This window comes from Eubalaena glacialis, chromosome 1 (genome assembly GCF_028564815.1).
Source record: "Eubalaena glacialis isolate mEubGla1 chromosome 1, mEubGla1.1.hap2.+ XY, whole genome shotgun sequence".
Taxonomy (NCBI): Eukaryota; Metazoa; Chordata; class Mammalia; order Artiodactyla; family Balaenidae; genus Eubalaena; species Eubalaena glacialis.
The window spans coordinates 989,353-1,263,287 of record NC_083716.1 but is presented as its reverse complement, the minus strand read 5'-3'; the positions used below and the strand labels follow the sequence as shown (position 1 = coordinate 1,263,287).

The 273,935-nt window shown below is 55.5% G+C and overlaps 4 protein-coding genes across 22 annotated transcripts; 3 read left to right on the top strand and 1 right to left on the bottom strand.

Moving 5' to 3' along the window:
• Positions 1-69,884: 69,884 nt before the first annotated feature.
• JAKMIP3 (Janus kinase and microtubule interacting protein 3) lies at positions 69,885-120,263 on the top strand. 19 transcript variants are annotated; one of them, XM_061191728.1, is made up of 23 exons: positions 69,885-70,019; positions 83,890-84,387; positions 89,996-90,211; positions 91,651-91,764; positions 92,321-92,467; positions 92,699-92,830; positions 94,057-94,092; positions 94,909-94,968; positions 103,114-103,242; positions 104,279-104,407; positions 105,303-105,386; positions 106,893-106,955; positions 108,833-108,931; positions 109,734-109,832; positions 109,921-109,974; positions 112,875-112,940; positions 113,425-113,435; positions 113,575-113,623; positions 113,718-113,786; positions 113,865-113,942; positions 116,830-117,033; positions 118,420-118,485; positions 120,213-120,263. In XM_061191728.1, the coding sequence occupies exons 1-23, from the start codon at positions 69,885-69,887 to the stop codon at positions 120,261-120,263; spliced, it is 2,589 nt and encodes an 862-aa protein (XP_061047711.1). The 19 variants fall into 19 exon arrangements, with proteins under 19 accessions (XP_061047711.1, XP_061047717.1, XP_061047772.1 ...); XM_061191734.1 differs by having other exon boundaries at positions 91,645-91,764; positions 109,921-109,980; positions 116,875-117,033; XM_061191789.1 differs by lacking the exon at positions 89,996-90,211 and having other exon boundaries at positions 91,645-91,764; positions 104,279-104,401; positions 109,921-109,980.
• A 17,932-nt stretch (positions 120,264-138,195) lies between these two features.
• On the top strand, positions 138,196-154,270 carry DPYSL4 (dihydropyrimidinase like 4). Its single transcript, XM_061191716.1, has 14 exons — positions 138,196-138,254; positions 141,759-141,847; positions 142,511-142,695; positions 144,661-144,825; positions 146,691-146,752; positions 146,849-146,929; positions 148,471-148,539; positions 148,906-149,026; positions 149,944-150,100; positions 150,357-150,498; positions 151,120-151,290; positions 151,488-151,667; positions 153,198-153,363; positions 154,111-154,270. The coding sequence occupies exons 1-14, from the start codon at positions 138,216-138,218 to the stop codon at positions 154,200-154,202; spliced, it is 1,719 nt and encodes a 572-aa protein (XP_061047699.1). The 5' UTR covers positions 138,196-138,215; the 3' UTR covers positions 154,203-154,270.
• Positions 154,271-156,444: 2,174 nt separating this feature from the next.
• On the bottom strand, positions 156,445-238,908 carry STK32C (serine/threonine kinase 32C). The gene is made up of 12 exons (XM_061191701.1): positions 238,647-238,908; positions 191,888-191,943; positions 170,006-170,157; positions 168,175-168,348; positions 167,263-167,300; positions 167,075-167,164; positions 166,506-166,609; positions 165,778-165,894; positions 164,636-164,761; positions 164,430-164,561; positions 158,103-158,170; positions 156,445-157,151 (listed from the first exon to the last, which is right to left on the bottom strand). Exons 1-12 carry the CDS (start codon positions 238,906-238,908, stop codon positions 157,007-157,009), a joined length of 1,464 nt encoding a protein of 487 aa, XP_061047684.1. The 3' UTR covers positions 156,445-157,006.
• Positions 238,909-244,826: 5,918 nt separating this feature from the next.
• Positions 244,827-272,732, top strand: LRRC27 (leucine rich repeat containing 27). The gene is given in 11 exon segments (XM_061191690.1): positions 244,827-244,907; positions 246,542-246,771; positions 249,365-249,480; positions 253,391-253,449; positions 256,096-256,459; positions 257,414-257,560; positions 260,687-260,745; positions 260,748-260,782; positions 265,735-265,853; positions 267,126-267,255; positions 272,586-272,732. Coding segments are annotated over 10 exon segments (1,362 nt in total). The 5' UTR covers positions 244,827-244,907; positions 246,542-246,585.
• The last annotated feature ends 1,203 nt before the right edge of the window (positions 272,733-273,935 follow it).

Below are 273,935 nucleotides of genomic sequence, written 5' to 3'. Positions count from 1 at the left end.
TACCCAGGTGCACCCCAGCTTGAGACCACCCTGCTGACGATATTAACAGAAGCCCTTTTCGTGCTGGCATTGGTGGAGAGGGGGAGCAGGAGGTGGACAGGGCAGGTCTCCCCACTCACGCGCCCTGACAAGGTTGGGAGACTAGGGGGCGGAGGAGAAGGGCAACGTTGAGGCTCTGTTTTGCTGTCTAGGGGAGCAGACACCAGGAGGTGCTGTCTAAAGTTTATAGAGCCAGAAATAGATACTTAAGTATATTATTTTTAAAAAGACCTAAATAGAAAACATGTTTAGTTCCAATATCAAAACTAGGGATAAATCGATAGGGAAATGAGCTAATCTCTTATTTTTCATGAGGGAGTCAGTAGATGCTGTCCTAACTTGAAAAAAGAGTTATTCTCATCTATTTTTCAAAGCTATGTTGGTCATTACCTGAAGAACTGGAAGCAAAAGTGGTTAAAAATGGCTGCTTCTCAGGAGTGAGATAAGAGATCTCCACTCTTCATTTTGTGACCTGTATTATTTTGATTTTTCTGTCTGGGTGTATATTATTTTGATCTAAAAATATTCACTGAAGCCATAGTGAGAAGGGGGTGTTGCAAAGACACGGGGGCCGGCTGGAGCTCTGTGAGCAATGACGTGGCAGTGGGTTATCACCCGAAGAATGAAATTCCCACGTCCGTGTTAACGTAGATAAATGATTGAATAAGCAAGTAAACGAGGGAAAAGAGACAAATCTCCCACACAGAAAAATCCCGAGTAAGTGACATAGATGTCGTGCCCCCAGGAGGGTAGCACGACTCCCCCTAAGTGTGGGCCGTGCAGAGTGACTTCCTCCCAAAGAGTACAGTGTGGACGGGGAAGGAGCCACTGGACAGTGAAGACACCTGACAGACACGACCTCGGCCAGGGGGTCAAGGTCAACATCAGCAGAAATGCGTCGTGTTGAGAGTACGTACCCCTGATAGGACGTGATGAGAAGGGCACCTCCTCCGTGTCTTCCTTCTAAAAACACACCACCCCAGTTCAGCCACCAGACAAACCTCAGACGATGCCCAGCAGAGGGAAATTCTACAAACTCCCTGCTCCTCCAATCGTCAAGTCATCAAAAATACAGAAACACCGAGAAACCGTCACAGCCAACAGGAGCCAAGGGGAGCTCGAGACTAAATGAAATGTGGTGTCCAGGGTCGCCTCCTGGGGCAGAAAAAGGATTTCAGGTAAACACGAAGAAGATAAGAATAAAACATGCACTTTAATAATAATACATCAGTATTGGGACTTCCCTGGTGGCACAGTGGTTAAGAATCCGCCTGCCAACACAGGGGTCACGGGTTCGAGCCCTGGTCTGGGAAGATCCCACATGCCGCGGAGTAACTAAGCCTGTGCACCACAACTACTGAGCCTGCGCTCTAGAGCCCCTGCTCCGCAACAAGAGAAGCCACCACAATGAGAAGCCTGTGCCAAGTGACAAAGAGTAGCCCCCGCTGGCCGTAACTAGAGAAAGCCCGAGCGCAGCAACGAAGACCCAAAGCAGACAGGAATAAATAAATTAAATAAATAAATTTTTAAAAAAAAGAAATACACCTGCAAACATACTGAGTAGTATGATAGCAAATTGAGTTCTAAAGAAGATTAATACATTACAACAAGGAGGGTCTCTCCTGGGAATGTAAGGATGGTGTAATAGTATATTTAATAAAAGATTAAAGAAGAAAAAATATCTTGATCATCTTATGAAATACCTGACAGATCAAAGATTAAGAATAATCATTTTAGAAGCAAATAATGATTCAGTATGCATTCATGACAACACACACACACCAAAAACAAGCTTGGTGAGCTGGGAAGGGGGTGGAGGTCCTCAGTTAATTAATTAATGTGTAGAAGACATTTAATAATTTTTGTTGGCTGCTCAACTCCTGAAGCCCTGCTCAGTGCCTGAATTCCCAACTTTTCATTTATAGGAACTTAAGACACTGGGTCTCGCATCCTTAGCCTCCCTCCCAGCTGGGTAGGGGAAGAGCAGCTTTCCACTTCCTGGAGTAGCTGTGGTAGCAGCAGCCTCCAGTGTCTGGTGGGGCTCCAACGCCTGGTGCCGCCTGGCAACGGAACAAGCGTTTCTGTTTCGTCCAGCGGTTTCCTAACTGCACCAGGTGTGCAGTCTGACTTCTGCTGTGCTGGCTGTGTAGCTGCCCTTTGTTCCTGCCATTTTTCATGGCTAGTCCTTGGGCCTTTCCAGCAATTCTGTGCACCCTCCAATATTCCTTCAGAAAAATCCCTTTTCCACTGACATTAGCTGGAGCTGGTTTCCTTTACTTCAACTAAGAAGTCTTCCTGATGAAGGGACTCACCTGAAACCTACAGCAAGCACCGTACTAACAGGGAAATGCTAGTGCATTTCCATGAAGTCAGTAACGAGCCAGGGCACCTGTGACCGTTCTGGTCTGGAGGTCTGAGGCAATGCAGGAAGGCAGGAAGGAGAAATGAAAATCTGGCATGTGGGATCTTAGTTCCCCAACCAGGAATCGAACCCACAACCCTTGCATTGGAAGCACGGAGTCTCAACCACTGGACCGCCAGGGAAGTCCTGAGAAATGAACATTTTAAGATGTCAAAAAGGAATATGCAAAACGGTCACTGTTGACCCCCCTTCATCCCCACCCCATGTAAGTTCCATGAGGGCAGGAACTTCCATTGGTCTTTTGGGTTCACCAATGTACGATGAACACCTAGAACCAGGCCTGACTTTTGGCAGGTGTTCAGGTAATATTTGTTAATTAAATTAATGAATTAACAAATAATAATAAAGTTGTTTACCTAGAAAGTTGAAGACAACCAATGGAGAGAGTCTTTGAACAAATAAGAATCAGTAAAATGTGTGTAGTAAGGTTAGCACAGAAAAATCAACTACTTTCTTCCAGATAAGCAGTTTGAAAGTGGAAAACATTCATAAGAACAACAAACAAAATATCTAAGAATAAACTTAATAAGAATTGTTCAAGATACGAAGAAAATTGTTTAATTTTGCAGGAAAATTTGAAAAGGCATTATTAATGATTTTAAAGATACAGCACGTCCTTAAAAGAAAAAATTGATATGACAACCTCTGTCACCTTACTGTGCGCCACACAAAGCTCTGAGCCTTGACATTTAAGGTGCCATCTGACCTCACAACAACCCAGTCAGGTGGGAGGATTACTGCTCTTTTTTTTTTTAAATAAGAGGAGGGTACAGTTTACCGAAGTAAAGGGAATTTGGGGACATAAGGTGACCCGGATGGGAAGGGGCCACCTGCAAGCCACAGGGCAGGCGAAGGATTAGTGGGGGAATGTGTAAATGGCCCAGTAAATCCCGGCCAACTACAGACGAGCCACCGGTAAGTGGACAAGAATGGGCCCTCACAAACGACAAACTCAAAAGGCCAGTGAACACGTGAGAAGACGCTCCAGCGCACACGTGGAGCGGGGTTCCGGCTGAGACAATGAAGACCCTTTCCGTCTCAAGCTGTGACCGCTGCCGGTCCTGGCGGGTTCTCTAGTCTGTGTTTCAGCATCCGCACCCCAGACCGCTCACCTCCACCCTCACGGCCCCGCACTGCCTTCACCTCCTTCCTCTGGTCACCTGGTCATCCCTGCAAATGGCTTCAGGGCCCCGTCCCCTCTCCCAGCACAGCACCCACCTGCTTCTCCCCGCCCCCCACACACACAGGGCACCACGCCTGCATCCAAGCAGCAAAGGGAAGAGGGGACACGCCATGCAAACTGGTTTCATTTTCAGCTCGTGACCGCTCACTCCAAGGGGCGCTGGGGGCACTGCTCCGTTCCCCAGGCCCCTGGGCCCCAAGCGTCTGCACAGTCCTTGCACGGGGAGGAGGAGTTGGGGTGATGCCACCCACCCTGCTCTGGATAGAGGATGAGATCAGGAGGACGCAGACTCCCGTGGCCAGCAGGCCAAAGTGTCCGATCCCCAGGCCCAGGTGGGCTCTGGGGGGTGGAGGGGGGCCTGGGGGTGTCTAGGTCTGGCCAGCAGGGCCCCGGAAGGCAAGCAGGAGGCTGGAGGTACCGTCCGAAAGGGCAGCAAGCAACCGTGACCCCATCGCCAGGGACCTCAGGTGAGAGGCCCAGCGTCCCCAGAGCCCCGAGGGACAGTCAGTGTGACTCCAGCCCAGGCAGTGTCCCCTCTGCGCTGACCCCTTAGGTCCGGGCTGTCACTGGGGAGGAGGAGGTCTGACGGTGGCCCTGGCCAGGGCCGATGGAGGACATTCTGCGTGGCCCGGAAATGATTTTAAAAAGCCTCAGGTGGGGTCTCACAGGGACACGGAAGAGCTGCCCTGGGCACGGAATATGCAGGTCATTTGTTTCCCTAGTGCCCTGGGTGCTGCCAGTGGGGGATGGCCAGACGAGAACTGCATGACCCTGGCCGCGAGGGCCAGAACCTTTAGGGAGGGGTTATCCTTCACCTTCTAGGACTCCGGCGTCCTCGCGGACATGCTATCCTGGGACGCAGAGCCGGGCTCCGATTGCACGGCTCTGTTTCCCGTCCTCTTCCAGTAAAACGTGGGCTTTCCCACGAGGGCCCAGCGATGTCCGGGCTGCAGCAGGCTGCTTCTAGGAGCGGCCGGCGTGATGAATCGCTTAGAGCTGTAAACTGTGTGCTCTCGCTGCGCGCTCTCACCGGGTCTGGTCTGCTCCAGCTCCCGTCCCCGGCGGCGATGGAGGAACGGGATCCTTTCCAAGGAGAGGCTGCACTTTGATAAGAGCCTGCCTTTGCCTGAAATGTTCAAAACAGGGAGAGGCTCCGGAGGGAGGCGTGCTCCTGCCAAGCCTGGACCGCGGTCCCGGGGGCGCCGGGCGGGGCTGTTGTTTTGCCCCTTTTACGTGAAGCACTAGCTCAGCTGCTCCCCAGCTGGGAGGGATGGCAGGCCGTGCCGTGTGTAATGACAAGCACGGTGGCCAGGGGCCCACACACCAAACACACGATGTCTGCGGCCCCGCCCGTGGGGAGAAGCTCATCTCAGCCCTCAGGCCCAGCAGGCGCAGCTCAGACCGTGAGCCCAGGTCCAGGAGCTCAGCCCCCAGCCCCCTCCCCGTGTCCCCCTTCCCCAGCACACCAGGGGCCAGGGAAAGAGACTGTGGGGACTAGGGGGGCCTCTAAGGGGCTGAGCTGATGCTCGCAAACTCCCTGAACCGCTGGGCGGGGAGCAGCTGCCGGGTCAGGCCATCACGTGGATGCAAAATGCTGAGCCCTCCCTTGACGGGAGAGGGCTGCCTGGGGTACTGCCCTTTGCCGGCGGTGAAGGGGACAAAGGCGCCCCCTGCCTGAGGTTTTACAAGGAGACTGAGGCCCGGAGAGGTCCGGTGATGAGCTGGGATTTGAAAACAGGCCTTCCAGGCTCCAAGGCCTGGTCTCACCGCACGTTGTTATCCCTAAAAAGACAGGGTCTATGGGGGCAGTGGTGCAGCTAAGGTGACCAGTCTGAAAAGCCTGGGGACCGCTGGCTGGGGAAGTCCAGGCTGCATCCATCAGACCAGGGACTGAAGGGCCAGAGCTGGGTGGGTCCCAGAATAGCAGGCAGAACCCGGCCACCAGGCAGTGGCTCTGCCCCTAGTTGGAAGCCCCTGGCTGCACCCAGGGTGGCAGAGCTCTCACCCAAAGCACTGAGACATTGCCCCCAGAGCCCTGCCCTGCTTAGCCAAGCCTGGTCCCTGCATTCCGGGGAACAGTGGGGCTCTTTCTGGAATTTACCAGAGGGACCCAGGTGGGGCTGCACAGAGAAGGCCACGAGGACATTGCTCAGCAGGAGATGCTGAGCCCAAGTTGCAGGGGACAGGGCTGACTCAGGTGACCGGGTTGGGCGGGGCATGCTATTTGCCAATTCTGGAATACAGAGGAGCCACTGAGTGGGAAGGGCGTGGGCAGGGCGCTTCCCTTGGGGCTGCTGATGCTGGACGTGTCTCGGAGCACACATCCAAGTGCAGGCTGGACGCGGACTTGGGGACCACTAGGATTTGGCAGGCTGGACGGGAGCACAGCTGCTGGACGTGACAGGTCCAGAGGGCACGTGTGTGGACGAGAGACCAGGACAGGGAAGGGGGGTGTGGATCTGAGCCAGGGGCCCAGGCACACGTGGGCAGAGGGAGGTGGGCCAGGTCCCACAGCTGCCTGCACAGCTGGCCCAGAACTCTGGCAAGGGCCACATCCTTCAGCTCGAGGCCGGGCACTTGAAGCCACAAGTACGTTCTAGGCTTGGACCACCGGCAGAATCACCCCAGCCCCTGTGACTTTTCCACTTCACCCCTGGACGCGCCATCTGCCCACAGGGGATGGAGTCAACCTTGGAGGCTGCCCCGCCCTCCTGCCCGAGGCACCAGCACCCTTTAGCCCTGGGGAGCTGGGACAAGTTGCCAGGTTTGTCCCAAGGACACACTCACCTCTAAGCCACTCACTGCCTCTCTCGGGCCATCTTCTCAGGTCAGATTGGTCTCCGTGGAGACGGGGGTCCCAGTGCCCAGGGGGAGTTCCTCGCTCACTCCTGTGCCCCTGGAGAGCATAGGGACCTTATAGGTCACAGGGTCACTCAGGCCCTGATACTGCACCCCTGGCCTCACTCCCGCCAGCTGCCCAGACCAGCGGCTTGCAAACCCAGTGGCACAAACCCATCGAGTGGCACCCCAGACCCACTGATGCTTGGGGACGGGGCGAGGACTCAGCATCTGAAACAAGACTCCTGGTGACTCTGAAAGCTGCACTGAGATTTGGCACCACGCTGTGTCTCACTCCTTCAAGCCTCAAGCCTAACTCTGTTCGTCCAGGTGAAGCTGTCTCCAGGGGCTTCTAGCCCTTGACACGTCTCGGGGAAGACACAGCGCACCCAGGACACGATGTGTGAGAAATACAGAGGTCAGGGGAGCACTGAGGGGCAGCACTGCTGGCCCTATAGGGTCTCTCTGAGGACTTCCGTCGCAGAGCATACCAGGAAGGATGCCCGTCCCGGGGCCTGGCATGAGGACACCAGCGGGCCTATCCACGCCAGGTCCTGGGGAAGATGCCCGCAGGCGAGGCCCCAGTGCTGAGGGGGCCTCATCCGTCTCTCCCCCGCTTCTTCCCCTTGTCCTGTCCTCCTGGGCAGCCTCCCTGGACCACAAGGACTCCTCCACGCTTGAGGCACCAGTCACATCCGTTGGATAACCGGCTTTTGATAACTAAGGTCCGTCCTCCTGACAGATTCATTAATATGCGGTATAACGACTTTCTCGCTGAGATCGCCCATGAGGGATGGTTGTACGGGGCGTGCTTTCTCCTCCTGGAGAAACCATCTGGAGTTTCCATCGGCTGGCTCGCGGACACCCCCTGCTGTCCAAGACACAGAATCCTACAAGCGCCCGAGATGAGAAGCTGGTGCAGGAATGCTGACAGCGGTTTTATTCATAATAGACCCACGCTTGAAAGAGCCCAGGTGGCCCTCAACAGGAGAGGAGAAACAAACCGTGGTAAATTTACACACCAGGATGCTATGCAGCAATAATCAGGAACAAACTGCTGATCTGTGCAGTCCTTTGGAAGCCTTACACCAAACCATTCCATTTATGTGACATTCCAGGCTGAGCTAATCTATGGTGAACAATATCAGAGGACGGTGGCCTCTGGGAGTATGGGCAACGCAGACAGGGAAGGGGCCCTGGGGGCGCTCTGGGGAGGTGGGCACGTTCCGTGTCCTGTTAGGGGTGTGGGTGACAAAGATGCAGCCCATCGGCAAAAGTCACCAGACGGTACACGTAAGATCTGTGCCTTTCGCTGAATCTGAACTTTATCTCTCCTTCCCGAGAAAGAAGCTAGAAACAAACACTGAACTCCAGCGACTGGTGAGCAAGCTGCAGTGTGGGGTGATGGGCACCGAGGTCTGGAACTTACCCAGAGATGCGTCAGCAGGCAGGTGGGCTGACAGGTGGGTGGAGGGGTGGAGACTGCGGTGTATTAATCAAAGATCCCAGATGGTGGGTGTGTGCAGGCTCACGTACTTCTTTCAACTTTCCTGTGTGTTTGGAAATTTTTGTAATACAACATCGGGGTGGAGGAAGAGTGAGGGAAAGTGCAGAATTCCTTTGAGTATTGAACTTGGCTCTAAAGGGAAAGAACAGAAGGTGCTGTGAGCACGTACAGCCGATCTGAGCTTTCCGGGGACAGAGGAACGGGGTGGGTGTGAGGGCTGCCTGGAGGGGCCAGGGGGAGCCCGCATTAAGGAGGCGCCCTGGGGCCGGCGACCGCCTTAAAGAGCCCTTTCCCGGGAAGACTCGCCTTTTCCTGGAGGCGTGGGCTTGCTTAGCCACTGGCCTGACACACCTTCCTCTGCTTCAGCCACTGACTCAGGACACCTTCTGGAGGACCCACTATTTACTAGGCACCCAGCCTAGCTGAGGTCTGGCTTTGCAAAGGGCAGGATTCAAAAGTGGATAAAACCTAGACTCTGGAGCAACTGCGGTCGTGGGGGGAGGTGGGACGGGGGACATCGCAGCACCGTGGAGGGTTGGCCGGTGTTTACATGTAGCACGTGGCATGCAGACACCGTGTGCACGGTGGGGCCTGCAGAGCCCCGGGAGCCGGCACGGAGGCTCCGTCCAGGCGTGGCCCAGCTGTGAGTGGACGCGGGTAGGGAGGCACAGGGTTGGGTGTGTCCTCGGCACACGTACGTGCACACAGGGTGGCGTGACACACACCAGGTGCTCCGTACACGTTTCAGTGAAGGAAGCAGAAGGCATGTGTCTGTGCAGAGGCAGTGCTGGTCTGCTCGAGACGTCTGCTCGGCGGCTGTACCCAATTGTCACAGGCAGGCGGCTTACACAGCAAACTTGACTTCTCACCATCTGGAGGCTGGAGGTCCAGCTGGGCTCTGGCGGGGGCCGTCTCCCAGGCTGCAGACGGCTGGGCTTCTCACTGTGTCCTCACGCGGGGGAAGGAGAGACAGGAAGCCAGCTCTCTTGTGACTCTACCGCCCAACACTGTCACCCCCAGGAGGGCTTCAACATGTGAATCTGGGGGACACAGTCAGCCCATAACTAGAGGCTAGAAGGGGAGGTTGGGACCAGTTTACTCATGTCCTCGTTTTTATGCCAATATTTTGGTGTTGCCCAGGTAACCACAAGCAGCACCAGAAGCTGTGTGGTATATCTGAGTTTTTCCATGTAGACGTTTGGTCCTCGTGACCCCATTTTACAGATGAGGAATCCAACACACAGTGGGGGTGAGTGTCTTGGTCACCAGGAGGAGGTGGCAGAGCTGGGAGTAGAGCCGGCTGGCCTGGCTCCTGAGTCTCTCAGCACTGTGGTAACCACTGCTGGGTTTAGGAGCCGGGGAGTGTGGAGCTGCTGGTCCCTGGGGCCATCAGAGAGGTGCTGGCAGGGGCAAGTCTGCACTGCTTAGCCGGCAAGGTAGCGGCTGGGAGCTCATTGACCTCTGTGGACTCTTCTGGTTACCGGACTTCCAGAGTGTGTATATATCTCCAAGAGCCTGATCCAGAGGCAGTGCCTGCATTTCTAAGAAACTGAGTGCAATTAAATGCAGCTTCATTCATTTATTCACCTGCCCATCATCCATCCATCCATCCCTCCATCTTTCCTTCCCTCCGTCCATCCCTCCCTCCATCCATCCCTCCATCCTTCCTTCCCTCCGTCCATCCCTCCATCCATCCATCTCTCCATCCATCCATCCACCCATCCCTTCATCCATCCATCCATCCTTCCTTCCCTCCATCCATCCATCCCTCCATCAGTCCCTCCATACGTCCTTCCCTCCATCCCTCCCTCCATCCCGCCATCCCTCCCTCCATCCCTCCTTCCATCCATCTATCCATCCATCCATCCAAAGTTCCCTTAGGAAGTGACATTAAGTGGAGTCATAAACGTGGGAGGAAAAGTGTTCCTCTTTGAGTGAAGAACAAATTTAAAGGTCCTGAGGCTTCAAAAACTAGGAGGATTTAAGGAAAAGAGACCTGTTCACCATGGGGCAGAACGAGCAAGCAGGCTGCTGAAGAGGAACCTGGAGCCGTAGGAAGGGGTGAGACTGCGGAGCGCCTCCGAGGCCATGTGAGGCATTTTGGACTTAACTTGAGGAAAATGCGATGCTTACGATGCTTGCTAAAGGCTACCCTAAGGTATGGGTGTGATCCGATTTGCATTTTTGGAAGATGCATATCTTCCACTAAGATGGGCCACCGAGGAAATGGAGGAACAGGATGGCAGATGTTTGTCGCATCCTTGCATGCATTTGTCCTGCTAGAGACGGGCACTGCTCTAGGCCCTGGGGACACTGCACCAGCAGGACCAAAACAGCCTGTGCCCTCGTGGAACTTACAGTCTTGTGGGGAGAAACACGTAAAGACACATGCTCAAATGAACACATTCCATCTCAGAGGCTAGACTGTGTAACAGAGAAAGACACAGTGCAGTAAGGACACAGGTGGGGATGGGGAGGGTGGCCGTTTCACCCGGGCTGTGTAGGGAAGGCTGTGTGAATGGGTGACATCTTCACAGAGATTTGAAGGAAGCGAAGGAGGGAGTCAGACAGCTGCCTTGGGGGAAAGGAGCAGCCAGTGCAGAGGTCCTGAGGGAGCCAGCGGGTGTGCTGGGTGGCCAGGCATGTTCCAGTGCGGCTGGCAGTAGGAGCGGGGAGACTGGCCAAGCGGGAGCAGGAAGCCAGACCAGGGGGACTTTGGAGGCCAGAGGGATGCCACTGGACAGAGGCGTGGCGTGAAATGCCCACATTTTAGGGGCAAGATTGGGAGTGGGCCACTTCTTAGGGGACGGCAAGCATCCAGGATGGTGGCCTGGTCCCAGGCTGGGTAGAAAGGTGGAAACCGTCAGATCTGAAGATACAGTGGTTTTACACAGAGCCACCAGGATTCGTTGATGGATTAGACACAGGGGTGAGAAAAGAAAGGAAGTCAGCAGCACTGCAAGCTTGTAGTCTGCACAGTGGGGAGAGTTTACTGCCGTGGGAAAGACGGGAGAAGAGACAGGCTGGAGGGGCAGTGAGTCAGCCTGGGTGGGGGGTGAGGGGCAGTGGGGGTGTTGGGGTCCACACAGCTCAGGCCCTGGGTGTCCAGGCCAGGATGCAGGGACTGATGGGCTAGGAAGGGTGGAGGCGATGTGGTGACAGACCGAGCTGGGTAGAGACAGAGCAGTGGTCGGGCGCACGGGCGGCCGGAGGGAAACCTCAGCGTCTTGTTGAAAACGAGAACGCGCGGACGGCAGGAGCAGACAGCGCTGGCACTGGGCTGGGAGGAGCGAAAGGCACCACATCCACTTGCAGGAGAGGAAACAGAAGCTTGGAATGGACAGAACCTGCTCTGAGACCACACGACGCGAAGCAGGAGAGCGGGGACCCATCCGGGTGTGGCTTACAGCTCTTACCCACCGTGTTCCGGCCCTGGTGGTGGTCCTGGGGTGTTTAGTCTTTGACCCCGACCGCTAAGCCTCTGCACTGTGTGCCTTGGCTGTGCTTGCGCGTGTCAGCTTTCCTGGGCCACTGGGACTCTGTCACAACACGCAGCCGCTCTCACTCAGGTCTCTGCACTCGGTGCCCCCTGCTTGGAATGCTCTCTCTCCAGATCCCTGCGTGGCTCCCTCTTCCTTCCTGCTCGCTCAGATGTGACCTTGCCAGGTCAGCTGACCTCCTCATACGAAACAGAGAGCCCCTCTCCCTGCTGCCTTTGCTGGGATTTCCTAACCTGCTTTCCCTGCATTCATTTCTCTCCAGAGCACTTACCAGCTGACAACTTAAGAATGTCTGGCCACCCAGCACACCCGGCTGGCTCCCTCAGGACCTCTGCACTGGCTGCTCTGTCCCTCCCGCTGGAGTGTAAGCCCCGTGAGGACAGAGGCTGGAACCGCGCCTGACCCCTCGTCCATCCTCCACACGCACTTGCCGAATGTCGCAATGACCGGACAGGCGAGTGTTTTCATCCAGAAAGCGGGTCTCATGTGTGATGCGACGGTGGGGCTACCAGGACCTCCAGAGGGGCTGATCCATTTCGCACTCACCTGTGTTAATGGTAGTGAATTACACAGGAAAATGGATCATCCAGAGCCACTGAAATTTGGTTTTGGAACAGACGGAACATGTGCGCGACTTTCCACGTCAGCCCCGGTGGGCACCTGTTGTCCTGAGCTCCCCACCGTTCTTGCCCCTCCTTTTGGTGGCCTCCTCCCGGATTTCTTCTGGAAACGCTCTCTGCTCTCGGTCTGAGCGGTTCAGCCACGTTCACAGGTGTTGTCCCAGGACCCGTGGAGAGAGGAGGAGCCTTTGTGCTGGTGTCCTGGAGTGGCGGGCGTCCAGGGGCTACAACGGCCGTCGTCCTGCCCCCTGGAAGAGCCCACTCAGCCAGAAGCCGGAGGGAGAGCAGAGCCGAGGGGGCGGGGGAGGGACAGCGTCCAGCGCACTTGGATTCAGCCATGGCCTGTCCTGCCGGTTCGCACACTGCCAGGCACGTTGGCTTTTTAATCGTGATGCAACTGAAAGATTCCCACAGACCCACCACGTGGCTTCTTGGTCCAGCTGTTGTATCCCAGGCCCAGGAGCCCAGGGCCCTGCGGGGCCGGAGAGCCCGGGTGACCGCAGATCACGGAGCCCTCACCTCCCAGGCTGCGTCAGCCCCGGCACCAGCTCCCCAGCCCAGCGGCCCTGCAGGAGGTGCTTTTCCTGTCCCAGGCGCTGCTCCGTAGGGCGTGGTCCTCCTTGTCAAGACTCTGGCACTCAAGCTAATGGGTTTCAGCAAGCAAATTCTTCATAACCACGAACCAGTACTTCCTGTGTTGAAAAGACTCTGGGCTGGACGCAGAAGCGCCATGGGGGTGTGGCTGGAGGCAGGTCACCCCTCTCTGGGCCTCGGCTGGACATCTGGAAAGTGAGGGAGTGGGGCTCTTTCTACGCTTCCCTCCATTCTGGGGATTCTTTGCTCATGTGGAAGATTCCTGGTTTTCCACTGGCATTTTAAAAAATTGGGATATTGAATGTGATACGGAAAAGTCTGTAGATCATATATGTACAGCTTAAAGAAGAATTATAAAATAAATACCCATGGGACCACCACCCAAGTCTAGAAGGGAACATGGAAGCCCTCTGCAGTCGCCCCCCTCCACCCCACAGCCCTTCCCCCAAAGGCAGCCACTATCCCGATTCCAATAGTAAACATTTCCTCACTTTCCTTTACATTTTTATCACCTTATATACTTCACCAATGTTTAATTTGGCTTAGTTTTGAATTTTGTACCATGTGCTGTAAAAGGTGAAGGATTTATATGATCTGAAGAGAAACCAGAGTATACATAAGGTATTATATAAAAGAAATAGTTTTTTCTTTCTTTTTAAATTGGCATACATTATTATTATTATCCAGTACTATGATGTCTAGGACCCAAATACAGGTGTAGAATAGAAATTATGATTGTGGGCATGCTTGTCTTATTTCTCGTCTCACAGAAGCTTTATCATTTTATTGTGATGGTCATTCCATGATGAAGATCTTTGATGTAGCTTTGTTTTTCTTTCTTCTCTTTTCTTTTCCTTCCTTCCTTCCTTCTTTCCTTCCTTCCTTCCTTTCTTTCTCTTTCTCTTTCTTTCTTTCTCTCTCTCTCTCTTTCTTTCTTTCTTTTCTGTAGATACTCCCCACCAGCTTCAAAAATTCTTTTCTATTCCAAATTTGCTTAGATTTTAAAAATTATGAATCAATGTTGAATTTCATCCAATTACTTTTCCCACATTTATTTTCCCACTCACATTTCCTAAGCTACTAATGTGAGTAAGATTGACCTATGACTTTCCTTCTCTCACTGTTCTTAGTAGGTTTTCCTACTGTCATGAAGTGAGTTGGAGTCGTTACCCCTTATTCTGTTATCTGGAAGAGTTTGTATAAGATTTTATCTTTTGTTCCTTACACATTTGGTGGAAACTGTCAATAAAGCCATCTGTGCTTAGAGTTTTATTTGGGGGAAGATTTTTTTCACTACTGATTCAGCGTTTTCAAGAATCCATTTTTTTCTGAGTTAATTTTGCTACCTTTCCAGGAATTTATACATTTCATTTCAAATTTTCAAATTTATTGGCATAAAATTTACATAGTTTTCTCTTTTTTGTTTTAATAGCTGAAGCATTTAAATAAATTTGTCAGGGGCTAATTGAATATCTGGGTATTTCGAAGACCCACTTTTGGCTTAGCTTACCCTCTCTGTTGGCTATTTCCCCCCTATTTCGTTAAGTTTTGCTTTGTATTTATTAGGGCCTCCTTTTATTTCCTTGTGGTTTGGTTTGTTATTTTTCAAAGTTCCTGAGATAAATGCTTAGTTCCTTACTTTTCAGCTGTTTTCCCATGTTATATACGTTCAGGCATTAAAAAGAGCTAAGTATAGCTTTCGCTGCATCCCACAAGTTTGATATTTAGTATTTTCATCATTACTTATTTAAAAGCATTTTCTAATTTTTATCATGATTTATCCTTTGACCACAATAAGTTATTTAGAAATGTGTTTATTAATTTCCAAACGTATGGCTATTTTCCGGTTATCTTTTTGTTATCGATTGCTAGCTTAATTGCATTATCAGAGAATACACTCTGTATGATTTTAATTCTTTAAACATTTTTGACACTCGCCTAGAATATGGTTGATGTTTATAAAAGTTCTGTTTGGGCTGGAAAATACTGCGTGTTGTAGAATACAGTCTTCTGTATAGGTCTATTAGATCGAGTTTGTTAACAAAGTTGTTCAAATCTTTATATGCTTATGGTTTAATTTTCTATTTATTCTAATAATCATTGAGGCAGGAGTGCTAATTTCTTCTGCTCTGATAACGGATTTTTTTTTTTTGGCCGCACCACAGGGTATGCGGAGATCTTAGTTTCCCGACCAGGGATCGAACCTGCTCCCCATGCAGTGGAAGCATGGAGTCCTAACCACTGGACCGCCAGGGAAGTCCCTGGATTTTTCCATTTTACCTTATATGTCTGCCAAGTTTTGTTTTATATACATTAGAGCTATGCTATTATATGCACACACATTTAAAATTCGTATATCTTCCTGATGAATCTAACACTTTATTATAAGTGACTTTATTTCTAGTAATTCATTTTGCCATAAAGTCTATTTTATCATATATTAATAAAGCTACACTGGCTTTGGGGGTTGGGGTGGTATTTGTGTGGTGTGCTTTTTCCTTATCTATTCACTTTCAAGCTCTCTCCATTCTTAAGTTTTAGGATGTGTCTTTGCTCCTAAATAGTTTTCCATATTCTAGGTTCAGTTATTGCCCCCCCTGTGATGTCCTCCCCTCATCTACAGCAAGTCTGCTGTCAACAGAGTCTGATTTTTTTCTTCATTTGGGAATATTTTATTTCACTTTCTGTCTTGGTCTGTTCAGGACGGTAACAGAATACCATAGACTGGGTGGCTTATGAACAACAGAAATTTGTTTCTCACAGTTCTGGAGCCTGGAAGTCCGAGATCAAGGTGCCGGCAGACTTAGGGTGTGGTAAGAGCCCCCTTCCTGGTTCACAGACTGCTGTCTTCTCCCTGTGCCCTCACGGGAGAGGGGGCAAGAGAGCTCTCTGGGGTCTCTGTTATAAGGGCACTGGTCCCATTCACGGGGCTGCACCTCAGGACCTCATGACCTCACGAAGGTTCCCGCTCCAAATACCATCACCCTGAGCTTAGGTTTCAGCCTATGAATCTGGGATTCACAGACATTCAGCCTGTAGCACTTTCATTCTCTGCACATAGAATCCTGACAGTTTTCTTTCAGCATTTAAAAATCATTGTTCCGCTGCCTTCTGTCCTCCATGTTTCCTGCATTAATTCAGATTATTCCCCTACATGTAATGAGTCATTTTCCCCTGGCTGCTTTCAGGATTTTTTCCATCTTCGTTACCAAATTTGGCAAGTTTTCTGCCATTATTTCTTCAAATATTTTTTCTTAACCACACTTTCCTCTTTTTCCAGAACTTCAATAACACAAATGTTAGATCTTCTGATATCGTCCCACTGCTTCCTGAGTCTCTGTTCATTTGTTTTTCAATCTTTTTCCCTCTCTGTTGTATCAGCTGGATCATTTCTTTTCAGGTTCACTGCCTCTTTCCTCTGTCATCTTTATTTTACTACTGAGTCCATCTAGTGAGGTTTCTATTTTGGTTATCATATTTTTTAGTTCTAAAATTTCCATTTGAGGGAGTTCCCTGGTGGCCTACTGGTTAGGATTTCAGGCTTTCACTGCCAGGTTCTGGGTTCAATACCTGGTCAGGGAACTGAGATCCTGCCAGCCGTGTGGCAAGGCCAAAAAATAATAATAATAAAATAAAATTTCCATTTGATTCTTCTTTGTATTTTCTATTTCTCTGCTAAGATTTTCTATCTTTCCATTTCTTCAAGAGTGTTCACTCTTATTCGTTGGAGCGTTTCTGTAATCCTTGCCTTGTCAGATAACAGTTTTTGTCAGGTAATCCCAACACCTCTGTCATCTTGGCATTGTTATCGTTGACTGTTCTCTCTCCACATTCCAGCTGAGATTTGATCCTTGTTTGCTGGGTAATTTGGGATTGTGCTCTGGACATATTGAATATTATGTTATGAGACTCTAGTACTGTTTAGGTTCTATGGGGATTGTTGATATATTTCATTTTATCAGGCATTTGACGCAGGTGAGTTCAGACTGAAAGCTCCATCCAACCGTTGCAGGGCTGTTTGGCTCTGTCCCTTGTGTGCACCACCCAGTGGGATCCGGTCTAGCCCATCATGCACCCTCTAACTCTGTGGTGTGCTGTTTGGGGCCAGCGATCCCAGGCATTCACAACAACTTTCTTAAGTCAATTTTCTTAGCTCCTCCCTTTCTACAATCTCCCCAGTGCTTCCCAGCTTCCTGGAGCATCTCCTTTTGGTTATTTTGCCAGAAAGCTAGAACGTACTTACCCTGCTTTGTCTGCATACTTCTGATTTCTGCCCCTGCATCTTGGGCCACGTGGGAGGATGAGGAGGAGGACGAAAAGCAACAGCAATTTGCTCAACCCTCTTGGGAGCAGAGCCCCCCGGTTAGAGAGGGAGCCGCTCCTCCCTGGAATCTTAGGCTCCTGGATCCCCTGGTGCGCCTGCCACCACCGTTGGATTACGAGGGGCAGGGGCAAAAGAGAATGAAGAAAAGGAAAAATTGGAGCGGGGAATGTACCCCACTCCCTCTAAGCTCCGGGAGAGCCCTTTCTTCGCCCTGGAGCCAGAACTCAGGCTTCTCCTGGAATGAGCTCCATCCGTGCTGTGCCCACTTGCAGGTTTGGGGATGAATTTACGCCATATGGGGAAATTTGAGAAGAAAAACATGGTAAACTTGCACACAGTATTATAGGCACAGGACTTGTGCAAGCACTGTGAATTGGGACAATGGCACTTGGGAGCATTTGGATAACTCTAAGTGCCCTGAGCCCCCAGGCCCTACTGCATCTCCCATAACCTTATGGTTTTGTGTTTGTTTGTTTGTTCATGTTTTTGTTTTTGGCCACACGGCATGTGGGATCCTTGTTCCCGACCAGGGATCGAACCCACACCCCCTGCATTGGAAGTGTAGAGTCTCAACCACTGGACCACCAGGGAAGTCCCTCCCATAACCTTATGGTCTGAAGAGATTGGTCCCACTTGGTGTGAAGGCTCACTGTGACCTCACAGGAGGCAGGCACAGGTAGGTGATGGCAATGCATCCCTGATACCTTCTCCTGATTCTAGGCTGTAAGTACAGTAAGATACCTACCTGCCAGGGACCAATTACAAAGTCTAACCTGATGGGAATGTAAGTTGGTGCAGCCACTATGGAAAACAGTATAGAGGTTCCTTGAAAAACTAAAATTGAGTTGCCATATGATTCAGCAATCCCACTCCTGGGCATATATTCGGACAAAACTATAATTCAAAAAGATACCTGCACCCCTATGTTCATAGCTGCACTATTCACAATAGCCAAGACATGGAAACAACCTAAATACCATTGACATATGAATGGATAAAGAAGATGTGAGATATATATATATATATATATATATATATATATATATATATATGTATATATATATATATGTATATATCTATCGACAATGGAATACTACTCAGCCATAAAAAAGAATGAAATAGTACCATTTGCAGCAGCATGGATGGACCTAGAGATTATCATACTAAGTGAAGTAAGTCAGACAGAGAAAGACAAATATCATATGGTATCACTTATACGTGGAGTCTAAAATATTACACAAATGAATTTATTTATGAAACAGAAAGATTCACAGACATAGAGAACAGACTTGTGGTTGCGGGGGCGTGTGGGGGAGGGGTAGCATGGGAGTTTGGGGTCAGCAGATGCGAACTATTTTATATGTATGTATATAACTGAATCACTTTGCTGTACACCAGAAACTAACACAACATTGTAAATCAGCTATACTTCAATAAAATAAATTTTAAAACCAAAAACAAAGTCAAACCTGAGAAGGGTAGATTTGCACATCAAAGGAATTGCAGAATTTGCTAATTTATTTTGGCAAAATAGTGGGGAATATGTGTGGAAGTGTGTTCTAAGGGGACTAATCATGGCAGGAGCAATATAACTTTTTTTAAACTTTTATTTATTTATTTTTAAGATTTTGAAAAATGTATCCTCAATCATTTTTTAACATATTTATTTATTTGGCTGCGTCGGGTCTTCGTTGCGGCACGCAGAATCTTTCGTTGGGGCACGTGGGCTCTGTAGTTGTGGCGTGCGGGCTCCAGAGCGCAGGCTCAGTAGCTGCGCCGTGCAGGCTTAGTTGCCCCGCAGCATGTGGGATCTTGGTTCTCCAGTCAGGGATCGAACCCGTGTCCCCTGCAATGGAAGGAAGATTCTTAACCATTGGACTACCAGGGAAGTCCTATTTTTTAAAATTTTTATTGGAGTATAGTTGACTTACAATATTGTGTTAGTTTCAGGTGTACATCAAAGTGAATCAGTTATACATATATATATATAAACTTTTAAATTTGACAGTTTTAGACTTACTGAGAATTGCAAGAATACAAAGAACTACAAAGAATACTTTGATATTTACAAAGAATTACTGTATACCCTTCACCTAGATTCCCCAAATATTAATATTTTATCACATTTGCTTTATCTCTTTCTCCATGTATGCGTATGTGTGTGCATATATATATACATTTTTTTTTCCGAACCATTTGAGAGTAAGCTGTAAGCATGAAACCTTCCCCCACCACCCCAAATACTTTAGTGTGTATTTCCTAAAAGCAAAGACCAGCTCTTACATAACCTCAGTGTAACTATCAAAGTCAGGAAATTAACGTGGAAATGTTACTTGCTCATCAAATTTCCCCTCTGTCCTAACAATGCTTCTTCTAGGGAAAGAAAGCCCTGGGTCATGAGATCTTTAGTCTCCCTTCTTTGGAATAGTTCCTCAGCCTTTGTTTTCCATGATAGTTTTATTGCAGGATAACAGTTATTTTTGTAGAAGGGTCTCTCAGTTTGGGTTTCTCAGATGTTTGCTCATGATTAGATTCAGGTGTGAATCTGGGCAAGCATACTGCAGAAATGAAATTGTGTTTTTCTCAGTTCTCATCGTTTGAGGCACTTGATTTTGATTTGTTCCATTGCAGATGTTAACTTTCATTTTTAGGTTCCATTGGAGTCAGCCTGGTTTCTCCACTGTAGACACACTATTTCCCCTTTGTGATTACTAAGTATCTTGGGAAGAGATACGTCGAGACTACTTATCTATCCCACAAATGCTGTTTGTCATCAGACTTTCAGCTACCAGCCCTTTTTAAAATGTGTTTGTTAAATTGGTCTTAATTTTTCAACATGGGTTTGCTTATCCATGAGTAAATAGAGAGTCTGGATCCACTGGGCTAGCTGGAGCAATCTGAATGGGTCTAAGTGTCCTGTCCTTTGGTTAAGCGAAACCCAAGCTCAGTGTGGAATGAAATTGAGGTGCAAGCAATTCCTTTATGTGCTGGAAAGAATCTAAAGCCTTAGGGAGCCGGGCATGTTGGATGGATTTATCACGTGCATTAAGACAGACATTGGTGGGGCAAGGGCCTGATTCCTGGGGAAGCAGTGCAGTTAGTGGCTGTTCTCTGCGGGTCAGGGATAAAGGGGCTGCCGTGAACGGGCTTCCTGATTCCAGGGGAGAGTTTGTATCCTGTAGTGCAAAGGTACAGCAGCAGCTCCACTGCCAAGGGCAGAGTGGGTGCGGTTACCTCATCCGGCAGAAGAGTTGGGTGGTTATCAGAATGGCTTGACCCACAGGAATTTTGGGTGGCAGTGAACTATCATGTGGTTCCCGGGACTGAAGTTGATAGGAAACCCACGAAGGGCTGACTTGATACATTTGACTGAAGCAACAAACTGGAATTTTAATGAACACAGCCAGCTGGTGAGCCACTGTGCTAGAAGTCACAGCCACTTGCTCAGTGGTCAGACCTGAATCAGTTCGCAGTCCCAGAGTCCTTTTAATTAAGGAAAAGATGGGTGTTCATGGGGACGGATCCTGTGCTGGCACCATAGGTATTAAAACAACAATAGCAACAATTTTTCTCCTAGCATTTCTGAAAAGGACCTGCAGCCACATTCCCCACATGGTGCCCTGGGGAGAGAAAAATATTCAGACCTTCAGGGGATCACCGGACATTTACTCTGAGCCAACACTGATCCTCGGGAGAGAGACCCCACCAGAAACCAGCCCTGCTAGCATCTTGATCTTGGACTTCCAGCCTCCAGAACTGTGAGAAAATAAATTTCTGTTGTCTAACCCTCCCACCCCCCGTCTGTGGGATTTTGCTCTGGCAGCCCCAGCAGACTAACATGAGCTTGTTCTCAAGCTCACCCTAGACACCCAGGGAGGCTGCAGGAGCAGGCAGCTTCTTCTGGAGGCGCCCTTTCCAGGTCCCTCCGTTTGCATCTCTGATTTTATGGGGAGTTCCCTAAAACGAGTTGTCTGAGCAATAAAAAACAGAGCCTGCTGCAGTCACGCTAAGTTGGCACTGGCTGGAAAAGGACTGATGGCATCCCAGCCCTACTGGACTGGCCCAAGTGGCCAGTGGGCCATTTTTGAGCAATAGATTTGGTTATGTTATCCGCTTTACCTGGAAGGAGAGTTGACGGAGATATTTGTCTACACTGATGATCAGGGACTGAGAAGGAATGGGTTTGGAGGGTTAGGGTTAAGGAGATCTGGGGAGGAAGTAGGGGGATGGACAGACCTTTTGGAGTGGGGCCAGATGTGAGAATATTTGCGTTCCACATGCATCTCACCAGATGTTCCTGTCGTGTAGGATGCGCTGGCCAGTCAGGTGGAGAAGATGGCCCATTCTGCAGACGTTGGCCGGCTGCCTTGTCCAGCCATCCCAGTCTTTGCACAAAAAGCCCATGAAAGAAGTGCCAATGGCGGCATGGCTGCAGGTAATCTGTGGATTAACAACACAGGTCTCTCCCCACCGAGGCCCATCTGGCCGCCGTCCAGCGCTCAGTCTCTCAGCAGCTGAGACCGACATGGAGTGGTGATGTGGCACCACATCCTGGGCTCCCAGCAGCCACCCGGCAGTCAGTCCATCCCATCCGACCTCGCTGAGTACATGCTTATCCTGGGCGTGGTTTTCCTTCCCATCTGGATCCTTCCTGAGTGCCCGCTTCACTTTCACACTAACCTACCCACGATCGCCTCTGACCAAGGAACCAAGGGAGAGCCTCAAGGCCTGACACCCATGGGGCCTCTGAGTCTTCCCCGTGTCTCTCATCCAGAAGGGCCGAGAGGATCGAGAGAAGAAGATGGCGGAAGAGTAAGACGCAGAAGGGCCGAGAGGAGGAATGGCCCACGTAAGGTGCCCAGGGTGCCAGCTGGGAGAACAAACCTTGAAGGCTGAGTTTCTGCGCTCTCAGGTGTGTTCTCAGCCAGCAATCAATAAACAGCACTGGTTTTCCTGTGGCCAGAAAGCATGGGTCCAGGGCAAAGTGGGCGAGGCCCCTGTCACTGTCACACTTAAGGGTCCCCACTTGCTCCCTGCACTCAGAACTCTGGGATCTGCTGGTTTATTAAGTCTTGGTATCCAGGAAGGAATGTATTCCACGGCGGAAGCTTTTGCCCTGTACACAGGTTTTCCTAAACAGTATTTGCCCTTCCTTCCTGCCACATCTATAACTGTACCTCCTCCACCAGCTCTAAGAAGTGGGAGTGGGCAATCCTTCCCACTTTACAGATGAGCACGCAGACCACCGGAGGATGCAGCAGCGGTGGCGCTGGGATCCTGACGCCAGTAGGCCCCAGAGGCGCGTCTTAACCATGGATCTGTGGATCTGAATCCAAAGCAAGGACTAATTTGCTCCACGCAAGGCTCCCAAAAGCACTTCTCTCTCATCAGGGTGGAGAAAGGCAGCATTTGGAGATGGGAAGCCAAGAGTTAATGGTTAAAACACACACGTGCAACAATCCCGTGCTTCCTCACGGCTGCTAATCTCCGACATGAAGTGTGGGTGAGTAATTCTCACCGGGATCGTCCCTGGTAACCGGTGGTCCCGGCGCTCGGCCGTGCGCGCTGCACGGAGGCCGGCCTCTCCCCGCGCCCTCCCTCCGCAGCCGGGTTATTTTTGGCAACACGGTTTTCTGATTTTAATAGACCGCAAACCTGCTCCTTAAAAGAATCAGATGGGCAGAAAAGGAGACGAGGAGGTGGGGTGGGGTGTCTCGGAGCCGCGCGCGGGGGCGGGGAGGGGCGGGCGGGGAGGGCCGGGGTTTGGGGCGCCCCCGCCCGCGGTGACGCGCGCCCCCCGCCCTCCGCAGCGCCACTGCAATGGCTGAGCTGGGCCGTCGGACGCCGCTGCCCGGAGCCCCTGAGCCGCCCGCTCGCGGGGAGCCTCGGTGAGCAGCCGCGGCCGGGCCAGGCCTCCGCGCTGCGCCCGCGCCTGGCACCGTGCGTCCCGGGCCGGGGCGCCCTGCGCGGCAGGGTTGGCCGGAGATGGCCCGGGAGTGGCCCGGGGGTGCCCGGGAGAGGCCCGGGAGTGGCCCGTAGGTGGCTGTAAGGTGGCTCGGGGTTGGTCGGGGATGGCCCGGAGGTGGCCTTGAGCTGACCCGGAGATGGTCGGGGGTGGCCCGAAGGTGGGGGGGTGACATCCCGTAGGCCGGGGTCCCGCGCCCCCAAGGCGCCCTTGCTGGGGGCGGGAGTCCTCTCTGCCTCTCCAGGCGCCCCCGAGGGCCATGGGCCACCCCTCTGGATCGCGCTGGTTTCCCGGGACCCCGCGGAGCGCGGCGGCAGGCCCACAGGCCCTGGCTGGGCGCGCAGGTATTCGCCGGGGGCGCGACTCCGCATTTACGCATCGCCGACCGAGCCGCCCTCAGGAAGGCGCGGCCCTTGCGATTTTTTTTTTTTTTTTTTTTTTTTTTTTTTTGGTGTCCAGTTTTTAATCTCACGTGTTTGCGTTTCCGGGGGGTGGTGGCGTAGCTGTCGGATGCTCACAGAATCGGAAGCCACAGAATAAAGGGTTTAATTGGGTGTCAGGAGTCAGAGAGGAGGCACCGGCCTCCACAGTTTTCCTGGAAAAACCTGCCCCTCCCTTTGACCTTGCATCTTGGGAGAGGCGGATCCGATTCTCAGCAGTTCCCTCCCGCTCGGCATCTTAGGTTTTGATTCATTATCCTCTTTCTGCCGCGACGGAATGCGGTAAAGCTTCTCTGTTGCATCTTGTCTGCAAATGCAAGGAACCAGGGCCAAGGCGCTGGCTTGCAGGAGAACAGCGGGAAATCGGAATTGCCTCTCGGCCTCGGCTGCCACGCCGGGAGCCAGGCGTTGTCAGGGGCTGGGAGGACCTGCTGCCCACCTGGCCGGAGGCTCCCCTGCCCTGGGGAGGGTGGAAGGAAAAGGTACTGGGCAGGCCGTCTGCCAGGACTCAGGGCCCTCCTAGCCCTTCGCACCTTTCTGAGAGCTGATTTGTGCCCGTGAACTAAGACTCTACCTGGCAACTACCTGCAATAGTTTCTCCCCACATTCACGGCAGATAGATCCCTGCCTACCTTCTCATAAACTTCAGTATTAAGGAGCGAAGTTCCTCCTTTAACGTGTTTCCAGGACACGTGACCAGAACGCTGCCGTGCCTTCAGAAGGGCAGCTGATGGCACCACCGTGAGCAAGTCCCGGGGTCTGGGGCTTCGGCACCACAAGTTTGCATTCATGATGCCCGCGAGATCTAAGCGACTGTAAACATGGCATAATGATAAATAAACTGTTATAAGAAAGAAAAAGATGAGACAGAGGAAAGTCATAATCAAAATGTCACCCATTCCATAGCACCTGCTATATGCCAGGCACTGTTCTGGTTTCTCTACCTGTGCTCAGGTATGTAGATGTCACCCTGCAGGGCTAAGCCCAGGAGAGGCCCGAGGACAGAGGTGGGACTTCAGGGAACCAGGCTCGGAGCACATCCTCCAGGAGCCTGAAAGGGAGGAAGTGATGGTCTCACAGTGACTCACCCAGAAGTGAGGAGCCTGAGACCTGGGGAGGGGAAGGTCCTTGTCCCAAGTCACAGACGAGCGATATGCCCCGTGTCTCTTAGGCATAGTCAGGGGACTTAAGGGACCTCCACTGGGGCCTGGATCCCGCACCAGGCCTGCATCCTCAGCTCTGCCCTGCCCAACCCTGGGGTCTGACAATCCCATCTCCCAGCAGAGCTGCCTTGCCTCCACACTCACCCTGCTCCCGGGCAGGGCCCAATGCCTGGACCCTTCCTATCAGAGGTCAGTGGGCTGTGAGCCATACCCCCAGCGACCGTGCTATGCCATAGTCCAGTGCAAAGTTGTGAGACCTTGTCCTTCGCACCCAGCCAGGATCTCCTGCTGAGGGTGACCTGCCTGTGGCTGACCTCAGTGAAAGGGTCAAGCCCCCCAGCCGATTTGCGCCTGGAATAGACCTCTTAAGTCAGCGTCACATCTGTGCACTCCAGGTAAGCAGCCTTGGGACCCCTGCTCCCTCCCTGGCACTGGGCTGTCAGGCTGGCTAGGTCCCCTGCAGCAGCATCCAGCAAAGATCCTGCAGACGGGGGGCCCTTCCTTGCTGGCCTTTTCTGTGACTTTACCTCTAGCCTGTGACTCAGATGAGCACTGGGTCAACTCAGCTCTGGCAGATCTCTGGGGTGCCTCTGTCACCACCCCAAAGGGCTGGGACCCTCTGTGCAAGTCTCACCATGTGTGAGGGACTCCCCCTCCCAAGTCTTCACCAGTACACTAGGTAAGCACTTGGGCCCCTTTACCTCTGACTTTTGCCTTTTTTTTTTTTCCTGATTATAAAGGAAATTCTAAAATTATAGAGAAGTGCAATCAAGACAATCAATACTACCCCTAATTAACACCTGCATAGGTAACTCTTGCACATGGATAGGTGCTGCTGTGGACTGAATTATGTCCCCCAAATTCATTTGTGAAGCCTTGACCCCCAATGTGGTGGCACTTGGAGGTGGGGTCTTTAGAGGTAATTAGGGTTGGATGAGGTCCTGAGGGTGGGGCCCCCAGATGGGATTAGTGCCCTTATAAGAGACATCAGAAAGCTTGCTCTGTCTCCGTCTCTGTCTCTGTCTGTCTCCCTCTGCCATGTAGGGATTCTGAGATGCATCCACATTGAGGAGTTCACCCCTTCTCTGAGGAGCCTTCCGTGATGTATGTGTTACAGATTTTTTTTATTTTTATTTATTTATTTTGGCCGTGCCATGTGGCATGTAGGATCTTAGTTCCCCGACCAGGGATCAAACCTGCTCCCCCTGCGTTGGAAGCGCAGAATCTTAACCACTGGACCACCAGGGAAGTCCCCAAACACTTTTTTAAAGTTTTACAAGCGACTAATTTTAGACTTACAGAAAAGTTGCAAAAATAGCACCGAGTTCTGTAGGTTCCCCTGGCGTTAATGTCTTCTGTGACATCTTCCTGTAGATCATGGTCAGAACCAGGACATTACTTAGCACCTCTACACTATTCACCGGACGACCGGCCTTCCTCTCACCAGTTCCCCACTGATGCCCTTTTTCTGTCCCACCAGGATCCCAGCTGTTCTTCCTTGGTCTCTTCCAGTAGGTGACCCTTCCTTAGTCTTTCCTTGTCTTTTATGACGTTGATACTTTTAGAAACTATGTGCTGACGAGTTGTTTTGTAAAATGCCCCTCAATTTGAGTTTATCTGCTCTTTTCTCGTGCTGGGAACGAAGTGATGCATTTTTGGCCAGACTCCCCCCAGCCCCTCTGCACCCCCGCCCCCCACCACCACCAGCGCCCACGTGCCTGTCTTCACGAACTGCGTCAGGAAGTCGCTGTGTCCACACGGCTCATTGACAGAGATGTAGGGCGGCCTCGATGCTTTCTCCGTGTGAAGTAGCCATCTTTCCTTTCCTTGAATCCTCACTCACCAGTGCCGGTGTCTCGCACATCTTGCATCTGAGTTATTACTGTGGTGTTTGCTGTCAGGCCTCCCTTGTCCTTTCCTTTCTCATTGCTGGTTGGAATTCTCCTGGAAGGGAAAGCCGTGTCCTCTCCTCATCCATTTACTTGATTATTTGTTCCTATCTGTAGGGACACATGAATGATGGCTTTGCTCCATGGGTTAGAATCCAGTGGTAACAATATTTTGTCCAGCAGATGGTTCCAGCGCTGGCTTCAGGGACAACCTCAGGCTGCTGCTGGACTCTCTCAACAAGCCCATCTTTTCTTTCTCTTAAGTTAAAATATTTTTTTTCTCATTGTCTTACTTTCTGGAACTACAAGATGTTCCAGGCTTGGCTGGTTCCAAAAATCCTTGGTTTGTGGTTTCTTTCACTGGGTTTTTGTTTGTTTGTTTGTTTTTTAATGTTTTCCATCGTTTCCTTGCTTCTGTGTTGGTTTTAAACATCTGATGCTAGTCTCATTCTTTTGACTCTGTTCTTTTTGCCTGGAGGCCTTGAGGATTTTATCTTTATCTTTGGAATCTTATAGTTTTACTAGGAATGTTTCAGAGTTGATTGGCCTGGGTTTGTTTTTCTAGGTACCCAGTGGGCCTTTTGAGATGTGCAGATTCAGGTCTTTTTCTGTATATGGAAAGTTTCCATGGATTATAGCTTTAAATATTAGCTTTGTTTGTGCCATTGCTTTGTTTTTCTTCTTTAGAGATCCTGAAGATATGAATACTATCCCTCCTCTGCTTATCTTCCCTTCTTTCTCTCTGACTCTTTACTGTTTCTTTATGTCACTCCCTTCTCTTGGTCTCTCCTGGCCTGGTCTTCAATCTTCGATGCTCCTTATTAGATTTTCATTTAAGTTTATTCTTCCTTGGGCACCTTATACCCTGTTTCTCATTTATGAGATGATTTTGGCTTTCTCCTTCTCCTTCTCCTTCTTTTTCTTCTCCTTCTCCTTCTTCTTTGAATTTGATCAACTGTCTTTTCACTTTTCCCCATTTTTGGTTCGCTTTAGTGTTCGAATTTCTAATTCAGGGTGGTTTTACACGCCCTCAGATGGCTGTTTGAAGATGCTTAATTCTGTATGGATTTAGTTTTCTTCTGCTTCAGGTTGCTTTTAAACTGGGGGAAATTGTATCAATTCTTTTGTGTGAAATTTTGTTTCCTGATTTTCTCCAATAGTCTCTCCTGTGGACTTTCTTTTCTTTTGTTTGTATTTATGATTTTGGGGTGTTTTACAAGATTCCTAGCTTAATGGCCCCCTTTTATGTCATCCTGGGGACGTCCAGATGTTTTAGTGAGTTGTGTGTGTGCTGTGGTGATGGGGGTCTTTGTCTTGAAGACTGCATATCTTTTTTCTTCTTTTCTCTTTCTTTACCTGGTTACTAATAGGAGTTTCTCTCTTCCTTTTTTCCCTTTTTCTCCTCAGAAGCTCTGTGTTTGGAAAGCTGACCTTTCAAATCATGCTGTCCTTTCACATTACTCTGGCCTCTTAACTTGAATCTGTTAACTTTGAATAGCTCACTTGGCCCTGTATCTGTCTGTACATCGTATGTCTGCCCTCCCCAGCCCACCCTGACCTCCACCTTCTTTATCAAGATTAATCAGCACATAAAATTGTGTCCATGTATGATGTACAGCCTGTTGATTTGATGCATTTATAAATTGAACATGATTCCCACCATAGTATTAGCTACTATCCCCATCCTGTTGTAGTTACCATTTGTTTTCTGTGGTGAGAACATGTAAGATCCGCTCTCTTAGCAATGCCGTGCCCTCTGATGGGGTCTGGGCCTTGAAGCTCTGTGAGCTCCCTTCCTGTAGTCAGGAAGGGGTTCTCGTGTTGAAAGTGGCTTTCATCTTTCCAGTGCCATCCACTAATCCACGCCAGCCCCGTCTGTCCTCCTGGCGCTGGGTGGGGGCTGGGTGGGGCTGGATGGGGGCGTGAAGGATGGTGGTCCCGGGATTTGTTGATTTTTCTTCTTTTACTCACGGTTACTTGGAGGTTCTGCTACTCTGTCTTCAAGTAATGCCAAGGGTGTAGTTTGGCAAAGAATCTTTGATGTTGTGAAATTCTTTTGTGGAATTTAGCGAGGAGATTTTGGGGGGACTTGATTCTCGTACAGCCTACGTTATCTTCCTGAGGGACGTTCTTGTCCAAGTCTTTTGTGGGTGTTTGTCTTCATTTCTTATGGAAATTCCTGGGGTGAAGCTGCTAGGTCACAGAGTAGGTGTGTGTCTTGTTTTATAAGAAACTGTCAGAACTTCCCCCCAAATGGCTGCACCATTTGATATGAAAATTCCAGTTGCTCCAAGTGCTTGCCAACATTTGGCATTTGATCTTTTTTTTTTCACACTCACACACTGTATTTTATTTTTACAAGAGATAAATAGACTGACATCAAGCATTGTACATGGATGACCACAACAAAAGCAACAATGATTGCAATTACCAAACATGGCATTTGATCTTTTTAACTCTAGTCTCACTGGGGAGTGTGTGGTCGCATCTCTTTGTGGTTTTCACTTCTGTTTCCCTCAGTACTAATGTATTAAGCACATCTTTGTTGGGCATTTGTATGTTTCCTTTTGGGAGGCGCGTGTTCAAATCTTTTGCCTATTTTTATTGGGTTGTTTCTTATTATGATTGAGTTGTACGTGTTCTTTATATATCCTAGATGCCAGTTCTTTGTCAAATAGGTCTTGTGACTATTTTCTCCCCATCTGTGTCTCGCTTATTCATTTTCTAAAGTGGACCTTTGGATGAGCAGAAGTTTTACATTTTGAGAAAGTCTAATTGATCAGGTTTTATATGTGTGTGTGTGTGTGTGTGTGTGTGGTTATTTCTTTTTGTGTGTGTCTTGTCAAAGAAACTTGCCCTCCTCCACGTCCCAACCGTCTTCTCCTGCATATTCTCCCTATGCCCTTCTGACAGGACCCCAGTAGTGTTGGACAGTCTCCTCGTGTTCTGGTCTGAGAGGCTCACCTGGCCCGTGTCATGCAGAGGCTGGAATCGCCACTTGCCCCGGGAGCTCCAGGTCTTTTTGGGGGAAATGTTATCTGAAGACCCACACGGCTGGGTGCTAGCGGAACTCATGGCTTCTGCACTGGTCTCGACTTTGTGTATTTTCAGAGGACAACACTAGAAACAATTTTAAGAGAAAATGCATGATGATTTTATACTGAAAATTTCAATTCAAATTTAAGACTATAGATAATTATTCCTTTATTTTTATATTTCCATCTTCTTTCTCTTAGGCTGAGATTCTTGGCTCCTAATGACATTCATAAAATTACTTCTTTGCTTTATTCTATTAGTTTCAAAATAATATCAATGTGTTAAAAGAGTGTAGTTAGTAAAAAAAAAAGTTTGATTTCTTTGCATTTCTTCTTGTCTTTAATTCACTAAGTTCATTTGTTTCACTTTACTTTCACTTTTTAGGAATGGCTTTGCTTTTCCTTCATGTTGATTTAATTTTGTTATAGTTCTATGCTAACATATATATAGAGCTATAAACCAAAGTACTTTAAGAGCAGACCAGCTTCATCTTTGTCTTTTTAACCCTCTTCTCTCTCCTCTGTTGGTAATATTTTTAAAGTAGTTTTTGATTTATGTTTCTACTTAACAGTAATATAGGCAAATGCATGTGTATTTCCACTTCCCCTGTCCCGTCTTAGGGGAAGGGTAACCTACTATGAGCCTGTTGTAGTATTCGTTGTGTTCACTTAGTACCAGGTCTCAGCATTGCTGTGCAGAGACCGCTCTCATTCTTGTCCTCAGCTGCCTAGTATTCCCTGAGGGGCTGGATCTTAACCTAGTCAACGAGCTCTCTGTCCACGAACATTTGGATTGTTTCCAGTTGAATATCCTTGTGCACACATGTTTTTATATATTTTCAAGTATATCTCTGACTAGGTTCTTAGACGTGGGATTTCTAAGCCAAAAGGAAAATGACTGTATACTTTTGCTATATATTGCCAAAATCCCCTCCCCAGGAGTTGCACTATCCTGTGGCATTCTACCAGCAATGCATGAGAGCCTGGTTCTCACAGCCTTGCCAACAGACAGTGTTGTCAAACTTTTGGGGGTTTGCCAGGTAGGGGAGAAACGGTAAATTCAGTGTATTTTTATTTGCATTTCTCTTACCAGGAGTGAAGTTGAGCATCTTTTCATGTATTTAAAGGCTTTTTGCATTTTGTTTTGTGTGAACGGTTTATTCGTAAGTCTTGCCCATTTTTTTCTTTCTTCTCTGGGGTTGTTTGGCTTTTTTCTTCTCAATTTTCGGAAGTTCGTTATATGTTAGCCTTTGACCTATGATATAAGTTGCATATATTTTCTCTATTTTGTCATTTATCATTGAACTTTGCTTATGGTAGGGTTTTCTTTTGTTGTTGTTGTTTTTCCCATGCAAAACCACGTAAACGTTTATCCCACCAAGCCTCCATCTCAGGGGGGACCACTCTGTTTTGTGGTGCACACTTGCTAGTGGTTTCTGAGTTCCCAGTTCTCAGAACCATCACACATCCCTTTTCCCACGCTCACCAGCTCCTGCACGGTTTCTTAGGGGGTTGGTGGTGGTGGTTTGGAAGTAGTGGCTGGCAGAGTGAAGCTGGCTGCAAAGCTCCTCCTCTGGAGTCTGAGCTCCTTTGTGGGGTTTAGTGGTGATGCTGTGAGGCCCTGGGCTGGGTGTCAGGAAGCAGTTAACCTCTTCAGAGACCTCCTGGCAGGCTCGCTTTGGAGATGCCCGCTGTGACGGCACAGCCCTCGTAGATAAGAGGCTGAGGGATCCTGAGCTCCCAGCCCCTGCCTGAAACAGAACCCCCAGAACCCAGGGAGTGAGAGCAGGAGCCCAGCTGGGGTGCAGCTGCTCCAGACACCACCTGGGGCAGGAATGAGCCTCCCGCTAAGCTTTGCCCAGCTTTCTGACCACACAACCCCAGTGAAGTAAGACGGTTGTTCTAAGCTGGCAAGTAGTAATGATCGGAAGAGAGGCAGCGCTTTGTCATCTTTTTGTGGAAGATGTTTTTAATTTGTTTTTTGTTTTACTCTTCTGCTGGCTCCATTTAGTATTGAGAGGAAATTTGGGGAGGTTCAAAAATGATGACAGCCACTTTGCCTCCAGCTCAGAAGTATATTTCTTAATGTCCACTTAATGGCTCCATTGATGTATTTGGGTTGAAATCTCTTATTTTCTGCTTCCTATTTGTTGCACCCTTTTCTTCTTTCTTGCCTTCGTTTGCACTGACTGAGGTTTTTCTCCTCTCTTCTATTTAAACGTCATATATTCTATTTTCTATCATCTTCATGGCCATCACTAAAAAACAGCAGGCAAAATTAACTTTCCAAGGCTGCAGTGAACCAAAACCCTCCTCCCGGGTAATACAAGGACTTGGGATACTCTACATCAGTTTCTCCCTCTCCTAACTTTTATGTTTTGTTGTTTGGCATTTTGTTTCTAACTTGTTTACTTTGTAACACCACTAGAAATCTTTGTTAGTTCTTTACACTCATTTATTTTTTAGAGTTCCTCACATATTTAGCACTTTTGCTGCCTTTCCCTGTTCTTCTGGCCTCTCAGAGGTCCCTTTAGTCCCATTCTCCTCTGCCTGAGGCAAATCCTTTAGTTTCCTTTGTTCAGTCCTGGCATCCACTCTCTCAGTTCCTTTTTTCTTTTTTTTTTTTTTGGTCTGAAAATTTCTTTCTTTCAAGAATGAGGGTGAAATATATTTTTACTAGGGATTGAATTCCTCTTTGGCAGGTATTTTTTAAAGTGCATTTAATCCTTTATTCCATTGTTTTATGGCTTCTGTTGTTCTGATGAGAAGTTAGTCGTTAGTCTAACTGCCCTTCCTTTGAACATAAGCTTTTATTCCTCTGGCAGATTTTATTTTCTCTTTGTCTTCATTTCTTTTTGCCTCAAGTTTCATTATGATGTGTCTAGATTTTGACTTACTTTGAATCTTTGGATGGTTGTCTTTCATCAATTTCAGAGAGTTCTCAGTCACATCTGCAAATTTTGCATCCAAGTTTTTGCCCTCATTTTTCCTTCTAAGCGACCTTCTCGTCCTATCTCTGCCTCTCTCACCTCTCTTTTTTGTGTGCTGCCTTTTCTGTGCTCACTTCTGGGTCATTTTTTCTATGTCATCTTCCAGTCACTAGTTCACTTCTGGGTCATTTTTTCTATGTCATCTTCCAGTCACTAGTTCAGTCTTATGCTACCACAATGTCCATTGTGTCTTAACTCCAGTTATTATATTTGTTTTTCTAAAGTGCTCTCTGTTTTATTCAGGTTTGAGATATTACGTCTTGTCGTTTTCTACTCCATGAAGTTGTTTTCAAGCTTCAAACTTATTTCTTTAAAAAAAAAAGTAGAACCAGACCGTGGGGAGGGGGGAGAAGGGGTCTCTGGGGACTCTGCTCAGATGTGCTGTGAACCCAAAGCTGCCCCCAAAAGTAAAGCCTATTTAAAACATAGCAAGGGTTGCTGTTTTGTAATGGGTAGTTGTTAATTCTGTGCTGAAGTTTGTGTGGGTCTCTTTCTATTTTTTAAACTCGGTTCTTGCTCAGTTGCCGTGTCCCCTGCCTTCCCTGGTGTCATTAGCTGTCCTTGAACAATTGTCTGTGGGTTTTGCTGAGACCTCGGGTGAATGTGCTCTTCTAGGAGAGGGTCATACTCGCTCCTGCCGGGCAGCTGGGGCACCTGGCTGGGAGCCACTCCAGACCGCTTCTCTGCCTGGAGGCCCTTGTTCCCCTCTGGTCTCCTGCAGTGCGAGGACCGGCTGCTGTGTGCGCTTCTCAGGGCTGGGCTTCCTGCGGCTGCTCCCTTCACGGCAGCTCTCTCTGCAGTCCTGTGGAATGGGGTGGCGGATGCGGTGGGGGTGAGCACAGCTGAATAGCCCCCGAGGGTTAGCCCTTTGGTCCTAGCTTAGCCCCTGGCGGGTAACTGGTGGAACTCCCCACTGGAGCAAGTACGCGCTCCCGTCTTGTCCACAGGAGGTGTTGGCTTTAGGCAAAGGCTGCCTTAGTTTTTCCATAATGTGCTATCTCTCCATCCAGGCGGTCCCGGGACTTTGGCGTCTCAGCATCTTTGTTGCCTTTAGGTGGGAGGTGAGTGAGTGAGTTCTGACCTAACCAGCCCACCATTACCTGAAAAAGAGTTCTGAAACTCTTCTTTGCTCCCATGGAGGATTGCAGATGGTTTGGAGATGTTGGTTTCCGTCCAGGGTGGGGCAGTGAGAGCAAGAAGCTGCCTTAAAGTGGGGCTGCAACCTTGAGGCCACATTGTCATGGTTTCAAGGCCATAGTTGGAATGACCACAGGTGGACCAGGGGACCTTACCCTGTGAACTTGGAAGAGGATGTGGAACGAGGTGTCCACACCCTAAAACAACTTCTCATCCAGTGCCAGCGCCAGGGCCAACCACAGCTTGGAGAAACTAGCAGGGTTTCTGGAGAGGGTTCAGTTCCTGTGAGGGGCATGCCTGGGAAAGGCTGGACACCTCTCTCTCTCCTGGTCACCCTGTCCACCAAGAATCTTAGAAGTGGGGGCATGCGGGGCAAGTCACCAAGGAGCTTCCTCTGTGGACGAGCTCAGGGAATAGCTTCTGGGTTAATGTTTCTGGTACCTCTCATCCCAGGGGCTCAGGCCAACGCGGGAGGCCCTGCCAGCGGTTAGGGCGCTGGTGGACACAGGGCGGAGGAGTTGTTGAGCTGACTGGGCTGGCGGGGCGTGGATGAGTCCAGACAGAGCCACCAGCGGGCAGCCCGATGAGTGGAGAAGCCCTGCAGAGCTGACGCCCAAAGCCGAGTGTGAGTCAGGTAGAGGCAGGGCTGGCTGCAGCATCCACTCAGGTGGGATCAACACATCACTAGGCGTGGTCAGGGAGCTGCAGTCGGGGAGAGAGTTGAGAAAGGGCAGCACCCTAGACAGCACCGTGGGAAGCAGGCCACGCCCTCTCACTCCCCGCTCCCGGGCCAGGTCCTCCGAGGGTCCTGCACCCCACGTTCCCCGGAGGAAGGCAGGCGGACCCTCCGGGTGTGTTGCAGGGCGTTGGCTGCTTTGAGGCTCGCTGGGGCAGATTTCCTGGGACTGCTGGTGTCTATTTAGTTCGTTCTGTTTCTCCTGGAGCCAGAGCAGCAGTTGTGAAGGTTGGAGTCTTAGCTGGCAGGTTGACGCAGGTTCTTTCTTCCGCGGGAGCGGTGCATTGGTGAGCACGTCCCCAGGGTGTCATGCAGAGGTCACACAGCTCTTCCCACAGGCCACGGCGCATGGGGGTGACTCGTCTTGAGAAGCACTGCTCAGAGCAGTTGGCTTGCGAAATGGCGTGAATCAATTAAAATCCAACATCTTTTTTTTTGGCAACATTTGGTAGAGAGTTAAAGCAAAGCAGGCTTTGCCAAGAAGCCCATAGGCCGTGATAAAGTCAAGTTCGGAAGCAGATGGGAGGAAGGGTCAGTGCGCCCGCGGTCAGCAAGCTGGTGCGCCGCCCGCAGGTCCGAGCCGTGAACTTCGCGCCTTGGTTTTAATTAATGCCTCTGCTCTGGCTTCGCTTTTTTTTTTTTTTTTTAATACCGTCTGAACTTGGGACCCCGGTCTGCAGGAGGGGAGCGAGCTGCTCCCTTGTTCTCTCCCACCAGGGTCTGCAGCCCACGTGGTCCCTCGTGCCGCCCGACACTGGGGCATTGGGGGACCCAGCAACTGGCCTTCTCCCCTTGGGGTCCCGGCCCTCAGACCCCTCCCCCTTGTCTTGTTCAAACATCCCCTGGTGGGATTGCACCTGCCTCTCTCCCTAACTCTCCATAGCACATGCTCATAATTCAACCTGAATTTTCCGCCGGGCGCCGTCAGCTGCAGCACTAGGTCGGCGGCGCCCTGGCTGATGGTCCTCGGCCAGTGTCGCCTGCTTGTTTGTGGGCAGTCAGCGCCTGTCTTTTCAAAGCCTGGCTCGAGCGCAAGCATCTGAGTCCGGTCCGGCCTCGTTCCTGGTGGCCAGGGTGGGTCCGGGCCTCTCTTCTCACCTCTGGAGCCCAGGTGTGTGCTCTGAAGAGCGGGTGCCGCTGGCCGGGCTCCTGGGGGTGACGGGGGTGATGACCTGCTGCTCGCTGGGTCCACACTTAGTTCATTCAATTGCAACCACGGGCAGCCCCTCCCCTGCTCCTCGTGTAGAGAACCCTCTAGAACTTAAGTGTCTGTACCCCTGCCATCCTCACGAGAGCCCTCAGAGAGCAGACTCGCAACCTGGAAGGGGGCCCGTCCCGGTGACTGTGGTTCTTGGGGAGAAGCGGGAGGGATGGGGTCTTCCTAAACTGGTGTCACCAACTGGGTTCACGCGGCTCCCAGCACGTGGCCGGGCTCTGCCCACGCGCGTGTGCGAAGACCAGCCAGACCGTGTGCTGCCCGCACCCGTCCTTCCCTGTGATAAGGGAGAGGAGCTCGTATGAAAAAACCTTGAAAGAACAAAGGGACACTTCTTTGAAAAGCAGCCGATAAAGGGACTTCCCTGGCCGTCCAGTGGTTAGGACTCCGCGCTTCCACTGCAGGGGTCACGGGTTCGATCCCTGGCTGGGGAACTAAGATCCCGCAAGCCGTGCAGCATGGCCAAACAGCAAAGAAAAGAAAACAAAGCAGCAGATAAAGTAAAAAATGAAATTCTGCTGATGGGCTCCTCTTCCCCAGGAGCTGTTCCGGACTTGCCCTGCTTCCTCTGCCGCGTGCGGCTCTCGGAGGACCGAGCTCGTGGTCGGTGCCCGGCTGGGCCAGAGCCCATTCACAGACCCCCAGGCTGGTCCCCGCCGCTCGCGACGCAAGAGCAGATGTTCCAGGTTGCTGCCCTGAAATGGGCTGACTCTCCAGGCTTGGCCGCACGGCAGTTCCTGTAGCTGAAAGCGCTCTGAATTGGGGAGAATCCCTCCGTGCAGCATATGTCCGACCTGGGCCTCATCCCCTGGAGCCGGGGTCCCCAGCCTGCGTGCGGTCAGGGGCTGGAAGGGGGGCAGACCCCCGAGGGCACGGGGGCTTCACAGAGCAGGTGGCGCAGGCTGGAGGCTCCTGTCTGGGAGGAGAGACTCTGGTTGAGCCTGGCAGTGTGTGGAGGGAGGCGTCTGGGAGGAGAGACTCTGGTTGAGCCTAGCAGCGTGTGGAGGGAGGCGAGCTGCTGGAGGGGGGTCCACGGGGTGTCACTGTCCAGTGACCTATTTCCACGCCTCCTTCCGGGACACTTCCTCCAGCTTTCCACCCGACTTTGCATGAAGCTCTCAGGCTTCAGCAGGGCAGCCTGCAGACAGAAGGTTTTCCCAGCCCGGGGGGTGGGCAGGGGGGCTGATGAGACGAATGAGACTCTGGGTGGCTGCCGTGGTCCCTGGCAGGATGGGACAGAGGCCCTTCCATGCCCGAGGACCCCAGCCTCTCCAAGGGTGTGTGACCAGGTCGCTCAGCTGCATAAACGCAAGTCAGCATTGGGCTGGTCGGTACAGTTTTCCGCGGCGCTCTTTGGCATCTGTGGAGAGGGTCTTTCACGCATTAGTCCGTCCTGTATTTTCTCGGCACTAAGTCTTGGTCTGTTGATGGTCTTCTCAGGGTCTCTTGGTGTCGGGTTAAGGTACGTGGGTGCCCCCCTTCTGCAGCGGGTTCTGTCAGATTTGGGATATCACGTTGTGGAGCAAGAAGGTGACGCCTTTAAGTGCAAACGGGATTCAGGGACGTGCAGTGAAACAGCCATTCGCCGGCACCGGGGTAGCGGTGGGGATCCCACCCCCCTGCCCCCCGCACGCGGGTAGGATGCTGGGGCCTTCGCGGCATGTGCTGGGTCCACCAGCATGCTGCCGGCAAGACAGTGGACGTGAGCTGGTCTGAGGGCCACCAGGAGAGAAGGTCCCAAAGTCTCCACCATGGGGAGAGCAGGAGGGCAGCCCAGCCTTGGGCGAGGCCCCGAAGGACCGCTGCTGCCCCTCCTGCAGGAGCAAATGGCATGGAGCCCCCCATGCGGTGGGGTTTAGGAAGAAGGCTCGGGCCAGGTCAGCAGCCATGTGCCAGCTCCCGGGCTTGGCCGACTGGCAGTGAGCAGACTGCATCCAGCTCACTGCAGACCCCGCCTGGCCACGTCTGAGGTGCTCACGACCCTCAGTGTGACCGAGGGGCCGTCAAGGCAAATCACGTGGGACAATGGGCCCATCTCTGATGCTAACTTCTCCTCTGGGTGACCATTCTGGCGGGGCTGGGGAGCATCCCAGGCTTCTGTTTGACCTTCGCAAATGGCGGGCTTGCTTCTCCATCCAGGAACCTGACACAAAGGCTTTGTGGCTGCTGAGGGTGCCCCTTGCGGCTCTGCACCTGGGGACCCAGGATGGCGTTCAGGGTCCTTTGGTGTCAGCGTCCCCTCAGACCCCATATCCGCAGCCTCCCCCGGGGGTCACTGCGGTCGAAAGCTGCAGGCCCCTGGGGAGGGACTGGGGGACATTTATTCCTGATCCTGGTGGCGATACCCCCTCATCACGTGGGCTGGGGGTCTGGGACGTGTCTTAGAGCTGGTGACTGGTGACGAGACCAATTTCTCCCCCATGGTTTCTGGCTTCTGAGCACCAGCTCCCAGTTATGCTTCAGTCGTACCCGTCTTCTTGTGGCTGAGTAGTATTCCGTCACCTGTGTATATATAAACCACATCTTCTTTATCCACTTGTCCCCCTGTCACTTCCTTTGTGCAAGGCCACCGAGCTGGCTAACTGCACAGTCCCTGCAGGGACCCTGCTGCTTCCACCTCCCACCTGCCCCTTGTCGCCATCCACCACCAATGAGGCTGCTGCATCCGAGGGCCCATGTCCACCAGCAGTGGGGCACTTACCCTGCTTGATGATGAACAGTCCACTTCTAGAATCCCACCCTGGGCTCCAGAAATCCATCCTGGGCATCAGAATCCCACCCTGGGTGCCAGAATCCCACCATAGGCTCTAGAATCCCACCCCAAGCTCCAGAATCCCACCCCGAGCTCCAGAATCCCACCCTGGGCTCCAGAATCCCACCCTGAGTGTCAGAATCCCACCCTGGGTGCCAGAATCCCCCCCCGAGGCTCCAGAATCCCACCCCGGGCTCCAGAATCCCACCCCGGGCTCCAGAATCCCACCCCGGGCTCCAGAATCCCACCTCGGGCTCCAGAATCCCACCCCGAGCTCCAGAATCCCACCCCAGGCTCCAGAATCCCACTTGAGGCTCCAGAATCCCACCCTGGGCTCCAGAATCCCACCCTGAGCGTCAGAATCCCACCCTGGGTGCCAGAATCCCCCTGAGGCTGCCCTCCACGGCCACAGCTGGCACCAGCTCTCTGAGATGAGACCCTCCCAGAGTCCTCCCTCCCCAAGGCAGCCCCGGGACAAGGCCCATGTGTGGGGCATGTATTTTAGGAAGGGATCCCAGGGAACAGGAACGGGGCCGGGAAGGACGGCCAGGGAAGGGGTGTGCGGGAGGCACCACATGGGGGCTGTTGGCAGCTGGTCACTGCTGTGCACACTTCTGGGTGGACCCCACGGAGCTGAGCTGCGGGAGGATGGACAGAGGGACGTGCAGCAGGACACCCGCGTCGCCCAGTCGCTGCCTCGCTGGCTTCTCAGGACAGAGGGGACAAAGCACAGCACTCGCACCCCCGCTGGCACGGTGAGCTGGCAGTCACCCTCCCAGCCATTGCGTGTGTCCTTCCTGGCCTGTCTGTGGCCTCACACGAGGCCATCTCTCCCTCTTCCTCACGCGGCCGGTGGTGGGCCCTGGGGCTGGGCACCCATGGCGGGAACAAGGGCAGCTGTGTCCTGTGCTTTTAACCTCCATGAAAGGGGCGTTCTGTCCAGTTCCAGCCGGGGACAACCGCGCACCTCACTGACCCGGCGTGAATGCGCCCATTCTTTCCTGTGGCTTCGGACCAACGCGCCCATTAGCGCTGAGCACAGTGGTGCTGTGTTTGCGGCGCACGGGTTGCTGGGGGGCCTGCAGCACAGGGAGGGGGTCGAGTGACACCCCAGCGGGAGGACCACGCTGCGGGCCGCTCTGGGCCAGGGAGGGGCTCTGCCAGCTCCATCCTAGCGCCTGCGTGTAAGCCCCGCCTCCACCCTTCCCACGGTGATTGATTGAGGGCCCAACGCAGGTGCCTTGGGGCTGCGTGATGGTGAGTGTGCGTCATCGTCTGCGGACGATGGGATTCGGACTCTTGTGACAGCAGCAGGCAGGTGGGCGTGGTCAGGGCCTGGGCTGCAGCCTGGGAATGATTTCAGGTGCAAGGCTGCTTCCACCTGGTGAAGGATCTGCTTAGCATCTGTGGGTGGAAATGCAAACTGGGGGCCGAGGAGTTAATGTCTGATGTTGTGCTTGACAGGGGCTCTGGAACTAGTTAATGCCTGGGGTTCTGTTACCTACAGAGAGGGCACAGGTGTGCTGGGGCCCCAGGTGCGCGGTGTGCGTGGCCTCGTGAGGGCGGAGGGCGGCGAGGCTCAGGTCAGCGAGCGAGGGCGCTGCCTCCCCGGGGAGGGGGGCGCCCCGCGCGCTCAGAAGGCGATGCTCAGTGACGCTGGATCCACCAGGTGAAGCCGCAGAGGTGCTCCCTGCCATCCTCCTCACGTGTTCCATGTGTCACACGGGCTTTTATGTGGATGCGTGTGTGGAGAGACTCATAAAACCAGCCACGCGAAGCAGTGGGGCGGGGACACACAGGTTGCTGGAAAGACACGTTTGGTCCCGATGGGAGGAGCGCTTGGAAACAGAACTTCGGCCCTGAATTCCACCGACGAGCCGCCGGTCCAGCTCCAGACGACCCAGCTTCTGTCTCGTGTTGTGGTTCAGCTGCGGTGCCCGTGCTAGAACATTCCTTGGTTTTGCTGGACTTCCCCGCAGGAGGGAGCAGAGCCCTTCTTTCCCAGCCAGCTTTCCGCCGGGGGCATCTGGTGCTGCCGGGCCCGGCAAACAGAGAGGTCGGTATCCCAGGAGCAGGCCGGGTGGTGGCCTGGGTGAAGCGTCCGCTGGCTCACCCTGGGCCCGCGGAGGGTGTGTCTCGCCTCTGATGTGAGCTGAGATTGGCCAAGTCTTCCTCTTTCCTGGAGGGAGGTTTACTGAGGATGAAGGTGTGAATGATCACTTGTCCAAGTCAGGAGGGACCTTGAAAACACCAATGTTCATGTACTTTGAAGGAAAGCCCGTGTTGTACGCGGTAACTACGGCCACACGCGGGTGATCAAGCTGTCCTGGGGAGGAAGCCAGGGGCTCTGGCCTCCGTGTCTGTCCCTCCCAGTGGCTCTGCGCTGTCCCCTCCCCAGGCCTGGAGGGCAGCCCCTCAGGGGGTCTGACCTCAAGGATGGCACCGGAGCTGCCCGGTCTCCAGGAAGCTGCAAGAAGGGCCTCAGGACGGGCGTGGCGGCCGCAAGTCTGCCGCAGGGCAGAGGCAGGCAGGCAGTCGGCGCTGCGGCTCGGAGCAGGGGCCCGGCCGGGGCTGCCCGTCCATCCGCTCTTCCTGCCGGGCTCACCCACGGGGCTCAGATTCCAGGAGAAAGCTGACTTTACCTGGAGAACCAGAGGGTATTGGGAAGTGGACATTTTTTTAAAGCTTTTTGTGTCAGGGTAGAGCTGCTGCTTAAGAAGTAAATGGAGTTGCTGGCGAGACAGCCAACAAAGACAGAGACTCTCTCCTTCCCACAGGCCCTAGAACGCAGGATGGAAGTAACCGGAATTCTCCCCAGCTCATTTTACAGGGGAGAGTGGGAGGGAGGGAGAGGGAGAGAAAGAAAGGAGGGAGGGAGAATGGATCTGGGAGTCAGAAGAGAAAGCTGCCTCCTGCCCCCTCCCACTCTCCCCGCCGAGCTGGGAGCCAGGGGCTGTGGCTACTGGTGGGATGGGGGCTGCTGTCCCGGAGCCAGGGGCTGTGGCTACTGGTGGGATGGGGGCTGCTGTCCCGGGGCCAGGGGCCCGCACCTTCATGCCCACGTGGGAAAGGAAAGAGGAGGCAAGACTTTGCTGGAGGAACTGGGACTCGGCCCTGGCGCAGTGCTCAGACCCCTCCTGAGCGTGGACTGCAGTGCCACCGGCACCAAGAGGGGACCGGGGACCTTGTCTCCCTCTACTCCCTCCGGCTGGGGAAAACATTTTAGGGAGAGTTTGAAGAGCCAGGTCTGTGCCTCTCCCTCGTTTGAGGCTTGAAATGATGTGATCCTAACTCCCAGTCAGGAGGAATGGAAAGATGGGTCCAGGCAGGTGATCCTGGGGTGGGGTGGGACGGAAGCAGACACAGGCCAGCTCCGGAAGGACAGGGAGAAAACAGTGTGATTATTCGAACAGATGCAGGAAAAGCATTTGATAAATTGCAGTACCCATTTACAATTTAAAAAAATCTGTGCACTTAGCAAATTTGGAATACAGATACATTCTTTAACCTGATAAAGGGAACCTACCAAAATCCTGCAGCAAATGTGGTACATAATGGGGGACCAAGCATTTCTCTTCAAGAAAGAACACAAGAGAAAGATGCAAATATCATTACTTCTCCTTAACAGTGTATGGAAGTCTTACCCAGCACAAGAACGTGGGAGAAACAATGTGAAAGTATGAAGATTGGAAAGGAAGAGACAAAACTGCCCTTCTCAAGAGAATGTAGAAATGAACAACTATTGGAACAAATGAAATTTCAGCATGTTGCTGGCACAAGGTCAATATAAAAGAATCAATAGTGTTCCTATCAGCCCTCTTCCTGCTGGTTAAGTGAGGACAGTGGCAATAACACACACAAATGCCTGTCACGACAGGAGCGCAAATACTTGACACCTAAGGGATAAGTATGTCAAAAGTTGTGCAAAACCTCTTGGAGAAAATGATACAACTTCTTTGAAAGACACTTTAAAAAGTCCTAAGTGGAGGACTGCACTATGTCCACGCACAAAAAGACTGCACCATTTTACATTCCTGCCACGAGTGCCCAAGGGTTCTAGTTTCTCCACATCCTCACCAACACTTGTTTTCTGCTTTATGTTTTTTTAGTAGCCATCCTAATGAACGTGAGGGTGATATCTGATTGCAGTTTTGATGTGCATTTCCCTGATGATTAGTGATGTTGAGCATCTTTTCACGTGCTTATTGGCTTTTTGTCTGTCTTCTTTGAAGAAATGTCTATGCAAGTCCTTTGCCCATTTTTTAATCTAGTTGTGTTTTTGTTGTTGAGTTTTAGGAGTTCTCTCTATATTCTAGATACTAATCCCTTATCAGATATATGATTTCCAAATATGTTCTCCCATTCTATGAGTTGCCTTTCTACTCTGTGGATAGTGTCTTTTTTTTTTTTTAAAAACATCTTTATTGAAGTATAATTGCTTTACAATGGTGTGTTAGTTTCTGCTTTATAACAAAGTGAATCAGTTATACATATACATATGTTCCCATATCTCTTCCCTCTTGCATCTCCCTCCCTCCCACCCTCCCCATCCCACCCCTCTAGGTGGTCACAAAGCACCAAGCTGATCTCCCTGTGCTATGCGGCTGCTTCCCACTAGCTATCTATTGTACATCTGGTAGTGTATATATGTCCATGACACTCTCTCACCCTGTCACATCTCACCCTTCCCCCTCCCCATATCCTCAAGTCCATTCTCTAGTAGGTCTGTGTCTTTATTCCCGTCTTGCCACTAGGTTCTTCATGGCCTTTTTTTTTTTTTTCCTTAGATTCCATATATATGTGTTAGCATACTGTATTTGTTTTTCGCTTTCTGACTTACTTCACTCTGTATGACAGACTCTAACTCCATCCACCTCATTACAAATACCTCCATTTCATTTCTTTTTATGGCTGAGTAATATTCCATTGTATATATGTGCCACATCTTCTTTATCCATTCATCTGATGATGGACACTTAGGTTGCTTCCAGGTCCTGGCTATTGTAAATAGAGCTGCAATGAACATTTTGGTACATGACTCTTTTTGAATTATGGTTTTCTCAGGGTATATGCCCAGTAGTGGGATTGCTGGGTCGTATGGTAGTTCTATTTGTAGTTTTTTAAGGAACCTCCATACTGTTCTCCATAGTGGCTGTATCAATTTACATTCCCACCAACAGTGCAAGAGTGTTCCCTTTTCGTGGATAGTGTCTTTTGATGCACAAAATTTTTTAAATTTTCATGAAGTTCAATTTGTTTATTTTTTTTCTTTTGTTACCTGTGCCTTTGGTGTCATATCCAAGAAATCATTTTAAAGTCCAATGTCTTGAAGCTTTTGTCCTATATTTTCTTCTAAAAGTTTTATTGTTTTAGGTCTTACATTTAGGTCCTTGATCCGTTTTGAGTTAATTTTTGTATATAGTGCGAGGTAAGGTCCAACTTCATCCTTTTGCACGTGGATACCCAGTTTTCCCAGCACTCTTTGTTGAAAAGACTATCATTTCTCTAATGAATGGTCTTGGCACCCTTGTCAAAAATGATTTGACCGCGTATGCGAGCTCTCTATTCTATTTCTGGGCTCTCTATTCTAGTCCATTGGTCTATGTGTCTGTCTTTAATTCACACGCTTACTTTTAAAAATAGAAATGAAGTCATACCATACACATTTTACAGCTGGCTTTTAGAAAACTTAACAATATGTTGTTTACGTGTCTCCATGTCAGTACGTACACTCATGCCACGTTAAAGAGTGCCGTTGTGTTGGGGTACACGTGCGTCCCTTGTTTATGTAAATTACCTGTTGGACATTTAGGAGGCTTCCAGTTGTTCACTGGTGTGTCATGGGCAACGTTGTCATAATTATCCTTAATTGAGTTTTATTTAAGGTGCTCAGAGCACTGCCTGGCACAGGCTAAGTGCTATAAAAGTATCTGCTAAATAAAACCTGTACAAACGCCATTACGATATCACTTCCTCAGGATACATTCTTAGAAGTCACATTTCCGGGTTAAAGCACACGCACTTTCAAAGGGTCACCACCTGCTGTCTCCCTCTCACCTGCATGGAGCCGCCCTGAGATGGGGCCAGGCGCAGGGCCTGAGCAGATCACACAGGGTGGGGGCGTTCTTGTGTCAGGGCCCAGGCGTGCCCCTCGCAGGGTTTGGATCTTGGTCTCCAGAGCCGCACCCCTCTCCCCATCCCCAGTTTGGATCCCGGCTCCAGCCCCTGCCAGTGGGGTGATCGTGGGCAAATGTCCCGATCTCGTGGGGCCTCGGTTCCCTCCCTGCACTCCCGTGCGGCCACAGCGTCTGTCCTGCAGGGCAGCGTGTGCAAGGCCCCCGCACCCCAGTCCTGTCTCCTTGACCAGTCAGAGCAGCTGGGCTCTGAGTGCCCTGCAGCCTGGAAGCCACGGAGAACCTGCCTTTTCTAGAGCACCGGCGAGGTTGCACTTTGCTTCTCTCGAGCAGGGTCATTACGGAATATGGCTGGAATGACGGAGGGCGAGCTCGTGTGCCCATCCATCACGCTCGTGCTGGCCGTATCGGATTCATTTCTGTGTTTTCATTCTTCAGAGTTTAATGGATACTGATGCCTTCTATCACCTCACCATTAAAACAAAAATACCCTTGAAGTGGAAGTTCATATTGCTGACTTTATAGCTACGTGGAATCCAGAGGGGATTCTCTAAGGGAAAGGGACCGGAGTGCTGTCCCGCAGTGCCGGACACGGAGGGGAGCACGGTGGCAGGAGCCGTCAGCATCACCTGTCCGTCCTTCACTTGCCTTTTCCTGGAGGATGTGGCCAGACCAGCCGAGTCCAGGTTTCCCTCCTGTGTGAGCACAGAGAAAAGCCGCTTTCAGATTCCCATCTACATGGCATCACTTCCCCCCGGCCCCGCCCGCGCCATCCCCGCAGCCTCTGAATGGAGCACGCCCTGCGTGCGTGTAGCATCTCCAGCTCCGGAGAGCTTAGCGGTCCTGCTTAGAAACGGCCGGGAGCTGGTCCCTCCCCCTGGATGTAGTCACCATGTGGTAAATTCCATCTGAAAAGAGGAGCTGAGCGCTTTGCTGAGTCACAGAACCCTCAGAGCTGATTGCACAAGCCGGGCTGAGTGCAGACAGCTGAGAGCGCTTCCCAGGGTCAGATGAACACGGAGGAGAGGTGCAGGGACTTGAGGAGATCCGGGTGTAAGTGCTTCGCTTTTGGACGCTGCAGGGGCTCTGCTGTGTTCAGCTGGGGCTGAGGTCTTTTTTGCAGGGGTTTATCCCATTTGAATTGGATTCTGCATTTGGCGTGCACACGGATGTAGCCGGAAAGTTCACGGGGGCGGGGGAGGGGATACGTTATCTTACCTGTGCAGAGGGCATCACAGAAGAAAGTGTTCGATCTGCCTTTTGTACGTTTGTGCTCCTGAGTGCTTTTGGGGGAGGGCTGGGCCTGCTCCCTCAGGGCACTAGGCTTCTCTTCTTAAACACGGGGTTTATTTGATCTGCGCTCAGAGCTGGAGCCTGTCCTCATGGCAGCTGTGGGGTAGAGGGATGCTGGCTGTGCCTGCCCTTAGTGCTGGGTGTGGCGAGCACCCCAGGTACAGCCGGGAGGCCCTGCCGGCTCCCTCATCCTGGCTGGGGTGGGGTGAAGGGGGCTCCTGGGCCCTGTCTTCTTTTTTAATAACAGGTGTGTTCATGGCTCCCTCCTGCCCTTTGGAGGGATGCTGTCTTCTCTTTAAAACTTAATCAAGAATCACAGTCTGTCCGTTGACATTGCTTCTCATGCCAGGAACTCAAGTGTTACAGCTTATTACCTGATTTCCAACATTTTTCCGTGAAAGAAGCGGGTGTTATTTCATTGTGCCTCAGTCTCTCCAGTTCAGAGAAAGTCAGAGGTTGATTGGGGCTGGCAGGGTTTGGTGGAAAGAACATCACAGGTAATTTGGTCAAACATAAACTGTTTTGATATGTACTGAGTTGTGAATGGGGCTCACTGTGAAGCTGTGTAAGTGGGCTACAGCTGTAAATACTGTTGCCTTGGATTCTGCCATTTGTTCAAAACCCAGATCCGAGTTGTAGATTTGAGGATATTCTCAGCAGATCTAAGCCTTTGAACAGATCAGCTGTAAATTCTACCCTAGTTCCCGAGGGGAGCAGCGCCACAGGAAAGGAAAGCTGGCCGTGGCGTGACTTCAGTTTATCTCTACAGCATTGCCAACGGAAGGCCAGCCTTCATCTGAGCTGCTCTGGGGATTTCAGAAAGCAGATAAATGCATATCTTGTAGAGGATGGTGCATTCATTCCTAAGGCCGAGGGCCATGCGCATCTGTATCTAAGCCTTCTTTCCTTGGTTCTGGGATGCTTTGAGGGCTCACCTATTAAATCCAAGCGCCACATGCACCTGACTTGGTCCTGTTGCCCGGCAGACGACCCTGGGAAGACCCACCACCTTGAGATCCTACCTGACAATATGGGGCCAACCGGGTGGCAGTCCCGTAGCCAGGGAGCTAGGGAAGAAGGAAGAGTTCCTCGTCAGACCCCAGATCATGGAACTCACTGCCGCGAGAGAAGCGTGGGCATCCTGCTGACGTTCTTGGAGGCTGACCTGGACCATGGGCTCCTGTGAACTGGGGATCCCATTCAGGGCAGATGCCACATCTTCTTGGTTTTCCCTGCTCCTTAGTTTCCAGACAGTCAAACCAGATGTGAAGTGAGTGGCAATGTTAAGTTCCCACTCGGACCCCGAAACAGCCCTCTTCAGTACAGGGACTGGGAAAGTCCAGGACTCGGCCACAGCGACAGTATCTCTCTCTTTTTTTTTTTAATGTAATTTTTATTTATTTATTTATTTATTTATTTATTTTTGGCTGTGTTGGGTTTTCGTTTCTGTGCGAGGGCTTTCTCCAGTTGCGGCAAGCGGGGGCCACTCTTCATCGCGGTGCGCGGGCCTTTCACTGTTGTGGACTCTCTTGTTGCGGGGCACAGGCTCCAGACGCGCAGGCTCAGTAGTTGTGGCGTAGGGACTTAGTTGCTCCGCGGCATGTGGGATCTTCCCAGACCAGGGCTCGAACCCGTGTCCCCTGCATTGGCAGGCAGATTCTCAACCACTGCGCCACCAATGAAGCCCCAGTACCTCTTTTTGAGGCTGTCATCCCCAGTCTTCCTCCTTCGAGCAGGTGCGTTTTCCGCCTCAGAGGCACTGGCTGTGGGTCCCGCACCCCATGGCCAGCTGTGCTTCAGAGCCCCAGGCCCACGTGCTGCCCGCCCTGCTCCCACCCTCCACAGGACCACCCTGTCGGGTGCTCGCGAGGCCCTCGGGCGCTGGGCTGGCGCTTGCCACCCCTTAGACACCTCAGGAGGCCACCTCAGAACAGACCCGTGGTCGTCGCTTTCCAAGCGGCACAGCTGACAGGTGGTGGTTGGGGGGAGTCGTGGGAAACCACACCAGAGACACAGAGGATGGGGTCAAGGGCAGCCTGGCCTCAAAGCGAAGCCCATTCCTGGCGGAGGGAAGGCGTTCCACACTGGGGATTCTGTCCCACTCAGGATGGAGGCTGGGACTCGACAGGGAGGTCCGGAAGGTCCAAGGCCGAGAGACCTTGTGGATTCAGGTAACCTTCATACAGTGTGGGCTGGTGATTTTGAGGTTGGAGCCGCACCCGTCAGCAGCTCCCTGCTAGGTGAGCGTTATCCCACCCCGAGTGGCGTTTTCCGTGCCCCATGAGCTGACGTACAGTCTCTCTGAGCCGCTGCCTTTCCTAGAACTCTGCCTCCCTGGTGGTTGGTTGACCCAGTATGACTTTGGCTTTGAAGAACCACCCGGGCCTTCCTGCCTGGGAGAACTCTCTGTGCGCGTCCGCCGGTGGTGGGCGGTGGGCATTGGGGCAGGGGCACGAGGCTGGTGGTCTGGAGGGGCGTGTGTCTGCGTCATGCTGCTGGATGTCACCTGAGCTCCGGCACTCCCTCTGGATGATGGGGGTGGGTTGGAACAGGAAGGGCGTTGGAACCCGTCACATTGATGCCGAGGTCCCCCCAGACAGACCTTTCTGTAGGTCGTTTGTCTTCTGGAGATGGACTCCGTTCAGGAAGAGGTGGACTATTCCTAAAGCACAGAGGGGCATTGCCACAGTTTTGCACGTTTAGTCTGAGGTTCATCTGAGGGCAGACCCCCTGGTGTTGTAGCTGATGCATGCATTTCAGAGTTTTATTAAAAAGCAGAATTGGCTTGTACTGTGCTCTGATCTCTGGGCAGAAAAGGCAAACCCCAAGGCCAGAAGGACCTTCTGGCGGCGTTTACCAGACAGAGAGGCAGGGACTCTGGGTGGTTCACCAAACCCATTGCTGCCGCTTCTCCACGTGGGCCTCTGTGGGATCAGGCCCCACGGGACATGGGGGTGGGGGGACAGTCTCAGCCAGTTGGAGTCTGACCCAACTGGAGAGTCCACAGCCTGCCCAGCGCCCCAGAGAGGGACCTGGCAAGCCGCCGACGGCCCACTGATGAGGTGCCATTGCAGTGCGTTTCCCCACCCCCCCTGGGTGTATCCACCCAGAATCGCCCGTCTAAACAGGGCTGTCATCCTCTGAAAGTGCTTCTTACGGCCCTACTGCTTTTTAAACTCTTTCGACCATTGATTCCCATGCATCGCCTCTGCTCTGTGAAGCAGAGCTGCCTAGCCTAGAAGACCTTCCATTGACTTTCATTCCTTCATTCATTTATTGTTATTTTCCTGTTCGTCCAAAGGAGGGGGAACCCAGCTCTGAAACTGGCCTTAGCACCTACCTTTTCACATTTTCAGGGATGTTAGTTTAATTTAAGAAGAGCCCCAGAGCCCCACGCGGGCATCCTCATCGTGGTGGTGTCATGGCACCAGGTTGGGGCAATTGTAATATTTGCTGGAGAAAACCTGGAGAAGACAGAGGAGGCGGCTTCTTCGGTGACAGTCAAGGCTCAGAAACACAGGCACCAGGTCCACACCTTCCACTGACGAGGGAGGAGTGGTTTCCTCCTCATCCGGGGAACCCCCAGGCCACCCAGCATCCGCCCCGTTACAAGCCCGAGCCGCCACTCAGGGCCCTGGTGGGACAGCGATGCCTTCTGAGCTCCAAAGGGCCATCAGCTGTGTTTTCTTTATGAAATAGGCTTTGTGGTTTTGTTTTTTAATATTTATTTATTTATTTATTTGGCTGCACCGGGTCTTAGTTGCGGCAGGCAGGCTCCTTAGCTGAGGCTCCCCTGCTCCTTAGTTGCAGCAAGTGGGCTCCTTAGTTGAGGCATGCATGTGGGATCTAGTTCCCCGACCAGGATCAAGCCCAGGCCCCCTGCATTGGGAGCTTGGAGTCATATCCACTGTGCCACCAATGGATAAGTCCCTATGAAACAGTTTTGTTTTGTTTTTTTTAATTTCATAAAACAAATACATTCTCATTATGGGAACTTTAAAAATATCTAGAAAAGAAAAAAGATAAAAAATAATCACATTCTTCCAAGGTAAATTATTACCCACAAGACAAATTATTAAAATTTTGGAATATCTTCCTTTTCCTTTTTTCTGTTTTTTTTACATTGTTATGATCATCCTGTCAATTACAGTTTTGTCTTCTGTCTCTTCCCCTTACATGAGATACTCATTTTCCCTTTTAGAACAATTCTTATTAAGCATAATATTTCCTTGTGCAGCAACTTAATTCATAAGTATTGAGGTTGTTTTCACTATTATAAATAACATAGCATTGAACATTTCTGAGCATAAAGTTTTCTCTGTATTTAGAATGACCTCTTTGGGATAGAATCCGAGATATGAAATTCCTAGGTTAGAAGTTAGCAGCACTTTTAAGATTTAAAATTTCATATCATCATATTGCTTTCCAAAAGAACCATACCAGTTAACCTGTCTCATCAGTGATACCAAAACCACCAATTAGCATATTATGTATGGCTTTGAAACTTCTTTTTTTAATGGTTAAATAGGATAAGTTTTGACATGTATACGCCTGCCAAGCCGTCTCCACAGTCAAGATGGTGAACCTGACCATCACAGCTGAAGTTTTCTTTCGTCTTTGCATCCCTTCCTTCCTATTCCCCCTGACAATGCACCATGTCGCCAGGCAACCACTGATCTGCTTCTGTCATTATAGACCAGTTTATATTTTCTAGAATTGCATTTAAATGCCGTCATATAGTGTGTTTCTGTTTAGATCTAACCTTTTCTGCTCCGCATAATTGTTTTGAGATTTATTGTTGCATGTATCAATATTTTATTATTATTATTATTTTTGCTGAGCAGTATTCCATTGTATGGATGTACCCTAGCTTGGCGCCTGGATTTTGGTTGCTTCCACGTTTTTCTATTACAAAGGAAGCTACTAGGAGCATTCCTGTGCAAATCTCTGTACAGACACATGCTTCCACTCCCCTTGGGCAGACACCCAGGCTGGATGATATTGTAGGTGAGTGTTTAACTTTTTAAGAAACTACCAAAGTGTTTTCCAAAGTGGTTGAACCATTTGCGTTCACACCAGCACGTCTGAGAGGTCCTAGTCTCCCTCACCCTCGCCAACGCTTGGTGTGGGCAGGCTCCTTGTTTTACCCATTCCAATAGGTGAGCAGTGGTCTTCTCTCTGTCTCTCTTTTTCTCCTGATCAGTCTTTGCAGAGATTGGTCAGTATTATTATTTTCAAAAAACCCTTCATTAATTTCTTCTCTTGTGTATCTGTCTTCAAATTTATTGATTTCTACTAACATCCTTATTATTTCTATTCTGCTTACTTTGCATTTACTTTATTGTAATTTTTCTATGTTTTTAAAATGGAAGTTTATACTAGGATTAGATTATGATTGGAGATAGTTATTATTTTCTAATACAAGCATTTATTGTCATAATTTTTCTCTCTTACCACTTTAGTTGTGTCCAAAATGTTTTGATATATCATGTTTTTATTTTCATTCAGTTCAAAATATTTTTCTAATTTCCTTCTAATTTCTTCTTTCACCTATGGGTTATTTAGAAGTGTGTTTTTAAAATTTCCAAGTATTTAAATTTTTCCTTGATATCTTTGTATTATATATTTCTAGTTCAATTTCTTTGGGGCTGGAGAACCTACTTTGAATCATTTCAATTATTTTAGCTTTGTTGAGATTTGTTTTATTGCCCCGTATATAGTTTGTCTGGATGAATGCTTTATGTGCACTTGAAAGCACTGCATGTTCTGCTGTTGGTGGGTAGTGTATCCTACTGTGTGAGGAAATGCCAGACTGTTTGCCAAAGCAGCTGAACTATTTTACATTCCCACCAACAGTACACAAGGGCTCCGATTTATCCACATCTTCACCAGCACTTATTATTTTCTGTTTTGTGTTGTTTGCTTTTGGGTTTTTTGGGTTTTTTAAAAATTTACTTATTTTATTTATTTTATTTTTGACTGCTCTGGGTCTTCGTTGCTGCGCGCAGGCTTTCTCTAGTTGCGGTGAGCGGGGGCTACTCTTCGTTGCAGTGCGCGGGCTTCTCATTGCGGTGGCTTCTCTTGCTGTGAAGCATGGGCTCTAGGCGCGCGGGCTCAGTAGCTGTGCCTCACAGGCTCTAGAGCGCAGGCTCAGTAGTTGTGGTGCACGGGCTTAGTTGCACCGTGGCACGTGGGATCTTCCCGGACCAGGGCTCGAATCTGTGTGCCCTGCATTGGCAGGCGGATTCCTAACCAACGTGCCACCAGGGAAGTCCCATGTTTTATTAATTTTGAACAATCCTCTGTCATTTTGTTTCTTTATACATTTTTTTCACCTGTTCTCTGTCCCTGTTTACTCTGTGACCCCACCTGTACGTATGTTAGGCTGCTTGATATTGCCTGACAGTTTTAGAGACTGTTTTGTTTTAGTTTTTCTTTTTGTGTTTCATACTGGATACTTTCCATTGGCCTATCTTCGTGTTCACTGAGTCTTTTCCTCAGTGCTGTCAATTCCACTGATGGGCCAGTCAAAGAATTCTTCACCTCCGAAAGCATGTTTATTATTACTCATGTTTCCATTTGAGCCTTTCTTATAGTTTCCATTTCTCTGCCATAATTCTCCATTTTTTCATCCACGTTGTCCACCTTTTCCACTAGATGCTTCAACATAAGAATTGGAGTTACTTAAATTTTCTGTCTGGTAGTTGCAACAACTTAGCATCTCTGAATCTAGTTCTATTGAGTGCTTTATTTGTTGACAGTGGGTTGTTTTCCTTGCTTTTTTCTGAGTCTCATAATTTTTGATTGAATGTCAGACATTGTCTGTGGAAGAACAGTGGGGGCTGAGGGAAAAAATATCATGCCCAGAAACGGGCACGTCTCTTCTTGGGTTAGGGTGTGGGTTTGAGGCAAGCCAGGCAGGAGCAATGTGGGTCAGGGCATGTTGTTTCTGTTGTTACCCTCCAGCGGTGGTGGCCTCGTGCTGTGTGCAGTGTGGTGCCCGGGGGTTGGAGGGGTTATTCTATGTTCCCACTCCACGCTTAGCTTTTGACGCTCTGCACACCTGCACCACAGAAGGGTCTCTTTCTGCACCCTGGCCCCTCACCCAGCACTGGACTGCTGTTGCTTGTACCCAGTGCAAGCTTGTTTGGGGGAAGGGGGTCTTCATTCTTCTGGTCCAGCCTTAGAGGAATCAAGGCCCATGTGCCTGAACTTGAGGGGGGTCTTCTCAGCCTTCCCACCCCTTCCCCCAGCCGCCAAGCTCTGCTTTGTGTCACTGCAGGATCCTGAACCCCAGGGCCTCCCTCTCCCTCCCCAGGAGCAGGTGTTTTTGGTTTCCATTCTTACCCTAGAGGCAGGGGTCTTCTCCTAGTTCCTGGGCAGAAGGGAAAGAGGGGCTTTCCTTTCACCCTCTTCCGTGACCCTGAGGACAAGCGGGTTTGCTGCTCTCCTCCTAGTGGCTTAAGGCTTCTGCTCTGCGTGGAAGAAGGGCGTGGAATTGGGGAGTGTCTGGTTCCCTCCCAGCAGCGGCCGCCTGCTCCTGCATCCTGCACCACGGGGTCAGGGTCGGGGGGAGTGGAACCCCTCCAGCCTCTGTCCTGCCCTCAGCCTTCCTCAAATTTGGACTCCAGCAATTCCAGACTGATGTGCCAACCCACATTCAGCCCTTGGAAACGTGTTGAAATTGGAGCTGATTTCTTCTTCCCCCTGATCTCTGCCAGAGGTGAACCAGCTCAGGTGCCTCTGTTCCCTTGGATGGGCTTGTCACTGTCCTGGTTCTCTTGGGACCTAAATTTTTCTGGGCCCAAAGAAAGATATGATTTGGTAGATTATGTGGTGGCTCTTTCTCATTTTCAGGATGGGAGGAACATTCTCTCGTGATTTTCTACATCTTAAGCAGAGGAAGTTTTCTCATATGTTTTTAAAATCACTTTTCTTTCCTTTTTTGCAAATTATCTCTTTTGATAGTTACCTATTTATCTTGTGACTTAGTGTTACTATTGAGTTTCACAATCTCCTAATACAGTAAAGACACTAACTTTTTTGTTGTATTCACTGCAAATATTGTTTCAACTTCTTTTTAGCTTCTTACTTGCATCACACTGGTAATAAAGAGATGTGAAATTTTAATGCAGTGGAATCTATTGATCTTTCCTTGTGTGAATTCCTTTCATCTTCTTTAAGCCTAGAAAATCCTCTCTCCAGAGATTTGAGAAATGCTCATTTCTACTCTCCCCACTAGTTTTAATGATTTGATTTTTCACCTTTAATTCTCTTAATCCATTTAGAATTTTATGTTAGAAAGTCAGTATTCCGTAGATTTATTTCCCTTTCAGCTAATCATCCCGGTACTTATGAATGATATTCTTGCCCTTGCCGTTGAATATAATGTATTATATTCTTGCATGTAACATAGGGCCTATTTCTGAACCATGAAATCTTTTTCAGTCACCTGGCTATTCATGAGATCGGGTTTTTTTCTTCTTAGTAAAATCACATGTTTAGACTAAAGAAATTATTTTTCTGTTAGAAAAACATTTGCCATGTTTCTCCCAGGCCCATTTCAAACTGCTGTCAGGGCAGGTCGGTGAGAAGCCTCGGAGTGTGGTGGAGAGCACTCGGTCCCCTCGCTGCTGGAACTGTGCAGCCCGCTGCCGGGCCTCAGTGGAGACTGACATGTAACATGGCCACCGAGTTGCCGTGGGGCGCGAGCTGCCCATCGTGACCTGGGGGTCGTCCAGCCCTCCAGGCCGTCAGGTTAGGTGTGCACAGCCGTGCTCAGTCCTCACGGGGACATCGGCCCGAGGGGCCCGGGATGCAGGGGAATTGCAGGAGGATGTGGCCCGAATGCCCGCGGCCTCACCCGGCCACACCGCCTGCTCCCGCCCTGCTCACATGGTGGCCTCGGGGGACTTCCTTGTGACCAGGGGACAGAGGAAGAGAGGGCGTGGGCCCGGTGCACCGGTGGTTCTGCCCACACGCGGGCACCGCCCGAAAGCGGACGCTGCAGCCCTTCGGCCCCTTGGGGACTAGTATGTGTTGATCTTCTGTTGCCCCCCAAACAGACGCCACAAACCAGCCGCGGGAGCAACGTGGTCTAGTCTTCCTCAGGTCGGTCTCCTGACCTCAGCTGGGAAAGACTCTCTGCTTTTACGACTCATGTGCTTAGATTCGGCCACAGGGATGATCAGGAGAATCTCCTCATCTCAGAGTCCTTAACCTTCACCACGCTGGCGAAACCCCTTTCGCCGTGGAAGGTGATGTGTTCACGGGATCCGGGATTAGGACATGGACAGCGTCGGGACGTTATCTGCCTCTCACACTGGGTGCCCACAGCTTAACCACTGACCCTCTTCCCCAAATGAATACAGTCTGTTTTGCTGGGACGAATAGTCATGTTTCTAAGAAGTCTTATATTTAAGAAACAAAAATAAGCAAATAAATAGTTTTCATGGATAAAATGTCAGGGCGCTGAAACTTTCAGGTTTACAATAACAATGTCAGTTTTCTACAAAAATCTCACTAACACTGCACTTTGTAACTGTAAGTGTATTTTTTTACTGATACACAGTATATACTGGTTAATCAAGAGAGACAAAACCAAACCTGAATTTCTGGAGCGGATTCTAAGCAAGGGAGTTTGTGTCCATAGCATGGGGTTCCGGGACCTTCTGGGTAAATTGCAGTTGGCTCGACAGCTGCCGGAGTGAACGAAGCAGCTGCGCCTCCTGAGGGCTGGGCGGGCCGTGGGACGCCGGGGCTGCGTGCAATGCTGGTTCCCAGGCAGCCTGCCCACCGCACACCCCTCAGCTTCCTTTTTTCAAACTCCTGCTGTCGGAGAGAGCACATCATTAATTGGGTGTTTTAGACGCTATTCTGAGCAAGTTTCCTTTTTTTCCCCTGAAGAGCTATTTTAGGAGTAAAACGCCTCTGGCTCGGGGCAGAACTGTCCTCTCTCTGCACTGACACGGCGGGTCCCCCTGGGCTGCCGTCAGGACCGCCCCGGCCCGTTGCTCAGTGTCACACCCACCCCCCGTGCATCTACGGACACACGTACCTCTTTCTCGTACCTCTGATAGAGAACACTCCTTACCGACCACCGTAGCTTTTCCCCTAAATTATATTGCGGAACACTAGTTCTGAACCGTGTTCCATGAACAAAGGGTTTCCTGAACTCCTCTTCTGGCAGCTATAGAGCAACCGGTAGTCAACTTGTCCTACTACCAGAAAATACCTCTAAACCATACGGGAGAGTGAGCCAAGCGTTAACCTGTGGCCAGAGCAGAACTTGGGGGCCCAAAGAGGGGAAGACACGGGGCGCCCCGGGTGACGCCCCGTCCTCTGGCGCTTTCCCACGGAGGGAACGGGAGTCTGGGTGAGGGAGAGGACTCACCATGTCCCCATCTCACTGTGACCACGAGGCCAAGCCCGTCGTCCTGTCCACGGCCTCTGGGCATCCTCGGTGTGAGGTGCTCGTTCACATCTCTGCCCGCTTCCCACCGGGTGGTCCGTCTTTATCTAGTTGGTTTGTCAGAATTCTTCCCATGCTCTGGACAGTCCTCGGTGAGCGGGTGTTGAGACGTCTTCTCTGAGCCTGTGGTTTGCCTTTTCATTCTCCTTTGTCCTTGATACAGTCCCATCTACCCAGTTTTCCTTTATGGGCAGTGCTGTTTGTGTCCTGATAAGAAATCTGTGCATTTCCAAGGTCATGAAGCCCCACTAGGTTTTCCACTAGAGGATGATTGTTTCATCTCTCATGTTTATTTCTGCAGCCTGTGGGAAAGTGATATTTTGTCTGCAGTGTGAGGTAGGGGCTGCGTAGACCCCCTGTGGGCGCCCAGGCAGCAGAAAGGCCATCCTCCCCCGGCCATTGTGGTGTCCCTTCATCACACCACACGGGTGACAGTACCCGTGTTGGTCCGCCCAGCCTGCCCCTTTGACCACAGTCTGTTCTTGTCCCAGTGCCACCTCCCCATCTTTATTCAGACCCTCAGAAGGTCCAGTCCTGGTAATGTGCGTCCTCCAGGTCTGCCTCCATCTCCAGCTGCCTTGGTGGCCCTTGACCCTGCCGTTCCACACAGCATAGGACCAGCTGGGGCAGGGCACGTGGGTCAGCAAGGCCTTCTGTGCGACTCACAACCCTGGGAGCTGGCCGCTAGCTTGTGGAGGCATCTCAGTGGTGACGAGACCCTTCCCTTCCGGGCAGGGTGACCACGTGTCTCTCAGGCAGATACATGGCAGGCCGTATCCCGGTCGTGCGCGAAACAGCATGCCTGATGCTGATTTGTCAGTAAAAAGACATTTCTTTTAGAACAGATAGACCCTCAGCCAGACCTTGGTTGAACTTCAGGAGCTATAGGAAGAGTGTCTTCAGGAAGGAGGACAAAGGAGGCTGCTTTGGTCCATCATTCTGTCTGTCTGTCTGCTCACTCACTCTATGTATCTATCTACCTATCTATCTATCCATCTATCATCTATCTATCTATCTATCTATCCTTCCTATCATCTATCTATGTATCTATCGTCTATCTATCCTTCCTATCTATCATCTATGTATGTATCTATCATCTATCTATCCTTCCTATCTATCTATCATCTATCTATCTATCCATCTATCATCTGTCTATCTATCTATCACTTATTTAGATTAGCTGTTTTCCATTCATCTCGGCCACCCATGTGAGCAGAAACGACCCTGTATGTCACCAGTCTCCAGGGCTGTGTCTATGATTGAGGCTCTGCCCTGTCTGGGTCATTCCTGTCCTGGTCTCAAGCCGGGACGCAGGCTCAGAGGCTGGGTCCCACCCTCAGCCAAGGCTTCCTGAGGGGTCCCGAGCTGAGCAGCAACCCCAGACCCAGCCACTCTTCTCAGTTGGGCCCAGGCATTAACACGCTTGCGGAAACACACCCCAGATACCACACTTTGAGCCCTGCGTCTCGGTTCAGTGGCTGGCAGGTTTCAGAGCCAAAGAAGCTGTACATGAGTACAAAGATGGAAAAAATTAAAGTGTTTCATTTAAACCCTTTCTGTATTTGAGGCAATGAACGCAGTGAGCCAGTGTGGTGAGAACCAGATGGCACTGTGCCAGTGGGAGGTGACGTCCCCCGGCCCGGGTTTCCGGGTGAGCCGGACTGGGGGGGAAATGCGAGGTTCAGGCCGCGAGGTGCAGCGAGAGGCTCCGGGGTGCCTTCTGTCTCGCCGGCTGCCCCCCAGGCCCTCCAGGAGTGGACATCATTCACCAACGAGCCCCTGCCCTCTCCAAGGCCAGTTCTCCCATCCGTCGTGTGCACTCCCAGTGCCAGGAGGGATTCTGCAGAAGCTTCCCGAGAACCTCCTTTGCTTCCCTGCAGCCCTGACGCCCCTTGCAGGGACCTGGCCTTCCCCTCGTGCGCAGCCCATCCTGGGCTTTCAGAAACTCCCGGGACGCTTTCTGGGACTGTCCAGGATCAGCCCCCAGGGCGGTGTGCGAACGCGAGGCACCAGGCAGGCCCCGAGCACCTGCATCCTGGGCCTTTTATGCAGCACCTGCGATGCACAAAGGCCCATTGGTTTGGCTGTGCAGTGGTGGGGACAGTGGTCTTCAAGCAGCAAGACACGCACCCACTGTGCGCCCTTAGAGGGCTTTCGAGGGGGAGTGGGCTGCCCGCAGCTCCCTCTTCATCTCCCCCCGCCCCCCACCGGCTCTACAAAGCCAGGCAGACCCTCCCCTCCCCAGGTGGACAGCTCTTGGGCACCAAACGCAGGGAGAAAGGAAAGCTTTAACTAAAGAACTCAGACCACCAGCCCCCTCCAGCTTATTCAGAGATGCGTTTCTAATACAATTTTACTTCTTACATTTAATAATTTATCAGAATTTGTAATATATTTGTGCTATTTGAACCAGTTATACAGCCATAATAATTGCAATGATAACTCAACCTGAAAGACGTTTTTATAACCTCAGTGCTGAAGGTCACAGTAAAAAATCTAAATTTCCATTTATATGCATTTTCTTGTGCTGTAAAGATGTGACAGGGTGATCAATGAAAGTCCTTCAATCAAAAAAAAGTATGCCATTGGGGGCAATATATAACCTTACTCTGTATGGTTGGTAGAATTTCAAAAAGAAGAGGAATAATGTAAAGTTTCTACTAAAGAAGAGGTTGTTGACATATTTTTTAAATCGATGACAGTAGGTTTCCAATCACTGTTCTAGTTTGGACAACTTTCATTGCTCTCTTTCAAGTTCATGAACCTTTTCTTTTGCGATATTTAATTCTAATGTTAATACCATCCAGTGTATTTCTTGTCTCAGGCATGGTATTTTCATCTCCGTATTATTGATTTGGATCTTTAAAATTTATTCCATGTCTCTTCTTAACCTGCTGCTGTTTCCTCTACCTTCTGGAGCTTGTGGTTTTATCAATACTGGCTGTTTTAACATCCTGGTCTACTAATTCTCACATCTGCCTCATGTCTGCATTTCTTTCTATTAGTTGTTTTTTTTTCCCCCTCTCATTAGGTCCTATTTCCCTACTTCTTTGCATGCCTGGTAATTTTTGATTGAATGCCAGACATTGTGATTTTATATTGTTGGTGCTGAATTCTTTGTATTCCTTTAAATATCTGAGCATTGTTCTGGGGCACAGGTGAGCCACTTGGGAAGAGTTTGTTGCTTTTGAGGCTTTCCTTTCAGCTTTCTGAGTCAGAAACGGAGCAGCTTTCAGTCTCGGCTAATTTGGCTCACTCTTGAGGTCACCCTTCTGGGGTCTCTCCCTGCTGCCTCAGGATCACAAGCCCTTGAGGGGAATCCACCAGGCCACGCTGTGCCATGTGTTGTGGGGAGAGCAGGCCTGGACCAGGCGCTCCTTGGGGGACACGCTCCCTCTGAACCCCAGTTTCCTCATCTGAAGAACCAGGTTTTGGCTGGTGATCCTGAGAGTCTTTCCTGGAAATCTGGTGGTTACACGTCTCCATTTTTATTTTATTTTTAAAATTTATTTATTTTATTTATTTATTATTTTTGGCTGCGTTGGGTCTTCGTTGCTGTGCGGGGTTTCTCTAGTTGCGGTGAGCAGGGGCTACTCTTCTTTGCGGTGCGTGGGCTTCTCATTGCGGTGGCTTCTCTTGTTGCGGAGCACAGCTCTAGGCACGCGGGCTTCAGTAGTTGCGGCTCGCGGGCTCTAGAGCACAGGCTCAGTAGTTGTGGCGCACGGGCTTAGTTGCTCCGCGGCGTGTGGGATCTTCCCGGACCAGGGCTCGAACCCATGTCCCCTGCATTGGCAGGCGGATTCTTAACCATTGCGCCACCAGGGAAGCCCACACGCCTCCATTTTTAAACGTGATTGGGCAGGTGATGGGTTTGGTAGAAGCAAAGCTGTGTATAAACCCGGTTCTGTTATTTTCAAAACTCTTGTGCTGCCACCTGGAAGACATTTACAGCGCTCAGTGGTTCACTTTATAAAGTCATAGCTGCTGCTAGTTCTTGTGTCTCAGGAGGGACATCCAGGGGTTAATGTCAGGTAAGCCTTCCTCCCTGGACCAAATTAAAGCGCCTTATACAGCACGTGTCTTCCCCCAAGAGCCATTCACTCAAGTGCGGGGGTGATGACCCTTTCCTCAAACAGGTGGGTGGTTTCTACAATCATTTAATATCATGTCTGTCTTCGATTCTGAGACTTGAGCTGGAAAATTTCAAATCATGCTTGTGATTTAAATTATAACTGAAATAGTCGTAAATACAAGTCCAAGATTTCCTTCTTTGCTCACAAAGTTGCGGCAGGCCTTCTGCCTCCAGGAAGACAGAGCAGACATGCTTCTCCTGCTCCTCCTGTCAAGACAATAAAAACTCTTTAGACATTGGGCCTAAAACAAACATAAGGAGACTCTGAAAGGGGGCGTGAAGGAGGCATCCGGCTAGGGACCTCAAGACCCAAGAAGATACAGCGCGGTGAGCTCCCTGGGTTTCCTTGGCCTCGTACATTCCGGGGTTGGAGTTGAAGAAGCCAGCAAGTCAGACATACCAACAGGCACAGACAGAAACAGCCCCAAGAAAAGCCTGCTCTCTCTGGCCAAAGGGCCAGCAGCAGAACAGCCGAGAACAGCCTAGCAACAGACGTCTTACTGAAGAGGATGTACAGATGGCAGATGAGAACATGAAAAGACGTTACCAATAGCGGTTAGGGAAATGCCAATTAAAACCACCATAAGACATAAATCGTACCAATGTTTTCTTAGGTCAATCTCCCAAGGCAATAGAAATAAAAACAAAAATAAGCAAATGGGACCTCATCAAACTTACAAACTTTTACACAGGAAAGGAATGGACATTTCCCTGGTAGGGCATGACTTGCAGGGATATTTCCCAACCCATCCCCTATAGCCCAATAAAAATTAAAATTAAAATTAAAAAAAAAAGAAAGAAAAATGGGCAAAAGACCTGAATAGACATTCCTCCAAAGAAGACATACAGATGGCCAATAGGCACATGAAAAGGTGCTCAGCATTGCTAATTATTAGAGAAATGCAAATCAAAACTACAATGAGACACCACCTCACACGGGTCAGAATGGCCATCATTAAAAAGTCTACAGGGTTTCCCTGGTGGTGCAGTGGTTGAGAATCTGCCTGCTAATGCAGGGGACACGGGTTCAAGCCCTGGTCAGGGAAGATCCCACATGCCGCGGAGCAACTGGGCCCGTGAGCCACAATTACTGAGCCTGCGCGTCTGGAGCCTGTGCTCCGCAACAAGAGAGGCCGCGATAATGAGAGGCCCGCGCACCGCGATGAAGAGTGGCCCCCACTTGCCGCAACTAGAGAAAGCCCTCGCACAGAAACGAAGACCCAACACAGCCATAAATAAATAAATAAATAAATAACAAAAGTGATTGTTTTAAAAAAAAAAAAAGTCTACAAATAACAAATGCTGGAGACTGTGTGCAGAAAAAGGAACCCTCCTACACTGTTGGTGGGAATGTAAATTAGTGTAGCCACTATGGAAAACAGTATGGAGGTTCCTCAGAAAACTAAAAACAGAACTACCATATGATCCATCAATCCCACTCCTGGGCATATATCCGGACAAAACTATAATTCAAAAAGACACCTGCACCTCTATGTTCATAGCAGCACTATTCACAATAGCCAAGACATGGAAACAACCTAAATGTCCATCAACAGATGAATGGATAAAGAAGATGGGGTACATATATATAATGGAATACTACTCAGCCGTAAAAAAGAACGAAATAATGCCATTTGCAGCAACATGGATGCAACTAGAGATTATCATATTAAGTGAAGTAAGTCAGAAAGAGAAAGACAAATACCATATGATATTACTTACATGTGGAATCTAAAATATGACACAAATGAACCTATCTATGAAACAGAAACAGACTCACAGACGTAGAAAACAGACTTGTGGTTGCCAAAGGGGAAGTGGGTGGGGGAGGGATGGATTGGGAGTTAGGGATTAGCAGATGTAAACTGTTATATATAGAATGGATAAACAGAAAAGTCCTACTATATAGCACAGGGAACTGTATTCAATATCTTTGGATAAACCATAATGAAAAAGAATATAAAAAAAGAATGTATATATATATATGTGTAACTGAGTCACTTTGCTGTACAGCAGAAATAAACACAACATTGTAAATCAACTATACCTCATTAAAAAAATAAAACCACAATGAGATACCACCTATCGGAATGGCTAAAATCAAAAATAGCAGCAACACCAAATGCTGGCAAGGATGCAGAGAAACCAGATCCCTCACATGTTGGTGGCAGCAATGTCAGATGGTGCAGCCCCTCTGGAAAGCAGTTTGCAGTTTCTTAAGTGACTAAACATTCAACTGTGTACGATCCAGCAATTGTACTTCTAGGCATTTGTATCAGAGAAATGAAGACTCATGTTCACACAACAGTCTGCACATGAATGTTTATGGCAGCATTATCCGTAATAACCCCAAACTGGAAACAGCCCGGGTGTCCTTCAGTGGGTGAGTGGATAATGTGACCACACTATGAGTGCTATGTACACAGCAGTAAACACGAATGAACATGAACTCTACACACACAACTTGGATGGATCTCCAGAATTATGCTGAGTGAAAAAAAGGTGATTCCAAAAGGTCACATAATGTACGATTTCATTTCTATAACATTCTTGAAATGACAAAATTATAGAAATGGAGAGCAGATTTGTGGTTGCCAGGGGCTAAGGAGGGGATAAAGGTTGGGTTTAAAAGGCAATAGGAGGGATCCTTGTGGAGAGAGGGTGTTCCGTAACCTGACATTTCCAAAGTCAGCATCCTGGTCATGATTCTTAGTTTCTCAAGATGCTTCCATGGTGGGAACTGCACTGAGGGCACATGGGATCTCTCTGTATTAGTTCATATGGCTGCATCTGAATCTACAATCATCTCGAAGCTTATTTAAGAATAAGTCATGGCACCTCTAGGAAAGTTCAGTGTTTTAACTCATTCACAGGTGAGTCAAAACTGCAGCCTTACATCACACACATCTCCTTCCAACAAAAAAGGATATGCATTGGATTCAGTTCTGTAAACTAGAAATGATGACTCACCATCAAATTTATAGATAAAAATACGAGTGTGCTGAAGTCAAGGCAAAGATCTTGTGGCTGAGAACCACGGGCCTTGTGAGAAGAGCGGGCATCTTCTCCACTGGAGGATCTTATCGTCTGTTGTGATGGTCACCGTGGTGGGAGCACAGATGTCCCACGGGCCCTGTAGAAGTCCCCCCCCATGCATCCAGTAAGATGCATGTCAGGTGGGTCGGCCATCTCACCAGGCACGGGTAGCCGCCCGCCTGGAGCCCCGTCTGGCTCTTCCTCCCCTATGGCCTGTCTTCACAGTAACCTCCTGCCACACCAGGGACGCTTGGGTGAGGAAGGGACTCCTTACCCAGACACTTCTCTCCCAGAGCTGGATTTCCTACACCTGATGATGACCAGGAACAGGGTCTCTGCCCACCACATGGACTCCTGGGCACTTCTTCCTCCTGGAGAGCCTGGACCATATTTAATAGGCTTTCTTGGGAGAGTCTCATGCTTTTGGGGGCTTGAGAATCATTTTCTAAAATATCTCTGGGAGGTCATGTGCCTGGCAGCGGGACAGAGTGGGCAGGGAAAAGGGACCACCCTGGTCCGTTCAGCCCTAACTTCCCGGCCAGGTGGGCCATGCCTGGTTCCTAGCGTTCTTCACAGCAGTTCCCACCAGAACCCGGAGGGAGGGTACTAGAAAGTTTCCTTTCCTTCCCTTCGTCCTTTTATCAAACGCCACCACCCTATTTTCTGCAAACTCCATTTCCAGTCAGGGTTTGTGCAAGATCAACACACATTTGACTTCTTGGAGAATGTTGCAGTTAGAAATAAAGTTTATAACCCAAACCCTCAATAATTCTAATCTCTCTTAGGAGACACATTAAAAACACGGTGCATGTTTCTAAGGGTCGCTGTCGGTTTAGCACGAGACGAGCCCTTTCTTCACACGTCTGATTTGATTAGCAGCAAAAGTCTTGCTGTTACAAGTGCAGGGCATTGCGGCAGAAGTCCACCGATCCCTGCCGATTTCCGGGCCGTGTCCAGTAGGATGCATGTCATTCCTGGGAGGAAATGAAGCCAGTCAGATGCTCCTTCCTGTGAATTCACTGAAAGCCGTCCCAAAACTGGGATGTGTCTGAAGTCGGCGCAGGAAGGGGAGTTGTTTCTGAGCGCAGTGCTGGGCGCACGCCGTGTGGGGTGTGACACCCAGCCTTCCCGGTCGGAGAAGCACACCCGGAGCCCCCCTCAGCTGCCCCCAGGCCTGCCGCCGGGCTCGGCCGTTTCTCTCCTCCTTGTACCCTCGGACGGGACGCCTCTGCCTAGGGGACCCGGTGGCCTGACTTGAAGGTTTGCCAGAAAAGCCACTTTGATGGGGTGCTGTGCGCGGCTGCCTCTCTGGGCCTTTTGCTGAGCCGAGAAGACCCTGTGCTGGGCAGCCGTGTCCCCCTCGGGGTCAGAGCAGGACGGCAGAGGCCTCCTCACGGGGCGGGGGAGGAGAGGGGCCGTTGCCCTGTTTGCTCAGAGCTGTTCCGACCTCAGGACGAGAGAGAGCGCGTGGGTGGGGGCTCAGGGTGCAGGATCTTGGGGCGCTTGACCGAAGGCTGGCGTGACTCAGCTCCCCGGGTCGTGGCCTGCAGGCACAGACACTATGGCTGGCGTGGCTGCACTGGGGCTGCTCCGGTCCCTGGTCCCCACGAAGCTTCACGCCGTAGCCTCGTGCGCGCCGCTCAGACTCCTGACCTCTGCCTCTGGCCCCTAGAAAAGTCAATTCAGCCTCAGCCCCTTTGCCCCGATAGCCCTTCGGAGGACCGTCTCCCGTCCTTCATCTGCGGGAAGGGCCCAGCATGCTCAGGTGTCCGCTGTTCCCAGGGTCGGCGATGGGAGGGCCGGGGTGGAGGTCCCCCCGGGCTTCTTGGTTGGGCAGCCCTCTGCCGCCGCCTGCGCCCCTGTACCACCCCGCAGCCCCCGGAGCCCATGCTACTCCCCAGCCCCACCTCCTTGAGGCCGGGCCCTGCTGGGGGCTTCCCCACCCCACCCCATGCTCTCCCTGTTCCGCCCAAGCAAAACTCCTCTTTCTGGAGGTCTCCAGGCGTGGGTCAGAGTCTTTAATCAGCACTTACATCCAGCCTTGCATGACCAGTTGATTTCCCTCTCTGGGGGAAGTTGATGTTTTCCAAGAAAAATGAATTTTAATGGGCGAGGGGTCTCTTCAGGGTTCCTCCGGGGCCCACGGCTGGCCTGTCCCAGGGAGTAAAATGTGTCCGCTCTGAGCCACAGACCCTCGCCAGCCCTGCCGCCAGGCTCGCGGTGAGGCGAGGGTCCTGCCTGGGGAGCAAGGCACCTGGAACCCGCACCCCAGCCCGGTGTGAGTGCCCCACAGCCTACGCCCTGTGTGTCCGCCCGCTGCCACCGGGGCCTGGACCTGTGTCCCCTCCTCCGGGCATTGGTCCCGTGGCCTGTACTTTGGAGGTCCCTGTGGGATGTGACAGGTGCCTCTGACCCTCCCACACCTTGGATTTCCGTGGAATTGACAAGCTCAGAAGCATCAGGTGCATCCTTTCTTCTCCGTAGATAAACCGCTTAACCCAGAAAGAGTCCATGTAAATACGACCAGCTTTGCAAGGTCAAAACTCCTTTATGACCCCAGCCGTTCACCCATCGCTGGGGCGTCACCCTGGCTGCGGTCTGCCTGTTGGCGGTTTCCTTCTACCTGCACGTCGGGGGCAGCGCACCAGCCCGGAGGCTCCACGTGGAGAAACGCGGGATGGAGGCCGGCAGGACAGGTGGGGGCCAGGCATACGGACCGGCTTCCCGTGGCGACTGTTGCGTGGTACAAACACGCTCTTGGACCGCGAGCTTGGTCTCCTCTCTCAACCCTCCCAACACAAAATGACTTATTCAGAGACATCAGAGCAAACCTCTTCTGCTTGTTTTATTACCTCCTTGGAGACCCCGAGACAGAGGTGGACAGACTGCGCTATGGATCCGATAACTTAACAACTTCTGACCAGAGCGCGGCAAACACAGTTGGTCTGGGTCTCAAGTGGGCGCTGGGTTGGTGCAGGGAGCGCGAGAGGACTTGGTGAAATCCCTCCCCCTCTCCTGCACCCCTGGGCTTCCCACGTAGGCCCACGACACTCGTATTTGGGAGGGTCTGATCCAACGGCAAAGATTTAAGGCGCCCAGCACCGCGACGCAGACTCCGATTACGGGAGCAGTGTGATCTGAGGATGCTTAAGTGAGTCTTTATCAGGCGGGCTGCAGCCTGGTCACCGGCCCACGCATGGCCGGTCGGACATCGCCCCTCCCCTTCCCATCAGCACCGCAGCGGGCGGGAGGCCCGAGGCCTGACCCTGAGTCTGGGGGAGGTTCCACATCTGAGGTTCAGACAGCGTGGGCTGTGGCTCCACGTGGAGGGGACAGCTCCGGCCCACCCGAGACCTGGTGGTAGGGCTGGCTCAGCACTGCTCCGACCCCACCCCCCCAGAGGGCAGTGACGCTTCCTGGCAGGAGTGCCCACGCAGCGCCAGAGCGTTCAGCAGAGCCCGAGGGCCTTCCTGCGCTGGGCCCCGAGGCCACAGAGGGCTCCATGGAAGTTAGTGAGTGGCTCCCCGGAGCTGTCAGAGCTGGGAAGGTGTGTGCAGGGCTGGCTGGGGCTCAGGGGTGGGGTTGCCTGGCTGGAAGGGAGAGCAGGTGCTGGGAGGGTGGGTCCTAGTGTGGGCACCCCGTCACGGGAGGTGGCCGAGAGGAAGGGGGGCAGGCAGTGGAGCCCCTGCGGACGTGTCTGCACTTAGCAAGCTGCTCCAGTTCCCCAAGGGAGAGACAGGCATGCCCCCCGGTCCCCACGCTGACCATCCAGCATCCAGTCTCCGTGCAGGCGGCCCCGCCTGCTGTGACCTGTGACCACCATCCCTGCAGGATCCGTGCTCGGCCCTTGGCCCGTCAGCTGCTGTGAGGGCCCACGCTGGGTGGGCAGCTTGGGCTTCACGGGCGGGGGCGAGGGTCTTAGCCAGGGGCGGAGAGCCCTTGGCAGAGAGCGGTGGGGCTGAGCCCTGGTGAATGCAGCCCCCATGCTGATCCAGGCCCACGCTGGGCAGACGGGGTGGTCACAAGGGCCCTGTCCAGTGGGTGCCCGTGGTGTCCTTCTCAGACGGCCCCACTGCAGCCCCTCAGGCCTGCACTCCCACTGGCCAATCACAGGCCTCCTCGGACGAGAGCACAGCCCTGGCACGAGCCAGCTGAAGCCCCCGGCATCCCCGAGGTGGAGGGCTCCGCAGTGCTGGCCGAGACCTCACCACTCCCAAGGCCTCTGTCTCCCCTCCGTCCGCCCTTTCTGTCTCCCAGGGTGGCAGGAAGGACGTGGAAGCATGTGTTACATACATAGCACCCGTGAGACTGTATGTAATCATTGCAGCTGGTGCTTTGTGGGTGTGGGGGTGTGTGCGGCGAAGCCACGGGGCGCAGAGAAGCACGTAACAGGGACCAGGGGACCCCGGAGCTGCCTGGCACACGTGGCCTCCAGGTCACGGGAGCCCCGTCTCCCTCTGCTGTGGGCAGTGGTGCCCATGGGGAAGTGTGGTGGCTCCATCTACCAAAGTGCTCACTATCCAAAGGCTCAAAGCGGATGCGTTCAGTACAAATAGGATGCGGGGCAGAGGGGGAGACCCCCGTGCTGGTCCCCGGGAGTCGCCCTGAAAAGTGCCCCCGGAGGACGAGCATGGCCCGGGCAGAAGGAGGGGCCCTGGACGCTCTGCCCCGGGTGTGGGCGAGTGGGACCCCTCACGTGCTCCCAGCGGGCTCTGGGGAGATTTACTTTGTCCACACTCATTTCCATAAATAATGAGGTCAAGACACTTACCGTATTTGTGTCCAAATGGATGTTGGAGAAAACTGTGAACTTGCCTTTAGGGAGCTGCCAGGCTGGGGCTGAAGATCCATTGCTGCGTCGAAAGCTCTCGGTGCTGGGAGGCCAGGGCCGGGATGGAGGCCGCTCAGCCCCTGGGGGTCTGAGCCAGCCAGAGCTGACGCCATCTGCATCGAGCCCTCGGGAGAAAATAAAGGTGGCCTGTGCTCTGGACCAGCCAGAGGCTGGGTGGGCGGTGCAGGGGCCTGGCTGAGGGGGCGGGGCGCGGAGGGCCCCTCTGCTGCCGTCCCGTGGGGCGCCCCACCTCCGGCGTCTCCCTCAATATTACCCTGCCCTCGGTTACCTGTTAGACGGCTGCGGATGCTGCCTCTCTATCCAGGAAAGGCCTGCAGAGTTTCATTTAAAAATAAGTAAAGAATGACAAGCCCATTTTCAGAAAACATCGAGTAAATAGCAGCTGGGGAGGAACGCAGCTGGTGAATCGCACAGGCGCTGGGAATTCACTGCGATCTGTGGCAGGACATGGGGAGGCGGGAGGGTAGGGCCGGGGGGCTGAGTCCTGGCACAGTTGCTCGTGAGACGGCGTGGAGAACAGGCTGGAGAGGGTCACGGGGGGGACGTAGGGAGGGTGGGGCTTGGTCCAGGGGAGTCGCTGTGAGACCGGGCCTGGGGACACTGCAGGGCAACCATGGGGCCAGGTCCCTACTCACAGAAGAGCTCCTGGCCAGTGGGTCCCAGTGGTCCCCCAGGACCTCCCAGACCAGGGCCTCCCAGACCAGGCCTTGAAGAGCCTCATCAGGTGGACGGGACCCGCTGTGCACCTCAGCACGGGTGTCTAAAGCACAGGATGGAGGCCTTGGGGGACACTGGGGGCACTCTTGTATCTCTGTGTGCAGGTGAGGAAACTGAGGCACGGGGTGTCGCAGGGAATGAGTGCAGAGCAGGACTCAGCCTGCCTCTGCTTTTTCATCCAGGCAAAGTTGGTGGAGGCACCCATTTCCCACACTTGCACTGGCGCTAGGACACAGGAGGAGGGAGGGGCAGCCCCAGGCCTGGGGGCAGCGGATTCGGGCATGGGGCTGGGTGATGGATGAGCCGGCCCGGGGCGGGGCGCCGGCGCCCAGGGTGGTCCAGGGCACGTGCTCACCCGCTGAGGTGGCTCGGGCACCTGGGCTGAGGGTGTGACCCCTTCCGAGGTGAAGTTTATAGGCCCCGTGGAGGGGCCCAGCGGTCCCAGCCGCCAATCCCTTTGGTGTTTCTAACCCACTGTTACCATCAGGCTGCCACACACCCTTGTATGAAAGGCGGGCCTTAACTTTGGGTCCCCGATGTCTTATTCCAAAGGGGCAAAGAGCAAACATTTATTAAGCGCTGGTTACATGTGAGGCGGGGGACTTGCTCTTGCTTTGGGGGGGGTCCCCGTCAGGGGTGCTGTGCAGAGCGCAGAAGGCCCCTGCGGTCCGGGGCTGTGACCTGGCGGGCAGTCAGGCCGGCACCCTCAGGGCAGTGCGGAGCCAGCCGTGACCCTGCCAACCCTGCCCGCGGCCCCGAGCTCAGGCCGGCCGCAGCCTGCTCACCAGGTGTGCTTTCCCTCCAGGTGAGTGAGAAAATGTAGCGGAGCCCCAGCTCAGCGTGCACAGCCCAGCCCGGACGAGCGGCCCGCCCCGAGCGCCCCTCGGGCCAGCCTCACCATGTCCAAGAAGGGCGCGGGCGGCCGAAGCAAGGGGGACAAGGCAGAGGTCCTCGCAGCGCTGCAGGCCGCCAACGAGGAGCTGCGGGCCAAGCTCACCGACATCCAGATCGAGCTGCAGCAGGAGAAGAGCAAGGTGGGCCCCCCGTGCCCCCCACCGCCTCTCCACGCCTTCCTGGGCCCCCAGGGTCTGCCCAGAGCGGGGTGGAGCCAGGTCTCTGCAGATGTGCCAGCCCAGGGGGTCCCCGGGTCCCAGCGGCTCTCAAGGCAGCTCCGGAGCACAGACAGCTCTGGGGAGGAGGCTCCAGACCCACAGGGGAGCGTGCGGACATGGGCCTGACCCGGTGGGAGCAGCCCTGGTCCTCAGCGTGTGGGTCGAGGGGCCTTGTCCAACCACACCATCCCTGGAACGGTGCTGCTTCCCCCTGAACCGTTCACAGTGGAATTTAACCCAAATATAACAGCCCCAAAGCAAACAGCCAGGCCCCGGGCTCAAGGCTTCCAGGTGTTGGGAGGCGGCTCTCCTAACCGACCCACTTGGAAACGTGGGTCCCAGACCCCAGGGGGCCCTACCTGGGCAGCCCTGTGATGACCCCCTGCCCCGACACCCAGCCCTCGGGGGTCCTTGCAGCTTGCAGGGAAGGCTGGGCTTGTGCTGCGGCTGAGGGGGTCCTGGTCAGAGGATGCCCTCCCCGCTCAGTGCCAGGCCAGGCCCGGGGGGCCGTCCCCTGACCCACACTTCCCTCCCTGTCTGTCACCTCTGTCCTCTCCTCGCTCCCCACCCAGGAGCCACTAGGAAGTACATGGGCTCTTGGGAAGGAGATGCAAAGAAGAGAAAATCTGGGGAGAGGGAGGCGTGGGGAGGGGAGAACGCCAGGGCAGGCTTCTCTCCCAGAGGGTTTGAAAGGTCCCTGGCTGTGGTCTGGCTGGCACAACGGACCTCCAGCCTTGCCCTCCTGGGAGGCCTGGTCGGGGAGGGAGTCACGGGAGGTGGGGGCCAGCTGCTTCGCAACCTCCTGGTTAAATCACAAGAGGAATGGTATTTTGTGACGTGATGATTATATGGAATTCAGATTTCACTGTCAGTAGATAAGTCGTTAGGACTCAGCCCCGCCCGTTCATTTACACATCGTCTGCAGCTTAGTAACAGCAGCGCCAGCTGAGCCACAAGGCCTGAAATACTTAGCGCGTGGCCCTTTACAGAAAAAGCGTGCCGGCCGGTCCTGGTCACCTCCCTCCCTCCTAGGTCCCCTGCTCTGTGAAAGGGGGCAGAGACAGCTCCGGGCACAGGGCCTCCAGCACGGACACTAGAAGGCGGCTGTCACAGTGACCACGTGGCCGCTCCCGTGGCCAGGCCACCTCGCTGGGCCTGCAGGAGAGTCAGAGCCTGCTGAGCGCCCACGGTGAGGACCCAGGGAGTTGGGGAGCATCAGTGCAGCACCTGCTCTGTGCCAGGTGGTCGCAGAGCCAGCAAGGACAGCCCAAGGGGCCCCGACACGCTGCCTGGCTGGAGCACGGGGCGAAGGCACAAACATCAGTGGCCTGAGACAGAGAGTTGTCCCCGGACGCAGAGAGCATGTGTTCCGTGCCCTAGAGGCTCGTGGGCGCTCCAAGCATCTTGTCCTGACCAGACTGTAGGGGCTGCGAGGCCAAGCCTGGGACATCACTCTGGCCCTCCCCCTCCCCCGTTTGCAGATGAAAGAGAAGAGGGGCTGACTTGTTAGGAACCTAATGATAATGAAACCCTTTGTTTTATTGGGTAAAAATATAATAGCAATTGTCTTTTCAATGCAAAGAAACGCCACGTGATAGAAATCACTAAGTGATAGTACTTTTGCCCGAATCTCCAGATTCTGTCTACCATTTACAGCAGCAACATACATATTCCATGTGCAGCTTTATCAAAACCCATCCGTCCTGCGGCAGCCCAAGGGGGCGTGTGCCGGCCCCTGGCTGGCCAACAGGCTGAGTCTGGCCGGGTCGGAGCTCGCAGCTTACCCTGGTGGCAGACAAGAGCCCTGGGCCTGGTGTCAGAGGCCCTGTTATTTATGCAAGGTGTACTTACTGTCTTTTGAGAAGATGATATAACCTCTTGGTTCAAAACTCCAAAGGAAGAGAAGAAAAGGCCGAGCATCAGGGAGCCTCTCTTCTTCGAGTCCACACCCCAGGTCACCTCCCAGAGGGGTTCAAGTTACAGTTTCTTGAATGCACCTGCGTGTCTCTTTTTAAAGCATAAATGACACACGGTTCTGAGTCCCTTTTTCTTCTCCCCTTCACCGTGTGTCTGGGAGGCTGGAGCTCTCGAGGGTTCCTTCATCCCACTCACATGGTCCAGCACATGCGGCAGCCCTGTGGTGAACACCCCTGTCTGCGTGTCCTGGACCACACGTGCAAGAGCGTGTGTGATTGCAGTGTGACAGTGACTACAGCAGGGCCCATGAGAGTGCAGAGGGCCCTTCAGGGAGGTGGACACAGACGGAAGCTCCAGGACTCAGATCCACGTCGAATCCACGCTGGGCTGGGTTTGCTGCCCGAATGCAGGCTGCTCTGGCCGCACCAGCCTGTCAGCGTTCCTTCCTACAGGCACCCTCGTTGCCCCGGCTAGAAAAGGACTCTGATATCTTTTTACCTCTGCCTGTGGTTCTTTCTAGTTAAGGCCCCTTAGGCTGTGGTTTCCAGACTTCACTGTGCATCAGAGTTTCCTGTGACTCTTGTTGAAAACACAAGACCCTAAAAGACAACCTCCTAAATGGAAGAAAATATTTGCAAATGTTATGAGCAATAAGGGGTTAATACCCAAAATATATAAACAGCTTGTACAACTCAACATCAAAAAAACACACAACCTGATTTTAAAATGTGCAGAAGAACTGAATCGACGTTTTTCTACAGAGGAAGTGCAGATGGCCAGCAAGCATATGAAAAGATGCTCAACATCACTAATCCTAAGGGAAATCAAATACAAACCACAGTGAGATATCACCTTACACCTGTCAGAATGGCCATCATCGAAAAGAACACAAATAACAAATGTTGGTGAGGATGTGGAGCAAAGGGAGCCCTTGTGCACTGTTGGTACGAAAGCAAATTGGTGCAGCCACTACGGAAAACAGTACTGATGTTTCTCAAAAAACTAGAAATAGAACTACCATATGACCCAGCATTTCCACTCCTGGGTATATATCTGAAAAAAAAACAAACCAAAAACACTAATTTGAAAAGACACATGCACCCCAATGTTCATAGCAGCATTATTTACAATTTCCAAGGTATGGAAGAAACCTAAGTGTCTGTCAACAGACGAATGAATAAAGAAGATGTGGTACATATATGCACAATGGAATATTACTCAGCCATAAAAAAGAATGAAATTTTTCCATTTGCAGCAACATGGATAGACTTGGAAGGCATTATGCTAAGTGAAATAAGCCAGACAGAGAAAGACGAATACCATTTCACCTTGCTTATATGTGAAGTCTAAAAAATACAACAAACTAGTGAATATAACGAAAAAGAAGCAGACTTTCAGATGAAGAGAACAAACTAGTGGTTACCAGTAGGGAGAGGGCAAAGGGGAGGGTCAAGATAGGGGTAGGAGATTAAGAAGTACAAACTATTATGTATAACATAAATAAACTGCAAGGATATATTGTACAGCACAGGGAATATAGTCAATATTTTATAACTATTAATGGAATATAACCTTTAAAAATTGCAAATCACTGTATTGTACACCTGTAACTTAGATAATACTGTACAGCAACCATACTTTAATTAAAAAAGAAGAGAGGAAAAACCCCACAGGCCCATGGCCTCACCTTCTGCAGAATTGAGCCCTCCGAGCCCCGGCTGCTCTGAAGCCTCCGCTTTGGGCTTCGCTGCTGAGAGCTACGTCCCCCCAGGTGTAGCCATCAGTCCACCGGGTCCTGCTGCCACCCCTCTCCTCTCCCCACCCTTCTGCCCCTCCTTCCCCCGCCTCCTGGCTGAGCTGGGGTGTGGGGTGGAGGGAACAGTGCCCCAGGGGCCGAGGGGGGACGTGCCATCCCAGGGAGCGCTGGCTTTCCTGCAGAAAGTCACACCCAGGTGGTGTAGTAGGTGATGACCCCTCATTTCTTTGCTCAGCCTCCAGGGCCTGTGGCTGGCCCAGAGCAGGTGTGGGGGGCAGTGGAAAGGAGCAGGAGGGGTACAGGTAGACCAGGAACGCAGGCCCGGCCACGAGACCTGAGGACATTCTCTGAGCCCCCGCATCATTACATGCCCCCGCCCGGCCTCCTGGCTCCCGCTGGTGCCTCCCAGCCAGACCTGCTCGTTCCCAGCCAAACAGCATTTAGAACATTCTAGATTTTTTTAAATTTTTATTTATTTATTTATTTTTGGCTGTGTTGGCTCTTCACTGCTGCGCACGGGTTTCTCATTGCAGCGGCTTCTCTTGTTGCGGAGCACAGGCTTTAGGCGCGTGGGCTTCAGTAGTTGTGACTCAAGGCTTCAGTAGTTGTGGCACGCGGGCTCAGTAGTTGTGGCTTGCGGGCTCTAGAGCGCAGGCTCAGTAGTTGTGGCGCACGGGTTTAGTTGCTCCACAGCATGTGGGATCTTCCCGGACCAGGGCTCGAACCCGTGTCCCCTGCGTTGGCAGGCGGATTCTCAACCACTGCGCCACCAGGCGGGTCCCAACATTCTAGATTTTAAAAAGTGTGTGTGTGTGTGTGTGTGTGTGCGTGCATGTGTGTGTACAGGTACCTGCCACCCGGCATTAGCACATGCTGTCATTTTGGATTTGAAGATGAATGAGCCGGAAGTTGGCAGACCCTCTGCCTGCCCTTATTTCCCCCGCACGGTCCTGGGTCCGAGCCCAGCCTCGCCCCACACCCACCAGGAGGCCTGGGCCTCCCTGAGACCTAGAGCAATGGCTCTGGTCCCACGGGGCAGCCGTCATGAGGATGTGGGCTCAGACGTGGGCTCAGCTCACGTGAGGTGCTCAGTGGCCCCTGACACGGCACCCAGGGTGGGGGTCCTCGGTTTCCATCACTCCATCCCCCCAGTGGGCGGTGAGCTGGGAGCAGCGCCTGGTTTCCTTCCCAGCGCAGGGCGTACACGGCGTGGGAACTGCCTGCCGTGTTTCCTCTTCGGTTCTTGCCTGCGTTTCCCTCCTCTCCCTACCATCAGTCCAGTAGATAGAAGATGCGTCTGTGTTATCCTTGGAGTCTCTCCCGGGAGGGCGTCTCCTGCTGTGGCCGCGAGCAGGGCTGCACCAGGACCACAGGCAGCTCCCAGGGAATCTCCTCGGTTCTGTCTGCTCAGCCTAGAGACGGACGCTTTACCCCAAACACGCGGTGGGTGGGTGGTGCCTACGCCCTGGCCAAGTGGGGAATAAGATGCGAATTTGATCTTTACGGCAAATGCTAACGACGTCTGCCCTCGCCATCCTTCTGAAGTCTTCGCATGTGTTAACGTCATTGTTACAACCGCAGGACAGATGTGTGCGGCCAGCTCCGTGGACTTGGAGCCTTCCATCCAGTTTCCAACACATTCCGGATGCTCCTGCAGCACCCAAGGAGGAGGGCCTGGCTCTGGACCTCACGATGGAAGTGGGTGGACGGCCGGAGGGACCCTTCCCCGGCCCCCAAGGGCCTGGACAGAACAAGGGTGGAGGCTCTCATGCCCCAGGGGTGGTGAAGGCGGCCTCAGGACCGGGCGCCAGCTCCCTCCTCTTCCTTATTAGGGACTCAACACCTCGTCTTGCAGGTTGCGGTTTCCAGGGTCAAGAAGGTCCCTATGGAGCACGGAGAGAGGCCAATGTACGTGGCAGCCGCGGGCTAAGCGTTGCGGATTTCAGGCCCATGGTTAGTTCATCACCGAGGAGGACGTGCAGGAATTGAGACTCGACAGCAAAGAATGAAATAATTTAAATAAAAACAGGCCTCTCCTGCTGCCAGGGTGCTGGAGATAAGTGGGACCAACTCGGATGGAGACCCTTCTGAACAGAGGGAAGAGCTTAGCAGGGAGAAGCTCCAAGGGAAAGGCCTCTCGGAAGCCCCGTCCAAGTTAACTCCACGTTGTCTTAAAGAGGGGGAAGTACTGGGATCCTTGAAGCGGAAAGAAGAAAGAATCATAGCGACACGACGCCCCCGTGTCTCCGTCACAGGCTCAAGGAGGCTCCGGCTCTAGGCTGGTCACAGAGCAGCCCCCGCTGCCTGCACCCCTGGGTCCCTCCCACAAGCCGTGCCCCCAGCTTGGCCTGGAACCATGTGTGAGGAACAGAGCAGACACACCCAAGCGTTACACCTGCTGTTACGAAACACACTAGTCCTAACTGGGAGGAGGGGACCCCATGGGGGGAACCCTGTGCTGAAGTCCAGCCACCCCCCAGCTCCAGGCCATGGACGGCCACTCAGGAAGGACTTACTGAGCACCCTGCCCGCAGGACAACGTCCAGGTGGAGGAAGACATGTAAGAAACAGGAACTGGGCAGCCGGGCAGGGTACAGCCTACAAGCCGACATGCTGGGCGGTGGTGTGGTCACTCTGCTCAGCAGTCAGGGAGGGCTTCCTGGAAGAGGTGGCCTTAAACCAGCCAGGACAGGGAAAGTGAGGAAGTGAAGGTGGGAACAAGGGGGGCTCCCGTAACGCAACCGGCGGCCAGGAAGCGCGGCAGGAGAGGTGGCCCAGGGGTCAGGCCACAGAGGGCCATGCAGGTGGGAAGGGCCTAAAAATGTACCGTCTGGACCAGGACATTGGAGAGAGACCGAGACCCACAGGGGACCATGAACTTGGTTGACAGCTGCCTTCAGACTAGGTATGTCCTGGTCACCAGGTCAGCATATTTGTTACCGTTAAGTCATGCGAAAAAAGCATGAAGGTCATTGTCTTTCCAAAGCTAGTGAGGTGGGTGATGTAGATGCCAGCGTGTTGCCTGTTTCACAATGAGGAGGGGTACAGCGGGGAAGCCGAGAGGGGGAGACGGAGAGCAGGGAGAGGATTCCACGCCGGCAGCGGGAGGCCATGTGCACGCGGGGCTGGGGCCCGAGGGCGCCGGGACGTCTGCCCTGTCCCTGGAGAGGAGTGGGTGGGATAACACGGGAGTGATCTCCAAATCCACAAATCCCAGTTATGCCCCAAACTCCTGTGGGCAACCCCTTCCCCCCACACCCACACGGGAATGCTACGTCCTCGCAACAGCTCCAGGGGGCAGGCCGCAGACTTCGACTTCTCGTCTCGGTGGACAGAGCCACTTGGGACCTTGTAGACAAAAACACTGCAGAAAAGAACACACCGAAAAAAATAATGAGCCAGAGGAAGGATGCCTCCCCCTCCAGCTGATAACCTGGGAGACCAAGAAGCAGGACCAAGTGTTCAGGAACCTGGCCCGACATGCTGAAGACCACAGGCAACTCACAGCACCAGGGTGCATGAGGCTCGTGGGGAGTCAGGGGTCGCATCCATTTATTCAGAGGGAAGCTCTGTTACACGTGAATCAGGAGTGGGACTGCACCCTTGTCCCGTCTGTATGCGCACCTGGGCCAGGGCACCTGGCCAGGGAGGGGGAGGGGCAACACCAAGCAGACCATCCGACGTGGGCAGGGCTGCGGGTTCTGCTCTAGTGTCTGTTCCTGAAATGGACCCCGATTGTAGAGCAGTCGTTGTTGGAGGTTGGCAGGAGATAATGTTTCTAGAAGTAAGACCACAGAGGAAAACATCCCTTTCTTTTTTTTTGTATTTTTATTTTTATTTATTTACTTTATTTTATTTATTTTTTTATACAGCAGGTTCTTATTAGTCATCCATTTTATACATATTAGTGTATACATGTCAATCCCAATCTCCCAATTCATCCCACCACCATCACCCCCTGCCCCCCACCACTTTCCCCCCTTGGCGTCCATACGTTTGTTCTCTACATCTGTGTCTCTATTTCTGCCCTGCTAACCGGTTCATCTGTACCATTTTTCTAGGTTCCACATATATGCGTTAGTATACGATATTTGTATTTCTCTTTCTGACTTACTTCAATCTGTATGACAGTCTCTAGATCCATCCACATCTCTACAAATGACCCAATTTCATTCCTTTTTATGGCTGAGTAATATTCCATTGTGTATATGTACCACATCTTCTTCATCCATTCGTCTGTCGATGGACATTTAGGTTGCTTCCATTGCCTGGCTTTGTAAATAGTGCTGCAATGAACATTGGGTGCATGTGTCTCTTTGAATTACGGTTTTCTCTGGGTATATGCCCAGTAGTGGGATTGCTGGGTCATATGGTAATTCTATTTTTAGTTTTTTAAGGAAGGAAAACATCCTTGCTGGTAGAAAAGTGATGTGTCTAAAAGTCGCTCGTGAGCAATGAAGTAGGATCCCTCCCAGGGGCACTGTTTTATCCATTCAGCTTAAACTTCTGTAGGCCCCTGAGCTGTCTCCAGGGCCCTGCACGTTTGTTAACTGGCCTTTTTTTTTTTTTTTTTTTAAGTATTTGTTTATTTATTTATTTATGGCTGTGTTGGGGCTTCGTTTCTGTGCGAGGGCTTTCTCTAGTTGTGGCAAGCGGGGGCCACTTTTCATCGCGGTGCGCGGGCCTCTCACTATCGCGGCCTCTCTTGTTGCGGAGCACAGGCTCCAGATGTGCAGGCTCAGCAATTGTGGCTCACGGGCCTAGCTGCTCCGCGGCACGTGGGATCCTCCCAGACCAGGACTCGAACCCGTGTCCCCTGCATTAGCAGGCAGACTCTCAACCACTGCGCCACCAGGGAAGCCCTGTTAACTGGCCTTTGAGAGCTCCAAATGTTTGCGGCATTACAAGTGGTGGCCGTTTCCACCCAGAAACGGGTGTTGCACGGACCGCGCCAGAGCCCTGGGACCACGAGGCACGAAGCTCTTGGCCGCAGTGCCCAGCGCACCCTGCTGCCCGGCACTGAGCGTGAAGTGCAGGGCCCACCTGTGGCCGGTCCGACGCTGCCATTAAACAGATGCACCTTCTTTCTGCAACTTAAATCAGCAACAGCACAATCTCAGCTTTTAAACGTAATTTGATTCTGATACGTTCTCTTCTCATGAATAACATCTGACAAACTTGACAAACAGCATCTCCATTCTGTTCAGCAGTTTGTCGGTGGAGGACCGTGTCCCCAGGCTCTGTCTTTCCGGCATAACGACTGCCCGTCACTCGCAGGGACGTCCCGGTCAGGACCGTGCGTGTGGCCGCCCTGTCCTGTGACGCCTGCTCTGTGCCACGTCTGTGCTGGTCACGAGCCGGGCGTGGTCCATGCTCGTGGGGCTGTGGTCTGGCCTGAGCATTGAAGCCGGTCTTGACCAAGGACGGTAGCACGGTGGTGTCCACCGCTGCTGAAACGGCCGACCTGCGAGCTGCCTGAGCCATTTGGCTAGTCGGCTGGGTGGGGTCCCGCCGTGCTGGCGCCCCACCCGCTGGGAAGAGGCTGCCTCGGCCTCATGTGGGACTCGCCAGTGTCCCCCCGCCTCCAGCCTCAAGGTTCTTGTTCTTGTCCAGTTTCCAGGTCTGCCCTGATGCTGTCTGGAGTCCCCTCCTCTGCCCCTGAAGAGTCCCAGGCCCGTGGTGGCCTGCTGGGCCCTGGTCCAGCCCCCATCACGCCCACTTCACACGGGGCCGCAGCACCAGGGCTCCCACCACAGGCTGACCCCGAGGTCCCGTGAGGGGAAGGTGGGAACATCCATCAGAAGCACATCCGGATGGCCATTCCGTACGGTCGGGCTGCCATCTGTTTTCACCTGGCAGAGGGGCTCGCTGGGCCTCACGGGATGGGACCCGATTCCGGGCAGACGTGAGTGGGAGGAGGGCATCCTCAACCCTTTTATTGGATGCTGCGGAACAACTGGTTTTAACAGTTCTCACACATTTCACAGCCCCAGAGAGCACACCACAGCTAGGGTTCCACAACCCATGTGTGCGTGTGAATGTACACGCGTCTGTGTGTGTACACACGTGTACATGTGTGAGGACAGGTGTACGTGTGTGTGTGTGTGTGTGTGTGTGTATTGGGGCCTGTCTGGAGTGATCGGCAGAACTAACGGGCCTGGCCCCGCGTTCCTGGGGTTCCCGCAGCCCTCCCAGCTCTCCCCAGACTTCCTGTTAGACCCCGGGGTGGAGCCACGACGACTCTCCTCCTTGGCCTCACCTCAGACTCACCTGGACAGGAAATTTAAAAGGAGTCCCAAGGCCCAGGCCACCCTTTGCCCCATGACAATATGTCATCATGTTGGGGTGTGAGATGCAGGCGCCCGTGTTTTTTAAAGCTTCCCTGGTGCTGCTGTGCAGTCAAGGTGAGACCCACTTGCCTGAAGGGTCTTTGCCCAGAAAAACTCTTCTCTGCATCGGAGACTGTGGGTTAATTGCCAGGAGAAGTTCAATGAGAACTTTGGAGTTTGGAGGAGAAGCTGTTTATTCACATGCAGGTTTGTGGAGCAGACAGGGTTCCACAGGGAGGAGGAATCCTGACGACAAACCCACCCTCCCTCCATCCTCCCCCTCCCCCTCCTCCTCCCTCCCCCCGCCCCCTCCCTCCATCCTCCTCCCTCCCCCCTCCCTCCCTCTTCCCTCCGACTCCCCTGCCCCCTCCCCTTACCCAAGTGAACTTCCCTCTGAAAGGGAAAAGAGACAGGCCAGTCTGTGAACAAGGCAGCGAGGGGGAAACGTGCTGAAAGATAATGATAAAAACGGGTGCTTATTTGCAGGAGTTTATGGTCTGCAAGCATGTTCCTGTGCTTTTTCTTACTTCCAGCCTCTGAGGAGGGTACAGTGAGGCCGAGGTTATCACAGAGCTGCTGGGAGCTCCTAAAAAGTTCTGCGTCATGGATAGCTGTTTGAGCTCAGGGATCCGGGTCATGTCAGTTGATCTTCAATTTTCAGTGCTATTTGGGGCCAGGAGCCTTTGACCCCCTCCTCCCCAGCACGCTGTGTCCTGTGACCTCTGCTCACTGCCTCTACTCTGCCCCTTTCCCCCTCCACCCGCTGGAGCCGCACACCTGCGCACACCCTGCGTGCCCGCCATCAGCCCGTCTCCGTGGCCAGGGGAGCTTGTCGGTTCGGCCCAGACACTAAGGGAAGGAATTCACCGCCCCTTAGTGGACGGAGACTCAGAGAGGAGAGGAGCAGTGAGCGCGTGGCAGAGACAAGTACCGGTGCACCCACGGGCGCCTCCTGGCCGGGCTCCCAGGAAGCCACCGGACTGGTCCTCATGGTCAGTGCCTTTGCTCAGAACTGCAAGTGAGTGAGCCCAGCTGAGCGCCAGTTCCCAGCCGCAGAAGCGCCTCCCGGGACCCTCCCTCGTTCTGCTTGTTCTTCTCTCCTTCAGCTGCCAGAGCCCTTCCTCTCCAGCTTCCGGTAACCACGGTGGCCGTCGTGGAGGCAGGGGTTCCAAAGGGAGCCCAGCATGCTGTTGGCTCTATTAGAGCCAATTGCTCCAGCAGCATTGGGGCTGCTGCGGGGACGGGCAGGGAGGCAGGGAGGCCGGGAGGCCGGGAGGCTGGGAGGCTGGCCCTGTGTCGGCTCATTTTTCGCCAGGCCTTTCGCGCAAGTCTGATGGGGGCTCTGGCAGACACCTATTCCACAACAGGGTCACGGGCACTGGATCGAAGGATAACCGCAGGCGGCGTAGTCTCCATTTTCACTCCACACGGCTTAGCTCAGAGTCAGGGTAAAACCCCGTCTAACCCTGAACTGTTCTGCTGACACTTCTTTCTCCTCCACTCTCTCTCTCTCTGCTCCAGACAAAACAAAAATCAAAACACACCTCTATGATACATGCTACGTCATTTTTCTTTTCTCTGCTAGTTCCCATCCAAGAGGGTGTCCTGAAGGTGGGTGTTACGTCATCCATCAAGGGGAGAGGAGCTGGGCTCTGGATCTCAGATGCAGGTGGCGTTTCTGGCTCCACCACGTCCAGCTTCAGGACCCACTCTGCCAACCCTCCGCACCCCACCCGCTGTAGGGACGGCAGCACCTCCCGCCCTGAGCAGGTTCTGAAATGGCACCAGGGGCTCCCCTAGAGAGTCACCACGCCCACACGACTGAGACATACCCCCCTCCAAATCTTGCTTTTCTGGGTGTCTTGAACTCAATTTAAACTGGACAAAAGGGAGATTCACTTAAATGGAAGATGAATAAATGTCTGTCTGCTCGAGGCTTTCAGCAATAGCCCAGCTCTCCAGGCAAAAACCCAAACAGCTGGGCCGGGCTCACTGTACCCCGTGTGCCGCTGGGGACTTGTCAGGGGCCCTGGTTATTAGAGTTTCAGCAAGCATTGCAGGGTCTGAGCCATCCTAAGGGAGGCTCGGGACCGAACCCCACTGGACAATAGGACTGCCCGTCGGGGTGCACCAGCTGAAGGAGTCAGCATCCCAGGTCTGCCCTAAAGGGGGAAATAACAGAGGACAAGGTGGCCACGGCCCCCACCTGCTCCCGGGGAAGCCAGTCCTGGCAGGGGAAGCAGACAGCTCAGCCACAGAGAGAGAGAAATAAGGCGCTTTCGGGAGTGACGACTGCTGTGAAGAAAGTGACACAAAGTAACGGGGTCGGTGCAGTGGGCCCGGGAGCTCCTGACCCCGTGAGTCTGCAGAGGCTGCCGGCCGAGACCGCGGGAGACCACTCAGGGCTGAAGCTGGGCGGGGCCGGGCAGAGCAAGGAAGGAGGGTGGCAGCAGGCACACGTCCAGGGGTCGTGGGGTCAGAGCCTACACGCCTCTGCGGGGAAAGAACACAAAGCGCAGGACATGAGGCCCCACGGAGCGGGGCTGCGGCCCATGCCTCGTTCTCCCGCAAGGATGCGCCCCATGGGTGGCACGGGGTCTTGCAGATGGTGCCCTCTTTCCTGGGGCTGGGAGATGGCGCTGCTTTTATTCTAAATGCACCGGGAGATGGACGGAGAAGAGGGTCACAGGGGGACCAGAGTGGTGAGCTGCGTGCATCCTGAGCTCTCTCCGTGGAGAGTGGGTGGTGGGGAAGGGCGGTAGGAGGCAGCAGAGGCCTGGGGGCCATGGGGGGGCCAGGGAGATGACAGACCCGCGGTGCACCCTGCAGGTGGTGGTGGCAGGACTCACTGACGGGTCTGGGGTGATGCAAGCCGAGGACGACAGCCCCACTCGAGGGGCATGGGTTGAGAACACATATCTCTGAGGCTGGTGGGGGAAGCGAAGCGGCCCTTTGGACACGCTGAGTGTGAGGAGTCTGTAGGGGGCTGCGCTTCTCAGGGTTCTGGCAGGAAGCGGGGGGCACCCTTGGTGTGTCTGGGGAGGGGTGGCAGGGCTGTGAGCTCAGGCGTGCCTCCAGCGGGCTCCTCCTGATTGTCTGCCCCTCGCCCCCCATGTAGACCCGGGGCAAATCCGGATCCCAGCCATTCTTTCATTCCCTAAATAGATTTTGAGCGCCGGCTTCATGCCACATGGTGTGTGGTGGGGTCATTCAGCCAAGGTGAGAGCTTTCGGATGGAAATAAATCATTCAGTAAAAAAAAACTGAGTGTCCCCCAAAATCTAGACATCAGACATCATGTAGACAGACAGTACAGCTGCCTAGATCGGTTTCTCCATTTGCCAAGAGTGTCGCAGAAGGTAAGCGAGACGTCCCTTTGTTTGGGCTGAAGGGGGAGGGGCCGAGGCCATCTGGAGGGCAGGAGCCCGCACCCCCCCTGCTCCCCACGGGCTGTGCCCATTCCTCGGCAGATTCATTTGAGGTGAGGGTTTCACCCTCCCGCGCACCGCAGATTTCCGGGGGCCCGTGTGTCTGCGATTTTACTTTCCAGGCTGGCGGGGCTTCCGGGCTTGACGCCTCTGGGTGCGTATTCACGCTGTCCGCCAACAAGGCTGGATTCTGTTGTCGAGGCGTGTTTTAATGAGCCATCCTCGAATAGACGGTCGCTCCCACGTTTGCAAGAAAGACCACCTTTCCAAAACTTGCCCTTGGGTTTCAGCAAACGCAGAGCTCGGCTCACAGGCGATGGGCGTTGCAGAGCTCGGCTCACAGGCGTTGCCCTGGTCTCGCAGGTCAGCCGGGTGGAAAGGGAGAAGAACCAGGAGCTCCGGCAGGTGCGCGAGCACGAGCAGCACAAGAGCGCCGTCCTGCTCACCGAGCTCAAGACCAAGCTGCACGAGGAGAAGATGAAGGAGCTGCAGGCCGTGCGGGAGGCGCTGCTGCGGCAGCACGAGGCTGAGCTGCTGCGGGTCGTCAAGGTCAAGGACGGCGAGAACCAGCGGCTGCAGGCGCTGCTGCACGCCCTGCGTGACAGCGCCCCCGACAAGGTGCGCACCGTGCTGCTGTCCGAGGCCAAGGAGGAGGCCAGGAAGGGCTTCGAGGTGGAGAAGGTGCGGCTGCAGCAGGAGATCTCCGAGCTGAAGGGGGCCAAGAAGCAGGTGGAGGAGGCGCTGACGATGGTCGTCCAGGCTGACAAGGTCAAGGCCGCAGAGATCAGGAGCGTGTACCACCTGCACCAGGAGGAGATCTGCCGCATCAAGAAGGAGTGTGAGCGGGAGGTCCGCCGGCTGGTATGTGCGGGCGGGGCGCGGGGCGCGGGGCTGGGGAGGGGCGTGGGGGGCGCGGGGCGCGGGGCGTGGGCAGCAGGGGCAAGGCGCGGGCATGCTTCGGCCTCGCTCTCGGGCAGGGTCCCCTGCACGGCACACCTCACACCCCTACGGTTGGTTTGCAGACTCCAGAGAGGGCAGGCTGCTAAAAACAGCGGGATGCGTTTCAGAACTCACCACAGTCAGCGCCCCCCCAGGGCCCGGGAGGCTGCAGTCCTCTCCCCTCCGCCCACCCAGCTTTCCTTCCCAATTCCAGCGTGGCCACAACAAGGCACCTACAAAGGAACCTCCCTGTTTCCTGGAAAGGGTTTCTGAAAGGTTCCCCTTCTCACAGCCCCAAGTTAAGCTCAAGCCAGGCAGGCGCTAATGTTTGATGGCATGAGTCCCACACTCCATAACTAGCAGGTTCTGCGGTCTGTGAGCTCACTGGACCCAGAGAGGCGAGACCAGAGGCCCACGGCTGATGGTCATGGGCCCCAGGCCCTCCTGACCTTGCCAAGCTGTGCACTGTCTGGGAAAGCGTCGCCCTTTGCAGGTCAGGAACTTCATCGGGTGCATCCTCCTGGCTCCAGAGACCAGGTGCCCAATATATGCGAGTATATATATATGTGTATATATGTCTCTGTGTGTATATTTCCCATATATATATCTTTCAGATGTATATCATTGAAGACATACATGCCTGATAGCAAGAAGACCAATACTTCCCTTTTGAGACCCCCCCCCCAAGAGTCCCACAGCTCCGCGTCCGTCTCACTTAGCCCAGTGTGGAGGGAATGGGTGGTGGGGTCACATTCCACCCACCGCATCTCCCGCCCCTTCCACCAGGTGTCGCTGTTGGAAGCCGGTCCACAAGGTGCTGCCCCGCCGGCATCAGGACCCAGCGCCCCTCCATCCACCTCAGCTACTATTCCCAGAGCCCAACCATATTACAGAATATACAAAATAATTGTTTCCAGTTTTTATGGGATATAATGGACACACATCACTGTCTAGGTTTAAAGTGTACAACACGATGGTTTGACTCACGTATGTGCGAAATGATTACCCCCAGGAGCTTAGCATCCATCAGTTCATGGAGACACAATAAAAAGAAAAACCAAAAGAAAATTTAAAAAAATTTTTCCTTGTGATAAGAACTCTTAGGATCTATTGTATTAACAGCTTTCATATATTTCAATACATATCAATGTTCTGTTTTTGTGCAATTTAAAGCAAATAATGAAAAACACACACGAAGTCTCAGCCGCATGCCCAGCACACAGGAGGTGCTCCCGGAGCGAGGGCCACAGTGAGCGCCCGTTCCCGCCACCCACGAGCCCAGCATCATGGCCCAAGCCTCCCTGCCAGGGCCCTTTCTCCATTGCGGCGCTGCCCCCATGGTGCCCCCTTGCTTAACTGAGGCCCAGCATCTCCTCGACCTTCTCGTTTAGGCTCTAGCTGGTGAGAGCATCCTGGCCCCTAGACCCGGCTGTGGATTCAGGGGTAGCACCCGGCCCAGCTGTGCAGACACGTCTGAAGTGACCATGACTGAGGCCAAGTGTGAGGCCCCAGCCCGGGGGGATGGGCGGCCTTGGCTGGGAATGGGGGCTCCGGGGCATTTTCAGAGAAGGCGGGGTTGGAAAGAGAGGGAGTGGGAGCAGGGCTGGAGGGTGGAAGATGTGGTCCAGAGGCGGCCCCACCGTAGGGGCCTGGGGGCAGGTCTGAGGAAGGGACCTGGTTTGGAGGGGAGGCGGGCTGGGGGCTGTCCAGAGGCAGGGCCTGGCCCCGGGCCACAGTGCAGGGCCAGCAGTGGTCAGGGCGCTGCGGGCCAGAGGAGGGACGTGGTCCCAGGTCCCAGCACAGCCACGGTGCAGCGAGGTTCACTGACGCGGCCCCAGGGATGACCGTGCTGACGGCCGTCGGGGGTCTCAGGGCTCCCGCACAGAGAGACCCCGCCTGCAATTACCTTGGAAGATATTTGGCAATCCCAGTTTCTTACAAACGTCAGGCAAAGAGTTGCTGTTTCCCCAGCCGTGGCACTGGCCCATCCCGGGGTGTGGTGACGATTTCCCTGGGTCTGGGAGGAAGGCACGTGGTTCCGGAAGGTCAGAGGTCCACCAGTGCTCAGGGAAGCGCTGGCCTGGGGGAGACACGGCCTCCCCTTCCCCGTGCGCCACCCAGCGCTGGACGCCGAACCAGGGCATGTGTGACCGCAGGAGTGGCCGTGCAGCAGCCAGTGCCAGATAGGGTTGCAGCTGAGTGAGGGCCAGCCCGGGGGCCCTACTGCAGCCCAGGCACAAGACCAGAGCGCAGTGGCCGTGGGCAGCCTGACCGGGAAGCCAGGAGCGTGCAGGGAGGTCCGCGCCTCCGCGTCCACATGTGGCCGGCGCCCCGTGCAAAGAGTGCTGCTTGTAGCAAACCTGGGGCCTGAATTCCCTGCACCCTGGGGGACGGGAGCCCTGCCTGTAGATGGGTCTCACTGGCAGCCCGGCCCAGGGAGGAAGGGAGGGGACCTCAACAAGCGGCGGCCACTTTGCAAAGAACACGACAACTCCCAAGTGGCCAAAAGCAGGAGACTCCCCTGCAGCATCTGGGTCAGTCTGGCTGGAGTTTCGGGGCCTGGCCCCTGCCCGCTTGCCCCAGCTCTTCCGGCCCTTGTCCTGTGGCTCCAGCCAGTTTGGGGTCTTCTGGGTGCGGCTCACAGGGTCTGAAGGGGAGGCTGTAGCCATCTGTAGCCATGTCAGAGAGGCCGGCAGGCAGCCGGCTGGCCCTGGTGAGGCGTGAGGCTGAGGGCCCCCGCAGGGCCAGGCGTGGGCAGGAGCGGGATGGCTGGGCTGGGCCAGTGGCGAAGGGCCGGGGAGCTGTGCAGTTAGGTCCCTGCTTTGGCCCCGGGACCCTGGGTGCTGGCCGGGGGTGTGGCACCCCGTGAAGGCACAGAGCTCTCAGGGAGAAGCTTCCTGGAGGGTGGGGACGCGGTGGCCGGCAGGCACGCCCAGACAGAGCCAGGGAGGCCCGGAGCCGGGTGGGCTGCAGGGCTGCAGGAAGGACTCGGGGCTCAGAGGTGCTTCTCACCGGCGGGGCTCGCCTCAGAGTGCCCGGGGGAATTCAGGAGGTGACTGCAGGATCAGGGCCTCCCTGCTGAGGCCCAGGCCTGTTGTTTTCAGGGCCCCCTGGATCTTACAGAAGGGAAGTCTGGAGCCCCAGGAGGCTCTGGAGCCACCTCGTCAGCCGTGCCCGGCTGCACAGTGACACTGGAGAGACTCGGTCCCGGGTGGGGGGGGGGGCTCCTGACCAAATTTTCACCCTGTCGGAGTGGAAGGGAAGGAGGTGGTTTGCTCCGACTTCCTCTCTGAGCTCAGGTGCGTCCCCATCGTCCCAGCAGGCGGGGAGGGGGTGTGACTGTGGGCCCCAGGAGCAGCTTCGGGCACGTTCATGCTGTGTTGCTGTGGAATCGGGGGATGTCTGTCGAGCATTCGCTAAAATACCAGCTCAGATGGTTATTAAAAATTCTATAAAACCAAAGAAGTATGGGCAACACCAACTTCAGCTTTCTCATAGAAACCTCTGGTGTGTGATGCTACCTCCCCCCAGTCGTCTGGACAGCTAGTTAGAGTGGTTAAACCCATACAGAGACTGCTGTGAGGGGGCATGGATCCTTCGCGTGTCAGGAGAACAGCCCAGCTTTCCCGCGGCCGCCCGCCGAGGCTTCCCTGGCCATCCCGTGACCCGGGTTTGAATGTGCTCCCCGAGCTGGAAGCAGCCCCCTGAGTGAGGTGGGGGCCCCATGCATCCGCCAGAGCGTGTCTCCCCTCGGCTGGGCGTGCCCTCCCCCTCGGCTGGGCGTGCCCGTGGTGCACACACGCCTCCTTCACGGACAGGCCTCTGTGTCTAAAGCAGCAGGACCGGGAGATATAGGAATGTGCCCTTGGCTGAGACCCTTGGCATCTCGGGCACAACGAGGCGCTGAGTGCGAGGCCCCCTGGGATCTTAGAGGAGTTTCCATCTTCAGAAATCAAATCCCCCCCCTCGGTGGGGTGGAAGCAGCCGCACGCATTTCCTTGGTGGGTAGATCTCAGAGCTCCACCTCGGGGTGGACCGGCTAACTTGGCCACGTTACGTGTCACGTACAGTGACTTCCCTGGGAGGTTGGCTTCCTGGTCCAAACCATCTGCTTAAATAGCTGATTTAAGTGGGACAGTGGAGACTTGTTTTCACGTTTCCTGTTGAAGGAAAAATGATGTTTCTAAAGTGTCTGTGTTTGACTGTAAATGTGAGACCAGAGAATATAGCTGCTTCTTAATATGACTTTATTTTCACCGGCCTCTTTGCTTCCACTAACTGAATGGGTTGCCTCTTTCCACTTTGCTGTGTGCTCCAGGCAATGGGAGTTTAGCAATTAAGGATTTCTTTTCTTCTGTTCAGTGAGTCGCTTGCCTGTGAATTCTGTGATCTGGGCTAATTAGACATCTCTACTCTTTGTTCCAAGCTGACTTCAGCAGATGGCTGATTTATTAACTTAACTCAAACCTTAAACAGCAAGCAAAGCAGCAGGGTATCCTACCCTGCTCTGCTGTTTGAAATATGTTTTAAACCGAGTCTTCTTGTCAATCTGGTGCCATTTGTAATGACGCCCCCAGCCCCCGAGCCTGTCTGTCTAAAGAATGGGCCGCACGGGCCGTTCTGCCTGGCCCTCCCCCCAGGGCAGTGGGCTGCGCTTTGGTCAGGGCCGCCCCTGTGGCAGCCGGGAGGGGCCCAGAGGCCAGGCGCAGCTGTGTCTGGAAGGGCTGGCGGCTATCAGTAGGTGGACAGTTTAGGGAGAGGGGGCCGGGCTGCAGACCCCTCACAGCCACCAGACGCCCTGGGCACCCTGTCTCCCCTCTGGAGCCTGCTTGCCCAGGGACCCCCCGCCCCAAGCCTTAGCTCAGAGGAAGCTGAATTAAAAACGTGGCTTTGCCTGCGAGCAGTCGGGCAGCGCCCCTGCTTTCCACCCGCACCTTGGAGCCAGGGGAGGACACACGTGTTGGGCCTACACACCGTCCAGCCTTCCCAAGCCAGGCGCCCGCAGAGCAGCGGGAAAGAGGCCGAAAGGGCTTTCGGGCCCCCGGCTCCTACTTCTCTGTGTTCACAGCCCACCTGTTTTAAGACAAACCTTGCTCATCCTACTGGCGGGGTACAGGAAACTCGGGGCGCCCCTATTCTGCCTGACGTGCAGCAGAAGGCAGAGGGTAGAGGTGGCCTCTCCGGACCCTGCCGGACAAGGGGTCCCCGCAGGCCAGCCTGGGAGAGGGGAGTCCCGCCAGGACCCCGGGGAGGCTGCGGAGGGGTGTGTGGTGGAGACGTCCAGGGAGGCGTCCTGGGCTCCCCCAGCCTGGTCTGAGCCGGGGAGTCACGTGAGGCCTGGGCGGCGGGGCATGGCTCTCGGTCCAGGGCCACTTGCTTTGCTTCGGGTCTCAGAGCCCGAGACGCCGGCAGGGCTGCTGCTGCGGGGGCCCCTCCTGACGCTCCTACGAGAGTCACTCCGCCTGTTTCTATGGTAACTGCAGATCTGTACCCTGCCTTCGTGTGTGATTGTGTTCTGTTCTCCTTGTAGATGGAGGAGATAAAATTTAAAGACAGAGCAGTCTTCGTGCTGGAGAGAGAGTTAGGGGTTCAAGCCGGGCATGCTCAGAGACTGCAGCTCCAAAAAGAGGCTCTAGATGAGCAGCTGTCCCAGGTCAAAGAGACCGATCGGCACCTGGGCAGCCCCAGACGGGAACTTCCTCACGCAAGCGGTGCAGGAGACGCCTCAGACCACTCGGGAAGCCCTGTAAGCACCGCCCATGCTTGGCCCGGCGACCCAGAGTCACAGACAGTGCTGCCCGTGGCTCATGGCCCCGCGGGCAGCTCCCTGGGGAGTCCAGAGCCCAAGCCCTCCTGCCCTGGCGACACCGACCGTGTCTGCAGCCCGCAAGCCAGAGGGACCCTCAGCTTCGCTGGCTTGGCTGAGAGGGCCCAGAGACTTCCGTCTCTTCCCTTCCTTGTGACGTAGCACAGCACAAGCCCTCCTCTGTCCCCTCCCATGGGCCCTGCCCGAAGCGTCAGGCTTCTAGCTGCACCCACCTCAGCTGCCGGGCCCCAGGCTGCGAAGGGTCCCTGCCCTCGCTGGTGGGAGTTGCGGCTGGGCTGCTCCATCGCCACACGCACGTGGGCTTTGCCTCGCGGCCCAGGGCAGCCCCCTGCTCGCCCGCCTCTGGCTTTGACCCTCCCGCAGTGGTTTCTGCCGCTCACGTCACCAGTCGCCCACCCACCGCTTTCCGCATGCCCATGCTGCTTTCCGCTCCTCGGGCTGCATGACAGCGCAGGGGCTGTGGCACCATCCATTTCCTCACGGCCGCTCCTGATTCAGAGCCCTCTGAGGGGTTCCGGGAATCCGGGAGGGAGTCTAAATTCCACGGACCCTCAACGCGGTCCTTCCAGGTCTGCCCCCTCGCCTCTCCTGCACCTGCTGAATGAGGAACCGTTCCTCGGTCCTTCCTGGACACCTTTGAGGACAGAACCGCGTTTGAGCCGAGCCAGCCCTAGGACAGTGACATTTCAAGAATAGAGCATGACATTTTATAATCTTATTATAAATGGCTTAACTGGACCAAAGCCAGCTCCTGCTCTGGCATTCGATAGATTCCGTGAACTCCAGAGAAATTCGGAAGCCAGATCAAAAGGTTTTCTTTGATTTTTCAATCAAGTTCTAGTGGTTCCCAAAGTGACCTTTTAGAAACTAAATTTGAGGGACCACTTTTCTTGGGAAACCCACTTTTGAAAGTCTAAGTTGAACACCTTTTCCTGGGCTCACGTTATAACACGAGGAAAATTATGCCCCGACTGCAGTGCAGGGCAGGCCCCCCTCCTGAAAGCTGCAGCCAGCAGTGGCCACATGAAGCATGGTGCTGGTTTCCGGGGTTTTCTCGGCGTCACGCAAACCTGCGGCACCTGCATCGGCACGCCCTCGCCCCCATATCTGCATGCCCTCGCCCCCCACATCTGGATACTTCTGGACATTTCTGCTCCTTCAAGTTTGCAGTGCCCACGGCGCTTGAAGCAGCAGTTGCCGGCCCCCAGGAGGGTCCACACCCACCCCCAGCTGTTCGGAATCACGGGCGATCATGACGCAGAAGTGCCTTGGTTTCCGTGGTGTGTTGAGATTTGCAGTGGTTTTTGTGTCTGTGTCTAGGAACAGTTATTTGCAGTTGATTTTTGTTTTAGGAACAGCAGTTGGATGAAAAGGATGCTCGGCGTTTCCAACTTAAGATTGCGGAGCTGAGCGCGATCATCCGGAAACTCGAGGACCGCAATGCCCTGCTGTCGGAGGAGAGGAACGAGCTGGTGCGTGGCAGCGGGGCCTCTGGATTCTGTGGGCTTGTGGCTGCTGTGCAGGGGGAGCTGAAGCATCCTCTTCCAAAATTCCCTGTGGAAAGGGGGAATGAGGGGGACAGGGGTGGGCCTTGCATCTAGGCTTCTTGGCTGTTTCCAATAAAACTTTATTAACAAAATCAGGTGGGGGGCCAGATGCGGGCCTCAGGAGCTGGCTGGCTGACCCCTGCCCTGCGTCACCGAGGCACAAGTACCCTCAGTTCTGCGTGTGATCAGGAACATGCGAGGCCCTCGGCCTTCAGCGGCGCCCTCGCCATTGGTCCTTATGGCCATGGAGATTCCCCGGTGACCTGTGCTGCCGGGGTGGGAGCTCCCCCAGGGGCCCTGAAGGGTCGCGAGCCGGGCTGTTTCCCACAGCTCCTATGGGCTGAATAGAGCGCGGGCCCTAGGCTGCTGCCCTCTGTGGAAGCTGAGGCTTATTCTGCTCACTTTACCGCCTCTGTTTGGAGACTGCTGGTTCTCTGCACGCTTTTCAAAATCACTCTGTGTAATTTATTTTGTCTTTCAGTTAAAGCGTTTAAGGGAAGCTGAAAGTCAGTACAAGCCATTGCTGGATAGAAACAAACGCCTTACTCGGAAAAACGAAGATCTGTCCCACACTTTACGTCGGATGGAAAACAAGTTAAAATTTATCACCCAGGAGAACATAGAGATGGTAAGGGGCCTCGCTCTTGGGTAACCAGCCTCTCCTACACGAGGCCTGGTAACAAGATCGAGCCTTTGGTCTCACGGGCGTTTCTGGGGCCAGGAGCTCGCCGGCAAGGAAGCCGTCCACCCACAGCCCAGGGGTGGCTGGTGACAGGGCTGGTGGGACGCAGCAGGCGCCCTTCACCAGTCGGGCCCCTCAGCCCACATGTCGCGTCGTGTGGTCTGGTTGGTTTCTCAGAGACAGAGAGCTGGCATCCTAAGGAGACCCAGTTCCTTAAACGACCTGGACCAGAGCCAGGACGAAAGAGACGTTGACTTCCTAAAGCTGCAGATCCTGGAGCAACAGCACCTCATAGACGAGCTCTCCAAGGTGACCGCTGGGCGTCACCCCCCCCCCGCCCACCGCGCTCCTGTCCCCTCCCATCCCCGCTCCGCTGCCCGCAGGGCGCCCTGCGCCCGGGCTGGGCGGGGCCTGCCGGAGACGGGGGACACCCTCCCCCAGGGTCGGCTCCAGGCGCCCCCCCCAAAGCCCTCTGCTGCCCCCCCGCTCAGGACCGCGACCTCAAGAGCAGCAGCAGGGCCTGTGTGGCCCTGGGGCTCTCACAGCGCTGCGGGTGGGATCCACAGTCAGGGCACCGCAGGGCCGCGCGCCCCCAGCCAGTGCTGGGGAGGACGGGTCTTTGGCCGCTGGCCGCACCCCTCTGGCCTCAGCTGTCTTCCTGGGGCCTCTCCCCTCTTCTCTGGACACCCACCCACCCTAATCCAGGATGGTCTCCTCTCAAGGTCCATGACATAATCACACCACAAAGACCCTGTTTCCAAATAAGGCCGCAGTCCCAGGCCTGGGGCTTGGGGTGTGGGGATATGTCTCCAGGGGGCCCCACCCTCCGTCTACGTAGCCCTCTCCCTGCGGCCCTCAGCTCCGGCACAGCTTTTCCAGTAGTCCTTCCACGGACCCTCCTGCAGTTACCCTCATCAGGGCATCTTTTGCGTCTTTTTGGGACCCTGACTGACTCCACGGTCAGATCAGTTCAGAACAAGCTGCTTTGGTCATTCTGTGCCCTGGGCGGGGGCGGTGGGCAGGGAAGCAGAGGGGACAGCAGCGCTCTCTGTCCTGTCGCGGGCATGGCGCAGGGCCAGGGAGCGCTGGTCTGTCTTGTCTCCATGACTGAAATCACCTCCGAAGTAACTGAGATGGGTCGGGGCATCTTCCCACCCCGTGGGCAAGATGGGGTCTCACCACCCAGCCTTCCCTGACAGGGCCTGAGGTCAGAGCTCTCGTCCCTTCAGTGACCAGTGAGCGTCTGCCCCCACAATAAGAATGCACGAGGGGAAGAGGACAGACACAGCATCCTGACCAGTTACAGATGTGCACTCACCCTGTGCCTCTGCAGGCTCCCGGGTGCCCTTGGGGGCATCAGCTTAGGGAGGGAGGAAGGACCAGGGCCAAGTAAGAGCCTCCCTCTCAGGGCAGGGGGTGGGCGAGAGCAATGGGATTCTGCATCAGGAAGCAGAGGCTGGGGGCCTGTGGGGCTCGGGGGCTCCCACGGGACAAGGTCTGTGCTCCCAACTCTCCACGTGCCTTCTCTCTTCCAGACTCTGGAGACTGCCGGCTACGTGAAGAGCATGTTAGTAAGTACCAGTCAGCATCCTCTCCTGCATCTCCTCCCACGTCCCGGGGCCTTTGTCCCCAAAGCCCTCCTGCGCCAGTGGTTCCTCCCCATCCAGACAGGAGCATCCACCCCCACGCTGGCTGGGTTTTATGATCACAGGGCTGCTGGCCCAGAGGCTTTGCCGTGGTGACTGAGAACGCCCACCCATTAGGGTCACGCAGGGAAACGCCAACACCCCAGTTGGCTTTTGGCAACGCCTGATTCAGAGCTGGCTCCCCTTCCCGCCCTGGGACACTCACCACCCCCCATGGGTTTCTCCAGCCCCGCATGGACCCCGGTCTGGGCCTGGCTGGCTTCCTCATGGCCCCATAAATGCAGCCTAGCTCTCTGGAGAGAACAGGGTCACTGGTCTCACGTGTTTGCGAGGTCTGTCTCCACCGTGTGAATGCCACCCTGTGGACATCTGCCCTGGGAGAGCGGAGCGGGGCTGGGCCCTCCATCCTTCTCGAATTGCCATTTATGTGTGTGCCGCTCTGACCCCTGCCCCGCAGGGCCCCAACCCCAGACAGCGGAGGAAGCTCCAGACGTGAGCTCAGAGACACCCAAACCTGCCGTTCCGATTCCAGCCCGAGCTGGAAAGATGGTCCATCCAAACCCTCAGAGCAAACTGCCCTGAGCAGGCCTCACTGCAGTGTCTTTGTGATAATGCAGGCAATAGACCAGCCTCAAGGTCACCCTCGGTCCGTTCAAATGACGACTCGGAAATATTAACCTGTGTATTTAAAACTGACAGAGCTGTTCAACTACTCAAAAAATCTCAACTGGTTTTTTGCAGGAGCGTGATAAGCTTTTAAGATATCGGCAACAAAGAAAGAAGATGGCAAAACTCCCCAAGGTAAACGAGTACATGAAACGTGTATTTTTAAAAGCCACTTAACAGGAATGAACCTCTTCCTCTAGATGTGAAAAGAAAATGGTTTTCTTATTTCTAAAAACTGTTCTTATGAAATAACCAAAACAGGACCCAAAGTAAGTATTCTGTTTATATTTTATTTTTTATTTTTTTATTTATTTATTTTTTTAAACATCTTTATTGAAGTATAATTGCTTTACAATGGTGTGCTAGCTTCTGCTTTACAACAAAGTGAATCAGTTACACATATACATATGTTGCCATATCTCTTCCCTCTTGCATCTCCCTCCCTCCCACCCTCCCTATCCCACCCCTCTAGGTGGTCACAAAGCACCGAGCTGATCTCCCTGTGCTATGCGGCTGCTTCCCACTAGTTATCTATTTTACATTTGGTAGTGTATATATGTCCATGACACTCTCTCACCCTGTCACATCTCACCCCTCCCCCTCCCCATATCCTCAAGTCCATTCTCTAGTAGGTCTGTGTCTTTATTCCCATCTTGCCACTAGGTTCTTCATGACCTCTTTTTTTTTTTTTTTTTCCCTTAGATTCCATATATATGTGTTAGCATACTGTATTTGTTTTTCTCTTTCTGACTTACTTCACTCTGTATGACAGACTCTAACTCCATCCACCTCATTACAAACACCTCCATTTCATTTCTTTTTATGGCTGAGTAATATTCCATTGTATATATGTGCCACATCTTCTTTATCCATTCATCCGATGATGGACACCTAGGTTGCTTCCATGTCCTGGCTATTGTAAACAGAGCTGCAATGAATATTTTGGTACATGACTCTTTCTGAATTATGGTTTTCTCAGGGTATATGCCCAGTAGTGGGATTGCTGGGTCATATGGTAGTTCTATTTTTAGTTTTTTAAGGAACCTCCATACTGTTCTCCATAGTGGCTGTATCAATTTACATTCCCACCAACAGTGCAAGAGGGTTCCCTTTTCTCCACACCCTCTCCAGCATTTATTGTTTCTAGATTTTTTGATGATGGCCATTCTGACCGGTGTGAGATGATACCTCACTGTAGTTTTGATTTGCATTTCTCTAATGATTAATGATGTTAAGCATTCTTTCATGTGTCTGTTGGCAATCTGTATCTCTTCTTTGGAGAAATGTCTATTTAGGTCTTCTGCCCATTTTTGGATTGGGTTGTTTGTTTTTTTGTTATTGAGCTGCATGAGCTGCTTGTAAATCTTGGAGATTAATCCTTTGTCCGTTGCTTCATTTGCAAATATTTTCTCCCATTCTGAGGGTTGTCTTTTGGTCTTGTTTATGGTTTCCTTTGCTGTGCAAAAGCTTTTAAGTTTCATTAGGTCCCATTTGTTTATTTGTGTTTTTATTTCCATTTCTCTAGGACCTGGGTCAAAAAGGATCTTGCTGTGACTTATGTCATACAGTGTTCTGCCTATGTTTTCCTCTAAGAGTTTGATAGTGTCTGGCCTTACACTTAGGTCTTTAATCCATTTTGAGTTTATTTTTGTGTATGGTGTTAGGGAGTGTTCTAATTTCATACTTTTACATGTACCTGTCCAATTTTCCCAGCACCACTTATTGAAGAGGCTGTCTTTTCTCCACTGTATATGCTTGCCTCCTTTATCAAAGATAAGGTGACCATATGTGCGTGGGCTTATCTCTGGGCTTTCTATCCTGTTCCATTGATCTATATTTCTGTTTTTGTGCCAGTACCAAACTGTCTTGATTACTGTAGCTTTGTAATATAGTCTGAAGTCAGGGAGCCTGATTCCTCCAGCTCCATTTTTCGTTCTCAAGATTGCTTTGGCTATTCGGGGTCTTTTGTGTTTCCATACAAATTGTGAAATTTTTTGTTCTAGTTCTGTGAAAAATGCCAGTGGTAGTTTGATAGGGATTGCATTGAATCTGTAGATTGCTTTGGGTAGCAGAGTCATTTTCACAATGTTTATTCTTCCAATCCAAGAACATGGTATATCTCTCCATCTATTTGTATCATCTTTAATTTCTTTCATCAGTGTCCTATAATTTTCTGCATACAGGTCTTTTGTCTCCTTAGGTAGGTTTATTCCTAGGTATTTTATTCTTTTTGTTGCAATGGTAAACGGGAGTGTTTTCTTAATTTCACTTTCAGATTTTTCATCATTAGTATACAGGAATGCAAGAGATTTCTGTGCATTAATTTTGTATCCTGCTACTTTACCAAATTCATTGATTAGCTCTAGTAGTTTTCTGGTAGCATCTTTTGGATTCTCTATGTATAGTATCATGTCATCTGCAAACAGTGACAGCTTTACTTCTTCTTTTCCGATTTGGATTCCTTTTATTTCTTTTTCTTCTCTGATTGCTGTGGCTAACACTTCCAAAACTATGTTGAATAATAGTGGTGAGAGTGGGCAACCTTGTCTTGTTCCTGATCTTAGTGGAAATGGTTTCAGTTTTTCACCATTGAGGACAATGTTGGCTGTGGGTTTGTCATATACGGCCTTTATTATGTTGAGGAAAGTTCCCTCTATGCCTACTTTCTGCAGGACTTTTATCATAAATGGGTGTTGAATTTTGTCGAAAGCTTTCTCTGCATCTATTGAGATGATCATATGGTTTTTCTCCTTCAATTTGTTAATATGATGTATCACGTTGATTGATTTGCGTATATTGAAGAATCCTTGCATTCCTGGAATAAACCCCACTTGATCATGGTGTATGATCCTTTTAATGTGCTGTTGGATTCTGTTTGCTAGTATTTTGTTGAGGATTTTTGCATCTATGTTCATCAGTGATATTGGCCTGTAGTTTTCTTTCTTTGTGACATCTTTGTCTGGTTTTGGTATCAGGGTGATGGTGGCCTCGTAGAATGAGTTGGGGAGTGTTCCTCCCTCTGCAATATTTTGGAAGAGTTTGAGAAGGATAGGTGTTAGCTCTTCTCTAAATGTTTGATAGAATTCGCCTGTGAAGCCATCTGGTCCTGGACTTTTGTGTGTTGGAAGATTTTTAATCACAGTTTCAATTTCAGTGCTTGTGATTGGTCTGTTCATATTTTCTATTTCTTCCTGGTTCAGTCTCGGCAGGTTGTGCATTTCTAAGAATCTGTCCATTTCTTCCAGGTTGTCCATTTTATTAGCATAGAGTTGCTTGTAGTAATCTCTTATGATCGTTTGTATTTCTGCAGTGTCAGTGGTTACTTCTCCTTTTTCATTTCTAATTCTATTAATTTGAGTCTTCTCCTTTTTTCTCTTGATGAGTCTGGCTAATGGTTTATCAATTTTGTTTATCTTCTCAAAGAACCAGCCTTTAGTTTCATTGATTTTTGCTATTGTTTCCTTCATTTCTTTTTCATTTATTTCTGATCTGATCTTTATGATTTCTTTCCTTCTGCTAGCTTTGGGGTTTTTTTGTTCTTCTTTCTCTAATTGCTTTAGGTGCAAGGTTAGGTTGTTTATTCGAGATGTTTCCTGTTTCTTGATGTAGGCTTGTATTGCTATAAACTTCCCTCTTAGAACTGCTTTTGCTGCATCCCATAGGTTTTGGATCGTCGTGTCTCCATTGTCATTTGTTTCTAGGTATTTTTTGATTTCCCCTTTGATTTCTTCAGTGATCACTTCGTTATTAAGTAGTGTATTGTGTAGCCTCCATGTGTTTGTATTTTTTACAGATCTTTTCCGGTAATTGATATCTAGTCTCATAGCGTTGTGGTCGGAAAAGATACTTGATACGATTTCAATTTTTTTAAATTTACCAAGGCTTGATTTGTGACCCAAGATATGATCTATCCTGGAGAATGTTCCATGAGCACTTGAGAAAAATGTGTATTCTGTTGTTTTTGGGTGGAATGTCCTATAAATATCAATTAAGTCCATCTTGTTTAATGTATCATTTAAAGCTTGTGTTTCCTTATTGATTTTCATTTTGGATGATCTGTCCATTGGTGAAAGTGGGGTGTTAAAGTCCCCTACTATGATTGTGTTACTGTCGATTTCCCCTTTTATGGCTGTTAGTATTTGCCTTATGTATTGAGGTGCTCCTATGTTGGGTGCATAAATATTTACAATTGTTATACCTTCCTCTTGGATCGATCCCTTGATCATTATATAGTGTCCGTCTTTGTCTCTTGTAATTGTCTTTATTTTAAAGTCTATTTTGTCTGATATGAGAATTGCTACTCCAGCTTTCTTTTGATTTCCATTTGCATGGAATATCTTTTTCCATCCCCTCACTTTCAGTCTGTATGTGTCTCTAGGTCTGAAGTGGGTCTCTTGTAGACAGCATATATATGGGTCTTGTTTTTGTATCCATTCAGCCAGTCTGTGTCTTTTGGTGGGAGCATTTAATCCATTTACATTTAAGGTAATTATCGATATGTATGTTCCTATTCCCATTTTCTTAAATGTTTTGGGTTTGTTATTGTAGGTGTTTTCCTTCTCTTGTGTTTCTTGCCTAGAGAAGTTCCTTTAGCATTTGTTGTAAAGCTGGTTTGGTAGTGCTGAACTCTCTCAGCTTTTGCTTGTCTGTAAAGGTTTTAATTTCTCCATCAAATCTGAATGAGATCCTTGCTGGGTAGAGTAATCTTGGTTGTAGGTTTTTCTCCTTCATCACTTTAAGTATATCCTGCCACTCCCTTCTGGCTTGCAGCGTTTCTGCTGAAAGATCAGCTGTTAACCTTATGGGGATGCCCTTGTGTGTTATCTGTTGTTTTTCCCTTGCTGCTTTTAATATGTTTTCTTTATATTTAATTTTTGATAGTTTGATTAATATGTGTCTTGGTGTGTTTCTCCTTGGATTTATCCTGTATGGGACTCTCTGTGCTTCCAGGACTTGATTAACTATTTCCTTTCCCATATTAGGGAAGTTTTCAACTATAATCTCTTCAAATATTTTCTCAGTCCCTTTCTTTTTCTCTTCTTCTTCTGGGACCCCTATAATTCGAATGTTGGTGCGTTTAATGTTGTCCCAGAGGTCTCTGAGACTGTCCTCAGTTCTTTTCATTCTTTTTTCTTTATTCTGGTCTGCAGTAGTTATTTCCACCATTTTATCTTCCAGGTCACTTATCCGTTCTTCTGCCTCAGTTATTCTGCTATTGATCCCATCTAGAGTATTTTTTAATTTCATTTATTGTGCTTGTCATCGTTTCTTGGTTCCTCTTTAGTTCTTCTACGTCCTTGTTAAATGTTTCTTGCATTTTGTCTATTCTATTTCCAAGACTTTGGATCATCCTTACTATCATTATTCTGAATTCTTTTTCAGGTAGACTACCTATTTCGTCTTCATTTGTTAGGTCTGGTGTGTTTTGACCCTGCTCCTTCATCTGCTGTGTGTTTTTCTGTCTTCTCATTTTGCTTATCTTACTGTGTTTGGGGTCTCCTTTTCACAGGCTGCAGGTTCGTAGTTCCCGTTGTTTTTGGTATCTGTCCCCAGTGGCTAAGGTTGGTTCAGTGGGTTGTGTAGGTTTCCTGGTGGAGGGAACTAGTGCCTGTGTTCTGGTGGATGAGGCTGGATGTTGTCTTTCTGGTGGGTTCGTCCACGTCTGGTGGTGTGTTTTGGGGTGTCTGTGGCCTTATTATGATTTTAGGCAGCCTCTCTGTTAATGGATGGGGCTGTGTTCCTCTCTTGCTAGTTGTTTGGCATAGGGTGTCCAGCACTGTAGCTTGCTGGTTGTTGAGTGAAGCTGGGTCTTGATGTTGAGATGGAGATCTGTGAGAGATTTTCGCCATTTGGTATTACGTGGAGCTGGGAGGTCTCTTGTGGACCAGTGTCCTGAAGTTGGCTCTCCCACCTCAGAGGCACAGCCCTGATGCCTGGCTGGAGCACCAAGAGCCTTTCATCCACACGGCTCAGAATAAAAGGGAGAAAAAATGGAAAGAAAGAAAAAAAGAGGATAAAATAAAATAAAATAAAGCAATTATAATAAAAAATAAGAAAAAAAATTATTAAGAGTAAATTTATTAAGAAAAAAAATTTTTTTTAATTTTTAAAAATAGATTTATTAATTTTTTATACTAAAAATAAGAAAAAATTATTTAGAAAAAATTTATTAAGAAAAAAAATTTTTTAATTTTTTAAAATAAAAAATATGAAAAAACTTATTAAAAATTTTTTTAAAAATAGAAAATAAGGAAAAAATTATTAAGAAAACATTTATTAGGGAAAAAAAATTTTTAAGCCAAAAAAAAACAAAAAACAAAAAAAAAAATGGACGGACCTAACCCTAGGACTAACGGTGAGAGCAAAGCTATACAGACAAAATCTCACCCAGAAGCATACACATCTACACTCACAAAAAAAAGGAAAAGGGGAAAAGTTAATATATCCTGCTCCCAAAGTCCATCTCCTAAATTTGGGATGATTCGTTGTCTATTCAGGTATTCAACAGATGCAGGCACATCAAGTTGTTTGTGGAGCTTTAATCCGCTGCTTCTGAGGCTGCTGGGAGAGATTTCCCTTTCTCTTCTTTGTTCGTACAGCTCCCGGGGTTCAGCTTTGGATTTGGACCCGCCTCTGCATGTAGGTCGCCTGAGGGCGTCTGTTCCCCGCCCAGACAGAACGGGGTTAAAGGAGCAGCTGATTCGGGGGCTCCGGCTCAGTCAGGCCGGGGGGAGGGAGCGGTACAGAGGAGGCGGGGCGAGCCTGCGGCGGCAGAAGCCGGCGTGACGTTGCAGCAGCCCGAGGCGCGCCGTGCGCTCTCCCGGGGAAGTTGTCCCCGGATTACGGGAGCCTGGCCGTGGCGGGCTGCACAGGCTCCCGGGAGGGGCGGTGTGGAGAATGACCTGTGCTCGCCCACAGGCTGTTTGGTGGCGGCAGCAGCAGCCTTAGCGTCTCATGCCCGTCTCTGGGGTCCGCGCTGATGGCCGCGGCTCGCGCCCGTCTCTGGAGCTCGTTTAGGCGGCGCTCTGAATCCCCTCTCCCTGCACGCCGCGAAACAAAGAGGCAAGAAAAAGTCTCTTGCCTCTTCGGCAGCTGCAGACTTTTTCTCGTGCACCCTCCCGGCTAGTTGTGGTGCGCTAGACCCTTCAGGCTGTGTTCACGCAGCCAACCCCAGTCCTCTCCCTGGGATCCGACCGAAGCCCGCGCCTCAGCTCCCAGGCCCCGCCCGCCCCGGCGGCTGAGCAGACAAGCCTCTCGGGCTGGTGAGTGCTGGTCGGCACCGCTCCTCTGTGCGGGAATCTCTCTGCTTTGCCCTCCGCACCCCTGTGGCTGCGCTCTCCTCCGTGGCTCTGAAGCTTCCCCCCTCTGCTACCCGCAGTCTCTGCCCACGAAGGGGCTCCTAGTGTGTGGAAACCTTTCCTCCTTCACAGCTCCCTCCCACTGGTGCAGGTCCCGTCCCTATTCTTTTGTCTCTGTTATTTCTTTTTTCTTTTGCCCTACCCAAGTACGTGGGGATTTTCTTGCCTTTTGGGAGGTCTGACGTCTTCTGCCAGCGTTCAGTGGGTGTTCTGTAGGAGCAGTTCCACGTGTAGATGTATTTCTCATGTATCTGTGGGGAGGAAGGTGATCTCCGCGTCTTACTCTTCCGCCATCTTGCCCCTCCCTCCTCTATATTTTAAATTAAAAAACCCAACCTTGTTTCCTTTAAATTTCCAAGAGGAGATGTGAATTCACCACAGTAATGAGGAGGAGGAGAAGGTAGCTGTGACTCGCTCCCCGCCTCGGGCCAGGACGCGGGCGGCAGCGCCAGGGTCTCTCCCGGGCAGACCTGTGCCCCTGCGCCCCTGCGCCCCTGCGCCCCTAGGGAATTTGAAGGCCTGGGATAGTTTCTTTGCTGCACAATCCTTTTTGATAAACCTGTGATTTTTATTAAAGGAGATTTGGGAGACATTCCCAAAGGACCTAACTTGTATCCTGCTTTTTACAAAATGTGTGGGGTTTTTTTGGTTTGGTTTTGGAACAACCAACGGTGATCCCCATACAGGCTGTTAGAGATTCCTTAGGCACAAATATGGGCTTGTCTGGCCCCTAGAAAGGCCGCTAGGAGGGCCATCTCCCACTCTGCTGTCCGCCAGCCCAGATGGTGGCCCCCTTGGCCTGAGGTTGGGTGGCCTGAGCAGTGCGGGGCACGGGCGGTCCAGGGTGGAGGCCGGAGTGCGCTTGGGGGCGGCCGGGCAGCTGGTCTGGGTTTGGATTAACACCGTCCCTTTTGGTCAGAAGCCGGTTGTCGTGGAGACCTTCTTTGGATACGACGAAGAGGCTTCCCTGGAATCTGACGGTTCTTCCATCTCTTATCAAACGGACAGGACAGACCAGACCCCGTGCACCCCAGACGACGACCTGGAGGAGGTACCCTCCCGCGGCGGCTTCTGGACGGGCCCAGCGGGCGGCACAGAGGCAGGCGGGGTCGGGGTCAGGAGGCCTGCTCCCCAGAGGGGGCCCTCACCGGCTGTAACCCTCAGTAACCCACGATTTTGTACAGTGGGAAACACCTCCCGCTGCTGGCTTCCTGGCTGTCCCCGCCCCCCTTCCTTCGCACGCACGCCCCGTCTGCTTCACCCCCGTCATTGCGCCAGGGCCCCCTCTGCAGAGCGGTGCAGAGAGCTCCTGCCCTCTCAGGGTGACGGGGGTGGGGGGGTCTGGGCCACCCAGCAAGGAGTCAGCACCAACGCCACGGGGGCAGCCGAGTCGTGCATCAGGGTGGAGAGGTGATGAGGACAAGCTCTGTCTCTGAATAAACACAGCCGAGGTGTCCCACCCTCCTCGCGCCTCCTTCCAGGAGAACACTGGCCCAGCCCTGCAGGTGCGGGATGAGAAGGGGCCAGTGGTCCATGGCCCTGACCAGGCACAGCGGGCACTGAGGCCACGGATTGCACCTCCCCTGGCAGATCCTGGTGGACGGCCCCACGACCATGAACCCGCTTAGAGATCCAGGACAGGGTAGCACAGCTGCCGCCAGTGAGGACGGGCCTGGGGGAGCTTGGGCCCATTAGGGTTCCCGTCCGGTCACTCCCGGACATGGCTTGTTCTCCTCTGAAGGCCAGCAGCCCCCTGCCTTCTCCCTGGGGCAGCAAGTGACATCCCAGCCAGGGGGAGACAGCAGGGGTGACTGTGCAGGAAAGGAGCCTGGAAGGTGAGACCTCAGCTTTAAGCCTTTCACAAGGCCCAGGTCCCTTCCCGACACAGTCCGGCAGAGCGGAGCCTCAGGGGAGCCTGGTCAGGAATGCAGGGTCCCCGGGTCAGGACAGCCTGGCTGGCAGGTGGGCCCCCGCCGAGCCCTGGCCTCAGAGCAGCCAGCTCGGCCTTTCATCCCAGGGCTCAGGGCCTGCCTCTCGGGTCCCCGGTAGAGGCCCGGCTAACGCTGTGTCTCCGTGCGCCCCTCCAGGGCAGGGCCAAGGAGGAGACGGAGCTGCGGTTCCGGCAGCTGACCATGGAGTACCAGGCCCTGCAGCGGGCCTACGCGCTGCTGCAGGAGCAGGTCGGAGGGACGCTGGACGCAGAGCGAGAAGTTAAGGTCTAACTGACGTCCACGCCACCACGTTCCGGCTCCCACTGGGCTCCCCCGCTTGACCCCCGGCCTTGGCAGGGACCCTCGCACCTTCCAGACCCGGCCCTTCTCTCCCGCGGTCACGGTCGGGCCTGGTGATGCTCACCCAGGCGACCGACACGCAGTTGTTTGGGAAGCAGCTCTGGCGGTCGCTCAGCGGCGGGTGGTCCCGCGCCAGGGCGGGGCACCCCACACCCTGTGTCCCGATGGCCCAAACGCTGTCATCCGTTTGCCCTGGAAGCTGTTCCCAGGGCAGCCGGGCACCCATCACGATAAAGTGCCCTGCGGCCTGGACCCTGTGAGAGCAGATTAACTCAAGGGAAGGGGGCTCAGACCCCCTAGAAGCCAGCTGGTGCTGGGTGGTGGGCTTTCACGCAACAGGGCGCGGGGGGTGGTCTTCTAAAGGAGGTCGGGCTCTGGGGAAGAAAGTGAAAGCCGAGTGAGGAAAAGGAGGTGAGCCCAGGGCGGGCAGAGGCGCGGGGAGGGGAGGGAAGGTGCCCGGGGGCTGTGCCTGCCACATCTCTCAGCAGCCCCTCTGCGTGTGTCCTGGTCATTATCGTCCAACGACTAAAGCAGACCCTTCCGGCCCGCACCCAGCAGCGCAATCCTCTTTCATCCTGTAAACGAGGATTCTCCCTAATAATCCCTCCAAATGAATCTATAGATCATCCCCCGTAATCTCAGCGAGGTCGCGTGCTTCCGCTAAGCCTCCAAGTTTCCCCTTTACTCCAGAGCGGTCCTTGCCAAGGGGCTACTCTCCACTGGCTGAACCAAAAGGCAGACTGTCCCCTTAAAGTCCCGTCCAAGTGGGTGCGTCTGGCTTTTAGAGAAAATTTGATGTATATCTCCTCCCATCCTACAGACCCGTGAGCAGCTACAGGCGGACGTGCAGAGGGCGCAGACGCGGATCGAAGACCTGGAGAAGGCCCTGGCGGAGCAGGGGCAGGTGAGCACAGGGGCCTGGGTCCCTGGGAAGCTGGGGGGGTGGCCTGGTCCCCGGGCTGCAGTGCCCCCCCGATGAGGGTGGCGGTCTGTGGGTGTGTACGTCGGCGAGAACTATTCATCTGCACACTGAAGACTGGCACCCCAGCTCCCTTTACTGTGTATGCATCACACCTCAGTAAAGGCTTTAAAAGCGGAAAGAATGCATATATAAAGGAATTCCACAGCAAGCCCCAAACAAGGCAGGAACCATCCGTACACGCCTCTCTGGGCTTGATCAGAGATTCTGTCCGTCTCTTAGCTCAAGGCCTGGATTTCAGGTCCCAGGGGTTTGTCGGTCACTCCCCTCAGCCCCCCTCACCTCTGGGCTCTTCAAACCCCGGGGGGAGGGCATTCATCCCACGGGGCCTGAGCCTCCCCCTGACCTGCTGGATGGTGCAGCTCCAGGTGGACCTCCAGGGCTGGCTGGAGGACGTCCAGTGGGGTTGGGAGGGTCTGGGTGGGAGAGGGCCAAGCACCGTGCAGACCCACGGAGGGCCTGATGTGTTAACTGCTGGGGAGACGGCTGGACAGACGGACAGGGCAAGGACGTGAGCCGCTGCCCGGCCACATTGCCACATCCTCACCTGAGTGCATGAGGCCCCGAATCCAGTGCTGAGGCGCCTGAGTCACACAGGACCGGCCCACATCCCCACTCCTCGGCCCCTGAGCCCCCGGGCTGCACTCGGCCTGAGGGAGCTGCACTCTGGAGCTGCGCGCACAGCTCCACGACCCAGACCCGGAGTCGTCATTCCTGGGCCCCGTCTGATGTGGCCGCCGAGCTGCTCGCGCCCGAGAAGAACAGTAGCCGAGGGGCTGGGAAGCGAGAAGGAGGAGGAGGTGGAGGAAGCCGGTCCTTTCGTTGCAGAAACGAGTCCTTCAAACTTGAAAAGAACTTCACAGAGGACTCTGCTGAGAAGAAATTTGGGGCCGAGTTCAGTGTCTGGACACCTCACTTTGTGACCAAATGCCGGTGGTGGAGGTTCCTCCAGGGCATGGAGCTGGAACTGGGGGTCGAGGACACCGGGCCTCCCCCAAGGCCTGACCCAGGGCAGCCCAGCGGGCGTCCACATGGGTCCCACCAGAGCTCAGAGCCTGCCTCGGGCCCCGTGTCCCCAGGTGTGAAGTGGGAGGGACCCCCACCCTGGCACCTGCCCTCTCGCCACCGGCCCAAGCCCCCTGGCTCCCGCTGGCTGTGTGTCTGGGTCCCCCGGACCTGCGACGTCCACGTGGGCGCCTGGCCTGGGCTAGCACGAGCCTGGGTGCCGTCCACTTCTAGCCGGGACCCTCCAAGGAAACGGGTGAAACCCTGGGTTTCCATCAGCTGTGGGGCAGAAGCTACCACTCCCTGGTTACTTCGGAAGCTGGGTGTTGAGTCTTTTCAACACATCCCCTGTCTGCTGAATTGTGATTTCAATCGTGGTTCCACCCTGCGGTGTATTTATTTCTCCACTTCGATTCCCTTTCCAAGGACACGAAGTGGATTGAAGAGAAGCAAGCGCTGTATCGGAGAAATCAAGAGCTCATAGAAAAGGTAGGCACCTGCCAGGCCGCGTCTGAGCGTCTGGCTGCCTCCCAAAGAAAGCAGGGATTCCCTTGCGCTCAGGGGTTTGCGGGGTCCCCGCGGTGCTGGGCGGTGGGGAGAGGGCGGAGGTTCCCCAGCGGAGCCCCAGCCGGGCCTTCTGTGCTTCTCACTCCCGTGGGGCTGCCCCCCCGACCCACCCCCGCCGTCTCCTGGGACAGGCGGCCTGGAAGGAGGCACCTGGGGTCCCGCCAGCCCCGTGTCTATAGCGGCTTCTCGGTTCTTGTTTTCTTGCCTGATGGGTTCTGTGGTTGGTGACGGTTAGACAACCTCTGTGGGCAGTTCATGGCCGTCCCCAGAGGAGTGGGCCCAGGACGGCTGGAGCCAGTCACGTGGAACGAGGAGGGAGGGGGCAGTGGCTGCATGTCCAGAGGCAGGAGGGCCAGTGGGGCCTCACAGCTCGCTCTGGCGGCCCCCTCATCACCCTGTCCTGGTGAGGGTGCTCTTGGTGACCCACCCCCACCAGCAGCTGGCCTTGTCCGCAGGCAGAGGGCGGGCGGGGGCAGCACCTGCTACGGCAGGCACAGCCCTTCTAGAAAAGGGCCAGGCCGGCCACCGCTCACGCGCCTGAGGGCGCCGAACCAGGCCCACGGGCAGAGGCCGGTCCTGCCCCACCCGAAGTCGTCAGGCCCACACGGGGCAGTGCTTTGGGTGCCATTCATACCTTAAATGCTGAGCAACACCTACCTGCTTGTCGTGGACCCTCTGCACACGTCTTAAGTCAGCACAGCTGTTTCCGTGGTGCTCTCGTGCTCACATAAACCCTCCTGTGCACGTAAATGCTTGTGTGTACGCAGAACGACCGCATACTTAAATGCGCACGCACACATGTAAATGCTTGTGCGCACATATAAATGTTCACGTGCGCACGTAATAGCTTGTGTGCACTCAGACACACATGTGCACCCTTAAACACTCATGTGTGCACATCAACGCCTGCATATACACTTGAACACAGGCACACTCAAATGTTCACGAGCACACACACTTAAACACTCATGTGCGCTTGTCACCCGTACACCTAACACCCACATGCACACATAAACCCTCATTTGCACACTTGAACACTCATATGTGCACTTAAAACCTGTGCGTTTGTCTGGCACGGTGCCCATGGGGTCACACTCCTGGCCCGTGGGTGCATCCCAGCCGTCCCAGCCGCGCAGAGTGACACACAGTGCAGTGGGAAGACCCAGCTCCCGAGGGCACCGGCTAACTCAGAGGATGCTGGTGCTCCTGGATCCATCTGGACCCATTCGAGCCGCAGAGCAGGCCCCTTGGCCCCCAAGTTCAACTCGGGGGGACGGACCGAGTTGACGGTGCCCATGGTGGACACGAGACCACTGAGGACATGTGCCACGGGCTGCACTGTGCTTACCCCTTGGGAGGCGCGGGCCTCACACACGTCAGTTCTGGAGGATGGCCAGGCAGCCACGGCACACAGCCCCGCCATCGGACAGCAGTGTTCCTGAGGCTCTGGGCCAGCCTGGGCTCCAAGGGGCGCTGTCCTGGCCATGGTGAGGCGCAGGCAGCTTGGCGACAGCTTACGCCTCTGCCCGCGGCGGCCCTTCTCTTCCTCATCTCTGCTCAGACGGCCCCCCGCCCAGTGCACCCGGCCCTGCGTCCCCCGCCCACCCGCTGCCGGTTTAGCCCAGGAGGGGACTCACCTAGTCTCACCAGGGCGGCCCCCCGCGGACTGAGGCTGGAGTGTGGGCTCTGGGCCGAGGACCTGGGCCAGGCGCCGTCCCCGTGACGCCAGCAGCCGTCAGGGAAGCTGAGAGCTGGCCTCACGTGAGACTCCAGGGCCTCACCCGTCTTTTATTTTACAGATTAAACAAATGGAGACAGAAGAGGCTCGGTTAAAGCATGAGGTCCAGGATGCAAAGGACCAAAACGAGCTGCTGGAGTTCCGGATCCTGGAGCTAGAGGTGCGGGGTCGGGGTGGGGTCAGAGAGCTGTCACCCCGAGCTGGTGCCATCGAGGGCTGCGAGCCCAGCCCTGTCACTCAGAGGAAACACATGCAAAACGAAACAAATTGTCCGCACACAGCTCTGGGGCCTCCCTCACCCCCGGTCCCTCGTGACCTTGGCTGGCGGGCATGACCACCCTCTCCTACGACGCCACCACCCAGCTTCGCTTGGTGCGTCTCTGCACCGGCATTTCCGCCTGTCTGGTTTCCTGGCGTCCACGCACACCTGCAGCGTGGGGAGTGGGCCCCCATGAGTCCAGAGGGAGCTGCCCCTCAGTCCTCCCGCCCGCCTCCGGGGGGGCAGGAGGGCTGTGTGGCCACTCCGTGTGTGTCGCCCCGTGGCCCCAGGGCTCCTGCGTGTGGTCCTGGTTGAGGACGGTGGCGGCACCTCCAGCCACGGTCCCGTGTCCTCAGGGTCACTGAGGCCAGGCCCGTGGGGGACACTGCTCCCGGTCCCCTGGGACTCAGCTCGTCGGCCCCGGGGGTGGGACTGCCCAGCCCCTCGGCAGGCGGGGGGCCGCTCCCAAGGGCCTCCCCGTGGGTGGCTGGGAGGTCCCTGCCCCCAACAGTGTCCACACAGGGCCGTCCCCTGCGCAGGAGGAGGGTTTGGCCTCTGCTGCGGCAGCCGGGGCTTCGTTTTCACAAGGACCACGCTGACCGTGTTGGGTGGACTTGGTGTCTTCACCGTGTCCCCGGGTGGCCCAGCACTGCCCTCCCAGGAGGGAGGGGACACCGTGCCCAGACTTCCGCTCTCTGTCTAGGAGAGGGAGAGGAAGTCGCCGGCCATCAACTTCCACCACACCCACTTCGTGGGCGGGAAGAGCCCCCTGCAGGCGTACTGCGAGGCTGAAGGCATGATGGTAACGCCCCGCCCCCGCCCGCACACCCCTGGCCCCCGCGGCCGCCTGGCCCGCACTCCCACCCAGCAGCCTGTCCCCCTGCCTCTAGGACATCCTGGTCTCGGAGCTGATGAAGAAGCTGGACCTCCTGGGGGACAACGCCGTAAGTGTAGGTCGCTCTCCTGACTTGTGCATGCCTCCCCGTGCCGACCGCCCTGCACGGTCCAGGGGCCCCTGTGAGTCCCGCTGTGGCCCTACCGCAGCCCACACCCTCCCACTGCCGGAGCTGCCTGGGACGGGCCCTCTGGCATTTAGGAGAAATTTCGTTCTTTCTGACACTGTTCCCACACGGGAGTTCGGGGCCTCTGCTCTCACCCTCGATTCTTCCAGCAGAGGTGCTTCTGGCCCTGTGTTCTCAGTTTCTGGAACCCCTCTCAGTCTCTAAGCTCTTCCATATCCTTGGTGGGGATGGGGGCTGTGGGTCCTCAGACACCTCAAACTCAGGGCTTCCCGCTTACTTAGTTTGGGAGGAGGGGCAGAGCCTATATAAATAATCCCCGAATCTCACTTAGGGCAGAGTTCCAATTTCTACAGCAAACTCCTCAAAAGAATACTAATTGCTGAATGGGCAGAGTGACTGCATCCCTCCACGCCACCCTCCATCCACCCATCCTCCATCCCTCATCCTCTGTCCATCCACCTTCCATCCATTCTCCATTCACCCTCCATCCAGCATCCTGTACTTGTTGAGCCCCTGCCCAATGGGGGGGTCAGCTGTGCTGGAAGAGGGCCCCAATCCACACCCCAGGACGTTTCCGCCACAGGGTATCCTAACAAGTATACAGTCTACGGCTGGTCCTAAGGCACCTTGGGCTCCACATCCTGGTGACTGCTCTCAAGGAAGATCAAGGCACTAAGTCAAATTGGTGCACTCCATGCGGTAGATGGAGGAAAAAAACACACGCAAACACACACACACACACACACTTCTCACACGCATACCAAAACCCAGGCGCTCATGCACATCCTTGGGGCCACTTCTTCCCAGCAGCTTCGAGGTGTTCAGGGCCCTGTGTTGACAGGAATCCCACCTCTCCCCACCTGCCCTTTACTTGGGAAGCAGTGAGGGCGGGGAGCGGGGGAAGCAGCTCCCAGCAGAGAGGCTCTCCTGGCTGTATTGCCCACCCCCGACCCTGCCACTAGTCAGACCCCTTGCTCCACGTCGGCTGCAGGTAGCGGAGGTGCTGGTCCACAGCAGGGATGGCCGTTGTCACGATGTGCTCCGGGGTTCAGCCTGAGTATCAGCCCCCATCACGGGCTCTTGGGAACCTTTCAGTTCACAGCTGGAGAGACTGAAGCCCCAGAGGGCACCCACCCAGGTCACAGAGCTGCGGTACTGGCCAGCTAGGACGAGCCCAGGTCTGCCTAGTTCTGTTCGGGGCCCCTCCCAGCCCTGTAGCTGCCCGCCCCAGAGCACCAGTGCACGTGACGGCCCTGGAGCCATCACACGGCCTCAGAGACAGGGGCAGAGGACATGCTGCCAGTTTTACCTGCAGGTGACCTCTAGAGACCCTTGGCAGTTTCTGAAGGACCATGGGGGTGACCCTTAGGTCTGTCGTGTGCACGTGGACACGCTTCAGGCAGATGACAGGGATAGCCTGGCCCTATCCCCTTCTCAGCCAGGGCACGCTGAGGCTGTGGCCACTGTCTCCAGGCTGCTTCCCAGAAGGCTGCAGCCTCCCAGCTGGCCACGGGGCACCTGAGCCCCGGACCTCGGTTTCCTCAGGAGTCAGGGTCCTTGGAGTGGAGCAGAGGGGCCGGCGGGGGGCAGAATGGACCCCCGTCCTCCCCGGTGGGCCGCCTGCTCACCGCTGCTGCACCTGGGCTGCAGGGGGTCAGGTCACCCAGGGAGGGCTGCGAGGGTGGAGGAGACACACATTGCCAAGGCCATGGTCACCTCCAGGAGGGAGTAGGGGGAGCCCAGCCAGGCTGCCCACCAAGTGGGACATCGCGGGCCCTTCAGCCTGGGCTGACCACATCCAGGTAGCTTCCCTCAGTTACCCCGAAGGCCCCCCTCAGCCTCCCACACTCCCATCCCGCCCATCAGGCCCAGCCCCGCCTTGGGAGGAGGGAGGGGACAGCCTGGCTCGTGTCCCCGGAAGCCAGAGGGATGAGGGGCGCCTGGCCCCGGCACCACACCGAGTCGGGGCGCAGCGTGCCTGAGGGCGGCGCCTGCCTCTGTGTCCCAGCACCCGGCCACCAACCCCCACCTGTGCCTACTGCTGCCGGGGTAGGGGGTGGTGAGAGACCCCTGCCCCTGGGGAGCTCACGCTGCGGAGGGAGAAAGGCGGGAGGGCTTTCGGAGCAGGTGGCCCCGAATCAGGGAAGTTCTGGGGTGGGGGGCCACCCTCAGCTCAGTGACCCCAGGGGGCTCCTCCCTGCCTGTCTCTGCTCCCCGTGAGCCCTGTTGGCTGTCCCACAGGTGGGCCCAGCAGTGGGGACAGCCCAGCTCCCTCCACCCTGGTGCTGACGCAGGTGGCACATCCTCTGAGGATGCCCACTGACCCCAAAGCCAGAGTCACCCTGCCCAGAAGGACTACCCAGGCGGGCCCTTTGGGACGAGGCATGAATAAAACATGCAGAAAAAAGGCAAAACGGCAGGGATGGGAACCATTTCATAGCCATGAATGTTTGATCTTTGCTTCACATTCCTAAGTGGCGCTTTAATAATTCAGGCCGCCTGCGCGGAGAGCTGGCTTTAAATAAAAATCCAGCAGAGACCCGGGAAGGCTGGCTGCTCGTCCTGCCGCCATTGTCCCGTTCTGCCTCGCTGGCTACCCTAGACGTGGTCACCAGCAGTGAGACGGCCAGAGGGGGCAAGGCGGAGCGTCACCCCAGAGCTGGCAGGACCAAGAGGAAAGAGGATCACAGGCTCCCGGGAGGGCCTTTAGTGAAAGCGACATTTAGCTGTGACCCCAGCTCCCCTGCGCCCATCCGTCCCTCAGCCCGGCCACCCCGGGGGCACCTCCCCTGACCACACGTGACTTCTGCTTTCGGGTACAGAATCTGACCAATGCAGAGCAGGTGGTCGTCACACAAGCCGGGACAGTCCTGACCTTGGCCGAAAAGGTAACGGTGACCGTGGACGCTGTCGGGACCGGGCCGGGCTTCCCGAAGCCTCCCTTTCTGGCTCAGCGCAGAGAAGACGCTCACCCTGGGAGGAGGGCTGCCGGGAGGTGGGGTTGGGGTCCACGGATCCTGCTTGCCTCGGGAGGTCTGGCACACGCACAGGTCAGCCAGCACCGCCACGCATGTTTGCAAGTGACAGATGAAGCCAGACCTCTCCCCAAGGCCGCTCTGCCTCCGCCTGCCCCCAGAGGCCGGGAGGTATGGTGGCTCTGTAAACCGGCAGCATCTGTCTCACCTGCCGGGACCCTCCTCCGGGGGTCGCCCAGCCCACCCGGGCTCCCCACCCTCCAGCCTCTCTGCTCAAGGGCCGCCAGCCTGCTCCCGGTCCCACCCCTGGAGCCAGAACCGGCTTGGTAGGCCTGCTGGCAGCGCCCCCTCCCAGCGGCCCCCAGCAGGGCGGGGAGGGGTGTCCAGCAAATAGGAGCTCAGGGTCCAGCACCTCGGGAGAACGGGCCGCCTAACGTCCCTCCTCTCCCGGGGCTGGGGGGGCAGACTCCCTGGACACGAGGCGGGGCTGCGGAGGGGGGACCCGGGCCTGGCCCGCACGCCGGGCACACGGAGCCCATGATGCCAGCCCAGCCCTGACTCCCACGAGGGCTGAGCCCTCCCCTCCTGGAGGAAGAGTGGGAAGGGCAGGGAGGGCCAGGCCCCCCAGGCTGTCTCCCCGGGGCTCGGGGAGGTGGACTTGGACGTCTGAGTACCTTCCACTGTGTCCAGTGGCTCCAGGAGATCGAAGAGACGGAGTCGGCCCTGCAGCGGAAGATGGAGGACCTGGAGAGCGAGCAGGTCGGTGGCGTCTGGCCCCACGGCCCGCGCACCGGGTCGGCTGCGCGAGGCCCAGACGCGGGTCCTCTTGCGTTTCAGGAGCTGTTCAGTAAGCAGAAGGGCTACCTGGACGAGGAGCTGGACTTCAGGAAGCAGTCCTTGGACCAGGCTCACAAGGTAAGAGAAGCGCGGCTGCCGGAACGCCCAGGGGCGGCGGATTTGCGGTAGAAACGGGGACGGTTGTTCCCACGGCCAGCGTGGTGTCTCGGGGGCCACGTGGCCTCGGACCTGCCTGGGAAGATCCTGCGCCCAGTGTGACCAGCGTGGGGTCACTCTTCGCATTTCTCCTGCCGGACACCCCTCGCCCGGCGAGTTCCGAGGATGCCTTACTGCTCCGTCAGCAGCCCTTGGCCCCAGGAGTGCAGGCACACGAGCAGAAGTCAAGTGGGTATTTGAAATGAGCTGAGAAAATAGAATTCATTGAAACAATGCATTTACAAATGAGATGAACACAGCTGAATGTCTGTCAGTCCATCATCCCGCCCGGGAGCCCTGCTTCTGTCCATCTGCACCAACCAGTGCACACGTGCCCTTTGTGCGTGCCTGCCCCATGGGAAGCCATTTCCCCCCGAGAAACCTGAAGGGACATCCCCGTGTGCGGTTAACCCCGACATCGGTGCCGAAAACATGGGTCCTGGAGATGACATCAGGGAGACGGCCTTATGACACACGGACGCACGAACACACACGCACCCGCACGCCACAGTAAACGTCGCCCTGGGACTGTGGATGGGGGCTCCTGCACACAGCGCCGAGGGATACTGTCAGGGCTCCCGGTGATGCTGGGTCCGCTCCCGGTCTGATGACTGTCAGGGCTGCTCCCTGCGTGATACTGTTTGGGGGCCCCCTTCCTCCAATTCCGGCAGGAAGGCTGCACGTTTTGCTCTCCCTCCCTGGTTTTCTTGACTCCATAGTTAGGCCTGCACTTCCTGCTGGATAATTAGCCATTTTATCTGCCATTCACAAAGCCCTGTGCAGGAGGGAGGCACCTACCGCCTTGGGATGCCCTGGGGGAGACACAGGCCTGTGGGAACCTGCTGGGTTTCACACTCTCCCTGCTCTGTGAGCACAGGAGCCACAGCTGGGTTTCGAAGGGGAAGGGTGGTCCCTGCGTGGCTGAGGGCCGTCTAGGGCAGCTGGGAGCAGAGGCCTGGCCATTCACAGATGAGGGCGAGCGCTGGGGCAAGGCTGTGCACACAGAGCCGGCGTCCGGGTGGCCCGTCGCTCAAGGTCATGCACGTAGGGAAGGTCAGAACATCTCCATCTCCTGCCAGTCTTGGGGTGAAGCCATGGTGATGTTAATTCTAAGCCCCACACTCAGCTGCCTTTATTTTAAAGCTGGAGAATATCTTAAACACACTAAGCTCTTTGGCTCTAGGAAGTGGCAGCTGATGGGTGTGTGAGTTGGCAGTGACAGCTGGGGACAGTTTATTTTGTGGCTGTCAAGAACAATAACATGTAAGCGAGGAACAAAGGTTCCCCCCCCCCCCCATTTCCTAAAATGTCTACTCAGCCAAAAGGACTTTCCATAGTCATTTTGCCTGAAGAAGAAGAAACATTCATTTCTGAAGAGGTTACATTTTTGATGGGAAGATGGGAAGAATTTGGCTTTTTCAAAGATTGTATCTATGAAATTTCCTGAGGAACAAGCTTTAAAAGTGTTCCAGATCAAAGTGCTAAGTCACTAGGAATTTATAACAAGGTCTGTATTTTGGCGGCTGGGTGGCAGCAAAGGGATGATACAGCATGTGTGTCTGGGGACCAGCAGCGTAGCCAGCTCTCCACGTCGGAGCCCTGGCGGGACAACGCGAGGGCCCTGGGCTGGAGCCCCCCTGGAGTCTGAACCCCTCTCCCCACCAGCAGGGCCCTGTGCAGGTCGTCCAGCCCGGCAGTCTCATCAGCCTGCCTCAGTGTCCTCACCCGTGAGCCAGGCCTAACAAGAGCACCTGCTTCCTGGAAGGGGCGGGACTGAAGGGCTTCATGGAGGTGAAGCCTTAAGCCGGTGCAGGCACACACAGGCACCCACGGGCGTGGACATCCTTAGGGTTATCATTTGGGACAGAGGAGGTGAGGGGCTGGGAGGCGGGCAGAGGCTGGACACGTGGGGCCTCATGTACAGGCAGCAGGGAGGGAGGCAGACAGACAGACAGACAGGGAGAGAGAAGGGGAGGAGAGGTGGGGCAGGTGTATGTCTCACAGTCTGGAGGCCAGAAGCCTGACACCAAGGTGCTGGCGGGGCCACATCCGTCTGAAGCTCCAGGGGAGGCCCTCCTGCCTCCTCCAGCTCCTGGGGGCCCAGGCGTTCCCGGGCTTGTGGCTGAGTCACCCCAATCTCTGCCCTGTCGTCACATGGCTTCCCCGCATCTTCCATGACTGTCTCCAAGTTCCCCTCTTCTTCCAAGGCCGTGAGTCAGTGGATTGAGGCCCCCTAATCCAATCTGACCTCACCTGCACTGGGTGACATCTGCCTATTTCCAAGTGATCCACATTTCACAGGTTCTGGGGGTTAGGGCTTGATGTTTCTTTGGGGACGCGAGTCACCCCACAGGCAGCACTAGGGACCGCAGAGCTGACGGCCCGGCCCCTCTGCACTACTGCAGACAAACCCTGTGAGACCGCCCTTCTTCCTTCTTAGCGACTCAGAAGCCCAGGGTTTGGCGAAGGTTGTGAGCAAAGGAAGAAGCCTTTGTTGTTCTTTCCTCAAGGGACACCCGCCCGGCCCACTGCCCCTCTGGCCCTCATCCGACTCTGGCCTCAAATTCTGCTGACCTTGATGTCCCTAATGTTTCACTGCACGTTAAACATCGCGTGGAAGGGATGCTCCTGAAATAATTACTCCCGGACTGTTTCCACCCTCCAGAATATCATTTAACCGGCCCAGGCGGAAGCAGTCCCCTCTGTGGGCTGGCCTGGAGGCGTCGTGACCCCAGGGCGGGGTGCCCCAGTCCCCCAGGCCGGCCCCGGGGGAGGCGGCGAGGACTGACGTGCCCCCTCCCGCCCCCAGCACATCCTGGAGCTGGAAGCCATGCTGTACGACGTCCTGCAGCAGGAAGCCGGGGCCAAAGTGGCGGACACGCTGTCGGAGGAGGAGCGCGAGAAGCTCAGGGTGGCGGTGGAGCAGTGGAAGCGCCAGGTCATGAGCGAGATGCGCGAGCGGGACGCCCAGATCCTGCGGGAGCGCATGGAGCTGCTGCAGCTGGCGCAGCAGGTGCGCGGCAGGGGCGCCGCGGGCGCGGGACCTCCGGGCGGAGCGGGGCTTCCCAGCCCCGGCCCCCTGATGGCCACTCCTCCAATGACAGTACCCTCCCGTGGCCACGCCCCCAAAGGTCATGCCCTCCCGTGGCCACGCCCCCAAAAGTCATGCCCTCTCGTAGCCACACCCCCATATCCCTGCCCTCCAATGATCATGCCCCCAAGGCCAGGGCCTTCCACTGTCCGTGCCCCCCGATGGCCATGCTCTCCAGTGGCCGTGCCCATGGGGGACCCTCCTGCCGGACTGCCTGTCCCTCCGGACCAGCCTCCTGGGCTGTCCCGCCCAGGCCTCTGGGTGGCACAGCCCCCCTCCTGGGACCCCCCACTCTGGGTCTCTTCCGTGGTTCCTCCCTCAGTGGCAAGATCCCAGTGAAGGTGTCATCTGGGGAGCAGAGGCTCATGGGCTAGGGACTTGGGGACCTTCTCTTGGCCTACAGGCACTTGGGGCCCTCAGGCCAGTCTGGCCAGTTCATTTCTAACTGGGAGTGAGGGATCCTGGCAGACTAGACAGGCTTGGTGTGTAAGACATGCCTCCGCTCCCCTGTGTGTGCTGGCGTGGCCTTTGTGGCTGTGTTCCGTGTTCAGATACACTAGTGAATCCAGGTTTACTGTGAATGTCAGAGGGCTAATCTCTGACCAGAGGATTGGTCAGCTACCAGGACCCTCGCTGCCAGACCCAGGGTGGTCAGCGTGAGGACTGCCACCTGCAGCCCCTCACTCCCGTCAGACGGGCTGTGATCAGAGCTCAGCTGCTTCCAGGGTCCAGGCCAGGCATCCAGGTCCGGCGTGGGCACACACATGTCCATCTGCCCGGCAGTGTGCACCAAAGTGAAGACTAGCGTTTCCAGACATGAGGTCAGCCTTGCCAGCAAAGTCCTCCCCATGACTGGCTTTGTGACCCTCCTTTTGCTCCTCTCACTGCTGGAACAGCGTTTGGGAAGGACTGTGAATTGGGCCCTTACCATTTCCTTGGCCTTCGAGCATCATGGTTTATGATCTGGAGATGTAGGAGGTGGGAGGGTGTCATTCCCGGCACAGGGAGCGTGGCCGAGGGGAAAGCTGTCCTCCTCTCTCTTGCTGTTGCAAAGAGCAGACTGAGGGAGGCTGTGTCCGTAACGGAACCTGAGGCAGGCACACTGGCTCTCCTCCCGAAGCCCAGGCTCCTCAAAGTCGGCGGGGAGGGCAGCCCGAGGCCCCTGGCCCCCTCACCGTGGCCAGCATGGCAGCTGCTCTGTGACGACTGGTCCACCAAGTACCTGCGTGAAAACCCTGATAGGCTTTTGCCCACTTGGTTTCCCAAATATTCTGATTATTGAGGATTTTCCTTCTTTTAACATTGCAGAGAATTAAAGAATTAGAAGAAAGAATAGAAGCTCAGAAGAGACAAATAAAGGAACTGGAGGAAAAGGTAAGACAAATACGAATTTGGGGTCTTGCTTTTTTGCCAGAGCTCACACAAAGAGAGAAGAACAGGTAACTCAGGATGCCATGTAGCGCTAGGTCTGAGGTTGGGGTATTTTTGGACAGAAAGAGGCTTCAGGGACGTGTCTGCTCGGGACAAGGAGCCGGAGCCCAGGGTCTGGGAACACCCCGTCCGTGACAACCCAGCCGTGCCACCCCGAGGGCCGTGCCTCTCACGGCCTCAGTTTCCCCGGCCGTCGGGGTGCCTGCAGACCGGCAACCAGCGGTCCCTTTAGTGTGATTCCTTGACTGTGGCTCCCAAGTTTGGAAACGGCAGGTGCTGGGGTGCAGCTGGTTGGGGGCCGTGTGGCTTGGGGTCAGGGAGGTCTGTCCAGCTCTCCTCCCGATGGCTGGCTCTGCAACTCCCAAATCAGGGTGCACAGAGCACCCTCAGAGAGAAGCCTGCAGGGTGTGCTTAGTTCTAGGACAGTTGGGCTCTTTTGGTCTGTGATTTAGGATGTTTCGATGGCTTCTAGCAGGCAGACTGCTTGTTTGCGTCTTGTGACCGGTCTTGCCTGTGGGGTGGATCTCACCAAAGGCCGGCTCCCCTCTGAGCCTCCCTGGCTTGTCGCTGCCGGAGAGAACGGGAGGCTGGGGTCTGGACAGGACCCGCCACCCTCAATGGGCCACACGTCCTCAGCCCTGCCTGGGAAGAGCCAGCAGAGGCTGTGTGCTCGCGGGGCACGGGGACCCCTCCCCACGGCAGCCCCTGCAGCTGGTCCTCCCCCTGCCCTGCCCACCCCTCGTCCAGATGAACCCGGCCCCTTCCCTGGGCACTTTACCGCCATCTGACGAGCGGTCTTGGTGGTAACTTGCAAATCCAGAGCTGGTGACAGGCCCCTAGAACCGTGCAGGGCACGACCTGCAAAGCAGAGAGGCAGCCGGGGAGCAAGTATGTGCCTGCCCGTGGGCTCCAGACCGTGAGCGACACACACCTGGCTCGCCTGGGGAGGCCGGCGGGACGCGCAACCTCGAAGCGGTGCAGTCTCTCCCCCAAAATGAACCTCTCTTTCCTTTTGCATCTTAAAGTGAGAGCATTTGTATGTATTAAATACTAGAATTTTAAAAATTGGGTGTTTATTCTTTTAATCTAGCTGAAGCAGCTCTGCTTTTCCAAGCAGTTTTACCACCGTCAGATTTTCTCCTGTGTCTCAGTTGGCTGGACACCTCCCCCGACCCAAAATGAGGCTCCAAGTGTGAAATCTATTCAGCCAGTTGGCTGTACTTTGTCATTTATAATGGGGCTGAGACCAAAATATTGTCACCGAGTGTGGTGTTTGCCTGGCACTTGGGTCGTCTTTCCGTAAGACTCCTCTCATCATTATAGCCACTTAGCGCCCTCACCATCAGCCCTGGTGACAGGTCCAGATGGCAGGTCCCCGCCACTCCCCCAGAGGCGAAGTGACCAGCAGAGCCTCCCTCCTGACTGTCACCCGCAGCCTGGCCTCTGGACGGTGCAAGGTCCCTGGGGAGGGGATGGCACTGTCACTTCAGGCCCCTGGCAGTGCAACCCTTAAACCACTGGACACCAGCGCGCCAGGATCTGCTCCTGATCCCCAGCTGGCGTCTCCACGTCGCTCTGTCTGTGATCACGTTATTTCTTGCCAAAAGCTCTACAAACTCTTTTTTCTCTTTCTTTCCTTCCATGTCTCCACCCTCCCCTTTCCTTTTTAGTTTCTATTTTTGTTCTTATTTTTCTCCTTAGCTTTCATTCTGTGGTCATAGCTCTCCTGGGCACCCTGGCGTGGTGAGTATTTCGTCTGCATCATAGGGACCAGCACGGCCCCCGCTGTTCCGTAAGCAGGAGGTGCTTCCGGAAGGGGACAGGCAGGGGTCCCCCAGGTCCTAGAGGGGAGGGGTCTGCCGTCGTCAGAGGGGAAGGGGCGCTTGCCTTCCTTGAGAAGGAAGGAACGCAAAGGACCGCCTCCCACGGGACCTCCGCGGGGAAGAGACGTGCGCACAAAACCACTCCCTGTCCTCTGCTCCGGGCAACTCGCCAGGGAGCAGTGCTGGTGGTTTCGTGTCTTTTTGCCTTTTCCGTGTATCAAGTGCAAGCTTGGGTGACACTGGAGATTCAGCCAGAGATGCCCACTTTCCCCGACAAGCTGGGCTCATTCACGACGTCACAGTCGTGCTGAGCCGTGGCATCGTGCCCGCGGCTTTCAGGCCGAGGCCGCATGTGAAAGCTTGACCACCGCTTTCTTCCCAAACAAGATGAGAGGACAAGTAGGGCGTGGCCTCACCATCCCGTCTCCGTCTGTGGCCCCCGCCCTCAGAGGGCCTCCCCTCGGGAGCAGGGCCACCCTTCCTCATAGCCCCATCCCTCCAGCCCTTCCCTCTCGCCCTGCAGCCTCCCTGACCTGTGTCCTGCGTCTCTTTTCTTCCAGCCCTCCGAGGAGCCAGACCGCTTTCCTCCAGCTGGACCAGAGAGCAGCAGGTGCCCCAGTGGCAGAGGGAGATGCCGCATCTCATTCCTGAAGACTCAAGAGGCTCTGGGCTCTGCATACCCCCTCCCGTCGAGGAAGAGGGAGAAAGGGGGTCTTTGAGCACCTCTGTGGGGGACTGTCCATTTTGATGAGCCAGAATTAGAACTAGTTCTCTGACTGGGGCTCCTCTGAAGAGACCTTGTCTTGGCTGTGGACCCTGGGGTCCTTCCTCGGGACGCAGCCTCCCAACCCTAGTTACAGGGACGCGCGAGCCCCCTGCTGCACAGGTGTAGAGAGCTGCTTCTGTGCAGGAGCCCCAAACTCCCACCTCCCTTTGTTCCCGTGATGACAAAAGGTGTCTCAAAGGAAGATTCCCAGAAACAACGCAGGCACCCCGCAAGATGCCGCAATGAAGCTGCCACCACGGTGGTGACCTTCGTTCAGGGAAATGGGGACGGTTCATGGAGCATCTCAAGGACCGTTGCCCCATCTCTTCCGGGACGGACTGGCTATGATGACGCTGCGACTCACTGGCTGGGGTCCTCAGCACTTACTGACTGACACATCCTGCCACCCTGCCTTGTTGATGACGCTGTCACTCGCGGGAACAGAACTCTGGCTGCCATGGTGCCATCAGCTTCCCGCCCTGAGCTGCGCCGAGGGACTGACCAAAGGGATGACTGGGGAGCCTGGTAGTGGGAGCTGGGACCAGAGCAATGCACCAACTGGGAAGGGGCCTGACCTTGTCGGAGACGCAGGGGCCAGAGGACACCTCGGGCTGTGCAGCACCGCAGAGGCCCTCAGGATGCAGGCAAGGCCAGAGCCACCCTGTCCAGAGCTCCAGCCTGCACGCTCAAGGCGCAGTGCCCAGCGAGGGTGACAGTGCCCCAGGGTTCTGCGGATGTGAGGAGGGGGCCCAACGCCCAGGTGGCCAGCAGGTGAGGCTCAGCCGTCATCCCCGGGACACGTCGTCTTCCTTCCCACCCTTTGTGGGCCCTGTGGGCGCCAGCACACCTCCTTCTGGTCTGTGGGATCCCACCTCCTCTGCGGCGAGGTTGGCCCCGTTTGAGATGTAGGTTCAATTTGCTAGGACGCTGGCCTTGCAGCAGGAGCCCTGGGGTCTATACAGGTGGGCGGAGGCAGGTTGAGGGCGGCTCACCTCCCACCATGGCCTCTGGACCGGAGTCTGCTCCCTGGGGGCATCTGGCATGGGCTTCTCCCTGGTCTGAGGTGCTGCACCCATTACAGGTCTTCTCCGCCCAGACCCAGGACACCCCCCGCCAAGGCCAGCCGAGGCCTCCAGAGGTGCCCAATGGTGGGTCCCAGGGCACATCCCTGAGCTACAAGGGCAGCCTCTCTCAGCTCCTGGCAGAGAAAAACTCCGCAAGGGTGCCCGACCACTTCTGCCGACTCGGGCCCTGGCCCTGCACCCCCAGTTCTGCTGGCCTGCCCCGCCCACCCCCGTCTTGCTGCTCCCAGAAACTCCAAAATGAGAGAGCATCCCACTTTTTCTTGTGGAGCCATCCCTCCCACTGACCCTGACTCCCAGCTCAGTGGGCCTCCCCGTGTCCCCAGGTCGTCACCTCCTCTCCCTGCCCCCAGGGCTCGGAGGCATCCCTGGGGCGGCCGGGTGGGTCATTCCCACGGCAGGGACGGAGGATCTGGACGGGGCATCGTGCTCCGCTAGTGAGCTTTCCTTTCCAGGCAGAATCTCCTCGGCAAGCGTGTTTCTGTGGGACGTGGTGAGGCTCTGGTGGGAATGCAGTTCTGTATCCAAGTCTGCAGGGTGTGATGTGGGGTGCCGTGTCCCCCACCCCTCCCCATCACAGAGCCACCTGAACCTCTAACAGTGGGGCTGCAGGGGCTCCAGGAGGTGCACCACTGGGCAGAGAAGGGAGTGAGGCAGAGCAGATGCAGAGGCAGAGGCCAGAGTGAGACCACCACCCGCTCACTCAAAGGGGCCTCGGGACACTTTGCTCTTTCACGCGGCACGTCTGGGCACGTGTTTCTCTAAAGGGGCTCATCTCTGGAAACCGCATGCGGTTAGCCTGGTGCAGGGCCCAGGCACGGCAGTATCTGCTCCCGCGTCCCCAGGGGTGCAGGGCACAGCCTCAGGCTAGAAAGATCACTCTGGAGGCTGGTTCTGGAGTGGAGCCTGGTCCCCGCCTGGTCCCCGGCCCGGTCCACACGTGGGCCCTCAAATCCGAACACGCCTGGTCCCCGGAGCTCGGGGTCCCTGGAGTTCGGGGTCTCCTCTTAGAACTTGCGCTGAGGTCCTTGGGCTGCGCCGTATCGTGTGGAGGAAAGTACCATACGCACCAGCACTGCGTTTCCGATTGCTTGGCGAGGACGGTCCACTGTCACGGCCTGACCTCAAAGGTCACCTGTAGCCGGTGAAGGACAATGAACAACGCACATGGCCACGGCAACACCTGTATCACAACGCACTGCCCAGAGTCCCCGGAGGGGCCGCACGGGAGGTGGAGTCACCTCTGCCCCATCGGAATCATCCCCGCAGCCTTCCCCCTGCTGAGCCAGCCTGGCTCTGGGGTCTGCCTTGCCATGTGCCCAGCACGGGGGACCTGCCAGGGCTTGGAAGGCTGCTCCGTGCCGCAGAGCTGTGAGCAGGTCTCGCCTGTGGAGGAGCCAGAGCCAGATAAGGATGGCTGAGAGCGTGAGAACAGGTCCAGAGGCAGGGGGCGCCGGGCAGGCACGGCCTCCCTGGGGGCCAGGAGACCTCCAGGACCTGGACATTGATGGGGCCCCCCTTGGACAGAGCCATTTTGTGGGTCTGGAGACCCAGAGGTGGCTCAGACCAACTCCCGGGTGCTCACGTTGGGGTAGCCTGGGTGGGGGGCAGTGGGCGTCACAATTCGGGGACAGAGCTGTGCTGCATGTCTCGGCTCGGGACGCCGCACAGCAGCCTTGGGGCCAGACGTGCACCTGGTGCAGTGCAGGCAACACGAGGTGTTAACAGCCTCCTAAACAAGCGTCTCCTTCCTCCATCAGCTTTTTTTTTTTTAGGATTTTTTTTGATGTGGACCATTTTTAAAGTCTTTATTGAATTTGTTACAATATCGCTTCTGTTTTATGTTTTGGTTTTTTTGGCCGAGAGGCATGTGGGATCTTAGCTCCCCGAACAGGGGTCGCGCCCGCACCCCCTGCAATGGAAGGCGAAGTCTTAACCACTGGACCTCCAGGAAGACCCCATCAGCTTTTTAAAAACCTTTTATTATAAAATAGTTACAGGGCTTCCCTGGTGGCACAGTGGTTGAGAATCCGCCTGCCAATGCAGGGGACACGGGTTCGAGCCCTGGTCTGGGAAGATCCCACATGCCGCGGAGCAACTGGGCCCGTGAGCCACAATTACTGAGCCTGCGCGTCTGGAGCCTGTGCTCCGCAACAAGAGAGGCCACGATGGTGAGAGGCCCGCGCACCGCGATGAAGAGTGGCCTCCGCTCGCCGCAACTAGAGAAAGCCCTCGCACAGAAACGAAGACCCAACGCAGCCAAAAATGGATAAATAAAAAAATTTTAAAATGGTCCACATCAAAAAAAATCTTAAAATAATAAAATAAAATAATAAAATAAAATAAAATAGTTACAGATTTAAAGAAAAGTTGCAAAAATATTATGAAGTTCCTGTACACCCTTCACCCAGCTTCCCCAGTTGTTCACATCTCATGTAATCACAGCGCACTCTCCAAGCCTAGCTGGTCCACCCACTCAGTTCAGACAAGTGTTTCTGCTCCAGGACCCCATACTCTGTTGAGTCATTCTCCTGGTCCATCCCAGTGGGCGACAGTTTTCTTAGCTTTTCCTCGTCATCCTTGACCTTGGCACCCTAATAGGAGCTGGTGGGTTATTTCGTGGATTGTCCTCCAGTTTGATTTGTCTGATGTGTCTGAATGATCGGACTGAGGTTACGCATTCTTGGCGAGACTGAGCCCAGGTGACCCCTTCTGAGTGTGTTTGATCAGGGCGGCATGACGTCCATACACTGTATCCCTCTGATGGGAACCTTGATCAAGGTTCTGCCAGGTTATCCACTGACAAGGTATCATTTGTAACTATAAATAGATAGGGAGAGACACTTTGAGACTAAGCAAGTACCCTGAGCCTCTTTAAACTTTTGCCCAATAACTTTAGCGGACATGAGTGGGTCTTCCCTGCCACAGTGATTACTGCCTGTTCTCGTGGTTTTCTATCCCTACGTTCCTTCTATTTTGTTAGAATTTTTCTCTGGAGAAGACCTGTCCCCCTTCTCTCATTTCTTTCTTTATCCAATTATTTATAGCAGTATGGGCTCATGGGTATTTAATTTATTCTATGGGTTATAATCCAACACCATCTTTAATTATTTTCTTGCTCAGATTGTTCCAACTTCAGCCACTGAGCTTTCCAGCAGGTTGATGCCTCTGTCCTTTGAGTTCCCTTCTGTGTCTTGAGCCCTTTCTTACTTTCGGTCCCCTCAGGATGCTCAAGCTCATCTGTATTTTCCCTGCCCCAAACCTGAAAGCAACCACTTCTCCAAGGAGCTCTGGTTCCTTCTGTTGGAGAATGGTGTTTAGGAACCGACAACTCTGGGCTGGGTGTGTTTGCTACTCCTGGGGTGATAGTATTTCTAGGCCCTCTCAGGGGCAGAGCTTGGAAACAGACAGCTGTGTGCTAATGCATGCATACACCCCCTTCTTTGTTTATTTCTGCTTCTATCTATCATCTATTATCTACCGTCTGTCATCTATCTATCATCTATCTACTATCTATCTATGTATTTATATAGCTATTATCTATCATCTATTATTTATCTGTCATCTGTCATCTATTTATCATCTATGTATATATCATCTATCATTTATCATCTATCATTTATCTATCATCTATCTGTCATCTATCACTATCTATCTATCCAGCTATCATCTGTGGGTCTATTATAAAACCACCAGTTCATACTGACACTTGGAATTCGAGGCCAACCATTCAAGACTCATTCCTGCCCCCCCTTTCCTTATCTGTAACTACTTTCTTTGGAGATGTGGCTCTGTCCATATAAACTGTGTTACTTATTTGCCCCACCCTAGTATCCACACAAAGACATTTCAGAATTGCTAACCCATATCCCCTGTGAGGAACAAGTTTACCAGCGAGGAGACATTTGAGTGCAGTCCCTTTTATCTTTAGCCTTATAGTCTCCAGACAAAATATTGTTTTCCAGAATGACGTAGTCTGGTTCTTTTCCTCTAGTACATTGTCCATTTGTGGCCATTTAGTTTTGTTTGTTATATCTTGGATTCCATTGGAGTTTCCTTCACAGAGTGATTTCTTAAAAATTTACACAGCACAGTTCCTGTTTGTACTGTGTAGTCTCTGGGTCTTGACACATGTGGGCACAGAGTCACGATACACGATACAGCACCATCGCCCCAGCTCCCTCTGCTTCCTGCCACAGTCACCCCATCCATCCCCAACTCCACCCTTGGCAACAATGGGCTATGTTCCCTTCTTCCAGTTTTGCCATTTACAGGTCTTATGAGTGGAAAATATGAAATGTGCATTCAACATGTAGCTTTGGGGTCTGGCTTTGTTCACTTAGCAACATGCATGGAGGATTCCCCTATGTTTTTGTAGTTCATTCCTTTTTATGCTGAGTCATTTCTGTCTCATGGATGTGCCACATTTGTCCACATTTATCTGCTTGTTTCCTGTTTAGGGCAACTGTGAATCAAACTGTTACAAACATTCATGCACAAGTTTTTGTGTAAATACAGGTGTTCATTTCTCAGGTAAATACCTAGGATTGCTAAATGTGTGCTCAGTTTTATAAGAAACTGTTGTCCAAGGTGGCTGTACGTGTTGCATTCCCACCAGCGAAGTATGTGGGAAGACTGCTGCTCCGCATCTTTTCCAACACTTGATATGGTCAGTCTTTCTGGGGGGTGGAGGTCCATTCTAATAAGGGCATAGATGTTATTTTAGTTTTAATTTGCATTTATCTAATGACTAATGACGTTGGGCATCTTTTTATGTGTTGATTTTCCATCCGTGTATCTTCTTCGGTAAAGCGTCTGTTGAAATCGTTTGCCCATTTTTTAAATTTGATTTTTGCTTTCTTATTATTGAGTTTTAAGACTCCTTTATACATTCCAGACATACACCTTTGTTGGTGCAAAAGTATTTTCTCTTTTATCTTTTTGTTCTCTTAAGAGTATCTTTTGAAGATAAGTTCTTAAATTTTGATAAAATCTAACTTATCAACTTAAAAAGAAATAGGTTGTATGGTATTGGACCTAAGAAAACTTTGCCTGATTCAAAGTCACAAATATTCTCTCCCATGTTTCCCTCTGGAATTGTGTGGCTTCATGTCTTCCATTTATATTCATCATCCATTTTTCGTTCATTTTTGCATTCGGTGCACAGTTTTGGTGGAAGCATACTTTTTTTGCATGTGGTTGTCCAGCCCTTGTCTCCTCCCACCCCCTTTGTAAAGAAATCTTCCTCTCTTTGATTAAAATGCCTTCTGCTTGGCTGGATCAAGTCCCTGCTCTGTGGTCAGCCCTATCCTGACTGGAGTGTCCTCCCGGACTCTGAGTCACCGCATATCAGGAGGCAGGGGGACAGAGCTGCTGTTTGCTGGCGTCCTCCACACACGGCACGCCTGGTCCCCACTGGGTGCTGGGGGTGGGGCTGGGTCTCCAGGGACCTCGCCTGCCTAGCTCGGGGCCTGGAAGCCCAAGATGTGTGAGACTAACTGTCAGCGGCTCAGATTTATAGCTCTCGGCGGAGCAGGCACTGAATACCGATGAGCCCCCTCTCCTCTGAGCCTGGTCTCAGATTACTCATGCTGTGCTGAGGCCAGGCGGCCAGAAATGACAGCTGCTGCCGTTTTTAGGTTCAGGGACGAGCTGCTTGCTCAGAACACGTCCACAGTTAACGAGCATTGTGCACACGTGGAAGGGGAACCTTCGTTAAAAAAATATCCGTAATATTTTCCATCATAACCTAATGAAATTGTCTTTTTAATTTGTGTGTGTTGTTTTATGTTTAAGCAAAGGAATAAAAGGCAAGGTGTTTTTGGTCCTCGTAGAAGGCTCACCCAAGTGTGAACAGCAGCTCTCGAGGCCGTTCGTGCTGGTGGGTGGGGGGGTGTGGGGGACGAGCGCTGCCTTTCCATCTTGGGAGGAGGGACGGGTGATGGAGCCCCCAGACCCAGACACTGAGGGGCCCTGTCAGGGCGGCTTCGTCAGCCTGGGCTCCAGCCCCAAGCGGGATGAGGGGGGCTCGGGGCTGAGGTCAGACATGTGCTCGTCTGATGGCAGGTGACAAGCCCGTGCACGGAGCGTGGTGGCCATGCTGCCTGAAGGGCCACTGCTGGTGTGCATGGTGATTCGCATCCCTGCCTGCCCCTTGCAGCCCCTCATCACGGGGCTTTCTTCCTCTTGGCTTCTTGGTGCACAGAATTGCATTCATCCTGACACTGGCTCATTCCTGCCACTGGTCTGGCAATGGCCCACATGCTCATCTTGTTTCTTGGCTGCACTGACTTCTAACCCCGTACCGTCACCTGCCCCTCCTCCAGGAGGTAGCTGCCTTCTGGACCCCGGGGCAACCGCCCTGTGCCGAGCTTTGTGGCAGACGCGTATGTTTCTAGGAGGTACAATCGTCACTGTGTTTTAAGTCCTCGTAAGAGGTGTCATGCTGTCCGTGTCCGCACTGTGCACTTAATATCACTGTGCTTAGACTTGCCCATCCTGTGACCTGTGTGTCCCCTCACCCCTGTCTGGGGCTCCCTCATGGAACTCCACCACACCTCTAATGGACGTTTGCGTTTTGCTATTGTGAACGATGCTTCATGAACATTCTCGTAAGGTCTGTGGATGTGCTGGTGCAGGAGTTTCCTCTGGGTGTCCGCCTAGGGGTCTTCAGGGGTCATCCAAATACAAGCGCTCGACCTCAGGGGATACTGACTGACTCCTCCAGCTCATGTTGGCTTTGGAGCATTTTTTTTTTTTGGCTCTTTGTGTAGAATTCTGTGTTTACCTTATGGCAAAAGCTGTTCTCTGACGTTACTGAGAGGTTTGCACACGGTCTCAGACAGAAGTGGGATAACTGGCTGGAGGCCGACGGTTTCCCCTCCCCCGGTTTGTGCCTGTCTAATCTGTTCTGTCCAGGGACAGCTCATGGCCTGCGGCAAGCTGTCTAGCGCTCTGTAATGTCACCATCTTGGTAAAAGCAATGATGCGTCTTTTCACTAGCATGACCACGAGGCCATTAATAAGAGATGCCGTTATTAGAGATGTCGGTGCCACAAAAGAGAGCTGGACCCCCCCTTGTAGGGCTGTGAGAGCAGCTCCTAGTGACCCAGGCAGGAAACAAAACAAGAACCAGCGGAAAGAAGACAGAAAGGGTGTGCTCCCACCTACATACGGGTCTGCACGTGTGGTGGGCACGTGTGGTCAGGTGGAGGCCTGGGAGCCTGGGCAGCGGGTTCTGCGCCCACACCAGCCAGGGAGACGGGTGTGCGCACAGCACGTGAACAAGAGTAAGTCCCCCTTCTCTCCAGGAGGGAGGGGCTGAGCTGGCTTCTGTGTACCTTTCTGGCCGTTCCCCGGGGGCCGCGCCCTGGCCCTTGTAACCTGGGCTGATGCAGGCTAGGAGGAGTCCTGTGTGCTCAGACGGTTGGAAGACGGGGAGCCCACTCAGTGCCTGCCTCGGCCGGTCCTGCACCGCGATCACAGCACCAGAAGCTTCCCCCCTGGCCCCGCTGGAATTCCTCCACACCCCACCCCAATCCCGTCACCGGAGCGGTCCTCCTGGTACCCAGGGGCAGGGGCCTGTGAGGCCGCGGGGGTGGAGGGCAGGCCTCTCAGCAGGCTGAGCAGCCGCGAACAGGGGAGCCCAGCCCCGGGGCTTTGACGCGCGATGCCCGTCGCCCTGCGCTCGGCGCCCCCCCGCCCTCCGGAGCCCCAGGGCCGCCGCCTCGTGCGCCACTAGGAGCCCAGTGGTGCGCCCGCCACCTGGCCAGCCGGGGCCCAGCCTGTGGTGGTGCCTGGCCGCCACCCCCTGTCCACGCTCTGGGCCGCGGGCCATCACCCATCCTCAGCGCAGCCCAGTGTAAAATCACGTAACCTCTCCCTCCAGAAGGAAGGTAAGGGTGCGGTGCTCGGTGCCCACCGTTATCGAGACATCACCCCTCCCCTCACCAGGCAGTAGTCCACCAGACTCTGCCCCCCTGGGCTGGGAGCGCCACCACGTGCCATGCTTCCCTCCACGCCCTGCGTCCCTCCTCCCACACAGCGTTCATCCTCATCTCCATCAGTGCCCTGTCCTCCCGCCTCTCCGTGAAGCGCTGCACACGCAGGGACGTGCCCAGCTCGCTCCCTGTGGAATCCTCTGTGTGGATCCCGGTGCACACGCAGGTCGTGCCTGGCCACTAAGACACGGTCGATTAAATGACGACCCAGTAAGTGGAGCGACGCGCTCACGAAGGCCAAAGGCCGTGTCTTCTCCATCTGCAGCCTCACGGCCTCCTGAGCTTCCAGAAAACAGTGGAAGTGGGTGCCCCCAGGTCCCCAAGACCACGCGCAGGCTCAGTGGCCCACCAGGATTCTCAGGACTCAGTACGGAGTGGTGCCGCGGCCCAGATCTATTGCAGTGATGTCATCAAGGTAGGCAGCTGGCTCTGTGAGGGCAGAAGACACAGGAGGAGGCTGGAGGGACCCAGGAGCAGGTTCCCTACACTCTCTCCCGCCTGCGGAGGCCACACGGAGCACACCCTCCGCAGCCTGAAAACGCAGCTGTGTGTGCGCGCTGTCTCTGCCGGGGGGCCGGGAGTGTCCGCTGGAGACTCGGAGTTCAGGGTTGTCACTGGGGCTACTCATTTGTGCACCGCCTGCCCGTTAGAATGCCGGCCCTCAGAAGGAGGCAGGTGTTTGCCATAAATCACATCATTTGTACAAACAGTCTAGGCCAGCCCACGAGCACAACCTCTTCTCTCTGGGAGAGTTTCAAAGGCCAGGTTTCCAGATGCCAATCAAGGGCCAACCTGGCAGGCAGGCCCCTGTGCAGACTGCAGCTCAGCTTCCGCCCAAAGAGGCGCTCTTGAATGAGGAGCCCCCCAGGGCCAGGGGACCAAGGGCAGACCCACAAGGTGACCCCACACTCACCTGTCCTGGGTCTCGCACGGCTTCAACACGGTGAGATCTCGGGCTGACTGGGGGGATGGTCAGGAAGCTGGGCCAGCGGCCGAAAAGGGAGGGGTGGAGGACACCATATCGGAGGACATGGGACTGAGGGGTCTGTAGGGACTTGGGAGGTCTGGAAGCCTGGAAGCAGAAGCATGCCTCTGTGTGTGTGTACGTGTAAGTGTGCGTGTGTGTGTGTGTGTACGTGTAAGTGTGCGTGTGTATGTGTGTGTACGTGTAAGTGTGCGTGTGTATGCGTGTGTACGTGTAAGTGTGCGTGTGTATGTGTGTGTACGTGTAAGTGTGTGTACGTGTACGTGTGCGTGTGTATGTGTGTACGTGTAAGTGTGCGTGTGTATGCGTGTGTACGTGTAAGTGTGCGTGTGTATGTGTGTGTACGTGTAAGTGTGCGTGTGTAGTGCTGCAGTCCCAGAGAAAGGCAGAAAGCCACCCGTCCTGGACACAGTGTTGGTGAACATTAGCAAAGTAGGGTAGGACTGGCTCAAGAGAGGATCAAGTGACCTCAGGCAGCCAAATGTCGTCGTCTTGTGCCTTCAAACTGGGGAGTGACTGTTCAGAATTCTGCACGTTATTTTCACCAAGATTCTTGCTCTGTGTTTGGGTGTGTGCAGCTCGTACCCCAGAGAGTTATCGTCTTAGTTCAGGAAGGCAGTGACATGCGTGGAGGGCGGTGAGCACGTGGTCCGGGCCCTGGCTCTGGCCAGCCTAGAACTGCGAGCTCGGGAAACGCCTTTTAATCTCCAGGCTTCAGCTTTTCCATCTGCAAAATGAGAGGGTCCTTTCTAACACGCTAGAAGTGGATGAATTGACTAGAACCTATTTAGAGATGGATCAGATTACAGGCATAAGGAACAATGTGAGTTTAACGCAACAGATTTCAACCATGATGTGTGCGATACTCGGTGAAGTAAGCACACGTGCGATTCTAATGTGTTTAGCGTTCATTCTACTTGGTGGAATGTCCCCTGACTGAGAAGTTCGTTTTAAAGTTAAAAACCAAAAAAACTCTGTGGAGTTTCTAATGCCTGTGACCCCAGGTGGTGTGGCCCACCACCCCCGCCCCTCCCCCTCCCCTCCCCCTCCCCTTCCCCTCCCTTCCCCCTCCCCTCCCCCTCCCTCTCCCCCTCCCCTCTCACCCACCGATGCTGCTGCCCCAGCGGCTGCTCCAGGGTCCGCCCTCCATGTTAGAAAGAACCTGGGAAGCTCCTTCTTAACTTCTTCTAAATATTAAAGATGTAAAAGGTGAAAAGGAAGACTTAGTACCTAACAGAGGCCCACTTTCTAAGTACTGAGAAGAAACGAAAACTGGGCGGAAACGTGAGCACCTTCCCACATGTGGGAGGGAGCACTGAGGCCACTTCTGCACATGGTCTCACGGGGCACGGGGACTCGTCTTTGTGGCCTCGCGTCTCCTGGGAAGAGCCGTTTGCATCTCCCAGACAGAGGCTCAAGTGTGGCGCCATACCTGGGCCAGAGCCACCATCACCGGATGTCCACCTACAGAGCCAGCGCCTGGTCATTTCTCCAGACCTTCCCCACCGGGAGTCCCCGCCAGTGGCTCAGATGTGTCACACTAACAGAGAGCATCTGTCTTCGCTCTTTTTCAGAGAAGAAGCAGCACGTCGCTGAAGCCTACTTAAAGCGTGATTTCCATTCCGCCGAGCGTCGTGGTCCACGGCCCGGGGGAGTCTTCCCGCATTTGGACACAGCCTGACTCGCGGCTTGGAGGTGGCTCGTCTGTGGACCTCGCACCCTTGGGGGCCTAAGGTTGTGCTGTCAGTGCTGAATTTGCAAGGGGTACGTGTGCATGTGTGTGTGCATGCATGAGTCTGTGTGTGCACACACGTGTGCTCTATCAGAAGACAATGCACAGGACTGGGCTCTCTGAGGCACCTAGAAGTTGACCTGCTGGGTAATGAGAGTGCAGCCAGATGAGAATGTAATGGACAACATTGTATAAAAGAAACACAAACTGCATTGCCCAATGGCTGGAGGGAGGTACGCCTGTGTTGTCTGGAAGTGTTAGGTTCACTTTATATTTGTGTTGGAAGAAATGTTCAACTACGGTGCAGATGACAGTGGCAGCCAGACCAGGATGAATTGGGAGAAAGCTTATAGGATCAGACAGACGTGCTTTTTTCTCTAGAGGGTGCAGGTTTTCCGCTGGGCAATGCATTGTGAATCAACACTTGTCCAAGAAGGACACATCCTTTCTATCGTCATTAAAGCCACAGGCACTTAGTCACTTGAACAAAAAACGGGGCCAGTTCACTGCTTCTCCAGCTGAGCTTGAAGTCAGGGTTTGTATCTCAAGTCCAAAATCTGGCTGAGTCCTTCCTGCATACTTTAGTCTTGGTCTAATGACGGCATCGTCTTGGCACATTTGTCGTACTCAGAACCAAATGGCAGACAATAGTCTTGTGTTAACAAAAGCCACCGTGGAGCTATGGATGCACTCCCAGATGGAAGCCTGATGGACTGTGGGATGGAAACATGCAGAAACACTCCGCAGCTCCAAGCACCCCCTGTGGGCCTTCCCGCCCCATGTGTACCTGCGCGGGGACAGCAGCGATGCAGGTTGGCCATTTCAAATCCCAGAATGTGCGTGTGAAACGCAGATTCACACCCCTCGAGTTTATTTGGGTCATCATGATTTTGCGTGTCGTACATATGTCTGGAGTTCTTCATATGCAACCCCACACCCCGGACACTCTTAAGCACAGCTTTGTAATTTTTAAAAGAAGGCAAACTCTACAGGAAAGAGAAGCATGTAAATATGTACCAATGCTTATGAAGTTGTTATTGTCTGTATGTAAAAAGGATGTGCACTGGAAAGGGAAAATGGCTCAATGAATGTTTTAAATAATACTTCACGTACCAAATTGCATTTGGTACATTCAGGAAAGCACACATTTAGTTGCAATGCCAATTCTTCTCTTCAGATATTGTTCTTATTCATGTATCATAGGCACCTTCTTTTCATCTGATTACAAAATCCAGCATTTCAGGATTGGGCTTTTGCAAAACAAAAAAGAAGAAGAAAAGAAAAGAGAGAGAAAGAGAAAGCGGCAAATATGAGCATTTGTCACTGATTCCTGCTGGTCCAGTGAGCATCTGAAGAATTCAAGTATTTTATAATAACATGCACTTTCTAAATTCTAGAGTGTACCTTGTTTCAAAACCAGTGGGCTGGACTGAATTCCCTGCGAGTGTCTGGGCTCTCTTACTGCTAGCTCTTCAAACAGGGGAAGCGTGTGTGTAAGTGTGTCACTCCCTAATGGAGCAAGAGGAGGGACCCTGAAAGGTTGAAACACAGAAGTGTTTACTGTGTAACTGGGATGTGGACACGTATACAGCATAACAGTTATCACCATAATCACTGTGTGCAAAATACCCAGAAAAGCACAAATGTGTTCATTTGTCTAAACTACAAATCCATGTAAATTTCAGCTTCCTTGTTGACACGGATGTGTGTACCTCGCTTCCATGGTCTAGAGCTCCAGTCGCTGAAGGACCGTGGCTCTTCCTTAAAGGGCTCTGCCCTCGAGGAACCTGTAGCCTTCAGGAGGCCCTGAGTGCCTTACAGGGCTGTGGACACCAACTCTGGCAGTCAGGAAAGAGGGTGTGCCGGGAGTGGGTTTGGAGGCGCTGTGACATTAATCTACACTGACCATTACTGCATCATTGACCTTAAGATGGATTGTGTGTTTTAACACAGTAATGGATTTACGTTTAGGCTCAGGAAAATCAAGCTGTAACTTATGTATCAAATCATATATTTGTTTACTGTATATTTTTAAAAAGCTTTATTGTAAATTTATGCAAAAACGAATGAGGACTTGTTTTCTCACAGCAACGCGCCAGGCAGTATTTGTGTTCCCTGAAGCAATTCCTTAATAACCACACTCTAAACACCTGATAACTCGGTTCAGTGCTAAACAGTATTCAGAGGCCTAAAATAGGTTTGTATGGTGATCAACTACAAAATTTTACACATATTTTTGTATTGTGATTCCTATGATATATACCAGAGAATTTTTACTCATTTGTAAATTATTGTACAGTTTTTAATAAAAGGTTGTTTTAAGTCTTAGAATATCAAAGTTCTCCTCCTCACGAAGTATTAAAGTTTGGACGTATCGGCTATGTTAGCCACTTCTGTGTTCCGTGTCCACTCTCTGCACGACAGTGCCTCTTTCCACACCAAAGAGGGGACTTGGGCCTCCTGCTCACTGGGGAGGGGCTGCCGGGGGTCTCACATACAGCCTCATCCTAAGTCATGGGGAGTCTTCTGGAGGACAGGCTCTGAAATCAGAGGTGCTGGCAGCCCCTGGCTGAGGTCAGCCACCAGGGAGGACTGCTCCTGTAGCTGTTTGTCAGATGAGAACCAGAAAGAAAAGTCAGACCACTGAGAATGGTGAAAGAATTTCTGTGAATGAACAAGAACACATTTTAGTCACAGTGATCCCACACAGGTGATTAAAGCCTGTTTGATCTCTTTGGGGGAGTGGAAAACCAAGGTGGGACCGGGACGAGGGGATGGGAAAGTGCTGATTTAGCTCTGCAGGGGTTCTCACGCCAGCCAGTAATGGAGTGTCCTCGCACTGACTCTCACTGTCGCAACTTACGCTTTGAAATTCCGGCTGCACTAACAGAACGGAGAGGCTGGGATGTCTTTTCCTTAAAAAACAGTCCCTGCAGGGCTCGACTGAGTGACAGCATCGCCCTATGACTCTGGGTGGGCTGAGAGTCCTCCTACCGTGTCTCACCCCAAACCTTGAACTTTTTTTTTTTAATTAATTAATTAATTTTAGTTTTGGCTGCATTGGGTCTTCATTGCTGCGCGCGGGTTTTCTCTAGTTGCGGCGAGTGGGGTCTACTCTTCGTTGCGGTGCGTGGGCTTCTCATTGTGGTGGCTTGTCATGTTGCGGAGCAGGGGCTCCAGGTGCGCGGGCTTCAGTAGTTGTGGCACACGGGCTCAGTAGTTGTGGCTCGCGGGCTCTAGAGCACAGGCTCAGCGCATGGGCTTAGCTGCTCTGCAGCATGTGGGATCTTCCCAGACCACATGTCCCCTGTTCCCCTGCTCGAACCCGTGTCCCCTGCATTGGCAGGCGGATTCTTAACCACTGCGCCAGCAGGGAAGACCTGAACTTGTTTTCAAGGGCAGTCAGGAGCAGCTCCCGTGGGCGCATTCCCTCCCCCCCCCCCCGCCCCGTCCCCCGCCCTGGCCCTCCCGACTCGCCAAATGTTTCAGAGTCAGAGCCTCCTTCCCTGACGTGAGATCGCCCACAGGGCCTGGAAATGTGGCTGGAGTTCCAAAAAACTGTGGTTTCTTCCGTGCGTGCTCCCCGCCTGCCCTTCTGCGGGTTGAGCGGGAGGTCGGAACCCCGGTTTGCCCCGGGGGGCGAGCTGCAGAGCTTCGCTGGGACAGAACGCGCGCCCTCGGCCCAGATCCGGCGCGTTCAGCACTCCCTGCGTGGACAGCGCCGGCTCCGAGCGGACGCCAGGCCGGGCTGAGGGGTGGGGGGAGGGTTGGGGGGATGGGGGGGGAGCGCCAGGCCCGGCTCCGCCCAGTCCACGCGACCTCGCAGACCCCGCCACAGGAGGCTCCAGGACCCGCCGCCCCTCGCCGGCTCCCGCCACGGCAGCACGGCGGCCGCAGGAGCCAGCAGAGGCTCTGCCCGCGTGCCGGGGAATGCGGGGCACAGGCAGGCCCGGGCCGGTCCAAGCTCGGCGGAGTCTTCGGCTGCCTGGAGGACGCCTTTGAGAAGACGACGCTGCAGCTGGACGCGCGGGGAGGCGTACACCAGGGTCCGCGAGCAGGAGAGCCCCACAGCGGGCCAAGCGGCGACCAGGAGGGACGCGGCGAGCCAGGCGGAGACGGCCCAGAGACTGCCGCAAGTCTCCCAGAGAGGCCCAGCGTGGCCCAGGCCCGCGGCCCACAGCAGGTAGTGGCCGCAGTGCAGAGGCGCGGGCATCGGGGCCAGTGAGAGGGGGACGCGGGCCCTGGACTCCCTGAGACGCCACACGTCCACGCCGGAGGCCGCTGGGGCGCAGTGCAGGGGCTCGCCCTCTTCCACCAGCCCCCAGCTCCTCCAGGGGGACGCGAGGGCTCGCGGCGGGAACTTCTCCCTGACTGGCCGTGTCTGAGCCTGGACTTCCCTATCCTGCGCGACCCCCTCCTCAGAACCCGCCGGAGGCCTGGCCTCTCCTGCCCTGGTCTGCCTCTCCGGTCCGTCCTGGGTCCTGGGTAGCTCTTTCTCTGTGTGTCTCTCTCGGTCTCTTTCTATCCCTTCTGTGTCTCTCCAACCTCCCACCTGACATCAAGCTTCGCGGGGCTGGCCCTGGGGCAGCCTCACAATGAGGTGTCTCCACTGTCCGGTCCCAGGGCCAGCGCATGGCCTGGCGTTCCGATCCCTGCCCGGGCAATACTCCAAGGAGCCCGGCTTTGGCCTGAAACATCTTTCCGGACGGAGTCCAGCCTGAGCCTGGACTTGAGATTGGATTCAATCCCCGCGGCCCTGGGTGCCTCGGGTCATCAGGGAGCTGGTGGCGGGCCCTCGGCTGGCCAGGGGGGAAGCGGGTCCTGGCAGGACATTGCCGGAACCCTCTCACTCTCCGTCCCGGGTGCAGACTCTGCACACACACTGGCCGGGACCGGTCGCAACCCTCTCCTCCTGCCCACCCTGCACAAGTTCGCCTCTCGGTCCTCGCAGGGGCCCGTCCGCAGCCTCAGCTCGCGCCTGGAGCCGGGGTTGGGGGTACAGTCACCGAGCCCGGCCGGGGCGGGGCTTGAAAGCAGAGCAGCAGCGGCGGGCCGGGGGCGGGGCCGGGGGCGGGGCCGGGCCGGGGGCGGGGCCGGCAACGGAGCCGCGCTGCACGGCGCGCTCCCACTCGGACGCCCGGCGCCCCCACGCGCACGCCTGGGCTCTGCGCGTGCCCCCTGTCGAGGCCTAGCTCGTGCGTCCGCCGCCGGGGACCCCCAGGACCGCCCCGCCCGAACCGGGCCGCGCCGGCCAAAGGAGACGGCGGCGCAGCCGGAGGAACAGGATGTCCTTCCAGGGCAAGAAGAGCATCCCCCGGATCACGGTGAGCTCCGCTCCGCGCCTCCCGCCCACTGCCCCGGGCGGGACCTGGCCTCCGGGCCCCGGGGAAGACCCTCCCGGCCCTGCGCCGGGCCCGCCTCCCTCCGTGTCCAACCCCCGCGCTTGCCCCTGTGCCGGCGCGCTCCTTCCCGCGCAGCCCGGGGTCCCCGCGAGCGCCGCGCCGGACCCCCTTACGGAGCCGGCGCATAGGCCCAGGCCCTCCTCTGCTCCCGGGGAGGGCTCGGGGCTGGGGGGAGGCCTGCTCCGCAAGCGCAGATGCGCCTGCCTCCTCTCCCCCACCCCGCCCCCGTGCGTCCCGGCCTCTCTGGGAGCTCCGATTCGGAGTGGGCCGTCGGCGCGGCCCTTTGTTGACACCGCCGGTCCGACCTCCGGCCTCGGGGCACACAGATGCCATCCCCGCCCCGCGCCCCTCCACCCCGCGCCCACGCCGCCGCCGCACCACCGGGAGCTCTTTGTCCGAGACAAAGCAACTCAACCCGGCCCGGAGCCCTTGGCGACCCGAACCCCTCCATGGAGCCGGGGTTCGGTGCCCCCTGGGGGCGGGCGGGGGGAGAGAAGATAGCTCGCTAGTCACTGTGCGGGCATCAGGCAGCTCAGGTCCGGGAAGGAGACCCTCTAACAGCACACGCACTGGTGCGGGAGGTCCCACTGTCCACCCCGCGCTGCCAGGAAACAAAGCCGCCCCCTCCATGCGGCCAGGAGCCCAGAGGAGGGAGGGAGGGAGGGAGGGAAGGACGGAGGGAGGGAGGCGGGCGCCTGGGCGCCAGCTGGACGGTGCCTGGGAACCCGCGGATTCAGATCCAGCGGGAGGCGGTGGGGTGACCCATGGGGTGGCCAGTTGACTTCCTGAGATACTCAGGGAGGAAGAAGCCTGCCCCACCCCTCGCATACAGGAGAGGGTGAGACTTGATGCAGGGAGCCAGCCAGGGCCGGGAGGGGGGCTGATCCCATCTCTGGGCAGCTCAGACTCAAGGTGACTGGTTTAGGGGAACTTCTGCCCTCATCCTGAGGAGCGTGGCACCTCATCCTGCTGCATCTCCCTCTTGGTTCCAAACCCAGGAAGGCTCCCAGAATCTGAGTCCAGAAATCTGAGCATTGGAGGCTGGGAGATTGAGCAGGGCACCCAGGCCACAGTCTCTTCCTTCCCAAAGCCTTCCTCTTCCTCTTCTTGGGCTTCTTTGAGAACGCGTTGGTCCATTGGGGCTGGAGTTGGGGCTGTTGGAGTGGGGGCACTGCAGGGGGAGGCAGGAGTGTTTGAACACTGACTCAGAAGCTGGGCAAGGTGGGTCCTTGTGATGTGACCTGTCAGGGCTGGGTCGAGGGCCCAGGGGACTGGGCAGTGAACCTCTGCAGAACCCAGAAGGGAGAGGCCCAGGCAGCTGGGGCCGGGCCATGTGGTAGACCAGGAGTTGGCAGTGGGTCACACAGTAGGTATTTTCAGCTTCGAGGGCCACACTGTTTCTGGTGCAGCTACTCAGCCCTGCAAGAGAGCGGTCCTGGGTGTGACTGCTCCAGTAAAAGCTAAGATTGGACATTGAAACGTGAATCTCATGTAACTTTTATGAGTCTTGAAAGTCTTCCCATGATGTCTTTCAACCAGCATAAGATGCAAACCATGCTCAGCTCGGGGCTGCACAGGGACAGGTCGAGGGCCGTGTTTGGCTTGTGGCACAGTTGGCCACCCTTTTGTAGACTGTGCGGTGGTGGTTTTACCTTTAGTCAATAGAAATCTGAGAATTCAGCCCGAACTGTTAGATGTTAATAAGAATAGAGAATGATGTGATAAGGCTCATAAGCGATGAATTATTTATCCTCTCAGCAGACTCTTCAGAGTCCTGCTGAGTGCGCCACACACATCAGTTCTCTTGGCATCAGGCTGACGGTGTGCGAAGAGCCAGAACCCCCGGCCTGGAGCCCTGGCCTGGCCGCTGGGTGGGCACCCATGAGCCCCGGGCCAGGTCCCAGACCCCCTGTGAAACAGCTGTCACTTCGGCCTGGTCAAGTCCCAGAGAGTGGGAGGCTCCAGCAAGGTCACAGAGGGAAAGCGCTGCAGGGCTGGGTTCTCGCCCGCTCCATTCTGCACTCAGCTGTTTGCTCCTCCTTTGTGTTTCTCTCCGTTTTTCTCCACTGAGGTCAGACCATCACCCCTGACATCATGCACAGCTCCATTACTGGCTCCCCCTCTGCCTCACTCCCTCCTTCCCGACCATCAGAAGTGGACTTATGGCGGCCCAGCTCCGTGCTGTGGGGTGCCCCGAAGAGCTGGCCGAACTTGCTGCCACTTTGTTCACCCCCTTGGGCTACCCCCAGGCAGCACCAGAACCTGCAGGCACCCCGATGTCTTCCTGGCCCTGCACCCCCATGGCCTCTCCGTCAGCAGCTCCTTCTCCCCAACTCCCAGCCTCTCTGGAGTCCATCTCTCATCCGCCCCAAAATGCTGGCCTGGGGCCCCGCATCTCACCCAGACCACATCAGACCCCACTCCAGCGATGGCCCTGTTTCCATCCTTGAACACCACGGGCTGCTTTCTACAACAGGCTAATGTGATCTCTGTATGATCATTTAAACCCCAGCTTAAGGCCTCCCAGGTGGCGGCCCAATGACTCCCCAAGCCCAGCATGCCCCACCCCTACCCACCTCCCATTCCCCCCCACCCCACCCCCCCACCCCCCGTCCCGCCTCGTTTCCTCTCCTGCATCAACCAGACTCTTTCCTGCCTCAGGGCCTTTGCATGGGCTGCGCCCTGGCCTGAGCTTGAGTCGCCTCCAGTTTTAGCTCCTCCAACAGGCCCTTCTCGGTCCCTGAGGCAGCCAGGCCTGTCTCCCATCACCCTGTCACGTCACCTGCTTTGTGCTCTTGCGTCTGTCACCAGCTGTGACGGCCGTGTGTGTGTGTGTGTGTGTGTGTGTGTGTGTGTGTGATGTCTGTCTCCCTCCCCAGGGGTAAGGCCCCTGCCTGCCGACACTGCCTCAGGGCACAGAGATTCTGGAAGGAGCCCGCCCCAGCTGTCAGCCGGAGCCGCCTCTGTGGGTGGACGAGGAGGGCAGACCTTCCAGGCCAGCAGGGGCGTGTGAGACGTGGTCCACCTCCCCCCTCGGCCTGGGCTTTACAGATTTGGCAGCGGGTGTGAAGATGTACACGTGGTTCACTGCACTGCTGCTCGCACCGCCTCGGCTTTGCCGTGGTGAAGCGGGGCGCTAGCTGGTCGTACACCCTGTGCCTTTGGCGAGGCCAGACTGCCTGACCTGTGGCTGCAGGTCGTGTGCGGGGCCCGTGGGCAGCTGCCCCCAAGGGCCACCGTCTCGGGGCACCCTCTGCCCGCCCTCGGTGTGTGTGTGGGATAAACCATTCAGGCTTTGTGCTGGATTTCATGCACACAAGTTGTGCCTGAATGTTTGCATCACAATTCCAGGGTAAAGCTTGTGCTCCAGATACTGTCGAGTCACTTAGCTTGGAGGAAACTTACCCATTTCTTTGTCTCTGACAGAGTGACCGCCTTCTGGTCAGAGGCGGGAGGATCGTGAACGATGACCAGTCCTTTTACGCTGACCTGTATGTGGAGGACGGTTTGATAAAGTGAGTTTCTACCTCAGATGTCTTCATGGTCACACATCGATCACACACTATCCAGAAGTTTACTTTTGGGCGAGATCCATGTGAATGGTTCTTTCTTTTCCAAAAGCTCGTTCCCTGGAAATAGCTTTTGCCCAACCCGAGCCCTCAGGGAAGCCTCGAGAGCAGGCCAATGGCTTCCTCGTTTCTGTGTTAACATAGCTTCAGTAGGGTGTGGGGCTCAAAGCAGGTGTTTAATAAATGCTTATCGACCACACCTATTAGCTTGTCTGCTTGTGCCTGTCAGGCAGCTCCAAGGACTTCCCTGGTGGTCCAGTGGTTAAGACTCCACGTTCCCAATGCAGGGGGTGCGGGTTCGATCCCTGGTCGGGAACTAAGTTCCCACATGCCACGCGGCAGGAACAAAACAAAACAAAAAAGCAGCTCCAGCCTCTGGTCAATAAGCAACGAGGGGACACCTAAGTGACCAGCGCAGGGTTGGCTCCTCCGTGTTGACGGTCCTGAGCCCCAGCGTGTGGGCTGGTCCAGTTAAGGCTTGGCCGTATTGCCCTTTTCCTCAGGGACAAGAGCCCAAGGACAAGAGTCCCAGCTCTGCAGCATCACCAAGGAGCCCGTTCACGTTTGCTCAGGGCTCTTCCCAACCAGCGAAATCTCTGTTGCTTTCAGACAAATTGGAGAGAACCTCATTGTCCCTGGGGGCATCAAAACAATTGACGCCCACGGCCTAATGGTCCTGCCCGGCGGAGTCGACGTCCACACAAGGCTGCAGATGCCCGTCCTGGGCATGACCCCGGCCGATGACTTCTGCCAGGGGACCAAGGCCGCCCTGGCAGGAGGGACCACCATGATACGTGAGTGTCTCCTGTGGGGAGCGTCCGTCCCAGGCCGTGGTCCTCTGGCAGGTTTGCATGTCGCAGGAAGAGCTTTCCCTGACGGTGTTTTTCTCAGGCCTCTTTCCCTCTATTACATCTCATTCTAAGAAATCCTTGAGTGCCTGTCTTTAACCCTGCCCCTCCTCCTGAGTCGTGCTGCCTTGGCCCGCTCTGGAGCGTTCCTGGGATTTCCACGGGAGCACAGGGACGTGTGCCCAGTAATGTATCATTTCCCGGGAAGCTAGCAGCTGGCTAAGGACCGGGTTTGGAAAACCCAAGTGCAGGGGTCGTGTTGCCTGAAATGTCAGACACATTTGCCCCTGAACCTCACACCCTCTGAGGCTTGGTTTGCAGAAACTCCCTGCCCATGTCAAAAGGGCTGAAGACGGAGGTTGTGTTTTAGAAAAAGGATGATGAAAAATACTATTAGCCTATCAACAAGCCCCAGAGGTACCGTTTCTTTAGTGCCGACCCTGTGCCAGGCACGAGCACCATCCTGGTGAGCCTCAGCTCCGTGCTCTCCTCGTACAACCCTCTGAGCTGGGCGGAGACGCCCCAGTTAACAGCCTGTGAGGTGACTTCGCTTGCCCACCGCGACCTCGCTCGTGGCCAGCGCAGGGGCCAGGAAGAGGCACCGGCGTGCAGCCCTCCTCCCGTGGCCTTGAGCGCCATCAACTCCGCAGGCCCGAGCACAGACACATCCACTAGGGGTTAGACCTGGCCTAATAGGCCCAGTCCAGCCCCGGCTGCACCACATCCTGGCTGTGACTTCAGGCAGCGCAACTCACCTTTAGGCGTCTCACTTCCCCGATCTGTCAGGCAGGGGGAAGAGGGTGGAGGGTGGAGCAAGGGGGTGCACGTCGTTGCTTTGCTATGTCTGGCACACAGCGAGCGCTGCCACTGCTGCCGCCGGGAAAGGCTGCTCCGGGGACCCTGGGCTACTTCACAAGTGACATTTAGATGTTGCAAAATCCTGGCCTGGTGTGGTTTACTGAACTACGACATGGAAGGAAAAACCCAACAATGGTCCACCTTTTAGTCTGATTAAGGAGAGTTGTGATTTCAGGCCCTTGGTCCTGCTTGTCATTGGTGGCCCAGGCTGAGCAGGCGCCTTCGTGGTTATGTCACCTGCTCCTGCCGGTGCTGAGGCATCAGACCGGCTGTGAGGACAGAGACGCTGCAGGCCGGGGCTGGCCTAGGCAGAGCGGCCTGCAGCTCCAGGCTGGAGCTGTGAGCGGCCTGCGGGGCCGGGCCCTGGGTTCGCGCCCTGAGCTGTGGGAAGCAGAGGGGCCCACGTGAGGGCGTGCTGGAAGAAGGCACGGCATTTGCCTGTAACCCCGGGGCGGGTGTGCCTTCCCCCTGGCCACCCCACTCCCAGCTCTTTCCCTGCACCTGGCAGAGGCTGTGAGTGGGGTTTGGACCTTGGACGTGGGGTTGCCGGCAGGGTGGGGTGACGATGCAGTGTCCATGTGCGTTCCCAGTTTCCCCAGGGGGTGGGGTGGGTGCGCTGTTCGAGGTGTGTGCGGCCAGTGAGGCAGGAGGGAAGCCAGCCCCGTGCGCTGCTGTGGGCAGGCTCGCGGGTCCAGCACCACGGACAGTGGCGCCACCCCTCCCCCTCCAGGGGCACCTCACTCAGGCCAGGCCTGTGCAGGAGGTGGAGGCTTAAACTGCCACTGGGCTCCTTGGGGTGTGTCCACTGGAGAGTGAGGCCCTCCCCTCTGCTCAGAGAGAGGCTGGGGACAAGGGGCGGGAGATGCCTCTTTGGACAGAACCGACGGGCAGGTTCCCAGCAGCCTCAGCCCTGCGTTGGGTACGAGGCCTCTTCTCTGCTTTTCTCAGACGTGCTTCCTGGTTTCCTGGGAACACGAAGCCACTCTCCCTCGGAGGCCCAGGTGGTTCCAGTGGTGCGGGTGGGGGGCTCCGCTGACCGCGCTGTCCCCACAGTGGACCACGTGTTCCCCGACACGGGTGTGAGCCTGCTGGCAGCCTACGAGCAGTGGCGGGAGAGAGCGGACCGCGGAGCCTGCTGCGACTACTCCCTGCACGTGGATGTCCCCCGCTGGCACGAGAGCACCAGGGAGGAGCTGGAGGCCCTGGTGAAGGACAAGGGTGAGCGGGCGGCCCGGCTGGGCGGAAGGGCAGCTGCAGGGCCTGGGCTCTCCTGGCCTCGGGTGGACGCTGTGTGCACCTGACCCCGGGGCAGGCGGCCGCGAGCTGGGAGAAAGTTGGGCAAGGGCCATTCCAACATCTGCTAGGCTGAGAGGTCACCTGCGTCCGAGTCTGGGGACGCATCCCGTAGCTGTTGTCCTCACAAGAGGACACAGCAGGGACCTCCCTGGAGGTCCAGTGGTTAAGACTTCACCTTCCAGTGCCGGGGGTGCGGGTTCGATCCCTAGTTGGGGAGCTAAGATCCCACGTGCCTCGCGGTCAAAAAACCAAAACATAAAACAGAAGCAATATTGTAAGAAAATTCAATAAAGACTTAAAAAAAAAGAGGACACAGCAGTCACAGCTGTCACCTCGGTCCCCTTGTGTCTTGGCCCTGGATGAAGGATAAGCCCTATAAGCCTTCTTAGCATCTTAAGAGCCTTTAGAAGGAGATACCTTAAAACCTACTGCCAAAAAAAATAAAAATAAAAATAAAATAAAACCTGCTGCCTCAGCTGAAACAGGACGGTTTACAGATAAGGCTTAATTTTTTTTTTAATCAAAAGTCCTGAAGCTGAAACCACATCAAAGTTTATAGAGGATTTGACAAGTTAGGTGGACGTCGAAACTGAGCTCCGGTGACTGGCTTCGAGGGTGGTCCTAACGCACAGCCGGGAGAGGAGCTGGCGGGGCTGGGACAGGGGGTGCCGGCTGCAGACCCCTGGCCGGGCCCTGGAGGCCACAGGGCCCTCCCCTCAGCAGACGCTGCCCCCCGCCCCACTGTACATCCGAGGGAGGCAGGGAGTTTCATCGAGGCCGTTTCCCAAAGAGCAACGGTCCTCACACCAGTAACCTTTGGCATTTAGGACCCCCAGCCTGGGGGTGGGCAGGGGGCTCTCAGCCTCTGCACTCATTCCAGGCAGTGGCTCCGCCCCCCCGGTTGTTCCTTAACGGGGTCGGGAGGCCTGTGGCCTTGCAGCTCCGAGCAGAGGCAGAAACCAGGCACCTGCCGCCACCACCCTCCTGCCGGGGCGGCGCTGCCCAGCGGTCTGCTCCCAGCAGAGCGTCGGTCCTGGCCCGCTGGGTGGCATGCAGGGACGGGCCTGCATGCTGACCAGTAGCCTCCACCAGGCGCCCTGGGGCAGGTTGTCACCTGGGGGGTTGGCTTGTGTGGCACTGGGTGACAGTTTCCCCCGCGTGCCTTTGCTCCTCAAGTTCGCACTTTCGACCCAGGGAGATGACAGGCAGGAGGGAGGGGCCGCGCCGCTGGTTTGGATGGTGGGGGTCAGGTGAGTCCCCAGCTGGTCCCGCGTCCGCACAGCACAGGAGAGCTCGACCCTGGCCTGATGGGGCCCTGACACCGCGGGCAGCCGGTCCTGTTCCTTCTGCTTTTCCTGAGAGCCTGAGCGGGCTGAGGAGCCCTGAGCGGGGCCTGGCAGGCGCCACCGAGGCCCCGCAGGCTAGGTGGCCAACGTGCGGGCCACCCCGGCGCCCAGTGCGGGAGGGGCTCCGGTGCAGCCCGGGCAGAGCTCAGGCAGCGAGACTGCAGCTCACGGCTCCCTTCCGTCCGGGGGGCACGGGGCTCCCGGGGCTCCCGGGGGCCATGGGGGGTTAGTGGGCGGGGTGCGGGTTCTCACCTGGCTTTGCCACTGGGGAACAATCGGTTCCTGACCCCAGAGCTCGAGGAGCCGGGGTGACTCTGTCCCCGTCCCAGCTCGGGAGAGTGTGGGGCCGGTCCCTGAGAGCCACCAGGCCGGCTGGCGGGGCCCCTGGAGCTCGGGGAGCAGTGGAGGCTCCTGGCATCCACCCCTCCTGCCTCCCCCCAGGTGTGAACTCCTTCCTGGTCTTCATGGCGTACAAGGACAGGTGCCAGTGCACGGACGGCCAGGTAAGGCCAGGTGCCGAGCGGGGGAGCAAGCGGGTGTCTCGGGCTGCTGTGGACGGGAGACACGCAGCCTCACGCAGCCCATGTGCCTCTCCCCAGATGTACGAGATCTTCAGTGTCATCCGGGACCTGGGAGCCGTGGCCCAAGTGCACGCAGAGAACGGGGACATCGTGGACGAGGTGTGGGCGGGGCTGGCGGGGTGACCCCTGCCCACTTGGGTGTGAGCACTGATCCCACAAACCCTGACGGAGGGAACCTGGAACTTGACCCAGTAAATGGCTTGCCCAGGTCAAAAGTCAAGCAGGCAGGGCATTAGGGAGCCTGGGGGGCTCTTGGCCATAACAGATTTTTCCATGATCATCACACTTCTGATCAAAAATTCTCCAAAATCAGGGACTTCCCTGGCGATCCAGTGGATAAGACTCTGCACTTCCACCACAGGGGGCGCAGGTTCGATCCCTGGTTGGTTGGGGAGCTCCTATATGCTGCGCGGTGTGGCCAAAAAAAAAAAATTCTCCAAAATCAAAGCGTTGCTTCTTGGTGAGGGTTGCTGAGACTGGGGTCTCTGAGCCCTCCGCCCCCTGGACTGAGGCCCCTCCCATGAGCACACCTGTTGGGTTAGTGGCGCTGTCCTCAGTCGCGTCCCAGGCTGCCTGGGGGGGTGCCTGGCCCTTCTGCGCACGCCCCCACCTTCCCTGTGGGCCCAGGGCTGTGAGGGGGGTGCCCCCAGCCTCTGCCCCTCACCCCGTTTTCCCGTCCTCCCATAGGGGCGGGTTGGGTGGGGCGCCCGGGAGCTTCCAGGCCTCCTGGGGGCCTGGCGGGAGGTTGCACACACACGGCCACCTCCCCAACGTTCCAGACCCACAGAGAAGCTTCCTGGGACCCGTCGGGCTCTGCCCCTCCCAAGTTCAACGGGAGGGTGGTGACACTCAGGAGGGGCATGTGGGGTTCCGGGCATCGGGTGCTGTATGTGCTTCCAGGGTTCGAGGCCAGGCCCAGGCGGGAGACGTCGTGGGTCATGCTTAGCATTCAGGACGGTGGGCCGCGAGTGCCAGGGAGGCTTATTAGGGGGTCGGTGGGATTCTGCTTCTCCCCCATTCTCCACGCCGAAGCTCGTTTACACCAGAGGGTGCTGTGGCTCAGACCTGTAGGATGAGTGAGCTTGCCCAAGAAGAAGTCCCATCCCCGACTGTGCAGAGCCGCTGCACACACCCCAGATGCACACACCCTGACGCACACGCCCCCGACGTGCACACCCCGCCGCACACGCCCCCGACGCGCACTCCTCGACGCGCACGCCCCGACGCGCACGCCCCTGACGCGCACGCCCCCGACGCGCACGCCCCCGACATGCACCCACCGGGGAAACGGCAAGGCTGTGGGGTCTTGTCCTCTCAGGAGGCCTGCGACCTTGGGCGAGTCTTTCCCCTCTGCAAGCCCCGTTCCCTCATCTGTAATTTGGGGAGCTGGAGTCACTCCGCTTCGGGTCAGCCCGCGACTCCATTCTGAGCTCTCTGTGGTTGGTGATTCTCAGGGGCCTGGAAGTCTGGGCCCATCTCGGGGAGCAGGGCTCACATGAGAGGTTGGGGGTCAGGGCTTATTTCGGGGAGCAGGGCTCACATGAGAGGTCGGGGGTCAGGGCTCATCTCGCGGAGCAGGGGTCGTCTCAGGGCCAGGGCGCTCTGGGCTGTGTCCAGGCTGGAACGTGGTGTGTGTTTAGGAGCAGAAGCGGCTGCTGGCACTCGGCATCACCGGCCCCGAGGGCCACGTGCTCAGCCACCCAGAGGAGGTAGGTGTGAGCCTGCCGGGAACGCCCCCCTGACTGGGCCTTCATCGGGGGTTGGGGCTGGCCCCGTGGTCCCGGCAGGGCTGTGATCCCGCTGTCCTCGTCTGGAAGCGTGAATCAAGGCTCACGTCCCCTCCTACCACTGGTCACCCTGAGGCCTTTATGCAAGGCCAAGAAGGTGGCGTGGTCAGCCCTGGGGTCTGCATGGGTCGGCCCATATTCTGGGCACCGAGCCCCAGGCTGGGGTCCTCACCCGCCCGGGGTGCTCCCTCTGGGCCCGGGATCCATGGGTGGTCCGGGGGCATCTCACGCCCATACTGGTCAGGAGGCCCCAGTGTTCTCGTGTGGCCTGAGTGCCCGCATCCCCAGGTGGAGGCAGAGGCCGTGTACCGTGCTGTCACCGTTGCCAAGCAGGCCAACTGTCCCCTGTACATCACCAAGGTGATGAGCAAGGCTGCGGCCGATGTGATCGCCCAAGCCAAGCGTAGAGGTGAGTGGAGGCCCCGGACCGGGTCTCTGTGGGGGTCGCTCACGTCCTCAGCCTCCCAGGGCTGGGCCAGCTGGACTGAGGCTCAGCGCAGGCAGACCCGACGGAGACGCAGCGGCCGCCCTGCCAGCCTCTTCATGGTGGGGTGGCCTCTGGTGCGGGGGCACCAGGGCTGTGGCCGGCGGGAGATGTGGGCACCTGGTCCTTGAGTGGGGTGGGTGGCCTGAGTCTCCCCTCTTGTCCAAACAGCAGTGCAGCACCGGGGGGCCTTGAAGCAAAAGTGAGGCCTAGTGGCCCTGTTTGCACAGAAGTGAGTGTCACAGCTGTGCTCTGTGTGTGTCGGTATGTGTGCGTGTCTGTGTGTGCGATGTGTGTGACGTGTCTGTGTGTGTGTGGTGTGTGTGGTGTGAATGGTGCATGAGAGTAGACCCTCGTGTCGTGTACGGGAGCCTGGCCCAGCTGACCCTGGGGGCCCATGTTACTGTCTGCTGGACACGTCCTGCGTCCAGGAGCTGGGGTGCGGGTCCCGAGGGCTGGATGCCCTCTGGCCCTGGAAGCCCAGGCCATGGAGGAGGCAGGGGGTCAGTGATGGAGCCAGGTCCTTGCACAGAGGCTGTGGCCAGGCGGGGCGGGCAGTCAGGTGACGGTGTCTCACTGCAGCCTGTGGCCCCAGCAGGGATGTGAGGCAGCGGGGACAGACAGGACCCACTGCGGGAGCCCTAGGTGGCCTGGGCCGGGCGCCCCCGGAGCAGGGGAAGAACTGTCCAGGCTTGGGAGATCGAGGGGCAGTTGCGCGTCAGCCCTGGGACCGCGGGGCCAGACCCACCCCACGATGAAGTCCAGGTCAGGGGGGCATTCCCAGGCCCTGCCCGGGTCTGGGGACATGGGGGCTGGCAGTGCCCCTCACGGCCTCACCGCAGGGGTGGTCGTGGTCGGGGAGCCCATCACCGCCGGCCTGGGCACCGACGGCTCCCACTACTGGAGTAAGAACTGGGCCAAGGCCGCAGCCTTCGTCACGTCACCGCCCCTCAACCCGGACCCCAGCACTGCAGACCACCTCGCCTCCCTGCTGTCCAGGTAGGGAGCTGCCTATGTGCCCCTCGCCCTGGCCTGCCCTGTGCCCGCCGGCAGCTCCAGGCCTCTTGCGTCCGGAGAGTCCGCACCAGGGTCCTTGCCCTCCCACCTGCGCACTGAGGCCCCAGCTCTGCCCTCTCCGACAACCTCTCCCCCACCCCCCCGTGGGCCGAGCAGCTGGGTAGGGGTGGAGCCAGCTGGGCCTTTGGCGGCTCAGGAAGGACAGGCCCCTCTGGGCTCTGACTCCGGCTTTCCCCAGCGGGGACCTCCAGGTGACTGGCAGTGCCCACTGTACCTTCACCACTGCCCAGAAGGCCGTCGGCAGGGACAACTTCATGCTCATCCCCGAGGGCACCAACGGCGTGGAGGAGCGCATGTCTGTGGTCTGGGAGAAATGCGTGGTGGGTGCAGAAGGGGGGACGCAGGGTCCTCCCCTCAGAACGCTGCCTGTTCATCAGAAAGGGAAGCCCCTTGAGCAGTAAATTCACCAGAGCAGAGGTTGGGGCTCGTGGGCCCCCGGGTGTCGTCCCCCCAGCCCTGCCATCCAGGGCTCCCTAGACATTTGCTTCTGGTCCTAAACGCACGACCCAGGGAGAGCGGGGTCCATGCCCTGGTGGAATTACACTCCGCAATGTCTCCCTAGGAGGCCTGAGGTTTCCTCAGACATCCATCTCGCTTGGAGGGCCCTGCCCACGGCCTCTGCCCCCACGCCCCTAGCCCCAGTCCTGAGCCCTTCCCTGGGCTGGGGCCCTGACCCCAGGCTCCTGGCCACCCCAGGGGGACGGTCGCGTCCTTTGGGGACACAGACATCATTGTGGAAACATCAGCATTCATTTGCCCACAAAGTGAGCATGGAGACCAGCTTGGTGCCCAGGAAGGACCAGACCTGCAGGCACGACTGAGGCACACGACCCACGGCCTCGGGGACAGGGGCCACCTCCACACAAGAGCCCCGAGACCAGACCCCGCCTGCGGTCAGGAAGGGCGCCCCCCCGACTCACCCCCACCTTCTTACTTCTCAGGCCTCAGGGAAGATGGACGAGAATGAGTTTGTTGCTGTGACCAGTACAAACGCAGCCAAAATCTTCAATTTTTACCCAAGGAAGGGGCGGGTGGCCGTAGGCGCCGACGCCGACCTGGTCATATGGAACCCCAAGGCCACGAAAATCATCTCTGCCCAGAGCCACAACCTGGTGAGAGAAGCCTGGTCCCACGTCGGGGTCAGGGTCGGGGGCCTGGGGAGCCCCGCAGCCTTCCTGGGGGGAGGGGCAGGAGCAGGGGTGCAGGGCGCGGCGGCCACTGCCTTCTGAATCCCGGCCCGGCCGAGTGGGCGCCCCCCGTCGGGGGTCCTGGGTCAGGACGCTGAGCAGCCCCTGGCTGTTCTCCCCAGAACGTGGAGTACAACATTTTCGAAGGCGTTGAGTGCCGAGGAGCCCCCGTGGTGGTCATAAGTCAGGGCAGGGTCGTGCTGGAGGACGGGGCCCTGTTCGTCACCCCCGGGGCTGGCCGCTTTATTCCGCGGAAGACCTTCCCCGACTTCGTCTACAAGAGGATAAAGGCTCGCAACAGGGTAAGGCCTGAGCCAGGCAGGCGGGTGGGCGTGAGCTCTCAGGCCTCCTCCGGGTCAGCCCTGCCCACGGCCACTGTCGGGAAAGCACGGCGGCCCCACTGCTCCGGGCGCTTCTTAGCGGTGCTTCGCCCGCGTCCGTTACCAGGCAGCCCATGTCGCTGTAGAAAGCGTGGGTGTGAAGCAAAAAAAACCCCTCGTAGCCACCCCCCAGGTACACTGCCACTAAGGCTAGCAGAGCCCGCGCAGGATTTCCCCGGGAACAGACGTGGACGTTAATAAATTAAGGAAGGAGAACACGTGGTTTACACGGCATCCATAACTTAGAAGTTGTGAGCCCTCGTCTCCCCTTGCGGGCTTGGCCAGCTGCCCGCCGAGTCTGGCGGATGCACCAGGTGTCCACCCAGGCCCCGCGCTGCACGCACAGGTGGTTCACGCATGCGCACAGGTACACACACACACACACACACACACACACACACACACACAGAGCTGCACACGTGGTCATTGTACACCCTGGTTTGCTTTATCCCAGCCCTGTTTCCAGTTTTCTAGACTGAAGACGTTGTCTGAGCTCGTAGAGAGGAGGGATGGCTTTCGGGCTGGCTAGGGGCCGGGTGCTGGTCTCCTTCCCGGGAAAGGAGAGTGGAGGCTGCCCTAACTCGCAGACACTGCTGTCTCAGGCTGCAGGGCCCACACCACGGCTGCTGCCCACATCTGACCTGGGCACGCCACCCCTTCCTCCCTCAGGGTTCGAACGGGGCCGAGAGGCAGGGTCCAGGGCAGAGGGCTGGGCATCGCACCCCTTGGGGTGAGGTCCGGGGCACCCCTGGGCACTGGCCACTGGGCAGCTCCGTGAGGTGGCAGGCCAGCCCCATGTACAGCCGCGGCACGGAGCAAGGAGAGGGGATGGCTCCCCATCGCACACCCGGGGTGATGGGGGCAGGGGCTGGATGCAGACCCGAATCTGCAGAACTCCACACCCCACAATCGTTCTTGCCCTGTGCCCCTGCCCCACTGTGACCCCTGCAGGGCAGGATCTGGTCAGAGGCCCCTGGGGCTGGGCTCAGCCCCACAGTCATGAGTGTAAACCACAAATCCCCAGGCAGGTGCCAGCTGCAAACACAAGCACAGCTGAAGGGTTTGCCTCAACCCTCGGACTGTTGGTCCATCATGGTGGCTACTGGGAAGGGCCTCTGCCTCTGGGGGCCATTTTCAGGGAGGGCAGGACCCAGGGCCACCATCTCAGGGCTTCCTTGGGAACACAGTGGGGGCTGCGTGGGGGGCCACAGTACGGCGGGTACTGAGGAAGCGGCGAACATGTTGGGACCAGTTTCTGATTCCAAAAGGAGACGCCTCCACAGGCCACCCCCGTCCGAGCTGCTCCTCCAGCTCGGGGCACTGCTGCCCAGCCTCGGGGGAGGGAGGTGTGTGTCCACACTCGCGGGCAGTCACCCCTGTGGGCGGGGAGCCCCCTGCCCTCGAGCCCGGGGCCCGCGCAGCACCCCCTCATGCCAGCCTCTCGGCCCACAGCTGGCAGAGATCCACGGCGTGCCCCGAGGCCTCTACGACGGGCTGGTCCACGAGGTGATGGTGCCCACCAAGCCAGGGGGCGGTGTGCAGGCCCGCGTGTCCTGCCCGGGGAAGATCTCAGTCCCACCCGTTCGCAACCTGCACCAGTCGGGGTTCAGTCTGTCTGGTGAGTTGAGCCCAGCCTCTGTGGGACCCGAGGACCACGTGGGAGTCCAGCCTCCAGCCCCTCACTGCCCCATAACGCAGAGGCACATATGTGGGTGCCTAAGGATGGGGCCTGGGGGCTTCAAGGGCTCTGGGGTCCCGGCGTGCAGCCACCAGGCTCAGGCCTCTGATCAGGGCCTCAGCTGTGCTCCCAGCATGCTAGGATTCTAAGAGAAGCCCTGAGCCCCAGGCTCTCCCTGCAAACGGAGACAGACCCTCCCTCTCTCTTCCCAGCCCTTGGACGGGGGCCAACCCAGCCCCTAACATCCTGTCTCAGCCTCCCTACTGGGGAGGTGATGGTGGTCCCTGCCTGCCTCCTGGGGATGTAGGGCCAGGGGCAGGTCCCCTTTGGAATCCAGCATCGTCCTAAAGGCTAAAGACAGCCTTCTCCCATCACGGGGGTCTGTGCAGGGCAAGACCCACGGGAGGGGCGAGCAGGACTAGCCCAGCCTCTGCTCCTCCGGACCGGACTCCCAGAGGGTCAACCTTGACCTCCAGTCTCTGGCCGCACGCACACCTGGCCTCACTTGCCTGCTCATCTGAGGCCTCAGTGGTGGGAGTGCCTGACCAGCGGCCTGGCTGACCCAAGGCCGTCGGGGAGCGTGGGGGGCCTGCAGTGTGGGGCTGTGGCTCCGCATCCCTGGCCTCGCGGGTGTGGCGTGTTTGCGTCCCCTCCCCAGCGCCACTTCCACTCCTGGCTTCCCCACAGGCTCTCAGGCCGATGACCACGTCGCCAGGCGCACGGCTCAGAAGATCATGGCACCACCTGGCGGCCGCTCCAACATCACATCCCTGTCCTAGGAGCTGCTTGTGCCAGCGGCGGGCGTGCCTGTAGGCGGCCGCCACTCCCCTCTGTTCCCTTCCCTTCATTGAACCTATTTTGAAAGGTGCTTGGCCTTACCTTCCCCTCCCCAGAAACTCTCCTCTCGGGGTCCCAGGTCCTGTTACGAGGAGCCCCCGCAGGAGAGGCTGAATTTGGGGAGGTTTCACTGCCAGGGCAAGGAGGCTGGACATGGTGGCGGGGACAGCTCAGGTGGCCCTGAGCCCGGGTGCCAGGTGCCTCAGGAAGACAGGGGCCTCCTAGGATGCCCAGGGCAGCCGGGCCAGGACGAAAGGCTGGGGGTGTTTTGCCCTCGTCCCTATCAGGAACCACTGCCCTGCGGAGCCCCCAGCTCTGCCACCTGCTCCCACGGGCAGAGGTGCAGCCCGTCCCTGTGTGCCTTAGCGCAGGGAGGAGCACCCCGGCCCTGCCCGGAGCTGCTGTGACTTCAGGGACCCACCAGGAACACAGTGTAGGGCAGCTGCCGGCAGGACTTCTGCAGATTCGTCTGTACACTTTTCCAAGGACCAAACCTCCGCTTTCGTAGAGCCCATGTCCAGGGAATTTTAGGATCCTTTAGCTAAGACGCTTTCCTTTTACTACTAAGTGTGCATTGCAGTAGTTTATTAGAGCAGCAGTTTTGTGTGGTGAGGACACCTGTAGCCAGGAACCTGCCTGCCACCCACAGCCCAGCAGCACTGTGCCCCAGTCCACGTGAATCAAGTCGATTAAAGGCATCTGGGCTGGAAGCCGCCGGCGTGTGGAGAGCCCCGACTTCTCTACCCCTGCGCCATCCCCTGGGGGTTCACGCTTGGGATGCTGGGGAATACCCTGCAGCCCCCTGGCCTGGCTTCGAGCTGACTGTGAGGCTGGACCTCAAGACCACCTGCAGGGCCAGCCGTGCTTGGCCAGGGCTGGGTTCGAGCCATAGGGAGGTGCTCTGTCTCTCAGGGAAGGGGCCCCAGGCCTGCAGGTCAGAGAGAGCCAGACATTCAGAGGGAGAGGGGTGGTTGGGAGGACCCCCGCCTACATTCTACTTGATGGGCCCAAGCCAGCCCAGCAGAAGGTTGGGGGTAGCGTGACGCCTGGGGACCCGCCAGGAACAGCACGATGAGCTCACACCTCCAGCGGGCAGTGGCGGGGGGAGGTATAGCCTACATTCTGCCCCTTTAAGGCAGAGCAGCCCAGGGTTCTGATCCAGACCCATGGACTGAGCTGCACCAGAACTTTCTAGAAGATGGAACTGCTGGGTTGGCCTCCTGGCCTCAGCCTCTTTCTCATAAAAATGGCGCCAGTTCTGTCCCCCAAATGTGGGACGCTCCCAGGAGGGGTCTTCACCCCAAAAGCACCAGGAAGGGGCAAGGGCAGCCCCCTACCCCTCACACGGCCAGGCACTCTGGGCCCTGGCCAGGCATCCACTTCGGTCATGTTCCCCGGGGGAACATGACCAGCCCCATCTTTGAATCCAGGCCTTCCACGTGCTGCGCTGTACCAGTGCAGCCCCCGGAGGTGGTCCATCCTGGTGGTCCTGCAGCATTCCCGAGGGCTCCCTCTGGCTCAGATTTGTTTGGTCAGTGTGGCCTCAGCTGCTGGATTCCCGGGGCTCCACTGCGGCCAGTGTTCACGGCACCAGTGTCCCCCTCCCCCAGAGGGAGCCAGACCACACCCACGTCCCTGCCACCGACTCAGGAGATAGGCATGCTGTCCCCTTGGGCCTCAAAAACGCACACTTAGATGTACACAAAAACCCATATAAAATGTGGGTTTATACAAAACCCCAAACCCACCCCCTGCCCAGTTCCCGCCTCTGACATCACCAGGTCTCCACCACAGGGCATCCTGCAGTACCGCCCACCTCTGGACCCTGGCTCCCCGGTGCTACCTGGGCCCACATGCCCCGTGTGGGCTCGCCGTGCTGCGCTGCTGACCCTAACTCCCTGCACCTGGGCGAGCGGGGGCCGTGAGCTGTTCCCATCTGTGGGTGCTCCGGTCCTTGTCGCTTTTGCGGTTCTGCCCCAGGTGCCCCTGCCCTCTGACAGGCACCACCTGCCCCTCAACCCTGCAGCGGCCTTAAGGCGTCCGGGGCAGGAGACGGGCATCCACCCCAAGGCCGAGGACCGGGGCTCCGGGGAGGCCCTGCCCCAGCAGGAACCGCCCCGACTCCCAGACGGACGTTCTCTGTAACGCAGCAGGCACAGAACGTGCGGAACAGCCGACACCAAGTGGTTCTCATGTTTTTCTCAGAGGTGGAAACTATACAGGAACACAGCAGAAATTACCAGAACGGTCTGTATCTCTATAAAACACTCCACGCCCACACCCCTCCCCCCTTGATGGACAAGAGCCGAGCGGCCCCTGGGCTGCCCCCCGGCTCCAGGCGGCAGGGCCGGGCGAGGCGGGCTATGTACAGCAGGTGGCAGGAGACCAGGGCGCCCGTCCCACCACGCGGCCCGTCGGGGGGCCACCAAGAGAGCCCGCGTGTGGGCCACGTGCTTCCCTCCGCCATCGCCCAGGTGGCCCCCACCCTCCACGCCCACTGCTCTCGGCCACACCGACAGCCTCTTGTCACCACGTGCTACCGAGAGCTGGAGGGCAGCCTCAGCGGTCAGACTGTCCAGGGAAATTGTAGCCGGGGCGCAGCGGGAGCCGCCGGCCTGGGCCTGTGCCTGGACCCGCCGGGCCGCTCTGTGGGAAAGTCAATGCTGGGCCTCCGCCCGCCGCCAGGTCCCTCTGGACGCCCCGAGTCTCCGGTGTGACCTGAGCTGACGCCGTGGACAGGGGCCACCTAGCTGCTCCCAGCCGAGGGGCAGATGGTGCCGCAAACGTGCAGGGCCGAGCGCGCCCCCTCGCCATCCGCCAAGGCCTCCGCGCCTTCCCCGGGCTCAGGTGCAGGCAGGGGCTCACTCGTGGGGTCCTGGCTCCTCTTCAGCCTGGGGGGAGACACAGGGAGGGCCTTTATGCGGCCTCGCCGGCAGCTGCTCGCTGGCCCAGGGCCTTTCCAGGGACTCCTGGAGTGGGTCCCGCAGGAACACGGACACATGCTGGGCATCTCTGCCTGGGCAGAAGCTCCTCCAGCCACACTGGCTCAACAGGGTGTGCGGGCACACGGGGCGTTCCAGCCCAGCACCCTCTGTCTGGCCGTTCGTGGCCCTCGGTCTCGGAGCGGCAGGGCTGGTGAGTCTCAGCCTATTTCCAGCCAGAAGCTAAAAGGAGGCCTAGTTTAAGCGCAAGTTCTGTGGGTCAGCAATTCTGGAACAAAGCGCCTGGCCAGGTCCCATTACTACCCAGGCCTTGACCTCCAGGATGATGGCCAGTGTCCACACGTCGTCCTGGTCACTGAGGCAGGACAGAGCATCAGCTAATCCTGCTCACTTTCCAGGCCAGAGCTCAGAGCCTCCTCCTCCAGGAAGTCCTCTGCCCCTCACCCCACTCCGCCTCCTCTCGGGCCCCACAGCACTGGGCCGCATCCCTCCACTGTGGCAGGTGTCTTGGGTGTCTGTTTGTGGCCTGTCGTATCTCCCTGCCAGCCAGCTCCGCCCTTTCTGTCCCACAGTCCCTGAATAACCGAGTGAGGGGTGGAAGTTGACGTGACTGCAGGGGCCGCCCAGGAAGTCATCCGCCCTCAGCTGGGCAGTCCACCCAGTGTCTGCCCAGGAGATTCTGGCCATTGGCTGAAGGTGCCCAACGAGACCTTCCCCCAGAAGCCTGAACAGGGACCTCCCACCCTCTCCCCCAGGGCCACCACTCAGAGTCCCCGAGGAGGCCAGGGGTCAGGCTTCCCAGCCCCGCTGATGCCACGTGGCTGCAGTGGCCAAGGAAACCGAGGCCCAGTTCCCCAAAGTCCTTTCTGCTCCGTTACTGGCCCGCACGCGCACACTCACTTTTCTCTGTTAAAAATCACGAAGTCTTGCTGGATGGCGTCGAGGCAGTCCTGAAGACGGTCGTTCTCCTGTGAGTCAGACAGACACAAAAGTGAGCGCGGTGGAGCCCGCCAGGCCCCCTCGCATCCCTCAGGTGAGCTCTTGGGCGCCCGTGGTCCGCTTCTCGTCGTGGCCTCCTCCTCTCTGAGGAGCCTGCCTTTGGGCTGTTTAGGCAGCCAGGGTGCATGGGAGTTTGCACCTCCAGGTGACCCTTAGCCAGAGACAGAAGGACGCCCGGCCCCCTGTCTCAGGGTGGTTGCAGTGTGTGCAGAGCCAGACTCGGCCGGAAGCCACACCGGGCTTGGCGCCCTCCCCTCCCTCCCCCCGCACCGGGTCCTCCCGGTCACTTGACCCTGGTACCCAAATCCCATCTGAGGGTCTGACTCCGGGGAACCTGACTAAGAAGGTCACCGGCAGGAGCTGGCCCGAGAAGCAGACTCTCAGGATGGGGTTCTCGAGTTGGGTCCTGCCCTGGCCAGATGCAAGGAGTGTTGAAGGTCCCTGGCGGGCGTGAGGCCCCGACCGCTAGGACCCTCGCCTCAGGTGTGTCGGGAGAGGGTGCAGGTGGAGGGGACGCACCGGGACTGCGGGTCTGGGTGGTCGCGCCTGGCCCCGTGGGTGTGCGAGCCACGGACTCGGGGCGGCCCAAGCCGCAGTGTGGAGACGCCCCGTCCCGCGGCCCCGACAGGGAGCTGGAGACCAGGCTGAGATGTCCAAGCAGCGGAACTTCAGAGAACGCTGGACTCACAGCCCTGAAGCTTCCTGCATCGAACGTGCGGCCCTGATAGGGAAGGAGTGGGCCTCCGGGCCGTGGGAGGGGCCGCCCGAGGGGATGTGCGTGGGCACGTTAACCCCACGCCCCTGCACTCCCGGGCCCGCGGGAGGGCCTCTCCCCCGCTGGAGCAGAGTGACACCTCCACCCCAACTCCTGCGGACGACGCAGAGCTGCGGCCACAGCAGGCGAACCACCACTCGCCCGCTCGAGCCCTGCCCCACCTGCCCTCCTCGTCACGTGCTCCCCCCGCAACTGCGCAGGCGCTGAACCTGCTGGTCAGGAAGGTGGTACTCAGCGGACCGGCAGGACGGGCCTGGGAGGGGCCAGGGAGGGGCCTGGGGCGGGGCTGTGTGGCTGGACAAGGGAGAGTCTGCCCTTCCAGGACTTGGGTCTGGTTCCCTGGCAAGAGCCCCTGGCGTACGTGGGTCCTAATACACTGCAACGTGGAAACATGGAAAAACTGATGGCCCAGGTGAAGAGTCCGGCAGGTTCAGAACGGCCTCGGGAGAATGCCGGGGGGAGGTGGGCGCGTCAACGTCTCCGAGGACTGGGCAGCTGGAGTGCGTCAACAGACTCGAGTATAAAGACCCACGGACCCATCAGATGACCGTGTTCTTCTGGAGGGCCCGAAGGACACTCCTTCCAGCCAGATGACAAGGAATGAGCTGCGGGGGCACATGGTGCCCTGGGACGCTCAGTGGCGTCTGTCTTGTTCAGGAGGTTCTGCTCCAGGACCGCGCCCCCAGCGGAGGTGATGACGGGACCCAGAACAGTGCAAGCCGTAACCTCGCCTCCTCAGCCGCACTAAGGGGGGTGGGACTGCTGCCACAGGCCTCCAGGTTAGAGTGGCACGCAGGGCACCCCGACCCCCAGGGAGGTGGATGATGTCCGACAGATCACGGCGCTCCCAGGGATCAGAGACGGACCGCCAGTGCTCGCACACGCGCACACACACACACACACACACACACACAGAGTAAGATCAAGGGTCCAGGAGCAGAAGGCCGACGCCGGCCACCTTGACGGGAAGTCACAGTTCTTTTCCTCATTTCCAGATCGAATTCGGTTCTCGGACCTAGACCCATGGACTGAAGGAGGGGCAGGCTCCCTGTAGGGAAGGCCCAGGCTAATTCATAGCAAGTGTACACGGCAGCCATACCCTGAGCCCTTCCCAAAGGTATCTATGACCACTTCCCTCATGTCTGCACACAGGAGAGGGGAAATGCCCAGCCGTTTAGAGGTCTGCTGGAGACAGGGTCTGAGCTAATACTTGGCCCACGTCCATCTTAGCCTACCCAGTGGCTATTGCCCCCTAGCTGCTGCATACGTAACCAAGACCGATGTATTTGGCATCTGGCAGAATTCTCAGATTAGTACCTTGACCTGTGGAGTAACAGCTATTACCATGGAAAAGCCCAGTGAAAGCTCCTGAAACTCTACCCCCCTCAACAAACCAGCCGAGATAAGAAATAAAAAACAAACCCACATCCAGAGTGGAACAGCAGTGACAAGTGCCACTGTGAGGGACTTTTGAGTCTTTGCCTTTATCTGTGGGGATCCAAGGATGCTGCTTCCATTGTTTTCCCATTTAACTCACGAGCCTGGCCCTGCAAAGATCAGACGGCTCGTGGCGGGAGAGGGGAACTAGGACAGATGTAACCTAGTGGTGGCCCGAGCGCCACCGCTGAGCCTGAAGCGGACTCTTTACCAGAACAGATGACACAGCTGCTGGTATGTGGCGTGCAGCCACTGACTGGACACACGCATTCTTTCCGATCCCATCAGCAAAGAGGGTTGGTATTTTGCATTCACCTAGGACTAACACACTATAAAGCCAGTCCCCAGTTATGATGGTTCGGCAAACGACTTTTTGACTTTACAGTGGTGTGAAAGTGATGTGCAGATAGTAGAAACCGTACCTCAAATTCTGAACTTTGATCTTTTCCTGGGCTAACGATACGGGGTCCGATCCTCCCCTGTGATGCTGGGCAGTGGCTGCAGCTCCCACTCAGCCCCACGACCACGAGGGTAAACAACCATTCTGGACCCAGACAGCCATTCTGTTTTTCACTTTCAGTACAGCATTTGATCATTTACATGAGACAGTCAACACTTTATTATAAAATAGACTCCGTGTTAGATGATTTTGCCCAGAGTGTTCTAAGCACATATAAGGCAGGCCGGACTAAGCTATGATGTTTGGTAGGTGAGGGATCGTAAGTGCATATTGACTTATGGTATTTTCAACTTACAACGGGTCCATCAACCCTGGCTCAGTGCTGATGATAAACGGACAGGTGCACAAACTCCGGCCGGAGCCAGTTCTGGACCGGAAGCTCAGGCCACTCAGGGGCGAGGGCCGAGGTCATGCCAGGAGGTGAGCCCCTGATGCATGCAGACCAAAAGAGGTGCCATCTGAGGGTGAGGAGGCGCTAGAGTGGGCATGGGGGATGGAGAGACGCTGTCTGTGGCCTGGGGGTTGGGGGGGAGGGGCTGCGGTTCATCTCACCCAGGTTCTCCAAGGACAAGAGATGCTCCTGCCCAAGAAGCCGCTCGGAGGGTCTGGGCAGCGTTAGAGGTGGATGGTGTGAACAGTGACATGCCCCGGGGACCCCTCCTTCCCGAGCCACGGGCTGTGCTGTCGGCAGGGAGCTGTGGCTGCGCTGCGCACCCCGTCCGGCTCTGGCGCCTTTCCTTGCGATGGCACATGCGTGTGGTCCAGCGACCTGCTGTGGGCTTTTGGACCCTTTGCCGCACAGAGTCGGGAGGCCGCGGAAATGTCTATCCCTCTGGGGCCTTTCGCTGACAACTGCTGGGTGCAGGAGCAGGAAAGGCCGCTTCCCCAGAGCGTAACCCGCACTCAGGTCCCTGAAGGCCAGGCTGCTCTCCGAGGACTCTGCCTGAAACCCAGACTTGCTGCCCCCGACCTCGACTGCATGAGTGGTTGTTCTGGGGGCCCTGCCTGAGTCAATCCGTGCACACGATCTTCGGGGTAGACATCCACGGGCCCTATCAACGCTGATACACACAGCGTCTGACCCCAGGTGTCACCCAAGGTGGGGAGTGACAAGGGGCCTGGGCATGGGGACCAGGCACCATTCCCTAACTTTGTCACAAATGACCTGCTGAGCAACTTAGATGTAATTCCCAAACCCCTCAGAACGCCCTGGAAATGCAAGGGACCCAGAGTAGCCGAACTGTCTTGAAAAAGAACAGGTTGGAGGACTCACACTTACTTCCTGACCTCAAAACTCACCAGAGAGCTCTCACTGTCAAGTCAGTGTGGCACCAGCAGGACAGACACACAGCTCAGTGGGCTAGAACTGCAAGTCCATAAATAAACCCCTACGTTCACGGCCAATTAATTTTTGAAAATGATGCCAAGCAATTCAATGGAAGAAAGAATAGCTCTTTCAACAAACAGCACTTGGACGACTGCATGTGCACATGCAAAAGAATCAGGTTGGGACTTCCCTGGTGGCGCAGTGGTTGAGAATCTGTCTGCCAATGCAGGGGACACGGGTTCGAGCCCTGGTCTGGGAAGATCCCACATGCCGCGGAGCAGCTGGGCCCGTGAGCCACAATTGCTGAGCCTGTGCTCCGCAACAAGAGAGGCCGCGATAGTGAGAGGCCCGCGCACCGCAATGAAGAGTGGCCCCCCGCTTGCCGCAACTAGAGAAAGCCCTCACACAGAAACGAAGACCCAACACAGCCATAAATAAATAAATAAATAAATAAATAAAATTAAAAAAAAAAAAGAATCAGGTTGGACCCCTACCTGACACTATCCATACAACTAACTCGAAGTGGATCCTAGACCCAAAATGTAAGAGAAAAAACTGTAAAACACTTAGAAGAAAACACAGGACTACCTCTTTGTGATCTTAGGTGAGGCAATGGTTTCTTAGAAATGACACCAAAAGCATGAATGAACAAAGCAGAAACAGATACGTGGGACTTATCAAAACCAGATTTCCGCTGCAGATGGTGCCAACCAGAAGAAAGAAAACCCACGGGACTTCCCTGGTGGCGCGGTGGTTAAGAATCCGCCTACCACTGCAGGGGACATAGGTTCGAGCCCTGGTCTGGGAAGATCCCACATGCTGTAGAGCAACTAAGCCCGTGTGCCACAGCTACTGAGCCTGCGCTCTAGAGCCCGCGAGCCACAACTACTGAAACCCACACGCCTACAGCCCGTGCTCCGCAACAAGAGAAGCCACCACAATGAGCAGCCCACGCACCGCAGTGAAGAGTAGCCCCCGCTCGCCGCAACTAGAGAAAGCCCGCGCGAAGCAACGAAGACCCAGTGCAGCCAAAAGTCAATAAATTAATTAATAAATTTATTTTAAAAAAAAAAGAAAGAAAACCCACAGACTAGAAGAAAATCTTTACAAATCGTCTCTCTAAGGCACTTGTGTGCAGAATATGTAAATAAATAACTCTCATCGATCAATAATAAAAAACAGAAATAAGGAATGTAACTTCAACTCTTCCATGTAAAGAACTCAAAGCCATCACTCCCACCCTGATAGCAAGAACAAAGCCAGACCAACAGGAAATCAAGGACAGCTCCACACCTGCAGTGCCCCTGCCGGCACCAGGGGCTGCCATCAGGGGAAGGGATGGGAGCCCACCCACCTTCTCACTGAGAAATGGAGGCTTCCAGGCAAGACCCCATCCTGGCCCCTCACCGCAGGGAGAAGAGGCTAACGCCCATCTCTCTGCCCAGGACCCAGGCCGGGGGCAGCACAGGGCCCCCCAGGTGTGAAAGGCTGCATCCCAGGGCATCCCCACAGGCTCGGCCGGGTCCGGGGGCTGGGGGACTGCCGAGCGCATACAGTGTCCCCGCTGTGACCACCACCATCCACACCCGCAGCCCTAGTTGTGTTGTGAACACCGGCCGTACCCTGGGGAGGGGTCCAGGCTGGATCCCCTGCTCCCCGGGAACGCCCCCCACTTCCAAGAGCAGCTGACCTGGGGCAGGACGGGGGCTGTGACAGGTTAAACCATGTCCCCCAGGGTGGGGTCCTGGCCCCATTTCCTTGGAATGTGAAACGACGTCCCTGCAGATGCCACCAGTCAAGTAAAGGGCAGGTCACCCTGCACTACGCGTCCTACCCAGAGTCACTGGTGTCCTCGTGCGAAGAGGAAGCAGAGACACCCACACGCATGAGCACACACGCACGCACATGCATACACAAGCGTGCACACGCACTCACATGCAGGCTACGTGCACACATTCACGCGTACACGCGCACACTCACGCGTACACGCGCACACGCACGCATTCACGCGTACACGTGCACACGCGCACATTCACGCGTACACGCGCACACGCACGCACACAGATGGCCCCGTAACCACGGGGGCAGAGCCTGGCCCTACGCAGCCACGCCAGAGCTGGGTGAGGCAGGAGGCACCCTCACACCCCGACGGCCAGTGCCCCCACTGCAGAGGAGGGAGCGAAGGGCGAGTAGCAGCGGCCGGGCTGGGCGCCGGGGCCCCGCACTCACCGACTGGGAGCTGTCCCTGCTGCTGTCCCGCGACCTGTTCTTGGCCAGACGCTTCTTCTTCTTGTGCAGCGGCCGCGACTCCAGGATCATCTCCTCCAGCTCGAAGGTGGGGTCGCAGTGCAGGCGGCCTTTCTGTGGAGGACGGCGCTGAGCCCGGCACGCGGCCACCCTCGCCCACCCCGTCCACCCCGGGCCTGCGGGCTTACGTTGGGCACGAAGCCGGGCTCCACCTTCTTCTCACTCAGCTCGGTCCACGGCACATCGGCCAGCGCAGGGGCCGCCTGCATGGCCTGCAGGCTGGACACGCGGTGCTTGGGGTTCACGGTTAGCAGCTGGAACAAGGCCCCGGTCAGCCAGCCCCGGGCCCAGGTCTGCCCGGCACTCACCGGCCCCGGTGCAGGTCTCCCTGGGCCCATCAGAGGCAGCAGCTGCAGCCTGGCTAGCTGCCCTCCCGCTTGGAGCCCGACAGGATGATGACTGTCACGGCCCCAGGAGGCCCCAGGGCAGCCGTGCGTGCACGGCCAGCATCACAGCCATCGCCTTTTCCGGGGGAAACACCAGAGGCCCAGTCCAAGGCTTCCCCAGCCTTGCTGTGTGGATCCTCCTCACCCCCGACCTGGGCCTTTGGCGGCCGAGGTCCCACCTTGTGAGCCACCTGGCTGGTGTGGGCACAGCTGCGCGGGGCGAAGGCTGTGTTAAGAGCCCCTCTCGGGGGCTGGGGGAGGGCCTCTAGCTGCTTGGCTACACTTCCAGGGCCAGAGGTCTCTGGGCAGGGGCCAGGACCTGCCCAGCAGGACCCCGGGGCCAGAAGACAGGAGCTGGGGGTGGGCCGGGCCACCAATGTCCAGCACGCCCTCCCATACCCATCCTGACCCAGCTTCGACGCACCAGTGTGCTTGAGGGGCGGCTCTCCGAGTGGGGTTTTCTCTGCTTGCTCCCCGTGGGGGGCTGGCCAGGCCAGTGGCTGCCCACCTCCAGCAGGAGGACTGGGGCAGAGGGGACCAGAGCAGGGCAGCCCCGGCACCCAGCCCCACACACCCTCCCTCCAACACACACGATGGGGTGACCTGCCCTGAGTCTGGGCATCTGTGACGCGCAACCAGGTCGTGAGGATTAAATTCAGCTGCACCAGTGCTCACGTGGGCCGAGCTCTTACAGCAGGACAAGGAGCCGGTGGCCGGGCCAGGCTGGAAGCCCGGCCGGAGAGGGACACAAGACGCAGAAGGCACGAACCAGATGCCTTCTCTGGACCAGGGCCTCCAGGCTGCCCACCCTCGGGGCAGGATGCCCGTCGAGCCCCACGTGTCCGGCCGGGCCTGCGCTCCAGGCAGGGCCGGGCGGGGCTCACCTTCCGCAGCAGGGCCACCATCTCCTTGGACCAGGTGGGCACATACTGGACGCTCACGGTGCTGAACAGCTGCACCAGGGACTCCGCGGCGTTGCCCGAGTGGATGTCGTAGGGCCTCTGGGCAGCAGAGGCAGAGCTGCGGCAGGCGCCTCCCCGAACCCAGGGCCACCCGAGGCACGCCCTACCTGCCCCCAGCCCCTGGTGCAGGCCCAGGGAAGGGCCCAGGAGGCCAAGCCTGCAGTGCAGCCGGGGAGGCGACCCGAGAGGCTGCCAACGGGCTGGGAAGGACGCACAGCATCCCCAGGGGGCCTGGGCCTGGTGGGCCAGCTGCAGAGGGCCAGAGGGGGCTGCCTTGCTTAGGGCCTTCTCCAGGGCACAGTGCCTCGGAGGCCCCGACGAGGAGGTGGGAAGGGCAGGTGGCGACCTGACGAGGCCCCCAGCCTCCGGGGCTCCAGCGCTGGCCGGGCCGTGGCAGCTGCGGGGAGAGCACAGGGGCCCACCCGCACACGAGCCTCACGGGAAGTCCCGAGGGGGCAGCCCTGCTGGATGGTTTTCTGCCTGCCCCCCAGCCCCCTCCAGCGTGCAGCCTCGCTGACGGAAAGCACAGACCGCCCTGAGCACCTGGGGGTGGGGGCAGCCTCACCCCTTTGGGAGCTGGGGCCACCCCGGGGGGACGCAGCTAGCTCGGGGTCTGGGGACTGAGCCCACGGGCCTCAGGAGCTCCATACCCATCCACGCAGCAGTTCGTAGGCCATCACCCCCACCGACCACCAGTCTACCTCGAAGGAGTAGCCGGTCCCACCGCTGACGAAAGACTGGAAGATCTCCGGAGCTTTCCAGGGAGGGAAGGAGCAGCTGAGCATCCCTGACCGCAGGGCCCGTGACCCCAGCCCCGGTGTCCGCAGGGCCCGTGACCCCAGCCCCGGTGTCCGCAGGGCCCGTGACCGCAGGCCCAGGGCTGGAACCTTGGGCCAGGCCCAGAGACCAGGCTGCCGCCAGAGCTGGGCTAGGAAGCTGCCCTCAGCGGTCAGTCCGTCCTTCCCCACTGACCGCCTGGTTCAAGTCCAGGTCCCACAGCCTGACGAGGGCGGTGGGCTGTCTCATTATCAGACCCACAATACATGCCCGTCACTCAGATTCTTCTGCACGGATCAAGCCTGGCTGTTCTTAACAGCCTGACCCGTCCCCTGCGGCTGTGCCTTTAGGTTAGTGACCCGACCACACCAGCCACAGGCCAGGGGAGGAGACCGGCCGGCAGGCTGGCGGGGGGGCGCGGGCCGGGAGGGGCGAGGCTCACCCATGTACGGCTTGGTCCCGGCCAGCGCGGTCGCCCTCTCGCCATCCTGTATGATGGTGGCGATGTTGAAGTCGGTCAGGTGTGCGTGTCCTGCGGGGAGAGGGGACAGCGTGCCTGTCCCAAGGGGACGTGTCCTGCGGGCAGGGGCGCGCACCCTCGCGGCTTCGGGCTCACACGCCTAGGCTCACCTCGCTCATCCAGGAGGATGTTATCGGGCTTCACGTCTCTGTAGAAAGAGCAGGAAGCAGGGAGATGAGTCCAAAGATCCCGGCAGGGCTGGGGGTTCCCACGAGCCGGGTCCTAAGACCCCCTCCCCACCCGGCAGCACCCTGGCAGAGCTGGGTGAACCCAGCCCTTCACCTCCTGAGGCCGGACGGCGGGGAGAATGCCCAGCACTGGACGCCGAGGGGCACCGAAGCCCCCAGAGGATGAAAGCAGAACCCCCTCGCCTGGATCCCCGAGGTGGGGCCCTCTCCCAGAGCCCTGGGGCTGCGCAGAATTGTCAACTGGGGGTCTGTGGCTCCACCAGCTGGCCTCAGGCCTTGCCTTCCCAACCTCTCGGCACTCAGTAAATGTTCGGTGCCTGCACCATGACCAGATAACAGAATCCCACAGGCAGAAACGCAGAAATCATGTCTACTTCACTTTATACCACATGGGATTTTGTGTTTTGTCCTGTGGATGCAGCTTTATCTTCCTCATTTCATCTGCCTTCAGATGTTAAAATTAGTTTGAATGTTAAAATGTTAAAATTAGTTTGAATTTGCCAAAGACATGGCAGATGGGCACAAGGGCACCTGCTGGGCGGAGGCAGGGATCCTGCAGTTGAATAGACCAGGTGAAGCCCCCCTCCCCACCCCATGAAGGCCACCAGCCCTCTGTGCCTGACCTCAGCTGGGGCTGCTCAGACAGGACCCACCCCAGGTGGCCATGATATGTGCAGCCATGGGGCTGGCCTCGGAGCCAGGCACTGACGGGCCCGGAGCCACACCTGGGGGCAGGTCTGCGGGTAAGGGCAGGGCAGAGCACACAGGAGCCCATCTGGGTCCTGCTGGAGGGCGGCACCCACAGGCACCCCGCCCCGTCAGGTGTGCACACACCTGTGGATGATGTGCTGACTGCGCAGGTAGTCAAGGGCCAGTGCCATCTCACAGATGTACAGCCTCACGGTGTCCTCGGAGAATTGGACGTTCTGCTGCAGGTGGTAGCGCAGGTCTCCCCCCGGCAGCAGGTCCACCACCATGAACATGTCCTCCTCGTCCTGGAAGGAGTACCTGTGGGCACCGTGGGAGGACCTGGCATGCGCACGGCTTGGGGGCCGGAGTCACAGCTCCTGCCACACCTGATGAGTCCCCCCATAAGGGCCCTGGCCCCAAGGCCACCCCCCACCAGGCACTCCCAGGAGAGGGGCCCTGCCCAAGGTGCTGACTCCACCCCTGCTCAGGAGCCACCTGGAGCCAGAGCCCTCGGGAAAAACAGAGAGGCCTGTCCCCATGGGAGGTGCCCAGCTGGGACAGAGATGCCCATGACTGACTGATGGAGAGTGGAACACAGCACTGTCTCTGGGCCATTTTCCTGCTGCCCTGGTTTCCTCTTCTCCAAAAAGGGGATAAAGATATCTACCTTGGAGGGTTGTTAGAGAAGAAATTGAGACAGTGAGGAGAAATGCTCACGTAGGGCTGGGCAAGGGACCAGCTTCTAACAGCCGGCAGCTGTGGTGACTGTGGTGGTGGTGGTGGTGGTGATGGCGGTGATGGTGATGGCGGTGATGATGGTGATGATGGTGATGGTGGTGGTGATGGTGGTGATGGTGGTGGTGATGATGGTGGTGGTGATGATGGTGATGGCGGTGATGATGGTGGTGATGGAGGTGATGATGGTGATGATGGTGCTGGTGGTGACGGTGGTGCTGATGATGGTGATGGTGGTGATGGTGATGGCGGTGATGATGGTGATGGCGGTGATGATGGTGATGATGGTGATAGTGGTGGTGATGGTGGTGATGATGGTGATGGTGATGGTGGTGGTGGTGGTGGTGGTGGTGACGGTGGTGATGGTGATGGTGATGATGATGGTGAAGATGGTGATGATGGTGCTGGTGGTGACGGTGGTGATGATGATGGTGATGGTGGTGATGGCGATGATGATGGCGATGGTGGTCATGGCGATGGTGATGATGGTGATATTGGTGATGGTGGTGGTGGTGATGAGGGTGAAGATGGTGGTGGTGATGGTGGTGACGGTGGTGATGGTGGTGATGTTGAGGATGGTGATGGGGATGAACGTGATAAAGAAAACAGTGATGAGATGATGAAGATGGTGGCAGTAGGAAAACAACGGTTTAAGGACCTCCGTCCACTTTGTAATCTCTTCTGTGAGCTCTCAGGTAATCAACTGGCTCTCTCAAGAGTAAAGTTACAAAGAATTAATTTTTCATGTCACGTTCCTCTCTCTTCCCACCAGAAGCCACACTGTTCTCATTCTAGGGGCTCGCAGGGCTCCAGGGAGAGCGGAAGGGGTTGATCTCACTGCAGGCTCCCCCACCCCCCAGCTGGTCTTGGTGCCCAGTTTGTGGAGGAAACTCAGAGTTAGGCGCTAAAACTCTCCCTGCCTGACTTCAGTGCCAGAAACTTCGCGTGTCACAGGCATCCTCTGTGGGGAAGTCCGGGCTCCCTGCAGGCCAGGAAGCCCCGCGTGAGTGCCGTGTGTGTGTGCGTGCATGTGGGGGTGGACCCCTGGACGGTGCTGGCCCCGGGGCCCTGGGAGGGGAGGGGGGAGAGAGGGGAGGGGGGAGGGGGGAGAGAGGGGAGAGAGGGGAGGGGGGAGGGGGGAGAGAGGGGAGAGAGGGGAGGGGGGAGGGGGGAGAGAGGGGAGGGGAGAGAGAGGGGAGGGAGCCCAGGGCAGGAGAAGGGCTCCACCCCGCCAGCTCACCAGAGGTTCACCAGGAAGACGTGCTCGATCTCCTGCAGGATCTCCAGCTCCCGGAACACGTTGCGGACCTCGTCCCGTTCAATGCACTGCTGCTTGTTCATGTACTTCATCGCGAACATCTTCTCCGTGTCCCGCTTCTGCACTACGCACACCTGGGGGCAGAGAGCACGTCAGCGCCGCTGCCGGGGTGGGCACCGCGGCCTAACGACACCAAAATGACCGGATTTCACTCGTCCTTGGCGGGACAAGTCTCCTGTGCAGACTGAAGCCATGGGGACCCGGCCTGAGAGCACAGAGGCCGGAGGTGGCTAGGCCCGCGTGGTGCCCGCGCCCCTCACCAGCCGAGACCTGGGCTCCCCCTTCCCAGGGCTTGGGGCAGTGACTGGCTCGGAGGGTGGATGGGGCATGAACGAGAGGACCCCCCGCCTGGTGCCCTGCGCCCAGGGAGCCCAGAAGCAAGAGCTGCTGTTCCCACCAAGCACAGGCCACCGTCCCCATCGCAACAGGGACGCTCCCAGATGGTGGGGCCCTTGCACAGCTCAAACCCCAACCCTCTGCGCAGCGAGCTGCCATGTCAGTAAGCAGTGTCGACACCGCCAACACAGGGCTAACTGCTTGCAGAGAGACCAGGATGCAGAGGGGAGTGAGACGCGCAGAACAAGGAGAAACTCGGCCTGGGGTCCCTCGTGGCCAAGGAGCATCCGTCAGAACCCGGACAAAGGAAACCAGGGTCAATGTACAAAATACTGGGCTGCAGAACCAGTGCCACGCCCCCCCATTCAAGTGGAGAGACCATCCCCCCAAGACAGATAACCCCAAGCCATTTCCCACAGACTTCAGTCTCCAGATCTTCAAGGAGTGACAGCCAGGGACCTGCAGGAAGTGGAAAATTCTGGAGCTCCAGATGGGTGGGGGACTGTCCCAGATGCCTCACCCAAAGGCAGGTGGCCTGGCACTGATCAGACATCTCAACGGGCACCAGATCTTGGGCCAAACCTGCTGGATCCAACCCTTTGGTGAAACCCACGTCCCTCACGCAGGAACGCATCTTAGAAACGCAGTGACTTTTCCAAAGACGTTCTTCACAGGTGAACAAACTGTATAACACACTTTCAAACCACCTTAACATCCAACATCCTTATAGACACGGGCAAGTAAGTGCAATGAAATATCACACAGCCACTGGAATAATATTTATAAATACTTTTAATGACGTGTGACAATTTAAAAAATGCCAAGGGAAAAGGTCAAGCTACATTATTTAATGCAAACAGAGTAGAGATGACACACGCATATAGGCAGAAGCCAGACCTGCGCTCGGGCAAATAGAGCAGCCACGCTGGGGCTGGGGGCAGGGCACGCCGAGCCCCTCCCTGGCTTTCGTTCCTGCAGCGTCATTGTGGCGCCATCTGGTGGCAGACGCCCGAGGCCCAGGCGCACCCATGTGGTGAGGCAGCCCGAGTCCTGCACACCCACGTCTCCCTGGTACAGTGACCCTCACGGGCACAGCTGCGGTTTCGAGGTGACTCCACGCTCACCCCCGCGCTGCCCACAGGCCGCGTCAGGAGCCCAAGAGGCAGAGCTCACAGGTGACGCCCACGGGCACAGAGGGGGCACCTTCCACGGCTGAGCTCTGCACACCCCGAGCCCACACCGCCCCACCTCGACCCCAGGGGCACAAACCCCCAGGGGCTGCGACGGCCACCCAGATGCCCGTGAAGCCCTGCCTGAAGCTGCGTCACCTGAGCCGACGCCCCAGGAAGACCCCACCCCGCGGACCGGAGGGGTGGGGCTGGGGCGCTGGCCTGAGACCCACATCGCTTCAGGCCTCCAACGACGCCCATCTGGTCTCGACGCTGTGAAACCACGCGGCCCCGCCGGCGACAGGGCGCGTGCAGAGGGGAGCCCCGAACTGTGGGTGGGCAAGGGCAGCTCTGATGTCCCCCCAGCTTCTTTCTCTCCGCGGCCAGAGGGCCCTGCCTCCCGGGCCTGTCCCTCCCCTCAGGCCTGTCCACTCCGACTGGCTGGCCGGTGGCCTCTGAACTTGGCTGACCCTCCGTTTCTCCATCTGGCTCGCGAGCTTGTGAGGAGTCAGTGAGGACGGTGGGTAAGAGGCTTCTGCCAACTGGTCGTGGTCAAGGTCAAGTCCGGGCCTTGTGTGCACGAGTCCATCCAGGGCTGTGTTCCCTGCTGTGACCAGCTAAACGATGGCCCCCACGGATGTCCACATCCTCGTCTCCAGACCTTGTGAGCATGTGACGTCACCTGCAGAAAGGACTCTGCAGGTGTGGTTAAGCTGGTGATGTCGAGGCGGGAGACGGTCCTGGCAGGTCCAAGCAGCCCTAATCGTAATCACAGGGTCCTCGCGGGGGCGGCGGGCGCGGAGCGGAGACAGAAGAGGGTCTTGCTCAGCTCTGGCGCCACAACAAAACGCCACAGGCTGCGCATCTCAAACAACAGGTGTTTCTCTCATGTTATTCCCTGGAGGCTGGACGTCCAAGGTCAGGGTGCTTCCTGGCTCGCAGGTGGCGCCTCTCACCGTGTCCTCGCGTGGCCTCGCGCGGTGACATCGCGTAGAGAGTGAGCCAGCTCTGGCCTCTTGTTCTTACAAGGACTCCACTCCCGTCACGGGGGCCCCTCCCTCATGACCTCATCCAACCATCACAAACACCATCACCCTGGGGGCTGGCTGGGCTGCAACGTGGATCTGGGGACACAATCCAGGCCACGCAGAAGGAAACGTGACACCTGGAGGGGCTGCAGCTCTGGGAGGAGGGGGGAGGCAAAGGACGGACTCTCCCCTCCAGCCTCCGAGGGAGCACGGCCCTGCGGGCCCCTTGATCCTAGCCCAGTTAGACTGAGGCCAGGGCTCTGGCCTTTAGAACCGTGAGAATAAATGTGTGCTGTCTTAAGCCACCCAGTGTGTGGTCACTCGTTACAGCAGCCCCAGGAAACAAATGTAGCCACTCAGCCCTCTGGGTGCCCTGAGGGACCCGGACGAGGGTCGGTGTCACTGCCATGGAACACTGCTTTCCAAGCTGCCAGGGCTGCTCTGGGCCGTAACGGGCAACCCGTCACTGAGCACGCCAGGCCCTGCTGGCGTGCCAGGGCAGGTGGCCACACTGCAAGGCCCCTAAAAGCCACTCATTTTAGGACAGTGAGCCTTTCTGAATCTTTCCTCTCATTTCAGCAAAACGGCCCCAAAGTTGCCCTGGGATGGCCAGAGTGCTCTCCCCAGCTGGCTGCCCTGGGCGTTGGGGATGCACACCCAGAACCTTCCAAGCTGCCCGTGGACAGCACGGCCTTGACTTAATGTGCTTTCATGCGTCTCCATGTGCCTGGCCCTGGCCTGAGAATGTCACCCAGAAATGCAGACTGACGAAGGGGAGACAGAGGCCCGGTCCTGGGCGGCTACATAACTATGTTTGATAAAGTGCAATTACACCAATTAAAAGCCTGTCACATCTGCTCTCCAAATGCCTTCTCAGGACTTCTGAGCCTGTGGCAGGGTTGGGGTGGAGGCACTAGACTTCTCCTCCACCGCCCCCCAGCCAAAGATCCGAGGGGCCGAGAAGGAAGCGGCTGGCAGGGCCCCAGAGGGGCAGGTGGGCTGCCCCAAGGGGGGTCCTGGCCGAGGTCACGGGAGAAGAACCCCAGAGCTTCTGCACATGCCGTGGGGCACATTCCGTGGCTGTCAGTTTGGCTGAGTCCCTTGGGAGCTCTGAAGGCCAGTGCCTGCCCCTGGGGCTGCCCCCAAGCTCCTCATGATTCCATCACTCAGGAAGAACACCCCTACCTACCCCAGCTGCAGGGAAAGGCCCTCGAGCCCTTTCAAGTGTGAAACTTCAGCCTCCTTCCCACCCTTGGCCTGGAGCTGGGAGACTGGGCTGATGGGTGCTACCTTTGTAGGCTGCCAACCTGGGCAAGAAAATGGGCCTATTATGCAGACATCGGCCAGAAACACAAGTAAAATTCTGCCACTGCTGAGATGCAAGGCCAATGGCTCCCTCCCAGAGAGCCCTGTGTAGAAACACCGCGTCCCAGAATAATATTAGATGCAGCTCCAGCTGCCAGCGGCTTCTGATCACACAGACCAGCCAGCGCAATGCCACTCGCTCTAGTGGACGCTGCCTCAGGGAGGACAGCGCCAGCCTCCCGCGGGCTGTGGTGCAGCCGGGCAGCACCTTCATCACCAAGAGGAACTCAAGGCACCACAACCGAGCCACCTGGCCCAATTTTCCAGATGCAGTGAAATTCTGGAAATGGAAATCCCCAATGTGCCCACCAGGTGGCCCGATGGCAGAAGGGTGGGCCATCCGTGGACTGAGGTTTCTGGAGCCAGAGGAAGCTGTCAGAGCTGGTTTTGGCCTCAGCATCACCCGGCCCTGCCTGGTGGGGGGAAAGCTGGGCCCGCCAGGACAGGAAGGGCCCGTGTGCTGAGGGCCACACCGGCCCACAGAGCGGGAGCCCGCTGCAGCTGCGTGGGGCTGCCATGCAGGAAGGACAGAAAGAAGCCCACGAAGGGTGCTGCCGATGTCAGTGAGGACGGCCTCAGGACAGTGATCTTTTTCTGAACTTTCTGCATTTTCTAGATCACTTTTTTTAAGATTTATTTATTTACTTAACTTTATTTTTTGGCTGCGTTGGGTCTTCGTTGCTGCTCGCAGGCTTCCTCTAGTTGCGGCGAGTGGGGGCTACTCTTCATTGCGGTGCGTGGGCTTCTCATTGCAGTGGCTTCTCTTGTTGAGGAGCACGGGCTCTAGGCGCACGGGCTTCAGTAGTTGTGGCGCGCGGGCTCAGTAGTTGTGGCGCACGGGCTTAGCTGCTCCGCGGCATGTGGGATCTTCCCAGACCAGGGCTCAAACCCGTGTCCCCTGCATTGGCAGGCGGATTCTTAACCACTACGCCACCAGGAGAGTCCCTTCTAGATCACTTTTAACATTATTGTTTTGAAAGCCAGTCGAAATTTTCAAAATGAAGATAAGCGGAGGGGGTCCTGGGAGAGCTGACAAGAGCTGCGAGATCTCTGGCAGAGCCCCTTGGGGGTGGTAGAGATGTCTCCTGGCTCTTCCCTTCCGAATGCAGACTGGCGGGAGGGAGACACTTGTGAGAGCTGGTCTGCGAATGTGACTCTGGGGGGCGTGGTGTTGGGAGTCCGTGGGTCATCCATGGACGTACAGTGCCCAGGAGTGGTCACTGCTGTCCTGTCTCTTGCGTGTCACTTGTCATTCAGAGCCATACGGGCCTTTGCCAGCTCCCCCCAGACTGCCCTGTCTGTGCTGTGACATCTCCGCGTAGCCTGTCCAGCAGCACAGCTCAGAGGGTGCTCGGCTCAGGAGAGGCTGAGTTGTCTGTGACCACCTGTGACACGGCGGTCTTTGCTCTTCTGGGCTGACCTTGGGAGAAGCTCTGGATCTTGGTGAGGGCTGCATCTTCTGTGCCCTCTTCGGGGACGCCTCTGTGTCCATGGTTAAGTCACAAAAGGCTGACTGGTTTTAAGCCATGAAAAGGCTCATTGGTTTAGAGTCACATTAAAATAGGTAGCCATTTAAAGACTTAACTTTTATTTACCAAAGATTATCCCAGATCACATGAACTTGAAAAACATTTGGATTAGTTTCTGTATTTCTGAGAGTTTTACAGATACTTAATTTATACAAGTGCTTATTTTTATAGTCCTAGGACTAGACATGACAGTCTGTGTCTTCTTTTTAATTTAATCTTCCCATAGGATGAACAAAGAGTGTATTCATAAAAAAGAGGTCATAAAAGGTTTTTCTTTACCTTTTGAGTAATCTGCCTAGAAAACAAAGATTCTGTGTCTTAACCAAACAATTTCCTGTGCTTCGTGTTGCCTTTATCAGGTCTTTGATTACTTAGAAAAACTGACTCTTCTCAATATCAAAAGAACTAAATTTTCTTTTTCCTCAAGTATGTGACTTCCTATATTTGCCTTCAAAATCTTTGTCACTTCAGAAACTAACACAACATGGTAAAGCAATCATACTCCAATAAAGATGTAAAAAAAAAAAAATCTTTGTCACGTAGGTTCAATGGCTAAATATTGTTTCATAGTGACCTGCAATCTTATTTAATCATGTTTGCAACTTTTTGACATTTTTTACAAACTTCCCAAAATCAAATTCAAAATAGTCTTTTCGACCTTGAACTAAGTTTGGGATTTTCAAGAGGGCCCCTGGAGAATCTCAAAAGATTTATTATCTTACCTTATAAAAATAGAGATATTAAACTAATTAGGCATATTTGATATGTTAATTACATGGGAAATATTGTCAAATTAAAATTGGTGATAAATCTTCTCTAGATTATATTTGTATGGGTATATGTTACTTATATATAAGTGTTTCCAAAGTTACACAAAATGGTTAGAAATTTTTCAATGTCCTCACTCTCTATATAATCAGTCATAATTCCAATTATTATCTTAAAATACTATATGCCACAGAAATAACCAAATTTCCATGTCAATTGCATCGTTTTTGCAATAAACTCATCAGATCTTCGACCATGGCTATTTTTCAGTCTTTAGTCATTTACAGATGGTTACTGTTTTACTCTGATGCTTTCCTGAAAGCTTTTACAATGAACTTCAGACAAAAGTGCTTCATCTTTAAAAGGTTCATGGAAAGAACTCTGACAAGGACCCTTGAATACAGGTTTCTGGTAACTAAAACCATACCACTGAACCAGATGAGCCTTTCTAAAATCTAGTGGAAAAACTGATGGGTTCATAAAACTACTAATCCAAGATCAAGGAAAACAAGAATTAATTACATGGGACTAAATGAACTCATGAAGATGATTTTCATTTTTATGACTTTCTGTTTGAAGCATTGTTGGTTTTTTAATGTTCTGTTTTCCAGGCTTAAGAAATTATTTTTCTCTTTCTCTTTAAGCCATTAGCTTACGGCAATCTGGAAAATTATACCTTTGTAAACAGAATTGAGACATTTATCTTTTCTCCCAACCTGATCCCTCCAAAATTCAGAAACTCTTATTAAATGTCCTGTTTTCATGACAATATAGTTATTTACATATAGGGTCAATAGAATATGTTCTCCTTGTAACAGGATTTAATTTAAAACATTGGTTATGTTACCAGACTTCTGCTGGAATATCATATTTTAAAACGATGTACATGGGATCAAGTGGTTCTAGGTATTTTCACCATAAGAATCTTTGCTGCAAGCAGAGACAACTAATTGGCCATAATATGATTTCGCCATAAAAGATAAAATAATAAAAATAAAACAAAGAGAGACATTTAAAAAGACTTAATGAAACATGAAAATTAATAGCAAAAATTTTTAAGGATTTTATTGTAAAAAATAAAAATGCAAAAAATATCTGAATACATTTAACATGTGTGTAGATTCATGATTATAGTTGTATTTGGGTATAGCTTAGAAAAAGCAATGAAACTTCCTTTCTTAAAAGTCGACCAACCATTAAGGGTTCAAGATTTAATGCTGGATGTAAATTCTTTATGATATAAAAAAATCTGCTTTCTCTCTGGATTTCCCTGGAAGTAAAATGAACAGACAAGGGATGCTACTGTTTTGTATCAATATATGGAATGTACATAACTAGTAGTACACATCTGGGCTACACGGAAACTTTCCATCACATGCTCAGCCCTTGTATTTCTCCAAATCATCTCTGCCAGATTCTGTGCCAAATACCAAAATTCTGTCTACATCATGTTCTCCACCATCAAACAGCAAAAAGGTTTCACCATTTTCAAGAAATGTATACTCATCGGGAATCACGTAACCATTTCTTTCTAGGGAATAGGAGGAGCCTGAGTCTTCTTTTTCTGCCAACTTCCAACATTGCCTGATACATTTGGGAAAGATGGCGTGAGACATTGTATCTAAATTAGCTACAGAATTGATAATTAATGCTCTCCAAGACTGTTGTGAATTACTAGCCACCTCTTTTATATTTGCTGTAGTTTGGGAAACTTTTGGTTTTGATGGGTGGGAGGGATGGCTGTGCCCACGAAGAATTTGTCGACTGACATGTTATTTTCAAGTGTAGTTTGCAATCTGGTTTTTACGGCATTGGAATCCAACTGTCAAACCAAACTGTCAACCAGTTATTTTATCTTTTACAGCCAATTAGATGGGCAGGGAAACTGCTTGGGACAAAGATGTTTACAGTGAAAATACCAGACACTCGAATCAGGTTTGACCACAGACTAAGGTTGACTTTATGGAGCAATGCTTGTAAAGCCCCGTGAAGTTATGGCCTAGTGCCTGGCTTACGGGGCTCATGACCTTACAAGTGAGTAAAGGTCACTTCTTAGCAGGTCCAGGGATCTCAGGATGTTTTGGGGACATCGAGAAGAGAGGAATGCACCCAAATTCATGGGTACTGAAGGTACAGTCTGGTGACAAGTTGCTGGCTTGGCTTCTTAGCCTTGAGAGGCTTTTAAAAGTCTAATCTGGAATTCCTTATAAAAGTTCCAGCAAAGCAGACTTAAAAGACCTACATGTTCAATCTACTCTTGCTGCACTGATCTCAATAATCAGGCCAAGTTTAATGAAACCAGACTGATTTTGCAAACAAATTAATCTTCAATTATCTCTATTAAGAATGGGGGTGATTGTAGGGAGAGAACTCTGTTTCAGTAAAAGCACAGCATACCCTGTGGGGTGTCGAACAGCCATGTCTCTTTGTCAGCAATTAACATTTCCAATTTCTCTCCTACTTTTCTGACCTGGAATCACGAAAAATGAAAGCTTCCCCTACAAGCTGAAGCTTGACGACTTAGTATAAACTTCAGAGAAATCACACAGGTTACACGTGGACCATCCCCGTGGTGCTGGCTGGGGGCTGCTCAGAGCTCACCCGACGCCATGGCCACGTGCCAACTGCGGCCCAGGAAAAGCGGCAGAACTGCCACCACCTGCCCTTGCCCCCCCACATCCAGGGAGGCACGGAGACCACCCTCCTGGAAGTGCCCCCAGCTGACCACCCTCTGGACTCAGACCCGGCTGGACAGTTGGCTTTTCCTTTGTTTTCACAGAAGTACCTCCCATTAAACGCTGATTGCTCAGACCATGCAAAGGCCTCACTTCAGCTGGAAGGCCCTCCAACACCGCCTCCTAAAATGAGACATGACGGCTTAACTAAACTGACCTGTTCTCAGGACTGAGAAACTGGTTCACTGAGACATGGAGCAGTTCACAGCTGTGACTCTTCCCGACGGGGGGTGTTGGGGGGAATCAGGGTGGTGGGACACACCCTGAAAGGTGCACTCTGGCCACGATCGCCTCCAGCCAACGACCCTCACAAAGCAGCAGGGCAAGAGGGCACCTGCCCCCCCCTTTCTCTTTGCAACCAGGGAATCACCCCACGTGGATGATCTTATCCTCAGGACGGGAAGTCCAGGCCGAGAGAATTCTGCGCAAGCAGGCCTTGCTGAAGCATTTTTTCTCCTCCTTCGGCCTCCCACGGACTCTAGTTACCTTACGTCGCCGCTTTGTCCGACCCAGCACAGAAACATTCAGGTTTTTGCCTCTTCTCTGGGTCTTCATTTCCTTACGAGGGCTCCGGCGTCACCCAAAACTTACGTTAAACAATGTGTATGCTTTTTAACGTGAACTTACATTAAAGCTGTATGCTTTTCTCCTGTCCCTCTGCCTTACGTCACTTTAATTCTCAGGTCGGGCTGAAAACCCTAGGGGAGGAGAGGGGAAACCCGGCCTCCCCTCCAGCCCCAGAAGGGACCAGCCCGCGGGCACCTCCATTCCAGACCATGGGAGAACACACCTCTGTCGTCTGAGGCCGCCCCGTTGTGGTGCTTTGTCACGGCCGCGAGAACATCCTGCTTCCTCCCAGTGTCCGTGACCAGGCCTGCGGGCACTGGCCCGCCCGGCTCCCACTGGCCTCCCCCAGGCACCCTCCCTCCCCCCTGTCCAAGCGGCCCCAGTGCAGCCCATGCCCTGAGCTCCTTCACCAGCCTGGCCCACCCAGGCCAGGGGGCACCAGCGCGGCCCCAGGCAGCCGAGACCAGCCCCCGGAGGCCCACGGCCACCGGGCACACTCACATTTGTTTGACCCGGTGCTGGGCTTCCCCTTAGAGTCAGTGGCATCCGAACGCTCTCTGGCGGGGCAGCTGAAAAGAGCTTTAGGCCCCCAGCGGCCCAGCTGGAAGAGGCTGAGCGGGCCCGGCCCCTGCGGCTCCGCAGAGGCCCCGACAGGAGAGGCTCCAATCAGCGGCCGTTTAAAGCGCTGGGGTTGGGTGCAGAGGGGCCCCGGCCGCAGCTCACACAGAGCAGCACGGTCGCAGGAAGGGCCGGAAAGCCTCTGGCATTTTATGAGCAGCCTCCAAGGCTGAGAGCATTGGTCCCATAAAACCATTTCCTCAAATGGAATTGGTCTCGGCTTCTGAGCTGCGTCCTCCCATAATCGACTTCAAACAGACAAAGGGGAAATGGAATTAGATCTAAGCGTGAAAAGGAATAAAGTCTGCAGATCCCAGGGCACCAGGGCAGCCCCGGGCTTTCCGTGTGACATGCCACTGGCCGCAGCGGTGCCTCCAAGGCCTGGAATAGTTGGTGACAAACGGCGGGGTAATTTTCATTTTAATTGAACGCTGTTTACACGTTTGGCAGATTTTTTTTTTCCTGGAGCTGACAAGTGGGTCACATAATTCATAGGGAAAGACAATCAAGTAAAAATAACCAAGAAGAAAACTTTAAAAGAAGAGCAAAGCAGGGACGTGAGCCCTATCAGGTATTAGAGCGTGTTATATAAACCTTCTGTGATAACGTGCGGTCCTACAGCGGAACAGGCAGGCAGGCCAAGGGGCAGGAGAGAAAATCCAGAAACAGACCCAACTTCATAAGGATACTTAGTACATAACAAAGGCAGCGTCTCAAATTTATGGAGAAAGTAGACTTTTTACGAAAAAATGGCGTTGGGATAACTGAACAGCTAGATAAAGAAAAGATGTAATGTGATCCATTCGTGACACTATAAGCCAGAATAAATTCCAAATGCATAATAGGTTTAACATGATTAAGGAAACACAGACATGATGAAGGAAACAGGATGGGGTCCTCTATAGCTAGAAGGGGGGACGCCTCCCTATGGCCCCAAATCTGAAAGCAACAAGGAAGAAGACTGACAAACACGATTACATACAAGTAAAAATGTTTTACGTGGAAAAAACCCACATAAACAAAGTTGAAAGACAAATAATAAACTGGGAAAATATTTGCAACTCATTTAGAAATAAAAGGTTAATATCACTAATATATAATGAGGCTTTAAAAATAAAAAAGACCATCAGCCCAAAAGAAAAAGGGGCAAAGGATGTGAAAATGGTCTTCTAACATTTTAAAAAGATGCTCAACCTTGCTTGTCATAAAAATGCAAGATGCCATTTCTCGCCTGTCGGGCTGGTGGAGGCCCAGCCCTGGCAGCAGCCCCGGGCAGGGGCCCAGGGGTGCGCGAGCCCCACGGATGGCTAGCGTGTCTGGCAGCATCACACGTGCATCCATCCTGCATCCTACGCAGCCCGCTTCTAGGAACCAACCGGAAGACGCGCTGGGTCATGCTGAGGCATGATACCCGCGGCCCCGCCTGTGGTCCCAAAGCTAGGAAGCAGCCTAACGCTCACCAGGAACACATGTGGTCGCAGGACAACGGGCCCCTACATGCCCATGTCCCAACCCCTGGACCCTGCGAACGTGCCACCTCATGTGGCTAAGGGACCCTGCCGATGGGGGTACGTGAAGGATGTTGAGATGTAGGGGTTACTCTGGATGATCCAGGTGGGCCCAGAGTAACCACCGGGCCCTTCGAAGGGACAGAGGAGGTGGCGGGGGGGAGGTCAGAGAAGAGGTGACAAAGGAGCAGAGCTCTCAGGAAGGCAGGGCCACAAGCCCGGGAACGTGGCGCTTCCGGAAGCTGGAAAAGGCGGGACACGGGTGCTCCCCCGAACCTGCAGGAGGGCCCCGCCCTGCCCCACTGTGACTCTAGCCCAGGGCTGACCCGTCTTAGACTTCTGACTCCACGACTGTCAGGTGACGCGTTTGTGTTGCTGCAGCCGTGGGAGCTCGTCAGCACGCCCACCCCGTGGCGGGTTGTGCGGCTACAAAGGGCAGGGACTGGGGTGGTTCTGAACGAAGAGCATGACTTCCAGAAACACCGTCAAGTCAAAAGCAAAGTGTAGAGAGCGTGTGAACAGCAGGCTACTGGGCATTTAAGAACCAGGTCATGTGAATATAGTAAAAATAAACCAATGGAAATATAAACCAAGCTTTTTCAAAAGGGATATTCAGGGAGGGAGGGAGACGCAAGAGGGAAGAGATATGGGGACATATGTATATGTATAGCTGATTCACTTTGTTATAAAGCAGAAACTAACACACCACTGTAAAGCAATTATACTCCAATAAAGATGTTAAAAAAAAAAAAGGGATATTCGTAGGAGGAAGGCGGAAACAGGACAGAAGGAACAGCAGTCGAGGCTATATTTTGTCTTATAGATTTTAACCTGACATCATGCAAGTATCTTACATAATCATTAAATTTAACATAAAAGGTAATCTCTAAAAAATGAGAGCAAAGTAAAAACATAACATTAATTGCACACCCAGGCCTCCGCCCCCCTGGGGTCTCAGGCAGGCTGACCTGGGCCTTTGGTCCGACGGGGACAGATTGTCAACTCAGTCCAGGAAACGTTCTCCAGACCCGGTGCCTGCATCTGAGCCTCGGCGGAGAAGACCCTATCCCAACCGAGGGCATCACCCCCACCCCCGTCTCACAGTCACAGCTAGAGAAAACAATAGAAACCGGAACAAAACCGAGCAACGTAGAAAATTATCCAAATTGAGCATAAAAGAAGTTGAAATCCTGAATAGGCCAATAAACAGAGATCTAAACAGAAATTAAAGCTCTACTATTAAAATATCACAAGGCACCATATGATCAAGCAATTCCACCGCTGGGTATGCACCCAGGAGAATTGAAAGCAGGGACCCAAGCAGATGTTTGTACACCTGGGTTCACAGCAGCCTGATTCACACTCACCTAAAGGTGGAAAGAATCCAAGTGTCCATCAATGGATGAGCAGAGAAGCAAAATGTGGTCCATCCACATAATAGAATGCTATTCGGCCTCTAAAGGAAGGAGATTCTGACACAGGTTACAACATGGATGAACCTTGAGGACATCAAGCTAAATGAGTTAAGCCAGTGAAAATGTGTGATTGCACTTATATAAGATACATAGATTAGCTGGATTCATAGAGATAGAAAAGTAGATTTGAGGTTACCAGGGGTCAGGGAGGGGTAGGGAGTTAGTGTTTAATGGGGACAGAGTTTCTGTTTGGGGCAATGAAAAAGTTCCCAAGATGATGATGATGGTTGTACACCAATGTGAATGTACCTAATGCCACTGAATTGTATGCTTAAAAGTGGTAAAGGTGGTAAATTTTATGTTATGTGTATTTTACTCTAATTTTTTTAAAAAGTTAATATCAAGCCAATGTATGTCCCAACTAATGGAGTCAAGAAACACCATTGCTCGAAGGTCTGGGGGCGGGGCTCTCTGACAACGGGGACAAATCCATGACATCTGCTTGGGCTGCAGCCATGGACTGGCCCTGTCCTGCGTGGGCAGTGGGCAGGGGCGGGCAGAGGGGGTGGGCGGCAGGCCGGCTTGCCTTCAACGATGCTGCCCACGGCCCCCCGAGACCACCTGTGTGGTCGCAGTCGAGGGTGTGATGGGAACATGAAGCCTGGGCCGAACGTCCGGGGCACAGCACGCAGGCACAGGTTTCTGAGATCCAGAGTCCAGATCGGCGCCTGGACGTCTCAGGAGAAGGGGCTTCAAGCCTGGTCAGGGAGCTGGACGGTGATGGCAAGGGCCAGAGCGCAGCACTAGCTGCCAGTGTAAATACCAGAGATCACAGGGCTGAGGACGGGCTGCAGGCAAAGCTGTCTTCAGCAGCCCCGGTGGTGGCTGTCGACAGCCAGGTTCGAATCCCAGAACCCGACACCTCCACGCTCTCGGCCCACAGCTGCCCTCTCCCCACAGCGTTTCTGCCATAAGGGATGCACGGAACCCCAGGCAGCTCCTCCTGGGTTAACTCAGCAAGATGTCACAGCAGCGCTCAGGAGGGCTGATCATTTGCCACCCGCCAAGGTGTTGCCATAGCAATCGCAAGCAAAGGCTTCTCACTCAGATGGCAGCGGGGGGAGGCTGGGCAAGGTGGCATCACTGGGGTACCCTGAGAACAGGGTCCAGGGAAAGAGGCAAGGCCGAGGGCCCCCAGGACTGTACTTGTCCTCCCTGCGACCACTCTCTTGCTCTCCCACCCACCCCATCCCCCCGGTCCACCAAGGGTCTGGGGGCAGGAGACTCCTCGGATGGCTGGGATCATCTTACTTCTTTCCCCACAAACTGGAGAAACACAAAGCCATGGGCCTGGGCTCTGGCCACTTCACCCCCTGAGGTTGGTGCTTTCCTTCCCTCCCCAAATAATCACCCAACCAGCCCTCCTTCTGCAGGAGCAAGAGGCCAGGGATGAGTATCTCACCCCCAGGTTGGGCCCAGGTGACCAGAAAAGGGTCCCTGGGCCTCACAGCTGGAGAATAGCCCCCATCCCTGCCCTATTTCACAGCGAGTGTCCTGACTCAGAAGCCACGGCCTCCTGACAGGCCTGGGCTGGGGGAGGGCAGAGGGTGGCCAGGCCCTCCTACCCCAACATTGACTGTAGCAGGCACCCCAGAAGCAGCCCCTGTGTCAGTTCCAGCCCAGCCTTTGTGCAGATGCAGAGAGAGGAAAAAGGGGCGCCGTGGGGTGTGGGGTATGCAGAGCAGTGGGTGAGAGGAGGCCTGGCCAGTGAGGGCAGGACCCCACCCAGAGTCAAGAAAAGGCGCCGGGAGCCAGAGGGGCTGGAATGCAGGACGGAGCCCTGGATGCCCCTGCTCAAACGCCAAGTCCCGCCCACTGTGCAGAGCTCCGCATCCAGGGCCAGGGCCTCTGGGACTTGCCAAGGGATGCCCTGCCCCTGCTCCCAGGAGCCAGCCTTTCCTCCTGCAGGGCTGTGCCCATCAGATGTCTCGACACTTACTTCCTGATGCTGCCCAGTCTGGCCGGCTGCCCACTGTTAGGGGGCTCTGCAGACCCCAGTCGAGAGTGGAGACCCACCTCTGCCCCACGGACAGCATCATGGGAGCACATTGCCCTCAGCTCAGAGCACATTTAGCCCCAAACGCCCCTGGTTAAGGCAGGAGGGGGCCTCACTATTCCTGGCAGGAATCATCCACAAGCTGGCAAAGCCAGGCCACCACCCTCCGCCCACACCTGGGACCACCCACATCCTGCACCCAGCACCGCCCCTGCGCTCAGCAGCTGAGGGCAGGCAGAGGGCAATGCGGGTGGAGGGGAGTGCAGCGGGCCGGGGGACAGAAGCCACCGTTTCCAATAAACGGGAAATAAAGTTGGAAAATAAAACATATTCACAGTAACAGAAAAGATAATACATAACAGCTGAACATAAAACAACTATAAGAACAATATATACTAAACACGGCAAAATGTGAAGGATCCCCGGGGGGTAAGATACCAACTTCCCTTCCATTTAATCCTAAAATGCGATTCCTACTCAAATTTCAATGAGCTTATTTTTGATCTTGACGAAATTTATTTGAAAGCTCAATTGGAAAAATAAATACACGAGAGCAGCTGACGTCTTGGAGGATCATGAGCCGGGCGGCTGCTAACGCGCTGAAGGCTTGGGGGTTAGAACAAAACGGAGTCCCTGAGTCAGGGCAGAGGCCGCAGAGGGCAAAGGACAGGCAGCGGTTCCCCCTGAGGACAGACAGACGGACAGATGGACAGAGCAGCCGAGCTTGCCAACTGAAAAATGTTAAATTCCAGAGGGAGTGAAGTTCTTTTCCAAAACAGAATATTTTCTTTGTTCTGAGTGTAAAAGTAGTAACGATCGTTGTAAACGAAGGCCAGTGTGAGACAAAGCTCCGGGTGGACACGGGCAGACGCGATGGTCTCCTGGGAACTCAGGGAGGATGCACGGGGCCTGGGGGCCAGATGAGGAGGGAGGCCAGGCTGGCAGGAAAGGAAGGAGGGAGGGGGAGGGAGGGGGAAGCGATGGGGAGGGGGAGGAGAGGGAAGATGGGGGAGGGTGGGCGGGCAGCGAGGAGGCACAGGTGTCCTTAGAGCAGCTCCTGGGCAAGTTCCATCTGGAGAGACGGGATATTTGATTCTTACCTCTAGCCCACCGCCCCACCGCCGGGAAAAAGGTGGGGAAGCCACAGGCGTTCGCTCTGAAAGTAGAAACACACCTTCCGTGTCCTCAGGTAACCAGAGCCCTAGGGAGAGTCCAGGCTTTCGGGAGGAGCGGCGTGGCCAGCGAAGGGCCAAGTGACACTGCCCACTTACACAGCAGAGCGGGGCCCAGCCCCAGGGGTCAGCGTGGTCCCGGAAGCTGCCGCCACGCTGTGCACACGTGCGAGCCCCCTCAACAGAGCCTGTCCCAGAGAGGCCCTGGGGGCTGCGACCCTGCACTGGGCTACAAACACCACTGATCATGAGGGTCGGGGGCTCGGAGCAAACGCTCATCGACAGGTCCCGCAGTAATCCTGTGATAGTGCAGCATGGAGCTGGAATTCAATTTCCTGGATGCAAATCAAACCTGGCTGGCAGTGCTGGCGGGGAGGCCCCACTGCGCGCGCGCGCGCGCGCGCGCGCACACACACACACACACACACACACACGGGGGGGGGTACGGGGGGGGGTGGGTGGGTGGCGGCGCTTGAGGGCTAGGCCATCACCGACACCCACAGAAAAATAGGCCAATTTTCTCCAAGTCTTAATTATTCCATCGAAACGATCTGCCTTGGAATAAACTGCAGCCATATCGTCCAGCTGGACAGAACTTAGGGAGACCCAAGCTGAGGCAGGGAGCTCATGCCCATCACACCTGAAAAGCACCCTGATTCCCAGGAGCCACTGAGTACAGGCCCCGGGCTGGGCAGCTGGAGGCCGGGGGAGCCTGAAGGACTGCCTGGGACCTTCCAGTTCCTTCGACGGCCCCAGACAAGGAGGCAGAGCCTTGCTCCCCAGGCCCCCTCCCCAGCAGGGGCCCCATAAGTCCCGGGCGCCAGGGACCCGTGGCCATGCACGTGGAGGGCAGGGCAGCCCCGAGCAGAGGGGCCCAGAGGGCAGCCACACGTCAGGCTCACCTGGGCCGCAGCCGGGGAGATGGGTGCCCAGGAGGGGGACGCACACCCCAGGGTGGCCCCAGGAAAGGGCAAAGCAAGGGTGCCACAGCTCACCGATTGGGCCCCAGGGCAGGCGGTGAGGCCACAGCTGGAGGAGTCAAGGGCGGGGAGGTGGCCCTGCCCTCCTCCCAGGGGGGCCCGTTCCCCGTGCACAGTCCCCACGTGGCCCCGGGGAAGCCCAGGACTCTGCTCCAGGCCCTGCTGGGCACTCACTGCACGCCGAGGGGCCGCTGAGCTTCATGAGAGCTGTGTCCATGTCAGCTCAGGGCCCAGGGCTGGGGGCTTCTCAGAGCCAAGGATTGAAGGGGAGCAGGGGCTGCGAACGGGGTGGGGTGGGGCCTCAACCCCGGTGGACCCACAGCTGGAAGGAGGGGGCAGGGGCGTATGTGGAAGAAAGAAATTTGAGGGCGGCCTTTGTGGATGTAACAATGCAGGGCAGCCTTGCCTCACCCTGAGGATGGGTTCCTTTCAAGGAATTTTCTAGGGCAGCAAGGAGGGCCTGCCTTGGGGTGAGGCAGGAGACGCCCCAACACAGGATGCTTATGAGGGCCCCCCCGACCACGGGACCCTTCAGTCCTGTGGCTGGAACCGTCCTGGTGCTCATGAACTGAGCAGAGACTAAGCCATGAGCAATTCCAGAGGAACAGGCCTCTGGGAGTTTGGTTCTTAATGAGCCAGACCCGGAACATGGGGCAGAGGCAGGCAGGACCCCACAGGCCAGCCCCAGCGGGTAGGCGGGCTATGCGCTGGAGGTGGCAGAGGTGGCGGTCTGGGACCTACAGCTTGGTCCACGGGGCTGGTGCCCCCAACACTGACCCAGGGGCTGGTCTGAGTTTCCCCAGCGCAGCCTCGGGCCTGGGGCAGGGAGGGAAGTAGGCCAGGCCACGCTGGGAGGTAGAGAAGGGGGCAGGGAGCGGGGTCGGGGGTGGGGAGGAAGGGAAAGGGGAGGAGGAGAGGCTGGCTGGGACGGGCCCCCAAAGGCAAAGGTCTGAGCCCGAAGCCCCACCCGCCGGGCTCCCCACTCCACGCACCCCTGTGAATGAACCCTGTCTTCGACCCCCGCCAGCCGCTGCTTCTGCTGGGAAAAGACCCAGCTACTCCAGCAAATGCTCTGGGCAAGCAGGGGCAGTGAGGTCAAAGTAGGGACTGCCCAGCTCACAGGGACCAACTGCAGCGCCCCGGGGCCCCTGCCCACCTTCTGCTTGTAACCGATGGCTGTGGATCCCTGTAGCCCACGCCCCGACTACAGTGAGTGGGGCAGGGCAGGAGCACGTGGTCACACCAGCCAATCAGAGGGCTGCCCTGGGCCATCTCAGGCCAGGGCGGGAGGACAGCAGCCCTTGTCTCTCTGGCCGTGGTGCTCGGAGGTCATCCAGAGCTGAACCGGTGAGAGGGGGCCCGGGTGGGCAGAGACCATGAGCCCTGGCAGGAGCCCAGCCCAGCTCAGCCGCCTCGGGGGCCTTCCCCACCCCTGCCCTTCCGCACCCTGGTGACATTAGCTCTTATCTGTCACCCCTTTCAGCTCTCTTGAATTAAGCGTGTCACCTGCAGTCTGAGATTCCGGGAACGACACACAATGCCTGGCCGAGGGCTGCCACGAGCATCGTCATGGAGGTCCACAGCCCCACTACACCTGTGGTGCTGACCTGCCCCTCCCCCAAGGAGGCCCGCCGCTGGGGGCTCACATCTGCACAGACACGGGCCGTGGGAAGCCTCCCAGCTGCCAGCGCTGCGTGGGCACGGGCACGGGGGTGGGCGGGAAGTGTCCTGTCAGCAGCATCACTCTGCCCGGCCTCTCTGCTCTGAGGACGGTCCCAGCCTCCTCGCGGGGTCAGGTGGCCACGACGCCCCAGAAGGCCCACGGACAGAGCCCCGTCCACCCCCAGGCTAGTGGGGGTGTGTTCTCCCCACTCGTGGCTGCTGGGCCGGACCGCCGCCAGCTTCCGCTCTGCCTTGGAGAACAAAGCTCTCTACCCTGGGATACGATTTCTCCAAGAACTGGGGACTGGGGAGGGGCTGGGGGTTGTTAACTGGGTGCAGGATTTCCGTTTCACAGGCTGGAGATGGCGGGGTGACGGCCGCACGACAGTGGGGATGTACTCAATGCCACTGAGCTGTGCAGTTAAACATGGTTCAGGTGGTACCTTTCATGTGCTGTGTAATTTACCACCACAAAAAACTGAAAACAAAACCAAACACAATATCCAGTCTTGTATCCAAGGACCAGATACAGCAAATCTGGATAATGCATCTCCAGGAGCTACTGCCCTGAAGGGTAGAGCAACCACGAGGTAAATGGCCACCTTGCTGGGGGCAGACGGGTCACGTCACACACACCAACCACTGTGCCTCTGTGCATGGGGGTGCGGGGGGGGGGGGCGTCGGTGGGCCGCTGAACATTCACACCCACTTGGCCGAGAGGGGCTCCCCAGCAGTTCGTAAAGCCAGTCTTCACTGGGCGTCCGGGCACGGCTGAGCCGGTGCACACCCTCTGAAATAAGGCCACATGTAAATAGGTGCACACGCGGCCCCGCCGTGCACGCTGGAGCCTGCTTCAAATCCTCCCTCTCCTCATGGGGTCACCGCCCAGCCACCGAGAGCAGCAAAGGACCAGAGCCCACACTCCAGACACATACCCGGCACCCGGCACCGGCAACCGCAGCCCAGAGACCCCTGGACGCCTAATTAGGGAGCAGGAAGCAGCCCTCCAATTACACTGTAACTTGCGTCTGAAGATAAAACCCTGGCAGTACCCCACACTTCCTCCTGTCACCCCACTCTGAAGAGCCCCATTCCTGGGACCCTGTGGCCAGCTGGATTTTCAGAGCCAAGAACGGTCGGAGGAGCCAGAATCCTGGGGTCTGCAGACACTGCGGGTCGGGCGGGCTGCCCAGCTGTGCACCTGAGGGGAGGACGAGCCCCTCGCATGGGTGCAGGGGGCCCAGCCTGGGGGGCGATGGGGGTGGGGACAGGGCAATGCGCCGCCCACCCCAGTCAGTCTTTGCCGCAAGAGTTCCCAGCCTCCCTCCCCGGCCCATTTCCCAGTCATCTGGATGACACCCATGTCTCCCCGTATAAGCCATCCCTCCCAAACCCAGTCTCGGCTGGTGTCCTCCCCCCAGGGTGGGGGGCACCTTCCCCTAAGCCCCACCCTGCATGCCCCCCTCGCCTCCCACACGCCGGTGCTCCCGTGGGAGAAGCCAGGTGGCAGAGACTGTCTCAGGCGCCACCAGCGTCTGACAAGCTCACCAACCAAGGACCTCATCTTTGGATCGACCATCTTTGCACAATCAACAAAAGGCCCAGGTCCCTCAGTCATCTCCTGACTCCGAGAGATGTTAAAAATACTCTCTCCCTAATGCACACAGCATTTCAATGGATTTGTGCAAAGGGGCTAATTTGCTCTGGCTATAATTACCCCAGGCCTGGTAACCTAAGGCAGTACTCACTGTGATACAATGAGATGGAGATAATTAACAGCATTCAAATACCCTGGTAGTCTGCTGTGGCAGCACAGCAATCCCTTTAAAAGGCTTACAGGGCTTACACAGACCGCGTCCAGACAGCTGTGTGGGGCCTAGGGGAGCAAAGGCCTCACCTGCCAAGGCCTCTGAGCTGAAAAGAAACTGTCCATTCAGAAGTGATTCACTACAACAGACCTGGCAAGGCAGAGTCCCGGGAGCTAATTTTAACCTTTGCAGAGCACTCGTTAAGCCTCTTTGAGTTGTAATTACCCCCCATCTCTAGGCAGGACAAGGCGACAATCAGGAAGCCGGATCTGGCCAAGAGAAACTGAAGCAAAGTGGAGAATGGGCTCCGGGGGTCTCTCTGGAGAAGTGCAGCGTGGCCGCCCACCATGGGTCCTGCCCCTGCCTGACCTGGAGGAACGGGCACAGGTGAAGCCTGGCGTCTGGGCTCCAGCTGCAGCAATGGTGTCCGAGCGTCACTGTGGCTCCAGACACCGGGCATCAGCTACACCACGAGCGGCTTCTATATAAAACGCTTCCCGGGCTCCCCTGGTGGCGCAGTGGTTGAGAATCTGCCTGCCAATGCAGGGGACACGGGTTCGAGCCCTGGTCTGGGAGGATCCCGCCTGCCGCGGAGCGACTGGGCCGGTGAGCCACAGCTGCTGAGCCTGCGCGTCTGGAGCCTGTGCTCCGCAACAAGAGAGGCCGCGGTAGTGAGAGGCCCGCGCACCGCGATGAAGAGTGGCCCCCGCTCGCCGCAACTAGAGAAGGCCCTCGCACAGAAACGAACGCTTGCCTCTCAGACCTGGAGCCGGCTCTGTCCCTAAGGAAAGCTGTCCTGCTGCAACACGGCCTTGGCACGGAGAGCGAGGGTGTCACGGTCTGAGCCCCGGAAGAGCCCGGGGGCCGCGCCATCTGCACCCTCAGCTCCTGGCTGAGCTACAAGACCCCCGAAGACCTGGGCTAAGAAACCCTAGCAGCGGGGAGCTCGGCCGACAGTCCACCCCGCGGCCCCAGCGTCACCGGCCTGCTCGGCAGGAAGCACACCCACACCCTCCACCCATAGACCCAGCTGGGCCGGCCTCGCTCACACCGCTGTCCAGCCTTGGCCCCCTGCCCAGTGGCCTTACCTTGCCGAAGCTGCCCTTCCCAATGGCACGGAGAATCTGGAAGTGGTCCAAGTTCACTGCAGAGAGAACAGAGGGATGCCAGGTGAGGTGGCAGAAAGGCCCTGTGCCTGCCATGAGCCCCCCGGCTGGAGCAGTCCCCGAGTGCCCCTACGCTGCGGGGAGCCTCCCACACCGCAGGGCGCCCCTGCAGCCCTTCGGCGGCCCACCTCCCCCAGGGCCTGGCGCTGCAGGGCGGGCCTGAGCCAAGGCAAAGGGGGGCTCCTGGGGACTGTGCAGCCCCTCTTGCCGGGCTCACTGTGGGGTGAGGCCAGGCCGCACCGCCCACAGACGGGACACGATCAGACAGGGCAGCTCAGCTCAGCCCCAGGCACCCCGCAGCCCCCAGTGAAAGCGGCCCCCAACCCGCAAAGACCCATAAATAAGTGGCCCACCCTCTGAGTCTTGGCGGGGCTGTGCCCTGTGGGCATCTCTGGACCAGCTTGAGGGGAGCCTGCAAGGGCCCCGGGATGGATAGTGGGGCCGTCCACAGCCTGAGCGAAACCACTCGACACCTTATTTCTACCGACTTTCTTCACAGAGTCAGACAGTGAGCCCCATCCCGGGGAAACTGCAGCTCTTCTAACTGTCACAGCCCTGCTGAAGGACGCTCCCGCCGTGCACACCAGCCTGTCGGCGTGAAGCCCCGTGGAGGGGAGGGGGCGTGGACAGCTTTCCGGGGCTCCCACTTCTGTTTCCAACCTGACGCTCTCTCTGCACACACGCCACGGGGGTTCACGACGTCCACGCAGGTTTCCCCTCATACTGCTCGGGGGATCGGGTCTCTATCCAGGCCCGGGCCAGCCTGGCCTGTGGGACCCCAGGTCTGTGCGCCCCCAGGTCTGTGCCCCCAGGTCCATGCGCCCCCAGGTCTGTGACCCGCCAGGTGTCTGGGGTGGTGACCAGGTGTGGGAGGCCTGAGACACATGGGTCCATGGGGCACGGACCTGGGGGCACAGTCCGTGAAGAGGCCGCCCCAGGCTGCCCCCGCCTCCCTGTCCCCAGCGCCCACCCAGCTCAGAGCTTGCCTCCCGAAGCCGCTCCGATACTCGGGCACCGTGGCCTCCGTCCACGCGGCTCTGTGCTCCCCGCTGCACCGAACACAGCCAGAGAGGCTTGTCCGTTCTGCTGTCTTGTTACAGTGCCGCCTCGTTCCCCAGGGAAAACCTAAATACACTCCGCGACTGCCCCGCGCGCTGGGGCTGCTCAGGCCGTCAGAGGAACCCCAGAGGCCCTGCTGCCCGCAGCACCTGCTGCCGACGTCTCCGCCAGACGGTACGGGAAAGCCGGTCTCCAGCGGTGCCTATGTGCGTGTCCGTGTCCGTGTGCATGTGTGTATGCATGTGCACACGTGTGTGCGTGTGTATGCATGTGCGTGCGTGCGCGCGTGTGCGTGTGCGTGTGGGGTGGGGCGAAAGTGAGGGAGGAGGGGGCCCAGCACGAGACCCCAGCACAGCACCTCCTCCGGAGCTGCGCGTCTTCGCCTGCCAGTGGGGCTCACCCCTCCCGTCTGGGGATGGAGCCTGGCACCCAGAGGTGACAAAGGCGCCGAGACCGGCACGGCAGGAGGACACTGCCGCGTGCTGGTGGACACCGCAGGGGTCCCTCTAAGCCACGTACTTGTCAACCCGCACTAGCACAGCCGGGCTGACCAGGTAACCCCGGCACAAGCTCCCACACCCAGAGAGGTGGATGGCGGGGTGGCCCCAGTCCTTGTAGGGACAGTGTCCCCGTGCCAACCTGGGACCGGCCTCTGCCACTGGCACCCATGTGACCTCGGGGTCTGAGGAGGCCCTCGTGGGCAGCGGGGAGAGGATGGGGCATCAGGAGCACAGGGCTGTGGCTGCCGTGCAGCGGGGAGACGGGCTCTGCTGGGTGGCTCAGGGCCCAGGGACCCCCCCCCACCCCGCCCTCCCAGTCTCCTCCAAGGCCCGGCCTGTTGCCGCCTGGAGGCCCCTGGGCTCCTTCCTCCCTTGTCAGAAGCACAGGAGGCCCGCACGCCCACGTGCCCGAGGTCAGCGCAGCCTCGGCTGCTCCCACACAGCTGAGGACGAGGGCCGTGTCCCAGGCCCAGCCCAGGAACCACCGGAGGGCCTGCGGGGGCCATCCTGCTGTGCACGGCGGCCCGGTGCCTTGGGGGCAGGAGGTCCAGTCCAGCGGGCCCGGGCGCAGAAGTTACACCTTCCCTGCGGGGCAGCTTGCTGTGCCCCAGGCCCCCCCACCACACACACGGCCCCAGCAGAGCCCCGCGCATGGGCGCCCCAGGCCCGTGAGTCAGCAGGGTGCCTAGCTAGGAAATCACCATTTTTAGAGAAAAGCACAAACGCCAGACTTTCACTTTTTCAGGACAGGAAAGGTGGGAACGAAGCTGCATTAAGAGGTCAGAGCACAAGGAAGCCCACGTCCCTCCCTGTAGAGGGAGCTTAAACAGGGTCTGAATGGATGGCTCCTCTCCTCCCAAGAGACGCTGGGAGGCTAAGGGCGCCGAGCCAGGCCGCGGGGGAAGCCGAGCGCTGCGGGGAGCCCGGCCTGCGGTCTGTGCTGGGCGGCCCTCGGTGCCGGCCCTGTGTTTTTGACACAAGTATCCCCACTTCCTAAGACACCGGCCAGGCGGCCGCAAGACGCAGGCAGCACAGCGGGCAGTCAGGGAAGACGCCGGTGGGACAGGACCCCAGGCGTGGCTGCCAGGCATCTCGAGAGCAGTGTGGCCGGGTCCCCGGGCAGGCCCAGTGCTGGGCAGGGTGCACATGACATCAGACCAGAAGCCACGAGCAAAGAACATGCCAGAGGGTGGCAGCCCCAGCACCAGTGACCCTGCCCAGAGGTGTGGCCGGCCTGGACCCCTCCAGGTGAGCCTCAAGCCCACCTGGCTAACCAGGGTCACTCTGCCCTCCAGTGACTGGGGGCTGCTCAGGGGACCCAAGGACCACTGCTCCACCCTGATGCCCACTCCCAGTCTACCCCCGCCCACCTGCTGGGGCAGGGAGCACCTGGCAGTGCCCACTGCACACAGCGGCTCACACCCCCTCCCGAGACCCCGCCCCACAGCCCTCCGAGCGGAACCTGAGACCCCCTGCTGCTCTGGGCCCCTTCCCCACCCCACGCCTGCTTTTGGCCACACACAGCGCTCTGGATGCACGCCGGGGAGGACCAGCACCTCCCACGAATGCCCCACCCCCCGGCCCAGTGCCCATGCTTTCAGCCCCGCCTCCGGCTCTTGTCTGGGCCTTCGAAGGAGGCGGGAACAAAGGAAACCCACTGACCGAGATCTGTCAAACCAGTGGTGGACGGGTTTGCTGACAGCGATACTGTAATTAGGAGGATGTAGTGAGAGTGGCACTGCAAACACCACCGTCACCCAGACGTCTGCAGGGGTCACTGATAAAGTGTGTCAAGTTCCCCCAACGCTGAATCCGGGCACATCTCACCAACGAGAGGAGGGGGCTGGGCTGCCAGAGCCCCGAGGAACACGGGGACGTGTGCGTGTGCACGGGGGCAGGGGTCCCAGGGCAGAGAGGGGTCGGGGGACACTGTGCTCGTCCACTTTCCTCCCAGCTCCCCGGCCACTGCATAGGGGTCAGAGCCACTGCCAGGCAAAGCCCCACCCCCGCCGTCGGCGACCCAGGGAGGGGCTGGGGCCCCGGGGACCGAGTAACGGTCCACCAAGACTCCAACATGATTGACGCTGCTGTGGGACGCGGCAGCACACCCTCCCCTGTGTCCGACACCCCCGGGTCATAACGTGGGGAAAAGGAAAAGGTAATTCTGACCCGACACGCCTCTGCCGGGAGCCTAAGCCCTGCACGAAGGAAACGTGTCTGCATGGGACGGATAAATATTTTAAAACAAGGGTTTTGAGACTGTTTACTCTTCAAGGAAGGCTTTTATTTGCAGAGTTGGCCAGCGGAAGCACAGCCGTTGCTATGAAAATAGGTCATCTTGACCCAGCCGACAGCATGAGTGGAGGGAGGTTTTCATCCTATTTCACAAGGGTTGAGGCGCCAACACCAGCCCCCTGCCCTGCCCACGGCCTTGGGGGAGCCCCCCCAGGTCCTCTCGGTGGGCCCTGGCTTGGGTCAGGGTCACGGGCCTGAGCCCAGTGGTCATGAGCCGCTTCCCTCACCACCTGTCTCAGCGTTAAACCCAGGAGCCCAGACAGAGCTCTGTCCCCCCAAGGAGTCTTCAACCGTGTTCCCAGATTGGATGTTTCTCATCCAATCTCAGGGCTTCCCCAGGAGACCACCACCCCCAGGGAAAAGTCAAGGAGCTCTTTTCCAGAAGCACGGTCAACAGTCTTATGGCTCTGTTTCCAGGGGGACTAACAAATCGTCCCTGGCTTCCCACTCGCTCTCCCTTTGCTGTCCAGACACAGGAGCCCTGGCACTGTCACGGGCAGCTGCACCAGCGGTCCTGCCAATGGCTGGGAGGGGACAGGCCACAGGCTCACGGGCAAAGGGGGTGGAGGGAGAAGAGGGGGCCGCTGTTCCCCGAGCACCTAAGCGAAGCAGCAGAGAAAGCCAAATGCTGGCTCTTGTGCAGTGACCACAGGATCCCAAGAGAAAAGGCAAGGTAATGTCTGAACACTCTTTCCCTAAAAATAAAACTACCTGCCCTTCGCGTGCACCTGGCCCAGCCTTCTTTCCCATCCAAGGAGAGGGATACCCTGGCACTGACCACCGTCAGGGTCCAGCACTCGGGTCGGCGCCCACCCCCATGGGCAGAGGGCCCCTCCCAACAAGCCATCCTGGGGAAGCACTGGGTCCTGCTCAGATTCCAGGTGTGGAAGGCAGTCCTTTCATAAGCCAGGGCTTTTCTTAAAACAGACAGAAAGCTGCCCCCAACGAGGAAGGCAAGAGAGAAGATGGGCCCTGGAGAGTGAAAACAGATGGGCTGCGGAGTCGTGAGTCATCGCTATGGTTACCGGTCAGGATGCTGGAGCCCAGGGGTGGACGCTCCCCACAGGCCTGGAGGGGCAGCCCTGCTCCCGACCCCTCACCCCCACGTCCTAACGTCTCGGGGCCTGAGACGGCGTGCGGAGAAGCCTCGGCCAGAGGGCAGCCCCAGGCCCGGGCTGGACCCAGAGCCCAGACCAGACCTGCCCCTTCCCATCCTGCCCTCAGAGCATCCTAACCCTCGAGAGATCCCCACACCAAAAGTGGGGATTATGTGCAAAGCTGTAATGCACACATTGTGGAAATTCATGCAGAAGTTGGATTTTGTCATACATCCTATGACCCGAAAAACCCTCCAAGAAAATCATCCCTGTCCCTGCAGAGCTGTACGGCCACAGTGCAGCTCTCGCCCGGCCCGCAGAGGCCGGCACAGGCCCACCCTGCCTCCTGGGGCGCCCGGCCAGCCCTCCTGTGTACACGGACACCTGCACACACAGGGGAGCCGGTCAGCGGACGGTCACTTCAGAGACACGCCGAGGCCTTGACCTGCTCACCACCACTTGTCCTCCAAGGCCGCAGGTCTGCAGGGACCGAGACCCAACAGGCCGAGAGCAGCGGGCCAGGAGGGGGCCCTCTGCGGAGGCCCCAGGGTCATCATCGTGTTTACTTCTCAGAGCAACCAGGCAACAAGGGTGGGTGTTCCCCGAGCGTCCAGCAGACCCCAGTGAGGGACCACAGAAGAGAGGGATGGAGTTCTCCACCTGCCGGCTCGACCCTGCGTGGGACCCTGCGACCAGGGGTTTCCTTGGCCCCCGGGGACGTCTCGAGAACCCCGGGCGGGAGGGTGAAACTCGGGGAGAGGGGAATAGGGCGTTTGCTCTGGCCTGGCCTCTAGACTCCCAAGAAGTGGGGTGGGCAACCTCGAGGTTCCTGGGCACTTGGCAACAGCCGAGCATCACGAGCGCTGCCCACTAGCGTGGGGGGACCCGTCAGGCACCCCCAGCCGCTCTCCACTGTCCTGCCCCAGTCAGGACAAGCAGCAGATCCCGTGGACAGGGGACAGGCCTCTGTGCCTGAGCCCTCCTCCCGTGGCCCTGGCATCCGTCCTGGCTCCGCCCCTTGGCGGGGGAGGGGAGGGTGGGGCAGCTTCTCAGCACCCCTCCCCTGCAGGGGCCGGCCCTTCCCTCCCTCCGAGACACGCCTGCGCCCACTCCGGCCTGGACACCCTGCTCCCTTCAGGCCCTTCTCCAGGAAGCCTCTGCAGGCCCCTCGAAGGGCTCACCGCCCGCCCCATGCCTCCTGCCCGTCTGTGTCCCCCCAGCCCGTCGGGGGCGCCCAGAGCAGCCCTGTACCTTCCACCACCACGGCCCCTTCCGAGCACAATGCCCGGCCTGAGGGCGGGAGCGACGCCCTCGCCCTGTCCTTTCTGAGAAGCCGACTCGGCCAGGATGTAGCAGCGGCCAAGAGACAGCAGAGGCCTCTGGGGACCCTGGGTTCTGGAACAATCTGGCTTCTGGTGCCCAGGGACGGCTGGGAACCCAGGGGGCCCTGCGTGGCTGGGCCGGAGACCAGCAGGCTGCAGATGCTGTGCCGGCCCTGCCCGGGGGGTTCTGTGGGAGACCACCCCCCCCATGGCTGCGTCCAGAAAAAGCTTCGGCCCATAAATCACCCTCTGTTTAACCTGGATTCCGTCTGTCTCAGATCGTCTGGAATCGTGTTCCAGCGTTTGATACCAACATCCCCAGACAGCACCGGAAACTTTCATAAATTAGTGAGACGGCAACAGCCAGATCAATAAAGCATCTCCGGCCGGCTGGGCCCAGCTCCACCGGGACCTGCGGGGAGGTTTCCCGGGACACACAGCCCCTCCACCTGCCGGGGCGGGGGCAGCTACGCCTCCCCCCAGGCTGCTGTCTGAGGCCCGCTGCTGGCTGTCTCCCACCGTCCCCGGGTGTTCACCCCCAGCCCCCCCGTACCACCAGCAGGACAGACCTCCAGGACCCCGAGGCCACGGGGCCCCAGCACCAGCCAGGGAACCTGCCCGGGGGCTCCCAGTGCAGACGTGCAGACAGACAGGAGTGCCCCAAGGACCGGGCGCTGGGAGGAGGCGTCCCGGCTCAGGTGTCGCGTGGGGGCAGGGATGGGGGAGAAAGCCCCAGGGGAGCAGCCGAGCCCTGAACCCCGAACCCCGAGGCGGGTCTGCCCGTGCCAGGCACGCTGACCCCCCGCTCTGGGTGCCCCTCCCTCCTCAGCACTGCTGGGAGGCTCCAGCACACGTGAGCCCCGAATTTGGGGTGTGTGCCACCCGGCTGCTGGGGGCCAATACTGGGAGCACAGCAATGGATCCGCCAGGGAGAGAATCAGGCCCCGGGCGCAGACCACCAGGAGAGGGACAGAGCAGGGCACCCCCTCTGGGAACAAGCAGCTCCCTGGGGGCCTGTGTCAGCAGCAGCCCAGCTCCCAACCCCCGAGAGGGGGACCCGGCCGGGAGCACGTGGTCAGAGCAGGCCCTGTGTCCCGGGGCACCAGCTGCGCACAGAGGGGCCCTGGGCCACACACAGGGAGCCTGGCTCCTGGAGGGGATAAGGAGAGGGTCCGGATCTGTAGGGATACGGGGAAGGGCCCTGGTTAGAAGTCGAGGCCAACACTTGGTGGGAGACGCTTGGCTCGGCACAGGGGCTGGCAAAAGTCCCATCTTTCCATCCATCCTTCCGTCTGCCTGTCTGCAGCCTCTGGGCTCCCGACCACAGCCCTGCCAAGCCACTGCCGCCTTCCCCAGAGAGGCAGGGCAGAGGGGCCTCCGAAGAAGGGGTGGAACCTGACGGCCAGAGACTGAAGCAAGGGGGAACCGAGGTCCCCGGGTGCCACCAAGCATCAGTGCCAGGAAGAGGGGGCGCAGGCCCAGAGCCTGGCACCCACCATCTACTTTCTGTCCCTGTGGATTTGACAGCTGTAGGGACCCTCATGTGAGTGGAATCCCACAGTACCCGTCCTTTTGTGTCCGGCTTATTTCACTGAGCACAAGGTCCTCCAGGCTCATCCACGTCACAGCGCGCGTCAGAATTTGCTTCCTTTTCGAGGCTGAACGATCTTCCACGGCATGGAGAGTCCGTGGTTGGTTTATCCCCCCATCCGTGCTGGGCACCGAGCTGCTTCCATGTGTTTGCTGCTGTGAACGTGAGGGTGCAGATGTCTCTTTGAGACCTGCTTTCAGTTCCTCTGGATAAATACCCAGAAGAGGAACTGCTGCATCATAGGGCAATTCAGGTTTTTTTGAGGAACCGTTACGCTGTTCCTCCACATCCTCACCAGCACTTGTTGTTTTCTGTTTTTTGGGGGGGCGAGGGGGGGCTCCAGGGATCCATGAGCAATCGGGTGCCCGAGGTGCCAGGGTAGGGGCGCCACGTGCTGCCTGACTGAGAAGGTGTGTGTATGCGTGTGTGTGCGCGTGCCCACGTGCACTTGTGTTTGCACATTTACACACACATGCATGCATGGCTGTGTGTGCAGAAACTGACCTGTGCCCAGACCTGGCGGGGCCCCTCATCTACCCGAGTTCCAGGCCCCCAAAGGCTCCCACACCCTGGGGCTTCGGGCTGTGCCACCTGCAGCATTGCTTGGACTAAATGCTGCTTTACCCCCCTCTTCTCCAAGTGGGGCCCCCAGACCGCAGGCTGGGAGATCGTCCTTCCCCCACCTGAGTGCCTTCCCCTGAGGCCTCCTGGGACGCCCTGGCCAGGTGGGAGCACCAGCCCTGCACACCCTCCCCTCTGTCGGGGCTGGGATGTAAGCGACCGTCTGGGGACGCACACAGGAAGTCAGAGCCTCCCCTGCAAAACGTTCACCTCAGACCATAGGGGACGGGGCCCCTGCTGGGCAGCTGACTTCAGTGGAGGAGCCAGGTTTACACCCGCCTTAACGGATCCATCAGCCTTCACGTGGCGGCTGGTAAACTATTAATCCTGCCCCACCGTGCGGCCTCGACCATTGCCATGGTTTCCTGTTTCTGGACAGGGCGGGGCACACACATCACCGAGGCCCAGAGCCACACACATCACAACACAAATGGCATTAAGTTTAATTCAGGAAAGAAAAAGTACAGGCAAAGCCCCGGTGATGGGAAAGAGGGGGCCACAAGGCAGGAGCTCCTGCGTCAGGGCCATCCTCGCCCCCATCCCCAGAAGTGGTCCCACTCCTCGTGCCACCAGACTCGGAGACTGGCCGTCAGCAGCCTCGGCGGGACCCCGCCTGCTGAGCTGGAGAGAGACACACCAACGGCCCACCTGAGAAGGAAAGGTCAGCTGGGGTTGGGACAGCGCAGCTGCCAGCAGGCAGCCGGCTCAGAAGACCGGCCGTGGCGTCAGCGAGGCTGACCCCCTGGGGAGGGCAGGCGGCCCATCTCTGCCCCTTGGCCCATCCCGTCCCGTGCGCAGGAGAACCACACCACCCAGGCCCCAGCCCCGCCACACACAGGCTCCCGCACCACGACCTGAGGGGGCCGAGCCCTTCCAGAGCGAGAAGTCCCGCGTGCTGCGTGTGGGACAGGGCCCAGCACCAGGGCCGGCCCGGACCCCTTTCAGGAAGCCAGAACCCCTGCTGGCCAGTCGGTCCCCGGTGCCTGCTCCCCAGCCCTCGCCTGGGGGACCACGTCACTGAAGGCGCAGGTCCGCTGAGGCTCATGCCAACGCAGCGCCATCAGGCGCCGGCGCGGCACAAGCTCTGCTCCGCACACGGGGCACCCAGCTCGGGTGCGCCGCACACTCCGGAGGCGAGGCCCTGCCCTCTGCACGGCTCACCCGGCCACAGCGGCCACGTGGCACCCTTTTAATCGCGGGATGACGCACGTCATTATACAGGGAGGGAGGCTGGGGAGACGAGGCTCCGTCCAAGTTTGCTCCACACATCACAGCAGCGCCCGTGGGCTCCCTACATGGCCAAGGCCCAGAGCCAGGACGCCCAGAGGACTGGCTGGGCCCCTTCTCCTTCCAGAACCCCTGCCACTGGACCGTCCCTCTGGATCCCACCAGGAGGCTCAGGTTGGGCCCTCGTCCCCTCCGTCGTCCCTGTGGGGGTGGGACGGCAGTCAGACTGGCTGCCACCCCTTCCATGGACCTCAGGGGGCTCGAGCACACCCTGAGCCACGGTCACTGCTTCCCCGGAGCCAGCAGGCCAGCCCGGCACCCGTGCATCACACCGAGGGCCCCAATGTGTGGCTGGGCGGTCCTAGACAATCCCCCTGGGAAGTAACCTGCCCCTGTCCCCCCCGCCCCCTGCGACCAACACTCGCCCTGCACCCCAGGCCGGAGCCGGGCCACCGCGGAACCAGACAAAGTAGACACAGGCGTTTCCTGTACGTCCAGGCTCCGTGGAGAGGACACAGAAACAGAAGGGGCCCAGGGCTTCTGGAGGGAAAGTCGCACACAAGCTCCCTGCCCGGCTCCCCCAGCCCGTCCGATCCACGCGGAGGTGCAGGACCGTCCACCCCGCACCTGCAGCGCCCTGGAAGCCCCTGACGTGGGAAGAAGGAGGCAGGCCCGGGGTCCTGGCACTTGTTCTGTTCCAGCGCATCAACCCCACACAGGTGCACGCGACACCCAGTGAGGGGAGCACCGGGATGGGGGCCTGCTGGAAAGTTCCAGCGGGGTCCACGGTGGGATAAGACAGTAAATAGGAGAGGATGTTGAGGAAGCGCATGGGGGCCCCGAGGCGGTGCTGGACCCACAGACACAGACGTGGCCAAGGACTGTGGACATGGAGCCCACGGAAGCAGGCGGAGTGAGGGCGGGAACAGAGGGAGCAGGGAGCCCCCCCCCCGGCCCCGACGACCCCAGTGCCCATCAGCTCGTAATGGATAAAGGCGACGTGGGAGGTCCACACAACAGGGCATTATTCAGCCATAAAAGGGGTGCAGCTCTGACACCCGCCGGGGTTCGGACAAACCTTGAGGACATACGCTGAGTGAGAGCAGCCAATCCCGAACACCACGGTGCAGGATTCACGCGCACGGAGTGTCCAGAACAGGCGAACCAGAGACGGAAGTGGACGGCGGCCGCCAGGGAGAGGGCATGACGCTGACCACACGGGTGTCCTCCCGGGGCCGTGACAACGTCCTGGACCTAAGGCAGAGTGGTGGCTGCACAGCCCTGGAAACGCACCGACAGCTGCCGAGTTGTTCACTTTAAAATGGCGAATTTTATGTGGATTTCACCTCGTAAAAAAAATTAGTGTTATTTAACAGGTGACTCACGACCGAGTCAGATCTGCATGGGATATACCTGCATTTCCTACTCAAGGTGATTGCCCTGGGTGGGACTCGGGAGCAGGACCACCCTTAACCCCATTCTTTCTCGATGGAAGAGGTAAAGAAGTCACGTGTGTAGCTAAGGCAGCTTTGTTCTGACATTAAACGATGCTAAGTTCATAAAAATCCCAGCCTCATCCATCAAACAAATCTGTATTTTATTTATATTCAGCCTAGTTTCAAAAAAGCGTTGGAGGCAGCGACCCGTTTCCTTGGCCCGTCGCTGCAGCAGAGCAGCGGGTTCTGTCTGGAAAGATGGGGGAGCTGACACGACAGCCCCGGAAGGAGCGAGCTCTGCGCAGTCAGTCGTCCTCCAGCCAGCGCAGGCCGCCTCCCCCCTCGGCCCAGCTCCCCGGGGACCAGCTCCCTCCCTGTCACACGCTGCCTGGGCCTGGCCTGTCAGACTGGAGCCGCACTTCTGTATGCAGGGTGGCGGGTGGAGAAGGCTGGAGGAGCGGGTGGGGCCGTCACCACACCCTGGGGAGCCCGTCGGAGCCAAGGCTGGAGCGAGGACAGCGGAGCTGAGATGGGGGGCGAGACCATCAAGGCCGGTTACCCCCCACCCCCGGACTTCCCATCTCTCGGGCCGTGTCCCCTTCTCACTGAAGGCCCTTGAGTTAGGATCCCCGAGGCCAGGCTGCGTCTGACTTAGCCGGGCCACCTGTGCCCCGTGTGGCTGGCTCTGCACCCCGCCTCTGGCCTGCTGTCCATCCTGAGCTGACGCCCTGAGGGCACGCTCTTAGCGTCCACTTGGCAATGACTGCTGACATCCACCGCCCAGAGGTCCACCCTTCTCCAGGGGCCCTTGTTCTTCCTCAAATGTTTTCAATCAATCTGTCAAGTTCTTTGGAATTCACCGAGGCTGTACATCAATTTGGAGAGAACTGACATCTTTCCGGTATTTATATCTTTCACTTATTTAGGGCCCCATTTCTCTACACAGACGTTGCAAGTCTTTTGTTAGTTGTTGCTGTCATACAAGGTATTTTAAGGGCTTTCCTGAGGCATAACTGACACACAGTCAACTCAGCCCCTGAGGTGCAGGACTGATCCGTCTGACATGTGCACATGCCCCAAACTGTCACCACAGTCAGAAGCAGCTCGTCACAGGTCACTGTTAGGAGAGCAGAGGTCTACATTTGAGGGGGAGAAGGTACCTGCCATGCATATGTCCACAATATCCAGAATATATAAAGAGCTCCCACAAATCAATAAGAAAAAGACTAAAACAATAGAAAACCAGTAAAGGTCTTGAATAGGCAGCTCATGAAAGAGGATATCCTAATGCCCAGCCTAGCCAACAGGAAAGGGAGCTCCATGCTTTAGCCACTAGGGATGTGGAACTAAACCACGGTGGGACTCCACCCCACCCACCAGAGAGCCTGAAACTACAGAGGCCGACAAAGCAGAGGCTGGCAAGGGTGTGACCAACATTGCTAATGGGAGTGAAACTGTGCAATTACTTCAAAAACTGTGGGCCAATAGCTGGTAAAGTTGAGTGGATAAGATCCTATGGCGCAGGGACTTCCCTGGTGGCGCAGTGGTTAAGGATCCACCTGCCAATGCAGGGGACATGGGTTCGAGCCCTGGTCCGGGAAGATCCCACATGCCGCGGAGCAACTAAGCCCGTGCGCCACAACTACTGAGCCTGCGCTCTAGAGTCCACGAGCCACAACTACAGAGCCTGCGTGCCACAACTACTGAAGCCCACATGGCCTAGAGCCCGTGGTCCGCAACAAGAGGAGCCACCGCGATGAGAAGCCTGCACACCGCAACGAAGAGTAGCCCCCGCTCTCCGCAACTAGAGAAAAGAAAGCCCGTGCGCAGCAAGAAAGATCCAACACAGCCAAAAATAAATAAATTAAAAAAAAAAAAAAAAGATCCTATGGCCCAGCCAATCCTCGCCCAGAGACGCACACGTATATTCACCAAAAGACATGCACAAGGGGTGAGCAGTATGGTCAAAAACTGGAGAGCACCCAAGATGCCCAACATCAGCACAACGCACCAGCAACGTGTGATCTATTCACACAAAGAATTCCAGACAGAAAGGGAGTGAACGGACTCCAATGGCAGCCAACAGCTCTGGTGGATCTCACACCCTATCCCCAACGTGACACACTGAGAGAAAGAAGCCAGGCACGTAAGACTAAGAGTTCATTCATACAAAGTTACATTTTATAGACATACTTTATAGACATTCCTTGTTTGTTTTTAGAAAAATACATATTTTCCAGTTATTAGATCTTATATATTAGACAATCTACGAATGTCTATTGTTGTATTCACAGTTAATTGTGATCTTTTATTACTGCGTTTCCTCAACCTAAAAATAATAGAGATATACTGAAATTTCCCACTACAATGTTGGGTTTATCCATTCTTCTCTGCAGGTACTTCATATATTTTGAGGCTATTTTGTTAGCTGCACACATGTTTGAAAACAAAACATATCAAAACGTGTAGGATGTAGCCAAAGTGGTGCAATGAGGGAAATTCACAGCTCTAAGTACTTAAATTAGAAAACCGGAAGACAGCAAAAGAAGAGCAAAGTATATAAAGAAGAAGGAAGAAACTAATAAAGAATGGAGATCAGTTAAATAGAGAAAAACAACACAAGAACATCAACAAAGCCAAAGGCTGTTTTTATAAGATTCATAAAATCCATGAAACCTTTGGAAGGATTTTAGAAAGAGGATGTCATTACAGATCCTACAGGCATTTAAGGGGATAATAAAGAAATATCATGAACAACTTTATGTCATCAAATTATACTATGTAGATGAAACGGGAAAATTCCTTGAAATACATAATTTACCAAACTAATACAAAACTAAATACACAATCTGAACAGCCTTATAACTGTTTTTTAAAATAATGCATTCATAGTTGAAAACCATTGTATGAAAAAGAACTCCAGCCCAGTGGCTTCAGCGGTGAAGTCCATCAGATTTTTAGGGAAGAAACAATATATCAATCTTACACAAACTAATTCAGAAAACAGAGAAAATGAGTACTTCCTAACTCGTTTTGTGAGACCAGCATTTTCCTGATATCGAAACCTGATAAGGCCATTACAAGAAAAGAAAATTACACACCAATATTCCTCATGAGCACAAATGCAAAATTCCTTAACAAAATATTGGCAAATTAGCAGCAATATATGAAAAATAGCATCTGTCATGACTGAGTGAGGTTTATGCCAGGAATACAAGGTTGGTTTGACTTTGAAAATCCAAGCCTTTGAGTCACTACACTAAGAGAATAGAGACAGAAACTCATACGATCACCTCTATCGATGCAGAAAAGGCAGTTCACTGAGTCAGCTGTGCTTCAGTAAAGCTGTTAAAACACCCTGTACAACAGCATTTGACAAAACGCACAGCCGTTCATTATGAAGACGCTCAGCAAACTAGACCAGAACAGCATTTGACAAAACGCACAGCCGTTCATTATGAAGACGCTCAGCAAACTAGACCAGAACAGCATTTGACAAAACGCACAGCCGTTCATTATGAAGACGCTCAGCAAACTAGACCAGAACAGCACTTCTCCACTGAAAGAAAGGATGTCTGCAGAAAGTCAGCAGCTAACACCGTAATTAACGGTGACATAATGAACACCTTCCCCCAAAGATGGGGAGCAGGGCAAGGCTGGCCACTCTCAGTACTTTTTTTAACACAGTTCTGGCCCAGCCAGTGATAAAAAGAAAAGAAGTTTAAAAAAAACTGGAAAGGAAGAAGTCAAAATGTTTTGATTCACAGATGACATAGCTGTCTACAGAGAAAATCTTAAAGAATCTACAAACCCCTTCTAGAACTAATAAGTGAATTAAGCAAAGTCACAGGATACAAGGTTTACACAAAAATGTATTGGATTTCTAATATATAGCAACAAACCCCTGAGATTTTAAAAATTCCACTTAGAATAGCACCAAAAGCATCAAATACATAGGAATAATATATCTGAAGAAAAGTGTGCAAGACTCATACATATAACATTACAAAACACTGTTAAGGGAAATCAAAGAAGGCCTAAATCAGTGGAGAAATGCCCCTTAGCCCTGGGTTGGAACCATGAACACTGAAGAGGTCACTTCTCCCCAGATTTATCTGTAGAATCCATGCAATTTCAGTCAAACCCCTAGCAGGCTTTTTTTTGTAGAAACTAGTAGGCAAACACTAAGATTTATATGGAAATGTAAAGGACCTAGAATAGCCAAAATAATCCTTTAAAAAAAAGGAGAGCAAAGTTAGAGGACTCACGCTATCTGATTTCAAGACTTAAGACTCTGGTGCCGGTGTGAGGACAGACACACGGAGCAAAGGACACATGGGTTGTTCAGAAACTGCCCGGCACCATACACGGCCAACTGGTTTTTGACAAAAGCACTAGAGCAGGTTGACGGGCAACGTCCGCCTTCAGCAAATGGAACCAGAACCACCAGGTAGCCATCAGGAACAACATTAACCTTGACTGCACCTCACACCACGCCCCCAAATTATTCTAGATGGACTACAGACACAAACACAGAAGTGGAAAGTATAAACGCCTAGAAAAAAAACTAGGATAATATTTTTGCAACCTAAAGATAGGCAAAGATTTCTTAGACATAATGCCCAAAACACCAATCGTAAAATAAAAAAGTTGATAGGTTTTGCTGCATCAAGATTTAAAATGTGTGTTCTTTAAAAGTCACCATGAAGGAAATGAAAAGTCCAACCTAGGAGAAGTAGTTGCAACACATTTGCAACAAAGAACTTCTAACCAGATTATACAAAGAACACTTGCACATCAGTAATACAATGACAAACACGCAATTTAAAAATGGGCAAATATGTGGATAGACAATTCACCGAGGAGGATGTACAAAAGGCCAACAAGCGCAGAAAAGGACACGTAACGTCATTAGACACCAGGCAATGGAAATTACCCCCCCACACCCCCGAAAGGGTACCACCGCTTCCCGCCGGAACAGCCCGTGATGGACTGACACACCAGGGGTCCACCCGGATGCGGAATAGCCAACCCCACATGCTCTGGTGGGCATGGAGCACAGCACGTCACTTTGGAAAACTTGTTGGCAGGTTCTTACAAAGTTAAACGTACACTGACTGTGCTACCAAGCAATTCCATTCCTAGATACTTACCCAAGAGAAACCAAACAGATGTCTACACGGGAATGTTCTCTGCAACCTTATTCCTAACAGCCACACCCTGGAAACAACCCAAATACCCATCTGCAGGAGAGTGGATAAGGAAATTGAGTTATATTCGTACAATATAGGACAGTACTCGCAATTTTCTTTTAAAAAAAGAACAAACTACTGATACGTAACAAGATGGATGAATCCCCAAAACACTGCACTGAATGAAAGAAGCCAGATTTAAAAGAGCACGCTGCGTATGACTCTGACTACGTAAGTTCAAGGGCAGGCAAAACTAACCCGCAGTGACGGAGATGGCACGAGCGTGTGCCTCGGGGGTGGACGTGTGCTGCCCGCAGCAGAGCAGGACGGAAGGCTCCAGGACTGCGGAAATGGTCGTATCTGGACTGGGGTCTTGGTTACACAGGTGGACACGTGTAAAAACCCATCAGCTGGACACTTCAGCTCTGTGCATTTCACCGTAATTATACCTCAGTGGAAATACACAAATACATATCACGAATATTTTGTAGAGGGGGAGTTTTGGGTACCCAATTTATTGTATTACAGGAAAGAGTCCTTCACTATCTGAGTGCAGGAAACTAAGGACCAGAGAGGTTGGGCCATCTGCCCACAGTCACAGGGCCACCGAGGAGAGCAGTCAGGATCAGAACCCGCATGTCAGGGGCAGAGGTGGTGGTGCGGAGGCGGGGGGTGGGGGGCGAGTTCATGGTGCGGGCGGGGAGTCGGCTAGAAGCGCTTTCGGGGCAGGGGTATTCAGAGTGGGCTCAGACGGTGTGAAGGGGCTCCCAGGAGCACAGATGTCACACGAGCATCACATCATGTGAGCAGCCAGCCCGGGGGCCTTGACGGGGAGGGGGAGCTGTGAGCACAGGCCAAGAGGGGCTGCCGCGGCTGCCTCTGCCACTCACCGATGCACACTGGGAGTGGGCAGCCCGGCCAGGGCGGCAGCTAGGGCAGTCGGGCCGGGGTCTGCTGGGCCAGATGCCCTCCCCCACGCCTGCTGCCACGGAGTAAGCTCAGCTGGCCGTCTAGCCCACACAGAAGCGGGCGAAGTCTGAGACCGCTCCAGCAAGGCAACCTGGGCGACCCCGCACAGCCCATCAGCACCAGCCTGGGCCCACACAGGCCCACTGCCCTCTCTCCCCTCCCCGCCCCAGAGCCTATGCACACAGAAGGTCGCACAGTTGGGACTCTCCAGGCCAGCCCCAGGCCTACCCGGCGCGCTTTCCCCCTCTGTGGCTTCTCTGGCCGGTGACGCGTATGCCCTGGGCAGAGCGAACAGCTGAGCCAGGGACCCAACCCCCTTTAGAAGCAGGGTGCTGGGTGCAGGGTGCTGGTCTCCTTTTGGGGTCCCTTGAAACCTGGCCAAAATGGGAGAAGTTGGCCCAGCACAGAATTCCCTTTTACTCTGGAGCCCAGTGGTGCACTCAGATCACACCTGTGTGTGCGTGGGTACCTGTGGGTGCAGCTCTGTTCGTGTGTCCCTGTGTGCACGTGTGCACTGATGTGTGTGCCTGTGCCGGTGAGCATGTGTCGGTGGGTGCACGTGCACGTGTGTACCTGTGGGTGCAGCTCTGTGCATGTGTCCGTGTGTGCACGTGTGCACTGACGTGTGTGCCTGTGCCGGTGAGCATGTGTCAGGTGCACGTGCACATGTGTAGCTGTGGGTGCAGCTCTCTGTGCACATGTTCCTGTGTGCACGTGTGCACTGACGTGTGTGCCTGTGCCGGTGAACATGTGTCAGGTGCACGTGCACGTGTGTACCTGTGGGTGCAGCTCTCTGTGCGCGTGTTCCTGTGTGCACGTGTGCACTGACGTGTGTGCCTGTGCCGGTGAACATGTGTCAGGTGCACGTGCACCTGTGTACCTGTCGGTGCAGCTCTCTGTGCGCGTGTTCCTGTGTGCACGTGTGCACTGACGTGTGTGCCTGTGCCGGTGAGCATGTGTCGGTGGGTGCACATGCACGTGTGTACCTGTGGGTGCAGCTCTCTGTGCGCGTGTTCCTGTGTGCACCTGCGTGTCTCATGTGTGTGCGTGCACAGTCGTGGGGCACAGAGACCTGCACAAGCCCTCTTCGAGTGGCTGTATTGAGCGCCAGCCCCAGGTCCGACAGCTACATCCTGCTGGAAACTGCCCGCTGCGCTGGCATCCCGGCAGCGCCCAAGCTGCGGGAAGAGATGCAGCAAGCAGACCATGCCGGCTGAGCCAGCTCTTCCCGGCCGCTGCGGGGGGCGGGGGTGCTCGGGAGAAAGCTGTCGAGGCGAGCATGGGGCCTCGCAGCCATTTATCACCCCCACTGCCCCGCTAAGAGCGCCACCTCCCCCAGCCTCCTCCCTGCGCCTGCTGGGCCTCAGGCTGGCAGATGGATGGGTTCATCCCCAGAGGCACAAAGGCCCTCGCTGAGCTGATGAGAGGGGACGGTCTCACTCCCGGGTGCCAGCGTACACATCGAGAGCTGCCAGGCTCCAGGCTGCCCATCTACCTGGGAGCACCTCGCCTCGGCATGCAGAGGTGGGGCGGCCCCGGGTCCCCGTTAGCTCACACGCCCTGGGCACGTATTATTGGTTAATATCCTACACATTCACCAAAGCCTCACCAACAACCAGTTCCTTTCCACTCAGCCTCCTAACAGCTCTCAAACACATCAGTGGGGTTTTGACGGTGCTTTTCTATGTTCACTAAAGGGCCTCAGCCAGAGGGCAGCCTCCAGGCAGAAGAGGAAGTTGTTTGTCCCAGAAGGTGCCCTGAGGTTCCGGCTCCGAGTCCCCGGCAGGCGCACGTGGCGGTGACTGCGGTGCCACCTGAGGGACTCAGCAAAGCACCTCTGCGGCACCAAGCCCGGTCCTCTGCACCCACAGAGGCTTGTTGAACGAATGAAAGAGTGAACAAGTGCGTGAGTGAAAGACGAACCACAAGGCCGCCCCCTGCGCTGACCCCGGCCCCCGGCCAATGGGGCTTTTCCCTCCGAGGTGGACTCCTGCCTGACCAGATGCTGGGCTTTGGTTACTTGTTTTTTAAGATCTGTGGGATTCTGGAAACACACAGGGAATCCAACCGTTTGCAAGATGAAGCGTTCAGGCCGGAGTCAAGGAGAGAGTTGCCACGGGTCTGTGACCCTGAGGGGCCTTCGCACGGAACAGGGCAGGACGAGACGGGGCAGGAAAGCGCGGACCAGAGCTCTCCAGGGCGGCCGGAGGAGGGCAGACGTGGAGGCAGGCTTCTGCCTGGTGGGCTTAGGCCCCGCAGTCCCAGAGCTGGATCCCCCCCCATAACAGCTGGTCCACCCCTGCGTGTGGCCACCTGGGGGCTGTGACACCGACCCGGTTGGGACTCAGCGGTGGGATGACTCCCGTGAGCAGGGGGGCTGGTGCGCGTGGTGGGGGCCCTGCCGGCCTGGGGGGCAACTGACAGCCCCGAGGCAGGCTCATCTCACCCACACCAGGGCAGCTGGAGTCTTAGTCAAACGCCGGTTCCACACCCAGCATTGTGAATGAAAAGTTGCTATTTTAAATTCCACCTCACCGGTAAGTGCACGGTTTTATTTCAGACCTTTTCTTGGAAAAGAAATTTGCACATGCTTTCGATGGAAAGTGGATACTTAGGATTAATAAGCTGCACGGTTGCTTGTTTTGCAGGAGATGAGTGATGACAAAGCCTTTTACCAGCCTCTGGAGGCCACGCCACCTGACGGACACTTACCCAAGGCTGGGGACCTCGTGGAGCCTGGCCATGGAGCGTCCCCTGCCCCTTGCCCAGATGAGCCCACCCAGCCCTCGGGCCATCTCAATCCTGCAAGCACTGGCCCGTCTGCAGAATAAACCCGGGCAAAGGCAGACCGAGTGCGTGGCCACGCAGGAAGGGCCCGTAGACGCCCCAGGGCAGAGCCTCATCAGTAGATGGGGCCTCCCAACCTCAGGGCCACTGCCGATCAGGACCAGCACGGCAGGGCTGAGTCATGTGCCCGTCCACTGCCCCGAGGGCATCCCTGCTGTGGGAGCGGAGACAGCCGCACCTCGGAGGAAGGCAAACCAGAGGTGACAGCCACCGCAGGGACCCTAAGAAATCGGCCCTGGGCCCCCAGCCCCGAGGGCACACCACAGGGTCCTGCTGCATGTGTCATGGCTCCTAGGACCAAGGACGGCCATGACCGCACAAACCACATGGCTTCCTGGAGGTGCCGCGGGAGCCCAGGCCCAGTGGACCCTGCCCCAGATGCTGCCCAGCCGCCTCGGGGCGGGTTCCACCCCCACGTGCACACCCTTTGGGGGTCACAGCCTGGCCTGGCCCTGAAGAGTCTAGACTGGGCGCCAGGAACAGGTGATGAGAAGCAGTCGCTTTGTCAGGATCCCAGCACGGGGATGGTCGGAGGCCCGCGGTTTCTCCAGAAGCACCAGAGTCTCGAGTCCATCTTCTACTTCCGACTCGTTTCCCCACGTTTTCCCCACAACACGATGTCACGGCTCCAGCAAACCACCCCGTGGCCGGCATCCAGCGTGACCCTGAGCTCCTCACCACGCCCAGACTCCAAGTCGGATGGACCTCCTGTGCCTTCTCTGGGGTCAGGAGACCCTCGGACGACCCCTCCCGTTAGAGACGCATCAGCCTCCAACCAAAATCTCCCCAGGGGCCCCGTTTTGTCCCTCCCCTGCTCCTTCCTCCCCTGGCATCTCTGTGAGGAAGCAAAGATGCTCTAACCCTGGTGGGGAGAGGAGAGTTTACAGGGAGATCCCATCTCTCCAGGAAATACAGGCTCCCCTTTGGGGCTGTGGCCTCTCTGCGGACGGGCAGCAGTGAAGACAGAGTTCCGTAAGGTGGGGCAGGGACTTGTGTGCAGCCGAGAAGAGCCGGCACACCCGCACGACAGCGCGCCCCTGCCCCGCGGCCTCGCCCGGTCTCACCCAGACCTTCACCCCGAGGCTGGACACCAGTTTCTGATGAGAGACTTTTTGGTCGCCAATTTCTCCAACCCACAGAAAATTAGAAGGTGGATGTGCAGCTAGAAAACAGCACAAAAAGAGCAGCAAAAAAAATGTTCGAGGAAAGATACAAGAAGGTGATTTTTAAAGAGAGGCACAAGATGCCAAAAAGCTGAGTAGTTTAGGATCGGCTTGCCGGTGCCCACGATCCTGCAGACGTGGGCCTCCCCCGCCCTCCCGGCACAGGATGGGGTCAGGGCCTCCGCCCTGAGCTGGTTCCCAGGGGTTTAAATGGGTTTCCGTGTGCTGTCTAAGAATGCCAGGAGGACACCCACCACGTACGAAGGCACACGTGGCTCTGCTCCGGGGCTGGTTTCCTGGGTGACTCAGGCAAGGCTCACAAGCCCCCACGGCCAAGCCCCAAACGGCCGCGATGCTGGCTCCCCCCTCCCCCTTCCAGTTCAACGGGCTGGATTATCATCCTGGAAAAGGGATGGGTCTATTTTTGGCCAAACTGAATAGAATTAAGGAAAGACATTATTTTGAGACGGAGCATAGACTTCTGTTCTCTTTTATGCCAAAAATAAGAGTCAAAGAACCGAGCAGAGCCAGGAGCCCGCATCCTCGTGGGTGCTCAAGTCTGTGGTTTCCAGGATGAGCGTCTTGGCCAGGATACAAAAACCACATGACGCAGGGATGAGGGTGGCCAGGACAACAAGAAGCTCCCCACAAGCTTCTGGGGGGGAGAGCCAGAGCTGACCCCGCTTCCGGAGGAAGGCACAGCGACCGCCACGGGACTGGGGTCCAGCCCCACGCTGGCCGCGGACAGGGAGGTGGCAGGCTGGGGGTTTGCTGGGACAGCCCTGGGCCTCTGGACCTGCAGGACCATCGGCGGCCTGCCTCTCCTGCGACCCTCGCAGGTTTCTTCTTGTGGGGAGGCCTCAGACCTGGAGAGCCAGCCTGGCCCCCAGCGGCCTCCGCTGGATGGAGAACTGAGGGCCTGAATTACCTGCTGGCCTGTGACCCCTCAGGATTCACACACACACACACACACACACACACAGTGAATCCAAAAGCGTTCTAGGGAAAAATGAGTGAATTTATTCGTAATTCTGGAGCAAGAGGCCCACATGTGTGTGTATGACACAGGTCTTCACTCTCCATTTTCTATCCTCAGGCAGTTTTAATGTCTGAAACTTGCATGTGAATTGCTTTTTCATGCCAATAGGGATTATCAGGGCGTGAGAGTATGGGCTATTTTCTGTTTTCTTCTTTATACTGCTGTTTATTGTTTTTTTAAAGCGCCTTTTAAATGAGATAGAGGAGGACCAAGCTATTCCTACTTACTTCACTAGACCTCCCCTACCATCTGCCAGCGCACGTCTTAAGGGGTCTGGACCCATGTTTCTCATGCTCAGTACGAACAGACTTTTTTTAATTTAAAAAAATTTTTTATCTATTTATTTTTGGCCATGTTGGGTCCTCGTTGTTGTGCGTGGGCTTTCTCTAGTTGCGGTGAGCGGGGGCTACTATTTGTTGCGGTGTGCGGGCTTCTCATTGCGGCAGCTTCTCTTGTTGCGGAGCACGGGCTCTAGGCACACGGGCTTCAGTAGTTGCGGCACGCGGGCTCAGAAGTTGTGGCACGCAGGCTCAGTAGTTGTGGCTCGCGGGCTCTAGAGCGCAGGCTCAGTAGTTGTGGCGCACGGGCTTAGTTGCTCCGCGGCACGTGGGATCTTCCCGGACCAGGGCTCGAACCCGTGTCCCCTGCATTGGCAGGCGGATTCTTAACCACTGTGCCACCAGGGAAGTTCCCTGAACGACCTTTTTTTAAAAAACAATATATTCTCACACAGCCCAAGAATATGCTCCTGGAACCCAGTCTGGAAAGCACTGGAAACATTGTCTTAGGAAATTAAAATCTTCCTCCGAGAAAATGGCTACACAGACGGAGGTGTGTCCACTCTGCAGCTGCTCAAGAGGCTTTCACAGGCCACTATACCGGGCTGGGGCCCTACAGGGTGGGCTCGGGGACCACAGGACCCTCAGGCCTCAGCAGGAGAAGCTGAGCATCAGCTGGGGCTCCCCTCGCCCACGCGGTTGTCCCGGCCCAGCCCCCGAAGGCACCGTCTGAGCGGGGAAGGGAGGGCGTGAGACCATCATCCCACGTGCAGGGGAGGGGCCGTGCTCTGCGGCCCACGCCATCCTCGCGCCCCATCAGGCACACACGGCACCACTAAGCGGGAGGGCAGACGGGGGAGAGGCACTGAACTGCACCCCAGCGCTGTGCTCACACAGAGCCTGGCCGGGCTGCAAACACCCGGAGCCCAACCTCAGAGGCGCCTGTGACTGCTGTCCCCGCGAGGGCTCCACAGAACCACCCACCGCCACTGCTGAGAACCAGCGGACTAGTGCCACCCCCTCCCCAGGCCACGTGTCCCCCGGCGGAGCCAAAGTGCCAGCTGCGACCGAAAAGGCTCCTGTGTCGCCTTCTGCAGGTGTCAGGAACCGTCACCCCCAGATGCAGCGCAGCGGCCTCTCAGAGACAGCTCCGTGGCGGGCGAGGGGAGCAGTGACCCAGTGGGTACCTGTGCCTGGGGACCTGATGGCCTCAGGCTCGTGGTGGGGGGAGGTTAATGTACTAAGGAGCACACTGATGCCCCCGCTTGAGAGAAACATAGTAAAGGCAAGGACCGATAGGAAGATGCAGCAAAGGGCATTCTGATCACTCGGTTAACCTGTGATGAGCCCAGGGGCCACCAGTTAAATGTCCTGACCGCCAGTTGCCACTGCTCGAGGGAACTCAGCCGGAGGAGGGGATTCTGCTGCTCCTATCTGTCGCCAGAGGGAAGGTGCAGTGTCCCCGGGAGAAGGCAGGGGACGAGTAAATGGCAGCTTGGCTGGTCCACTTCCAGGCCCTGAGCCCACCCCTTGGAGGCTGAGGCTGAGGAGGCTGGCCCTGCTCTGAGTTCTCTGGGTCCAGGGTGCTCACATCCTCTGCCCGCCCCCCACAATGGGCCACCATCAACACAGACACCCACCACGCAGGAAAGCCGGTGCGGGCGCCCAGGGGAGAGAAGGGTGAGGCCCGGGCAGCGCAGGTGGGGGCCACGTGGGGTGGGAAGGGGTGGGGGCCGGACCGGGCACAAGCGGCCGTCAGCCGAGGCCTCAGACCCAGGGTGGGGCCTGCTCGTCTCAGCATCTGCGAACCGTGCGAAGCAGCCCTGGAAAGGCCCCCCTTTCACTCCACACGGAGCGGCTTCGGGCCCCGGACATGGAGCGGAGCAGGGCAGGGCTGGCGGGTGAAGGTGTTACTGGAACGGGAAATGTCACTGAGGCTCAAAGCTTCCAAGGATCTGAGGCCGAGCTGGTGCCCCGGCGGGCTTTCCTGGCCGTGTGGCCCAGCAGCCCGGACGTCCTTCCCCCGGGGCCCAAAACGGGCAGAGACGACCAAAGGGAAGGGAACATCGTGCTGGGCCGGCCCGGGGCCACGCGGAAGGAAGGCGGGAGCTCCTGGCACGTGTTCTGAGCGTCCGGCCTCCTCTGGAAGCGGCCGCCCATACTCCTCGGGCGCCGAGGAGGCAGGCGAGGGGGCAGCCTGCTACCTGGAGTAGGTGGGGGGCACCGTTCTCCCCACCAGCCGGAGAAGCCCGGAGGGCCCGCCGGCTTTCCAAGCCCCGGCTTTCCAAGCCCCAGGCCTCTGCAGCGAGAGGACGGTGCAGACGGAGGCTGTCATGGAGATGACCCAGCGCCCCAGGGACAGGGAGCCGAGGGCTCGGTGACAGCACGCAGTCTGGCTCCGCCGCGGCGGTGACAGCGTGGACACAGCCAGCTGTCGCCGCCCACCTCTCCTCCCCACGGTCCCAGATGGCGCCCGCTTCTCCCTGAGGCATCCAGCAGGCCCTGCCCAGCCCCCGCCCCCAGCCACCACCACGGCCACAGGCGCCGAAGGAGCAGAGGGTGCACCCCTCCCGACCGGGAGCCAGCGGCTCAGGACCAGCAGCTGTCTGGTGCAGACATGCCCTCCTTTGTCGCAGTTTCTCCAAATTCTGGGACTCGCTGCTGCGGACTTCCTGGGCGTCTGCAGCCTCGGGTCCCCACTGGCCGAGGGAAGGGAGGCATCTCACGGACGCCAGGATATGGCGTTAAAGAGGCCTGAGACCACCCAGACCGCACACCTAGCCAGAGGCTCGCTGGGCTACAAGGAGAGGCACGGACATCAGCCATGCGGGTGAGGAGGCGTGGCTGGAGGTGGGGCCACAGTACAGTGCGGGCACCCCTCACAGACACTGCTGACCACGCGGCCTCTTCCATGCACATAAACAGCCCGAGGGCTGCAGCACCGGGACCACCCATCCCACAGACGGGGGGATTCAGTGTATGTACTCGAGGAGCAATCCCCTCCCCTCAAGGAGTCTATGTTCTAACATGGGAGACTGAAGATAAACAATCGATGGGGATAACAAATGGAAAAGTAGAAAAAATGGCAAGATTGTAGCCTTAAACGTATGGACAATTATGTTCAAGTAAATGGATTAACATTCCAATTAAAAAGCAGGCATTTTCAGGCTGGATTTTAAAAAGCAAGAGTCAACCATGTGCTATTTATAAAGATACCACTTCCCACTTAAATGTACAGAGGTGAGAGGTTAAGGGTGGAAAACAGTTGCTCACACAAGCACCAACTAAAGAACCAGGAAGCCACATTAACATCAAAGGAGACTTTAAGCCAAGGAACATTATCAGACATTTCTTAGGGATAAAAGGTTCAAGTCATCCAAAGGACACAGCAGTAGCAAATGTGTATGCAGCCAAAATCAGACCAAATATATGAAGCAAAACCAACAGAACGAAAGGAGGAAACAAACTCACCAACAGAGCTATAGATTTCATCATTCCTCTTTGTCACTGATAGACAGAAAAAGAGAGAAAACATGAAACACTGACATCAGGAGTAAAACTGAGGCATCACTACAGACACTGAAAGAAAAATAACCACTTTATGCCAACAAACACAACAACTTGGATGAATGGGATAAATTCCATTCCTTGAAAGACACAAATTACCAAAACCAACACAAGAAGAAATGGAAACTCTGAATACCCCATATCTATCAAAGAAATCGAATTCGTCATTAAAACCTTCCCACAAAGAAAATTCCAGGCTCAAATGGCTTCACTGGTGACATTTAGCAAACATTTAACAGAGAAATAACACCAACCTCACACAAACTTTTTCAGGAAATAGAGGAGGAAGGAACACCTCCAACCCCTTTTATGAGGCTGGCATAAACCTGATACCAAAACCAGACAAGGACATCACAAGAAAAGAAAATCTAGACCGATATCCCTAGTGAGTATAAATGTAAAAATCATGAAATATTAGCAAATGGAATTCAGCAATATCTGAACATGACCCTAACAATGTGAGACTGGAATATTGTTCCAAAGTCAACCAGTGCAGTTTAACACATTGGCAGAATAAAGGAGGTTATCTCCACAGATACAGAAAAAGCATTTGGCAAAATTCAACAACCATTAATGACTTAAAAAGAAAAAACTCAGCACACTATGAAAAGAAGGACACTTCCTCAATCTGATAAGGGAATCTTTGAAAAAGCTCAGCTGACATCATACTTTTTATTTTTATTTTCATTTTTTTTTAATTTTTGGGTCTTCGTTGCTGCTTGTGGGCTTTCTCTAGTTGCAGCGAGCGAGGGTCACTCTTCGTTGCGGAGCGCAGGCTTCTCATTGCGGTGGCTTCTCTTGTTGTGGAGCACGGGCTCTAGGTGCGTGGGTTTCAGTAGCTGTGGCACGCAGGCTCTAGAGCATAGACTCAGTAGTTGTGGTGCACAGGCTCAGTAGTTGTGGCTCACGGCCTCTAGAGTGCAGGCTCAGTAGTTGTGGCGCACAGGCCCAGTTGCTCCACGGCATGTGGGATCTTCCTGGACCAGGGCTCGAACCCATGTCCCTACTTTGGCAGGTGGATTCTTAACCACTGCGCCACCGGGGAAGTCCCTGACATCGTACTTAATTGTGAAATATTGAACACTTTCTCCCTAAGATCAGGAAAAAGGCAAGGATGTCTGCTCCCACCACCTCTCTTCAACCTTGTGTTGGATGTCTAGACAGGATGAAAAGGCATAAAGTTGTAAAAAGGAAGAAATACATCTGTCTTTTATTCACAAGTGACATAGAAAACCCTAGGAAATATAAAAATAAGACACTAGAATAGGCGTGTGCAGCAGGGTTTTAGGATACAGTCAATATGCAACAATTTATTTTTTAAAAACGTAAAATATGTAGGGATAAGTTAAACAAAATATGTGCAGTCCCTGCACACTGAAAACTATGAAGCCATGCTGACAGAAATCAAAGACCAGAATAAATGCATGGCATGCCATGTTCATGGACTGGAAAACTCAAAATGTTAAGAGGTCCATTCTTTTTTAACTGACCAACAGTTTCATGCAATCCCAATCAATATCTCAGCCAGCTTATTTTAGGAACTGACAAACTGATTCTAAAATATACATAGAAAGGCAAAGAATCTAGAATAGTCAAAACAATTTGGAAAAAGAACAAAGTTGGAGGGCAAACATATCAGCTTTCAAGAGCTATTTTAAAGCTACAATAATCAATACAGTGTGGTATTGGTGTAAAGATAGAGAAAGAGATCAATGGAACAGAATAGAGTCCAGAAATAGGCCCACGATTATAAGTTCAACTGACTCTCAAGAAAGATGCCAAGGAACTTCAATGGGGGAAAGGATGGTCATTTCAACAAGTGGTTCTGGATCAAACAGACATCATATGGCAAAGCAGAAGGAAGAGGAAGAGGGGAAAGAGGGAAAGGAGAGGAAATGGGGAGGAGGAGGGAGGGAGGGAGAGAGGAATGGGGGAAGGAAAGAAGAGACAGAACCTTGGCCCTTACTTCTTATCAATACAAAAATCAACTTGAAATGGAGCATAAACAAAATTAACAGCTAAAAAAAAACCCATAAAAGTTCTAGAACAAAGGGAAAAAAATCTTTAAGACCATGAGTTAGGTAAATATTTCCTACAAAGGATACAAAAGGAACAAACCATAAAGGAAGAAACTGATGAAAAACTGGACTTCACCAAAATTAAAAACGTCTCCTTTTCCAGAATCACCATTAAGAACTGAAAGGGAGTGATACGAAATGCAGCACTGGTTCCCACCTCCCAGCACATGACCAGATTGGCTGTCAAGGGATATAGGGAAACTTCCTGGGGTGGTAGAGAGACTCCACACTTGACTGCAGTGGTGGTTATACGACTATATACATCTGTCAAAACTCATTGAATCACATCCTTAGAATTGATTAATTTTGTTTTATGTTAATTACACTTCAATAAAACTGATTTTAAAAACTAACGCTATTTCTATGTACCAGCAACGAAAAAATCTAAGAACAAAACTATAAAAGTAATGCCACTTATAACAGCATCAAATAAACATAAAATACTGGGCAACACATTTAATAAAAGATGTACAAGACCTGTTTACTGAAAACTGCAACCGATTGCTGAGAGAAACTAAAGCAGACCTAAATAAATGGAGAGACATACCATGTTCATGGATTGAAGACTCAGTATCACTAAGATGTCCATCCTCCCTAAAACTGATTTGTAGATTTAATACAATCCCAATCAAAATATCTGCAGACATTTTCGTAGAAATGGGCAAGCTGATTCAAAATTTGTAAGAAAATACAAAGGATCTAGAATTGCCAAAATAAATGTGGAAAATGAACAAGGTTGGATGATGTACGCTACCTCATTTCAAGATTTACTATAAAACTACAATAATAAAGATGGTGTGTCATCAGTATAAGGAAAGACAAAAAGAGACTCCAGAAATAAACTTACATATGTAGATCAACTGACTTTTGACAAAGTTGCCGAAGTAATCCAGTAAAGAAAGAAAAGTCTCTTCAAAGAATGGTGCTGAAATAACTGGGTATCCACACAGGGAAAAATGAACTCCCCTGCCTCACACTCTGCACAAAAATTAATTTGAAAGTTACCCTAGATCCAAACTTTATGTTAGGGTAAACAAGGATTTCCTAGACAAGACACAGAAATGACTAATCAAAACAGGCACTAATTAAAACACATCCATCCAAGGACTTGAATCCAGAATGTTTAAAGAACTCTTACAACTCGATATTAATGACACACACACAACACAAAATGGGTGAGAGACTTGAACAGTCACTTCACACAATAACTGCACAAAGGGCCAATCAGCAAATGAAAGAGTCATCTACAGCCTTAGTCATCAGGGAAATGCAGATATTCCTAAGACCAAACTTTCTCTTTGTTTATTTTGTTCATCACGTTTGGAAATGCCCCTCATCTGCCAACATAAGAGGCATAATTTTTGGATAACTGTATAGTCCTCCACAGCAACCAATGTGGCCACGCCTGCTGGACAGATCCTGCAGAGCCTCTGCAGTACCAGCTGGCCGCCCTCTGGCTACCATATGCCTTTACCCCAGACCCCATGAGCACTCCCAGGACCCAGCCAGAAAGGAGAGCAGGGCTGGGCCGCGTCTGCCCCCGGCATGCTCCATAACAGTCCCTGGAGGAGATGGCGACACCCGTCGGTCACAATGCCCCCAGCTGGGGCTGGTCTAAGCACACCCACATTGACTCCTCCATTGTCTCTTTCTGTCCAGTTTAGTTAAATCCAACAAGCATTTATTGAGAGCTTCTTAGGTGCCAGGCCCTGTGGAGTCCAGAGTGAACACAAGGCAGCCCCGCCGCCGTGGCTCTTCCAGAAGTGGAGAAAAACCCCTACAGAAGGTGCCTCTGCACTGGCCTGGGTCCGATACCAGGGCCACCCACCCAGGGCCACCCCACCCGGGACCAGCACACCAGGATCACCCCATCCAGGACATCCATCCAGGGTCACCCACCCAGGGCCACCCACCCCAGGCCCCCAACACCAGGAGGCCCAGGGGCAGAGGCACAACCCATCTCAGAACTGCCCCCACCTCACTCTCTTTGACACCTGTCCTGCGGGAGTGCATCATTTGTTCGTTGACAAGATGGAAAGTGAGTGCACTTGGGAGAGAAGGAACTGCTGATGGAAGTGTAATTAACAAACCTTCTGAACCTTTCAATTAACACATCTGCACATGAGTGAACCTGCATTCTCTGGAGCATTGCTTATTTTTTTTAATTAAAAGCAACTTGAGTTCGTTTTGTAAAGGCTTCTTGAGATTCCACTGGACACAGCCCCGTAGGTCCAAGGCCAGGCCCACCCCACCTGGCTCCAGGTGACCACTGCCCCCTTGGCCCTCTCAGCCCACAGTGCTGTCACTCCAAGGCTGCACACACGGGGCCCGAAGATGTGTGTCATCCCCGGGGGAGGGTGGGCAGGACAAGTCCCTGCCCTTGGAAGTGATAAGCCCCAAATTAAGCTGTGCTGAACAAACCTTGCCTTCCAGCCCGATGTACAGCTCTGCGACCTGCCGCCTGTGGCTCTGACCTTCCCTGCAGCTTGGCACGGAGCCTCCGGCCTCAGAGCTGGTAGACACAGCCCGTGCGGGCTCCAGGCCTGCCTGTGTGCATGAGACGGCCATTCCTAACCTGCAGCTCCTGCAGACTGGACGCTCCAGTGGGAGGGAGTGGGTCTCCACGCCCCCGCCATCCCAGCAGAGAAGGAGGCAGGAGGCAGAGCCCCACACGGGGTCAGTCGCCAGCCTTGCCTCCCCACCCAAACCCTGGGCCTCGCCCCACGTCCAGGGCTTCCCCTGCAGGAGACCATGGGGTCCTTCAGAGACGGAACCTCCCGGGGCCTCGACGACTCCAGCCACTCCTTCAAGACGCAAGGAAACAGAACATCGGTGGCAGCAGCCCACGAGGGCTGCCCACCCCACCCCCGCCCCGGGAAGGCCAGCACCACCACGGCACCTGCACCTTCACGGGGACAAGGGGTCCACGAAGGCGGGAGGCCAGGGCAGCGCCATGTGAGCCCGGCCTCGGTGTGCACCCCCCAGGCACACACATTCACACACATGCCAGCGCTCACACGCACACCCACGTTAACCCCAGAACCCCAGGCAGAGCCCAGGTGCCCTTAGAGTTCTCAACCGTGGAGCCCCCAAAGCAGGCGCTGGAGTTGGCAAAATGAGCCACGCGAGGCCAGGCTGTGGCGCCTGGTGCAGGGGACACTGGGGGACCTGGAGCCTGGCCTGGGGCTGACACCCACGGAGGCCAACGCTTCTCGGAGCCTCTTCCCCCCCATCTGCACCTTTCTGGCCCCACAAGCCTGGCCAGGGGCAGGGACTCCCAAAGGCGCTCGGAAGCGACACCGCCCGCCCCAGCCCGGCAGCTACGGCCTCGATGCACTCCCCAGCTGCAGCCACAGAAAAGCGAAGCGCCATGTTCTCACTGCTGGGGGCGGTGTCACCCCCAGGGGACACGTGGCAATGCCTGGAGGCATGATGAGTTGTCAGGAGCACGGAGCCGGGTGTGCTCCTGCATCAGAGTCAGCTGCTGACAGCCCCACCCCCACCCCGTGCACGGCACGGCCCTGCCCCCCCGGGGCGATGGGGCCCAACGCCAGCACTGCTGCCTCTGCCCGGGTTGGAAGCAGCCCCGCTCCATGCAGCACAGGGCAGCCTCCACTCTCAGGCCTGTGGACGTCCGGGGGTCCTGCGGGCACAGCCAGGCACTGTCAGCCCCAGGACCCTCTGTGGAGGGAGGCCGCGCCGGCCCTGCATGCGGGCAGCCCATCGACCAGACTCTCGGCTCCAGTCAGACGTGTGTTTCGTAACCAGCCCACGTGCAAGAGCTTCCAGCCTAACTCAGGGGCAGTGGCGCCCGCAGCTGCCGAAGCCCCTCCATCACATCTGTGCCTCCTTCAAACGGCCCGGGCGTCGCCCTGGCCCTGCAGATGCTGCTCCGCGACTTGTCCTAAAGCCAAGCTTTCTGGGCCTGTTTCTCTGAGTGACCCGCGGGCCTGACCTAAATGTTCCGACAGCCCAGAACAGAAAGCACGTCCGTCAGAGAAGGGGGAACAGAGTCAGCAAGGATGGAAGCCCAGGTCTGACTGTCCAAAGGGACATCAGCTCCTGCTGCCCAGGGAGGTGGGGTCGCCCTATGCCTGGCCCCCCAAGGCCGGGGCCCTTGCCACCTGACACAGAAAGCACTGTTGAAGGAACAGTGTGCCCTGGGCCTTAATTCAGCAGAGTGGTCGTGCTGTCCGGGGGGAGTGAGGGCCCTGGAAGGCCTCTCTCTGAGGTGTCTTACTGCTTGCCCCGAAGGGGGCCCTTCAGGAGAGTCATGGGCCCCCCTCACCCCGTGTTCACTCGGTGCCTGCCCTACCCAGGTGATGTCGAGTCACATGAGATACAGGAAGGAACCTAGGAGGTAAAACCCCGCCTCGTGGAATGTTCGCTCTGGGGCCAGGGGCTGAGATGAACGCAGATGTCACATGCTATGCAGTACACAGTTGCCAGGGTAAGTGCCCAGAAAGCAAAGCAGGACAGGGGCCTGGCAGGGGCCCGGTGGGTCTCCAGGCACAATTGTAAAGTGGGAGAAGGATGTGCAAAGGCTTGAAGGAGACATGGTGGTCCGTGCTCTGGCCAAATCACTGCCCCACCCTGCTGCCAAAACACTTGGCCGGCTGCTCTCCTGGCCTCTGAGGGGAGCGGGCCATGCGATGCTCTGGGCAGGAGCTGTGGGCAGATGCCACACGGAGAGCCACCCCTGGGTGCTAGGTGGGCCATTGGCGTGGTGGATGCCCAGTAGAGAGCATCACTCTGGCCTCCTAGCAGAGAACGAGAGGATGCCCCTTGGGACACACTGCCCTGCAGAGATCAGAGGCAGCACACGTGGAGGGGCAGGGACCAGGGTGCCGGGTGCAGGAGGAGGGGCGGGGACCAGGGTGCTTGATGCAGGTGGAGGGGCGGGGACCAGGGTGCTGGGTGCAGGAGGAGGGGGGGGACGGGGTGCCCGGGGCCTGTGGGAGGGAGGGACACAGGCAGCCCATGCTCTGGAAGGTAGAGCCAAGGTGACTTGAAGGGCGGGGAGGGGCTGCCAAGTGCAAGAGGGCTCACGGATGGGTCTAGGGGCACTTGGAAGGATGAGGTCAGCGTGTCAGGAGACTGCAGGGGTGCAGGTGTGAATGTGTTCAAGGAGATATCTGTGACATACGAGCCAGAGACTGGACAGAACAGTCTGGAACGTGTGAAGCAGGTCCGGCCTGGAGATAAAACCTGGAGTCGCCAGCATATGGATGATATTTGAAACTGTGAGACTGTCCGCATGAGCACAGTAGAAAAGGAGGGAGCGGGCAGGAGCCCCAGGTGCTCCAGCGTCACCGTGGCGGGGAGGGGAGAAGGGTCCTAAGAGGGGCCGAGAAGGAACAGCAGGGCAGTGGGCATCCTGGAAGCTGCGGGAGGAGAGGGAAGCTGGGAGGGGCCCAGAGGGTCAAGCTCTGCCGTGGGTCCAGGACAAGAGAGCTGAGAACAGGGCGTCAGAGTTCGCCCCATGCAGGGGACCCTCACTAGGGCTTTGAGGCCATGGGGACAAATCCTGGCTCCTGTAGGCTCAGGGGAGCATCGCAGGGCAGGACTGGCACCTGAGAGAACAAAGTGCTGTCAAAGAGTTTTGCTGAAAATGGGGAGCAAAGGAATCAGGCCACAGCATCAAGCAAAGCTTTCTCAACACGGGAAGCATGAAGCAGGTTGTTTGTTCTCTCCCCAGCCACACATCGAATGTCTTCTGCACGCCTGGCACTCGTCTCTACCCTGGGGACATCAAAGCACATGGTTCACTCCTGTCCACCCTCGGGAGCCTGTGATGTGACGAGTCAACAGTTATGAAATGTGCACTCGGCACAGTGCACAGCTCAAGCTCAGCCCTGGAGTCCCAGGAGCCTGACCTGCAGGCTTCTCTCCTCCCGCCCAGAGCCGGTACCTTGGACAGCTCTTCCCCAGCCCCAGAACTGCCGGGTGGGAGGCTGGACACTAGTGGGGTTTTTAAAATATTCTTATAAACTTTTGATGAGAGTATACCAAACACGCAGAAAAAGTGCACATCTGACAAGCGTTCAGCTCAAACAATGGGGGACCCTGGTGCCCCCCCCAGGGGGACATGGGCTTGACATCTTGTGGCACAGACCAGCACCTCGGCGGCTTCGGTGCTTGTCACACAAACGGAGTCAGCAGCGGGGACCCTCGCTCCCTCGGCAGCAGGTTAAGAGGTGCACCGTGTGGGGTGTGGCCATGAGGCCTTCACTCTCACGGTACAGAGGATGCACCGAACGAAGACCTGAGGATTCGCTCGTCCCAGTAACGTCGGTGGATGCTTGGTCCGGTTCCAGCTTCTGGCTACCACACGTAGTGCCGTGTGGACTCCCGTGTGTGCGTCTTTGGGTGCACGGATGTACACGTTTGGATGGGTCCCACCTAGGAATGCAATCCTGGGCTGCAGGTGTCCATGCCCCCAGCCAAAGACCAGCAGAGACAGCTTAAGGCTGCACACAGCCGTGTACTGTCCTTGCAACAGGGAGAACGGGCATCTCAGCGAGAGTCAGGGTTTGGGCTCGTGTCAGTGACCTTCAGGAGGGTTCAAGCAGCACGGCTCCACACTGTCTGGAGGCTGCGTGACTTTATGATTGGGCAGCTTAACCCCACTACAGAGGCTGAGGAGGAGTGAAGCAAGAGCTGCAACTGGCAAAGCAGCGGCCAGGACACAGGGAGTGTGGTCATTTGGGCCTGGACAATTGTCATGTTTCTGCCTGTGTTCCAGAAGGATTACGGAGGGGTCTTGTGTTTCTCTTGACCCACCACGGTCAGAGGGGTCTGTTGCGGGGGCTCTATGAAATCGTTTACGTGCAGCAGGAGAATGCCAGGGCCAGCGGCGAGGTCCAGGCTAGCTCCTGGACGTCAGGGCTGTGCTCTCTCCCAGAAACGGTGCGCCACGCAGTTTCCCAAGTGGTTGTATCAATTCACACTCCCTCCCGCCTGCAGCGTACAGAGTAGGTGCACAGTAGGTACATTCAGTTAAACGAATGCAGTGATGGGGGACACCAGAGCCTTACGCCAGGGAGCAGTGTGGTCACCTCTGTGCTTTATTGTTTTTTTTAACGTCTTTATTGGAGTATAACTGCTTTACAATGGTGTGTTAGTTTCTGCTTTATAACAAAGTGAATCAGCTATACATATACATATATCCCCATATCTCCTCCCTCTTGCGTCTCCCTCCCTCCCACCCTCCCTATCCCACCCCTCTAGGTGGTCACGAAGCACCAAGCTGATCTCCCTGTGCTATGCAGCTGCTTCCCACTAGCTATCTATTTTACATAGCTCTGTGCTTTAAAAGATCATTATCTCCCAGTAACGGTGAGCACACCTGGCACCCAGATCTTGGTTTCTAACACCTTCCCCAGTAGAAGGACCAGGGCTCCTTGGAGAACTGGCTGATTCTAGGGTTGGGTCAGGGAATATACATGATGAGCCTAGAGCATCTTCTAATCGCAGAAAGTAAGGAAGTGCTCAGAAAGAAGCAAAGACAGAAAACAGTGAGGACCGCAGGCCAAAGGGACACAGGAGCCAACTGAAGAGCTTCCAATGGCTAAAGCTGGACGATTTGAGCAAAAAATAAATAAACAAAACACAATAGTATTGGATCATAATGCAAAGTATAAAACAAATATCCATGAGTCCATATGGGTTCAAATGAATGACTGAATAACAAAGTAAATGGGAAGAATACACAAATCTTCTGTGCAGAAGAATTCCAAATAATTTTATGTAACTACCTTCCTCTAAAGGAGGTGGACCTTAACCCCCCCCACCCTTTAAGTGTGGGCAGTGCAGTGTAACTTCCTTCCAAAGAGCACAGTGCGCACAGGGGTGGGGAGGGGGGGCGAGTAACCTGACAGCGGAGACCCCTGACAGACGGGACCTCGGCCAGGTGATCAAGGTCAGCAGCAGCAGCAGTAAGTCGTGCTGAGAGTACACACCTTGACAGGACGTGACGAGAAGGGCACTTTTCCTGTGGTTTTCCTCCCAAAGACCCATAACCCAAGTCTAACCATGAGAAAAACCTCACAAATCCCAGCTGAAGGATATTCTGCAAAATACCCGACCAGTTATTCTCAAAACTGTCAAGGTCATCAAAAGAAGGAAAGTCAGGGCTTCCCTGGTGGCGCAGTGGTTGAGAGTCTGCCTGCCAATGCAGGGGACACGGGTTCGAGCCCTGGTCTGGGAAGATCCCACATGCCGCGGAGCAACTGGGCCCGTGAGCCACAACTACTGAGCCTGCGTGTCTGGAGCCTGTGCTCCGCAACAAGAGAGGCCGTGACAGTGAAAGGCCTGCGCACCGCGATGAAGAGTGGCCCCAACTCGCCGCAACTAGAGAAAGCCCTCGCACAGAAACGAAGACCCAACACAGGCAAAAATAAAAAATTAATTAATTAATAAAAAAAAAAAGAAGGAAAGTCTGAGAAACTGTCACAGCTCACAGGAGCCTAAAGAGGGACAACTAAATGTCATGTGGGATTCTGGGTGGGATCCTAGAACAGAAAAAGGATATTTAGTAAAAACAAGTCAAACCTGAATAAACTACGACTTCCGTTACTGAGAGATTTCAGATGTCACCTTGACTGGCCCTGGGCACCCAGATTAAAGTGTTCTGGGCGTGTCTGTTAGGGAGTTTCCGGATGAGATTAGCAGTTGAACCCGGGACTCAGTAGGGTAGGTGGCCCTCCCAGATGTGGGTGGGCGTCAACCGGTGCCCTGAGGCCTCAACAGAACAGAAGGTGGAGGAAGGAGGGAGGCCCCCCTCTCCTGCCGCCCTGCTGAGCAGGGACCCCTGGTCTCATCCTCTCCTGCCCTCAGGCTGGGACCACACCATCGGCTCCCCGGGGTCTCAGGCCTTCAGACTCGCCCTGAATCACTGCACAGGCTCCCCCGGGGCTCCAGCTCGCACACGGCAGGTTGTGGGACTTCTTGGCTCCATAGCTGCCTGAGCCAATTCCTCTTAATGAACCTCCTTAGATACATGTATGTAAGCATATGTGTGTACACACACACACGCGCGCACACACACATGCACACACACACAAACGCTATTATTCTATTGGTCTGTTTGTCTAGAGAACCCTGACTAGTACAACTATGTCTCACCACTGGTTCCCTAGTTATGACAAAGGTACAATATTAACGTTAGGGGAAACTAGCGTGGGATATATAAGAACCCTCTGTACCACCTTCACAACTTTTCTGTAAAGCTAAAATGTTCTAAACAAAGTTTACTTTAAAAAAGTTTTAAAAAAGTAATAGATATTTTGTATGCATTCAAGTATGGATTGGAAGGCGATACGAAAAAGTGCAAATGGTTGTTATAATAGCGGTGAGATTACATAAGACACTGAAAGTCTTAATATTTTTTTTGTCCCTTTCCGTTATATAATAAAAAGCTATAAAGGAAAAAAGGATCATCTGGCAACAGTGTCTGGCAGCTAGATGGGCAGCCGTATAATCTATCATCCAAACTGGGACACGTCTAAGAGCGAAAGGAGACACCGTTAATAATGATGCCTGGTCACCAGACAGGAGGGGATCCACGGGTGCGCAGCCACGGTGAGGATGCAGGAGCCGCAGGCTCACACCCGCTGATTCCCGTAAGGTCAGTGACCCTGGAGAGGAGCCCAGGGCAGCGTGGGGTGGGGGTGGGGGGGCTGAGGTCGTCGGAGGGCAGCCTGGGACAGCAGGAGTTGACCCCAAATTCTCGGTCCCTCCCACCACTTCCTGCTCTGATGGTTCACACCCCCGGCACCAGCACAGGGTCTGTGCCAGGCCCAGCTCCGGGGGCTCTTTGTCGGCTAAGCCCCTTCCTTTCGGCACATTCCAAATGCTGTGGGCTCTGGGAAGGGAGCCTCGGGATCCACACAGCTGAGGGTCCACCGTCCGACTCTAGTTGCACGGGGCACAGCGCCCGGGCCTCCCTTCTCCGCTTTGTCCCCAGACGTCCGGGTGGCAGCCACCCACCCCACGCTGCCCACCCGCTGCTCCGTCTCAGCTGCCACTGCCCGCAGCACCGGGCAGACCTGCCACCGGGCAGGGCCACGCCAGCCCATGCACAAGCACATGGACGCTGGGGCCCAACCCTTTCTTCAGCGCGTGATTTTTTTACTCCCCCTTTTCTCTGCATCTTCTCTCCTTTTCTGTTTTATCTTCCTCCTTTTCTCCTCTCTCAGTCCTGTGCTAACTTTGCAAATTATCCTTTCTGCCTGAGGAGCTAAAATATGATTTCAGAAACACAAGAGGACCCTGACACGGAGAAAAAGAAAAGAGGAAAGAACCGGGGACAATGCAAACAAACATGACCCCAGGACAGCCACAGGGGGCTCCTGAAACAGTGCAGCACGGGGCCGGGATCTGAGCCACCCCCGAGAGTTACCAACTCCCAAAACAAGGACGTGATGTGTGTCGCTTTAAGCCGCTACGTTCTGGGGCAATGTGTTAAGCGGTCATAGATAACTGATCCGGCAGCCGCCAGCGGGAACTGAGACCCCAGGGACACGACCCCAAGGACACCCCTCCCCCCAGGAACACCCCCCCGCCCCCAGGGACACGACTCCCGCGGAGGCTTCCACCAGCCTGAGGCCTCTGAGCCGCCACGAGGCACCGTGAACGGGAAGCCATCAAGCACGTTCTGGCTCTGCAGGTGGCACGTGGAGCAGGGGACCCACCCCCACTGGGCCCTGTCCAGATTCCCAGGTCACAGAATCTTGAGAAGTCATAAAAATGGTCGTTGCTAAGTCACTAAGTTTGAGGGGTTTTTATTACCAGCAATAAATAATAAAACAGTGCCCGGTCTGAGCTACCGGGACCAAGACCCCGCTCCTGGCTCCCAGGGCCCGGGCGCTCCGGAAACGGGCCCGAGTCCGATGCGGGGCCCGGGAGGACGGCACTGAGCACCTCGGACCCTGCTCGGGGCGGGGTGGGGGGGTGCCTGGTGCCTGAGAAGGCTGAGCGTCCTGCCAGGCCTAACAGACTCACAGACACACGAGCGCAAAGCTGCCCGTCTCTGGCTTTGGTGACAAGCCCCGCCTGGTGCATGTGAAGGAAGAGCCGCGATGTGAGGGCAGAGACCTGCCAAGTCAGCGTTTAAACACCAGCAATCTGAATGTGCTCAGCTCCTATTTTTAATAAACTGGGGGCGACGCTGACTCTCACCCACATCATCTCCTTGGCTTCACGACTTAAAGAACACCAAGCCGGGTCTGCACAGCGCCGACTGGGGCCACGCCTGCGCGGGCCGCATGCTGGAGGCATGTGTCACACCTGGGGACGCGGAGGGTGGGGACAAATGATCCATGTGGGGCTGGACGGAGCCACACTGATCTCGGTCAGCTGCCTTGGTTTTTAGATAATAGATTTCAGGTCAACGGGCAAAACAGTTTTGGGGGCTTCCCTGGTGGCGCAGTGGTTGAGAATCTGCCTGCCAATGCAGGGGACACGGGTTCGAGCCCTGGTCTGGGAAGATCCCACATGCCGCGGAGCAACTAGGCCCGTGAGCCACAGCTACTGAGCCTGCGCGTCTGGAGCCTGTGCTCCGCAACAAGAGAGGCCGCAACAGTGAGAGGCCCGCGCACCGCGATGAAGAGTGGCCCCCGCTCGCCGCAACTAGAGAGAAAGCCCTCGCACAGAAACGAAGACCCAACACAGCCAAAAAGAAAGAAAGAAAGAAAGAAAGAAGCTTTCATTTAAAAAAAAAAAAAGTTTTTGATGAAGCAGGCTTTCCAGTTTTTAAAAATAACAATAATTTTATTAATTGTAGCTTCTCCCAAATTGTCTCCAATTCTGAGCATTAAAATCATTCAGCACGTTGGCCCCGGCCAGTGTCTGGGGAAGAGAGGGGAGCCCAGCGTGTTCTGCAGGGCGCTGGTCAGCGTGCGCCCACCTCCCAGGCGGGAAGGAGGCCCCAGAGAGGAGCCACCGTGGACGACGTGTTGACCCGACCCGGGGAACAGGAGCAGGGCTGGAGGGGGCGTGCACACAGCTTGCGGGAACAGCAAGGCTCAGCACTCACCGGACCCTCACCGGCCCGTAGAAACACTGGTTACCAAAGCCTTATTTCTACCTAGAGTTATACAGAGATAGCAGAGTGAGGCAGGTAGGAAGAAACCCAAAGTTCTACGTCTTTTTCAAATGAGGAGGAACAATCTGATTGGGAAGGAAAAATGACACCAGGTAGAAGGCCTGGTCCCACACTAAGGTGAACGAACACCAAATCTGGTTCTGAGCTTCCTACTGACAGGGGAATCGGGACCAGGGCCACGGAGCACAGACCCTGAACACAGGGACCACCGGGCTCGCGGGGGCCCGCAGGGCTGGCCGGGGGCCCCCTAGGAAGGTCCCGCCTGGGGTGGCCTACAACAGCAGACACCGTATGGCACGTCCCGGGCGTGGGGCTGGACTCTCAGTGCAGCCAGGACAAGAGGACACAGCGACCAGAAGGGGGGTGTCCACACAGCCCGGGGCCACCTGCCTCTGGTAGCGCGTCCTCTGCCTCATCTGGGTGAGAATCAGAGGACATTGCTGAGTCCTAGTCATCGCAAAGGAAGAAGTCCAGGCTGTAGCGTCAGCTGAAAATGCAGGATACAAAATGCTACTGATGTTTTGGGTACGTGTGTAGCAGGCTACGCACGATACAGAAGTAAGAACAAAACTAAATGAGATGCCTCTGCAGGAAGAGCCAGCCCGTCTCCAGACGAAGGGCGAGCAGTAGCTTTGGAAACTCCCATCCATCGCCAACACCATTGCCATGGCCCAGTGGAGCGCCAGGGCAGGCGGCCCCCTGTTGCTCTCTGTGCATAGGGCCAGTGCCTTGGGGACCACGCCCCGTGGGTTCCCACTCCCACTCCACCATCCGCCTGCTGGGTCCTCGCTAAGCCCTCCCACCCAGAGTGTGTCCTCTCCGTGTCCAGCACGCTGGCACCGTCTGGGGCTGGATGGGAACACAGACCCCAAGGCCCCACCCGAGACCCGCTGAATCAGAATCTGCATTGTCACAAGGTCCCCAGGGGACTGGGGGCCCCTGACAGTTTGGGAGCTAGCTACTGTGAGCTGCCTCGACACTGTTCCGAATAACTGCTTGTCTGTGGCTTTGCCTCCCTCAGACCATCTTGGGGCCTTGGGAGGCTCCATCCTCAAAGAGAAGCCCTGAACAAAACTTACCTCCAATGCATCCTTGCATTACTTCTCAACTGGAAGGATGGGTGGTTAAATTTTTAAAAGAAAATCAACTTATTTTTAGCATTTTAAAACACACAGCCAGATGGATAGACGTGCAGAGCTGACATTTGTTACATAAAAAAGTACGACAGTGGGTCTCAAGTCCATCCCAGACCAGCCTCGTCAGCCACAGGAACACAGCAAACTCAGCGCCACCCAACGGCCCCGCCGGGACACCTGGCACTGCATGTGGGAACCCAGGGAATCCAGGAGCAGGGGTGCAAGGCCAGCCGGGACCACACACCTCCTCCCCACCTTGAACCCAAATGCCCACCCCTGCACCGGGGGCCTCTGCACCGTTGCTGCCAGCTGGTAAAGGAACCCAGGGTCTGCAGCCACCAGGCTGCTGGCCACCAAGGCCCCCGCGTTGCAGGGGACGGGGTGTGAACTGCCATCAGCCCGAGCCTGGGCCACAGAGAGCTGCCACCCCCATCGCCAGCCACCCCCTCTTCCCAGGGTCAGGAGGGAAGGGAAGAGACACCTATTAAAACCCAGGTCCACGCACCACTGGACAAAGACTCAGTAAACAGGGCTAGATTGTCACTTTGGAACCACGGCCCCATCAGCACGATCGGGTCAGCCCCCCGTGCGCTCAGCACCGCTCTCCGCTGCCCGTGAGCCCTGGGCACACGATGGGGAAGAGTGGGCGTAAGCACCGTAAAGTCACCGAGTCCTTGTTGGCAGGTGACACGACCGACCACCCAGGAAGCCTGGGAAAATCAACTCAAAAGCCATGAGGACTAACGGGAGGCTTAGCACAGCAGCCACACACGGGACGGATATTTTTCCAAGTTAAGCTTTCCTTTATACCAGCACTAACCAGGGTGGAACGTGATCGCTGCAAAGATCTCGTTCACAATTCGACCGAAACAGGCAATGAACGCGCCCAACCTAAGCAAGAGCAGGGCCCACGGGAGGAAACCTTTCTCACTGTGGCCAGCGTTGAGTCCAAACTGACCAAAATTTGCAACATGAAAAGTGAAACCACAGAAGTACTAGAAGAAAGTGCAGGTGCAGGTTTATAAATGGAATGAGTATCACTTGTGCTTGGCGTAACAGGGCACCAAGGCCGGAAACTGCCAGAAAGGAAGATCTTGATGAATCTGACCACACAAAAACTAAGCACACCCACACGGAAAAAAACTAGCAACACAGAAAGATAAATGACTGCTCCGGGGCATGCCGTTATATACTGGGAACCGTGAAAAGAAACCGGGCAGCAAACATCCCAACAGGAAGCACAGGTCAGGGGTGAGAGCTGGCAATTCAGGAGAGAAGAGCACAAACGCCCCAAACATGGAAAGAAAAACATTACCAACCTCACTGGTAACCAAAGAGACTCGGAGCACTAATACAATCTTTTTACCTTTCAGACGGTCAAAAAATAGACACCACTAACACCCAAAGGTGGTGAGGATCGGAGAAAGAGGACTTCCATGCGCTCCAAGAGCCGGCAAACAGGATCTCCCTCCCAGCCAGCCACCGCGGACACAGGCCTCCCTCTTTCTCTCTCCTCTGGCCCCTCCTGCCGCTCACCATATTTATTCATGTTTCCTTGTCTGCTACTGGTCTCCCCACCTCCTCCTTCGTCTGGGTACCCCGCACCTACAGCAGCCACATCCATTTGGTCACCACCATGTAACAACCGTCCAGGACAACCATGTCTTGTGCCGGGACTGCCCATCTCCAAGGGAGCTGGCCAGCGGCACCAAGCCACTCTACGTGCACACTCTTCTGACTTGTCGATGTCATTCCTAGGAAGTTATCCTAAGGAAATAATGTCAAGTGTACAAAGATGAACATACAAGGATGCTCACTGGTAAATTGTTTATGTACTGGTGCCTGAGCTCCAGCGCCCCCCAACTCCACCCCAACAAATTCAACCTGAATTTCCGGGGGAGGCATCCACAGTTTTTAAGAGCATCCTTTGAGTCTAGTTCACAGGGTTGAGAACCACTATTGTAAATTTAGCCAACAAAGGATGCTGTAGATCTGTAAGACAGTCATGACACGCTGCTAAGTAAAAAATGCAGGTTAAGACAAAACCGTATATGAAGCATGATCCCATTTCTGTATCAAAGACATAAAGACTGTTTCTATATGGCTGATGTGTGGGTACATTCCTAGAAAAAGGCTGGGGCAGAGGTACGCTAATAGGTCTCAGTGCTGAAATTACTGATGTCTTGGTTTTCCTATATAGGACAATTTTAGCAAAGTCTTAAACTCTTTTACAAATTTATACACTTTAATGCTTCTATAATTAAAAAAACAAAGGTTTTATAAATTTTGAAAAAGGTTATGAGATTCTGGTAGCCCCGTGTCCCGCCTTACTGCCCACCCCACCCAACACACCCAGGCCAGGCGTTCCAGCCCTCAAGGGCCCCCATATTTCCAGTTCTCTGGGCAAACGCAAACCTTCTCGGTGATTAGTTGCCCCCCACTAACAAGCTAATACCATGTTAGGTTTGAGACTAGCCAGACTGCTGAGAAGGGCGGGTGCCCCCCAGTTACCGGTTACCGAGCTGCTTGGCAGAAAGTGATGGAACCCCGCTCAGCACCCTCGTGGGGACACCCAGACGAGAGGAATGAAGGGGCCTGCCCAGCACCCCGCAGCACTGGGGCAGGTCCCGAGCAAGGTCAACCCCTAAATCAACTGCTCCTGAAGCCCGAGAGGGGTCGCACAGGAGGAGGCATGGGGTTTCGGGAAGAGGAAAGGGCCCCTTGGTTCTGGTGTGAGGAGGAAGCCCAGAGAATTCTGAACACGCACCCAACACCTGCCAAATAAGGAGAGTGGCTCAGGCACCTCAGGGTTAACAGGGAAGGGGGACATTTAAGATCCTATGTGTCATAACTCCGCTTTTTAGTTGGAATCTACCTGGCACTGTTAAATTGCACTCTTATTTTCTCTTTTCCTTTTCTCTGCATACCAAATCTGATATATTAATTGGGTATTTTAATCTAAAAAATTCATCAGGTCTCACATCGCCATGGCAACCGTGCAGTCCCAGTAAATGCATGTCCTCAGCACAGCACCGTCACCTCTTTCAGCTCACCCTGCACGGGGCCGAGGAAGTGTGGGACCCTGTCTGGGGGGACGACTTCACACCCTGAAAGAAAGGTCGGGTGCAGCCTTTCCCCTCTTGAAAGACTGGCCTTCCGCCTTTCCAAACCCCACTCCTTCTGCCTAAATAAACCCACAGCCTTCAGGCCAAGAGCTGTACAACATTCTCTCTGCAAACACATACTGTGATTCCCAAGTCGTGTGCGCCCTGACGATAACGTGAAAACATGGAATAAAAGTGGAACAAAGTGGCCGCCCACCTGGATCACATCCACGGCCATTGGACCAGCGCCAGGCTTGGCATCCTAATCTTACCAAACAAAGCCCAGGTAAGTCTCGTGCTGTGTTCAGTTTGGAGATGTGGCCACCATGCCCCGGGATGAGCAGGTGATTGATGGGCACATGTGCTTTAGAGCGAACACCTGTAGCTGAAGCCTGGCACCTCTGCCGTCCTGCTTCAGGCAAATGGGGACAGGGGTGGGGAGAAGGGGGTCGTGTTAAATAATTCTCACATCAGATTGTGGGCAGCATAAATGGATTCTGTGCTCTTGGTCCCTCTATAACGATCCTTGGATTCTGAGACATAACACACTGTGAACAGGTAGAAAAAGTCTACCTTTCAAAGCTGAAGGCAGCCACTGTGTTACCTCAATTTCTCTCTTTCTACATCACCTGCCTTGAGGAGCATAATGCTAAGACATGAAAGAGTGGCCAGCTCTCGGCTGACACCAGCAAGTACTGAAATCAGACATCTGATGTATTTCTCAGACGTTTTCTCATCGTGCAGCCAGAAACTAGATGCAAATCTGCTTCCTGATTAGTTCCTAATTCACTCTGGGCTTTCTCCACTTTGAATATTTACTCTAAAAACAAAAACATATAACATATGAAACACTCCCAGCAGTGAGCTGTGTTCCAAAGTTCAGAACACGAAGACAGGTCTCCCCAGAACACACTGAGTGGGCGTGGCTGGTCCTGAATGCCCCTCCAGCAAGTCCAGGCTCCATGCCCCTCCCCAGTGACCGGGGCCAGGCTCATCCGAGCCCAGGCCTCCCTGAGCAACAGGCTGCGTATCGCTGTCCGTGAGGACTGCCCACGTGGCCTGCACATTCTCCAACACTGGCCTGAGGGCGTATGATTGTAATTTCCTATAATGCTTAAATTATTTACCAGAAATAAATAGCTTGGGCTCTTTCGCTGAGCTGTGCTCTAAAATTATAAAAGATCCATCCTACTTCTGCAGGCTGCCTACAAATGGAAAATGCATATTCCGACTATTTTAAGAAAATGTCAAAAAAACATCAAATGTGTCATCTTGTAGCATTTAACTTATCTGCATGACATCTGCAGAGAAGAGCTGTATGTCTGCCTGTGAAAGTACCACAGTGCCCCAGGGGCGGACACTGCACAGCCACCTTTCCCGAGGGTGCTAAGTGAAAGGGCCGGTGTCCAGCAGGGCTCCAGGAGGCGTGCCTGCGGGTCTTTCCTGCTTTCCACCAGCGCCCACCTCCGGGTCACTAGCTTTACCTGTAGGGGGACCTGAGGGCAAACTAGTTCCCAAAAGGGCAGGTCTTTGCACAAAGGCAAGCCTCCACCGCACATCTGAGTGCAAAGGTGGGCACGCCGGCAGCCACGCGGCGCCGTCACCTACACTGAGAGCTCCGAGGGCCGGGCCCCCGCGCCACCTGTGGGGCAGGCATCACCCTTCGCAAACTCGGCACACCTCAGGTGCAGAGTAACAACCGAGCGCTCACACCTCGCAGGAAAGGAAAATGCAAACCCAGCGCCCTCGCTACTGCGGGGGCCTTCGCGCCTACCGACCGCAGACCCTCACCCCGCAGGGCCGGCCGGCCTACTCCGCCCGTCGCGCCGCCACTGGACACGGAAGACACGCGTGGGCACCGCAAGCACCGTTCGCGAGTTTCCTCGGAAACCGAGACGCCCCTGACGCCTTCCCACCGGGAGGCCTTGGTGCCCCGACCCGCAGAAATCCTCCCGCCGCGGCCCCGCTGCGAGAGCGCGCGGAGTCCCCAGACGGCGCGGGTCCCAACGCTGTCCCCGCGAGCGGCCCGGAGTCTCCGCCGCGGCCGTTCTCACCGTCCTCCTTGTCGTCAAACACCGGCCTCCGCGCGGTGGCCGCCGACATGGACGAGCCCATCCTCTTCTTCCACTTGCTCCACGGAAACAGGGGGCGCGGCTGCGCGCGGGCATCGCCCGTGTCCCTGGCCCGGGGCTGGCCGGCGGCGGGCGGCGGCGGGGCGGGGGGCGCGTCGGGGCCGGCGGGGCGCGCGCGGCCGGGGGGCGGCGAGCCGGGGGGCGCCGCGGCGCTGCTGCCCCTGCGCTCGGCGCCGCTCCTCATGGCCGGGCCGGAGTGCGCGCCGCGGCCAGAGTCCGGGACATGGCCCGCCCGCCGGGCGGGGAGCAGGAGCTGGAGCGACTAGCACCGCTCGCCTCGCGCCCCAGGCTCGGCGTTCGCGGGTCCTGGCCGCCCGGGCGGCTCCGCCGAATGCTAGCGCGCGGGGGCGGGGCCGGGGCGGGGCCGGCGGGAAGGAGTCCGGGCGGAGTGAGCGCCGGGGGCGGAGACGGGGCGGGGCCGGAGCGGGGTGCGGCGAGCGGCTACGGATACCCGCCGCCCGCCTCAGTAGGGGCTGATGCAGCGCACAACGACGCGGCGGCAGAGACAGGAGAGAAGGAGGGGGTCCCCTTGGCCTTTGTGAACAAAGGTGGCTTGCGGACTGCTGCCGCCCGACCCGGGGGAGCCTTAAACCTCATCCTGCGGCTCTGCCCTCGGCGAGACCACGCGCGGGACCCGGGATGGGGCGGCGGGAAACGGCTGTGCGGGGGCCGAGGCCGGGTCGGTGTCAGGACGCGCAGCCCCGCGGTCCCGGGTCTGGCGCCGATCCCCCCACGCGGCTGCACCGCCGAGGGAGGGAGGGAGGGAGGTGGCGGGGCGGGGGCGGGCCCGGTGCGCGAGCCCCTCTCCGGTCGGCCGGCCCAGCGCCTGAGAGCGAGCGCGCGCGCACGCGCACGCACGGGCGCGCCCGGGGTCACGGCGACGCTGGGCACACGCGCCTGCGCTCTTGGGGTACCCTTGGTTGGGTCTCCAGTCCGGCTCTCAGTGTAGTCCGCCCGGCACGGTTCCCGAGCGGAACGCCTTGGCGATGGTCCGCGCCTCAGGCCTCCCGGAGACCTTGTGCAGCGTATTGGGGGGGGGGGGGGGGTCCGAGGCGCGATTTGACCTCGATGCGCCTCCCCACATTCGATTGGCCAGGAGAGACCTCGCGGATAAAGCGCTCTGTACAGCCAACGACCCAGGAGAAGACTCTCAGTACCGCCCAGCTCCCTGCGCCTAATACTTTTTCACTGAAGAATTGTTTTGTTATGAGTTGTCTTACTCAGACTTTTGGAAGCCTTTGCCTCCTTAGGTTCTGCCCGCAGAGCTGGCGGTTCCTTCCTCCCCCAGGAAGTCCTGAAAGGGCCTTCCGCTGCCCCACCATGACAGAGGACCACCCACCCCTGCCCCACCATGACAGAGGACCACCCACCCCAGCCCCGCCATGACAGAGGACCACCCACCCCGGCCCCGCCGTGACAGAGGACCACCCACCCCAGCCCCGCCATGACAGAGGACCACCCACCCGGCTTGCAGGCCAAGGCACCAGGACCTGCGGGTCTCTCCCGCCACCGCCCGTCCCTCCGTGGACATCTTTCAGCCACCCTGGGCTCTGTCCTGCCCTCGCAGCTCCTCACCTGGCTCGGCCCCCCACCCCAGGTTGTGGCACATAGTCTTGGCTGTTCCCGCTTCCCGTCTCCTGCCCGAGGTAGAACTACGCTTGTCCCCGACCCCACCTTTGAAATTCGGTGGAGCCCCTTGACCATTGTGGCCTGCTTGACCAATGAAATGTGAGCGGAGGTGATCTGTGTCATTTCTGAGCCACACTTTAGGAGCCAGTGTTCAGACTGGCCATACATGCCCCCTTGGCTAAGAGGGAGTCCCCATCACTTGGGGACCACCTTCCAACCAGCAGTGGATGCACAGAACAAGGGAGAAATCAGCCACTGTGGGAAGCCCTCGAGATTTGGGAGGTGCATTTACCGCAGCATAACCTAAGCGACGACCACCTGCCGCGCATCCAGTCTTGAGTTAAACTCCAGGGAGGCAGGTTCCCTGGGCTCTGGGCTCCCAGGCTGGGCTCAGCCTCCTTATGCTGAGCTGCAGCCGCTCTCGGAACATGGCTCCCTCCTACCATTGCCCTCTCCCGGTCAGCGTGTTGAAGGCACCCAGCTCAGCGCCGGCACAGAGGAGGGGCTCTGTAGCCATCCTTCCGGGGCAGCAGCGAGTGAAGGAATGTTTCTGAAGACGGGGGGCACCCAGGCAGGGTGTCGCCCCAGGCAGGCTGAGAGCAAGGGGTGCAGAGTGGGCAGGAGACAGAGCAAAGGTCAGGAGCTGCCTCACCTGAGAGCAGACCAGGCTGCCGCACTCCACCGAGGGCCACTGTGAAGTTCTAGGGGCCTGGGAGGGACTTACCTGTGAACGGGGAGGGGGCAGTGAGGCCAGCAAAGTGTCCCTGTGCCCAGGGGTGCCCACAATGATCAGGAACTTCAGCAGGGTGAGAACAGGGCCTTCTCCATCCTGTGCCAGTGACAGGGGACTGTCAGTGACTCAGTAACCAGATAAACGTGTCCACAACACCCAGCACATGGGAGCGCCCACACAGGATCATGGGCAGTGCGTTACCTCCATGAGGCTCCTAGTGTGTCAGTTCCCAGGGCTGCTGTGACAAAGGACCACAGACTTGTGGGTTAAAACAACAGAAGTGTGTTTTCTCCCCGTTCTGGAAGCCAGAAGTCTGAAATCAAGGTGTCAGCAGGGGTGGTCCCTTCTGGAGGTCCTGAGACGTCTCTCCCAGCTTCTGGCGGCCCCAGGAAGTCCTTGGCATCGCTCGGCCTGCAGAGGCATCACCCCAAGCTCTGCCTCCATCATCACATCGTCTTTTCATCTGTGTGTTCTCCCCTTTTCTCCTTTATCAGGACATTTGTCACAGGATTTAGAACTCACCTTAACGCAGGATGATACCTTCTTGATTTCTTTAACTTAATTACCCTCTTTCCAAGTAAGGTCACATTCACAGGTTCTGGGTGGACATATCTTTTGGGGGGCCACCACTAAACCCACTACAGTCCACCGTCTAGTCCCCCAAAATCTAAGCCCATTCCATGTGCAGAATACATTCACCGCATCCCAGCATCCCCAGAAGTCTCACCGTTAGAGCTTCAACTCTAAGTCCAAAATCTCATCTAAATATTATCAGCTCAGAAGTCCCAAGTCCCACCATTAAATCAGGTCTGGGTGAGACTCCGGGTATAAGCCACCCTACAAAACACCTCTCGTGACCATCCCACTTCACAGATGAAGGAAAGAAGGCCTGGGAGGCAAGTAGCTGCCCAAGTTCCCAGCTGGAGCGTGGGAACGGCCCTGTTGGCATCTGAGAACGACCCCCAGGCCCAGGCTTGAGCAGGAATGGGTGTTAGGACCCCCACACCCAGTAGGCGGGCAGCAGACGCTTGGTGCTGCGCCCGCCCCCACTGCAACCCTTCTTTCGCTGTGTAGCAGGACGCAGACAAAGGGACACACGCAAAATATAAACGTTCTGGGAACTCCCTGGCGGTCTAGTGGTTAGGACTATGAGCGGTCACTGCCGAGGGCCTGGGTTCGATCCCTGGTCAGGGAACTAAGGTCCCGCAAGCCGCGCGGGGAGAAAAAAAAAAAACCTTAAAAAAAGTATAAATGTTCTGAAGTGTAAGAATGAAATAGCCCTTAGCGGCCACCCAACTCACCAGCAACCCCACCCTCTGCCCCGGCCTGGACTGAGGGACCACCTGTCCTCGGACCTCCACTGCATTAGTTCCTGGGGCTCTGGTAACAAAACCTGCAGACCAGGCAGTTAAATAACAGAAATTTATTTTCTCACGGTCTGAGGCTGGAAGTCTGACATCAAGGAGTCAGCAGGACTGGTTTCTCCTGAGGCCTCTCTCCTTGGTTGCAGACAGCCGTCTTCTCCCTTTGTCCTCCGGAGGTCATCCCTCTGTGTGTCTGTGTCCTAATTTCCTCTTCTTATAAAGACACCAGTCACACTGGATAAGGGCCACTCAATGACCCCATTTAACATTAGTCACCTCTTTAAAGACCCTACCTCCAAATAAGTCACATTCTGAGGTGCTGGGGGGTCAGGGATTGGATTTGAGGGACACAGTTCAGCCCATAACACCCACCAGGTGCACCCCATCTCCTGCTTCCCCCAGCTCATATTTTGTCACAGGAAAATATGATTTTCCTGTCTCTTGATTTTTTGAGAGAGAACTCGTCTCTTGATTGTTTGTTTTAGAATCTTATCATTCACATTTGCAGCTTATCATTTAGTTTTGCTTGTATGAAAAGCATTTCATACTCTATGAAGTCTCCTGGAATTTGCTTTTTCTGTCAAAAGCTGTTTCTAAGATTCATTCTTGTTGTTGTGAGTAGCTATTGTTCGTTCATTTCATGGCTTTCTCTTTCTTGGCCTTTGGGATCCTTCCCAGGTTTTGCTAAAATGAGTGAGGCGGTTGTGAATGTCTCTGCCCACGTGTCCTGATGCAACTCTGTGTCTGAGACTCCAGAGGGGAATGGTGGGGGTCACTGCACGTGGGAATCCAGCCCGACAGGAGAGCAGGCTGCTCTCCCAGATGCCCCAAGTTCCGATGGACACCCTGACAGAAGAATGAGCTACGGGCATGAACACAGGGGTTCCCAGACTTCTTCATTTTCGCCAACTGAGCAAGGGTAAAACAGTGTCTCATTTCGGATAAAACTGTATTTCCCTGCTAGCTGGTAAAGTGGAGCATCTTTTTATATCTTTATTGGCCATTTTTTTTCTCTACTGGGAGTTGTTGGTTCATATCTCTTGCCTATTAATCTAAATGTAACTATTGCCTCAATCTTTTTAAAATTGAATTATAGGAGTTCTTTATGTATTCTGCATATTAATCCTCATTGGATTATATATTGTGGATACTAATCTTTATTGGATATGAGAATTGCCAATATCTTCTCTCATTTGGGGCTCACCTTTTAATTTTCCTTATGGTATCTTTTAGATAAACAAGAGTACTTTTAATGTAGTGAATTTATCAACATCTGTTTTTATGGTTAGTGCTTTTATATCCTGTTTAAGAAATCCTTTCTTAGCCTAAGAACAAAATAAAATTCACCCATATTTTCTTCTAAGAACGTGTATAGAATAAACTCTAGTATCGACATACAGCATACATGCAGAAAATATTCCTCACTCCCTTGGTCATGGAAGGGTTGTTCTGAATGGCATCACCTGCCATGACCATAGCAAAAAGCCAAAGTGATCATTTTACAACAAGGTGGGCCTTATGTTAAAATCAGTGTGAAACTTTTCAGTGGCTCTTGTAGCTGACACTTCTGGTTGCCTGCTCAGCGACCAGCCACCCCTTTCCTCACTTCTAACAGTACCTCCATTTGTTTTCAGGTATTGTGGTGGCTTTGTGATGTGTCAATGTGGCTAGGCTGAACTACTCCAGAATTCTCTTTTCTGCAGGTTTCCTAACTCGGCCCCAAGAGGCATTGTGCATGAGATTTGGGGGGTAAGGGGGAGTGGTGAGGTAGCAGCTGTAATGATTTTATACTTGGACGGCCAGGGCAGGGGCCCAGGTGTGGCTGCAGCTCGCATACAATGTCCTTTCTCTGCCAGCTCACCTCACTGGTGGGGGGCAGGCGTGCAGCTAGTCTGTCTCCCTGAGTCTTTTAGCTTCTCCAACTCCTGGGCTGGGCGTGTGTGTAGTTCTGTGACCATCGGTGCCACGTGATCCATCCATCCTCCTCCGTTCCAGCTTGGGCTCGCTGGTCCCCCCTTTACCTCCACCTTCCCTTCCTGAATACTTGCCCTGCACACTTCAAGCTGCAGCATCAGGCAGAGGGCAGCAGCCTTCAGAGATTGTCCAACCAGCCTCCGCAATGGCAAAGGTCAAATCCCTTAATGACGTCATCCTCTAGTGGCTCGCCGCCTGACTGATAAGAGGTGTGCACACCCTCTCCCTGAGTGCTTGAGAAGTGAGGGGGGGGGGTCCAGACCCACAGAGAAATCCTGATTGGTCCGAGCCCTGGTGGTGGTCTCATTTCCCTTCTGCTGATTGGTCTAGGTAGCCAAAGCGATTCCGGCCAGATCTCAGAGGCAGTTACTGGGGGGGCTTCCTTCTCCTCCCCGGGTGATGGGCGTCCGAGTGACGACTGCAACCGGGACAGCCATCCTGTGACCCCAAGAGGACGTAGGTCTGCCTGCTGCAGACGGGAAGGTATAAAACGGGAAGGACTTTCAAGTTCTTGACGCCGGATGGTCAACTTGAAATGCGAGCCTTCCCGTGTGTAAGCTGCGGTCCCCCGAAGAGCCCACCGGCAGGTGCCCCGCCGCCCGCTCCGCAGAGGCGCGCGCTCGCGCATCACGACACTCCGGGCTTCGGCACACATGTCCCCTTTGTCCGGAACGCTCCACCTCTGTGTGTGTCACCGACTGCCCGGCAGAGGAAGTCGCGGGCGGCGGGCCAGCACTGCGGCTCCGGGCGGACCCCTGGAGTCTGGATGAGTGCCGCGTGCGCAGGCGCACCAGACGCACCACGCGCCGCGCGACTGAGCGCCTTCCGCGCGGCTTGGTGCCTGCGGGCCCCCGTAAGGCTGGGCGTCTCCATAGCGACCGCGTGGGGCCGGCACCTCCCACCGTTGGGCTGCAGCACTCGGCGCCCGGGGCGTGCGGGCGTGCGGGTGGGCTGGCGGGCGCCGAGAGTGAGGTGGGGCTGCGGGCCCGGGGTCGGGGTCGGGGGCACCTCGAGAGAGGCTGGGGCACCGGGTGATGGGGGGCGAGGGGCGAGGGGCGAGGGGCGGGCCGGGAGCGGAGGCGCATCCCAAGAGGCTGGGGGCACCGCGGGCTTGCGGGGCGCGGTGGAGAAACCGGGGAGGGCGCCGGGACCCGGAGCCGCCTCCCCGACCCCACGGAGCCCGCCCCGCCCGCTTTTAGGCCCTGTGGTTTGGCTCTCGGTTCTGAGGCCTTCTTCTCCCTGTTCAGAGGTTTGCGGGAGGTTGAAGCCTCTCTCCCCCTGATTCACAGAAAAGGACCGCAGGGGAGGCCCAGGGTCTCCAGGGAGCGCAGGCCGTCTGCGGTGGGTTCGCCCCCCACTCGTTAATTGCTTGACCTTTGGGCAGTTCCTCGCGTTCCCACCCCTAAAATGGAGGGAGGTAGACGCACACACGTTTCCCAGGTGTTGGCTGTCGAGAGTTTTGTATCAATGTGCGAAGGCTTCTGAGCCCTGAAACATTCCAGTGTTGGTTGTTATTGCCGGATAAATTGGGAATTAAACACGGGCGTGTGCCTCACCGAATGAGGTTCTGGTGAAATACAGTTCTTAAATTTTGTGTCGACCAAACTATTGTTGAACAAGTAAAATTCAAGGTTCTCCTTTGACCGGTTCCCACCCCCCGCCTAATTTGGGTGCTAGCCAGACCCATCGCTGATCGCTGAGTCAAAGCAGTAACCTGAGCTGTCAGGATTCCCCGTGGAGTGGAACACTAATGGAAATGCCACAGAACCGCGGGGCAAATAAGAAAGTGCGAACTTAGGAGCCCCACTGCATTTAGGGAAGGGATACATTAGCTTGTGCGCTTTGAAATCTTCTGACTTGTTTTCATCCCTAAAATAGCCATTGCATTTTCCAGGAATTAAAAGTTAAATCTTGGAACTCCATGGTGCAAAGGGAGGAGCAGAACATTTTAATCTGAACCTTCTTGCAGTCCAGTTTGTTTTACAAAAGTCAAGTTTATGATACTGATTATTAGAAACACTGGTCTTTGTAAGCCAGCACAAATCTGCCATGAGCTAGCCAGTGAGAGTGTGCCCGTGTACCTAGTTGTTGGCTGCATCTCCTCTCCCTGTCTGCAGGTGACTCCAGACCCGGGAGGATGAGTGGTGGTCCCCGGTGACGGATGGAGGGAATCAGCTCCTGCAAGGTTCCCTGCGGCGCTGGTCAGGCTAGGAGCAAGCCTGCATCCCCCTCCAGAGATGCTCACGAGGGTGTCAAGGCGGTCATCCTCTCTTCTTCAGCAATTTTAGACTTGAGTCAAAGTGGTCTTCACCATTTAGGAGAGATCTTTAAAGTTCTCAACCTCAGAGTGAGTGGGGCGCCTCTGGGGCATGGTACGTATGTGCCACATAGACATGATTGAAGGCTCTTCTTACCTGCAGTTTTCTTTTAGAGAGAAATTCGAGAATGAGATAGATGAGGGTTAACTTGGGGTTTTGTGCACTGCTCTGATGTCCTCTGATGTCACAGATGATGAAGACGCTGATGTCCTCTCCTGGGTTGGTGGGGGGAACTTGCCGAAAACACCCTTGGTCTCTTAATCAAAACACAACACCCCTAAAATAAGTGCAGTAAAAACTGTCACCCACAGCTTTGCAGATGTCACAGGCTTGACTCTACCTGGTGCCTGGTGACTTCACCAGGTCCGGCCCTTGCCTGCTTGAGATCTAGTGGGTCTGTCTCCTCCCGTGATTTCTAGAACAAGGTTCCATCACACAGCCTTGAGGGGCGGCGGTCAGGGGCCCTCACCAGCAGTTCTCTCACTGCCCAGCAGTCACGCAATTTCCTTAAGCCTCATTTTGTCCTCACCTGGAAGATGGGAATGAGAATCTATTTATGGGTTATTAGGAGAATTAAATGATAAGCATATAAGGCACAGTGTCCTCAACATGGTACACACACCCACGCATTGCACTGTTACCCTGTTGATTGACGGTTTTGAGTGCTTTTACAAAAGCCGTGTACTTAGATTTTAAGTAGCTGCTTAGTTTGTTAACCCCAGTTGTGTTACACACCCTGTTTTTCCCGTCAGGCAAGCACTGGTCTTGCGGCCTCTTTCCTTAGCACTGAACTCCATGAGTGATTACTGGGTCATCACTGGTAATTACTGGTAATGCACCACTTTTAATGAAGCAAATGCTCTCAGCTCTGAACAAGGAACCCAACAGTGTCATGCATAAGGAAAGAAGGAGGAAATTCCAGAGCCTTCTTCAGGCTTAATGAAGAAACTTTATAACTATTTATGCTTCTCAGAAAACAGAGACGTCAATATACATTTTACTACCATGGCAACAAATCACTGAGTGAGGTGACCACTCAGAGTGGTGGACTTTTAGGGGTTACGGGTGCACTTTACAGCCATCGCAACACTCTCTGGAGCCACCATTATCACCTCCAGAGACCCTTATGATCAGGGAACACAGACCCCCATCTTCACACGGCCTCACAGAACCGAGGAGGGAGGATGGGCTCGTGCGATGCACTCAAACCGGCCCCTGTGGGGCAAAGGCGAATGCTAGCTTGTCTTTCTGAGATTTCCTTTTCTGGTGTTTACCAGGATCTGCGGCTTCAGCGCTGAGCCCGAGAGAGCAAGAGCCTAAAGCTGACCTGGCGGCCGGGCCAAGAGTGGCCCGGTGCGAAGGCGTCCACACGCTGTGTCCAGTCGCCACTCACTCCCCAGAGGCTGCGCGCGCCGCCAACAGGGAGCGATGGTGCCGCGTCTTAGCTGCTTAGGGATTGTGTTTTCAGCATATTTGTGGAGTGTGGTTTCTAGCCAGTGTTTCTCAAGTTTCCGCCATAAACTTGAAGGGACTTGGAAGGTGGTGTTGGCAGCAGAGCCGGGAGCTGAGAGACTGGTGGAGAAGGAACAGCCTGCTGGTGCCGCGCGCCGTGCCCCGTGGGCTTTCATAGAGCAATGCAGTCGTGCCGGCTGGTGCTTACCTGCGCTCCTGTGCGCCAGGCGCTGCTCGCTTGCTGCACCTGGTACAGGCCAGGCCGCTGGAGCACAGAGAGGTTCGGGAACTTGCTTTAGGTCACACAGCTCATAGGTTTTCGAAACCTAGATTTGAACCCAGGCAGCCTGGCTTCCAGGCCAGTGCCCTTAACGTCTACACTCTGCTGCCCTGGTAAATAGAGACGCATAAATACATATGTGTGTATAGTATATGTGATCATGTAAATCTATGCAACGTGTATCAACAGCATTAGAGAAGGGATTTCTGTGTCACCCACAATCCTGCCACACTGTGACTGTAAAATCGTACTTGTACGTATTGCGGGGCGAGGGTCAGTGTGCGTGTGCTTTGTCCTCTCCCCTTCCGTACTGTCCTGTCTTATTTACGATCCGACCTAAGGGCCCACAGGGTGATGTATCAGACTTCCTGACGTGATGGTTACTGGCTGTTTTTGTGCGGCCGTTGCTACCACAGAGGACGCCAGAGCTAACTCAGTGTGTGTGTCCTTTAGTTTCCTTTTCAGTGTCTCCTTGCATGAGAACCAAGGCCCGGACGTGGCTCCCGCCCTCGTTCTCGGGGCAGCGTGGGCCCGGGAAGGAGAATAGGATTCAGACACACTTGGGGATGAAGTTGGATGTTAAAGGGTAGTTGATGGGAGAGGTGTGATGTGCGCAGTGGTGGCGTCTGAACTGCCAGCCAGGCGAGACGCCGCGTCTCCAGGCCAGGAAGCCACTCTAGCAGCTGCGTGGTGAGGCCTGGCCTCATTTTTCTGACGCTTGTGTCTCCCGTTTAAACGATTTAAGGATAAATGTTATAGGTTTTCTTTTAACTTGGTATGTATGATTGCAGTCACTAGTGGAAATGCTTTGAGGATGTGTCATGTTTTAAAATTTAGTTGGTTGACAAAAACATTCTTTTTTTCTCCCCCTGGAAGCAATTGCACCTTAGCAAAACGCCCTCTGCACGATTCCTAAAGACCTCTTTCAGTGGCTGCCAAAACTCACCTGGCTGGACCTCCGCTCTAATAGGATCACAGCGCTTCCTTCTGGGATCGGCTGTCACAAGTGAGTTGCATGTTTCTTTTCCCAGGTTAGGAGGTCATCGTCATCTCCTTAAAATGCCCAGGTGCCTGTCTTTGGCTGCCTAGCCACACCCCACCCCACTGAATGTCGACTTTGGAGCAGAAGCGTGTAATGGGGTTTCCAAAGCCGGCTCGGAGGTGCGGTGGCTGCAGGTACCAAATGCACCTGTATGGTTATAGTTTAGGACACGTAGCACCGCAGAGCATGCTGGAACCACAGCACCTCTGCTGGATGGTCCACGCGGCTTTTGCAGCCGGTCCCATCTCTGACTCCCTCACGTGAAGCTGCCTGAAGGGTCAGAAATACTGTCTGTGAATTAAACCAGTGGCTTTGCTCCCAAGGGCCTGTGTGTAACTGCGCTGGTTCCTGGTAAATAATGAGTCGTTCTTCCTTTTTGGGAAAATCGGAAACCCCAAAGCAAGCTCTGTGGCATCCAGCCACATTCCTGCCACTCCGATGCCGGGCGTCTCCTAGTACTCCCACTTCTAGAACTGGGGCCAAGCTGCCTACCCCCTTCACCCGCGCCTCCCAGCAGCCACAGGTCAGCCGGCACCCCCCCAGTCCTGGAGCCACATGCAGCGTGAGGCCACCCTGCTCTCCTGGCCCCTGTGCCTCAGTGCCTAGTCCTTCTATGCCAGCTTCTTAACCTTTAGGAAACCTCATGACGTGAATTTCAGACACGCCTTTAACATTAGTGCATGCTGGGCAGAGGGAAAAGCACATGCAAGGGCCATGAGGTGGCCGTGTCCTTGGGGACGGGAGGGGCGGCAGGGAGGCCGTGTGGTGGAACAGAGGAGGGAAGGGGCAGGAGATGCCTGCAGAGGCAGTCGACCAGAGCTGGTTGGCGCGATCGCTAGTTTGAATTTCATCACGAAAGAGACAGGAAGTCACAGACGGTTTGAAGGGAGGGACGGGGCTTTAAGGTCACTCTGAAAGGAGGGGTGAGCGTGCCGCAGCGTGGCCAGTTAGGCCGCTGCAGCCGTCCACGCAGGAGAGCCGGGGGATTCAGGTGGGATGGACGGCATGGGAGGAACAGAGGGGTCCAAGGGTGACCCCCTTCCTGCTAGAGTCATTGCAGCCCCCGTGAAATGGCAGAGTAGAGGCGCAGAGGCCCTTCACTTGCCTGAACTACTGCTCACTGGCTTTAAAAGTATGTTTAAAGAAGTGAGTATTTTGTCCGTGTAACAGTAAGAGAAAATCCCCGTGCGCCATCCGTGCCTTTTCAGGCTCTGCAGGGAAGCAGCTAGTTTCTGTTGACAAGCGGGTGTCTCCGGCAGGGTGGGGACACCCCCGGAGCTCCCGAGCCTTCCTGGACCCACTGGGTCGGCCCCTGGTTGCCTAGAGCAGTGTCCGCAGCTCCAGCCAGCGCGTCCGCCAGTGGCAGTGTGACAGGCAGCTGTGCCTTCTCTGCTTCCACCTGGTCCCCACCGGCGTGACCCGGGCGGCCCCAGGCATCTCTGAGTGTGTGTCAGGGAGGCTTGGGGAGGCTCCGCTCTTCACGGGGTCCTGGGCTGATGTGTCGAGGGCAGTTTCATGCTTCTGGTCCATGGCTGTCTTAGCAAAATGGCACTCAGTTCTGGTGAGTAATTGCTCCTCAAAGGATAAAAATAAACTAGGGCTTGTGCTCATAAGCACTATTCTTTATTCTAAAATAAATACGTGGTCTCAAATTTTGGAATTCTTTGATTTTGCCAGTCAAAGCCAGCTGCTTAATGTTGTCTAAGATATAATTTTGCATGTGATTTATAACCAGTTATATCATTAAAATTAGATCAGCTTGCTAAAGAGCTGAAACATTCATTAGAAATTTTAAGTAATTATGGGCTTATTGAAAGCCTTAAGCTTTCCAGAAAGCCTAATTAAAACAATGCCAGTGTTCATATTCTCCCCCCTCTCAGTGTCTTAGATGTGTAAGCTTGCTAGCAGGGAGAGAAGGTTTAAAAAGGTACATCAGTATATATGCTTAGGCAAGCAACTCCAGTCCAGTACATAAATGTGTGGCGTTCAGTTGAAAGTCAGTGAAATGAAATAATCAGTGGTTTACTGATAGTATTTGTGAATTTATCACTTAAAAGTGTGCATAAGAATATTTTAATGTATTATTATATAAGGTGGAAAAATCCCCTGTACCCTTTCCGGTTCATAGCTGGCTAACATGCCCCCCCCCCAAACAAACAAACAAATAGACAAACAAGTGGGCTGGAACATCCTTGGCTTTGAGAAAAGTATGTTGGAAGGTCCAGGGTACGTGGCTGCCTGCACATCCTGTTGAAGAATCTTAGAAAAGCAAACTCTGTCCTCCTTGGCTATTTTTGTATTAGCAAAATTAAAAGGGGACTAAACCAAAACCAATAAGTTGAAGTAACAATGTTTAACTAATTTGCCTTTGTGTTTACCAAGGAAAGTTTAATTCCCCAAGTTTACTTTTTAAGAACTTTAAATAATAGGAAAATGCAAGACAGTAAAAGGAAAGAGAATTGTCTAATCCTCAGGTAATCTGATTTTCCTTTGGGGCTGCCAGTCAAAAAGTTAAACTTAGTTTAAATGAATACTTACTAGAGCTCTCAATTCTGTGTCTGTGAAACTGTATTTTCTCCTTTCACATCTTGGGGACTCTGGTCAGTGTGATGTTGAGTTTTAATTTTTTCACCTTCCAAGGAAAATGAGACGCGAGACCGCCCCTCCCTCTAGCCGGAGCATCATTTGCTGATGGGGTCTACAGGGGGCTGTCTGTCTGAGGAACGTTTTTTGGGAAAGGAAAGCTGAGGATGTGGGTACAGGTTGGCCTGCATTCCAGGCCACTCTGCTCCCCATTGGTCTCCCAGGGCTGCTCAGGGCATGGAGCGTCACGCCCGGTGATAGAGAAGGCAGGTGGAGCTTCTCTGTCCCTCCCGGGGCTGTGAGGTCCTCCCCCGTGAGACCGCGTCTGTGTCTGCTGCAGGGCAGGTGTGCGGGGCGCCAGACTGTCCCTGGCGATTAAGTAGTGCCTCGGCCCCAAGGATTCCTCAGTCTCTCAGTGAAGCCTGGGTGGAGCAGGGGAGGGGACGGGCGTCCTGCCTCTGCCTGGATGCCCAGGAGAGGGGGCCATCACACCCCTCGGCTGAAACACTGAATGAGCCAGGGCATTTGAAGTCTTTTTACACCAGATTTTAGCTGGTGATCCCTGAAAGCAACCAAGAAAGAGAAAATGATCATTAATAACGATGGAGCCCTGACGAAATGTGGAGAAACAAAAGCAGCCGAACAAAAGGGGCAAGATAGAGCTTAATGTGAACTATTTATCATCCATCGTCATTCAATTAGTAAATTTTCATTGGACATCTTCTACCTATCTATGATATGTCTTTTGCTAAACCTTGTAAGGGATATTAATAGCTATTAAGTGACAGAAGAGATCCCTGGTCAAATACTGGGAGAAACACCCCTTCACCATGTTTCCTGGCTTTGAGACTTCAAAGAGGCCTTAGTGTGCGAATTATTCATCTCTAAGCAGAGCGGATACTCTGTCTCCCGGACATCTTTCCGTGACTGTTCTCAGCCAGGGCGATCGTGCCGCAGTGGACATGGGCATCATCTGGAGACCTTGTGGTTGTCACAGCTTGGGGAGGGGGCATCTGGTGGGGTGAGGCCAGGATGCCGCTAAACACCCAGCGGGCTCGGGGCGGTCCCCCTAACAAAGAACTGCCTGGTCCCGAGTGTCCGCGGTGCTGAGGCCGAGAGCCTGACCAGATGCTGAGACGTGGAGTCTATTTGCTGGTGGCAGCAGAGTGTGGGGTAAACGTGTGCACGTCTGCGTTGAAGCCGCCCCCTTAAAGGGAAGACAGATGAAGAAATTTGATGGTCATTTGATTTTCTGCTTTTTAAATTACATATTTTTTGTTTTGTTTTAAAGGCATTTGAAAACTTTGCTTTTAGAAAGAAATCCTATCAAAATGTTACCTGTGGAGCTGGGTAAGTGCTAAAACAATAAAATAAAAGATGGTTTTAAATGCGGTCTTCTGCAGTTACCAGACCTGTAATGGAAATACAGGCCTGACCCAGCAGGGAAGGCCAGCCGATGCTTTAAATCCCTTCCACACCATCCTTCTGGCCCCTGAGATAACACGGATCCGATCGCAAGAGCTATACACGTTATACACGTTATAACGTGTGTAAAGCTATACACGTTACTGCTATAACGTGTGTCCTATATGTGAACACAGTGTACGAACAATGCAAATGCGGAGCCCTGTACCTGATGCTCAAGGAAGATCAGCATCAGGCCCTTGTGGCCCCAGGTGTGCTCGTGAGTCCACCTGCCCCCCTTCCCCCGGCCAGCATGATTTTTGTTCATCCTTCACTGCTTTCCTTGAAAGCTTTACCACTTACTATCCCTACACAATACATGTTTAAAGGGCCTTCCTTTCAAACTTTTTCTAAGTTGCATCATCCCTTGTGTATTCTTGGTGACCTGGCGTTTGGGGGCTCAGCACGATATCTTTCAGGTTTGTCCATGTGGATGTGGACAGCTGTTGTGTGTTCATTTCTGTTCATTCTCCAGTGAACGGTTAGCTCCATTGCCTCCTTCCTGCCTTTTGTGCTGCTGTTTTCATGAATTTTGCTTTTATATGTGTAGTGGATCCAGTAGACACTCTTTAAACTGTCTTATTTATGTTCTCTCACATGGTCGCCCTTCTGGTGCTCTTCATTTCTTCTTGAGGTTTCGTGCTTCCATCTGGGATGACTGTGTTGGCCTGAAGATCTGTCTTTTGTGTTATACTGAGTCTTATTGTAATGAATTATTTCAGGATTTTAAAAGGTCATCTTTATTTTCCCTTCATTTTTGAAGGTTGTTTTAGCAGACTGTATAGGCTCCTAGACTTTAGGCATCGTGGCTGCTTTAGAAATATCTTTATTGTCTTGTGGACTCCATCATCTGTCGAAAAGTCAGCAGTCTTACTGGTTTTCCCTTAGAAGTAATACATCTTTTTTCTCTTGCTGCTTTAAAATTTTTCTCTTTTTGTTTAATTTTCAGCAGTTTGTTTGTTTTTGTTTTTATAAATTTATTTATTTACTTATTACTTATTTTTGGCTACATTGGGTCTTCGTTGCTGCACGTGGGCTTTCTCTAGTTGTGGCGAGCGGGGGCCGCTCTTCATGGTGGTGCAGTGGCTTCTCTTGTTGTGGAACGTGGGCTCTAGGCACATGGGCTTCAGTAGTTGTGGCACGTGGGCTTAGTTGCTCCGTGGCATGTGGGATCTTCCAGGACCAGGACTCAAACCCATGTCCCCTGCATTGGCAGGCGGATTCCTAACCACTGCACCACCAGGGAAGTCCCCATTTACAGTTTTTGTGTTTTGCCGTTTTGCTTGATTTTAAAAACTATCTTTGCTGGCATTCACCCTCCTTCTGTTTGGTGTCACGATGGGTCCAGTTTGTCTCTGGCTCTAAGTCGATTGTCCACAAGCAAATTGGATAAATATGTTCATTTCTAGTCACTCCTTAGGATTTTTTTAAAGCATATCTTTGCCCATTTTTTGAACTGTTTTTCTTTAAAAACACTGATCCCCAGCGTGTAGTGGTCAGGACTTCGCCGTCCTGGACTCACGTGTGCCGTGCCTGGTGCAGACACAGCGTGTCCTGCTCGGCCGCCCTCGGGGGTCCCTTGGGAGGAGACCTGGGCCTGGGGTCCCGTGAGGCAGTTGCAGTCATGCCAGCACGTGACATCCAGGTGTTCACCTGGTTCACCTGTTCAGATTCCACACTCTCCTAAGAATATGAGAGAAAAGTTTTCGCTTCAGGAAACAGAGTTGTAAACCACTGACACTGAACATATTTTTTAGAATTTAAAATTTTATTGTGTAATTAAAACCCATTGTCTTTCAACCCCAATTGTAGTTTCTTTATGTATTTATACAAGGAGGGCTATATTGGTTCAAGTATAATAGATACATAATCGACTAGAAAAAAAGGTAGAAAATAGCTAAATAAATTAGGCTGAAAGGCTGAAAATGAATTCACTCTGTACAAGAAGGTAACTTGGACAGGACAAGGCTGTTTCAATGTGTTTAAGAACACAAGGGGTTGCTGGGTCTGGAGAGCCCGCCCCAGGGCTGAGGCCAGGCTTGGTGGGCAAGCCCCACACCCTCACACCCTCAGCCCAGCTCCAGGCCCAGGCCACCTGGCTGTCAGCACGTCTGGGTCCCTGCACGTCACGGGAAAGGAGGCCTTGTGAGGCCAGGTGACACCTGTCTGTGGGAAGCTGTGGCCCTAACGCCCGATGAGGGATCTGGCACAAATTGTGGATGAATACGTTGTGGGCCAATTTTCTGTCACATAACTTTCCTAGAGATCAAAGTGTTTAAAAGTCAGCAAAAGCATTGCAGTAAAAAATACAGGTGTGTGGGCTGAACATCAATTAGAAGCAGATACTAGACGGTCTGGACGGGGCAAATCTCTTCATTTATATGGATTTATGTGGAGTGTGAGGGCCTGGGGCACAGGGGCCACCCCCCACCCAGCCTTCTGCGCAGGGAGCGGGCTCCAGGCTTGCACGCGTCTCGGGCGTGGAGGTGCAGTCTACTAAAACGGCCTTTTATTCACTGTCCGTTTCCCCAGTTAAAAAGATGACCGTGAGTGAGCTGCCACATCCCCTGTTGGATTTATCCGAAGAGCGTGTGCCTAACAAAGAAACCATTCATTCTCAGGAGGCAAAGGGAACCGTGTTAACAGAACAGGCAGACTTTTTCCCACCTGTGGAAAACCTAGACCTGCGTGAGCGCAGAAGGTCCACCGAGCCTCCGGAGGACTGGCCGAGCGAGGAGGAGATCAGGCGCTTTTGGAAGCTGAGGCAGGAGATCGTGGGGAACGAGCACGCAGAGGTTCCCGAGAGCCAGCGCCTGCCGGTGGAGCTGCCCCCGGCCCTCAAGGCGGTGCTGCGCGACAGGGAGACGCGGCGACCCCGCCCGAGGCCCGTCTTCAGGTAGAAGTTGAAAGCAAAGGTGTACTCTCTTGATCTCTGCACGGCTGTAATATCATTTTGTGATTCTCTGTTAAGACATCAGGTGGACGTGTGTCCACGTCGCCATCGTTTGTTACACGGCAGATGCCAGGCCTGGTTTAGGTTAAAGTTACCCAGAAAACAGGCTCAGAGGAAGAGGTTACACGAGAGAAAAACTCAAATCCTGTGTGTGGGTGTGTGGTGTGCACACGTGTGTGGATGTGTGAATATACAGAGAGAACGTGACCCAGTGACGTTGGGGAAGACAGCTCATACGTCGGCAAGGGCGGTGACGTCACGTCCAGGGCACAGACCGTGGTTAGCGGCCACTCTGGTCTGTGGCCCTGCGGACGGCGTGAACACGCGCCCCGCGTGTCTGTGGCGGGACGGTGAGGAGGGCCTGTCCGAGAAGGCTGCCCTTGGGGGCGGGACGGTGAGGAGGGCCTGCCCGAGAAGGCTGCCCTTGGGCACTACTGGAAAGCAGAGTAAAGAGCTTTGATCCACGTGAAAGGCATGCACGTGGCTACTGCGCTGTTGTTTCACCTGTTCTGTAGGTTTGAAAATTTTTCAGAGTAAAACCTTGTTCAAGTGTGATTACCTGGCCGTAGCCCTGGGAGGGCTGGAGGCAGGCAGGGCAGGTCTCCCGAGCCCACAGACCCCCGGAACCAAGTTGGTACCTCGTCCAAGTCAGCGCGAGCCTTTTCCCGGCATGGCGCGGTTTCACTGGTCCCAGGTGTAGGTCCAGCCATGGCCCGGCCTGGGGAGCCGGGTGGAGGCCCTGACGGCCCACCCCGCCTACGTCGTGGCTTCTGGGGGTGGCGGCTGTCCGTGACCGTCGGGGCATCTCCGTGCAGCCAGCCCGCGGCCCTGCACTCACCCTCGGGGCTGTCACGGGGTTCAGTGCGGTGCTCGGCTGACGACCTGGTATCATCGTAGGACGAGGACGCCCTCCTTCAAGAGCGTCCTGCCCGAGCTGGCCCCACGGCAGCAGGCCCTGGGCCGCACCGGCCTGCCGGAAGAGAGCGGGGGCCTGGCCCTCCGGGAGCTGCCGGGGAAGCAGGCCCAGCTGGAGCAGCGCAGGAGGTGAGGTGGGGGTAGGGGGGCGGCCCTGGCCTCGCCTGGCCGCTGTTCTGCTCCTCGCGGGGCGTGTGGCCGGGCCGGGCGCAGGCCTGCACGTTCGCCGCCCCGTCGGCCCTGGTCCCTCCTCTGGTTCCTTGCTCTTCCTTTACCCGTCCTCTCCTGTCAATCACCCGGCTTACAGGTCTTGTTTAAGGAAAGTGGCTTAAAAATAACGTGCCCGTCTGGGGGGTGCGCTCCTGCCTCTGTCCCGCGGGCTGCTGCTGGCTCGGTCGGCCTCGGCGGGGGGCCAGCTCGGGCCCTGTCCTCACTGTCTCCTCTGTCCCCTCTGTCCTCCAGCCCCGCCAACTGCCCGTCTCCACCGCGCTCTGGGCCTGCGAGGCCGGCTGGCATGGACGGCGCCCTCCACCTTCTGGTTGGGTTTGGCCAGGGGGGGCTCCGGCGGGAGGTCAGAGAGAAGCGGGGAGGGAGGGCAGGGGCCCTCTGCCCCGCCCGCCGCTCCCGCTCCTGGGCGCCGGCAGCCCCTCCGTCCCTCACCCCGGGGCCCCGGGGTGGCCGCAGCCCGTCCTCCTCGCAGGGCCCCTGCTCCGCCTGGTGAATAAACCCTCCTGAAATCACCCGCCTGAGTGTTTTCTCTCAGGGCCCTGCGGATGCAGATGGTTCGCAGAGCACGTGTTCTAATGGGCCAGCGTGGTGGTGCCGACACCAGACGTGCTTTTCAAGTCGGGTTTCATGTCCTTCAGGGAGAGGCTGGGTGACGTTAGGCCCTCAGACCTGGTCAGGGCGCACGGTGTCCCTGCCCTGGGGCTGGCATCCTGACGGCAGGGACGCAGCCAACCGACAGCGAGGCTCAGATGTGACTGCATGGCCTGGGCCCCCGGGGCCATGGTGGTCGCGGGCCATGCCCCAGAGTCTCCCCAGAGCGTCCCTCTGCGGGAGTCCAGGCTGCAGGGCGGGAGTGGCCCCTCACTGTACGTCCCGACGGCCCTCTGTCCTGCATCCAGGCAGGTCTCGCTGCTGCCCGGCTGTGGAGGCTCAGCACCGGCCCCCCCCCCCCCCGCGCCTTGCTAAGCACCTCTGTCTCCGAGGCTCAGCTGCCCCCGCAGCCACCATCCTCACCAGGCGCCCGCCGTCCTGGCTCGGGTGGGCGCCTGGCTGGGGACCTCGGGAGGCCGGACGTGCCCCTCCCCCCAGGTCGGGCTCCCCGGTGCCCAGGGTGCCGCCCGCCTTCGCTGAGGGCGGCTCTTGAATCAAAGGGCGAGCAACAGCTCTCTCCCTGGTTTCTGTGCCGGGGGCCCCGGGACCACGTTCGGGGGCCTCCTTGGCAACAGCGTGGGGACCCCGTCCAGTGGCTTAGTCCCCGCACAGCCCCGTGGAGCACGTCACACTTCCTGGCTACCTGTGCTCCTGCAGCTCCTGAGAACGCTGCCCTGTACCTCTTAAGGGACCTTCCAGCCCATTTCCCAAGAGGTGGCAGAGACAAAGACAGGTCCCCTGCGCCCAGGAGCACCGCCCCTGACGTCGCATAGTCACGGTTCCATGCCGGAGCACCGGCTTGGGTTGGGGGCTCGGGAAGCAGCCTCGCAGGCGAGGCGGGCTCTGCAGGGGTGCAGAGGGGGTGCCTGGCCCTCCCTCGGGCCTGGAGCCGGGGGAGCACATAGCCAGATTCTGCCGGCACCGAGATCCTGCCTCATCATGGAGATAGGACAGAGGCCCTCGCAGGGCAGCGGCCAGAGCCCAGGAGGGCCCAGCTGCTGTGACCCTGGGGACCAAAGGGCCCCCGACGCAGGCAGCGGGAGAGGCCAGGGCGAGTCTGGGATGGTGGCCAGGGTCTGGGCCCACGATGGAGGGCTCTGCTGAGAGGGGAGACCGAGGGCCAGATGTGCAGGTGGGATGGGAGGGCGCTGACCGTGGGAATCTGTGGACGATCCAGGAATGGGGTCAGACAGGCAGGTGGAAACCCAGGCTGGAGAGGCAGCATCCAGAAGCAGAGCGCGTGGTGGGTGAAGCCCTGGCCCCGTCCCGTCCCCGTCGCCGTCGCCGCAGCCCGGGCCGGGGTGGCTTCTGTTCAGCTCAGAGGCTCCCCAGCGTTGCGGTGCCTCTGTGCCCGCGTGGGCAGCGAGTCCCCTGGGCGTTGTTGTGGGCGGTTCGCGGTGCAGCGGGCGAGACGCAGCCAACAGCACAGTGACGCCGCGGGTGGCGGGGCTGGAGAGACAGGGCTCACGCTCTTAGGTGAGGCTCGGGCGCCTGAGAGGAAGTGGACCGGTCAGCATCCCCCAGGCCACGTGCAGACCAGTGAATGCCTGAAGCCTTTGCTGCGGAGCTCGTGGCCGTGGCCCCGACCGGGCCTTCCCTGAAAAGTGTCCTGGTGCCTCACTGGGCAGGGGCGGGGCGGGGCCTGGCTTGTCCCCGCCCAGGGAGCTCTGCCCAGACATGCATTTTGGAGCCCCCAGGATGCCCGTGTGTCCGGCCACGGGGCCAGGAGTGAAGGGCTTTTGTGTGAAGCTTTAAAAGTGACAGTAGAGGGGCTTCCCTGGTGGCGCAGTGGTTGAGAATCTGCCTGCTAATGCAGGGGACACGGGTTCAAGCCCTGGTCTGGGAAGATCCCACATGCCGTGGAGCAACTAGGCCCGTGAGCCACAACTACTGAGCCTGCGCGTCTGGAGCCTGTGCTCCGCAACAGGAGAGGCCGCGATAGTGAGAGACCCACGCACCGCGATGAGGAGTGGCCCCCGCTTGCCACAACTAGAGAAAGCCCTCGCATACAAACGAAGACCCAACACAGCCAAAAATAAATATAAATAAATAAATAAATAAAAGTGACAGTAGAAATCCTTGTAGGGACCTCCCTGGGGGTCCAGTGGCAAAGACTCACCTTCCAGTGCAGGAGGTGCAGGTTCGATCCCTGGTTGGGGAGCTAAGATCCCATATGCCTCGTGGCCAAAAAACCAAAACATAAAACAGAAGCGATATTGTAACAAATTCAGTAAAGACTTTAAAAATGGTCTTTTTTTAGACCACACCTTTTTTTAGACCACATCAAAAAAAATCTTAAAAAAAAAAAGAAATCTTTGTAAGCTGCGCACAAAGCTGCCTTTAACGACAACATTCGTGTTCCGCTGTGTCCTCCAGAGACAAGCGAGCACTGCAGGAGTGGAGGGAGCTGGCCCAGAGGATGAAGAGGAGGAGGGAGGGCTCAGCCACCTCCCGACCCCACGGAGGAACCTGGTACGTCTGGGGAGGGCAGCCCGTTCAGCCCCGAGGGGTGGCGTGGCTGCCGGAGTCCAGGTTCACAGGTGAAGGAGGCTGCCTGCTCCGCAAAGCCTGACCGCTCGCCGCCTCTGTCACTCAGCCAGCAGTGACCTCCCCGCAGAAAGTAGGCCACCAGTGGGCCTCCCAGCGCCCCGCACTGGCCTGGGCCCGTCCTCCCTGTCCCCCGGCCTCCCCCAGCCGCCCCTCTGCAGCCCCAGTGCCACTCCCGGCCTCCCGGGAGCTTCCCTGTGGCACTCAGACCCCGTCCCCCACCAGCCGCCCCGCACTCCTCCTGCGTGGGCTTCAGGCCGGCCGACCTCGTGGGGGGAGCGTCACTGCCCCTCGCCCTCCTCTGGGGGGGCTGCACTCGTGCCCTCCTGGGGACTCCCCTGACCACCTTGCTCCCAGGTCCAGGGAAAGGCTGTGTGTCCTCGCCCGGAGGGCCGTCCCGAGACCTGTCCAGTCCTCTCTGTGCCCGAGCTCCCCGAGGCGGCTCTGTCCTGGCGTCCAGGCCTCTCCTTGCTCTGCTCCTGCTCTGATCACGGCAGCCCCTCACCCCGTTAGCCGGCATAACCAAGTCACCCCAATCCCACCCCCGCCAGGGCCCGGAGCCTCCCTGCTGTCCCTCCTCTCTGCCCGGTGCCTTTGCACGCCGCTTCCTCTGCCCTGACCTGCTGGGCCCCCGTCTGTGTGTCTTCAGAGCGGGGGTGGGACCTCATGAACGTCCGCCTCAACCTGCACGGGCTCCTGGGCTCCAGACACCCGCTGGCCGGACTATGCAGGCGCCCCCGTGCCACCAGCCTCCTAGGCAGCCCGGCCCCAGCTTCTGGGGCCGGCCCCGCGCGATCATGCTGGCCTCCTGTCCCTCTGCCTGGTCCCTAGCCGCTACTGCTTCCTGGGTGCTGACCAGGGGTGGACAGAAGGGGCTCACGATGGCGGGCTCAGGGCTCCCAGGCTGGACTCGGTCCCCAGTCCAGGCCACACGCCACATGACCCGCAGCGGGAGAGCGATTTCCCCTCTGCCCAGGCCCCCTCAGCCTCTTCACGGCGGCGAGGGCACCTCCTCTCCCCCCAGACCACAGAGAGGATTGTTAAGATGACCCCCAGAGACCACGGGCCCCCGGGGCAGCTGGGGCTCCGGGCAGACTGGTGCACCTTCTCCCCCCTCCCCCCTCCAGGGTTGTATTTAAGCATCGTTATGACCGTGGTGGCTGTCGGATGGGGAGCTGCTGCAGGTCACTCGTGCTTAAATACGCGTAACGTATGATCAAACATACCATCTTGACCGTCGTTAAATGTACAGTTCAGAGGCATTTAGGACATTCCCACTGTGTAACCATCACCACATCTGTCTCCAGAACTTTCTCATCTTCCCAAACGGAAACTCTGTCCCTGTTAAACACCAAGTCCTCACCCCCCTCCCCCGGCCCCGCCCTCTACTTTCTGTCTCTGTATTTGGCTCCTGTAGGGACCTCCTGTGAGTGGAATCACACGGCATTTGTCCCTTTGTGACTGGCTCATTTCACTGAGCATAACATCTTCAAGGTTCATCTGTATCGTAGCCTGTGTCGAAATTTCCTTCCTTTTTAAGGCTGAATGATATTCCATCGTGTGGATGGGCACATTTTGCTTCTCCGTCCGTCCATCCACAAATGCGTGAGTTGCTTCTACCACGTGGCTGTGGTGCCCATGGGCGTGGCGTTACCAGCGTGAACTGTCTTTTGTATGTGGGTCACTCCAGCTAGAAACGACTTCTGTGATACTGTGCAAGAAGCAGCTTATCCCGTTGTGTGTGTTTTGAATATTACAGAGAAAGGTGGTCACTATGTTTTACGGCATGGAAATTGACGAACGTCTGTATAACCTGGAGTAGCACAACACCCCCTAAGTTAGATACAAAATTTAGAAGCTCCGAAACTCACAGCAGGAAATATTTACTTCATAAAACTTAAATATTTTATATGGCCTAAAATACTATAATTAAAGTCAAAAGATAGGGGGAAATATTTGTGACATATGTTTGTAACAAAAGATTAATATCTAAAATGTAAAGAAAAACCACAAGTAGATTTTTTAAATTAAAGAATGCAGTAGAGAAACGGGCAAAGGGTAGGACAGACAGTTCACAGGTGAGGAAGCCCCAGTGGCGGTAAATTCAGAAAAGAAGCGCGGCTGCTCAGAGCTCCGGGTGTAAACAGCGCTCGGGAAGCGGCCGGCAGAGCGGAGGCTTCGGGCAGCAGGCTCCCGGCCACTGCTGCTGCCAGGGCGCCAGCTGCTTGGAAAATGTCTAGTAAAGTTAAAAATACTGATTTCTTGGAAGACTTCTGGTGTCCCGCCTCGCAGAAATAAAGCAGTCAGATCACAGGCCTGTCCGTACAAAGACGTGGGTTTGTGGATTTCAGCATTGTCTGCATGCCCACCGCATCCTCTGTCCCCCGGCTGCACCAGGCCCTCCCGCGTTCCGGCTGCACCCGTGTGCTCTGTGGGGTCGCCCACGTCCTGCCCCCCGGAGCCTGAAAGGAGGAAGGGAAGGGAAGATGCCTCCCGCGTGGGCAGGGGGCCTGAGCCTCCTGACTCATCACCCACTTTTTAAAAAGCCTTGCATTTTCATTCTTCATGATGCTCTAAACCCGGCAGCTGTGCCAGTGACCTTTGAATCCATTTTATTGGCCTGAAGAATATCCCTCGTCTGCTTGACACTCAACATATAAAACTCGGGGTCAAGGGACTTCCCTGGCCGTCCAGTGGTTTAGACTCTGCACTTCCAGTGTAGGGGTCCCGGGTTCTATCCCTGGTCAGGGAACTAAGGTCCCACATGCCACAGAGCACAGCCAAAAAGTAAAAAAAAAAAAACCCAAAAACAAACAACTCGGGGTCAAGCCACGCTCACAGCCACGAACACAGCCCCGTCCTCCTTGCCTGCTCCTCAGGGTGCACGGGCCTTCCTCCTCTGTACGTTGTGATAACAGTACAATATGGCTGGGCTTTCAGTCCAAATCATATACTTTTTTAATGGTTTTAAAGATAAAATGAAATGTCTGACTTTAAGAAGTACACCTAGTGGCTTTAGCGCTAGCTCTTTTCCCTGTGTTGGAACACTGTTTAGGAGAACCCTGATTAATGACAGTGTGCCAGCTCCCAGGCAGCCAGCAGATAGTTTCAATTCTGCTGCGTCTGCATCCTGGCAGCATAGCGGGGGGAGAAGAGCAGAGGGAAGGTCGGACGGGGTTCCTGCTCCCCCTCCCCCGCCAATCCTCCCCCCTCCATCCTCTCTCCTCCCTCCCAGCCTTTCCTGGCGCTAGGTCCTTCTAAGAGTCAAACAGGTGCTGGGGTGGAGCTGACGACGACGCAGGCAGACAGGTCCCGCCCTGGTAACCCACTTAGAGGTGACCTGGCAGATAAGCCCTGCACTGATCCCCCCTCGCCTCCCCAGGACCCGCCCCCCAGCCTCTCCCCAGCCCCGCACTCGCCCTGTCCCCACAGCAGCTGTGCTGCCCTGACCCACACACAGACATACAAGCACAGGTCTAAAGCTTCCTGAGGAGGGCAGGCTCGGCCTGGTTCTAGACTGGTCCATTCGGGGGCGGGGGCAGCAGCGGGCAGCACTGGTCGAGGGCCCTGGTGTGTTTCCACTCGCGTCCTTGTTGCATGGGCGCAGAGCCCCCAGTTTCTGGCGCTGAAGGCAGAATCGTACCAGGGCCCCGGGGCAGGACAAGGCTGCCACGGGATGGCTAGGGTAGGACGTGGCAGACGTCACAGGTTCTCAGGAAGCCCCGGGCACCCCAGCAGAGCAGTGAGGACATACCCCCGGCAGCAGGGTGTCGGGCACCCTCGGCAGCACGGGGCCTGGCGTGGGATCCCAGGGCGGTGGGCCTCTGGGCGGGAGCTGAGGAGGTCAGGGCGCAGGAGGGCTCCAACCAGACATCCAGTCGTGGCCCAAGGAGGGAGGAGGGGAAAGGAAGGTTCTGGAAAGGCAAACCTGGTAGATAGAGAACAGGGAAAGGGGAATCAGGTGGGAGACGGAGGAGGGCCACTTTGAGGAGGTGGATGAGCAAATCCAGATGAGACACACCAGGTCCAGCTGACCAGAAATCCAGGTGTGACTTCCGCAGGCCCTAGAAATGAGGAATTCGCTAGCATTTGTATCGCTATTTAAACATATTTTGTGTAATGCTGCAACCTATAAGTTTTAAGGAATTTGTTGTTCTCAAAATAAATTGAGGTGGCCTGTGAATTCTTACGGAGAGTTTCCAGAACCACGACAGAACTACCCTGTCTTCCTCTGCCCCTGGACATGGCCCCTCCGCCCAGTAAAACCCGTGGCGGCTGCTGGGGAGAGCAGGGAAAGCATCCTGCAGGAGGCGCTGGACGGTAGCCTTCTGGAGCTCGCAGGGTCCCCGAGAGCATCGGAGCTTGCCCGGCCTTGGGCGCCGGGCACGGGGGTAGGGGGCTAGTTAGCGGGACGCACCTAGGCTCCAGCTGTGCCCACATGCGTGCAGGAGGCCCTCCTTCTCACTCGGAGTCGCAGCGGTCTGTCTGCAGCAGAAAAGCCAGCACTGACTGACTTCTTGCACGTTTTCAGTTTGTTGGTGTCAGTTTGTTGTGTCATTCAGGTTTTCCGACGGCGAGGCTTTTTCTACTTTCCCCACTTTATTAGTCAGGTGTGAGCCCTCGTGTGTTAGCTTGACTTCTTAGTGATTTAACACAGGGCTGTACGAGAGGCGTGGGGCCCCTGGAGAGTGTGTTTCCGTCTGTTGCGCTGGCACCCCCGTGTCCTGCGCTCTGGCCTCACCCTGCACCGCCGGCCAGCCCAGGCCAAGGGTCGGGGACCCCAGCGTGTGGGGCACGAGTGTGCTGCACCCGAAGCCGCCTTGGTGTTAGCGGCTGTGTATTCCCGGATTCCTGAAACCGTCTCGCTGCGTTTCCAGGTGGCGTCCAAGATTCCCTTTGCCACTGACCTGATAGGTAATGAGAAAATACCAATGCATTCGCCTGGGAAACTGAAACAAAGCAAAGAGAAGTCATTGCAAGCAAGTCAGGAAATGAGGTTGGTACCGGGTCTGATTCCGTTCTGCTGGACGCGGCGCCCTCCGACCTCCCCCTGCAGATGCATCTCTTCCGCGCCCCCCACCTCACCCCCGGCGTGCCCTGGGCCCCTCCTGCAGGTCCAGGTACACTCAGGGACAAAGAGCGGGAGAGCCGCGACGCCGCCACTTTTCAGCTCTCACTCCCGCCGTGTCCACTCGACCCCTAGAACGCCGCCCCCCGGGACAGCGGCTGCTCAGGGTCCTGGTGAGCCTTCGTCCTCCTGTGCTGACACTGCCCTGACGCCGGGCGCTGTGCCCTCGGCCCCCTGCCGACCCAGCGTCTGCCCCGGGAATGACCGAGGGGGCTCCGCGCTGCCCTCCCCGCCTTCCCGCCGCCCCCGTCTGCACCAGGCCCACCGCGGGGAGGCACCTCCACGGGCTCAGAGGCCAGAGCTGAAGTGAACCGGGGGGCTCGGGGTGGGGGGACCCGCCTGCCCTGGGCCCTGGCACTGCTCCCACCATGGGCACCAGCTCTGGTCTGAGGGCCTGGGGGAAGGTCATCATGCTGTGACCTGTGGACGGCAGAGGGCTCATTCCTCCCTCACCCCTGGAAATCGGGGCAACGTCGCAGGTCTGCGCCTGGAACTAACCCAGCCACGTGGGTTGGGATGTGCTCTCATGTCCTCCGGGGAACCTCCGTCGCCCCCGTGGGCCCTCAGCAAGCCACAGCAGACGACATCTACACGGACGCCCCTGCGCCGTGGGCAGGATTTCCTAAGAGCTGGGCTCTGAGATGCTGGGCGGGCAGGCCCTTCACCCAGCGTCTGTCCTGCGGGGCACAGGAGGCTGCTGTGCTGGTGGGGCGGGGTCTCGGGAGGCCCGGCCGGGGACCCACCAGGCTCTGCCGCCCTTCCCACTGCGCGCCCGACGTCCCGCGGGAGGGCTCTGGGCCATACTGAGCAGATGTGTCTAAAATCCTACTTGATGCCGTGCTCTGTTCCTCTCTTTGAGGGTTTATTAAAACTGCGTGCTTCACATGAAAACAAAGACACACCTGCTCCTTCGCGTGCACAGCGTGCAGTGTTCTCGCTGTGCAACACCTTACGTGAGCCGGTCGAGCAGCCGCGAGCGCAGGCGGGGCGGGAAAGGCAGCCTGTCCGTCTGTGGGCTGGTGCCCAACCGGGGGCCGGCCGACCAGCCCCGGGACTGCGGTTCTGGCCAGAAGGAAAAAGGGAAAATTCTCCCTCCCTGTTCGGATAGAATCCTTTCCTCGTTGCCCTTTGTTTCCCCAGTGCCTTCCGAGAGGAGACTTTAGAGGAAAAGCTGACCCAGCACATCCAGCAATTGCAGGAACGAAGAAGCAGATTCCGAGGGTCGGCACCTCTCGAGGAGATAGGGAGGGCCACACAGGACTTGGAAATTGTAAGTATTTGTCAGCTCGACTTGAGAATAAGTGCTTTGATTAAAACTCGAAGGGAACCACACGTTCTCTAAACTTGTGGAGTCTTCCCAGCATCACGGGTGGTCAGAGGATAAGGAAACCTTCCCGCAAGCCTGCGCCCCCGGGTGCCGGCACCACCAGACCGACCCGCAGCTGTGGTCCTCCCGACGCGCCCACGTCTGTGTGGCTGGAAGGTCGCCACCGGCATCAGTCCGTCCATCCGTCCATCCCACAGACGTAGATAAGCACCTACTGCGTGTTTGGAGTGTCCGCCGTTACGAGAGTGACGCAGAGATGGAGGAGACACCTTCCTGCCCCGCCCAGCGCGTAGTCAGCCCACCCTCCGCCCTCCCCGCGAGCACCCAGGCCTCCGCGCGACCCCGTCAGCTGCCCCCGCTGCCCGCGGGCGCTCGCTCTCACAGCCACAGGAACACCTGCCTGTCCTCCCAGCACCCAGGCCCCAGCTCGTGGGCCTGTTCCGAGCCGCGTGTCTCACCCCGGCGCTGTGGCCCGGAGCCCCTCTCCCAGGTCTGCTGCCCCAGGGCCAGCAGCATCCCCCACCACCCACCGAGGGCTCTGTCACTATTGTCCCCTCTCTTGGGGCCCACAGGGATGAGGGGGAGGGAAGGAACACGGGCAGGGGCTGGGGCGCTTCGTAGAGACCCCACCCTACTCAGACTCTGCCCCTCTTCTCAGACTCTTTTCCTTACCAGCCCTGAGGAATTCACCTGCCTTCAGAGGAACCTTTATTCTCTCCAAATCTATCATTGACGGGAGTAACCTCATTCTTGGACACCCCGAACCCTACCTCTTCGGGCTTCTGAACAGCTGTGTCTCATCACACTGTTTCAGATTATGACTCAAAAGTCTGTTTGGTGTTGGGAACAACTCTGTGCTCACAGATTTCATAACCTATATGAAATGAGTCAATTCCTTGAAAGACACCATCAGCCAAAACTCACAGGAGAAGAAACAGACAATCTGAATAGACTGATACATATTAACAATATTGAATCAATAATAAGTTTTCCAGTGGGTTCACTGGTGAAGTCTTCCAAACATTTAAGGAAGAAATTGTATCAACTCCCTTCCAGAGGATAGAAGCAGAGGGAATACTTTGTAACTCATTCTATGAAGCCAGCATCGCCCCAGTACCAAAAGCATGGGCATTACATGAAAGGAAAACTACAGACCAGTCTCTCTCATGAACAAAGATGCAAAAACCCTCAACAAAATACGAGCAAGTCAAATCCAACAACATATGAAAAGAATTACGAACGACCAAGTGGAATGTATCCCAGACATGCAAGGCTGGTTCAGCATCTGAAAGTCAGTTTACATGATGCATCACATCCACAGGCTAAAGAAGAAAAATCATATGATTGTATCAGTAGATGCAAAAAAAAAAAAGCATTTGACAAAAATCTAACACCCATTCATGGTAAAAAAAAAACTCTCAGCAAACTGGGAATAGAGGGGAGCTTCCTCAACTTGTTAAAGGACATCCACAGAGACTCTACACTAACATCATACTTAATGGTGAGAAACTAGACCCTTTCCCCCAAGGTCAGTAACAAGGCAGGGGTGTCCCCTTTCACTGTTTCTCCTCAACATCTTTGTTCTTAGGTGGCATGATTGTGTAGAAAATCCCAAAGAATTGACCCAAAAAATTCCTGGAACTAGTAAACAATTATAACAAGGTTGCAGGATACAAGGTTAATGTATAAAAGTCCATTGCTTACCATATACCAGCAATGAACAAGTGGAATTTGAAATTAAAAACACAATACCATTTATATTAGCACCCCAAAAATGGTGCTAGGTATAAATCTAACAAAATGTGCACAAAATCTATATGAGGAAAACTACAAAACTCTGATGAAGGAAACTAAAGAAGAATAAATAAATGGAGAGATGGTCCATGTTCATGGATAGGAAGACTCAGTATTGTCAAGATGTCAGTTCTTCCCAACTTGGTCCATAGATTCAACTTAATCCCAGTCAAAATCCCAGCAAGTTATTTTGTGGATATTGACAAACTGATTCTAAAGTTTATGTGGAGAGGCAAAAGACCCAGAATAGCCAACACAAGTCAGAAGAACAAAGAGGACTGACACTACTCAACTTTAAGACTTTCTATAAAGTTACAGTAATCAAGACAGTGTGGTGCTGGTGAAAGAAGAGACGAATAGATCAATGGAACAGAAGAGAGAGCCCAGAAATGGACCCACACAAATACAGTCAACTGATCTTTAACACATGAGCAAAGGTAACAAAACAGAGCAAAGATACTCTTCTCAACAAATGGTGCTGGAACCTGCTGGACATCCATACACAAAAAAAGGAATCTAGTCACAGACCTTATACCCTTCACAAATATTAACTAAAAGTGGATCACTCTTACCAGACTGTGTACATTGAATATGTACAGTTTTTGTATATAAATTATACCTCAATAAAGCTGTAAAAAATGGGTCACAGACCTAAATGTAAAATGCAAAAATATAAAGCTCCTAGAAGACAACATAGGAGAAAACCTAGATGACCTTGAGTTGGTGACGCCTTTTTACATAGAACATCAAGGCATGAAAGAAAAAATTGGTAAGTTGGACTTCATTAAAATTTAAAAATTCTGTTCTGTGCAGGACACTGTCAAGAATAAGACAGCCACAGACTTGGAGGAAATATTTGCAAAAGACATATCTGATAAAGCACTGTTGTCCAAAATATGCGAAGAGCTCTTAAAAACTCAACAATAAGAAAGCAAACAACCCAATTAAATAATGGGCCACAGATCTGAACAGACACCTTGCCAGAGAAGATATATAGATGTTAAATATGCTTATGAAAAAATGCTGAACAAAATACTTCATTAGGAAATGCAAATTAAAGCAACAAGGAGCTAGCACGGCACACCTGTTAGAATGGCTGTAATGCAGACACTGACAACACCAGGTGCCCGTGAGACGGAGGAGAAGCAGGGACTCTCATTCACCACCGGCGGGAATGCAGAACAGTGCAGCCACCTTGGAGACAGTGTGACGGTTTCTTACAAAATTAAGTATACTCATCATACAGTCCAGCAGTGGTGCTCCTTAGTATTTACCCACAGGAGTTGAAAACTCATGTCCACACGGAAACCTGCACACAAATGTTTGTAGCAGCTTCATTCATAACTGCCAAAACTTGGAAGCAACCAAGATGTCCTTAAAGTGATGCAGCTCCTCGGCACAAAGGAAAGGGAGAGGAGAGGCCAGCTCCTCCCATAATCACGAACAGAGCACAGGCCACCCGCTAGAGGCCACGTTTCCCAACACCCCTTGCAGCGTATGCGATGGCCTGTGACTATGGTCTGGCCAACAGGACGGGAATAGACATAGATGTGTGTATGAACTTCCTGAGCTTGTCCTCCCCTCCCCCTGCTGGAATGCACAGGCGATGGTGGGAGCTGGGGCAGCCATCCCAGACCCTGAGGTTGAGAGTGTGGAGTGAGGGGCAGAGTAACGTCCCCACGCTGATAGCGGCCCTCAGATAAACCGCGGCACCTGGTTCAGCCTCCCCGTCTGGGCCTTTGTTCCAGCCGCTGAGCCTGTAACCTAACCATTCACAGGCCAGCTTGGTTCTGGAGGAAGAAAGCCACCTGCTGGTGTGACACGAGGGCCTCTGAGAGGGAGGCTGGCAGGAAGCGAGATGGCTGGTTCCACGGGGCCCACAGACTCAGGACTGGAGAGGCTGAGGGTGGAAGGTCCGCAGCGCCCTCACCACCCTGCTCAGCTCCCCTGCCCACCCAGCAGGACGCGCGGGGGCTGGACTCTCAGAGATTGAGCAAGGAGGAGCCCCGCGGAAGGCAGGCGCCACGCGATGCCTTCCTGAGCACGAGAGCCATGAGGATCAGGCCGGGCGCCTGCTCTCCCCCGTTGAGAGCGGGAAGGGGCCTCCGAAGAAAACTGGCGGAGACAAATGCCCTCAGAACCCTGGCTCGTGGGCCCCCCTGCCCCCGTCCTGCTGACCAGCAGGGCCGCGGCCCAGTGGGTACGGCGTTTCAGTGCCTACTCCTTGAGTGGGTGGGAGCCGGGACGCTGGGCGCTCGAGGGAGGGACCAAAACGGCCGACTGGAAACGTGCAGATGAATTGAAGTCCTCTGGGCAGTGATGGAAACAAGCTGTTACAAAAGTGGGCACTCAGGTAGCTGAGAACTCGGAGTTAAGTGAAAAATACAGCCAAAATTCCTAAAAATTAAAAAGCCTAAATCAACAGATGAGGTCGAGCAAATCCCCCAGGAAGTAGAACAAAGACAAAAGGAGGGATGGAAAGCAGAGATGAGACAGACCCTAGGGTCGACCGGAGAGGCCTGACCTCCGAGATGCTCTAGAAACTCACGGGAAAACCCAGGGAGGTTCAGGAAGCCGGCTGTTTCCAGGCTGCCAGGCGGCCACGGGCCCAGACCATCCCAAACAGGCTCTGAGGTCCTGGAGCCCCCAGGGAGGGACAGGGCACATGCAGAGGCTGGGCCAGGCGCCACGCGGGAAATCGGGGATGTCCCTTCCCTTCCCTCTGGAGCTGGAAGAGTGGGCGTGTCCTCCCAAGATGGGGAAGAGACCCCGGAGGAGGAGCCCAGCCCGAGGGTCTGCAGGGGGGCCAGGCGGGTCCAGGGCCTGATCCCCAGATCAGGGGAGGATATTGAGGACTTGTACTGCTTGGACGACCCCAGGACAGGACGGGCGTGGAGAGCTAAGTGGATGTTTTTAAAGGAGCAGTCAGCTCACAGAGAGTACACATCTCTGCAGGAAGGAAACCGGAAGCAGTGGCTACTCAGCGGGCAAGCAGCAGAGGCTTCCCTGGGCCTCACGACACAAGCTCTGATGTCAGTTTAACCCAAGATTGTGGCAGGTCTATCTTAGGGGACGAGGCGGTGTAGGGGTCTCAGGCGTGCCTGGGCTGGAGGTGGGGGTCCAGGTTATGCCCCAGGGAGACGGAGCTGAGGGGGCGGCGAGGGGAGGGAGGGGAGTGCGGAGGACACGGCCCCCCGGGGGGATGGGGAGGAAGGGAGGCCCCTACGCGGAGACACACCTGCCCTCGGACTGGCGGGAGGGCCCACTCCTTTTGCTCTGGCCACCTGGTCCCCCTCGTTCTCCGTCTCACCGTTTTCTGGCCCAGCTGATGGATCGGGGTGAGAAGAGGGGGTGAGGCGCGCTGGGGGGCTCCCCCTCGGGAGAGCGGCTCTGGGCCCAGGGGACAGGTACCGCCCGTCACCCGGCGCCATCCCCAGCCCTGTGGCCAGGCTAACCTGACCCCTTCCTTTCTCCCCAAGGCCAGGAGGCTGCAGGATGAAGTAATGAAACGAAAACTGAGGCCGACCTTGAACAGAAACCATCAATGTACAGCTCTCCCTGGAAGCCTTTCGCTTGGCCTGACTTTGTCGCAGCCTCAGAATATATTTTTTAACACGAAGTATTAAGAACCTGAAGAAGTTTACAGATACTAATGACAGAGTATCACTGGTACGGACTGAGCATCTTCTCACCTGGAAAACAGGCCGGCCGCTCGCTGCCTTCCCAGGGGTCGCCCCTATGCGGGGCGTGAGGTTTACCGGTCCCCATCTGCGCTGCCTATTCTGAGGCTGCAGGTCTGAGCTGCATTAAGAGGAGAATACGGTGACCGCCGCGTGGCGTCCGTTTCCAGCCCGTCGGCTGGCAGAACGTGGTGTCGGCACCTGTGCCCCCCGACCCTGCTCACAGCGGGGATCAAGCTTTCACGACGGACTGCAGTGGGGTCCAAGGTCCCGTGGGGCCGTCTTTGCTGGGGAGGTAGGAGTGCCCTCCTCCCGCCCGCCCGGCGGTGCCGCTCCCCCTCCCTGGGCGCTGCCCCTCCCCTGGCCCGGCAGCACCACCAGGCCCCGTCCCAGGCCCCCGGGCTCTCACCCAGAGTCGGCCCGACCTAGTCTCTTGTGCCGAACGTCTGATTAGATGTGAAATAAGGGCCTGATCTTGAAAAGATCTTTGATTCGATTTCTTTAACAGATGTAGGATAATTCAGATTTTCTATTTCTTTTTGTGTCAACTTCTTTGGTAGACATGTTTTTCAATGAGTTTTTCCATTTCATCCAAGTTGTCAGGTTTATCAGCATAAACTTCTTCATAATATCCTCATACTTTCTCAGTCACTTAGGACCTGTAACAATGTCCCCTTTCTCATTACTGAAGTTGTTCCGTTTTCCTTATCTTGCTAGGGATTCATCACTTTTGTTAATCTTTTCGAACAACCACTGTTGGCTTTGTCGAGTTTCTATTGTGTTTTCTGTATCATTGATTCCTGTTCTTCCCCTTATTTTCTGTTTTCTTTGGGTTTAATCAGTGCTTAGAGGGAACTTCACCACTTTCAAATGCATATGTCAGAAAGGAAGAAATATGTAAAATCCATACCCTGGGCTCCCAACTCAGGAAGCTAGAAGATGTGTTAGTTACCTGTTGCTGCATTAACAAGTTACTCCAGAACAAAGCAGCTGGAGAAGTAGATAAATAACAATAAAGAATTATAAATAATTATACGTAGAAGAACTAAAGAGGAACCAAGCAACGATGAAAAAGCACAATAAATGAAATTAAAAATACTCTAGATGGGATCAATAGCAGAATAACTGAGGCAGAAGAACGGATAAGTG

Coding starts and splice junctions, on each gene's coding strand:
- JAKMIP3 (XM_061191728.1), top strand. CDS start 69,885: ATGTCCAAGAAGGGCGCGGGCGGCCGAAGCAAGGGGGACAAGGCAGAG. Junction 92,831..94,056: donor TCATAGACGAGCTCTCCAAG/GTGACCGCTGGG, acceptor TCTCTCTTCCAG/ACTCTGGAGACTGCCGGCTA. Junction 106,956..108,832: donor ATCAAGAGCTCATAGAAAAG/GTAGGCACCTGC, acceptor TTTATTTTACAG/ATTAAACAAATGGAGACAGA.
- DPYSL4 (XM_061191716.1), top strand. CDS start 138,216: ATGTCCTTCCAGGGCAAGAAGAGCATCCCCCGGATCACG. Junction 150,101..150,356: donor CTCGCCTCCCTGCTGTCCAG/GTAGGGAGCTGC, acceptor GGCTTTCCCCAG/CGGGGACCTCCAGGTGACTG. Junction 151,291..151,487: donor CTGCCCAGAGCCACAACCTG/GTGAGAGAAGCC, acceptor TGTTCTCCCCAG/AACGTGGAGTACAACATTTT.
- STK32C (XM_061191701.1), bottom strand. CDS start 238,908: ATGAGGAGCGGCGCCGAGCGCAGGGGCAGCAGCGCCGCGGCGCCCCCC. Junction 170,158..191,887: donor GGAAGGGCAGCTTCGGCAAG/GTAAGGCCACTG, acceptor CTCTGCCCCCAG/GTGTGCGTAGTGCAGAAGCG. Junction 164,562..164,635: donor AGCCCGGCTTCGTGCCCAAC/GTAAGCCCGCAG, acceptor CGTCCTCCACAG/AAAGGCCGCCTGCACTGCGA.